The sequence below is a fragment of the Gymnoscopelus microlampas genome (assembly GCF_963454915.1).
Source record: "Gymnoscopelus microlampas genome assembly, chromosome: 22".
NCBI classification, from domain to species: Eukaryota; Metazoa; Chordata; class Actinopteri; order Myctophiformes; family Myctophidae; genus Gymnoscopelus; species Gymnoscopelus microlampas.
In genome coordinates this window covers 36,717,568-36,961,334 of record NC_139959.1, presented here as the reverse complement: position 1 = coordinate 36,961,334, position 243,767 = coordinate 36,717,568, and the positions used below count along the sequence as shown (strand labels likewise).

The following is a 243,767-nucleotide window of genomic DNA, read 5'->3' as shown; positions in this document are numbered from 1 at the left end:
TTCAAGATTTTTTTGAAAGTAGCCGATCTACAAGCTCACAACGCGTCGCATCGCGTGAGCGTTGTGTGCGCGTTGTGAGCTTGTAGATCGGCTATTTTCAAACAAACAATGTATACACTAAATAGGTTTAAAGTGCTCATGTGGCCTATAATAATAGTCGCTTGTTTTCCTAGACCTGGCTGCTTATTTCTCTCACAAAATCTGGCAACGCTGCTGGCCACTATCAGTCTGTGACAGACATTGAGTCTGACAGAGTGAGACAATCTGAGTCCAGGCCGTTAACTGGTCAATGTTTAATGCTGTGTAATTGCTTTCACTGACCAGATGACCTGAACCGTGTCAATGATGATTTAAAGCCTAGTAGCCAAGGCCGTTTTACCACAGACCACCATTGTTGAGACCCTATAACTATAAACACCACATGTTTCTGCCTAATTTGTTTGTTAGCCACATGAACCCTAGTAGTGTCCCTATTCTGGGGTGATCTTTCAGTGAAAATAGCAGATCTACAAGCTTACGATACGTCGCAACACAATGCGTTTGTGAACTTCAGATTTTTCCAGTGAAGATTTTTAGTGTAGAGAGAAAACAGGAGGGACCCCGGACCGGATGTCCAAAACTGTTACTTTTCAGGATTCGGATTCAAAATTAGCAAAAATAGCAGATCTACAAGCTTAGCGCCGCGTTTTGAGCTTAGATTTGGTCATTTATTTATTTTTAAAGATTTTTGTTTCGGCTTTTATTGATAGGATAGTAGTCTGACAGGAAATTGGGAATGACATGCAGCAAAGGCCGTCGGGATCGGGACTCGAACCCGCGACGTGCTGTCAGGCTACTTTGAGAGATTTCTGCCCGACAGCGACAATAATTTAAGTGGTTAATGGGTGACTATAGATGAACCAAGAACTTTATGCAGTAGATTGTGAATCTAGCTCACAGACATTTCCTCTTCACGTTAGCTTGTTTGTAATGACTCTTCATTCAGGAATAACCAATCTAATAAGCCAGTGGTTTTCAACCTTTTTCATGCCAAGGACCCCTAAATTCATATACATTTGGCTGCGGACCCCCACCTGAAAAGGTTTTGTGCCAGGGACCCTCAAGAAGCAAAGATTTGAGTTAAAAATATTCGCTTTATTTATTTTCAAAGATTTGCACACATTTTCAAGATTTTTCAAAAATAGCAGATCTACAAGCTCATAGCGCGGCACCGAGTGCCGCGCTATGAGCTTGTAGATCTGCTATTTTTGAATAGCCAAAGCTAAGTGGTTTAAAATGATTGTGACGCTATGTTAACTAATTTTGCTGGGGACCCCCTGGTATCCCCTCAAGGACCACTGGTGGTCCCCGGACCACTGGTTGAGAACCACTGTAATAAGCTGTTGTTGTGTACCACTGGGCTGCAAGAGTTAAACTAACTGACTTGTTAACTACCCTTGTTAACGTTAACCCTGTTTTAACCCTGTTTTCACCCTGAACGACCTTAGCGTGCCCTGAGCCAATCACAGCATGTGTCGATAGCGATACGATATCCCACTGCAAACAGGACCTGATTGTGATACCTGACTACAGAGTTTCACCTGATCTTACCTCTCTCTCTCTCTCTCTCTCTCTCTCTCTCTCTCTCTCTCAATTCAATTTAATTAAAAGGAGCTTTATTGGCGTGAGAACACATGAGTTTACATTACCAAAGCAAAAGTGGAACAACACAATCAAAACTAAATAATGTATGTACAATGAAATATTAAATATATATGGGAAATAAATAAATGTGTAAAGAGAGCTGTGTTACATCGCAACTTAGAGGGAAGACTATCTTACGAAACTATAACAATTGTGCATTTTCTGTTAGAAACAGTCCATATAGGAAAGGCTAGCTTGGTATAACGTTGGTATAAACAGTTGGCAGCAGCATTTTCAATGTTTTGCATCGACTTGGTATAAAACCTTCACGATTTAATCAAATGTAATTAAAGGTAGTTGCCCCGTTTATATGTACAGTATTTCTATGTACCGAGGTCATTTGGTGTAAACAGTGCGGGGATACACACAATGATTTGGCTGAGTGGCAAAACATTGAGCAGCATGGAGCGTTGGAGTTAGGAAGCGCTTGTTGGAAATCACTCAACGATCCTGCGTACCACCTGTTTCTGAATTGCACATAATGCAGGATGCAGCAGGACGTTACGTTATTGAAAATCAGCGCTTCCAAACTCTGACACTTAGTAATGTTATCACCTGCACAGAATTTAATGACAGAAAGTAGCTCATGCCATGCCACAAACTTTGCAGATAGAAAGAGGATAATTCAAGCTTTCCGTACAGCTGCCATGTTGGTGAGTTTAACGTCGTTTAATACAATTAGAAATGACTTTTCTGTTTGGATGTATGGGCTGTCAAGGCCAGAAAGTATTTTTTTTGCCACTCAGTAGGCGTTACTGCATAACTTCCGGGTACGATGATGTCACGTGCATAGCCTCTATAGACATCCTTCACCTGTCACAACAGCTCACACATTTTGCTGCTGTCTTTGCACACTGTTGTACAGTACTTCACCCAACAAACAGATATTGGAGGGTTTTTAGCCGCGAGCTGAAAGCGCTGCGGCTCTACAGACAGCCTCAGACATCGTCACTCGCGACACGACATGTTTTAGACATGTTTTCGGGACACCTATTTGTCTATTGGCTGTCCTGGCTGTCCTTCAATACTTTACAGCCAATGGGGAGACACTACTTTAAAGCCCATGGACGGCCCATGGACGGCCAATGGACGGCCGTCATTCACAGCACCCGCCTCCCCTCGCAGCACCCCCCCCCCCTCCGTCTCCATCTGTCCCTCTCCCAAGTCCCTCTCTCTCTCTCTCTCTCTCACACACACACACACACACACACACACACACGCGCGCACACGCTCTCTTTCTCTCTCTCTCTCTCTCTCTCTCTCTCTCTCTCTCTCTCTCTCTCTCTCTCTCTCTCTCTCTCTCTCACACACACACACCAGCTCCAGCGAAAAGTTTGTGGTTGCTTTGTTGATGTGTTAGCAACATGCTATGCTAACCGTAATAGTGAGAGGACAGAGTGAGAGGCTGAGAGTCATAAAGTCATTAAGTCATAAAAAGTCGGCCAGCGGAGAATCTTCTAATCATCTGTGACTTACAACAGCCGCAGGGCTTCAGTGTTGATTTAACTCTGAGGAGCAGTGGAAGTACTCAAATGTTTTACTTGAGTAAAAGTATTAATATATATATAGTACTGCAATGTAGAAGTACTCTGTTACAAGTAAAAGTCCGCAATTCAAAATTTACATGAGTAAAAGTACAAAAGTGTTGGTATCCAAATGTATTTAAAGTACCAAAAGTAAAAGTACACAAATGTTTGAAAATAGCAGATCTACAAGCGATGCGACACTTTGTGAGCTTGTAGATCAGCTATTTTCAAATAGCCTTGGTATAAAATAGGGCTAAAGTGGTTAATGTATGTTTTATAATGTAATAATTTATATCTGCAAAGTAACTAGTAACTCAAGTTTTCAAATAATTGTAGTGGAGCAAAAGTACAATATTTGCCTCTGAGATGTAGTGGAGTAGAAGTACAAGTACTGAAAACTGGAAATACCACAGTAAAGTGAAAAATACCTCAAAATTGTACTTAAATACAGTACTTGAGTACATGTAGTTACTTTACACCACTGATGACATGCCTGTCTAAGACAAGTCCCAGAGTATTCCTAAAACTGTATATATCTGTAGGCTATTTTTATTTAGTTATTATTGTCCATTTTATTTTCTTGCTTAATATTTTCTTTTCTTCATTATATCAATTATATGTAGAACCATCTGTGGTACAAGTTCCAACAACATTTCGCTGCTTGTACCTTTATGAGTCAGTAACAAATAAAGCTTCTTGAATTCTGCACAATCCTAATGTTGTAATTCACTGCAGAAGGACTTGTTTTGTACCACAATAGGTAGCCTAGTCCTATACCGGTTACTTATTTTTATTTTAATGTTAAGACATTTATGCTTGAATGACAGTGATTAGGCCATAACATGTTACAGCACTATACAAAAACAAGACATGACAAAGTCATAATATAGCCGCAAAATGTCATATTGAGGTATGCCATTTTTTGGCAGAGTTCTTCTACATTGCAGTATTGATACTTTAACTTGAGTAGTTGGGGGGACACACACACACAATACAGCTGCTAATAATATGAATGTCAAATCATATTCAAAAGGACATATATTTTTTTTTTTAAGTTTTTTTTTTTTTTTTATGTTTTTTCAAAAAGTTTTTTTTTTTCATTTTTTTTTTTAATTTCAATTTCTCAACGGCAGATTGGGGCAAAAAAAGCCTGCCGCTCGCGGCTAAATTATGACTTTAGTCATTTCTTGTTTTGTCATTAGTCGTATTTTCAAACTCTCCTTGGGTGATTGTAATCCATGGGAAGTATTAGTATGTGTCTCTGATGTCTTGGTACAGTGGCCAAGTGGTTAGGAAGTGTTTCTATCTGGTTTTGTGTGCAGTGGTTGCACAGTCTGTCTTCTCTTGGGAGCCAGGTCTGCCTATGGTGGCCTTTCCCGATCGCAAGACTGTGTTCACTGAATCTGTACATAGGGAATGTTTTCCTTAGTTTTGGATCAGTCACAGTGCTCAGGTATTAAACCACTGTGTATTCTCTGCTTAGAACAATAGCAATCCATTTTGCTCTGGTTTAGGGTTGATTTTTACCCGCTAGCTCGAAGAGCGGCTGGTCCCTGAAGAGACAGAGAATTAGTCAACATATTCTCGACATGTTTTCGATCATTGGCTGTCCTTTAAGCCAATGGGGAGACATCCCATACTCTGAACGGCGGTCTCGTCCTCCCATGCTATGGTATCATAACGGTGTTGCCAGATTCTGCGAGAGAAATAAGCAACCCGGTCTATGAAAACACGGAACACACACACACACACGGTCACAGAGAGAAAAAAGATTGGATTGGGGCAAAACAAAGCGTGCTGCTATAGCTGATATACATGACGTGTCTTGTTTTCCAGTGTGTAAGATAGCTTTCTTTTTGTTTTCTTATCATTTGGTTTAGTCCCGTTTGTTTTCCGTCTGGTGTTTTTGCAGAGTCCCAGAACTAACTCTATCTCTCTCTCTCTCTCTCTCTCGTAGAGAACCATGAGCACTGTGGAGGAGGAGCCGGACCATATGATACCATGAAGACAAGCCTGCAGGCCCTGCGCTGTCAGCTGCTGAGTGAGTATCCTGGTACAGCATGCAGGAGGGGGATCAGCAACAGTAGCTGGTAGCTTCCATCCAAAAAGTATATTCACTATGTGAGCTACTGTAGAAAGACTGCACTCAGTAGACTGCATACCTCCACCAACACTATGCAGTTGTTGAGGTGTGTCATTTATTTCCACTTGATGTATGGTTATGTAATTGTGACCTTGCCATCGATTGTGACCTTTTCTTCTGACTTCTTCAACCCAAATGCCTTTCAACCACATTTCACGAAAATACACCCATCTTATCTAGATTTTGACCTTGACCTTCACCTGGGGTGGCAATGGCTCAGGATGGGAACTGTGAATGGGAATTGGAAGGTTCCCGTTTCCATCCCCAGCTCCCCTTGGCTTAGTGTTGAAGTTTGGATAAAGCTTGCTCAACCTTACCCTACTTAAAGTGTTTTGTCCCCTTTGGTTGTTGTTGTTGTTGAGGTTAAATAACCTATAAATACATTTTTCTTGTGATGTAGCTGGATTGTATATTTAGGGGCCTGTTTGTGCATTTAAACTTGATGGAAACCCGCCTAATTATTTCTCCCAGGCCGGAATGGCCGGGGGGGCAGAGATTATGTTTTTGCTCCCGTGATTCTGTCTGAGTCTGTGAGTCTGTGTGTCTGTGAGTCAGTCTGTCTGTCGGCAGCTAATCTCAAGCAACGCTGGACTGATCTGCAAGAAACTTTGCACTTTGCACACTCTCAGTAGGCCAACGATTAAGAACCTCTATCCCAAATGTTCAGCGTCGTGGTGTTATTACAGTTCGCTTCACGTTTTGGCTTATAACTCTTGAACTGTAGGTCGTACAATACATTTGTTTAACCCTGGATTTCTTGGATCATGACACCACTTCCCATATAGAAACCACTCATTTCCATTGGACAAACTTTTACACTACTGCACTTTTCTAGTTAAGGTTTCGAGAGCCTATCAGGCTTCGAAGCCTTATTGCATTCCTTGGCTTTCACTATTATTATTAAGGTTTCGAGAGCCTATCAGGCTTCGAAGCCTTATTGCATCTCTTGGCTTTCCTCTTCCGCCGGTTTTGGCAGTTCTGGCCAAACCGCGTGGTCACTTTTTACGAAACTCGGCAATATGGTAGAGGGCTATGCCAAACGGCGAAGACCCGAAACTCACATTCATCGGCCAAAGGGTGGCGCTGTAGCACTCAATTGAAATATGCCAACTTTGAACAGGTACAACTCATGCCCTGTTTGACCTACAGCCATGAAACTTCAATACACACATGCGTCTCCTCATGCCGAACAACTTTCACAGTCTGACTTTTGACCTCTGACCTTTAGATCTCCCACCATTTCGAATTCTATGAAAAGCAGTAAAAAGCAGTAAAAAAGACTCTCCTTTCGTACAGATTGAGCAATCTGTACGAAACTGTATACACGTGAACTTTGGACCAATGCCGACAGACGTGAGCAAGCGGATTTTCCATAAGTGAAAACGTTAAGCTTTTATAAGCCAATGAAAATTGCAGTTTTATGACAATTATTCATCTGCCCCTAACACATACATGCAAACTCACATTTGTTTGACACTTTGCAATATTGTAGAGGGTCATTCCAAGTATCACTGAAACCAATCTTACTCCAATTGGTCAAAGGGGGCGCTATAGCAATTTTTTGAAAATGCAAACTTTAAACAGGCAAAAGTCATGCCTCGTTTGGCCGACAGCCGTTAAACCTGCTTACACATGTGCCTTGACTCATGAGGAACACATGTATCACTTTGACCAGTAAGCTCTGCCCTTAGATTGTCTGCAATTTTGAGCAGTTTGAAAAACATTTAAACCCAGGATTTCTGAGCAATTTGCGTGAAAGTGTGTCATGTGTGTGAACTCCCTTTTCACTAGTTCAGGTCTGTTGGCCCAATAGCTTGATCGCTTAATGATCTGCCTTGAAACCACAGGGTTGCCGGTTCGAATCCCACCTCATGTAGACTTCTTTATAATTGCATTGCACACAACATGACTGTATCAATGAATGCATGTGCAATTGTTAATCTATTTAACAATCTCACAACTTTTCCGATAGCAACGCGTTGTGAGCTTGTTGGTCGACTATTTTCACTAGTTTCCATTCCGAAATATATTGAGCAGTTTGAAAAACATTTAAACCAAGGATTTCTGAGCAATTTGCGTGAAACTGTGTCAAATAAATGTGTGAGGCCCTTTTTCACAGGTTCAGGTGTGTTGGTTCAATAGCTTGATCGCTTAATCATCTGCCTTGAAACCACAGGGTTGCCGGTTCGAATCCCACCTGATGTAGACTTCATTATAATTGCATTGCACACAACATGACTGTATCAATGAATGCATGTGCAATTGTTAAAGATAACGAGAAATGCATACTTGAAAGTAGTTATTTTCAATGTATGATGTACTTCATTCGCCCTTTTGTTTTGTTTTGTTGGATTCTCCTTTCTCTGATGCTGTGGATTCAATAGCTCGACCAGTAGAGTGTGAGCCTCATGTGCCGAAGGTCCCTGGTTCAAATCCCACTCATTACAGTTTACATTTAAATTGCATTGTACAAAACATGACCCTGTTAATTCAGACATGTGCAATTTTTAAACAATAACATGAAATGCTTTTTTGAGAGTAGTTGTTTTTTATGTATGACATACTTTGTTTCTTTTCACTAGTGTCCATTCCAAGAACACAAAACAAAACTTTATTGCTAAATATTTGTCAACCAGTAATCTAGAGTAGTTAGCAAAACAGAGGCTTGGTTCATAACGGACTGAAAAACCTATAGATATCAACAGACACCATCAGGGAGGCCATATTTCTAGCTCAATAAGAAGAGAGGCAGCCTGTGAATCCATAGGTCGCTGGTTTGATCCCTGTCCCCAACAATGCATTGAGGTGATCATTATTTGGAATTCTTACTTTGTTACAAACATACTCCTGGTAGCCTGTCTATCTGTCTGTCTGCCTCTCTCTCACTCTGTCACTGTCTGTCTGTCTGTCTGTCTGTCTGTCTGTCTGTTTGCCTCTCTCTCTCTGCGTCTGTCTGTCTGTCTCTCTCTCACTCTTTCACTGTCTGTCTGCCTCTCTCTCACTCTGTCTGTCTGTCTGTCTGTCTGTCTGTCTGTCTGACTGCCTCTCTCTCACTCTGTCACTTTCTGTCTGTCTGTCTGCCTCTCTCTCACTCTGTCACTGTCTGTCTGTCTGTTTGTCTGCCCCTCTCTCTCTCTCTCTCTCTCTCTCTCTCTCTCTCTCTCGCTCTCTCTCTCTCTCTCTTTCTACCTCTCTCTCTCTCTTTCTACCTCTCTCTCTCTACCTCTCTCTCTCTCTCTCTCTCTCTCTCTCTCTCTCTCTCTCTCTCTCTCTCTCTCTCTCTCTCTCTCTCTCTCCTATTCTCGAAACCGCTCATTGCTGCTTGCAGCTATATTTAGTATTTTATTTTGTCAACGTATAAAAATATAAACAATTAAATATAATTGTTATCGCAAAATTAAGCTGTTTTTCGTAAATTAGCGCCCTACTTGATCATATCACAGCATCACACAAAAGCATAAAAAGTAGCAGATCTATAAGCTCGAAACGTCGAGCTTGCCGATCTGCTACTTTTGATGCTTTTGAATTTGAATCCTGAAAAGTAACAGTTTTGGACATATGAGGCTTCCACCCGACAGAGACAATATCATTTGTGACCCAGATATCAAAATAAGCATTAGATGTTCACCCCTAGACCTTCACACCCCCTTCCCTGTTATAGCAACCATTATTCCATTATGATTGAGTCACTCTGGACATTGCTTTACATTCTAAGGGCATTAGCGCTGCCAGCAGAGCAGAGTGGCACTTCTTCTCTGAGCCACCTTGGCAGCACTCCACCTGTGAATGTCAGCTGAATATGGAACACGGTGTGGGTCACGCTCCAGACTCCCCACCAGGCACTTCACTAAACAGCCAGCTGATAGCTGTATCTCGTATGCGATGCCTTGAGGGAACTGAAAAACACACCACGGGGCTCCAGAGTCAGACTAACATTTTACACTGGTGGCAGTGCTGCTGTCTTTATGTTTTTTGTGGCAGAGGTTGGGCGACTGTGAGACAAATGTGTATTTTAACAACACATTGGACGCCAGAGGTTAATCTCATAATGTACCTACCAGTGCCAAGCTCTTTTTGTTGTTTTTTTGTTTTTTTCATGTCGTCATAGCCCCCGCTAAATCCGTTTAAAATCCGCGTTCATTTGGTTCGACACAAACACGGGATCCGTTAAAAACAAAAACAAAAAAATCCGAGCCGATCCGTGCCGCCATCTTGAAGTTACAGGCGAGAACGTTAGACAGGACGATGCGGTGAGGAAAACAACAAGGGAGATAAATGGATTCTAAGCTGACGCCCAGACAGGAAACGGATGCGAGCGAAAAAAACGGAACCAGTTTTATTTCGTTTCCGGTCGGCCCCGGAACCGGAAATGGGTCGAAAAAAATTCCGGAATGTGCACTTTTTCGATTTAACATGGGAAATGCGAGTCGCGTAGATCTACGCGACTGGCACACTGCGGCTTTAAATCGTTTGGCGTAGATCTACGCGACTGGCACGCGATGTGTTAAGGTAGCTCTCCACCAGACGGCTATATGGTGTCGAAAGAGGCTCTTAAGGTACTGGCGTCAGCGGCGGTAAGTGTCGGAAAGTGTCTGTTGCCGAAAATCTGCTGTTGAATGGGCGGTGGGTAACCTGTCGCGTCTGGTCGGTAGGGAACCGATCCACCTTTAGTGGTGTTTCCGTAAGTAGGCAAAAATTGAGATTGAGACCATAGGGGAGGCACAGGATTGTTAAGAGTGACGCCATTATGTAATTTCCTATTTTAATTACCCTTATACGCGGTCCTCTTGCCTTTGTCCGATAATTAATTGTATTTACTAGTTCTCAGATTACAACATGACTAGTTAAAAGAGAGCTCTGTTCTGAACCACTTCTCATGGGAGTTCTCCCAGAGTCTTCTATCCTGGCTTTTTTGAGGTTCTGCAGACTGTGACCACCGGCAACCCGTCCAGTCTAGACCTTAACAGGTTGTGGCAGGATTCAGTCCCAGCACAGACAAAGATTTAATTTTTTATGTTGCCTGATGTCCTCAGGCCATGAGCATCATCAGGTTACCTTGTTCCCAGTGTGTGAAGCGTGAACTGACTGATTGGTCCAGCTGAGATCTCTGCCCTGGTTGCCGAAGGCACACAGACATTTCATTTCTCTCTCTCTCTCTCTCTCTCTCTCTCTCTCTCTCTCTCTCTGTGGGCCGCTTGCAGGAGACAGATGTGACCCAAACATGCTCAAGAAAAAAAACATGTTGCATATATAGATCTAGGAAAAAGAACTAAGATGGATGAGACGTCATCGTCGTATAGCTGTCAGAATAGGAAGTTTCACTCCTTTCCTTCCCCTTTCCTCTAGCTCTGGGGCCAGTTGCACCACCTCACACTAAGTTCAAACTTAGCCTAGTTATAGCTTAAACACATTCAATCCGGGAAAGTATCTCTGTCATTTTAGATTTATTTGGCTATTCAAAAATAGCAGATATACAAGCTCATAGCGTGGCACCGAGTGCCGCGCTATGAGCTTGTAGATCTGCTATTTTTTGAAAAATCGTGAAAATGAGTGCAAATCTTTGAATATGTATACAAAAAAATATATGTATATATTTAAAGATTTGCACACATTTTCACATAAAAAAAACAAAAAATAGCCAAAGAAATCTAAAAATGACACAGATACTTTCCCGGCTAAATGGGTTAAATGACTTTTTTAAAAGCCATTTAAGCATAACTAGGCTAAGTTTGAACTTAGTGTGAGGTGGTGCAACTGGCCCCTGGTCCATAGCGTTAGAAAGAGTTCTCCTTAACGCTATGATTCTTTAGAGCTGTTGCCCTCACACCCGCGGTAGCGCAGGCAGCGTATCCTCTCGTCTTTAGTAAAAAATAAAAAATACACTTTCGCTACTCACGGGCGGCCATAGCTGAATGGTTAGTGAGCCTGCCTAGGGAGCCAGAGGCCCTGGTTGCCCCAGGTTCGATTCCAGGCCAGGTCAGCATATGTGTCGATGAAATGAAATTTGTCCCTGAGCAAGACTCTTAACCCCTAATTGCTCACAGGTTCTCATTGGAAACAAGACCGCAAGGACTTTCATGAACAACCTGTTAAAAGGAATTATCCTTATCCTTAAACAAAGATGGTTTTAAGATGTTGAAAGTCTACTTTCCTTAGTGCAGGGGTCTTCAACGTTTTCAGGCCAAGGACCCCCTAGCTGAGAGAGAGATGAAGCAGGGACCCCCTCCTCAATATTGTATAAAATTGTGTTTCAGATTAAACCTTTTTTGTTCACTTGGTCTGCTCTTTTTTCCCTCTACGCCTCTTTGCCAAAAATAGCCGATCTACAAGCCCACAACGCCTCGCAGCGCGAGGCGTTGTGAGCTTGTAGATCTGCTATTTTTGGCTCAAGTTCTCCTCAGAAAAGGGATATTAGGGTTCAAGTGGTTAAGGTAAAAAAAATAAATCATAACACAAACATTTGGCGGACCCCCTGTAGTAACTCTGAGGACCCCCTAGGGGTCCCGGACCCCCTGTTGAAGACCCCTGCCTTAGTGGGAACACTCAGAGCCAGAGTTTTTTGGCCCGAAAAGAAATTATTTCACCGAAAGGAAAAACATTTTTAGTTACTCCACTGCACCCTCTACAGATTTTTCCTTCCGGTGAAATATTTTCTGGACAAAAAGTGTATTTTAGACAGTGTTCCCACTAGGGAAAGTAGGCTTTCAACTCCACACAACCGTTTTTGTTTTGGTGAGTAGTGAAGGTGTATATTTTGTTTTTTACTAAAGACAAGGCTGCACAGCGTGGGGTGTGAGGGCAACGGCTCGAAAGTCCCATAGCCAGAACTCTAACGCTATGGAGCAGAGCTACCTTTCCTCTATAGTGACCGTGCAGTTTTTGCCTTTGCCTAGTCATATGCATCCTCTATCTTCCCAATGGACTGTGTGTATGTGTGTATGTGATATTCTTGTGTGTTCCCCTTTCCCAATACACCTGTAACCGTAGGGTGGACTCGCCATTTGTTTTGAGTAAATTGGGTTTCAACCTTGCGGTATACTGTCATCCTCTATGCAATTCCATAAGGCAATTGCCTCAAAGTACCTCCATTCCTTTCCCAGAAGTGCAAATTACATTGTGAAGTGCAGCTTGTAAAAAGCTTATCTGAGAGACCATTTAGACGGCACCGGAAATGATTGCACGCCTCGAGAAAGCTCCCTAATCTGAGAACACGGCCCAGGAGCTCACTGCAATATGATTATGTTGTCACAATAGATTGTTCTGCTTGCAAGGCCAACCTAATGCCATGTTGAAATGTCTGAATGAGTTGTGTAAATAGGTTGGAACTCAGTCGGTGTCTTTGAAGTTTATGGTATTATTATTTAAGCGTTGCGTCTGTGGTGGCGTGTTCTCCCCCCCCTCCTCCTGCTGCTCCCAGACAACTTCCTGTTTAATGTTTGCTGCTTCCTGTCAGAAGCGGCCCCTGTGAGGCTGTTTATCACAAGTCCCAGATGAAGTCACTGAATCATTGTCCCGCTATACAAACGCTTTTAGATGTTTTTAAGAGCTTCAGTTTTCTTTCGTCCGTTTTTCTCTTTCACTTTTGGTCTCAACCTTTGTAGCTCTCACTCCATCATCGCCCTCCTCTGTCTTTCTCTGTCTGACTCTTAAGTCTCTCTCTCTCTCTCTCTCTCTCTCTCTCTCTCTCTCTCTCTCTAGTGTACCAGTGCAGATAAACAAGTCCCGCGTTCAAAGCCGACCGTAACGTGACAAACAGTTGCCGCGCTCAAACAGGAAGCCATTATCCCACTGTTCCGATTGCCTCCCGATCTTATCTTCGCTCTCACATCTGGAGCTCCCTCCTCCACCCCCTCACCCCACCTCCTCTCCACCCTTTTCCATCCAGTCCCCCCCTACCACCCCCACCACCCCTACAGCCCTCCTCTTAGACTCTGTCCCGGTGGTATGATTAATCCACGATTATGATGATTAATTGCCGCTCAAATAATTGCGGTTAACGATTTCATTGTGTGTGTGTTTGTCATTGACCATTGGAATATTATGAATTTAAAAAATACATTTCTATTTGGCTTTTAGGCCTTGTAAACAAAAGGTGCCACTGCTTATGACTAACTAACTTATTTAATAACTTTATACCAACATGATTAGTGGAAATAGACGATCTACAAGCTCAAAGCATGACACGTTTTGTGCTTGAAGATAAACAATTTCCACTATTTAAAAATATATATATTTAAAAATATGTGAACATTTTTCGACATGGAAATGATTATCACAATTATGATGATTAATGCAAAAAAATATTGCGATTATCTCAAATAATTGTGACTACGTAATAATTGTGACAGGCCTGATACCTATCTGCCCCACCCTCTCTCCCATGGGATTGGACACTAAGCCCTGACTGGCAGATGGATGGACACGCCCAGTAGCCAACCAGAGGAATGTGTCTGTTTGTGCCACGGTCTGAAAAACACCAACATATTCTATTTATACACACTGGAGGAATATCTGTCTTCCTTAGTTACCCATGAGACGTGGAATATAGACGTTTATTTCAGATCGGTTTAGTTGTGTAAGCCATTGGTTCTCATCAGAGTGGGGGGGGGGGGGTGTACTAGCGGGTCCCCAGCTAAATTAGTTAATATAGCGTCACATTCATTATAACCATTTTAACCATATTTTATACTTTGGCTATTAAAAAATAGCAGATCTACAAGCTCATAGCGCATTGGTCTCCTATTAACTTCAATTAGTCAAATATTGGATTATTGGCTCAGGAATGAGACAAAAACAAAAGATAAGATAATTCAAAGCTTTATGGAATACGTTTATTATTATTATTATTTTCTCCACGGCACAATCTCAGATGGGGGGGCAGACAAATCCCCCCCCCCCCCCCCCCCCCCCCCCCCCCCCCCTTCCAGGGACAAAACCAGACACAGACAAATGTTTTTAAGGGAACACATTTTTTATAATTAATATTATTATCTTTCCCTTTCTTTCGAAACGGCTCCTGATTGCTTAGAACTTTTCAAAATCATCAAAAAAATAACTGGATGCATGCCGTGCAGGTGCTTTTAAAAATGTCCATAAAAACATACCTCTATTAGTTCTGGCTATTTTCTTCCTCAAAAGGGGACTCAATTATTATAATTATTATTATTATCTGTCCCTTTCTTTCTGAACTGCCCCCGAGTGCTTTGCAATTTTCAATTTTCAAATTATATTTGTCTCCTTTCTTTTCCTGCTCTTTCTAAACTGCCCCTGATGGCTTTTCAAGTACAGGCTGTCAGAAATGTCAACAGATGCAGTATATAAATATATATATATATGTATATGCTCCTATAATTCGAGAAACCTTGTGGTGGCTGGTGGTGAGGCCAAAATCTCTTCTGCCCGTTTCTCCTCAGTGGCTGGAGCAATTGATCTGAATTTGCACACAACCATTGACCATTACCATGTGTAACGATTTATCGTAAATCGATTCAAATCGATTCAAACTGGTGACAATTTAAAAAGATTTAATAAAAAATGTATCGCGACGCAAGGGTGTGTAAAAACAAAAGAGAAGAAAATACTGGATTTGTGTACAAGAAATATATATATTTTTTTAATGTCTGGAAAATTATTTTCTAAAAATTGCATTGTGAACCTAGTATCGTGATTTGAATCATATCGTGAGTTGAGTGAATTGTCACATGTACAGTATATACACCCACATACACATACAGTATATAGTCCGCCAGTCAGCCAGCCAGCCAGTCAGTCAGTCATTTTCTTGATGGTTTTGATCCGTTGACAAGACAGTATATGTCAAAGTTTTGGCTTGGTCAGATTTGGAACGTTAACCTTTAACAAAACATGCCGTTTACATAAAAAATGTATATTTAAAATGCCAGGCAAGCATGATCCTTCAATATGCATGGGGCAGACTCTCCTGTGTTTGGCTGGTATAGTGTGATAAAGGCCCATCAGTATTCTGAAGGGTGCCGTATAGAGTTGTACCCGCTGACCTGCAGGGAGGAGAGCCAGAACACTGTGCAGCAGCAGTTGGTGATTAGCATGAACATGCTCAAATGTCATCTGTGTGGGAGTGTGCTGGCTGAACAACTCCTTGGTCAGGACTAGTTTAATGGTGGGTTCTGGTTCAGTCTCCCCAAGGGTTTCCAAACTGTATTCGCCATACCTCTTTATCAAGACATGAATGAATGAATAAATGAATAGTTTATTTCGCCGCTTTAACATAACATGAATAGATGCTACAGTTTAGTTTACAAGTACAGAGTTGGCACGGAAACGTGTAAGCTGAAGCCAAGGCTTATTTTGCCCTCCTATATACCCTATTAGTAACTTTGTTTCAAAACAAAACAAACAAAAAAACACAGTTTCAAAACTGAAAACAATAATTACATCAATAAATTTCAGCATGAAACAAATGTCAACAATTTTTTGCATGAAACAAACATAGAATGAAGAAATAAGCAATCATACATAGACATAAAGTAACTTAATGACATATGTTCACATTCATTCACGTTCATATTTACATTTACATTTACATTTAGGCCCACATTATTTACATTTAAATTTACATTTACATGTAAAAAATAAGCAACAACTAACAGGCAGAACTGATTACAATGCGCGCTCGGGTGGCGCAGTGGTAAAGTATCTGCCCACCATCGCAGAGACTGGGGGTTCAAATCCACAATAATTCTTAAATCTATTCTTACTTTTTTTGAGTGGTGCTAGCCACTTAATCAAGTGTCTGAGTGAGTTTGTCCATATGTCTGTATGAGCACGGCAACAACAGCTGCAGCTGATTGTGACACAAAGGTGCAACCAGTTACAGGCGCACCATTGTCCGCCCTCTGTGTTCCTTTTGGCTGGGCTTTAAACATCCATAACTCCAGTTCCTACCTTGCTAATATTCCCAAACGTATTAGGTGCTCTTAGATGGCCAATAAGGACAGGTTGTAATTGCTTAAGCCCCAACCCCTCTATGTTCCTATTGGCTGGGCTTTAAACAGCCATAACTCCAGTTCCCAGCATGCTAAACTTCCCAAACTTGATAGGTGCTCTGAAATGAATGGACTGGGATTTAACATTGTTCCTCTAGTTCATATAGCTTAATGAAATTAACTCATCAAAGGCACCACTCACTTGGCACCACTCACTTGATTTTCTAATCTCCATATTACTGCATATCCAACTTTTGAAGCTATAATTTAGTGACAAGTAGAAGTTCTATGATGTGTGCTGTATCTTATTCTAGAAAGAAACTTGTACCATTGTGCCTGTAACCTTAGCTCAGATACTCATGGGACAAGTACGTACATATGGCTTCCCATACATGCGTCATACGCTCCGCTCCCCCTTGTCTTTAACCTATCGTACAGCCTGAGCAGGAAGAGGACACTGCTGCAAAACGTCCACAACTAACATCCCTGAACAACAGTCACACCAGTTCAGCTCCACAAGCGTAGATGATGGATGATCTTGCAGCTCTATTTCTGGCTCTTTTGACTCGAGTATAGCAGCGCCAACTGTCCACTTCCCACCGTTTGTTGACACAGCACAACCTGGCGGACTGCAACGCCTGCTTCACAGGCATATTCTCTCCACGGACGTTCCAATCCCTGGTTCGTTTTCCTCATTGTGCTCTACAGTACGTGAGGTGACCCCTTGGTAATAGATGAATATTGTCGCTGTAGGGCAGAAACCTCTTATCTCCATATTCTTTATTATGTTTTTTCGTAAAATAAAGGGATAGTTCACACAAAAAAATCATTTTTCTCTATTCAGTCACCCCATGGAGACTTGAATTCATAGATATTTTTTCGTTTTAGTTGCATTCCTAAGCCAATAATTTGATGACCAGCAGACCGGTAGGTAGCGGTTCCGGTATGAGACACAAAGGAGACTCTTTGTGTCTCCTACCGGAACCGCTGCCGGTCATCAAATTATTGGCCTATAGGAATGCGTCAAAAAACAAAAAAAAATATCCATGAATTCAAGTCTCCATGGGGTGACTAATCGATTGAAAAAAAGAAACATATGCTTTCAACTACACAACCCTATCGGTTGGGAGGTGTGTTGCACTCTGATACATTATCAACTCTGGGAGAACATTTTACAATTATTGAACAATACGGAAGATACGGGTACTTCTTAATCTTAGGACCCGTACATACATAATTGTAACATCCGTAGCCATGAGGTCAGTACTTTATATTTGAAATCTGAACGTTTATGTAGCTGTACGGTCCAAATAGGGAGAAAGTGCGCAAACACTATGTTGTTGTTCATCCATGACTGTCATATAATATATGACAGTCATGTTTCAGGGCTACTACTTTGGATGCTTTTGAATTTGAAAATATGTCCAATTTTGGACATACGAGGTTTCCACCCGACAGAGACGAATATCCTTTATCCCCGCATTGCCGTCCACATAGAGTACCCCCCCACCCCCACCCTCTCTCTCTCGGGGATTGATCGTACCGCCAAAGACAAGAGGATAACCATTGATATCCTGCACACTAAGTGGATTCGGGGATGATTGATTAGGCCGGTGGATTCATGATGCAGTGTTGCCTCCACAATATTATTCCTCTCTCCGGAATGGAGTCTTGCAGCTTAGCGCATTACAGAGGCACCGCAATAATGGTTTGTTTGTTTGTTTAGACGAGAGGTGTTTGTTTCATCAGCAGGATTACACCTTCCCATGTTCCCAAGCAGCGTTGCCATGTCTGCTTATTATAAGGGACTTTGGGCTTTGTTTTTTCTGTAAAGTGGCTTGTAAATATTGGTAGTTGCGGGTTGCGTTTTTTTGGGGGGCTTGTTTCTATTGTGTTGTTGATTATTTGGGCTTGTTTCCTAATGTCGTTTAAACCAGTGGTTCTCAGACATGGACCCCCAAATTAATATGTATTCATCCTCCGCCCCCCCACCCAGATCTGTGTTGCTACAATGTTTCAAAATATATTCAAAACGTTTTTTTTCCCCCAAAGATTTTCTTTAGAAAATAGAAGATCGCGTTGTTTCTTGGCACAAAAGTGAACAACTTGAAATAGTTTTGAAACATTTTAACAACTCAAATCTGGTATGGGGGTCCCTGGCACAAAATATCTTCAGATATGGATATGCAGACAATTACATATTAATTTAGGGGGTCCTTCACATGAAAGTGTTTGAGAAGAATTTGTTTAAACAACATTAGGAAGCAAGGCCCGAATAAGCAACTACACAACTAAGCCCCAAAAAACCTGCAACCCGCAACTACCACCAATTTACAAGCAACTTTACAGAAAAACAAGCCCAACGTCGCTTATATTAAGCGGACATGGCAACACTGCCTCTGGTCCCTTGACTCTGACTGTAGGGTAATGATAAGTGATTGGGGAGTTGCTGTGAGAGGAGACCATGTGCCAGATGAGTAGATCAGTCTTCAACATGATTTATTAATGTCCCCGAGATGCCGTCAATGGGAGGACTTAAACATGACTGTCACACAGCAGGCTTCTTATGCATTCAGAACGTCCCTAATTTTACAGGGTTGATCATATAAATTGCCCTCTCCTCCCAATATATCTTTGACTTAGTCACATAAATCAGCGCATCATTTCATAGTAATTTCACTCCTTTTTTCCCATGCCATCACCGTGCTAGTGATAGAGCTGCAGCTATCCATTATTAACTTTTTCGATGCATCGTTTAATTGATTAACCCATTAAGACCTGGAACTCATCTGTGTCACTTTTAGTTTTGAGCTAAAAAACATTATTTTACACTTTGGCTATTCAAAAATAGCAGATATACAAGCTCATAGCGCGGCACCGAGTGCCGCGCTATGAGCTTGTAGATCTGCTATTTTTGAGAAATTGTGAAAATGTGTGCAAATCTTGGAATATATATTGTTTTACCTCAAATCTTTGCTTCTGTGGGGTCCCTGGAACAAAATATTTTGAGATGGGGTCCGCGGCCAAATACATTTTACAATACAATTTTGGGAGTCCTTGACATGAAAAAGTTTGAGAACCACTGATATTATAGCAACATAAGGTGTTTCAGAAAACTGTTTTAGAAGTAATTTGTAGAATCGGCCTCAGGTCTTAATTGATTAAGCACTTAAGCATTATTTTATACAACAAAAATATTTTTGAAAATCTTTGAGACTTTTCACCTACAGTATATAGTGACATGCCCAAAGGATCGATTATTAATCAATAATTTTTATGATCGATTAAATTGATCAGTTTGATTAACTATTGCACCCTAGTGATGGGGAGGCGAGAGGTTGGGCTGAGTGATAAGAATGCTAACAAAAAACGGTCCCATCTGGACAAAGACGACGAGGCAAAGGAACTACTTCAATTCAGTGTCACACACATGTCACAGGGACACATCTGAAATGCAGTCACATCATTTGTGTCCTTCGTACAGTATGTGTCCTTTGTATGTCTCCTTTGTGGACGAAGGACAAGAGAATCTGTCCACGTGTTTGCTTCCTGACTGAGCCTTCATGTTCATTCAGAATTGGTCAGGAATGAAAAATGGATTGTGTGTGTGCGCGTGCACAAATGCATTGGATCAAAAGTACTTGTCTTCACACACACGCACACACGCACACGCACACACACGCGCACACACACGCACACACACACACACACACACACACACACACACACACACACACACACACACACGCACACGCACACGCACACGCACAACTCTTTTTACTGCAAGCTTTTAACCCATTAAGACCGGTAAACGCATCTGTGTAATTTTAAGATTCCTTTGTTCTATTCAAAAATAGCAGATACTGTATAAGCTCTATGAGCTTGTAGATTTGCTATTTTTTGAAAAATCGTGAAAACGTGCGCATAAAACGTATGTTGCTATATCAGTGGTTCTCAAACTTTTTCATATCAAGGTGATGTAGGCAATGATATGTAGGCTATTTGGTCGCTGACCCCAAAATATTTAGTTCCAGGGACCCCCAGAAGCAAAGACTTGAGTTACAAATTTTCGCTTACAAAAATATACATTCAAAGATTTGCACACATTTTCACGATTTTTCAAAAATAGCAGATCTACAAGCTCATAGCGCGGCACCGAGTGCCGCGCTATGAGCTTGTATATCTGCTATTTTTGAATAGCCCAAAGAAGTCTTGACAATGACAGAGATGCGTTCCCGGTCTTAAAGGGTTAAAGCCAAAACACGCACGCCACTCCTCACCTTGATTCTACTTTCATTCATGTTTGGTCACCTCCTAGCTGACCTTCTCTATTGCTCCTCTTTTCCTTCTCATTTTCTCAGCCTCACCCATGTGCCTCAACTCACTCAATAATGGATGCTCATAAAGCGCTGTTCTCTTCTCCGCCCCTTTCACTCATTTCTCTTCATTACACTGTCGGGACAGAACCCTTGTAACTCCATATATATACTTTTTATTAGGGATGTGTCCCATATTATCAGCCTCCCGATATTATCGGCAGATATTAGCATAAACAATTAATATCGGGAAATATCGGTATGTTTTTTTTTAGCGGTGCAACCGCTCCTATAGGAGGGTTTAGGACCCATCCGTGGCGAAAGTTTTTCTTCGTCGTCTTTCGCTGTGACGCCATGCTGTGGAAAACACCCCCATAGGCTAAGCTTTGCAGGACGTGCTGTGATTGGCTAGCGAGACACATGATGACATTAACTTCAAACTTCGCAGCTGCGCTGTGATTGGCTAGCGAGACGCATGATGAATTAATAATTCATAAATAGCACCGCTCACTTCACACTGGGTGTGATTTTTTTTTAATAAGTTCCAGGAGTTCTTACTGTATCACATTCATTACCATAATTTACCATAATCACAGTAATTCTGTTTTTTTGTTTTCGTTTTTTTTCCTTTTTAATGATGTCTACTTTGTGTTAATTTGGTGCCTTATTTGTTCTAGTCTTTGTTTTGCTTTGTCCTTTGTCCCAATGTTGTATTTTGTGTTTTTGTCCTTGTTCTTCACATGACTACTCACTGTGGTGCCCATATGAAAAGAAATAACAGTAATTCATTTCTTAATCATATTCCATCATATTCAAGGGCATATTCAAAGATTCCATGTTTTCCTAAATGGATTAAACCACTGTTTCCCAACATTGGGTCTGGTGCTCACCCGTAAGGGTGGGTCTGTAGCTCTGAGAGTGTACAAATGGAACCTTTTGTTTTTGTTTTGTCATCTTTGGGACGCCAATCTACACTGTAAGATTCTCAGTGTTCATGTAACTCTTAGGGTGTACAAATGGAGCCCTTACGTCTCCATTTGGTTCCGTTTGTACACTCTCAGAGTTACAGACCCATAAGGGTCCTTTCAGACCCCCATGGTGGTCCCCGGACCCGACGTTGATTAAACCAACAGCAGAGGTTAAAGCTGCACTATGTAACTTTCCTCTTCAACCCCGGGATTTGAACCCGGTTTCCTGCGCAAGTGCTGACATTTTGACCATTGAGCTAATAGAGCCGGCCTGCTTGCTCAGGGGATAAATTGAATCTTGACCATCAGGTCAAAAGTCGTGTCAGATCCTGTGTCTAGGTGAGACATGACCTTTGACACGATCTAAATGTCTCGATAGAAGAGCAGGGAGACTAAATACAACCGCCCTGATTGTATAAGTTATTAACATACCATACAGTTTGGACAAAATTACATTTTATTCATTCAAAAAACGTACATAGTGCCGCTTTAACCCATTAATTCTAACGATTCTACAAAATGTCTTCCTAATCCTAACAGTTTTTTGAAAAAACGTATGTTTCTGTATCAGTGGTTCTCAAACCTTTTCATGTCAAGGACCTCAAAATGATATGTATTTTGCCACGGACCCGCATCTCAAAACATTTTGTTCCAGGGACCCCCCAGAAGCAAAGATTTGAGTTACAAATGGTCGCTTGAGAAAATATACATTCAAAGATTTGCACACCATATTTTCATGATTTCTCAAAAATAGCAGATCTACAAGCTTGTAGCGCGGCACTCGGTGCCGCGCTATGAGCTTGTATATCTGCTATTTTTGAATAGCCAAAGTGTAAAATAATGCATTTTTAGCTCAAATCAAAAAGTGACACAGATGCGTTCCAGGTCTTAATGGGTTAACCTCCTTGAATATTCAGTGCTTACTGTATGAGCGTGTGCTTTATGTGCTTTAAAAAGCATTTTGCAGCCTTTAACATTTCACACATTAATGTGTGAGGCGGCCCCGGATGAATTTTGATATGCCTGTTTATTAATTATACATCAGACACAGATTCCATGCTAGTCTCGGATCATACTGACTCATCAGCCGCGCGCGTGTGTGTGTGTGTGTGTGTGTGTGTGTGTGTGTGTGTGTGTGTGTGTGTGTGTGTGTGTGTGTGTGTGTGTGTGTGTGTGTGTGTGTGTGTGTGTGTGTGTGTGTGTGTGTGTGCGTGCGTGCGTGCGTGCGTGCGTGCGTGCGTGTGCTAATTTGTGTAAGTGTGTCTGGGGTGTATGCATGCTTACATATCTGTGTGCGTGTGCACGTAAGTGTAAGTGTGTGCGTGTGCGTGTGTGTGTATGTGTGCGTGCGTGCGCGCACGTGCACACTCTGATATTAACTGTAGTTAGTGAAGGGAGTCGTGCCTCATGTTTTTTTCAGCAGCAGCAAAGTGTCGTGTTGCCAGGTAGAAACAGAAGGGGATTGGATATCAATATGACTGAAGCTACTGTACAACAGTGGTTCTCAAGGTGGGGTCTGCGGACCCCCAGGGGTCTTTGAGGAGGTCATAGGGGGTCCCCTACTGACTATACAGATGACTACTGACTATAGAGATGACTATGTAGATTACTTTTATTAACGTGAGAACAATGACTTCCATAGCATGCTAACTTTCCAGGAATATAAAGCCTGCGTAGTTTCTATTAGCTTGGATTCCCCATCGATGATGTCACTGGTAGGCGGGTTTCTGAACTGTCCTCCTCTGACACACAGAGCAAGTAGACATAAATGGTACCATATTATCATGAGCAATAGTTGTGAACCAATTATATGAAGATAGATTAAGACCGTAAAGGTTTTTACATTCATGGAATATTTTTTTATTCTTTGAAAATGTCTATGAAAAATTATAGAACGTTTCAAAAATTATATTTTTATTAAATATTTTTTTGAAAAAAAGGGGTATTTACTCGGGACCCAAAAAGAATGGGTCCCCCGACCCCCATTGTTTGTGAAACAATGCTTTAGATCATTTCAGGAAGAACTAGTAGTCATAAATCACAGCTGGCTGTGGGTGTTATCTCCTCCATGAGGACTGTAGTAGAGCTCCATGGATTATGAACGTGACAGGCCTGGTTAATAGAAGACAGGGGCGTCGCCCTCTGTAGTGGGGAGTCTGTGATAGAATATGAGGGAATATGATTAATGACTTCACGTCAGTGCTTTTCCAACTTTCAATTCCCATGAGGCACTACTACCAAAGGGCAATTACTATCGTCAAATATTGTGAAAAAATAAAATAATTCAATAAAATAATTAAAACAAAAAATGTCGCCTATGTCCCGGGCGGCTGGCGTAGCCGTCTAGCCACCTAGGCTGGCAATCCAGCCTGACAGCGTAACGCGACCTTTGCTGCGTGTCACCCCCCACCTCTACTGTATACCTATCAATAAAGGCATAAAAATCCCCAAAGAACACCCCAAAAAACACACAAAAAACGCCTACAGTGACATAGGGGGCCAGGTTAAAACTGGTGAAAAATAATGTAGCATATGGAATTTGGGAGATTTGTGTGCTCAAAGTACTGATATTATAAATTAAAACATAATTGTATAGTTGTATATATTGCAATAATAATGAGTGTGGTTGTCACAAAATCCCAGTGAGCCTGAACACATGGCTCTTGAATAGTGTTTGGCATCCCACAACAGAAAATGTTTATGCTAGGTTGTTCATTTATTTGTATTTAGAGCCATGACTGGTCCTGTCAGGCATGGTGGACTCAGTAGTAGACCCATCATACATTTGTATTTATTTATTTTTTAAAGAAAAACGTTTTCTTGAGCAGTATTTCAGTCTCGTAGTCAGCAATACAAGAAGGGGTCAATAAAGGGGTCAATAATCCAAATCGGTATATAGTCACAGCTGAGCTTTTTTCCCTCACATGCGTGGTGTGTGTGTGTGTGTGTGTGTGTGTGTGTGTGTGTGTGTGTGTGTGTGTGTGTGTGTGTGTGTGTGTGTGTGTGTGTGTGTGTGTGTGTGTGTGTGTGTGTGTCAGAGCTCGTCCTCGATGTGTTGCTACTCCAAGGAACTTGAACTCGCTGACCCTTTCCTCTGCAGCTCCATCGATGTTGCTCTGCTCTCTCTCTGTCTCCTCGGCTTCCTGAAGGCCACACGGTCAGCTTCTTGGTCTGTTGACGTTGTTGAGGGAGAAGTTGTTCTCCTACAATCAAAGAAAGCATCATGCCTTAAACATGATAAAAAATATTTTTATATTTGTGGGGCTTTTCTGCCTTTATTGATAGTACACTGTAGAGAGAGAGAGAAACGGGGAGTGACACGCAGCAAAGGTGCTCGGGAATCAAACTCACGACTCGCTGTAAGGCTGCATAAGAACCTGGTATATGCGCAGGGCCATCGGTGCCCTGAATAAAGCAAAGTTCATTTGGTTTTCCACTGTTTATCATGCTCACCCTGTCTCCTGGTATTACTTTGCCTCTCCTCCTAGGTGTAACAGTTTTTTCACCTCAACCTCATTGTGGTAAAAACACAGTGAAGCAGAAAGCCATGTTAGAAACTGGAGACTAGAAATGTTTAAAAGGATAGTTCATTCCCAAAATGACTTTTTTTCTATTGATTAGTCACCCCATAGACCAATTATTTGTTTACTAACATTGAGCCTGGACGCACAGGTGATTGTTTCACGCAATCAATTCCCAACCTGTTTCGGGGTGCACTGGTTTCAGCACACCCCAACCCCCTCTTGTGTGTGTTGGCTAGTGAGACGCGTCCTAACGAGACCTGATATAATGGGTTTCGTTGCGCGCATACTGGCTGCGTGCAGCCAGTGTGACGTCGTCTGTTAAGGGGTCTATGGAGACTTGAATTCATGGATATTTTTTGTCCCATTCTTTGCCAAGTCTTCATAGACTTGAATTCATGGATATTTTTTGTCCCATTCTTTGCCAAGTCTTCATAGACTTGAATTCATGGATATTTTTTGTCCCATTCTTTGCCAAGTCTTCATAGACTTGCATTCATGGATATTTTTGAGTTTTTCTCGCATTCCTAAGCCAATAATAAGCGGGAAAAAAAATCCATTAATTCAAGTCTATGAAGACTTGAATGGGGTGACTAATCGATAGAAAAAAAGTCATTTTGGCGGTGAACTATCACTTTAATGTTGAACTTCAATATGACAGTATATACTGTACTGCATGTGTCCCCACAAATGTACTAATAAACAAAATGAATGATAATGGTGAGCACACTTGATTGCAGTCTTTGATTCCCCCCTTACCTTTTCTTTCTCTCCCTTCTCTCTCAAGATGGAAATTAGGTTTCCATAGTTACAGAGAGAGCATGATAGTTAATGTTATCTAGATGACATGGGTGATGTGTGTGCATCATAGTGTATTGATGATCACACATAATGCAGCCAGTATGTTGACCTCTGACATCCTCATGTGTAAATAACTTCATAATGTTCATAAGGTGGGCATAATAAGTTTCGGTTAACCCATTGAGGCCTGAAGCCGATTCTACATGTCTCCTAAATCTCAACAGTATTCTGAAAAACGTTTCTATATCAGTGGTGCTCAATCTTTTTCATGTCAAGGTCCCAAAATGATATGAATTTGGCCGCGGACCCCCATCAAAATATTTTGTTCCAGGGACTCCCCAGAAGCAAAGATTTGAGTTAAAAATGTTCGCTTAAAAATATATATATATTCAAAGATTTGCACACATTTTCATGATTTTTCAAAAATAGCTACAAGCTCATAGCGCGGCACTCGGTGCCGCGCTATGAGCTTGTACTTGTATATCTGCTATTTTTGAATAGCCCAAAGTGTAAAATAATGCTTTTTAGCTCAAATCTAAAAATGACACAGTTCCAGGTCTTAATGGGTTAATGTAAAAAAAGACCCCTCTTTTACACCCTGAAACGAATCCACAAATCCATCTGTGCGTTCAAGGAGTTGGTCAGGGCGGAGTCAAACGAACGCCGGGTTATTTCCCATCCTTATAGCGGAGAGCGTTGTGACTTAAGTGTTCCTGAATCCTGCATAGCAACCATTTGGCGTTGCAGCCTATTTTGAATGACACATCATGCAGTCAAAGGCGGGTTGCCCCCCCAATATGTTTGGCTCACACACACACACACACACACACACACACACACACACAGGTACAGGTACATGCACAGAGGCCACCGGAACACATTTAGCGCATAATGAGGTTAACAGAGCGATCTGGTTTAAACCAGGCAAAGTGAAAAACACTGCAGTGCAGTTCATTATAGCCTGATGGGCCGTGTTGGATGCAAGACATGGCTGAGAGGGGCTTCTCACACAGTCACCTTTGATTGATTGATTGAATACAGTACTTTATTAACAGTTTGAAAAAAGCACAGAAAGTACACTTTAACCCATTAAGACCTGAGGCGATTCTTTAAAAAAACTCGGTGCCGCGCTATGAGCTTGTATATCTGCTATTTTTGAATAGCCAATATACAAATACAGAAGGATTGAACCCAAGAAAGCACTATGGCTTGTTTCCATTGGGGTCCTGTGTATTCAATTCATAGAAACTTTTGTGACAGACAAATATACAATACTATGCAAAAACAAAACAAACAAGTTGTAATCAAAAAGAAAAATATGTACAGTAAACAGTTAGGGGGTGGGGGGGTCATTTCCGGTGATAATCTTTGACTTTTTACAGGGGCCAGTTCCAAATGGCAGACACCTGCAAGTGTTTTTTTGGAGCGGTTTTGAAGGACAGTAAGGATTCACACTTTTCTATGACTGTTGGCAGGGCATTCCACGTTTTGGTGGCATAGCAGTAGAACGAATTTAACCCCTGGTTTGAGCCAAATCTGGGTTGAACGTGATTTGTGGAGCTCCCTCTGGTGTCGTGCTTGTGGACGTCTTGTAAGGTTTTTTAAGTAGTTTGACAGGTACACGGTGCACCTAAGTAGTCAATTGTATTGTACCTGCGTATGCTAAACAGTGAGCTTTGAGAGAAGGGATTTATGGATGTAATTGCTGACTGAATTTAAAAAACGGATGCTTGCCGCCTGAGCCGGACATAATGCACACACGCTCGCACACACACACACACACGTGCGTTTAGATCCACATACACAACACACTGACACAAACTGCTTTTTTGGAGTGGCTGACGACTGAAGTGGAAGATGCTAGCTGGTCAAGCTGAAGGTGGTGCACTGTGATGCTTCTCTGATAATCTCTCCCCCTCCCCCTCGCCCCCTCTCTCTCTCCCCCCCTGTCTCTCTCTCTCTCTCTCTCCCTCTCCATCCCTCCATCTCTCTCTCTAGGTGTTCTAGCATTCCTAGCACTGCCAGCAGGGGTGGTGTTATCAGCACAGGACTCTGTCTCCATGGCAGCCCCCCATAGAAGAAGCCACGCCCTCCCTGTCCATCCCACCACCATTGCCCCCCAGCCGGACTGGCATCAGGAAGGCTCCAGCAGCGGCGAGCAGTGGCCCCCCTCCTCCCCCTCCCACGGAGGAGGAGGGGGGGCTCGCCCCATGGACACCATCCTCGCCACAGCAGTGCTCAGCAGCTCCCTCGACAGGCTTCATGGTCACATCACAGCAGACCCCCCCCACGAAGCCCCCCACCATGACGCGGCTACCGTCGACCCCGACACTGTGAGGCCCCATCCCAGCCCGCGGCTCCAGCAGCCAATAAGCACTCGTGTCGTCAGCCAAAGCGAAAACTCGGCCCCTAGCCCAGATACTGTTGGTACAAACCAGGACGGTGGCAGCAGCAGCAGTCCCAGCAGATATCCAAGCCCTACTGTCGTCATACATAGAGAGACGGGAGCCCCAAAAACCTCCCTGACTCGTATGTCCCAGCCTGCCTTTGAACGAGGAGACATCCTGGATCCCCAGCTCGCCGCCGCCGCCACTCCGCCGGCGCCCGTGAATCATCACTCGGAGCCTCAGAAGTCGACGATGGAGGAACCCACCGACCCCAGTCTGCTGCTGCTGCGGCGTGTCACCACCGAGCTCCAGCCTTCCTCCTCCTCCTCTTCCTCGGCGGGTCACGCTGACCGTGCCCGAGGCCTGGCACTCAGGGAGCGTGACCGAAACAAACCCCCCAGGCATCACACCATCACCCTGAGGGAGGTGCACGGCGGCGACGGCAACGAGCCCCCCACCGCCGAGCTGGTGACTGAGCCGAAGGCCGAAGGGGGGTCCTCCGTCTCCGTCTCTCCGGCCCAGAGCCCGCCTCCAGAGAACCTGACCTCCCCGTCGGGTCTAGAGCCCATCAGCCCCGTCCCGACCCCGACCCCGGCCAACCACACTGTAACTAACGACACCACTGTTGAGGAGGACGAGGACCCTCTCCTGGCACCTCCAGGTAACGCCACGGACAACCCGGCCCCCCCTCTCGGACCCCGGTCGCCGGGGAACCTTACCGCCGAGGGAGGGGGGTCCATGCTCTCTAACGGCAGCAGTTCGGCCGCCGATGAGGACCTTACGGCTAATAAGGGGAACAGCTCGTCCTCCTCGGAGGAACCCGCCTCCACGGCCAGCGGTAACTTCCTGAACAGGCTGGTCCCCGCCACCACTCGTGAGCCCTGGGAGCAGAGCAACAGCTCGGGCCCCGCCCTGGAGGACCCGCCGGAGCGCTCCACCATCTGCCTGAAGAAGATGGACATCGTGTGGATCGTGCTGGCCATCAGTGTGCCTGTGTCCTCGTGCTGTAAGTAAAACACTTTTTGAAGGCTTAAATCCATCACTCAATATAGTTTCTAGGCTACATGGGTATACTGTAGCGCACCAAAGTCTGACATTAGAGCTGCTAGAGGGCGCTATCCCCCTGCGTCACAGCAAAAAAAAATATTGGAATCCACATCTTAGATTTGCCTATTTTTGTTCCAGAAATAAACAAACCACTCCGGCGATTTTACTCACATGGATATGAATCATAAACTGACTCATTTATCCAAAGGGTAAGATTATAAACACAGACATTATCAAATATAACTCAATATCATAAACAACAGTCAAAATCGCTGGGTGGTTTGTTTATTTTTGGAACACAGTTCTTGTATAACGCAATCTAAGATTTTCCTATGGGGTTTCCAATAGCGCTGTGACCCACAGGGTCAGTGGTGGGAGTGATGTCAAGACTTTGGTACTCTTCTATAGTACGGCTTTTACACAAACTCTTCACAAATACATTCTCTGTCTGCAACATGTCACGTAACGGGAGTTCCATCACAGTTGGAACGTCAAATCAAATTGCTTGGCTCCACATGTCCAGTCACTCTGACCCGTAACACACGCTGTTTGGAGCAGCGGGTGTTTCCATTGCCTGCTTGAAGGCACCGCTAGCCCTACGGATCCATCCGTCCAGTATAACTGTTCCCCTTTGTCTGCTGGGGGCATACGTCCCATGTGACATACTCATGGATTAAAGTTCTCAGCAGTGGTGGAAAAAGTACTCAATTTTTTTACTTAGGCTTTAACCTTTGGTCTTATGAAATAAAACTCCAACTAATAAACACTCTTTAATCTATTAAATTCTATTGCTTGTTGTTTGGCCACTTCTAATACCCTTTCATCTTAAAATAATGACCTAAAGGTTGTCTGTACGAGAACAGCAGGAACATAGGTTTAGAATGATAATACCCAAACCTCATAATTCTACATATTGTGCTAATTGTTTAGGAAACAAAGAGCTCTAATGTGGGGGGGGACTCCTTTCACGCTGTTTCACTAATCGCAGATTACAACTTGGCCTGACAAAATGTTTCAGTTGTGAAATGTTGTTTTGCTTTAACCCATGCATTCTAGCGTCATGTCCAGGGGGATTAGCCTACTGTACATGTACTTCAAGCTGCTGCATACTAAGAAAACAGGAGCTAGGCTCCTGACCTATTGGCCACATTGACTCATGAACCATTGGTTCCCATTAAAGGTAGCCCTGAAACATGACTGTCATGAATAAACTTCAACCTTGTTTTTTCACTTTATCCAAATTTGGCCCATACATTTACATAAACGTTCTGATTTCAAATATAAAGTGCTTACCCCATGGCCACGGATGGTACAATATTGTACGGGCCCGCAGAAGTACCCGTATCTTCCGTATTGTTCAATAAAAAGCATTTTAATCCGAGCGATTGCCATTTCTCTGTATTTCCACCATATTCTTTCAACTACACGACACGATCAGTTGGGAGGTGTATTGCTCACTCTGATACATTTGAACTCTATGAGAAAATGGCCACTGATTGGATTAAAATGCTTTTTATTGAACGATACGGAAGATACAGGTACTTCTGAGGGAATTGTAACATCCGTGGCCATGGGGCCACGGATGGGGCAGGCACTTTATTTTTGAAATCTGAACGTTTATTATATGTAGATGTACGGGCCAAATATGGAGAAAGTGCAAAAAACAGGTTGAAGTTCATCCATGACGGTCGTGACAGATGACCGCCTTGTGAACCATGGCTACACTGAAGGATACTTACTTCTACTCCCCTGTGTGCTGTGGGTCTGTAGCTGTGCTGTTGACGGTGTGCTGCATGAGGAGGAAGAAGAAGTCATCGAACCAGGAGAACAATCTGAGCTACTGGAACAATGCCATCACCATGGACTACTTCAACAGGCACGCCGTGGAGCTGCCCAGAGAGATACACTCCCTGGAGGCAGAGGTTTGTTTGCTTGTTTGTTTGTTTAACCACTTAAACCCCATATGGTTGAGCGGAGTCTCGGCTCCATACTAGGGTCTTTTCAGTTTTTTCTGTTATTTTTTGGGGAAAGCTTTTGCTGAAAATAGCAGATCTACAAGCTTACAACGCGTCGCGATGCAACACGTTGTGAGCTTGTAGATCTGCTATTTTCAGTACAGATGTTGGGGGTTAAGTGGTTAATGTATTTTTTTAATTTACTTTCATTTTTTCATAATGGATTTAAGGATTTAATTATGCACACAGATCTCTTCTCACAGTCTGTATCTCGTCTCTCTGTCGGGTGGAAACCTCATGTTATGTCCCAAAACTGTTACTTTTCAGCATTCAAATGAAAAAGTAGCAGATCTACAAGCTTATTCGAGCTTGTAGATCTGCTACTTTTGATGCTGTTGTGTGACGCTTATCAAGTAGGGCGTTCATTTTACGAAAAAACACAAACAGTTAGACTATGGAGGTAGGAGGTTTCTGCCCGACAACAACAATATTTTAATTCATAACCAGCATCTAAAATGGTTACAGATGATATGAATTACAGGGACTTTCATGGGGCTCATGGAGTCCTAGCTTAGGTGAAAAATGTACTCTTTTTTTTTTTACACAAGTAAAAATATCAATACTGCAATGCAGAAATAAAATAAGGTATCATATGTATAAAATGTATTAAAATGTTTTTGAAAATAGCAGATCTACAAGCTTGTGAGCTTGTAGATCTGCTATTTTCAAATAGCTAAAGTTTAAATAGGGCTGAAGCGATTAATGTTTTGTAATAACTAATAATAATTCAAATCTACAAAGTAACTAGTAACTAAAGTTGTCAAATAATTGTAGTGGAGTAAAAGTACAATATTTGCCTCTGAGATGTAGTGGAGTAGAAGTAAAAGTATTGAAAAATAGAAATACTCAAGTAAAGTAAAAGTACCTCACAATTTTACTTAAGTACAGTACTTGAGTAAATGTACTTAGTTACTTTCCACCACTGCTGGGGTAAAATAGCAGTGCAAAGTTTCCTTCTGCCACATCTCCTTCCCTTCTACAGTAATTACCGCAGTGTGTTTTAGGTGGCTTACAGTGCCACCTGCTGTGGAAGGGACAGTACTGCAGTGTTTGGAACAACAGCTTGAACTTGACTTTAATGACAACAAAGCTATTTCAAAAGGAAGTCACATTATTGTGATGCGTCATTGCATTGCTTTGTTCCATTTCATTTCAACATTTTGCGGTGCCACAGACAGAAAACCCATTCATTTGTCCCATTTTGAGATTTACGAAAATATTCATAAAAATATATTTTAAGTCTGGAACCAAGCCATCCAGGCTCCAGGTGAACCATGACCATAAAACATTCGATTCTGTATCAAACAATATTTGAATGTTTAATTACATGATATACTATCATTTAATACAGGGGTCTTCAACAGGGGGTCCGGGACCCCTAGGGGGTCCTCAGAGCTACTATAGGGGGTCCGCCAAATCTTTGTGTGATATGATTTCGTTTTTTACATTAACCACTTGAACCCTAGAATTCCTTTTTTGAGGGGAACATTAGCCGAAAATAGCAGATCTACAAGCTCTCAACGCCTTGCAGTGTGAGGCGTTGAGAGCTTGTAGATCGGCTATTTTCGGCAAAGAGGCTATAGGTGTAGAGGGAAAAAAGAGCAGACTAAGTAAAAAAAAATGTTTTATCTGAAACACAATTTTATACAATATAAAGTAGGGGGTCCCTGCTTCATCTCTCTCTCAGCTAGGGGGTCCTTGGCCTGAAAACGTTGAAGACCCCTGATTTAATAGATACCAATTGTTTTTGCGGTTTTCAAATATTGTTTGACACAGAATCAAATGTTTTATGGCCATGATTCAAACAAGGAGCCTGTATGACTTGGTTCCAGGCTAAAATATTAAATATTTTTGGAAATCTCTATGGGGGAAATGAATGTTATCTATCGGTGGCACCACACAATGGCCAGCACTGCTATGCCCTATTGTTTTTTTGTTTTTTTTTGTTTCCCCCTTTGGCAACCATTTCACAGAGTCTCTTTTTATTTGTTTTATCTCTTTTGTTTCCCTCCTTCTCGTCTGTGTCATCTTATCTGTGGGACAGGAGGGCGATGCCCACGTTGGCTCATGTTTAGGATGCTCCTCCTGGTGACACCCAGGTGTTGTTGTGTTCCCGCTTCGCCTCCTCCTCCGTCTCTCTAGAGCAGCTAGCTGTCTAACGTTAGCTGCTACCATCCTGTAGCATTTCACACCCATCCCCCCCCCCCCCCCCCCCATCGCCATAGTTACCCTGATGTTAGCTAATGTAACGTTGCTGTCGGGCAGAAACCTCTTATCTCCATATTCTAACTATTTCTTGTTCTTTGTTTTTATTTATTTTTCAACCCAATTAGACCTGGAACGCATCTGTGTCACTTTTTGATTTGAGCTAAAAAATAGTAAAGTATTATTTTACACTTTGGCTATTCAAAAATAGCAGATATACAAGCTCATAGCGCGGCACCGAGTGCCACGCTATGAGCTTGTAGATCTGCTATTTTTGAAAAATCGTGAAAATGTGTGCAAATCTTTGAATATATACATTCTTTTAAAGCAAACATTAACTCAAATCTTTGCTTCTGGGGGTCCCTGGAACAAAATATTTTGAGATGTGGGTCCGCGGCCAAATTCATATCATTTTGGGGGTCCTTGACATGAAAAAGTTTGAAAACCACTGATATAGAAACATCCGTTTTTCAGAAAACCGTTTTGCAGAATCGGAACCTCAGGCCTCAATGGGTTAATACATTTAGAGGCTACTCTAAATAATTTTTTTACCCCCTTTTTTTCTCCCCAATTTAGTCGTTATGCCAATTAATTCCTCCCCACACACAATGTTGTGTTGTCACTGTTGTCGTATCCTATACTGACTCACCTGTCAGTGAGGAGCCCCCACCAGGAGGACGTAGTAGAGCCTTCGTCCTACTCCTCCCGCCCGGCTTCCCTCCCCTGAACACGGGGCCAATTGTGTTCGCATAGACGCCCCAAACAAAGCCGGATGCACCACGGTAGATTCGAACCCACAACCTCCGGGGTGGTGGGCAGGGACTTTACCACTGCTCCACCCCGAGCAGCCCCTATCCTATTTCGTGTTTTTTCGTAAATGAACACCCTACTTCAGGGGTCTTCAACGTTTTCAGCCCAAGGACCCCCTAGCTGAGAGAGAGATGAAGCAGGGACCCCCCCTACGTATGGTATAAAATTGTGTTTTAGATTAAACCTTTTTTGTTTAATCACACAAAGTTTTGACGGACCCCCTGTAGTAACTCTGAGGACCCCCTAGGGGTCCCGGACCCCCTGTTGAAGACCCCTGCCCTACTTGATCATACTACAGTGTCACAAAAAACATCAAAAGTAGCAGATCTACAAGCTCGAAACGCGGCGTGTTTCGAGCTTGAGGATCTGCTACGTCTTTTGCTGATTTTGAATTTTGAATCCTGGAAAGAAACAGTCTTGGACATAATGAGGTTTCCACCCGACAGAGATGACAAATGACATCATAGGACATATAAGTGTGGAAAAACATGATGATTACACAGCATATATGGCAACCGATATTACCAAGTCACGTTGTGTGGATTTTAACAGCCCCGTCCTCCTCCTCCTCCTGCAGAAACAAATCGTTTTCTCTTTTCACACCTCCCTCATCCCTCCCTGTAGGCGTTAACTGCTGACTCACTGCTCTCATCCTTATAGGACTCCCTCGCTCCTCTCTTCTCCCTCTCCATCTCCCCCTTTCTTTTTTGTTCTCCTTTCCTCTCTCCATCCCCTTCTGTTGCATTGCCCCCCCCCCCCCCCTCTCTCTCTCTCTCTCTCTCTCTCTCTCTCTCTCTCAGCGCTGTCAGTACATTTCTGTTTGCAATTCTCTCCTCTGCACTAAATCTGTTGCCAGATTTTGTGAGAGAGATAAGCAACCAAGTCTATAGAAAAACAAGCCCAAAAGAAGTGACTATTATAGGCCACATGAGCCCGTTAAACCTATATATACTTTACATCTATCGGCTATTTGAAAATAGACGATCTACAAGCTCACAACGTTGTGAGCTTGTAGATCTGCTATTTTCAAAAGAATCTTGGGGGGAAAGTGAAAAATATGAAATCGTTTTTTAACAAAAAAACATTTTAACAACACAAATCTGGTACAGGCACAAATGTTTTCATATGGGTATACGCGGACAATTACACATTCATTTGGCGGGTCCTTGACATGGAAATGTTTGAGAAACACTGGTTTAAACATCATTTAGGAAACAAGCCCAAATAAGCAACTACACTTTAGAAACAAGCTCCAAAAAACGCAACCCGCCACTAACCAATAGTTACAAGCGACTTTACAGAAAAACAAGCCCAAAGTCACTTATAATAAGCAGACATGGCAACGCTGATTAAAACCCTCCCCTCTATTTTCTCACTCTCACCACTTTGTGTGTTCCTGTAGTAGTGACTTGACTCTTATACAGTAGTATAGATGTGTGTGTGTGTGTGTGTGTGTGTCTTGTAGTAGTGAGTCTTGAGCTATCTACCATTGATTAATTGATTGATTGAATACTTTATTAGTCAGAAAAAGCTAAAAGGATAAAAAAAAGTCCTGGGGCCGGACTTGTTTCCATTGTGGTCCTATGTAATGTATTCAATTCATTAACATACTGTAGCATACGAAATTAACAAAATGATACATGTCATCAACAACAAATACAAAGACTATAATGTACAAAAGAGATTTTTTTAAACTTGTATTAAAGGAGTAGTTCACCCAAAACATTACTTATTTTCTATCAATAAGCATTGAATTCATGGAGATTTTTTTGTTTTTGTCGCATTCCTAAACCAATAATTTGATGATCGCCAGAGAGTCAATTGAGTCTCTTACTGAGCAGCCACCCGGTCCATTGATAGAAAATAAAATAAGTCATTTTTTGGGTGAACTATTCCTTTAAAATTGTGAGCTACCTGTGTTAATGTGTTTGTGTGTGTCTTTGTGTGCTGTGTGTGCGTACGTACGCGTGTGTGTTTGCAGGAGCATGAAACCTGTTTGCCCCCCAACGGAGACTACAGTGGCAGCAGTGTGGTGCTGGTCAATCCTTTTTGCCAGGAGACCCTCTTCATCAACAGAGACAAAGCCTCTGACATCTAGAGAGAGACCCCCCACCAGAGACCAAGCACCTGTCAAAGACTCAGAGAGAGTAGTAATAACTGGGCTCTTCTTCAGGAGAGACTACTATTTACCCAAATATAAATACTGGAGCACTCCACTGGTCTGCACTGCAGTGGTGGATGAAGTACTCAAACGTTGTACTTGAGTAAAAGTATCAGTACGGAAATGTAGAAATAGTTTCGTATTCAAAATTGACTAAAGCTTTAGTAAAAGTACAAAAAGTATTGGTATCAACGTATACTTAAAGTACCAGAAGTAAAAGTACTCATTATGCAGAATGTCCCATTTCACAAGTTTTTTTAAAGTATGAATTGTGCTAAAAATCCTTTGAAAATAGCTGATCTACAAGCTCACAACGCGTCGCAAATTGTGAGCTTGTAGAAGTATATACAGGGTTGAAGTGGTTAATGTATGTTTTGTAGTAATAATCATGAATCCACAAACTAGTAACTAAAGTTTTCAAATAATTGTAGTGGAGAAAAAAAGCACAATATTTGCCTCTGAGATGTAGTGGAGTAGAAGTAAAAGTATAGAAAATCGGAAATACTCCAGTAAAGTAAAAAAAGAATACCACAGAATTGTAATTAAGTACAGCACTTGAGTAAATGTACTTAGTTACTTTCCACCACTGTCTCTGCACGTATTTATTATTTCGTAGGGTCGACTGACGTCTCCACTTCCTCGTCTTCCTCAGAGCCAAACAAACAGGAAGGAACGCAAGTGGAAACGACGTCAGTCACCCCTGCAAAATAATAAATATGTTACAAACCAGTCGAAGTTGGGTATATGTCTCTCTCTCCTGAAGTTCTCTGGTATTATTCTCTCTGTGTTTGAAGTCGTCCCTGTTGAGCACCAACGACGAGTCCTTCTACCTTCAACTGGCTGAAGCACGCTGGGGCTTCTCTTTGTACCTGTCCCAAGATAAAAGCCTCTCCCCCTTTTCTCCACTCCCCCCTACCCACCCCTCGCTGTCATCATCTATTTTATATATGTGATCAATATTCATCAGAGACTCATCTTTATACTGTATATATGAAAAACACAAAGACCTAAAGAGTGAAAGAACAATGAGGTAAAAACAGGACAACTATTTACAATGAGGATGCGCTCGCATATTTTTCTGATGTACATTTTATACAAAAAGCTTAATTGTGATAAGAGTTTTTATGTCTTTATAAAAAAAAAGAAAGAAAAGCAAAATGTGGTTTTGTTTTACGTTGCGGTGGCTTAGGTTGGTGAGTTTACTGTGGCTGTTTTACCACTTCTGCTTTAGAGAGAAATGTGCTGTTATAAAGTATTTTAGCATTGCTTTTGTTTTTTAAATCAAGCCCAAAATACTTAGCCTGTTGAACTTGAATTCTGCACCTGCGTAGTACTTGGGGGAGACGAGGGGTTTAATGAAGGTTTCTGGCAAAAATGTTTGAAACCCAGATATTAGTAAAGGAGGATATTGTCTGTGTTTTGTTTTTTTAAAACTGCATTGGCAGTAGTTAGTGAGAGGTTATAGTCTCGCGTAGCCAGACAACTATTCCACAATCTCCGAATGCTTTATATAGAGTCTGGAACTACAACTCCTTAAAGCAGAGACGTGGAAGCTGGCATCTGTTCGTCATATCCGTTCACGAAAATATATTTTGAAATATCTTTACATTTTATTTTTGAATGTACATTTCTGCTATATATGCTTAGATGATATTAGGACTAATTTGCCCGACTGTAAAGACGAAACGGAAGCGGAGAGGAGGCATCACATCCGCGTGATCCCAAAACTTATACCGCTTGTGCAAGGACGCGCTGTGATTGGCCAGTAGCCACTTTGAGTGGCCCTTGTGGGCAAACGCTCTCGCCAAAACATGATTTGCGATTCTGTGCCTATCGGTACATAACTTGAACGGCGCTTCGCAATGTATGGCACGGCAACTCGCTCGCTTTAGCTCACTCGGTGGTGTGCCACGAGAGGTGGCTCTGTCGCGGTCATAAACTATACTTTATTGGCCCCTCAGTTGTTGTAGGCGAGAGGCACCTCCGCGTTGGTCACAGAAGCGGGCCGTGGTTATAGCACAAGCGGTATAGGCTTTAGTATGTTGCATCATAATCCACTCTTATAATCTGAAAATGATCATTTTCTGAGCTTCCGTTGCTCCAGACTGTATGACGCAAGCATTTGAAAATTGTGGAAAGGCAACACAGTCTGTCTGGCGAGACTAGTGAGAGGTCAACAGCATGCAGGGAATAGGTAATTGGTGCATCTGTCAACCAAATGGACTTTGAGACTTTAAGCCTAACCTATACTTTGTCGTATGATGGTGTCACTTGAACCAAAAATAACTGATAACTCAAGAGAAAATACATGACGTATTGTCCTGGGTTTTTTTTTGCTTCCTTGAAAGACTGCTATGTGTCGCTTTTTCTTTTCTTGAAAATCTGTTAACGTTTTGGCAAACATAAAGTATAGATTAGGCTTTGAAATGGCTTCCCTCAAGTGTCACCATGCCTCTCTACAGAGGGACCACATAGATGTCTTAATTCTTTATGTCATGTCGGTATGGCTTGTCACGGGTGCATGAATGGCGCGCACGTGTGTGTGTGTGTGTGTGTGTGTGTGTGTGTGTGTGTGTGTGTGTGTGTGTGTGTATGTGTGTATGTGTATGTACGTATCTGGTATGTGCACGCAAATGTAAGAGTGTGTCTTTGAGTGAGAGAGTGTCTGTCATTACGTCTGCCTCGGTGATCGTGTGTGTCTCGAGTCTAGACCAAGGGGACTTCAACAGGGGGTCCGGGACCCCTAGGGCTGTGGTTCTCAAACGTTTTCATGTCAAGGGGACAAGGGCCCCCAAAATGATATGTATGTTTATTAATTTATACAAACGTTGATCAAGTCCAAGAAGTCTATGACGCTATCTATGAAATCTATGAAAAAGTTGAATCTGCAACATAATTTTATACAATATGTAGTCCCTGCTTCATCTCTCTCTCTCAGCTAAGGGGTCCTTGGGATGAAAAACGTCAAAGACCCCTGCTGTAGACCAGTGGTTTTCAAACGTTTGCATGTCAACGGACTCCCATCTCAAAACGATTTTGTCCCAGGGACCCCCAGAAGCAAAGATTTGAGTTAAAAATGTTCGCTTGAAAAATATATATATTCAAAGATTTGCCCCAAGATACACGATTTTTCTATAAATAGCAGATCTACAAGCGACCCCTGGAGAACCAATGCTCTAGACTGTGTGTGTGTGTGTGTGTGTGTGTGTGTGTGTGTGTGTGTGTGTGTGTGTGTGTGTGTGTGTGTGTGTGTGTGTGTGTGTGTGTGTGTGTGTGTGTGTGTGTGTGTGTGTGTGTGTGTGTGTGTGTGTGTGTGTGTGATTTGTCTGTCTGTCTGTCTGTCTGTCTGTCTGTCTGTCTGTCTGTCTGTCTGTCTGTCTGTCTGTCTGTGTATGTATGTACCATCCATGGAGTGGTCAGTGGTTTTGGTCCAGCATGTTGAAAAGGTCAAGAGGAGACCATTAGATCAAACCGGTCACCATCTCTCCCTCCATTGAGTACATTTTGTCTGTGAGTGCAAAACTGTGTTCATTATTACTTAAAACGTTCAAGACGCTGAATGATTCAAGTTGAGTTTAATCACTGCGCCTATGAAAGGCTTTAACAATTCTTGACCAATTAGAATTCTCAAAGTATTCTGAATATTTACTGTGAGCACATTACAGAGGCAGTTAAACAACAAAAACATGCATTTCAATATAGTTTAGTTATTATGAACCTGTGGTCCTTCTTTTATTAATGGGTTTTACATTGCATTGTCGCAGTTTTATTCTGTAATCAATGCTGCCTGCCTCTGTCATTGAAATGAATACATTTAAATAATACTGCATTGATGTTATTAATTTCACTGGGTTTGGAAAGTAATGTTGAATCAGTGTCTTGTTCAACAATATTTTTTGGTATATCTATTGAATGTTTATTTTGAGCTTGTGGCCTCACTGGCTCAAAGTGGACGTTTCACACACAATGTTCAACAGGAAAGGCATGGCAGTGTTCAACATCATGTATCTTTTGCACTGTAGCATACACTGTACTTTTTACTGCTGAGCAATAAAACAGGAAAACACTTGTTGTGAACTTGTTATTTCTGACCTGGGCACTGAGCTAGAGATATATATATATATAGAATATAGAGACACTATTGCTGGACTTCAGTGGTGCGAAGTAACTTAGTACATTTACTATTATGTAAGTATTTTTTACTTTACTTGAGTACGTATTTCTGAATTTTCAGTACTTTTACTTCTACTCCACCACATCTCAGAAGCAAATATTGTACTTTTACTCCACTACAATTATTTGAAAACTTTAGTTACTAGTTACTTTGTAGATTTTGATTATTATTACAAAACATACATTAACCACGTCAGCCCTATATACATTTCAGCCATTTGAAAACAGCCGATCTACAAGCTCACAATGCGTCGCGTGAGTTTGTAGATCTGCTATTTTCAAAGGATTTTTATACAATTTATACATTTGAAAACTTGTGTAAAAGGACCTTCTGCCTAATGAGTACTTTTGCTTTTGGCACTTTAAGTACATTTTGATACCAATACTTATGTACTTTTAATCAAGTCAATTTTGAATTCCGGACTTTTACTTGTAACAGAGTATTTAAGTAAACACTTTTTTTTACTTTTTCCACCACTGCTGGACAAATTGTACTGTACAAATTTCAGTTATATTTGTTCATGCCTAATACATTTGGACAGTCCATAAAAGTCCCAAAACAAAGCTGACCATTGAGACCTACGTATGCTTGAATTAGGTTTCAGGGTCATGGGTGAATTATATAACAAAGCATTGTGTAAATGCCTCGCTGACCACAGCATATCCATTCATTCAGTGGGGTAGAATTTTCCCTTTGTTCGCCCTATGACCAGTCACACTGGATCCAATGACCGGCTTTTAGGCTCTGTTCGACTAACAGGCCCGGTATGCGGCTTTGCAATAACCCAGCCAATGCTGGGTACCGAAACCTGAACAAGGAGACACATGTCATTCAGCTGAAATTACCCCCCCCGGCAACACTGCTTGTAACAAAGTGTCTGTCTGTCTGTCTGTCTGTCTGTCTGTCTTGTCTGTGGCGGGTGCACAGGTATGCCCATATATGGACTGGGCATCAGTGGGAATCAGCTTTGTTATTAGGCAAGGTTCATCTCTGATTTTGTTTTATCTTCATAATTGGTCCTCATAATAAAATGGTAAAAAAAAAATCTACTCGGTCAGTGTCTCAGAGGAGGGCTGTGGACACTTCGGAAACCCGCCTACCAGTGACATCATCATTAGGTAGGTTTTTTTTTTTAAGATTACATTTTCTTTTACGAGAACAATTGCTTCCATTATAGCACGCTAACTTTACAGGAATAGAAAGCCTGCAGTTTCTATTAGCTTGGATTCCCCATTCCCCAGCTTGGATTCCCCACCGCCTACCAACGACGATGTCACTGGTAGGCGGTTTCTGAACTGTCCACAGCCCTCCTCTGAGACACAGACCTAGTAGACACAAATTGTATCATATTATAAGGAGCATTGTTGAGGACAAATTATATGAAGATAGGTTGAAAATGGGTGAAGTCGTCCTTTAATGTCAGTGCAAATTGCCAGTGTTAGGCAAGGCAAGTGTTTCTGTTGTGCATACCTTCAAACACTCCTGAATTAGCAGGAGATTCCTGATTTTTTTTTTTACCCTTTCGCCTGCTGTGCTTCTGAATTGTAATTTCTCCTGAGAATATCCTTAATTTTGGACAACTCAAACCAGACTAGGTAAAAGTGAGCATGCATGCCCATGGGTGATACACACTCCACTGATATGCAGCCATGCCCAGGGCCATAATGTTAATATTAAGTCATTGAATACTGAGTGGATACTAAGTGAATAAGTCAGTGAATATTAAGTGGATGCTAAGTGAATACTAAGTAGTGACTTTTCACTTCCATATTCAGAGAGAGAGAGAGAGAGAGAGAGAGAGAGAGAGAGAGAGAGAGAGAGAGAGAGAGAGAGAGAGAGAGAGAGAGAGAGAGAGAGAGAGAGAGAGAGAGAGAGAGAGACACACAGACAGACAGACAGACAGACAGACAGACAGACAGACAGACAGACAGACAGACAGACAGACAGACAGACATAGCAAGCTACCACCCCCCAGTTTGCCCTGGAATTTCACCAGTAAAGCCCATATTTCTCCGAACATGTACAAATGCAAAATATAAGGTGCTTGCTCGCTTGCCCCAAATGTTAAATAGCTGTCTGGCCTATTTGTGCAATGTATTAGTCCATATTTTTCAATAAAAAGGTGTTTTAATCCCGTCTGTGGCCGGACGCCATTTGTCCCCCTAGTTTACTTCCTGTTTACATTGAGTGTAATTCCGGCTGTCACCAGATGCGCCCCATCACTAGCGCCCATTGGGAACTTCCGACCGAATCTCGGCCACAGACGGGATTAAAACACTTCTTTATTGTAAAATATGGACTAATACATTACACAAACACGCCGGACACCTAGTTAACATTTGGGGCAAGCGGGTAAGCACCTTATATTTTGCATTTGTACATGTTCGGAGAAATACGGGCTTTACTGGTGAAATTCCAGGGCGTACTGGGGGGGTGGTCGCTAAGACTCTCGTAGATATGAAAGTAAAAGTCAGACTAGTCAGACGATAGTGATCTAAGGCTACCTATTCGCATTATTTTTGTATAAATCTGTGCCTTCGTGCCTTGTTTTTGCAAACTGTTTATCACATTGGTTCTCAAAGTGGAGTCCGGGGACCCCCAGGGGTCCTTGAGGGAGTTCCAGGGGGTCCCCAGGTCCATTTGGTTCCATTTGTACACTCTCAGAGTTAAATTGACATAGACTTTACAATATAAATTGCGATCCAAGTGATAGAAATGCCATTAAATGGGGGTAGCCCTAATGGGGAGTCCTTGAAATTAAAATGGTTGAGAATCACTGCTAGAGCTGTAATTGTAAATCTTCTTTTTAGGGGGTCCCTGGCATATCTTTTGAAATGGGGGTCCGCGGGCTTAACAAGTGTCAATTTGGGGGTCGTTGACATGAAAAAGTTTGAGAACCACTGTATTCAGACAATCAATCTAACTTCGTATCCACTCGGAAATGTTTCGTATCCACTCGGGGAATAATGTATGTATTCGTATCCGGGGCAAGCTCTACTACTTCCGGAGCCAGAGCGGTGTAGATTTGTCAAATAGCCTCCTAACGCGCATCGCATGGCTGATAGCATAGCTAGCATTCCAGGCTAGGAAGTATTAAACACCGGGACACACGGGTCCAACACATCATCTTCCAACCTCTCCGGAAAAACAACGTCGAACCGCCGCAGACAAAACAACCACCCTGTGTCCCTGAGAGAGAGAGAGAGCCGGTCCGAACAACTGTCTCTCTATCCGAACTAAAAGGAGAAAGACATCCTGTGTCATTCTGTCGGTTAGCATTGACACAACTTTTAGCGGTTAGTCACTCTGGTTAGCCGTTACGTTGCTAGTGCTCGCTCGAGGGAAGGGAGAAAAAAAAAACATGGCGGACGTCACGGAGAAGAGCCTGGACGATTTCTTCGCCAAACGGGATAAAAAGAAGAAGAAAGAGAGCAAGGGGAAGCAGCAGCAGGGCGGAGGAGGAGGGAAGGAGGCGCAGTCCGCCGCCACCACGCAGTCCGCCGCCATGAAGATGAAGATGAAGAAGGAGAAGGAGAAGAGCTTCAAGGCTGGAGACTCTCAGGACGGCGCGCAGATAGAGAAGGTAGAGTTGTTGGAGGAGATGCCGGTGTCACGCCGCCGTGACAGGGCTCCCAACTCCCCGGTAACAGAGTGTCAGGCACCGTGCCTGACACTCTGTTACCGGGGAGTTGGGAGCCCTGTCACCGGGGGGGCTCCAGGGTGTGTGGGATAAGAGAACACGGTGGTTAATATCACTTGATCATCAGCATACAGTTCCATCCATGTGAACCACGCAAGCTGCTATACTAGCACCGGTCCTAGTGGAGAGAGAGAGACGTGGCTTTTTTTCTGATAGCTTCCATCTATTACGGCGTTGCTTAGCCGACGTGCCGTTACTTAGTGAACTTGGAGATCATCTTGTATTGTTGTTTGGGGGGGAGGGAGAGCTTGAAGATCAGCTTCTTTTCGGCAAGCGACAGTACGATCAGTCGTACTAGGGAGTGATTAAAACAGGCCTATTAAACTAGGCTACTATTAAAAGGCTAGGCCTATAGCCTCCTCTATAGCCCAGGCCCCGGCGCCGCCATTCCAACATGTCACGTTTTTTAGAAGACCTGACAGCCTTGGCAGGGTTGTCATGGGGGTGGGGGGTGAATTAAAGCTGGAATGCTGTGTTGTTAGACACTCTTTTTCTTTTAAAAACCTCCCAGACATTCTGTTGTATGTTGGCACCGCAGGACATGCTGCCTTCCAGCTGTTTGACTATTAAGAACTGGGTGGGGGTCGTTATTCATTTTTCTTTTGTCCTAACACTCCCTTAGTTTTTGCACAGTCATGTGGTGTCACAATTAAAGCTATAGCCTAGTTAGCCTATAGCCTAATATTTCAACTATTAATGACTTGTTGTACTGCTGGGGCCGCTGAGTGTACATGGTTGTGAACAATAACTGAGCTGTCTGCCTGTCACTAAGGAGGATGAGGAGTGGAAGGAGTTCGAGCAGAAGGAGGTGGACTACAGTGGCCTTCGTCTTCAAGCCCTACAGATAACGTACGTGAGATAATCAGAATATGTTTGTATATATATCATGTGATGTATGGGACTATATGAAAATTGACATGTCAAGATTATTGTAGCAAAAATTATTGCGATTTACGGTATTATTGCCATAATCAACATATGCTTAACTTGAAATGTCCACTTTTGTGAACCACTTGAACCCAGCATCCCTATTCTGGGGATAACGTTCGCCACAAATAACCAATCTACAAGCTCACGACGTGTTGCAACGCGTTGTGAGATTGTAGATCTGCTATTTTTTGGTGAAAAGATTTGTGTAGACTGAAATAAGAGCTCTTTACGGATCCATTTGATCAAGTATAGAGGGTTTAAGTGGTTCTGAATTTGCAGCTCAGCAATAGCTAATTCATCCTAGTGTATGATAAATTAAAATCTCCGCTATCCGATTATTGTGAGCAGTTTGTTATCACGATAAACGATCATAACGATTATCGTCCCATCCATAAATCATGCGTTTGTTTTTCCTGATGAGAAGTCGTCTATTAACTGCTCTGTCGTGTAGATCTTTGGTTCTCAAAGTGGGTACTTGAGGGGGTACCAGGGGGTCCCCAGCTAAATGATGGATAGGAACCAAATGGACCCTTATGGGACTGCAACACAGAAAGCGTACAAATGGTTCCATTTGTACACTCAAAGTTAAATTAACATTGATTTTACAATATAAATTGGGGTCCCAGAAATAGAAATGTCATTAAATGGGGTCCGCAGCCTAATGCATGTCAAACTGGGGGGTCCTTGAAATTAAAATGGTTGAGAATCACTGCTAGAGCCATAAAATCTTCTCTTATGGGGGTCCCTGGCTTATCTTTTCAAATGGGGGTCCACGGGCTAATAAGTGTCAATTTGGAGGTCCTTGACATGAAAAAGTTTGAGAACCACTGTTGTTGACGTCTCTCGTTGACCTGCCTTCTCTGGGTTGTTTTTGCAGTGACGAGAGGGAGGAATCGGACTATGAGAAGGAGGAGGTGGGCGAGGACGGAGAGATCATCCTGGTGAGTGGGAACAAGGAGTCCGGGCCCTGGAACAAGTCTGGTCGTGAACCTACCCCCGCTGCCGCCCCAGTGGGTGAGTTGAGCCCATTTCAGCCCTTCCTTTATGTACCTTTCCTTTTTTAACCTTTCTTTGTTCTTTGGCAGTCACAGGTGAATAGGTTCCAACTGCCTCCTGTGCCAGCTAAGACACTTAAAAGGATCCATGACTAATAAGCCAAATGATATGCCTTAATGCATTGGTTCTCAAAGTGGGGTCCTTGAGGGAGTTCCAGGGGGTCCCCAGCTAAATTATGGATAGTTATAGGAATCAAATGGACCCTTATTGGTCTGTAACTCTCAGAGTTAATTTAACATTGATTTTACAATATAAATTGGGGTCCCAGAGATAGAAATGCCATTAAATGGGGGTCCGTATAGCCTAATGCATGTCAAACTGGGGGTCCTTGAAAATCGCTGCTAGAGCCGTAAAAATCTTCTCTTATTATGGGGGTCCCTGGCATATCTTTTCAAATGAGGGTCCGGGTTCATGTCAATTTGGGGGACATGAAAAAGTTTGAGAACCACTGCCTTCATGCATTATAATTTCCCACTATAACTAAAATGTGAAATGAAAAAGATTAGATATTCTAGTTATTTTAGAATGGTTCATCTTTTACTCGAGGGGGACGACGCCCGTCGCAAGTTGATGTCATTTGTCCATATGTGGTCCAGTCCTGTGGAATGTTATTAGCTTATCCTAATAATAAACAACTTGATACTTCCCCATGGTTAATATGAACATCAGAACAATATTTTAAATGTTTTATTGCCATCTACAAATTACATCATCAACCCGCAACGGGTGTTGTCCCCCTTCAGTAAAAGATGGAACTATTTCTGGCAAATATACAAGCTCATACTACTCTACTAGCTTGTAGATCTGCTATTTTTGAAAAATCGAGAAAATGTGTGCAAATCTTCCAATATATTTTTTTAAAGCGAAATTGTTTTTACTCTAATCTTTGCTTCCCTCGAACAACATATTTTGAGATGGGGGTCCGCGGCCAAATACATATACATTTGGGGGTCCTTGACAAAAGTTTGAGAACCACTGATATAGAAACATAAGTTTTTCAGAATACTGTTGGGATTTAGAAGACATTATTTTGTAGATTTGGCTTCAGGTCTTAAAGGGTTAAGGCATATTTGGCTTATTACCAGGGATCCTTTTAAGAACTTTAACCCATTCAAGCAGGAAAATTATCTGTGTCATTTTAGATTTTAGCTACATATCGTTGCTTTGGGGCAGAAACCTAATCCATTATTTTTTTCTTTTTAAATTAACGCCCTACTTGATCATACTACAGCGTCACACAAGTATCAACAGTAGCAGATCCACAAGCTTGAAATGTGGCGAGCTTGTACATAGTACCATTTGAGATATGTGATTACGCATTACATACACATCTGTTCATCTTCTATATTAGCCTAGTTACTGAAATTACCGGAATAATTTGGAAGCCTGATAGGGGAATCAGTACCAGAGCAACCACTAGAGGAGATTGCGAAGTGCTGCACCGGCAAACAACATTCGGTCAAAATGTCCTCTCAATACAGGGTTGTGTAGCATGGAATGGCCTTCCTCTGCGTATAAGGGATTGTGTTCCCTATGTAATGTTATGTAAATGTATTCCACTGTTTGTCTGTCTGTTTTCAGATTTTATGTTTCTTGTGAGAACTGCGGATGAAAACTAGCATCTTTGCTAAATCCAGTGTATTTACGTCCATGTGACGTCCATTAATATGCATTGTCCTGTCCAAATAAACAAATGAAATAAAGTAAATTGACTCAATGTTAGCTAACATATCACTTTAAGAACTCCTGAAAGTTTTAATTTCCTGAAATTGTTCTGTTCTCCAGGGACTAATTGTCAGCTAGACTTTCCAAATCAATGTTTTTTAAAATGTATTACAAGGCAACAATAACATAAAATACACATTTTCATTGTTGATCATTTCATTTCATCATGAAATATCAAATTCATTCAAATAGGAACCCGAGGTGGTTCCAAATGGAACCACCTCAGGTCTGTAACTCTGAGAGTGTACAAATGGAACCATTTGTTCACTCTCAGAGTTATGGGGGTCCTTGAAATGAAAAGGTTTGAGAACCACTGATCTAGGAATAATGTACAAATAAAAACATATATGAAACAATAGTGCAACATCAACTAAAACATTAAAGATTATTCATTACTGTAAATGACATATCATGTGATAAAAAATGTGGTATGAGAATGGCATAGACTGCCATAGCCATACATACCGATATGAGTATTTTAAAGTGACCAAAAAGAAAATTGATAAATATATAATTCTATTCATACCAATTATTTGCCAATCTTTGTGGGGGGGGGGGGCAGATTTGTTTGGGTGAAATTGTTCTGGGGATTTTAGTTTTTTCATCAAATGACCATCCTAGGTTATAATAACAGCATTGCATTGGCCTATAAACTGGTTTTCAGAAATAAACAGACAGAAGCATGTGCATCTTTTACATTATTGTAACTAAACTATTAAAGACATGGTGAAATGAAAAATATGTTTTTCACACTTTCAGAGCATACCCACGGTCAATCCATTTTGTGTATTTGTTATATCAAAAGTCCCTGAAATTCATTTTTGAATTACTTCCTGTAAACGCAAAATAGAGACTGAATAAATATTTCACCCATACTAGGTATCCTCTAAAACATTGGTTCTCAAAGTGGGGTCCGGGGACCCTCGGGGGTACTTGAGGGGGTTCCAGGGGGTCCCCAGCTAAATGATGGATAGGAACCAAATGGACCCTTATGGGTCTGTAACTCTGAAAGCGTACAAATGGAACCAAATGGACCCTAACGGGTCCATTTGGTTCCATTTGTACACTCTCAGAGTTAAATTGACATTGATTTTACTATATAAATTGGGGTCCCAGAGATAGAAATGCCATTAAATGGGGTTCGACCCATCCCTACTTTAGTTTTTTAAAGAAATTGCAAATAATTTTCTTAAATCTACAGAGAAATCTGGACATTTCGAAATGTATCTGGAATTCTGATACGGTAAAATGTGTCAAATCTCTGATGTAACGTCTGGCAATTGTTGTCCATACAGAAGAAGAAGAGGTTCCTGAGGCCAAGCCTGCCGGTGTATATCGCCCCCCTGGGGCTCGGCTGACCACCACCAAACGAGGCCCCGCCCAGGGCCCCCCTGAGATCAACAGTGACACGCAATTCCCCTCTCTCTCGTCCAGTTCCAAGCATGTGGAGACACGCAAGTAAGTACCACCTTATTAAAGAGAGGTTTTATGTTTGATATTCAGAAAATAAGTTTGTGTTACAGTTTAATATATTAACTGTACGTTATTAACATTTTGAATCTGCACAATCGATTTGTATTCTGTAGAAACTAGGGATGTAACAATATTGTTTTAACACTATATAGCTGAACAACAATGTCTCTATTTCCGTGGGCCTGTGACGGCATCTACAATAGGCATTCAGGCTGAACATTTTATTGTTTTAATTGAGCCACAATTAGGACCACAATTGCTCTATGTAATCTCACCGTTGACAGTTCTAGATATACTATATCTTAAAATTTTAGAGCCCATTGGCGAAATGTTAAGGTATGAGGACATTTCCACCTCATAGCCACCATATTTTTTGCTGCTGTTAACCCGGAAAAGATGTGCCAGTGTGTGCAGTTCAGGTGTAACTGGGACACATCACTTAAAATAAATAAAGATGGAGAAGTGTAATATCAACTTCCAAAAGTTTAGCGGCAACCGTATTCCAAAATGAGGGAACATTTGGACATTCTATGTAAAGTCTATGTAATCAGTCAGTGGTTCTCAACCACGGGTCCGGGGACCACCAGTGGTCCTTGAGGGGGTTCCAGGGGGTCCCCAGCCAAATTAATAGGAACCAAAGTGACCCTTATGTGTCTGTAACTCTGAGAGTGTACAAATGGAACCAAATGGACCCTAACGGGTCCATTTGGTTCCATTTGTACACTCAGAGTTAAATGAACACTAATGATGATGATTACAGTGTAGATTAAGACCCCAAGAAATCAAAATGGTTGAGTCCGTGGCATATCTTTTCAAATGGGGGTCCGTGGGGCAATATATGTCAATGTGGGGGTCCTTGACGCGAAAAAGGTTAAACCACTGGTCTATGTAAAGGGTGCATTGTAAGGGAAGTCTGCCATGGAACCCCATAATACCTCATAGATGTTCTCAGTTATAAATGCAAGAAAAATGAGGTACCTGGCAAATTGTCTCATACATTCTGAAATGAACGCAAACCATTATCACCAAATAAATCCTCCAATGTATATGAAATCCCTTGAAACTCCATCTAGGAAAGCGAATTCGACCCCCCCCCCCCCAACAAAAGTCCTTGATAATTGAACACAGGGGGAAAAGAGATTCCATTTTAGGTCAATCTTGCATGTTTTTTTCTGCTGCCGTCCACACTGCTACCAACTGAGAAATGATTGGCCCAAAGCGAACTTTGCATTGATTAGTAGTTATGTTTGAATAGATAAGATCTCTCAATTCAATAGGAACTCTCCTCAAGCTCTCCTCAAGCTCTCGCCAAACTCTCCTCAAGCTCTCGCCAAGAAACTTTAGTTGTCAAGTCAAACCATTTTAACCCATTAAGACCTTGAACGCATCTGTGTCACTTTAGATTTCTTTGGCTATTCAAAAATAGCAGATATACAAGCTCATAGTGCGGCACCGAGTGCCGCGCTATGGGCTTGTAGATCTGCTAATTTTGAAAAATCTTGAGATTTATTTTTTTCCCCAAAACTTTTTTTTTACAATCGCCTCAAGTCTTAATGGGTTAAAAGGGGACGAAGGGTGAAGGCCCAATAATATAATTTGAAGTCGACCAACGAAAGGCCCGCCATCAGCTCTGGCTCGCTGCAATAAGGAAAGTTAAAGACGTGGATGTTTCCCATTCCACCACAAATATAGCTACAGCAGAGTGAACCTTAGTCAAAAGGTTTTGAGAATTCATTGTTAAAAATTTGTGGGAACCCTGGTTGTAACGATATTGTTTTAATGCGATATCGCTAAACAACAATATCTTTATTTCCGTGGGCCTGTGACGCCATCTACGATAGGCATTCAGGCTGAAAATTGTATTGTTTCATTTGAGCCATGATTAGGACCACAATTGACTATATTCACACAGTGGCCATTTTGCTTTCACGTCATATTTGCGGGTTGGGGAGACATGCCACCCCAGCGGGGTGGCATGTCTCCCCAACCCAACTTAATAGCAAAATGGCCACCGTCTGAATATGGTGAATTGAAACAAGTAGTTTTGTGTTATGCATTTAGCCTTAGCCCATTAAGACCTGGAACACATCTGTGTAACTTTTTTGATTTGAGCTAAAAAAGCATTATTTTACACTTTGGCTATTAAAAAATAGCAGATCTACAAGCTCATAGCGCTGCACCGAGTGCCGTGCTATGAGCTTGTAGATCTGCTATTTTGAAAAATCAAGAAAATGTGTGCAAATTAATATATTTATATTCTTTTCAAGCGTACGTTTTTATTATTTTATTTATTATTTTTGAAAAATCAAGTTTTTATTTTTTTTTCCAAAAAACTGTTTTTGAAAAAACTGGAAACTGGACTCAGGCCTTAATGGATTAATGTCTGACTGTACTGTGTTGTTAGGGAGATGGAGAGGACCTTTTAGCCTTAATGTCTGACTGTACCATGTGCTGTGCTGTCGTGTTGTTAGGGACAGGGAGATGGAGAGGACCTTTGAAGTAGTGAAGCACAAGACCCGTGGAGAAGGAGGCAGCAGCGGCGGCGGCGCCGGCGGTGGCAGCACCGCCTCCAACCAGCAGCTGCAGCTCGACAACCAGTATGCCTGCTTGGGGGATAAGTAAAAGTGACCTGCCCAACCCACCCACCCACCCCTATGTCCTCTACCCCCCAACCAACCCCCCTCCCCTATATCCCCCCATCCCCAAATCCCCGGCCCCTCCAGCGCGGTCCTGCCCAGCCCCCCAGAGGGAAGCTGAACTCCCAAGCTGTGTGGACTGGACTGAAGGTCCTTGACAAAACTTCTGGTGCTGCCGCCACCATGACACCACACTGATTATGTTGCTTTCTGGTTACAACACACACACACACACACACACACACACACACACACACACACACACACACACACACACACACACACACACACTCTTACATATCACTTACACATATATACCACTACAGTACACCCAGTGACACTCCAATTAAATAGATTAAATAACGAAGATAACCGTAGTGTGCTCGCCTTAGCGAGCCCGCAACTAATCTGTTCTCACACGCACACACACACACACACACACACACACACACACACACACACACACACACACACACACACACACACACACACACACACACACACACACACACACACAAGCGTTTTGGTTGGCAAACCAAAAGGACTGCATCTGAAGGGGCTGTGGCGACAGGGAATTAATGGAACCTCGACTGATGATGAAAATCTATGCGATGCACCCATATGTACGACACTGCAGCAAAATGACAAACAAAAAAAACGTAGTTGTTGTCCTCTTGTGGATTGTACTCGGAGCAGCGGGTTGTGTACGACTCTCACGCAACCTCTTCCCAAGGACTTCAACTTGCTTCGAAAATAAAGACACAGAGGATCCAAAGTGACTTTTAGGGCAAGATCATTTTATGAACTTCTGTTTGAAATATATATATATAAAAATATATATATTTTCCTTTTTGCAAGATCATTATAAGCCTGATCGCACATCGTGATGATATCCGGGGTGGGGTGGGGTTGAGAGAGGGAGGGGGAAAAAAAGCGGTTTCAAGGGTGGCTTACCTCACTCAGCTGCATAGCCGCTGTGACCATGAAGATTGAGCTTTTCAGTCTGACGGTAAAAAAAAATGGGGGGGCGAATAACAACCCCCGCTCCACCCCCAGACCCCCCCCCCCCCCCCATATAAAAAAAATAATTGGCACCGGGGCTCTTTAATTTAGAAACTTGAAGCTTTGTCTTTAATTTAGAAACTTGAAGCTTTGTTTTTCCTTAAACGACGACCGACGAGTCTCTGCAGAGATCTCTGGAACAAGGAGGAGGTAAAAGGTTGCGGTCCTCATTTAGAAATACTATTTAAAAGTGGCCTTACTGTAAGAGAGAGAGTGAGTGAGAGGGAGAGAGAGGAAAAAACTGCTTTGTCATCACGCAGAGGAGAGAGAACACTCGCCTTGTCGTCTCATGGGCCGTTGCCTGCTTCTGGATTTCACCACTTTGTGAGGGATAAAAGAAAACGAAAAAACCTTACGTTCAAGAATGTAGTGTTGTTGTTGTTGTTTGCTTGGCAATTACAGCTACTATCTGTCCTTCATCTGTTTTTTTACCCCCCTCTTATTTCATTTTGTTTTCCTAAAAATCGGTGAAGTCATGATTAAAAGCTCCAAAAAGAGGTAATTTGTTTGGGGGAACTTGACTTTTTCGGATATTAATGCTGGTAATTTGATCCATCTTTTTTTGCCCATAAACCCATTTAGACCTGAGGCTGAAAACCTAAATCCAAACCTGAAAAAAATGCAACTTCGTATTGACCAAATGTCTTTTAAATCCTTAACCGAAAACCTATGTTGCTATATATATATCGTTGCTGTCGGGCAGAAACCTCTTATCTCCAACTTTTTTCCCCCCGTAAATTAACGCCTTACTTGATCATGCTACACAGCGTCGCACACAAAACCTCAAGAGTAGCAGAACCACAAGCTCGAAACGCGGCGCGACTCGTTTCGAGCTTGTAGATCTGCTACTTTTGAATTTAAATCATTTTTGGACACCTGACAGAGACGATATATAGCTCTAATCTAACATGACACGGATCGTATAGCTATATCTGTAGCAAAAAGACGAACAATTAAAGGTATAACGATGTTTGTATATAGGCTTTCCAGGTCTAAATGGGTCGTGTGCTCCGCTTGCATAAAGTATGGGTTGATCGTGGTTTTGACACCACGTGATGGTCACACAAAGGTGTTACAAAGGTCAAGAATTTAGCAAACCTGCCACAATGACTGGTCTGCTTCATGCCAATAATGGTGCTCGTTACACCAACATGTTCATATCTGTTGCTTTGTGCCCCTCCCACCCCCACCCACCCCCAGTTACATTGCTACTTTTTAAAGAAGCCAAGATATATAAGTCAGTCTCGTCATTTCTGGAGTGGAAATCTATGCCTCGTTTCTTGAAGATTAACTTTTTATCATTCTAAGGCTTTTCCTTTTATACAGAATTTCATTGTCTGCACATGTTAAACTTCTTTTTCTTTCTTTCTCCCCCCCCCCCTTTTTGCACCAGTTCCTCGTGCATACATTCTTTTTTGCACCAGTTCCTTGTGCATATTTTTTTTTTTTTTTGCACCAGTTCCTTGTTCATAACTGGTTTCGTGGGAGGGCTTAGTGTATTGTTTTTTTCTTTTTCTTTTTTATGATGACAGACCACTGGCTCCTCATGAAAACCAGGCTTTGATATTACCTAAGTCAAAGATTATACAATATACAGTATATGGGATGTTACAACCATAGTTATACACACAATGGGTATAAAAAGAAATTGAAGGAAGAAGAAAAACCTTGGTGTTGTGTTCCGTTTTCTGTCACAGCCATAATGTTAGGGGGGAAGCGGCCTGATCCATTGCCAGATCCACTGTGCAAGGAAGTAGTTATCATGTCCTGAGATCAGTTAATGAAATAGAATGGTCTAACACGGGAAAAAAAGTACAATAAAATGATCCTTGTGATTGACGTCTGATGTCTGAGTTCTTATATAAAGTGGCGATTTGTGTGTGTACAATATTAGACATAACTGGTCTTTAACATGCAATGGATGTTCTTAACCCATTCAATCCGGGAACGCATCTGTGTCATTTTTAGATTTCTTTGGCTATTCAAAATAGCAGATACACAAGCTCATAGCTCATCAACTTGTAGATCTGCTATTTTTGAAAAATCTTGAAAATGTGTGCAAATCTTGGAACATGTTTTTAAAGCGAACATTTATAAAATATCTTGTTCCAGGGACCTCTCCAGAATCAAAGATTTGAGTTCCAAATCTAGATCTACAAGCTCCAGTGCCGCACTACGAGCTTGTCGATCTGTCTTCTATTATATTGTAATAGTTGTCATATATTGTAATAGTTGTCATATATTGTAATAGTTATCATCATATTGTAATAGTTTTCATATATCCTCCTATAATAATCCTATAATTTAACAAACCTCTGTAGTGGTGGGTGGTGAGACCAAAATTGTTCTGCCCGGTTCTCCTCAGTGGCTGGAGCAATTGACCTGAATTTGCACACAGCCATATGACCATTACCATGTGCACCTAACAGCGAAGCCCGTTTTTTGATTTCACCAAGTCTCAGCTGTTTATTAGCATTTGTGTGTAAAAGAACGTCGCCAAAAAAGATTTGAAAATAACAAAGATGATTTTTTTTTTTAAATGGCAGATCTACAAGCTCATAGCGTGGCACTCTGTGCCTTGTAGATTTGCTATTTTTGAAGGTGCGTCATGGGCCCCAGTCTGAGAAGCAGTCGAATCAGTTTGTTTTGGGAGGTTTGAGGCTTAGTCTTCAGTGACATTGAGATGTTGGAGTACCAATGTGACACTGCCACATAAATGTGTGAAATAATGTATTTCCTGTCCAGGTATGATGAGTATTGAAAGAAAAAGATACACAAGAAACATAACATACAGGGGAATATATTGGTTAAGATACGGTTGAATATTTAACACCTAAATGTAGTGTACATTTTTGTTTTGTTTTGTGTAAGGTGATTATGGCCATTATGATTAATTTTATGTTGGCATGGTTCACGCATGGGGGGAGCTTGTGGGGAAAAAGCAGCAAAAGTTCCACAGGAAGTGAGGTATCAGGAACAGCTATAAAGGTACAGGAAGTGAGGCGGCAGGGGGTTCCATTTTAGGTATTGAATGTTTGGTGGTGTTTGAGAAGGAGACTCTTGTAAGCCTGTACTAAACCAAAATCAGGAATTGATAAACCACTGAGTAGCCGGAGAACTTATGGAGTTATGGATCTGGAAGGAGAGAAGTTTGGTCGAGGAATATTTCTGAGGGTTTAGCTCTGAAGCCAGTCAGAGCGTTTGGACAAAGGAACCCATGTGGCCTGAGTCCTGACTTGAAGGTTGGGTGAGGATTATATTTTTTCCATTTTATGCAATGCATTGCCTTTGTATTTGCTGACTTTGCTGAATTATTGGATTCTCGGAAAATAGAAGATCTACAATACTTTTGGATTACTTTTGGGCAGTGGTGGAAAGTAACTAAGTACATTTACTTAAGTACTGTACAATTTTGAGGTATTTGTAATTTACTTTAGTATTTCCAATTTCTAATACTTTTTCTTCTACTCCACTACATCTCAGAGGCAAATATTGTACTGTTACTCCACTACAATTAAAGGAAACTTTAGTTACTAGTTACTTTGCAGATATAAATGATAATATTATGAAACATACCTTAACCATTTTAGCCCTATTTTATACCTAGGCTATTTGAAACCTTTGGAATATTATTTTTTGTCTTTTGAGAAGTAAAACTTCATGTACATTTTTACAACCGTCTGGAGTGAATTATTTTAAGAAGACATAACAGTTTTTGGTTAAATATGAAAGTGAGTGACCGAGTAGGCCAAATGCTTCCTTCCAGTGGACAATTTAAACCTCTACAGTCAGCTTGTTTTATAGAGTGACACCATCTGTGTCCATTCCTGATACAGGAGCCAGTTGCACCACCTCACACTAAGTCAAAACTTAGCCTAGTTATAGCTTAAATGGCTTTTAAAAAGCCATTTAACCCATTTAGCCGGGAAAGTATCTGTCATTTTAGATTTATTTGGCTATTCAAAAATAATAGATCTACAAGCTCATAGTGCGGCACTGCTATTTTAAAAAAAGAACATTTCTGCAAATCTTTAAATATTTTAAAAATATATATATATTCAAAGATTTGCACACATTTTCACGATTTTTCAAAAAATAGCAGATCTACAAGCTCATTGCGCGACACCGAGTGCCGCGCAATGAGCTTGTATATCTGCTATTTTTGAATAGCCAAAGAAATCTAAAATGACAGGGATGCGTCGCCGGATTTAATGGGTTAAACTATAACTATAGGCTAAGTTTGAACTTAGTGTGAGGTGGTGCAACTGGCTCAAGCTGACAACACCTTACCATGAAAATGAAATACAGTCAGCTTTTTTTATAGAGTGACACCATCTGTGTCCATTCCTGATGCAGGACAGTGGATAGTTAGCATGCTTAATGTAAGGGACACTTTCCCCCTTGGTGATCAATAAAACTCTAATAATGAGTGTCCTCATTCAGACCACATTCAAACCACTTTATTTTTCCTTTTCTTTTTACCTCAGCAATGGTGTTCTGTAGAACAATAATACTGTATAAAACGTCTACAGGAAAAACACATGGAGCGAAGCTTTTCAGTTTTTGCACTGACAGCGTTTAAATAGGCTCTCTCCCTCCCTCCCCCTCTATTGTTCTCTTTCTATACTAATTATATAGGAAATAAAAGACTGTCCTGACTAATCAACTGCACCACAAATGATCTTCTTTCTTTCTAGATAAACTTTATTTGGCCGCACTACTCTCATAGACATATAAAGGTAGACGCCTCCTCTGGCTCTGAAGCGTCTGTATGGCGGACGCGCTTCCGCTTCTGGGGGGGCAGCTGGAAATTTCCGCGTGCGTCACAGAAGGGGGCGTTCAGTAGGCCAATCAGAGGCAGGTGGGGGCGGGACAACTAGATTCTGACAAGTCCTGGAAAAGACGCGCTGTGATTGGCCAGTGCCCGTTCCCCCCCATTTCCGGGGGGAACGGGCACTGGTCAATCACAGCGCGTATGGTGGCCACCATACGAAACAGGTCGCTCCAACGAACTGCAGAGGCCAATGAGGTATCTAGGTTTCTATATCTATGGCACTACTCCTCCCACAGTTTGGGCCTGACAGACTGCACTGTATGCTTATGCAGACTGCCGATCACATAATCACCTCTGTGTCCTGTACAGACCACCATCGGAGGCCGGTCTCTTTGCTGTGGGACCTGAGACGAGGGCGTGGCTGCACGTCATTGAGCTGGACATCTGACGATGACACACGAAAGAAGAAGACGCCTGAGTATCACTTCTGTTTATAATATATTGTAATATATGTAATATCTGTTTGTTTATGTTTCATTTTATCTCGCTGTTGATCTGCAGTGAACTTTGGAGTTACATCATGGCAAGGTAACTACACAATCCAAACTGCACACACACAGGCACACCGGAAAAACACACAGGCTGACTGGAAAAAGCGGAGTGGATTCCTGGAGCTACCCCCCCCCCCCCCCCCCTCTCTCACACAAACACGGTATACCACTGGTTGCCTCATTCATTCGTTCGCCACCACGGTAAAGGTCGTGGGGCATTTTTATTTTGTCTTTTTATTTTATTTTGGTTAACCAAGGTTTCAATACATTTGTGAATAACCTGTTTTGAAGGAACAGTGGGTTGTGAATAGTGACTCTCTGTGAACTGATGCTAAACTGTGTGGTATTGGACAGACTGGATTGGGGATTATTTATACAAAGTCAAACTGAGTTTTTTGTGTCTGTGTATTTCATTCATTCTGTTGTTTATTGAGTTGAAGGTATTCTTTTGTGTGTAATCAATCCCTGGTTTCAGGTTTTAAGGTTCATTTGGTTCTACTAATTGTGCATTTAAATCCTCTGTAAGGTTGGCTTTTAAAAAAGCATTTTTTGTCCAAACTGGACTAAATTGGTGTTAGGCTTTGGCCTAACTGGCACCCCAAACAGTAAAATCAAAGCTAAAAGCTAAACCGTTACATAAAAAGTGGCACCCCAAAGGACCTCAATCTCAAGCAGAGAGGTGCAAAACCGGATGCAAAACCGGATCATTTTCAACAAACAAAGGAACAAACAAGCAAAACTGTGCAAACGAGCTCAGTGGGAAATAACAATTTTGTTTATTCAAACGCAATCAAAAAGGGAACATTTGCAATTTCAAAATGGCAAATTATGATGGAAACTTGCGGGACTTTGATGAAATGGAAACTCAACACCAGTGTTGGTGTCAAACCCACCACCCTCAAACAAATCAGCCTCAAACAATGTCAACTCAAGCTAACCAGCCTCAAATACATGAACCGGATGGAAATTCACCTGCAATAAGTGAAATAAATCAGATCAATGAACCGGATGGACATTCTGCTGCAATGAGTGAAATAATTCAAATCAATGAACCGGAGCAAATCCACGAGCCAGATGGACAATCAATCAATTACAGTCTAATTGATACGGACATTTGCGGGAATGTCGCGGCCGACCTCTTCTATAGCACCGGGACCCACATTGGTGGAACTGGCTGATGCTATGCAAGGAATGCATATTGCCCATCACCACCTGGAAACAATGGTCAAAATTCATTTCCAACTAATAAAGAGAGAGCAAGAACATAATACAGAGTCACTGAGAGATGTCAAAGACAGCCTCACTCACACATTACAATCACTGAGTGCTCGAAATCACACCAATGCAGGATGAAATGAGAGCATTTAAGGACACCATGGTACACACAATAACCACAACAGTGGAACGAGGTCACACCAGACTGCATAAAGAAATGACTGATGTAGAGTTCATCCGTTTCTCAAGTAATTGTGTTAACAGAAACTGTGAAATGTGTTAACAGAAACTGGGCCTAACATTGTAGACCATGTTTTATATCATGTTTTGTACTTTAACAGAATCTGATGTTGATCTGTAACTTTTTTCAATCAATTTATAAATCCAATGTCAAAAATGTCAATCAAATGCTTTAAGGCTGTCTATTTTTAATATGGATATGTTTATTTTTACTTTATAGTGCATCCGTATAGGCGACCACCTTTACTATCGCACCATGGAAGTTGCAGTCCAGCCAGGACAACAATGTGGAGTATTGATGTAAATTTATGAAATATGATACTGTTATAAATTCCCTTCTCTTTTGTCTTGAGTTTCATGTTACGTTTGTTTTGTTCAGGCACCATTTTGGGCAGCTAAGTTTTCCACTTCAGTCAGGCTTTTAGGTAGCCATGCGAGTGTTGGGGTCCTCAGTGTTTACATTGAACTCACGTTGAGACGGTCCGCAGCGTCTCACGTCCCTTTATTTGTATGAGTGCGTTCATGAAGAGTAAGTTACTACTGTATTGCACAACTTGTATTAATGTTTAATGCTGCTATGTATGTGTAGAGAATGTTGTGTAGGGTACATGACGTTTCTGAGGCCATATGTGTGTGCATTTCTGTGCTGCTGAGTTGGTTAGCTCACATGCTAATTTAAGCTAGCCTGGCCAGCTAGTTGTGGTCAGTGGCTATTCTATTATTGTAAAGTCATTTCATTACCCTGTGAATTGTTTGTACATCTTAACTAAATGTTAATTCATATACATGCTGTACATTATTAGTGATGTAGCTAATTCATTTATTGTGATAATTATTTCCAGTTGAAATAATTGTACATTTGTTATTTCATTCTGTTTACAGAACTACCACTCAATACAGTCCTTTGCTATTCATATCATCATCCATCATCCAATCTGCCATTCCCATGTACTGCTGCAAATCTTTACATAAAGACAACCAAAGTAATTCTGGAGTCCACGTCTGCTCTTTTACCGGAGTAACTGTCCTGGGTGAAGAGGTCCCAGCAGAAATATTTATAACAAACAGTAATCTCCAATATTGGTCCTTCCGAACCGGACTATCTTTATCCACGACGGTACCATGGACTCCCAGAGAACATTAACAGCAGCCGGAGATGCAGCACAACTACAGGGAAGACTGCGACAGTTTCCAGCACACCTGCAAGCCTATAAGGTTAGCTTGCCACAGTCCCTCATGCCTAATACTGCCTCTTCTAAAGACGACAGCATGAAGGCCAGCGTACAGCAGCTGCGGTCACTCAGCCTGCAGACCGAGTTTGCAGCTACAGGTGACCAGCTACACACCGCGCCCGGGCCATCTACCTGTCCATCTATAGTAGGAGCAGTCAATAGGACAGGTGAATGGAACATGGCATCATGTGCTATTAACATGTCTAGCCTGCAGAACAGGCATGAGAGACTCCAATCACCAGCCCCCTCAGAACAGAGCTGCTACAGTCAGAGCCTAACCGAACACAGCTTTAATACTAGCACCCCTGGTTACCCCCAAGCAACAACAGCCTCAATGTCAAGCCAAAGTCAACAGAGCCACATGTTGGCTCAGTCCCTACCGCCTACAATGACCTTTGTACCACTACTCAGAGCAGCACCTACATCGCCGCCACCCCCCACCACAACGAGTATGGTCATGGCGCAGTCTAACTACCAGACAATGCAATCTGTGGGCCACATGGGTCAGTCAATGTCGACAGCTCCAGGGTACCAGCCTGCTTACCAGCCGAACCAGCCTGTGTCACCAACTGCAGACATCACGCGCGGTAGTGCCATGGCGGGCACACAGACTCTATATCAGCCTATGCCAATAACACCTGCACATCCAGCAAGTCACTACGCGGCAACTCTGCCCGCACAATCAGTATACCAGACAGCAACGGCGCTGCACCCCGCACATCAGTCACCCGCTGCTCCTGCCCTCGCGCCAGTAGGTCAGCACCCAGCAGCGACGCCTCAGCAGCATCAGCTCACCCTAGCCATGCCACAGTCACCTGCTGCACATGCCCTTCAGACAGTAAGCCAGCACCCAGCAGCTATGCCTGTACAGTACCAACCATCTACCTGGGTAGCAGCACCTGCACCACACCTACCGGCAGCAGCCCTGCAACCAGCGCACCAGTCTTCACCAGTCATATCTACACAGCCAGCGTATCAAATGCCTGTGTGCCAACAGAGCTACCAGTCTCAATCGGTGTATCAGCACCAGCCTGCTCCAGTAACACAGGCGACCTATCAGCAGGTGTCTCCAGCATATGGCCCGGTACCGTCCCAATCAGCATTTACCCTGCCAGCTCAGCCAGCCTATCAGCACGTGTCTCCAGCATATGGCTCAGTACCGTCCCAACCTGTATCAGCCCAGCAAGTCCAATATGACTATCATCAGCCCTATCCTGCTCCTGTCTTTCAGCCCCAGCCAGCTCTAGTAACTCAGCGAGCCTACCAGCAACTGTCTTCAGCACCAGGGTCAGCACCGACCCAGCCTGTAGCAGTCCTGCCAGTCCAATATGCCAGTCAGCTAGCCTATCAATTCCATCCTGCTCCAACACCTGGCCCAGTGCCATATCAACCGGTCCAGTATGTTCCTCAACCCTTTTATATGCCACCACAGACGCCATACGACTTCCAGCCCCACAGGCAGCCAGTTCCCATACCGCAACTCCCCAACCTGGTGCATGATAGTGAAAGAGAATTCACTGACCTGAAGATGGCGCTGGACCATCTACTCAACCCCCACACTGAACTCTCTGAACATTACAAGTACCGTGTGCTCATGGAGCACCTGGTTCTGGATGAAGCCAGGCTAATAGCCCAGTCCTGCAGGCATTATGCACAGCCCTACACCGCCGCCATACAGGCCTTACAGCGGCAATATGGGCAGCCACATCAACTCGCACAAAGCGAGATTGCAGCCATCCTGAACTCTCCTGATCTCAAAGCAGGAGACTCCAGTGCCTTCCAGAGCTTTGCCCTTAGTATCGAACTGCTAGTAGCAATGCTGACGTCGCTGGAAGGGCCTAACGGGATGGAAGTGATGTCGACCGGCCATGTCGATCGGCTCCTGAGTAAGCTCCCCAACCAATCGAGGGACAGCTTCGTGGAGCATCTACAAGCTCAAGGTCGCCTGAACACAAGCAGCCTAAACCCGTACAACCTCCGAGACCTCTCAGAATGGCTCAAGGCGAAAGCTGAAGCTCAACGTTTATCTGCAAAAATGGCACAGCGCCATCGGATTGATGTGCCACAACCCCCCAAGAGAGACAAGCAGGTTCCCACACACAGGCCTCACAACCGGCCTGTCTCAGTTTACCACGGTGCTGATGAGCTGGAATCGGACAGCAATCAACCTTCAGACACATTCAGGTCAGAGGCTAAGCAACAGTGGTCCAAGAGAATGTGTCTGTTCTGTAAGAGCACCGAGCACTACCTCTCAGAGTGTCCAAACATCGGCCAGCACTCACCAGAAGAGGTTGAGAAGTGGATAACAGACGGCAATCGTTGTCGTAAGTGCGGTCACACCAACCACGAGCAAGACGCCTGCACCCTAAAGAAAGCATGCAGTGAATGCCAGGAGGTTCACCTCAGAGTTCTCCATGCCATTGCCAAGCCAGGTCCCCATGTCTACCTCATCACACCAAAGGATCGTGCCTCACTCACCAACTCCCAGCAAGGGGGGAAGGTGTACCTCAAAGTGGTGCCAATCCTCATAAGCCATGGAAGAAAGTCACTGCACACATACGCAATCCTAGACGATGGGGCTGAGCGCACAATAATACTGCCAGCTGCAGTCCAACGCCTGGGACTTAGAGGCAAAGCTGAGACCCTCTCTCTGCGCACCATCCGCCAAGACGTGGCTTGCCTCACTGGTGCGTCGGTCAACTTCAATGTGGCCTCCCCGATTCAGCCTTCAAAACAGTACCCGGTTAAAGGCGCCTTCACCGCAGGTCGACTGGCCTTGTCAGAGCAATCCTACCCGGTTACTTCACTCCAACAGCGTCACCGTCACCTGCGAGGCCTCCAGCTGCAGAACTTCAGTAACGTGCAGCCGCTACTGCTTATCGGGGCAGATTGTTCCCACCTGATCACAGCCAAGGAGCCTGTCAGGTTCAGCTCCAGAGGTGGACCCGTAGCTGTTCGTACAGCGCTCGGCTGGGCAATCCAGGGTCCGGATGGTCTCCCACCTCATGCTACTTCCTGCTACTTCACATCACTCAAGCCAGCACAAGACGACCTCCACCAACATGATGAAGGTCTCACACAGCTTCAGTGTGAACGTGACCCGCTAGCATTACAGTCCTGTTCAGACCAGGAGACTATGAGCACCCCCGAAGCATGCACCAACGGGGTGAAGGACAGCGATACACTCCGGAATGCCACCACTCTGCTCCGTATTAAGGATGTGGCATTAGTGAGAGCAGCTCCCAAAGCAGTTATGCTCAGGCTCTGCAGTACAGAGAGACAGCTGCTAAAGGACAAAGCCAACGCGCAGACCCGCGGCAAGACCCTGCCGGAGCTAGCGGCACCGAATCGGTGGCTCCACGGATCACCACTCCCTCGTGATATGCCTGACAAATGGCCATCACTTACCACCTCCACAGAGCCAGAAGATGAGCTTAAACAAAATATCTTCAGCGGCCTCACACAGATACCAGACGTCACGCAGTCCAAAAGCTGCACAGTCCTGGCCAAAGTAACCCAGCAGTTCCCTCACGGGGCGGCAGCTGAACCCTCCTCACTTCAGTCTAACCTCAGATACAATGCAGTTCCCCTGCCAAAGGCCAGTCGAGTGGACTGCTTTCCAGAAGAGGTACAGCTGCTCAGGGATGCGAAACCAGAGATGAATCATGTGACACTGAACAGGCTCCTGATTGGGCGGCGGGACGCCTTCCTGCCACAAGTAACCTACACTCTAGACCTACTCACCAGCACTTACCTGCGACCAGTAGCATACCTGGTTCAATTGCCAGATGTTTTTAAGGACAATTCTGACACAAGGACTGAGGTACCACCTTGAGGAATTTATTTGTCTTTACTTCATAGCCATGCTATTCAGGGGGCGGCTGTTATAAATTCCCTTCTCTTTTGTCTTGAGTTTCATGTTACGTTTGTTTTGTTCAGGCACCATTTTGGGCAGCTAAGTTTTCCACTTCAGTCAGGCTTTTAGGTAGCCATGCGAGTGTTGGGGTCCTCAGTGTTTACATTGAACTCACGTTGAGACGGTCCGCAGCGTCTCACGTCCCTTTATTTGTATGAGTGCGTTCATGAAGAGTAAGTTACTACTGTATTGCACAACTTGTATTAATGTTTAATGCTGCTATGTATGTGTAGAGAATGTTGTGTAGGGTACATGACGTTTCTGAGGCCATATGTGTGTGCATTTCTGTGCTGCTGAGTTGGTTAGCTCACATGCTAATTTAAGCTAGCCTGGCCAGCTAGTTGTGGTCAGTGGCTATTCTATTATTGTAAAGTCATTTCATTACCCTGTGAATTGTTTGTACATCTTAACTAAATGTTAATTCATATACATGCTGTACATTATTAGTGATGTAGCTAATTCATTTATTGTGATAATTATTTCCAGTTGAAATAATTGTACATTTGTTATTTCATTCTGTTTACAGAACTACCACTCAATACAGTCCTTTGCTATTCATATCATCATCCATCATCCAATCTGCCATTCCCATGTACTGCTGCAAATCTTTACATAAAGACAACCAAAGTAATTCTGGAGTCCACGTCTGCTCTTTTACCGGAGTAACTGCCCTGGGTGAAGAGGTCCCAGCAGAAATATTTATAACAAACAGTAATCTCCAATAGATACTGATGTATTGGGTACACAGAACAATGAAATCAGTTATAAGCTGATTGTTTTGTTTCAGACTCTGAAAATCAAGCCCTGGATGGCCTGGTGGATGTCGTGGTGGACACCATGTCTGTCGAGTTGGATCATGCTGAGGGGTCTCGGCACAGGGAAATGTCTACACACAGTGAGTATGCATCACATTTAAGCACTCACCTTTTGTTTACAAATCAATATTTGGTATCTAAGAAAATTCTTTGTCTTTTCCAGGCTCCCGACATGCAAGTGTAGCACCTTGGAGCAGAGAAATGTCCACGACCCTTTCTCCATTGCACCAACAAATTTAAAGTACATTCAGGTGTTACATGTTACCAAAAAAAGCATTACCATACCTAATTCACAAGCAGTGAGTAAGTAGTTACAGGCTCAATCACGTGTTTCAGGCTTGCCTCGCCCGGTGGAGCGTGCTGAGGGATCGCGGTGCAGGGAAATGTCTACACACAGTGAGTATGCATCACATTTAAATGTTTACAAATTGCTATTTGGAATCTAAGCACATTCTTTGTCTTTTCCTGGCTCTCGACATGCAAGCTTAGCACCTAGGAGCAGAGAAACGTCCACACCTAGTGAGTATAAATATCATTTAAACAGTCACCTTTTTCTTTACAAATCAATATTTGGAATCTAAGCACATTCTTTGTCTTTTCCAGGCTCTGGACATGCAAGCCTAGCACCTCGGAGCAGAGAAACGTCCTCCACACGCAGTGAGTATTCGTCACATTTTAAAAGGTCACCTTTTTGCTTACTAACGGAGCCATGTTAAATCTAAGAACATGTGTGTTCTTCAAGAGCTCAACAAGCAAACCAAAAAGCAGCTAGAGGTCCTCCAAGGCATGGCTATCGCTCCAGGTAAGTTTAGGGCACAGCATCAGTAGCGACTGACTTCTACTGGTTGGTCTCCAGCCCTTATCGCTGCCCTAGTGATTTCCTACAGCTTGGTCTAGGTCACCTGTCAGCAGAGGAAATGTGTGATTGTCAAGAGAGTTAAGACCAACCAGTAGGGGTGAGTCTCTTTCAGTGTAACATGGTATTGTAGTGGTATTATGTCCAAAAATGAAATGGCCACAAATGTTCTAGGTCCAGTCCAGTGATAGATCCAGCATCAGGTCCAGGCACGGTGATGGCTCCAGACACAGTGTCAGATACCGGCACAGCATCAGGTCCAGGACCAGCCACGACTCCAGGTACAGCAACAGCAGTGGCTCGAGGCACTCTGTCAGGTCCAGACATGATGACCGGTCCCACCGCAGTGATGGGTCGAGGGACACGGTCAGGTCCAGACATGACAGATCCAGGGACACCTTCAGGCATGGTGAGTTGTCCAAAGGCCCCAAGTAATGAAAACCTTTATAAATTCAACAAGTAGTATCGTGCACCCCTAATTGTTACTAAACATACTTTTTGTTCTTATTACAGGTGCTATGCGATGACTGAGAGGCCAACATGGGCATTGCCAACACAAGGTAAGTTCTGAGCTATTTCTATGAAGACAGGACACTGGCCAAGAAAACTGGGGGACAGTTTTAATTTGCAACCCTTCTCTCTTCTGCCCTTTCTCAACTTTCTTCCTTTACTGTTCTCTCTGTCCTTGTCTCCTCTCCTATTGGGACACAAAAACTGCTCTTCAATTATAGCAGTGTTTTGTATCATTGTAGGGTGGTGTCTATAATGTCAGATAACATTTATTTGTGTTAGTATACACTTACTTATTTTTCAGTATACCAGAAGAAAGTCCTAACCATATTGATAGACGTTAAAGAACCTGCCTCTTCAGCGGCCAGTCATGTTGAGAGAATGAGAGCAACTCCTCAGTGATGTCCAAGTTTTTAATACCCTGGTAGGCTTTACAAAAGTCTGGAAGTAATGAACAGCATAAGATGCACTTGCACACTTTGTATGTTCCTCTGGGGTATGTCAGTGAAAGCTTTCATGGACTTATTCCAACAGTTGCTGCAACTTTCCCGTAATGGAGGGAAGGACATTAAGGACTGTGTCCACAAAGTTATTGACCGGTATGTTTCAACATACACTATGAATTAACCCTTGTGTGATGTTTGGGTGCGCTGTGGTTTTCAATGTCTGAACACTTATTTGGTTAATTCTTCTAGATGAGGGCCTGACTGCATGTGTCTATTAATTTGCCTTTTTTTTTTAGCTTAACACCTGAACCTGACATGTCATGTCAATGACATAATGGTTGAACATTAAGTGAAAATTAGTTGTATAAAGGGTTTATACCATGTTTTACAATAAATCCTAATCCTACTACATTATTAAATGTAATTTGTTTTTCTTCAGGCTCTTCAGTAACAGTCTGATGGCACAGTTGAACATGAAGGGGGAAAAAGATAAGACTGCGACTTTTAGCGCAATACAAGGTAAGCCCATATTTCATGTTGACCAAGGACAAATCTAAATGTAATTGAGTAAAACATGTCCTTCCCTGTTGACATAAAAAAAATACAATGCCATCATGTTGCTATCATAACATTTTAAATAACTGTGGTGGTTAGGTGTAGAAGGGAGATGGCTTTGTATTAACACAAAGCCACGAAGCAACACATTTTTGCATGTCAATATGGAGACTCACAATCAGTTTTATTGTCACTTCCACAATACACACTAGGCATACAGGGGAGCAAAATACCATTCTCCACAACTCATGGTGCACATTAAAAAGAGGCAAACATTAAAAAGTAAAGCGCAGACAACATTGGTAAAAAGTGCTGATGCATTCAAAGTGCAATATAGATACAGTACTATTCAAAGTGCTATCCATCTTTCAAGATGTTGGTTTTGGGGGCAATATATGGCGAGCATGGGTTCAGGGTTCTGATGGTTTGGGGCAGCTGTTGGATGACCTGCTGGTGCTTCCCCCTGAGCTCTACCAGATGGCAGGAGTTCAATCGATCTTTGTATTATGTCAGATAGGGACTAGGACAGCATGTTGCTGTTGCACAATTTTTTATTGTCTTTTTCTACTATGCAGATGCAGTCATGAAATTCGACCCAGAAGCCACAGAGGACCTCATAAGGCAGCATGCCGCAGACCACCTCAAGCATGCTCCAGTGAGAAGGGGAGGCGGAGGACACACAGCAGGCACTCAGGACTGATTTAACTTGAACTTTCACTGTCCATTGTGGGGGATCTTAGTGTCACAGTATTGTACAGTATTGTGTAATTTGAACTTGGGTTCTGTTCAACGAAGTAGCTCTGGTTGGACCTTACCCTGGTAGCTCACTGGCTATTCAGTACAGCACTTGTTTAATATTTTTCAGTTGTTGTGGAACCGGCCCAAGCAAAAAGGGTGTCCCTGCAAAGTAGGCTGTGCTATTATGTTTTATTATTATTTTATTTTCATTCGACTAGTGACGTGTAAAAACAAAAAGAGAAGTTAACTGTTCTGTTCTGGATCAAGCTTAATCAGCCCTAGTGACTGCTGTGTGTGTTTGTGTGTGTGTCCTTCTGTATGACCTTCTGTATTCAGTCTTGAGCTAGACTGCATGGAACAACATTGTGGGAGTTAAGTGGCTGTCCCGCTTCTGTTCTGTCAAAAATAATTCAAAGCTGGCTTGATCTGCTGTTTGTTTGAATACTTAATTAGTCAGAAATGAGGTACGTTAAGGCTAAAAGGATAACACAAGTCCTGGGGACTTGTTTCCATTGTGGTCCTATGAACTAGATTCCCTTTCAGGGGGTCTAGTTCCAGTCCACAAATATTCCACAATCATATGGAATATTTGTGGAATACTGTAATTGTGGAACATTTGTTTGCGCAGCTGTGTATTCACAAGAAAAATAAAGAGATAATAAGGAAATAAGTGTGTATTGAATTGTGATTCATTTGTAAACCTCTGTGTACTGTATTCCCAGTTTTCAGAAGGTGGCATAACCATTTGATCCTGTTCATTCTGCACCCTCCAGGGACCAAAATGGGACGTTCAAAAATGACCTCTCATTGCACAGTGGGAATAAAATAATATACTGTATATGTGAAAACATCTGTTCCATTCCTGTTGTCCCCTGAAGATGAAAAGGTCGAGCTCGTTTCCCTGACCCCCAATTGTTATAATCGATCGTTCCTTCCGACCGACCGAGTACCACCCAAGTCACAAACTGTTCAAAACCCTACAACGACCGCGGCCGGGTAAGGGGCCCTACCGCAGTATCAAGAGTTCCACTACCAGGTTCTGGTGCAGTTTTAATCCGGCTGCTGTCAGAATGCTGAATGAGGCATGAGCCTTGTTCAGCAGCCTGAGAACATGCGGTACTGTCCAGCTTGGTTGCAGACTTTTTCTGGCTCTTCCTGAACACACCTGTGGATTATACCAGGGACAAATGACTTGGACTTAGCCCCCCTCGGACATACCTGTGGACTACACCAGGCACAATTACTTTTTTTGCTGCGCTCCCTCATGGAGCTACTTGTCGATTATACCAGGGTCAGTCCACCCTAGATGGACACGCACTGACCTTTTGCACCTTAATCCCATGTATAACGCACTGACTTTTATGTCTTTTTTTATTGTGCTCTTTTTTCTCTAAGCACCTTAACGTCCATAAGTATATCATGCACAGTATACACACATTGCTGCTATGCTCAGGCACCTTAGTTTTTATTATCTCAGGTACTTTGTAAATATGTATATAACTTGTTTGGCCTTCTGTTGTTCTCTTGTTTGATCTCCTTCCCACTTGCCCCCCACCCCTCTTCTTCCCCCCCCCCCCCCTCTTCTTTCTATGGAAGTTAACGAGTACAGAAGTCCTGACGTCACTCGTCCATCCCCTGGGTCGTAAAGTAATTTCCCTATGGAGAATAACATTGGGTCATCATAGAATCGTCATATAAGAATTGTGGTCTAAAAGTAAACAAACTGCCTCGGCGATATTGTCAGGGAGGAGCCTCTGCATCGTTTATGATAGTCAGTCACTCATATTTGAAACAGTCCGTTTCTGGCGACATTTTAACTTATTCGGCAGAAGTAACATTAGCGTTTTCTCACCGTCAGTTGATGCTTCATATCCATAAGAGTAAAACCGCCGGGGTCATTTGTTTATTTTTGGAACACAGTTCTTATTTGACGCGATATTAAACACGTCTATGGGAATTCAGAACGGGGGGGAAAGGTTTTAAAGGTTTACGGTTCTAGAGGTTTTAAATCTTCTAAAGCTCTAAGGTATTCTCTAAAATTCAAATGGTAGCCGATCCTAAGTAGGCCGAACGTTGTAGAGTTGGAACGGAGTTTGTAGCTAAAAGTATGAAGGACTAGTTAGGGGTCAAAAAACGGGCCGAATAAGTAGTGACAATAACGTCCGTGTGCTCGCTAAGTATATACTGTTAGGCACATACGTGAAATGTGTCCTCTGCACTTTAACAACTAACAGCCTCAAATCACTCTAAGATTGCCGCATTGTTGACCTGACCTGGAATCGCAGCCAGGAGATCCAGGACCTCTGGTTCACCAGGCAGGCCCACTGTAAGTGTCGGGGACACTTGCTGGTTTTAACTTCAATTATTTTGGTTTGAAGTTCATCTGTTTATTTACGTTATTTTGGGATACCTTTAATTTGACACTTCCTGTACTTTTGGTTTACTTTTATTTTGAAACGTCCTGTCACCGCACCGGCACGCACTTAAACTAGCTCTCTTCACACGCCTCCACTCTTTCACACTCAGTCTGTGTCCAGAGAGGGAGACGGCGTGTGTGTCCCTAGCACAGAGCAACACGGTATGTTTGTTTAGAAATGCCTCACATATTATTTCGATAAACGTTGAATCCAGACATGTGTAGCTTCAGTGTACTGAGCAGTTTGTATTCTCCACAGTGCTGCTGTGATCAGTGTTGACAGGCAACTGTTATGATGGGTGACGGTGATGAATGAAGGCTCCAGGTGGCGTTCAAACAACTTATTAGCCCCTCGATAGCCGGAGCAAGGTATAGGATTGTTTGTTTTGGGTTTCATTTGTTATTTACTTTGGGTTTAATTACTTTGTTTGTTTTGTTGGGTCTTTGATATTTTGGTTTTGGTGCATTTTGCTTTATGTCTGCTTGGGTTTATGCTAAATTACTTTACTTGTGTTGAATTACAATCGACTATGAAGTATTTTATTGTTGAATTGTACTGAAGTAATTATTTCAATTGCACTGCTTTTATTGTTGAGAAACTATGAAATATTTTTGATACATTTGTAAAAGTATTTATTCTCCTCTTTCATAGTTTTCACGGTGTTGATCCATGGTGCTTCCAAAGAAAATAAAAACACCCGTTGAAACCAATCCGCTTCATTCTTACATCGAGGGCGCTTACAGTGAAAACTTGGCCCTGAAGCAACTCAACGTCGACACCTTCTTCTCAACTACAGCCACCCTGTGCTTCAATCCACCGGCCCATCTTCACAAGTTTGTCACACTCACATCACAGCACCTATACTTATTAAGAGGTACTTTTGACCTACATTCACTCCCGGACTGAAGGTTCTAAAAAGGACAATAAAGAAGAAAACAAAACAAAAAAAAAATTTGAAAAATCCAATGTGTCTTTAAAGGTGAAGTTTTTTTTTTGAATGTGCTATTTCTGGTATAAGGTATATATACTGAATGCACCATTGAACATTAAATGTGCATTTCACATAAATTGTGATTAATGTGTTTGATAAGATTCTTTATTGGGGTTCAAAGTTTGTTTGGAGCTTCCTTGTGTCATGGTCTATGGTGTGTATATACTCTGAATGTCAATACCCTCTAAAGTGTTAAGTGTTCAAACTATCCTTAAAAATGTCAACCTCTGAGACGACTGGTAACGCGCAGCAGCCTATAAATTCAGAAAGGCCAACAAATGACACACTGGCCGTTAATGAACCTGGAGAGGGAGCGTCCAGTGCAACTCTGGCAAAAGTAAGCACTCGACAAAAAATCTTTACAGAAAGGGGTCAAATGATGCATGATGAGAATACAACGGAACATGAAAAGGCATTTACCAAAGCATATGACACCTGGGCGCAATCTGCCAAAAACATTCGAACGGAGTTGAAAACATTTTGTTCTGAGGAAGACCTCTGTGACATGAACAAGGCTATTCAAGCCCAACACACTGCAATTAATGAATGCTACAAATCAATCCAACGCAACTGTACCCCCACTCCTGACATCGTACAGAAAATGGACGCCTGTGGTATTGTCACCTCGGAAATAAATGAAATTGTGGAAAAACACTTACAAACTATTAATCAACCCTTCAATGAGCAGCTTGCAAAAATACGCATCAGGATGGCCTTGAATAAAGGAGACTATGGCTCAATTTTCGGACACACAAACACAGAAACTGTTGTCTCTAACGCATCAGACGAAGCTGAAAACCGTACGCACTCCCGTGGAACCCATCCTCTACATCCTCCCAAGCCCCCTTCTATAGTCAACAGCGACGATTTGAAATCCACCTCCAGCCATCAATCCAACACGTCCTCCAGAAGAGCCGACGCAGAAGCAGATCTCGCCGCCAAACAAGAAGCGGCCAAGGCATTGCAGGAGATAGGCATTGCAGAAATGAAGTTACAGCAACTTAAAGCGCAAAGGGACATCCGAGTGGCAGCAGCACGGGTTCAAGTTTACCAACAGTTCGAAGATGCTGCCGATCACTGCAACAACCCACCCTCTGCTCCCCCCAACACATCATCACGTCCCCACCCTAATTCAAAGCCAACAACATCTCAAACGCCCACTAATACAGAAGCTGCTTTGGATACAAATAGTTTAACGCAATCACTCATAAGCTCACTAAGTTTAAATCGCCTTCCCAACCCAGAGCCAACAATATTTTCCGGTGAGCCATTGGAGTTTGTGGACTGGAGAATGGCCTTTATGGCATTGATAGATCGACAGCCAATACCCTCTAGCGAGAAGATGTTTTACTTAAAACACTATTTAGCTGGGGAAGCCCTCAGGGCTGTGGAAGGCTTCTTTTATAGAAGCTCTGATGACGCGTACCAGGGAGCTTGGAGGGTCCTTCAAGATAGATATGGAAACTCGTTCATCCTGCAAAAGGCCTTTCGGGATAAAATAATGAAGTGGCCCAACATCAGTCCAAAGGACCCTTTTGCACTAAGAGAACTTTCTGACTTTTTACAAAGCTGTCTAGAAGCAATGCCACACATCAAAGGACTCGCCATATTAAATGACTGTGAGGAAAACCATAAAATACTTCAAAAATTACCTGACTGGATTGTGCGTGGGTGGAGCAGAGTGGTGGTGAAGGAACTGGATCAATCTGGGGATTACCCAAACTTTGCATGTTTTGTTAAGTACATCCAGACAGAAGCAAACATAGTTTGCAACCCCATCGCCTCTCCCTTTTTGGTACATCAGCAGTCTACAGATGACAAAACAAGAAAAACCAGGGCTTTCCATACCAGTACCCAGAATAACTACTCAAACTTCAAACCCTCATTCACCTGTCCCATCTGTACCCAGGAAGCGCACGGAATCGCTACCTGTCCCATGTTTGCAAAAAAAACAATGGAAGAGAAAAAGGCATACATTTTTGAGAAACATCTCTGTTTCGGATGCCTAAGGCGGGGACATGGCAGTAAAGAATGTACGAATAGACATACTTGTAGAGTGTGTAGTCGACGACATCCGACCTGCCTACATGACGACAGAGTCAAGAAACCTGTGGGAGCCACTTCCACAGATAATCATTCGGATCAGGACGTCCATACTGCTACAGCGCACACTGTGTTTCAAAGAGCCTCTGCCACTTCAAGTATTGTTCCCGTTCTCATGTCATCCACAGAGGAGCCACACAGAGAAATCCTAACCTACGCCATACTCGACACACAGAGCGATTCCACATTTGTGTTAGAAGACCTCCTTGAAGAGATGAAAGTGACTACTCAGCCTGTGCAGTTGAAACTCAGCACCATGACGGCCATTAACACGATCACTGCCAGTAAGAACGTTCGAGGACTGCAAGTTAGAGGTCTATACTCCGAGAAACGGGTCCAAATACCACATGCCTACACCCGCAACTTTATTCCCATAGACAGGTCCTATATTCCCACCAAGAACACTGCCCTACAATGGCCTCATTTAAAACATCTTGCAAACGAGCTGCCTCCACTTCAAGACTGCAAAGTCGGCCTCCTGATTGGAAACAACTGCCCAATAGCATTGGCACCTCTCAAGGTCATCACCGGAGACAATAACGATCCCTTCGCCCAAAGAACCGTGTTGGGGTGGAGCATAGTGGGCTCTTCAAATAAATAAAGCCTGTAAACAATGGGTTTTGTTGTGAATCATGTTTTGATCAGAATTTTACCCCGTAACATGATTGGGGGGAGTGTAAGTGTCGGGGACACTTGCTGGTTTTAACTTCAATTATTTTCGTTTGAAGTTCATCTGTTTATTTACGTTATTTTGGGATGCCTTTAATTTGACACTTCCTGTACTTTTGGTTTACTTTTATTTTGAAACGTCCTGTCACCGCACCGGCACGCACTTAAACTAGCTCTCTTCACACGCCTCCACTCTTTCACACTCAGTCTGTGTCCAGAGAGGGAGACGGCGTGTGTGTCCCTAGCACAGAGCAACACGGTATGTTTGTTTAGAAATGCCTCACATATTATTTCGATAAACGTTGAATCCAGACATGTGTAGCTTCAGTGTACTGAGCAGTTTGTATTCTCCACAGTGCTGCTGTGATCAGTGTTGACAGGCAACTGTTATGATGGGTGACGGTGATGAATGAAGGCTCCAGGTGGCGTTCAAACAACTTATTAGCCCCTCGATAGCCGGAGCAAGGTATAGGATTGTTTGTTTTGGGTTTCATTTGTTATTTACTTTGGGTTTAATTACTTTGTTTGTTTTGTTGGGTCTTTGATATTTTGGTTTTGGTGCATTTTGCTTTATGTCTGCTTGGGTTTATGCTAAATTACTTTACTTGTGTTGAATTACAATCGACTATGAAGTATTTTATTGTTGAATTGTACTGAAGTAATTATTTCAATTGCACTGCTTTTATTGTTGAGAAACTATGAAATATTTTTGATACATTTGTAAAAGTATTTATTCTCCTCTTTCATAGTTTTCACGGTGTTGATCCATGGTGCTTCCAAAGAAAATAAAAACACCCGTTGAAACCAATCCGCTTCATTCTTACATCGAGGGCGCTTACACCCACTAACCACTCAGCTATGGCACTCTGATTAACATCATGTCAGAAAATGAAAGGAAACAAAAGTCAGACTATACTAAGTTGTTATTTGTTTGTTTAAGTCAGCTATACTCTACTCAGAGTCATAAGTTTACAAAATGTACTAAAGTACAGTGAACGTCTGTGCGGTTTGTCTCCATCACTGAAAATAACGTACATGTAAACAGATATAAAACTGCTGTCCTGTGCAGTTGGGGTGAAAAAACACAACCATTTCACTCCTAATAATACCTATTTGATTCAACATCCTGACTCGCTGCTGTAGCTGAGCCTTGAACCTGTTACCTGCGGCTCACTAGTCAGTGACTCTATCCATTCACCTACAGCTGTTTCCTTGGAATCTGTGGTTCTAAAACATTTTGTTGTCAACCCCCTAAATTGACATGTATTCGGGCAGTGGACCCCAATGTGAAAAGATGTAGTGTCAGGGCCCCCCATGAAAAAGATTTATATTTATGCTGCAACACATTTTTTTTAAAGTTATTTGTCTTGTTTGTTGTTCAAGTCAAAGCACCAGGAAGGCTGTATTTCTTGGCCAACAGTTAGCTCAATGGGTTGAGACGCAGTATTCATGATTCAGAGGCCATGAGTTCGAATCCCACTGGCGTCTTTACTGTGATGCTTTCCTTTGCAGACTGGCTTCCAGAAGATCAAGTGAAAGCCACCAAGAAGGCTGTACTTGTCAGCCAACTGTTAGCTCAATGGGTTGAGACGCAGTATACATGATCCAGAGGCCATGAGTTCAAATCCCACTGGTGTCTTCACTGTGATGCTTTCCTTTGCAGACTGGCTTCCAGTGGATCAAGCTAAATCCACCAAGAAAGGTGTATCTTTCAGCCAACAGTTAGCTCAATGGAAGAGCGTCTGTCCAATAACTTAAGTGGGTTCGATTCCCACTCGAGTCAAGTGTCCCCGGTAAGTTGGGGCAATGGATAAATTGACTGATATCCTTAGTGATGCTTTCCTTTGCAGACTAACTTCTAGAAAAAAATAAGTTAAAAACACCAGGAAACCTGTAACTCTCAGCCAACAGCTAGCTCAACTGGTAGAGCGTCTGTCCAATAACATGACTTGACTTGAGTGGGTTTGATTCCCACTCGAGTCAAGTGTCCCCGCTAACTTGGGCAACGGATAAATTGACTGATATCCATAGTGATGCTTTCCTTTGCAGACTAACTTCTAGAAAAACAAGTTAAAACCACCAGGAAACCTGTAACTCTCAGCCAACAGCTAGCTCAACTGGTAGAGCGTCTGTCCAATAACATGACGGGGCGGCAGTTGCTCAGGGGTAGAGGGGGCGCTCCCCTAGAGTTAGTGACGAAGTGTCCTTGAGCAAGACGCTGAACCCCTAATTACTCCCGATGAGCAGGTTGGTGCCTTGCATGGTTTCCTCCGCCATCGGTGTATGAATGTGTGTGTGAATGGGTTAATGGCACAATCAATGTAAAGCGCTTCGGATAGAAGCGCTATATAAATGCACCATTTATGACTTGACTTGAGTGGGTTCGATTCCCACTCGAGTCAAGTGTCCCCGGTAACTTGGGGCAATGGATAAATTGACTGATATCCTTAGTGATGCTTTCCTATGCAGACTAACTTCTAGAAAAACAAGTTAAAGTTTAGTCTGCAAAGGAAAGCATCACTAAGGATATCAGTCAATTTATCCGTTGCCCCAAGTTAGCGGGGACACTTGACTCGAGTGGGAATCTAACCCACTCAAGTCAAGTCATGTTATTGGACAGACGCTCTACCAGTTGAGCTAGCTGTTGGCTGAGAGTTACAGGTTTCCTGGTGGTTTTAACTTGTTCTTTCTAGAAGTTAGTCTGCAAAGGAAAGCATCACTAAGGATATCAGTCAATTTATCCGTTACCTCAAGTTACCGGGGACACTTGACTCGAGTGGGAATCGAACCCACTCAAGTCAAGTCATGTTATTGGACAGACGCTCTACCAGTTGAGCTAGCTGTTGGCTGAGAGTTACAGGTTTCCTGGTGGTTTTAACTTATTTTTTCTAGAAGTTAGTCTGCAAAGGAAATCATCACTAAGGATATCAGTCAATTTATCCATTGCCCAAACTTACCGGGGACACTTGACTCGAGTGGGAATCGAACCAACTGAAGTCAAGTTAAGTCAAGTTATTGGACTTACGCTCTTCCATTGAGCTAACTGTTGGCTGAAAGATACACCTTTCTTGGTGGATTTAGCTTGATCCACTGGAAGCCAGTCTGCAAAGGAAAGCATCACAGTAAAGACACCAGTGGGATTTGAACTCATGGCCTCTGGATCATGTATACTGCGTCTCAACCCATTGAGCTAACAGTTGGCTGACAAGTACAGCCTTCTTGGTGGCTTTCACTTGATCTTCTGGAAGCCAGTCTGCAAAGGAAAGCATCACAGTAAAGACGCCAGTGGGATTCGAACTCATGGCCTCTGGATCATGAATACTGCGTCTCAACCCATTGAGCTAACTGTTGGCTAAGATATACAGCCTTCCTGGTGCTTTGACTTGAACAACAAACAAGACAAATAACTTTAAAAAAAATGTGTTACAGCATAAATATAAATCTTTTTCATGGGGGGCCCTGACACTACATCTTTTCACATTGGGGTCCACTGCCCGAATACATGTCAATTTAGGGGGTTGACAACAAAAGGTTTTAGAACCACAAATTCCAAGGAAACAGCTGTAGGTGAATGGATAGAGTCACTGACTAGTGAGCCGCAGGCAACAGGTTCAAGGCTCAGCTACAGCAGCAAGTCAGGATGTCAAATCAAATAGGTATTATTAGGAGTGAAATGGTTGTGTTTTTTCACCCCAACTGCACAGGACAGCAGTTTTATATCTGTTTACATGTACGTTATTTTCAGTGATGGAGACAAACCGCACAGACGTTCACTGTACTTTAGTACATTTTGTAAACTTATGACTCTGAGTAGAGTATAGCTGACTTAAACAAACAAATAACAACTTAGTATAGTCTGACTTTTGTTTCCTTTCATTTTCTGACATGATGTTAATCAGAGTGCCATAGCTGAGTGGTTAGTGGGCCTGCCTGGTGAACCAGAGGTCCTGGATCTCCTGGCTGCGATTCCAGGTCAGGTCAACAATGTGGCAATCTTAGAGTGATTTGAGGCTGTTAGTTGTTAAAGTGCAGAGGACACATTTCACGTATGTGCCTAACAGTATATACTTAGCGAGCACACACTGACGTTATTGTCACTACTTATTCGGCCCGTTTTTTGACCCCTAACTAGTCCTTCATACTTTTAGCTACAAACTCCGTTCCAACTCTACAACGCTCGGCCTACTTAGGACATATCGGCTACCATTTGAATTTTAGAGAATACCTTAGAGCTTTAGAAGATTTAAACCTTTAAAACCTTTTCCCCCCGTTCTGAATTCCCATAGACGTGTTTAATATCGCGTCAAATAAGAACTGTGTTCCAAAAATAAACAAATGACCCCGGCGGTTTTACTCTTATGGATATGAAGCATCAACTGACGGTGAGAAAACGCTAATGTTACTTCTGCCGAATAAGTTAAAATGTCGCCAGAAACGGACTGTTTCAAATATGAGTGACTGACTATCATAAACGATGCAGAGGCTCCTCCCTGACAATATCGCCGAGGCAGTTTGTTTACTTTTGGACCACAATTCTTATATGAGACGATTCTATGATGACCCAATGTTATTCTCAATAGGGAAATTACTTTACGACCCAGGGGATGGACGAGTGACGTCAGGACTTCTGTACTCTGGGTTAACATGTGCATGTACAAACTGGATTCATCCACTAGAGGGTAGTGTTGCCCTTCCACCTCGGTCTGGTATGCCTCTCAGAATCAGAATCAGGTTCATTGTCACATCACAGGTTTACAAGGTAAAAAAGTGGGTGAAATTCGTTTTTGTACATCGTTCCCATCGCAACGCTAATTTCCATAGAAATAAGAGGGGGGGGGGGGGGGGGGGGGGAAGAAGAGGGGTGGGGGGCAAGTGGGAAGGAGATCAAACAAGAGAACAACAGAAGGCCAAACAAGTTATATACATATTTACAAAGTACCTGAGATAATAAAAACTAAGGTGCCTGAGCATAGCAGCAATGTATGTATACTGTGCATGACATACTTATGGACGTTAAGGTGCTTAGAGAAAAAAGAGCACAATAAAAAAAGACATAAAAGTCAGTGCGTTATACATGGGATTAAGGTGCAAAAGGTCAGTGCGTGTCCACCTAGGGTGGACTGACCTTGGTATAATCCGCAAGTAGCTCCATGAGGGAGCGCAGCAAAAAAAGTCATTGTTTCTGGTGTAGTCCACAGGTATGTCCGAGGGGGGCTAAGTCCAAGTCATTTGTCCCAGGTATAATCCACAGGTGTGTTCAGGAAGAGCCAGAAAAAGTTTGCAACCAAGCTGGACAGTACCGCCTGTTGTCAGGCTGCTGAACAAGGCTCATGCTTCATTCAGCATTCTGACAGCAGCCGGATTAAAACTGCACCAGAACCTGGTAGTGGAACTCTTGATACTGCGGTAGGACCCCTTGCCCGGCCGCGGTCGTTGTAGGGTTTTGAACAGTTTGTGACTTGGGTGGTACTCGGTCGGTCGGAAGGAACGATCGATTATAACAATTGGGGGTCAGGGAAACGAGCTCGACCTTTTCATCTTCAGGGGACAACAGGAATGGAACAGATGTTTTCACATATACAGTATATTATTTTATTCCCACTGTGCAATGAGAGGTAATTTTTTAACGTCCCATTTTGGTCCCTGGAGGGTGCAGAATGAACAGGATCAAATGGTTATGCCACCTTCTGAAAACTGGGAATACAGTACACAGAGGTTTACAAATAAATCACAATTCAATACACACTTATTTCCTTATTATCTCTTTATTTTTCTTGTGAATACACAGCTGCGCAAACAAATGTTCCACAATTACAGTATTCCACAAATATTCCATATGATTGTGGAATATTTGTGGACTGGAACTAGACCCCCTGAAAGGGAATCTAGTTCATAGGACCACAATGGAAACAAGTCTCCAGGACTTGTGTTATCCTTTTAGCCTTAACGTACCTCATGACGTTTACCTTTCTGACTAATTAAGTATTCAAACAAACAGCAGATCAAGCCAGCTTTGAATTATTTTTGACAGAACAGAAGCGGGACAGCCACTTAACTCCCACAATGTTGTTCCATGCAGTCTAGCTCAAGACTGAATACAGAAGGTCATACAGAAGGACACACACACAAACACACACAGCAGTCACTAGGGCTGATTAAGCTTGATCCAGAACAGAACAGTTAACTTCTCTTTTTGTTTTTACACGTCACTAGTCGAATGAAAATAAAATAATAATAAAACATAATAGCACAGCCTACTTTGCAGGGACACCCTTTTTGCTTGGGCCGGTTCCACAACAACTGAAAAATATTAAACAAGTGCTGTACTGAATAACCAGTGAGCTACCAGGGTAAGGTCCAACCAGAGCTACTTCGTTGAACAGAACCCAAGTTCAAATTACACAATACTGTACAATACTGTGACACTAAGATCCCCCACAATGGACAGTGAAAGTTCAAGTTAAATCAGTCCTGAGTGCCTGCTGTGTGTCCTCCGCCTCCCCTTCTCACTGGAGCATGCTTGAGGTGGTCTGCGGCATGCTGCCTTATGAGGTCCTCTGTGGCTTCTGGGTCGAATTTCATGACTGCATCTGCATAGTAGAAAAAGACAATAAAAAATTGTGCAACGGCAACATGCTGTCCTAGTCCCTATCTGACATAATACACAGATCGATTGAACTCCTGCCATCTGGTAGAGCTCAGGTGGAAGCACCAGCAGGTCATCCAACAGCTGCCCCAAACCATCACAACCCTGAACCCATGCTCGCCATATATTGCCCCCAAAACCAACATCTTGAAAGATGGATAGCACTTTGAATAGTACTGTATCTATATTGCACTTTGAATGCATCAGCACTTTTTACCAATGTTGTCTGCTCTTTACTTTTTAATGTTTGCCTCTTTTTAATGTGCACCATGAGTTGTGGAGAATGGTATTTTGCTCCCCTGTATGCCTAGTGTGTATTGTGGAAGTGACAATAAAACTGATTGTGAGTCTCCATATTGACATGCAAAAATGTGTTGCTTTGTGGCTTTGTGTTAATACAAAGCCATCTCCCTTCTACACCCAAACACCACAGTTATTTAAAATGTTATGATAGCAACGGTAGACAGTTGGCATTGTATTTTTCTATGTCAACAGTGTATACTAACACAAATAAATGTTACCTGACATTATAGACACCACCCTACAATGATACAAAACACTGCTATAATTGAAGAGCAGTTTTTGTGTCCCAATAGGAGAGGAGACAAGGACAGAGAGAACAGTAAAGGAAGAAATTTGAGAAAGGGCAGAAGAGAGAAGGGTTGCAAATTAAAACTATCCCCCAGTTTTCTTGGCCAGTGTCCTGTCTTCATAGAAATAGCTCAGAACTTACCTTGTGTTGGCAATGCCCATGTTGGCCTCTCAGTCATCGCATAGCACCTGTAATAAGAACAAAAAGTATGTTTTAGAAATTACAAAGTGATATTTTTGCATTAAAACTTTCCAAGACAGATGACTATAAATCGTACCCAGGAGAAATAATAAATAAATAGTCATATTGTAACAATTAGGGGTGCACGATACTACTTGTTGAATTTATAAAGGTTTTCATTACTTGGGGCCTTTGGACAACTCACCATGCCTGAAGGTGTCCCTGGATCTGTCATGTCTGGACCTGACCGTGTCCCTCGACCCATCACTGCGGTGGGACCGGTCATCATGTCTGGACCTGACAGAGTGCCTCGAGCCACTGCTGTTGCTGTACCTGGAGTCGTGGCTGGTCCTGGACCTGATGCTGTGCCGGTATCTGACACTGTGTCTGGAGCCATCACCGTGCCTGGACCTGATGCTGGATCTATCACTGTCTGGACCTAGAACATTTGTGGCCATTTCATTTTTGGACATAATACCACTACAATACCATGTTACACTGAAAGAGACTCACCCCTACTGGTTGGTCTTAGATGTTGACAATCACACATCTCCTCTGCTGACAGGTGGCCTAGACCAAGCTGTAGGAAATCACTAGGGCAGTGATAAGGGCTGGAGACCAACCAGTAGAAGTCAGTCGCTCCTGATGCTGTGCCCTAAACTTACCTGGAGCGATAGCCATGCCTTGGAGGACCTCTAGATGCTTTTTGGTTTGCTTGTTGAGCTCTTGAAGAACACACATGTTCTTAGATTTAACATAAGCAAAAAGGTGACCTTTTAAAATGTGACGAATACTCACTGCGTGTGGAGGACGTTTCTCTGCTCCGAGGTGCTAAGCTTGCATGTCGAGAGCCAGGAAAAGACAAAGAATGCGCTTAGATTCCAAATATCAATTTGTAAACAAAAAGGTAAATGTTTAAATGTGATGCATACTCACTGTGTGTAGACATTTCCCTGCACCGCGATCCCTCAGCACGCTCCACCGGGCGAGGCAAGCCTGAAACACGTGATTGAGCCTGTAACTACTTACTCACTGCTTGTGAATTAGGTATGGTAATGCTTTTTTTTAGTATACACAACATGTAATACCTGAATGTACTATAAATTTGTTGGTGCAATGGAGAAAGGGTCGTAGATATTTCTCTGCTCCAAGGTGCTACACTTCCATGTCGGGAGCCTGGAAAAGACAAAGAATTTTCTTAGATACCAAATATTGATTTGTAAACAAAAGGTGACTGCTTAAATGTGATGCATACTCACTGTGTGTAGACATTTCCCTGTGCCGAGACCCCTCAGCATGATCCAACTCGACAGACATGGTGTCCACCACGACATCCATCAGAGTCTGAAACAAAACAATCAGCTTATAACTGATTTCATTGTTGTGTGTACCCAATACATCAGTATCATATTTCATAAATTGACATCAATACTCAACAAGCGTTGAGTAACACATTGTTGTCCTGGCTGAACTGCAACTTCCATGGTGCGATAGTAAAGGTGGTCGCCTATACGGATGCACTATAAAGTAAAAATAAACATATCCATATTAAGAATAGACAGCCTTAAAGCATTTGATTGACATTTTTGACATTGGATTTATAAATTGATTATTGAAAAAAGATACAGATCAACATCAGATTCTGTTAAAGTACAAAACATGATATAAAACATGGTCTACAATGTGAGGCCCAGTTTCTGTTAACACATTTCACAGTTTCTGTTAACACAATTACTTGAGAAACGGATGAACTCTACATCAGTCATTTCTTTATGCAGTCTGGTGTGACCTCGTTCCACTGTTGTGGTTATTGTGTGTACCATGGTGTCCTTAAATGCTCTCATTTCATCCTGCATTTTGGTGTGATTTCGAGCACTCAGTGATTGTAATGTGTGAGTGAGGCTGTCTTTGACATCTCTCAGTGACTCTGTATTACGTTCTTGCTCTCTCTTTATTTGTTGGAAATTGATTTTGACCATTGTTTCCAGGTGGTGATGGGCAATAAGCATTCCCTCCATAGCATCAGCCAGTTCCACCAATGTGGGTCCCGGTGCTATAGAAGAGGTCGGCCGCGACATTGCCGCAAATGTCCGTATCAATTAGACTGTAATTGATTGATTGTCCATCTGGCTTGTGGATTTGCTCCGGTTCATTGATTTGAATTATTTCAGTCATTGCAGCAGAATGTCCATCCGGTTCATTGATCTGATTTATTTCACTTATTGCAGGTGAATTTCCATCCGGTTCATGTATTTGAGGCTGGTTAGCTTGAGTTGACATTGTTTGGGGCTGATTTGTTTGAGGGTGGTGGGTTTGACACCAACACGGGTGTTGAGTTTCCATTTCATCAAAGTCCCGCAAGTTTCCATCATAATTTGCCATTTTGAAATTGCAAATGTTCCCTTTTCGATTGCGTTTTGAATAAACAAAATTGTTATTTCCCACTGAGCTCGTTTGCACAGTTTTGCTTGTTTGTTCCTTTGTTTGTTGAAAATGATCCGGTTTTGCACCGGTTTTGCATCCGGTTTTGCACCTCTCTGCTTGAGATTGAGGTCCTTTTAAACATCTGGGGTGCCACTTTTTATGTAACGGTTTAGCTTTGATTTTACTGTTTGGGGTGCCAGTTAGGCCACAGCCTAACACCAATTTAGTCCAGTTTGGACAAAAAAAAAACGCTTTTTTAAAAGCCAACCTTACAGAGGATTTAAATGCACAATTAGTAGAACCAAATGAACCTTAAAACCTGAAACCAGGGATTGATTACCCACAAAAGAATACCTTCAACTCAATAAACAACAGAATGAATGAAATACACAGACACAAAAAAACTCAGTTTGACTTTGTATCGTAAAATAATCCCTAATCCAGTCCACAGTTTGTCCAATACCACACAGTTTAGCGTCAGTTCACAGAGAGTCACTATTCACAACCCACTGTTCCTTCAAAACAGGTTATTCACAAATATATTGAAACCTTGGTTAACCAAAATAAAATAAAAAGACAAAATAAAAATACCGTGGTGGCGAATGAGGCAACCAGTGGTATACCGTGTTTGTGTGAGAGAAAGGGGGGGTGGGGGAGGGGTAGCTCCAGGAATCCACTCCGCTTTTTCCGGTCAGCCTGTGTGTTTTTCCGGTGTGCCTGTGTGTGTGCGGTTTGGATTGTGTAGTTACCTTGCCATGATGTAACTCCAAAGTTCACTGCAGATCAACAGCGAGACAAAATGAAACATATATTACAAACATAAACAAACAGATATTACATATATTACAATATATTACCAACAGAAGTGATACTCAGGTGTCTTCTCCTTTCGTGTCATCGTCAGATGTCCAGCTCAATGACGTGCAGCCACGCCCTCGTCTCAGGTCCCACAGCAAAGAGACCGGCCTCCGATGGTGGTCTGTACAGGACACAGAGGTGTTTATGTGATCGGCAGTCTGCATAAGCATACAGTGCAGTCTGTCAGGCCCAAACTGTGGGAGGAGTAGTGCCATAGATATAGAAACCTAGATACCTCATTGGCCTCTGCAGTTCGTTGGAGCGACCTGTTTCGTATGGTGGCCGCCATACGCGCTGTGATTGGCCAGTGCCCGTTCCCCCCGAAAATGGGGGGGAACGGGCACTGGCCAATCACAGCGCGTCTTTTCCAGGACTTGTCAGAATATAGTTGTCCCGCCCCCACCTGCCTCTGATTGGCCTACTGAACGCCCCCTTCTGTGGCTGCCCCCCCAGAAGCGGAAGCGCGTCCGCCATACAGACGCTTCAGAGCCAGAGGAGGCGTCAACCTTTATATGTCTATGAGAGTAGTGCGGCCAAATAAAGTTTATGTAGAAAGAAAGAAGATCATTTGTGGTGCAGTTGATTAGTCAGGACAGTCTTTTATTTCCTATATAATTAGTATAGAAAGAGAACAATAGAAGGGGAGGGAGGGAGAGAGCCTATTTAAACGCTGTCAGTGCAAAAACTGAAAAGCTTCGCTCCATGTGTTTTTCCTGTAAACATTTTATACAGTATTATTGTTCTACAGAACACCATTGCTGAGGTAAAAAGAAAAGGGAAAATAAAGTGGTTTGAATGTGGTCTGAATGAGGACACTCATTATTAGAGTTTTATTGATCACCAAGGGGAAAAGTGTCCCTTACATTAAGCATGCTAACTATCCACTGTCCTGCATCAGGAATGGACACAGATGGTGTCATTCTATAAAAAAAAGCTGACTGTATTTCATTTTCATGGTAAGGTGTTGTCAGCTTGAGCCAGTTGCACCACCTCACACTAAGTTCAAACTTAGCCTATAGTTATAGTTTAACCCATTCAATCCGGCGACGCATCCCTGTCATTTTAGATTTCTTTGGCTATTCAAAAATAGCAGATATACAAGCTCATTGCGCGGCACCCGCGCAATGAGCTTGTAGATCTGCTATTTTTTGAAAAAACGTGAAAATGTGCAAATCTTTGAATATATATATATTTTTTAAATATAAATATTTAAAGATTTGCACAAATGTTCATATGTTTTTTAAATAGCAGTGCCGCACTATGAGCTTGTAGATCTATTATTTTTGAATAGCCAAATAAATCTAAAATGACAGATACTTTCCCGGCTAAATGGGTTAAATGGCTTTTTAAAAGCCATTTAAGCTATAACTAGGCTAAGTTTGGACTTAGTGTGAGGTGGTGCAACTGGCTCTTGTATCAGGAATGGACACAGATGGTGTCACTCTATAAAAACAAGCTGACTGTAGAGGTTTAAATTGTCCACTGGAAGGAAGCATGTGGCTTACTCGGTCACTCACTTTCATATTTAACCAAAAACTGTTATGTCTTCTTAAAATAATTCACTCCAGACGGCTGTAAAAATGTACATGAAGTTTTACTTCACAAAATAATATTCCACAGGTTTCAAATAGCCTAGGTATAAAATAGGGCTAAAATGGTTAAGGTATGTTTCATAATATTATCATTTATATCTGCAAAGTAACTAGTAACTAAAGTTTTCAAATAATTGTAGTGGAGTAACAGTACAATATTTGCCTCTGAGATGTAGTGGAGTAGAAGTAAAATTATTAGAAATTGGAAATACTAAAGTAAAGTACAAATACCTCAAAATTGTACTTAAGTACAGTACTTAAGTAAATGTACTTAGTTACTTTCCACCACTGCCCAAAAGTAATCCAAAAGTATTGTAGATCTTCTATTTTCCGAGAATCCAATAATCCAGCAAAGTCAGCAAATACAAAGGCAATGCATTGTATAAAAAGGAAAAAATATAATCCTCACCTAACCTTCAAGTCAGGACTCAGGCCACATGGGTTCCTTTGTCCAAACGCTCTGACTGGCTTCAGAGCTAAACCCTCAGAAATGTTCCTCGACCAAACTTCTCTCCTTCCAGATCCATAAGTTCTCCGGCTACTCAGTGGTTTATCAATTCCTGATTTTGGTTTAGAGTCTCCTTCTCAAACACCACCAAACATCTTTTTCAAAACATAAAATGGAACCCCCCGCCGCCTCACTTCCTGTACTTGTATAGCTGTTCCTGATACCTCACTTCCTGTGGAACTTTTTCTGCTTTTTCCCCACAAGCTCCCCCCATGGGTGAACCATGTCAACAGAAAATGAATCATAATGGCCATAATCACCTTACACACACACAAAAAAAAAGTACACTACATTTAGGTGTTAAATATTCAACCGTATCTTAACCAATATATTCCCCTGTTATCATCAAGTATGTTATGTTTCTTGTGTATCTTTTTCTTTCAATACTCATCATACCTGGACAGGAAATACATTATTTCACACATTTATGTGGCAGTGTCACATTGGTACTCCAAAATCTCAATGTCACTGAAGACTAAGCTTCAAACCTCCCAAAACAAACTGATTCGACTGCTTCTCGGACTGGGGCCCATGACCCACCTTTCTCCCACTTATTTTGCTAGCCTAGGCTGGCTCAGGGTAGAAGACAGGGTTACAATAAATAAAGCAATAGCCAGCACTCCGAAGTCCTTCTGGTACCTTTAATTCATATGCACGGACAACACAGCACACACAGACGCGTTTCGGCGTCAAGCCTTCCTCAGCGTGTATGGTAATGCAAACATTTGGGAACAGTTAATTAGGGGGACCGGGGTGCAACACAGAAATCGGTCCGTCTAAAAACAGGCTCTTTCATAGGCCTCATCACAGTTATTTATACATCACATAAATCCCTATACCCCTTTTGATTGGGGGACTCTGATCCATTACATAATACAAATAGTCAAATACAGATGTGCCACTTCAAAACTTCACATGTCCTGCCATTCCCAAGACAGTAAATTTTCAGGGGATTCCCAGGGCAATAAGAGGGACAAAGAAGGGCATTTAAAATGCTGAATTATTTTGATGATCACTGCTTTTATGATGCTAATTAATTTGAGCAACTGGTCAAATCACCTTTCGCCTCATAATGAGTCTGACACCTTATTCAACACACATTCTTTTGTTCTCATGTATATGGATGTCTGTTGAAGGGAAAAACGGGGGTGTGTAGTGACAACTTCTTTTCAGGGGCAAAACAGTGCATTTTAAGGGCAGAAAAGGGAGGAAAAAAATGCATTTTCAGGCCACTTTCAGGGAAAGAACAGTAACGTGTGAAGTTTTGAAGTGGCACATCTGTACCAGCAGATAGTTTTTAAACAACAGTTCATGTAAGTACACTCCCTTGACTTTATTGTGAATCTTTGTGAGCCGTGCACCCGCAAACTGCACCATATACAGACTGAGAGTGCTCGTTGTTATTTTCTATAGAAGACGGGGTTAAACAACTAAAAATGGGATTGGTCTTCAAAATTGTAAATGAAAATTTGCCCGAAATGCCCCCTATACCCGCATATCTAAAAACCTCCAAAAACTTACCGACACCCACAGTCACAAAACTAGAGGGAGCGTTAACAACGATCTGGTACCACCCACCCATAAAACAGACATGGGCAGATTCTCCTCAAATAGGTATTATTAGGAGTGAAATGGTTGTGTTTTTTCACCCCAACTGCACAGGACAGCAGTTTTATGTCCGTTTACATCTATGTTGTTTTCAGTGATGGAGACAAACCGCACAGACATTCACTGTACTTTAGTACATTTTGTAAACTTATGACTTTTTATTATTATTTTTTAATAATCTGCCTTTTGTTTCCTTTCATTTTTTGGCATTATTATTTTAGTTAGAGTGCCATAACTGAGTGGTTAGTGGGCCTGGATATCATGCGTACGATCCCAGGTCAGGTCAACAATATGGCAATGTGTGTGCCTAAGAATGATTTGAGGCTAGTTGTTAAAGTGCAGAGGATACATTTCACGTATGTGCATAATGGTGAATATACTAACACCTATTATGAGCTTGTAGATCAGCTATTTTTGAATAGCCCAAAGTATAAAATAATCGTTATAGCTCAAATCTAAAATGACACAGATGCGTTCCCATATTGAGTAGGTTAAAGTTGACATGGTGACTTGGGGACATACAAAACTGAAATCCCAGTTCTATCCATTACAGAGAAAGATGAGGGATTTGAATTGGCTTCAACAAAGCCTAAGGATGTTGCAATGAAATGATGAGTGTTTCTTTTTTCATAACAATTGAACACATTAAAGGTTTATTTGAAGGAAACAGACAAATGACTTGTTTCTTATATCTTGCTGGATATAGTTATATCGAGTTGATTGCCGTTGCTGGATCCAGTGAGTTCAGTTCAGCTCTTCAGCTTTACTTCTCTGGCAGACTTCGCTTCACTGCGGGGGGAAAAACATTGTACAAAGCAACGGTACAAAGTATCAACAGTCACATCAAGATATCTCACAGAAAAACAACTCAATGACTTTTAAGACCTTTTTGATACCAAATTGTCAAATACTGCGTTAGAAAGAGGCAAACATTGTGAAAATAGGCGATCTACAAGCTCACAAAACCAGTGTGAGGCCGCATTTATGAGCTTGTAGTTCAGGCTATTTTCACAATATTTATCCGCGGAACCGATGAATAATAAACTAAATGTAATGCCTACAATTCCAAGTGCGGGACCCCAGTTTAAATTATGATTATTTTGGGGGGTCTTGGCCTGAAAGGTTTGGGAACCCTTGCCCTTATGAAGCTATAGCTGATGCATGCTGCAAGGTTAGTACAGTGTCTCAAGCTTTTTTTGGGGGGGCCAGTCCAGGTCCCTATTGTTTATATAATTTAGAAAACATCTAATCAATTTCCAAATATCAGATTTTACATTAAACTGTTTATTTTAAAGAGTGTACAGCAGGGGTCTTCAACGTTTTCAGGCCAAGGACCCCCATAGCTGAGAGAGAGATGAAGCAGGGACCCCCTCTATATTGTATAAAATTGGGTTTCAGATAAACCTTCGCTGCTCTTTTTTCCCTCTGCTCACCTATACCTCTTTGCCAAAAATAGCCGATCTACAAGCTTGAGCTTGTAGATCTGCTATTTTTTGGCCAAAGTTCTCCTCAGAAAAGGGATACTAGGGTTCAAGTAGTTAATGTAAAACAAAATAATCATATCACACATAGATTTGGAGGACCCCCTGTAGTCACTCTGAGGACCCCCTAGGGGTCCCGGACCCCCTGTTGAAGACCCCTGGTGTACAGTGTGTAAGTAGTGCTCACCTGGGTGCCGTCGTTTTCATTGGGTGCTGGTGTCCCAAAGTCATCATTTTCCAGGAGGTGCATGATGAAAGGTGCATACTGATGGACAAAAGATGACTTTGTTTTGTGGCATGATCACATCAATGATGGAATGCTCATTAAGTTAGGGTCTTGTTAGGGTCAGGTAAAAGTCATTGCTTGAATTGCAACATCTTTCTATAATAGTTTCTATAGTTTCCCCCGTCACAGTCGAGGCAGAAGGCCGCCACCCTAGAGCCTAGGGTCTGCCTGACGTTTCTTCCAGTTAAGAGGGAGTTTTTCGTTGCCACTGTCGCAAAATTGCTTGCTCAGGGTGGGATGTCGGGTCTCTTCTCTACATGTAAAGTGTCTTGAGACAACTTGTTGTGATTTGGCACTTTAATAAAATTGAATTGAATAGTATACAATAATTAAAATTCATTACATTTCATCCAATATCCACTCTGTAGTCTGTAGTATCATGTTTCAGAACAAAACTGTATAATTTTTAAAGGGATATTTCACTTTCAAAAAATGTTTGAGGCATTTTATGGTCCACTCAGGCTTTTGGGAACAGTTTTTTAAGTTGCTTGATTCAGTATTAGATATTCATTTTATCAGACACGCCCCTTTCCCCAAACCCATTGTAGCCATGTTAGATTCATCAGAAACACCCTTGGTTCTGGTGACTGATATTGTCCTTCTAATACGCGAGGAGTTTTTTCCAATAACTTATTTCTTTTCGTTTTGTATATGAATGAATATTTGTCTGGGGGGCTGAGAAAAGCCTGAGTAGACGATAAAATTACCCACATTTTGTGTGAAAATTGAAATATCCCTTTAAGTATTCAAGCTAATTGTCAGTTTAGGGCCTAATGTTCCCGCTCTTGTTCTATATTTGAAGGACAAGCCCCAATTAGGAACTAGTTCCTGTTGTGTCTCAGTTGATTAGTGATTGTTCACAGACAAACACACACACATAAAATTTGTGTGTAATATGGGTGCAGAGTTCTTACCGTGACATATCCCCCCCGATAGCCGCTGGGCCCGTTGGCATTGCTTCCTCTTGGCCACTTAAAACGAATGGCATAATATGTATTTATTCATTCAATGCAAGTGCCAATATGATAATGATTAACTTCTAAAAGCAGCATTTCTTCAGGGCAATGGCCAGAATAAAGAGACTCTGCTCGGTTATTCTCAGTATGTTTGTTTACCCTGAGCTGACGGGACTTTGACACTGGTTAAAACAAACAAAATGGTAACATGATGAATAAATATACGTATTTAATAGGACTTATAGCACTACACATTGTAGCCCCTATAGGCTACATACCTGATCATCCATTCTATTAGATTTCTGTATGTTTGACGTTATGCATTTGAAGCAGATGATTGCATAACTTGCTTTCCTGAATCTTAAAATTGAATGGATTTTTATTTTTACTAGGCTACCCTAGACAGACTAGAGTCTAGACATTACAACAACTCAGTAAAATTTTTCCTCCAATTTACAATTATTGATTTTACTTTTATTATCACATTCACTACACAACGCAACTGAAGATTCAAATAAGAATGAAACAGTTTCATCTTACCTTAGCTTTTGACGGTGCAGCCACTACAAGCCCCACCACCACACAGAGTAGTAGTATTGCTCTCATCTTCAACAGAAATGGCCTGTTGCTTCTGTTGACTAACTCACTTATAACAGTATATAGAGTCACATCATGACCTCAGTAGGAGGAGTCTTTGTGACACTTTGTGATCCGATAGGCACAGAATCGTAAATGATGTTGTGGGGAATGCGTTTGCCCCAACTGCCACTCAAAGCGACTACTGGCCAATCACAGCGCGTCTTTGCCGGGACTTCCCCAACTCTCAACTTACGTAAGAGTTATGAGTTGAGTTATGACTTAAGAGTTATGAGTTATGAGTTATGCTTCTGCTAGTCTGACCACTTCAAATGCTCCAATTTTAGAACAATAATTGAAAATAGCCAATCTACAATCTCTCAATGTAAAATCTCTTATCTCTTATTAAACTTTGTGTTTTTTCATAAATTAACGCCCTACTCGATCGTACTACAGCGTCACACAAAAGCATTAAAAGTAGCAGATCTACAAGCTCGAAAGCTCGTTTCGAGCTTGTAGATCTGCTACTTTTGATTTTCGAGCTTGTAAGTACTGTACTTAAGTAAATTATTATATCATAAAACACACATTAACCACTTACAGTAAGCCCTAATTTATACACGGGCTATTTGAAAATAGCAGATCTACAAGCTCACAACGCAAACATTTTAGTACTTTAAGTATATTTTGAGGCCAATACTTTAGTACTTTTTACTCAAGTAACATTTTGAACACAGGCCTTTCACTTGTAACAGAGTACTTCTACATTGTGGTATTGATACTTTTCTTTAAAATGTCAGTACTTTTTCCACCACTGGAGATTTCCACCCGACATATTTTTGCAGTCGTTCCGTTTGTTCACGATGCAAATTAGTCAATCACACAAGACACAAGGCAAAGAATCAACTTGTTAAATGAAAAGTAAAATTTTATTATTCCTGAACCACAAAATAGACTTCTTTGGTTGTACAAATTCACTAGTTACAGTCTTGTATGAACTCTAACCCTTGACCCTAGGACTTCTCTGACCCTTCTCCCCATCCAACCTACTTGGAAATAATAAGCCCCCAAGAAGAGAACGCAAGACAAAGTATAAGAACAAAATAAAAAGTTTCAAACACTGCATTAAAAAAATGTAGTGAATCCCACCTTTCTGAAGAAAAAAAATCTACTGTAAGTTAAAAAATAAAAATAGAATAAATCAGCCATTTGCAAATGTTAAAAACCAAACTGAATTTCAGTCAGTGAGAGCAACATGGAAAGTATAATTAGTAGGGACCTACATTAAATTAACAGTATGCAACCAGTCAAGATATGCAAATTGACAATTTTTACGAAAAGCAGAGAGAGAGAGATACTAGCTTGAGAATGACTTTAAATGAGACAGATTTCTTGAGAGCGATCACCGGGTCAGTTTTTGCTTCTCGAGGCTCTCCCATTTATTAGACCAATATACACGCAGCAGAGAGCTCCGGGTACCAAGCCCCGTCCCCAAAAGAACCCCCAAAGACCGACTCCTCCAGCAGTCCCAGACATTTGCTTGGTCTAAATTAGGTCTAAGACTGGCTCAGTTTAAACCCTCCCCAAAAAAGTCTGCTGTCCTTTTCAGTATTTGTACATTATTCACACAATAATAAAATGATTTTTCAGTGGCATCAGAATTAAATTAAACCAAAAAAAGAGATACAAAAAAAAAAAAAAAATTAAAAACAACACCTGCTACCTTCACATTGCTGGAAAGAAAACCTCCCAGATTATGTGTAGTTAATAATATGAGTTTTTTTTCACATTAATGTAAAGATGCCCCTGAAAAGGGCTAGGGAAAAAGTACCGTTAACTTAAAAAATGGAAAAAAAAATGCGTTCCCAAAATAGTGAAATCTGTTTATATCCATTACAATCAAATATAGATAGATGGTGATGCTGGTATCTCCAGTGTGAGTCACATTCACCGAACAGAGGGAATGTAACAGTAATAATATTAATGAAGCTGCCCCCATAGAAACCATAGATGCTGTACTACTGGTCTAAAACTCAGTGGTTCCCAACCTTTCAGGTCCAGGACTCCCCAAAAATAATCATATTTGAACAGGGGACCCCCCAAAAAATAATCATATTTGAACAGGGGACCCCCCCACCCTGACAAGCACTTGGGAGTTGGGGCATTCGATTTAGTTTGACTCGGTTCCACAGCTAAATATTGTGAAAGTTATTTTCACGACGTTTGGCTCCTTCTTATATTTGACAATTTGGCCAATGTTTGACCAGTTTTTATAGTATAGTTTGTGGATTAACTTTGATGCAGTAATTCATTTCATTTCATTTTTAGGTATTAAAAAGTCCTTAAATTGTCACTTTACAGTCATCTGGGAACCCCGACCCACAGGTTGAAAACCACTGCACGAACGTACTGTACACATCAGGACAGGAATCATCAAAAAGGAATAAGAAGGGTGAGAGCTAAAGTTTTGATACAACCTATTTAGGGGGTTTGCGAACAGTTAATGAAACTAATTGATTTAAATGATTATGAAAAAGAAATAACCGGTCATTTAATAAAAGTATCGATTAATAATGCAATTTTCTGGGCATGTCGTTATAGACGATAAGTTGCGTAAAAAAAGAAATGTCAAGGAATTTCAAATATAGCTAAAATAGCGATCTTACAAGCTCACAGGATCTGCTATTTTCGATTATTTCATTAAATCACTAAGAAAATAATCCTAGGTTGCCAGCCCTAAACCTATTCCCACTCTCTACACAGGGAGATATCAGCAATAAGCTCCAAAAGTCGCCTTTTTTATTTTATTTAGACCAGCAATAAGAAACAGATATGTGACAGCTAGTAAAATATAAAACTTTACATACATAAATGGGAATTTCAAAAAACAGTAAACAAAGCAGAATTGATGCTATGACGTAATAAAGTGATATGCCAACACTTGACTCAAAGCTTTGTTTAGCTTTTTTTTTTAAAGGTAAATGATACATATAGTTCATATTTTCTTTCTGTTGAGAACTATGGGTTGTACAACAGTAATATATGTGAAGGCCTTCAATTTGACTAAAATGATATAATCATAAAAAAAATTAAAAACTCCAATATATTAGCCGAGATAATGTTTTGTTAACCACATGAACCCGTTGGGCGTGTCATAATAGCCGAATATTCGGCCCCCCAAAAAAAAGCAAATCTACAAGCTCGCCCAACCCGTCGTGAGCTTGTAGATCGACTGTTTGTACGTACAAAGTATAAAAAACGGTTTAAAGTGGTTAAGAAGCTGACCAGTGGCGTGTGACCACCATGTTCCTTGTGAGGACTCGAGTTCGAATCCGACTCCTGTCATGTCTCCCCATTTCTGCGCGCTGAGTGCGCTCAGATGTCCTGTCTCTCTCTAACACTCCTATCTAAATAAAAAGCCCAAAAAGCAAACAAAAAAAAACAAAAAAGAGCTGACCAATGGCAGTGCAATAAGAATATGTAGTGTTGTTTTTTTCTTTTTAAACATTGTGTTTGTGAAGGTAGCAGGATGTTCCACCCTCATTCAACATTATATACACTCCTCACCTCCCAAAAATATTCAACAAAAAAAAAACCTGACATTTTACAATCTATTCACTGAAAGCATCAAAAATATCATTCAAGAAAAGTTAGTATTACAGCTACAATTCATCTCTTTCTCTTCCAGTACAATGTTTTTTTTCTTCTTCTTTTAAAAACAGCAAAAAAATCAGAGAAGTTTGGGGAAAATAAAAGTCAAAAATAAAATACAATCAGTGTGGCCTTAGTTCCATTAACCTTCTAATAGGCTCACTGAGAATAGAACCCACATTTAGTTTTTGTTTGTTTTTTTAAAAAGGAGAAGGTCTAGGTAGCAATGCTAGCTGCTAGCTAACCATGCTAGCGCTTTGTTGTGTGTGTGCCCTAAGGGACTTTTTTCTTTTTTAAACGGGCGATATTCTTCGTGCCGACTCATCCATACACAGACTGTAAAAGGCATGACTGGCACACAGGATATGATCCTAAGTGAGTGTGTGTGTGTGTGTGTGTGTGTGTGTGTGTGTGTGTGCGTGTATGATGATAATGATGATTATCGGCTTCATATAGTCTCTGCAGTGGTTACATAATGGGAAGAACAACTCTTCTCAATCTATGGACACAGCATGTAATGTATATAATAGTACTGACTCAGTCAGCGCATCTTCTTCTTCTTCTTCTGGATATGAATGTGTGTGTGTGTGTGTGTGTGTGTGTGTGTGTGTGTGTGTGTGTGAGTGCACACACACACACGTTGTGTCCAGATTCTCTCCTTGTTGTTTGCAGTGTGTTTTATTTGAAGTGTTACGTGGGCACGGCGGTCTCCAGGCTCCGGCGGCCCTGTCTCAGCTTGCGCTTGTTGCTGTAGAGGGCCATCTCCTCCAGGGCCGAGGTGGCAGACAGTGGGGAAGAAGAAGAAGGCACCTCCGCCTCTGGGTTCACAGCCGGTTCTGTTGTTGGGCAAGAACACAAAAAAACACATGGAGCGGCTTCGTTAGTAGGGTTCTACGGGTAGTTGCTACATGGGGGGGGAGACGGTTTCTTTTGCCTCATGGACATTCACGCCGTTAGCCAGCCGTGGAGCGGAACGATAACTCTGTGCGTCTACCAGGAACCTCGCTTTAACAGTTCGAAGAGCTTTTTTCTAGCATAGATTCACCTCTCTTTTCTTTTCTTAGTGATTATTCTATCGATAACTTTTTTGATTAAAAGGTAGGTTAAAGGGATAGTTCACCCCAAAATTACTTTTTTCTATCGATTAGTCACCCCATGGAGACTTCAATTCATCGATTTGTTTTTGTTTTTGTAGCATTCCTAAGTCAAATTAGACTCTTTATGTCATTTGGGGGAAAAAAAAAGTCATTTGGGGGGTTAACTAAATAAGTGTATAGCTCTATATTGTGATAGTACTCATTGCTACATTGTTTGTACATTAACAGGAGTCAGGAGAAAAACAGGAGAAAAATACACTTTCAGGTAGGTGACAAAATGTCAGCCAATCAGGAGAGAGTACCCATTTATCAGCTTAATTTTTTATAATGTTCCAGTTCCAATGTTGTCATTTCTTTGTGTCATTTGACTTGTTCAATCTGTATATTGTAAATATAGAGCTATTTAACACTTATTTTAACCAAAGAAATTCACTAACTAATCAATAACTTTGGACCCCTATATAAAACCTTTTGTTCTTAGCAGAAGCGCCAAGTTCCAAACGTTTAAGACATCATGGCTTCTTGAAATAATCCCTTTAACACTCGTCAGCTAAAAGGTTGCTGGTAGACACAGGCTAATGTTGCTTTGAAGGCAATCAGGCAGACAATTGTGCAGCAGGTGTCTGATGGCAAAGGTCCAATAGAATATCACCTGCAAAAATAGGCCCCACGTCTACACCAACGGCAAGGAAGGTAAATGAAGGAAGGGACGCGCTGGACACCGGCCATGCCATCCCATGACGCTCGTGGGTGATAAACCTCGCAACCGGAAGTTCAATAAATACATTGCAGTGAATGAGAGCCTGCCGGACCAGCTTATGAACAAACACCATTTCTGAACGATTGCGAACTTCCGTCATATAATCGGTTCAGGAATATAAAAGAAGACGTATCACAGGTTGCTTTTGCGACCACTGGTTTTTCGACGTGCACATTTTATTGAGGCATCTAAACAGCGGCAGGTAATCGTTTCAGGCTCGGTAGTATCGCGGGATTTGGTTGTCAAGACTGGCAATGATGGACAGTCTCGCGATATTTTGGGACGAATCTGACAGCTGGAATTGCTGGATAGGGAAAATTACGTTGGTGTCCTTTCCTTAATTTTACCTTCCTTGACCAACAGCTGGAAGCCACCAGGTTTCATTACCAGCTGGAACTGTAAAATACTGGATTCATGACTGGGATAATGGCGAAATCTGCCACTTCAAACAAGCTCAGCGTCAAGAGAGCAGGGTTCAATTCCATGTCAGTCAATTTAGATTACAAGCCCTGCTAAATAATTCATTTATTTTTATATCAAGCTTGCAATGAAATCCTTCCCTTTGTCTTATTCAAAGCTTAACCCATTAAGACCTGGAACTGTGTCATTTTTAGATTTGAGCTAAAATGCATTATTTTACACTTTGGCTATTCAAAAATAGCAGATATACAAGCTCGTAGCGCGGCACCGAGTGCCGCGCTACGAGCTTGTAGATCTGCTATTTTTGAAAAAACGTGAAAATGTTTGCAAATCTTTGGATATATATATTTCTTAAAGCGAAGAGATTTGTAAATCAAATCTTTGCTTCTGGGGGTCCCTGGAACCAAATGTTTTGAGATGGGGTCGGCGGCCAAATACATTTAATTTTAGGGATCCTTGAGATGAAAAAGTTTGAGAACCACTCATATAGAAACATACGTTTTTTTTAAAAACTGAGACATTTGTAGAATCGGCTTCAGGTCTTAATGGGTTAAAGTGGCTCCATGCATAGCCTGGATCTTGGTTAGAGATTGAGAATTAGTTTGGCACTCCAATCAAAAGTTCTCTGGCACTGTGTGGTCCGATCAACCTGCACCTGTGGAACAGTAAAGGTGCTCACACACACACACACACACACATGACATGACACACGTGATCTGTACTGTAACAAACCGTTATCCAAGCAAAGTGCATGTAAGTCCATATGACAGCAACATGGTAGTAGTAGGAAGGCAGGGTGCTCAAAAAACTACTGCATATATTTGAACCACTAAACCCCTTCAGCTGACTGGGGTGCCCCAGGGGTCTGGCCTTGGGCCCGCACCTTTTTTTTCACTTGACACCGAATCTCTTCCCTTTGACCCATTAAAACCGGGAACGCATCTGTGTCATTTTTTGATTTTTTAGCTATATAACCATTACTTTATACTTTGGCTATTCACAAATAGCAGATATACAAGCTCATAGCACGAGTGCTATGAGCATGCAGATCTGCTATTTGTTTTTAATCATGACAATGTGTGCAAATCTTTGAATATATATATATGTTTTAAAGCGAACATTTGTAACTCAAATCTTTGCTTCTGGGGGTACCTGGAACTAAATATTTTGAGATGGGGGTCCGCGACCAAATACATATAATTTTGGGGGATCTTGACATGAAAAAGTTTGAGAACCACTGATATAGAAACATACGGTTTTCAGAAAACAGTTAGGATTTAGTAGACATTTGTAGATGTGTTCCCGGATTGAATGGGTTAAATAACTGAGCTTGTAGATAGGCTATTTTCTCAAAATTATTATCATGAAATGCCCAGAATAGGGATGCTATTGTACATGTAGTTAATGTCTTATGTTTCAACATTGTGGCATTTGGGAAACTGTGAAACAGACAAGATCAGCTTCCCCTACATCGTGACTTAACCTATTAAGACCTGGTGTCATTTTTAGATTTGAGCTAAAAAGCATTATTTTACACTTTGCGCTATTCAAAAATAGCAGATATACAAGCTCATAGCGCGGCACCGAGTGCAGCGCTATGAGCTTGTAGATCTGCTATTTTTGAAAAATCGTGAAAATGTGTGCAAATCTTCTGAATATATATATTTTTAAAGCGAACATTTTTAACTCAAATCTTTGCTTCTGGAGGTCCCTGGAACAAAATATTTTGATGGGGGTCTGCAGGCAAAAACATATCATTTTGGGGGTCCTTGACATGAAAAAGTTTGAGCACCACTGATATAGAAACATACGTTTTTCAGAAAACTGTTGAGATTTAGGAGACATGTAGAATCGGCTTCAGGTCTCAATGGGTTAAAATAATTCATTATGAGGCTGTGATTGGCCACGTGGGTTACTTACAGTACATTTGAAATAATTGTAACTTTTAGTGCAGTGGCTCTTTGGGAAATCTATGTGTGTGGGGGGGGGGGGGGGGGGGTCTATCTTCTCCATAGGAAAGCAGTGGCTCAGACAACGCAGAGATTTGAGTGCTCGTCACGTCATGTACCATAAGCACCTTAAAGGGCAAGACCACTTTGGTAGAGGTTTACGTTGTGTATTTACCTTGCCATGATGTAACTCCAAAGGTGGGCAAGAAATAAAAAATAATTGCTCCATTGATTAGAAATTGATAATTCAAAATATGCTCCTCATTGACTTACATTGTACGGTGAAACAGCTCTCAAAGTCACTCTTTTAGCACATAAACGAACACAAACAAAGTTGATTCAGACAATATAGAACATCACCAAACCCAGTACTGTTTTTTTTTATATAAAAATGTTAACTTCCTGTTGATTTTGCTATTTTTATTAAGAAGAAAACCCGGACTGGATTCGCGGATCCGGATCCGGATCCGGATCTTCAAATAGTAAAATCAGCAGGAATTTAACATTTTTATTAAAAAAAAAACAGTACTGGGTTTGGTGATGTTCTATATTGTCTGAATCAGCTTTGTTTGTGTTCGTTTACGTGCTAAAAGAGTGACTTTGAGAGCTGTTTTAACTTACAATGTAAGTCAATGAGGAGCAAATTTAGAATTATTAATTTCTAACCAATGGAGCAATTATTTTTGATTTCTTGTCCACCTTTGGAGTTACATCGTGGCAAGGTAAATACACAACCCAAACCTCTACCAAAGTGGTCTTACCCTTTAACTCATTCAATGCCAAGCTTATTTATGGAATTTTGGCTCTGAGTGCCAGTAAAAATTCATTGTAAAAAAAAAGTGCTTAGGAAGCGAGATACAGCCTTTTTAAGTTATAGGTTAAACAAGGAGTGGATGGAGCAGCAAATCTTCAAATCATCATATCTAGGGTTCTGAAAAAAAAAAAAACTTTTATTTTGATTTTTTTTTTTTTTTTTTTTTTTTTTTTATGACGGATTTGACGGATTGTGGCGCACGCGGTGTCAGGCCACGTGACGGATTTGACGGATTGTGGCACAGAATGAGTTAATAACAGCAAGTCAAACCCAGGTAGAGATACCCTCCCCCAAAGGCAAGTCAGAGTTCTTTAGTGGGACTATAGAGTACCAGAAGTCCTGACGTCACTCCCACCACTACCCCTGGTCACGGCATTATGTATTTCATATTGGAAGGGTAATCTTAGGTTGTGTCATATAAGAATATGTGTTCCAAAAATAAACAAACCAACCCACCCCGGAGATTTTGTCAGGTATGTGACTGCTTCATATCCATGAGTAAAATCGGCAGGGGTGATTTGTTTATTTTTGGAACACAATTCTTATATGACACGATCTAAGATTCCCCTATGGGCATTTCAATACAAAAAAATAACGCTGTGATCCAGAGGGATAGCATAGCGCCCTCTAGCGGCAGTGCTCTATCCCAATGCTATGCTATGGTTTAACACACGAGAAGCAAGGGTTAGAGTAAGAAAACACACGCATTCAAAAGACCGCAAAGAGCGCACACACACTCCCTTTCTCACAGAGACACACAGAACAGTGTATGAATCCTACCAATAGGAGGCGCTTATCCCAGGTAGTCACCTGAATCAACGGGACAGAAACATCAAGGTATACATTATTGGGGAGACCGGGTGTGGCCTTGGGGGGCAGCAGAGAGGCAGTTTGAATGTATGTGGGGGGTATTGGCCACTTTATGAGGAACAATTCTGTTAAACTTCACATCAATATGTTGCAAATTACAAATCGTCTCTGTCGGGTGGAAACCTTATAAGACCAAAATTTGTACTTTTCAGGATGAAACATACCAAAAATAGCAGATTTACAAGCTCAAAACGCATCACTTCGCGCCATGTTTCGAGCTTGTGGATCTGATACTTTTGTGTGACGCTGTAGTATGATCAAGTAAGGCGTTAATTTACGAAAAAATAAATAAATATGGAGATAAGATGTTTCTGCCCGACAGCAACGAAATGTGTAAAATCTTTTGAAACACAAACTATTCGTCAGCTTGCTTCTTAAAATGGCAAACATCTCCTACTTCCCTTAAACCTAAAAATAAAAGCCACAGCTTAAGGGCATGGATGGCACCGGCACTGACCTGGGTTGCTGGAACCATCGTCCATAAATTGCACATCGTCACCAGCGTCGGGGGTCTGGAAGAGAAAGAGGACAAACTAAATGACTAAACTGAAGGGCAGGGAGTTTGTGTCGGGAAACCTTCACCATGTGAAGCAGTCACTGGCAGTGGGAAGGGTGGCGAGAGAGGAACTGTGTGCCATCTGTCCCACTGCCAGCGTAGTAGCACCCAAATAATACCCACTTGAGGCTCCTCAAAAGGTTTCAACACTTGGACGAGAGCCAGTGTCTCTACTAAGGATGGGACGATAATAGTTATCATTTATCTTGATAAAAAAAAACGCTCACAATAATCGCACAATAAAGAGATTTCAATTCATCGCGAAATTGTCCTCCTACACTGGGATCAATTTACCTTTGCCGAGGTGCATATCCGGTACCACTTAAACCCTCTAGAATTGGTAAAACGCGCCTGTAAAGAACATACTTTTTTCCACACTCTAAATCTCTTCGCCAAAAATTGCCGATCTACAAGCTCACAACGCGTCGCAACGCTTGTAGATCTGCTATTGTTGGCAAATGTTCCACGATGCTGGGGTTCAAGTGGTTAACAAAAAGTGCCATTTTAACTCATTCCCTGCCTAGAACGACTAAAACTATATATATTTTTTTTTACATTTTTTAAAAAATTTGACCCAAAGACCATGTTAACTTAAAACTTAAAAATTCTGTATCTCGGCTCCCATCTTGGCAGTGGGCAAACGCGGCCAGAAATAATTCAGGCAGTGAATGAGTTAAGAGTTTTAAGCATATTTTGATAATATCGTAAATCGCAATTATTTTGGTCACAATAATCGTGACAAGAATGTTTTCATATCGTCCAATCCCTAGTCTCTACATTAGATATTTCCCCGGGAGAGCTCGGAGGGTTAGGAAAAAGGTGGTTGCTGAGTTAGGTCACCAGTTGAGGGGGGTCGGGGGGGGGGGGGTGGAGTTGCTTGCTGTATTGATGCAGCAAAATAAGTGATGCATCAGTTAAACGTCTGTGGAACGGATTCCCGCCACCCTGTCCACCACCAGCAAACGTGCGCACTTTTAAATGTTTTTTTTTGCAAGCGTCAGTGACTGGACGTCACCCCCCCTTCATGGATATTTATTTAGTTTTTGTCGCATTCCTAAGGCAATAATTTGATGACCGGCAGCGGTTCCGGTAGGAGACACAAAGAGTCTCGGTCGGCTGATCAAATTATTGGCTTAGAAATGTGACAAAAATAAATAAATCCATTAATTCAAGTCTACATGGGGTGACTAATCGATAGAAAAAAAAGAAAGGAGGGTGTTTGTTTGTGGAGTCATTTTTTCCACTTCTTTTCTTTAAAGGAGGAAGTATATAAATGTGTTATTTTGTGGGTTAGATTGCAAACGAAGAATTTGCCTGATAATCACCGTCCGCATTGTTTACACAAGCCCCTCCCACCCTCCGGAGAGCAACACACACACACACACACACACACACACACCTCTGAACCACGTTCAGTCAGTTCATTGGTGAGAGAGAGGTTCGAACACAGAGCAAAGTAAACAACTAGCCTGCTCCCAAAAACAAAGCCCAGGGTGCAACACAAAGTTTGGCAAAGTTCACAAACCAGGATCACTGTGAAACAGCAAGGAACAAAATGAGCACAAACCACAAAGGATCCTGAACTCAAGAGAAATCCAGATCAAGATACAGACAGCCACAAGACGCTCAAACCACCAGAAACTAGAACCACTTCAAAACACAAGCTTTGCTCATGCCAGCGTGGGATTTCCCCCCTGCTCTCTCGCCCCCCTGTTAACCAATATACTGAAAACCCGCCTGTGCTCGTGCTCAGAAAGCCGGTTAGTTTTTGACCATTTCCTCGCAGTGGCCATTTTGCTCTTACTTCATATCCAGTAGAGTTGTTCCGATACTGCCTAAAATGCTGGTATCGGAATCGGCGAGTATGCCAGTCTATGCCGATCTAATACCACGTAATTTATCACATGATGTCATTTACAGTGATCAATTTGTATTTTAAATTGTGTTTTATATACTTATTGTACTATTTACATTATTATTTTACTACCTTTAACAATAAATTATTAATGGATTTTTTTACATTTATTCCTAGATCAGTGGTTCTCACACTTATTTTAATTTCAAGGACCCCCATAACTTACGGGTCCATTTGGTTCCATTTGTACACTCAGAGTTGCAGACCTGTAAGGGTACATTTGGAACCCCCTTAAGGAACCCTGAGAGTCCCTGGACCCCACTTTGAGAACCACTGTCATAGATTGTTTTTAAATGACACACTGGAATCGTATCGGTACTCTGTATTGGGAAGGAAAAAATGGTATCGGTACATCTCTAATATCCGGGGGTATGAAGTAAGAGCAAAATGAACATTGTGTGAATATGGTCCATATCATTGCTGGTTAAATGACAGAATGTAGGAGGAGAACTTTCGGTTTCAGAGGTCAGAATGCATGAGAGGAAGCCTTGGATGTAGTTGTGTAGCGTTCAGCCCATGCAGGGGGGTGAGACCCCGGTGAGAGTGGATGACAGGTGGGGTCGTGCCCTTTTTTTCTACCCCCCCCCCCCCCGGAATTGAATATTTTGTTAGTTAGGAGGTCAAATAACTCTGGATGCGATGATTGGTTGAGTGTTAATGTCACATTATTGGTTGGTGAGTGTTAATGTCACATTATTGGTTGGTGAGTGTTAACCCATTAAGACCTGGAACTGTGTCATTTTTAGATTTGAGCTAAAAAGCATTATTTTACACTTTGGGCTATTCAAAAATAGCAGATAAACAAGCTCATAGCGCGGCACCGAATGCCGCGCTATGAGCTTGTAGATCTGCTATTTTTGAAAAATCGTGAAAATGTGTGCAAATCTTTGAATACTTATATTTTTAAAGCAAACAATTTTAACTAAAATCTTTGCTTCTGGGGGGCCCTGGAACAAAATATTTTGATGGGGGTCCGCGGCCAAATACATATAGTTTTGGGGGTCCTTGACATGAAAAAGATTGAGCACCACTGATATAGAAACATACGTTTTTCAGAATACTGTTGGGATTTAGGAGACATGTAGAATCGGCTTCAGGTCTCAATGGGTTAATGTCACATTATTGGTTGGTGAGTGTTAATGTCACATTATTGTGGTGATTGATTAAACAGGTCACAGCTGGTGATGCGTGGATGGTGAGTATTCAGAGCAGTGGAAGGTGACAATAAGAGGGAAGAACAAGAAAACCATTGACAAAAGAAACTAAAAGAGAGCCGATTCGTCCCGCGTCATGATTTAGTACGAGTACAAACATCCTTTAAAAACAGCTGTTAGACTTTGTTGTGCACCAGGTGTGTCGTGCACCTAAAAATAGCAGATCTACAAAGCTTGTGAGCTTGTAGATCTGTTATATTTGCGGCTTGCAACGACACAGACCAACGCAATTAAAGTATAAATCACCCATGAGAGGAGTTAGCCAGCCAGACCCACACAGAGTGGCCATGGAGGGGGGGGGCATTCATTAATAACCGAGCCACTTGCACTGAAGCCCCTGGATTATTGGAGAAACTAAGAGGGGGGGGCAGCAGGAAAAGCCACGGGCAAGGGGGGGGGGGCTTGCTCAGCATGCAGCTTATACCTGGATGTCGTATACGGGTTTGGAAGAAGGAATGGCAGCAAACTGACGGTAGTCAAACTTCTTTGACGACAGGGACTAGAAGGATAGCAGAGGAAGTACGGGGGTGAAGACAGAGGGATGGAACGAATGAATGCAGGGATACAGAATGAGCAGGAGTGATGGGTAGAGCGAGAGAGAGAGAGTGCGAGAGAGAGAGTGCGAGAGAGAGTGCGAGAGAGAGAGAGACAGAGAGAGAGACAGGGACAGAGACAGAGACAGAGAGACAGAGACAGAGACAAAGAGAGAGACAGAGACAGACAGAGACAGACAGGGACAGACAGAGACAGAGAGAGACAGAGAGAGAGACAGACAGAGAGGCAGGGACAGAGAGAGACAGGGACAGAGAGAGACAGGGACAGAGACAGAGAGACAGAGAGACAGAGAGAGACAGAGAGAGACAGAGAGAGACAGAGAGAGACAGAGACAGAGAGAGAGACAGAGACAGACAGAGACAGAGAGACAGAGAGAGACAGAGAGAGACAGAGAGAGAGAGAGAGAGAGAGAGAGAGAGAGACAGACAGACAGAGAGACAGGGACAGAGACAGAGAGACAGAGAGACAGAGAGAGACAGAGACAGAGACAGAGACAGAGAGAGAGAGAGAGAGAGAGAGAGAGAGAGAGAGAGAGAGAGAGAGAGAGAGAGAGAGAGAGAGAGAGAGAGAGAGAGAGACAGAGACAGACAGAGACAGACAGAGACAGAGAGACAGAGAGAGAGAGAGAGAGAGAGAGAGAGAGAGAGAGAGAGAGACAGAGACAGAGAGAGAGAGAGAGAGACAGACAGACAGACATACAGACAGAGAGCGCGAGAGAGAGCGAGAGAGAGAGAGAGAGAGAGAGAGAGAGAGAGAGAGAGAGAGAGAGAGAGAGAGACACAGAGAAAGACAGAGAGAGACAGACACAAAGAGACAGACACAAAGAGACAGACAGACAGCGATAGAGCGAGAGATAAAAAGACACAGACAGAGAGAGCGAGAGAGAGACAGACAGACAGACAGACACACACACAGAGGCAGACAGAGAGAGAGAGAAAAAGACAGACAGAATGAGAGCGAGACAGAGAGATAGACAGAGAGCGAGAGCAGCAGAGGAGAGGAGGAACACAGTAGAGGAGGTGAGGGAAGCAGGAATGGATCAGGGAGAGGTAGGAGGTAGACAGACAGGCTGGGGTGACTCAGACAGCCAGCTGTGGCACATGGAAAGAGGAGCAACACTATGTTGTTTTTCTAAAGCCTGGCTTTGGACAAAGTGAGAATGAGGGTGGATGATGGGTGAGTTAATGTCAATGTATCATGAAGCCAGTCTACTTTGTCCCCTGTTTTCCAGCTTGTTGTCAATGGTCTGCTGTCCTCTTTTTTGCAGGTAACAACTTCTAAAACTTAACAAGAAGGTCATAAGCTAACAGCTTTGACAGTAGATTTCAACAGGAAGAGCTCTATTTTCGACCTCTACAATATTAGACAAGTGGGGAACGAAAACACACTGTGGAGGATCTGGGAATTCAACCAGAGGTAAAAAGTGGTTAATTAAAAGCTTACCAGTCTGCCAGGTGAGGTTACTCCACGAGGGCTCAGTTCTGTTAGAAAAACATGAAATGTGAGATCAGACCAGACAGTCTCTACTGGTTTCTTGCTTATTCAGTGCAGAGTTGAGATTAAAAGTCAATAAACATACCATACAAGTCTGTACATGGCACTATAACTATATCAAATCAGCAAACAATACTGATCTAACACATCTGGATGTTTCTTAATATCACACATCAGACAGGTTGGCCATTGGGATGACGTAGGAGATACAAAAAGGGGTGAAATGATTTTGAGTATGTAGGTGTGACCCACCTTCCAGAGGGGTGGGAGAGGGCGTGGGTGCGGGTGAGGGCGACTCCGCCAGCTGGTCTAGCGTACCGCGCTTCTTCCCCTCTCGAGACTTGGCGATGACCATCTGAGCTTTGAGCGCATCCTGCTCCAAAGACTTCATTCTGCGGGAGAGAAAGAAAGGGTGTGAGATGGGATTAGATGGATTAGAGGAGAGAGAGAGAGATAGCAAAGTAAGAGGAAGAAGAGGGAGAGAAAGAGAGAAGAAAGATCGATAGAGTGGCTGATAAGACGCTCGTGCGCACACACACGCACGCACATACACACACGCACACACACAACCACAAGGTGCGTAGTGTACTTGTGTTGCCAACTACGGGTTGCTCCTTGTCCTGGTTTGCGGTCGTCTCACTCCGTCTAATGGACCGATCAGTGATCAATACAGTGAAACTAAGGGGATGCACTCCAGGATAAGGACAACCCTCATGGGATATACCCGGCTTAAAGGGATAGTTCACCCCCAAATTACTTTTTTTTTCTATCGATAACTTACCCATGGAGACTTGAATTCATGGAGATTGTTTTGTTTTTGTCACATTCCTAAGCCAATAATTTGATTGGTAGGCAGCGGTTTCCGGTAGGAGACACAAAGGAGACTCTTTGTGTCTCTACCGGAACCTTCTGCCGGTCGTCAAATTATTGGCTTAGGAATGTGACAAAAACAAAAATAATCTCCACGAATTCAGGTCTCCATGGGGTGACTAATCCATAGGTTCTCAAAGTGGGGTCCGGGGACCCCCAGGGGTACTTGAGGGGGTTCCAGGGGGTCACCAGCTAATTGATGGACAGGAACCAATTGGACCCTTATGGGTCTGTAACTCTGAGAGTGTACAAATGGAACCAAATGGACCCGTTAGGGTCCATTTGGTTCCATTTGTACACTCTCAGAGTTAAATTAACATTGATTTTACAATATGAATTGGGGTCCCAGAGGTATAAATGCCATTAAATGGGGGTCCGTAGCCTAATGCATGTTAAACTGGGGGTCCTTGAAATTAAAATGGTTGAGAATCGCTGCTAGAGAGCCGTAAAAACCTTCTCTTATTGGGGTCCCTGGCATATCTTTTCAAATGGGGGTCTGTCGGGTAATAAGTGTCAATTTGGGGGTCCTTGACATGAAAAAGTTTGAGAACCACTGCACTAATCAATAGAAAAAACATCATTTTGGGGTTGAACTATTGCTTTAAACTCATCATGTCACTGGCAGCTTTACACTGTGTGGGCTGTGTATGTTAGTAGGATGGTGCACTGAAATCAAGACCAAGATATAGCAAGGAAGACAGATGATGGAATGAGACAAGTGGTGAAACGAGACGATGAGAGGGGGGTCTCACCTCACGACAGATGTGATATGAGCGAGAGAGAGAGAGAGAGAGAGAGAGAGAGAGAGAGAGAGAGAGAGAGAGAGCTTCACAGTAAATGGATAAAGGCCAAGACGTGCAGAAGCAAGACAGCATCCACAAAAAGAAAAAAACACATGGGCAGTGGAAGAAGCACTGTCACAACGTTGCTGTGAGTGCTTGCTTTAGATCTTATCCATCTCTATGCGTGCCCCACCCGACCCCCCCCCACCCCCGATCTCCCAACCCACGCAAAAAGCAGTGTGCCACACCACCCCACGATGCCGTGCCGTCCAGCCCACTGTGGGCAGAGGAAGCAGACCTGAGCTGGGAGGCAGCGGAGGCAGCAGGAGGAGGAGGAGGAGGAGTAGAGCAAGTAGTGGTGGAGGCAGCAGTAGTGGTGGAGGAGGAGGAGGAGGTGGCGGGCTGATGAGACGCCCTCACCCTGGCCTGGTACAGCCTCTTAGCCAGGTCCTGCTCATACTGTTTAACATCATCCTCTAGGCCATAGGGCCTGGAGAAAACAACCACCAACAATGACCAGGGAGGATAGGAAGGAGGGAAAGAAAGAACCAGGGGAACCAGGAAGAGGAGGGTAGGGGAGAGGAGGATGAGGAGAAATGTAACCAGAGGACAAGAAAAAAGGGAGGAAGAAAATAGGGAGAGAGGGAGGGAGGGAAGGGAGGGAGGGAGGGAGGGAGGGAGGGAAGGGAGGCAGGAAGGAACAAGGAGAGGGAGGAAGGATAAAGAGACGTAAGGACAGAAACAACCAACAGAAGAATGGAAGGTAACAGTAGAGTTAAGGATAGAGCCCGACCGATCACACGTTTTTTGGGTCCGATGCTGATCCTGATTTTATTTTTTATCCCACAATTTTTGAAACCCATTTTTTTCACCCAGTGCCAATTGCCTAAGCAGTAATCCTGGGTACTACTCTCACTCTGTCAGCCTGGGGAGAGCCCCGAACTGAGCTCATGCTTCCTTCACTACTTATTTTCAATGCATGAGGAGTGAGCAGCTGATTTTCTGATCAAGTGATTTTATTGTATTTAACCACTTTAAGCCTTATTCATTTAAAACAATAAGTAAGTATCCTTTGTAACCAACGGTTCCATAGCCATGTGGCCCATTCAAAAAGGCTACACAATAGCCAGTCGCAATGCGTAGTGAGCTTGCAGATTGTATTTTTTTAAAACCTTTAAAAACATACATGTTTGCCTATAAGGACACCAGGTCTAACTCATTCGGTGCCATTGACGTGTAACACGTCCATTTTTTTCCAAGGCCCAGAGTGCCAAAGATGTCTTACACATGTCCAAACCGTGTTTTCAGTGTTTGCGCTAGATGGCGCTGTTCCCCAACCTATGACTTCTGGAGAAGAGTATAGATCCGGAAATAATGTGATCACAACAAACCCAGCCCTGTCCGATCTAATGTTAAAAGATTTAGAAAAATCTAATTTGTCTCTGCCTCCTTTCTGAGTTTTTGTCGAGAACAAGCTATATTCAACAGCCAATAACTAAAGAACGGAGGGTCGCAGAGAAAAACCTCTGTGTTTAGCAACGATCGGGGGATCGATCATATTGGAGATAAATATTCTGTGATTAATTGAAAAGGTAAGAAAAATAAAAAAATCGCTGGCACTATTGGCAATTATGTATTTATTTACTTGGCACAACCAAAGTGTTTAAAAATCAGGACATGTCGGCTATAATTGCTGAAACCGAGGTCATCAAAAAAAAGTCAAACAACGATATATCGGTTGGGCTCTATTTGGGAAGAATCAATGAGATCAGTGTAGCAGACAGGAAAAACGGTATGAAGAGAAGAGGAGAGAGAGGCACAGACTATGTAAACAGACGGTCATTCTGTGTCACAAAGCTGTATCAACATTCACTCTGTATTTCTGAACAGCTGGCTGAAGAAGAGGAGGGGCTGCTGGGAAATGAACCGAACTCGGGTTACCGACCCACGGCTGACTGGCAGCCTGCGTCAGAAGCAAAGGGGTCACTAACCTCTACCACAAGAACATTTTGAGCGACTAAAAGGTCAACGGGGATAAATCAAAGACAAAAAGTTGAGAGGAAAAATGGAAAGAAAGGTTAAGATGAAAAGGGAAAAGGCACAGAGAGATGGGACGCTAGGGAAAGTAATACTAAATAAAAAGAACAGGCACCATTGTTTTTTTTTGGGGTATTTGTTAGCTCTGGTCCATAGCGTTAGAAGGAGTTCTCCTTAACGCTATGGTACTCTCCATCCGTTGCCTGAATACCGGCCTCTCGTCTTTAGTAAAAACTTTAAAATACACCTTTGTGTGTGTGTGTGTGTATTTGGGTATTTATTTTACCGTGCTGCCCTCCACATGGCTCTCTTCTCTGCCTCCAGAGCTCGTTTCTCGGCGGGCGACATGTCCTTGTCGAGGGCCACGGCCAGCTCGGGGCTCTGCATGCGCAGCCTCTCCTGGTGCCGGCGCTCCGCTTTGGCCGTACGGATGGGAGCCGCCGATGACTCGCCGGGGTACCCGGGGATGAGACTGAGAAAACACACCAGAAAAATGGATATAATCACATGAAATACAACATGCCAATACTTACACAGATGTACATTATAGAATCCTCTTTATCTCCATATTCTAACTTTTTGTGTTTTTTTTTCGTAAAATGCATTGCCTTGACCTTGATTCCATAGCGTCACACAAAAGTAGCAAAAGTAGCATATCCACAAGATCAAAAAGCGGTGTGAAGCGACGCGTTTTGAGCTTGTAGATCTTTTTTAGGTTTAACAACCAACAAAGGCGCTAACTTTTTTAACACATATACAGTACAAAATTGTATGAATCACAACTGGTATAATAATGGAAAAATATTGGCTACAACTTGAAGAATAACAAATACGTCTAATACTGTGAGATCAAAACTTATATTTATGTCCAGGGGTGCACATAACTGGTGCGCAGGTGCGCATGCGTCGTCAAAATGCACGCTGCGCGGCACATCAGACGAAGGGGAAGCGCTTTCGCGTACCAACAGCTGGGACCGCTGGGACAGGAATTTACTTCCTGAAGCCACACTCACACAATCACGCTAAAGCACGCGTTGGCCCCATACAGAGCCATTAGGCGCAGGGGGAGGGGACGCATGCTGCACGTGATTTTCTGAGTGTGGCCTCGAATGCTGACACACAGACACAGTCAGTCGCACGTCTCGCAGCCAGCACGCTTGCTGGCTGCGTTACAGGCACTCGTCACCGATGATGAACGCACCGTGATGGTGCAAAATATGCCGTGAACGTCCCAATCTGGCGGATAACAACAGCGCAGCACAGGGCACCAACCTTGGTGGGGGCACCAAACGGCGTGAAGAAAAGAAAAACGGCGAAATTTAGAAGCAGGGTAGTAGGGTCATCTGTGGCACTTCCGTGACCGTGGAGAGCAAAGGTCCGTTTCTCAATGGTTTATATGTTTTTATATAATGATTTGACCTATTGTTGTCCTTCAAATGCAAGATGGCTGCCAATTATTAGCTAGTTTTTTTCACAATCGTCACAGAGACTTCTTATTAGGCTCTAATGAAAGCTCTGCTCATGATGAGTTGAATAATATGCAGTATAAGTACACAGAAGTAATCTCTGAGGTCAATAAAGTCAATGTTTGTGTGTAAACAACAGTTACTGATGTGCGGTTTCCCATTCAATAGTGTAGGCTACTGAGAATATGGTGTCCAGTTCATCCCATCACATTTTCATAATGAACCAAAAATAAATTAGCACCATAGCCTAACATAATATAGTATTCTGTATGCAAAGCTAGAAAGGTTAGTTGCTTGAGGTGAATTTAAAGGTCAACTCATTAAGTCACTACTTATTTTGTAGTATTGCTCCCAGTGTTTACTGTCTGCCTACTTACTTTTACCTGCCTTGTCTAACCAGTCTTGTGATTGTGTCAGTGTTTCCACCTGTGTCCTCTTAGTCCCCCAGCCTATCCTAGTGTTGATTGTCTGTTGAGTTCACCTGTGTCCTGTTAATCCCTGTCTATAGGGGAATACCACTCATTTTTAACGTTGAAATATGTCTTTAATACAAAAAAAAAAAAAGTCCCCCCGCCCCCTTCTATGTTGCCTAGAACTGGATAATTGATTGACTCAGCACATATACGATGCTGTGATAACTGTCTGCTGAGTCATTGTAGGCACATTTTTATCAATAGCATTGCGACCAATCATATGCCAGTTGTGCAGATGCCCTGTCCTCTGTGGAGCAGATACTGTATAAAGACAAGCCAGCCTTAATGACAGATAGCAGCAGAGAAAACCTGAAAACATGCTCCTGATTCCTCGTCATCTCCTAGGCCTGCTGGTGCTGCTGGCACTAGGCACCATGCACACTGCTGCTGAGCCTGAAGCGACCTGCGCAAACTTCTGGTTCAGCTTTGGCTGCCACAGCTACAAGTATGTCGCTGAAGGTATGACCTGGGCCGACGCAGAGCTCAACTGCTTGTCTCAAAACGCCAACCTGGTGTCCATCCACAGCACTGAGGAGCACAACTTCGTCCGAGCCCTGATCAAGAACTGTGACCCGCAGGACCAACCCACCTGGAACGGACTGAGTGACCTTCACAAGGAGGGCAGTTGGATGTGGTCTGATGGGTCCAAGGTGAGCTTTTTTTTTTTATACCTTAAACCATTTAGACCTGTTACACCTATAAGTTGTTCTACCTTTCAAGCTGGGAACGCATCTGTGTCATTTCAGTTGTTGCTATGTATCGCTGTTGTCGGGCAGAAACCTCTTATCTCCACATTCTAACTTGTTGTGTTTTTTCATAAATTAATGCCCTACAGATCCACAAGCTCGAAACGTGGTGCGAAGCAGCACGTTTTGAGCTTGTGGATCTGCATTTTTTTCTATTAAACAATTGGAATCCTGAAAAGTATGCCAGATGAGGTTTCCACTAGACAGAGGCGATATATAGCAACATAATTCTACATTTTTTTAAAGTTTTTCAGAAAACTTTTAGTGTCTGCCTCAAGTCTAAATGGGATAATTATTACCCTGCCCTATTGGGTTGTTCCACCCACTATATAATAAATAACGTGACCTGTTCGGCTCGAAACATTGTCATTAAATTGGAGCAGATGAGTGTGCAAGTTTATTCATTTTCTTTTTTTCTTCAAGGTGAACTTCACTCTTTGGCTCGCAGGTGAACCCAACAATGAATTATTGGACAAACACTGTGGGCAAACCAACCACGATATTCCTCCTAACAAATGGAATGACAGGAAATGTTCCCGTACATTTCCTTCTGTTTGTATATCTCGTAGAGTCTGTGCCTGATAACTGGATTGTCTGGTTCAACCCATTGTACTGGGTTTCAAAAATAAAAGCAAATTGTTTGTGTTCAGATCTAAATATGTGTCCTCATTGTAAAGAGCATTGGACTTTCACACACACTAGTCAATTACAATAGAATAATGTTAAAATGCTGACGCATACTACAAACATACCTTAACCCATTAAAACTGGGAAAGCATCTGTGTCATTTTTTATTTTAGATATTCAAAAATAGCAGATTTATAAGCTCATAGCACGGCATGAAGTGACAAACTATGAGCTTGTAGATCTGCAATTCTTTTTTTTCGTGACAACTTGTGCAAATCTTTGAATATATGTTTTTTAAGCAAACATTTTTTACTCATCTTTGCTTCTGGGGGTCACTAGAACAAAATATTTTGCATTTGAAGGTCAACAATAGGTCAGTTATATAAACACCAAATATGTATTCCTTGACCAAAATAAGCTCTGAAACCATGTAGTGTGCATCATTGTAGGTCAAACCATTTAAAAAGTTAATTTTCACGGCAGCCATTTTGGATTTTGGTCTCTCACAAATTTTCCCCGCCCCTTTTAAAGATACACCCCGGCTAAATTTGTTTAATAACCCTCCTAGATGACAAATCCATTGAGAAACGGACCTTTGCTCTCCACGGTCACGGAAGTGCTACAGATGACCCTACTAGGGCGCCACAACATTGAAACGCGCCGGTGAAGCGTCCTTTTTTCTCGAGCAATCCCCCGCCCCTTAGATGTAATTTGTAATGGGAAACTAGCGTGCTGCCAGCTTGTTAAAGCCTCCATCACAGGAAAAGGGGATTAAGTCCCATTAACACTTGGGGTGCCAGAGTTTTATTAAAAAAGTGTACGTTGAGTGCCTGGATTTTTAACCATTTTTTTTAAAAGATATTTTTGGGGGCTTTTATGCCTTTATTTGGACAGGACAGTAGACTGACAGGAAATGGGGAGAGAGATGGAGGGAGACACACAGCAAAGGTCGTCGGGAACGGGAGTCGAACCCGCGACACGCTGTCAAACTGGATTACCAGCATATGTGGTATGCGCCTGGACCGCTAGGCCAGCGGACGCCCCGATTTTTAACCATTTTTTAACCTTTTTCAAGTAGTCACATAGAGGTCTCGTACAATCGGGGGAAAAAAAATAAAAACATTCTGTAATCCGTTCCATAGTTGCAGCCAGTTGAAAATAGTAAAAAATACATTGTAAAAAAAAAAAGTACACAGGAGCAGAGATACAGGCTTTTGAAGTCATAAGTTAACCAGGAAGTGGATTAAAGTCTAAATCTTCGAAAAATCATATCTCCTGGTGCTGTGAAGGAAAAAAAAAAAGAAAAAAAAAAAAATATATATATATATATATATATATTCATTTTTTTCATTTTCTTTTCAAAAAACGTATATATATACGGTTTTGTCACTCGACATCAGTTTTTGAAAAGAAGTATATATACGGCTTTGGCACCCAATGTGTTAAATGACTTTTCCAAAGCTTTATACAGTAATTCTCGATTTATCTTCACTTTTCGTCTGCGCATAATGTTCTCTCTTATAGTTAAAGTGTTATTTACCCGGTCATAGAGTTGGGCCGTTGCTCCCATCCCATGCTTCCTTCCAGGGAATTCCTCTGAGAGTCTGCTTTACCATCTACTGAGGAGGGCCTACACACAGAGAGAGAAAGGACAGATGAATTAATAGTCTGCTTTAAGGCAACTCTCCTACAGGAGAGTCTTGAGGTGTGCTCTCTTGGAATTTAACTGGGAGCAGATTCTTGACGATATACAGTGAAAGGATTATCCGCACTCTCTTTAGTCATTTCTATATTATTTCTAACAGTGGTGGAAAGTAACTAAGTACATGTACTTAAGTACAATTTTGAGTTACTTTTTACTTTACTAGAGTATTTCCAATTTGCTATACTTTTACTTCTACTCCACTACATCTCAGAGGCAAATATGGTGTCTTTTACTCCACTACAATTATTTGCAAACTTTAGTTACTAGTTACTTTGCAGATATAAATAACTATATTATAAAACATACATTAACCACTTCAGCCCTATTTTATACATAGGCTATTTTCAAACATTAGTACTTTTACTTTTGGTTTTAAGTTTAAGAATATGTTGATGCCGATACTTTTGTACTTTTACTCGGGTAACATTTAGAACGCAGGCCTTTTACTTGTAACAGGAGTATTTTTATATTGTGGTTTTGCTACTTTTACTTAAGTAAAATATCTGAGTACTTCTTCCACCACTGCTTTTTAATAGCGGTTTGCACAGCAGCAGCAAGTCTACCTCGAGAAACGGACGTGTTTCAGCACTTATACGCCTTCCTCAGCGTCTCAAACCGTTATGGGGGGGTCCTTGTAATTAAAATGTTTGAGAACCACTGGTCTATAGTGGCTAAAAACCAGGGACGTGCACAGATAGACTCTAGGTGGTGCTGGAGCACCTGCCCTTTGCCCTCTTGACCAGAAGTGCCCTTTTGAAGTGTGCCCAGTTTACAGCAGGGGTCTTCAACAGGGGGTCCGGGACCCCTAGGGGGTCCTCAGAGTTACAACAGGGGGTCCGCCAAATCTTTATGTGATATGATTTTTCTTTTTACCATAACCACTCGAAACCTAGCATCTTTTCTGAGGAGAACTCTACAAGCCCACAACGCCTCGCAGCGCGAGGTGTTGTGGGCTTGTAGATCTGCTATTTTTGGCAAAGAGGTATAGCTGTAGAGGGAAAAAAGAGCAGACCAAGTAAACAAAAAAAAAGTATAATTTACTTGAGCACCTGCCCCTCAAAATGTCTGTGCACGCCACTGCTAAAAACCTTCAAACCCTGATGAATGTTCTCACAGTGGTCATGTGTGTCGTCTTACCCGGAGCTGCCGCAGTAGCTGGGCGGCGTGACGTTGTAGCTGGGCGGCGTGGAACACTGTCTGGAGGGCGTGGACGCGGGCTCCACGTTGTACTCCACTCCGTCCAGCAGCACCTTGCCCGTGGCCTTCATGTCCGCCACCTGCTGGGCCAGGTCGTCCTCTTCGTCCTCCTCGTCTTCGTCCAGCAGGTACTCGCGCGCCCGCTGCTGAAACCTCATCTCTGAGGTTTGGGACAGAATAGGTTTGTTTAGAGAGACCATTTGAGCTGCAAATTCAGAACCACTTAAACCCTCTATACATGATAAAACGGACCTGTAAAGAGTGCATTTCTATTTTACTCTATGCAAATCGATTCGGCAAAAATGGCAGATCTACAAGCTTGTAGAGCGGTTCTTTGAAAGTGCAGCAAGCAGGGAGGTAAAAAAAGTACATGGATAAAGACGTCTGTGGAAACTGACCTTCCTCTTCCCTCATCTTCTTCAGGTCGTCCTCTCCCACGAGGGAGACGCGAGCTTTGGGTTTCTCCGGCGTCTGCTGCTTGACGTCGATCTCAAAGTACTTCTGTCTGTCCCTGAACGAGCGCTGCTCCGGACTGTCTTTACCACCGGCTGGAGAAGGAGTCTGACTCTGCAGAGGGAAGGTTGACACACATGAGTAAAGGTGTACTGTAGGTAAAAACAGAGGACGCCTTTAGCAGCCCAACTGTTAAAGTAAATGGTTGATCAGGGTCAGACATAAACCATTCTCCTCACTGACCCCAGTCAGTGGCTAGTCTTGGACTAGCAATCGAATTATCAATCCACTTAATAATTACTTTTGTAGCAGCCTGCACACAAGGAAGACTATAAACAGGAACTTCTAACCAAAGTTGCTGCTAAAGTAGACTAACTCACCAGTCACAGCTGAAAAGAAATTGCTGGTTACTGGTGTTACGTTCCCAGTTCTCACCCATATGAAGAAATGAATTGTTGGCAAGAGCCCATAAACAACAAATGAAAGAAGACTGAAAACAACTGATGAGACGACCATTACATATTTTAGTTTTGGCCGAGGCGCTTAAGATGGATAAGGATGGATAATAAGAGAGGCAATAGAAGAAAAGTATAAAAGAAATTAGGCATTCAAATTATTTGACCCAACACCAAAACTCGATTTTCTGATCGAAGTCTGATCTTCCGCAGTCACATTCCTGACACAACGGCAGCAATGCCAACTCCCATGATTGCTACAGGACAGAGGGACAACCGCCACCCATCAGATCACAGCCCGACTGGGGGAAGGCTGTCGTGAAGAGACCGGTGGGTATACCTGCATCATGTCCAGAGAGGGTCTGGAGAGGTGAGGCACGGCCGCCAGACTCATATAATCCCGACGGTCAGAGGAGGAGAGGGAGTGCCGGGGAGAGACCGAGCCGGTCACACCCCCCCTGCCCCCGGCCCCCTCGTACCCCACTAGCTCGTCATCAAACACCTCGTTGAGGGACTCAGGCTGAAAAATGGCCCAACACAAGTTGTGACTTTGTTGTGACTACGTCCAATTAGAACGGTGCTGTTATAGGGTGCCGATACAGGAACGTATACGTTTCACACAACCTTTAGAAGTAATCTGGGGAGATACTCGCATCTGTACTTGAAAGGGCACCTGGAAAAGTGCCATGGGTTTTTTGTGGCCAACACTTGAAATACCTTAAATATTTCAAAATCATCCATCTTCTTGCCAACATTTAAACATAGGCTTACCTTATCCACTGACAACATCCCATGACATGTAGGTAGGTACTTTATTCAACCTCAACATTTAACAAACAGGTTGTTATAAAAACTAGAAATTAATTTAAAACCCTCAAATACTAACCACTCGGACAAGAGCAAACTCACCTCTGGAGAAGGAGAAGGAGGCTGCATGGGGTGGACATTGTTCCTCACACCATAGTGGTCCTGTGGGACGGAACAAAGGCAAACTTTAGTACAACAAAATGACCCCTTTACACCGAGCACAAAGATAGGGAAAGTGCAGCAAGCAGGGAGGTAAAGAAGGGGTGTCAGGAGACTGTCGGCACAGGAAACCACGCAAAGGGCGTTCAGTTGTATTTGGGAGAGAAATTCTTTTAAAAAGCAACACCACTGATAACGATGACTAGGGATGGGACCATATGAAAATTACATGTCAGCATTATTGTGGCAATAATTACTGCGATCAACGATATTATAGCGATAATCAAAATAAAGCTTAAAATGGCACTTTTGTTAACCACATGAACATCCAGCATCCCTATTCTGGGGGAACGTTTTCCAAAAAGAACCGATCTACATGCTCACAACGCGTTGCAACGTGCTGTGAGCTTGCTGATCTGCTATTTTTGGCGAATCGATTTGTCCCAAGTGAAATAAGAGCGTACCAAATGCACTCTTTACAGGTCCGTTTTATCATGTATAGAGGGTTTAAGTGGTTCTGAATTTGCAGCTCAACAAAAGCTAATTCATCCTAGTGTATGACGGAGGACAATTTCACTATACATTAACATCTCTACGATAAGATTATTTGTTTAATCACGATAAATGATAATAACGATTATAGTCCCATCCCTAAAGATAACACAGTGGTACCAAAAAACAACAACAACAACGACCACAGTGAGTGCATTCCACATGCCACGGCACACAGGCTCCGATAGGCCAGCCTGCTCCACAAGGATCGGGACGGCAGAGCATGCTTTGTGATGTCACAAGCCGGGAGGAGCCCTACTGTACCTGTGGCGACTCCAGCACAGCCATGGAGTGAGGCACGGCAGCGAATGCCTTGTATGCCTGCTTGAAATCGATGGGGAACTCGTCGGGCGAGGTAGGGGAGGGGGCGCAAGGCTGCAGGGGGAGGGAGGGGAGGGGTATGGAGGCAAGAGAGAGGAAGGGAGGGCAGGACGGGATTGGGCGGGGTGCGTATGGTAGGAAACCAAAGGGAAGGAGGAAGAAGAGGCAGGACAGACAGACAGGTAGGAGAGGGCAGACTATGAGAAAAAAAAACAGCACAGTTGGAAGAAGACAGTGGAAGAGAACAGGTCATGGCAGCTGGTTTCATGTGAGAGAGGGAGGGGGGGCATGTACCGGAGAGAGAGACAGACAGACAGACACACAGAAGGGCTTAGAGAATGAGGCAGTGCTGCTGCGCTTAAAGCTGCGACTATGATTCTCTGAGCACGCTGGGTATGAAATTAATTCAGGAAGACATGGGGATGGACGGTCAGTCGGTCACGTCAAGGAAGAAAGCGGATCATTCCAGGACAGTGAGGCTATTATAGTCTCATCTGAGCGACAGGAGGTGTCACTTCGATGGGGATGTGACATTTCTCACTGGTGCAGCGGGCAGCAACGGTTGGTACCGTGGGGAGGCTGTGCCACCGCGTTGGGGTGAAGAGGGTTCCACTGGACTGTTGTAGACACAGGCCCAGTTTTCGTCCTGTGCAATTAAAATGCAAGACTCCAACACCTAGCTCAGTCGGTAGAGCACTTGCCTCTTGACCACAAGGTCATGGGTTCGATCCCGGGCACCGCCAACTCAGCGTTATGAGTAGCACAGCTTAGGTGTGTGCGGCAAGTCGTCCGATAAGTACATGGGAGCCGATGGTAGGTGTTGCGCTCCATCTCCCAGGGGGTCTAGCGCACTGCGAAACGGCGATAGACTTCCGCTCTCTGGCTGATAACGACAATAATACCTCTCCGACCTACTTACTTACTTGGTATGTGTTGTACACTATGCCGTATGGCGCCCACTAAAGTGTTCTCTTTCTAATACTCGCTCCATGTCTCGCTATGGGCATCTCGCTCATATTATCAGAGACCCGGGGTTACGTTAGTAACCTATTGTTTTGAATGAATCACAGTGGGCTGAGAGGAGAGAGAGGGGAGGGGGGACGGGCTACATACACAACAGCCCTATGTGGTGGTGGTGGTGAAGGGTCTTACAGAGGTCTGGGAGTTGATGGGGGAGGGGCCATGCTGGAAGGGGTTGGGGCTGTGGCCTTCCTGTGGACTGGCGGGAGACGGGGTCGACCACACACGTCCCACCGGCTGGATGGCTCCTGGTCTTGTCTAAGGAAAGAGAGGAACATTGATGTTAATGAAAGCTACATTAAACACTTAACCCATTAAGATCGGGAAAGCATCTGTTATTTTAGATTTTAACCACTTTAACCATTATCTTATTCCTTGGCTATTCAAAATAGCACCGAGTGCTGCGCTATGAGCTTGGATATCTGCTATTTCTGGGGATTCTACAAATGTCTTCTAAATCCTTACAGTTTTTAGACAAAACTTATGTTGCTATAATATCAGTGGTTCTCAAACTTTTTTCATGTCAAGGACCTCAAAAACTATATGTATTTGGCCACGGACCCCCATCTCAAAATATGTTGTTCCAGGGACCCCCCGAAACAAAGATTTGAGTTAAAAATGTTCGCTTTAAAAAATATATTATATTCAAAGATTTGCACAAATTTCAAAATGTCGACAATTTCGCACAAAGTCAAGGGTAATGTGGTTAACAAACACTTTAACTTGAAGGTTCAAAATGAAGATGAATGAAGCACAATGGTAAAAATGTAAACTGAGGAGGTGAAAGTGTCGTCTCAAAGGACTCCTAAACTAAGTTTACTTGATTCATGTTATTGTGTTTCTTTTATGGCAAATTGCCAGCTCTCCATAGACAACTCACTGAAGATGGGCTGCTGCTATCTCTGCCAGTGGCGTTGGTGGGGTAATGAATGCCTGCCTGTAAAGAAAATATGAATGAGAATGCATGGATGGACACCACGGGGCTCGTATGACCAGACACACCCACGGGCTTGAGTTTCAACAGGCATGTTCACACCAACGCGAGGAACACATAACTATAGTCGCCAAGCCTTAGCGTTTGGAGCTGTAAATAGACAACAGTTAAGGCTCGATATATATTGTTTACAAAATGCTAAACTTCGTCACATCATCCCTGTTTTCTCACGCTGTCAGTTAGCCATATAACATAAATATTCCCACTCGTCTACCATGGATAACAGAAAATGCATCCAATTTTACTAATCTATTACACATCTTCCTTCAACATAGAAGCCTGGTCCTGATCTAGTTTAACAAGTTCAAACATGTCACAGCAGCTAATAGCAAGTATAGACAAACGGACAAGCAAGTCACATGACATGGCTCTTCCAAGACACCTCCGGTCCCGCTAACACACTTTGCAAAGAGCAAAGCAACGGTAATCAGCCAGTCAGGGAGGAACAGTCACATGCTATAATGCTAAGATGCTGTAGCTGAGCTTGTTAGAAACTGCAGAGTAGAGCTGCCAATGGTAATTTAGAGTGAAAAAAATAATCTGTTTGCATCTCTTTTACTTGATTATATTGATCATTTAAAAGACCAACAGATGACAGAGGAAGTCATTAAGATTTGAGGGACTTTTGGTATAGAAAATACACCAAAATGCATATAATTGTGCAGCTCTAGCTGAGAGTAGTGGTAGTATTATGCTGAGAAAGCCAGGCCACAGCATAGAGCAGAGAGGGGCCCATAGGACCCACTTACGAAGCGGGTCTCCCTGCCTCCTCCACACAGGGAGCTGTTGGACGAGTGATGGCTGGGCTAAGGCAGGGAAGGAGGAGAGATCAGAGGGAGCCAAGCAGAAAGGAGCTCTGCATCCTGACTATAGAACCAAGGGGTGACTCATGGACAAGAACATAAAATAAAGGATGGAGATGAGTGGTTTTTTTTAGAGAGAGGAGGAGTACTGAGGGTTATAGTGGGACTCACCGGCTGGATGGTGGGGGAGTAGGGGGCGTCTCTGATTGGACTGTCTGTCCTCGGGAGATCACCACCAGAAGGCGCCTGGAAACATAAACAACGGTGGGGGAGGGGGGGGGGGGGGGGACATTTACTCAGCGACTGCTTTTACATTCTTTTATTGTTTGGACACCTCAGTGTAATATACACAGAAACCAATATCATGTTAAACTAATCATGTACACAACAGTCATATACATGTTCTTAACACATGATTAGTTTGAACATGATTCATCACAGTAAGGTAATCCACCAAAATTATGAGCAATAATAATGAACATGCACTCTGCTAGAGGTTGTGCTCAAAGGTGTGAATTTCAGAATTTCAGCTGGTCAGTTTTGAGAGTCACCAAACAAGTGTGGCCAATTTGCTGCCCTGGTTTTGTTGGCTCTTGACAGGGAATGCCACACAAGGTGATCAAAACAATAGGCTTTTTCCACTTCACTTGCTCACAGCAAAGCAATCCTTCCAACTCAAACTCTGAACGAACATGATTTTATTTTTATTGGTTTGTTATTTTGGGATTAATACAAGCAAAACTTAACCATTATCTGACAAGACAAACTGTATTTAAATAGATAGTTCACCCCCAAAATGACTTTTTTTCCCTATTGATTAGTCACCCCATGGAGACTTGAATTCAAGGATATTTTTTAGTTTTTGTCACATTCTTAAGCCAATAATGTGATGACCGGCAGCTGTTCCGGTAGGAGTAAGAGACACAAAGAGTCTCCTTTGTGTCTCCTACCGGAACCGCTGCCTACTAGTCCGCTGACCATCAAATTATTGGCTTAGGAATGCAACAAAAACAAAACAATATCCTTTTTTTGGGTGAACTATCCCTTTAATGATGACTCTTGTGACACGTGAACTGTGCATCACAAGCGGTGTAGGTCAATTAGGGCAAAGCAAGGCACTATTATTATCAGGGTAGAGGGGGGGAACCTTCACCGAGGTCACGCACACTATAAACATTATGCACACATTGCACTGTAAAAGCCACTATGTACACAAGCATTGGCCAAAAAAACTTGGGATCATCATACTAAGCAAAAGACGGTTATAAAGTAAAGCTACATCACACACTGTTGCCGCATAATTCCAAGGTCTCCGCTGTGCCGTAGCCGGGGGTCCCCGCGATACAGGTGAGCCAAGTAGTGCAAAAACCAGTGTATATTAGACACACCATGCCGAGCTCTTCAAACCACACACACAGGGTGTGCTTCTTGCCTTGGAGGAGTACAACCAGGGCTGCAGTTGGCCCTGCTTCCCGTAGCCGACGGGCGGCCCCGACAGGATGCGTTCCTGCGGGGGGCGGCCCTTGCCCCTGCGATTTGCCACCAAGAAAGGGTTCTCCTTAAAGCAGATGGGTTGAGAATCCACCAGGTTTTCGTCCTCTTCTTCACCGGTTATGGATGATGATGCCGAGCTGCCTGGCATCATCGTCGAGTTTTGTGCGGCGGCGCTTTCGCCGAGAGAGGAGAGCAGGGAGGAGGGGACGCGCTGAAGCCCCGTCTCTGGGTTTATACTGGGGCAGGAGGACTCGTCGGGGTCCACGTGGTAGAGAGGCGGCGGGGAGGAGGGGTGGGCCATGCCAAAGCCCAGGGGCTCTAAGGGGGCACCGCAGTGGGCCGGCAGGGGGGCCTCCATGGGAGCAGTAGGTTTTACAGTGGGAGAGAACTGAACGGGGAGAACAAAAGGGAAGAGAGAGACAGAGCAACAGAGAGTAGAGGTACAGTGTGAACTGAAATGAAAGCAAAGTACAGAGAGAGAGAGAGAGAGAGAGAAAAGAGGCCGAACAACAGTGAGAAAGATAGCTCGCTTAAAATAGTACTGAAAGATGACAATGACAGAGCAGAAAAAGAGAAAAGTAACAACTAGGGCTGTCACGATTATGAAATTGACTTTAATTCAATTGTGTGGCTTTTAGGCAACAAAAGTTGCACGGGGCAGATTATGACAAAAACTTAAACACAAAGAAATGACTGACAATGAGCAAATAATCAAAATAAATAATGTATTAAGGCCAAAATACGGCACATTTAATATTTTATACTCAAGATGTGTGGAAGAATAGTTGAAATAGCCAATCTACAAGCTCCACATGAAGTTGAACCTTTCTCAACATCGAAACGATTATGACGATTATGCAAAAATAATTGCGGATATTTAAAATAATTGCGATTAGACGATTATGTAGTAATGGTGACAGGTCTGGTAATGACCCGATTTAAAACAGTAGTGAGAAACACAGAACAGGAAAAACAAAGAGCGAGAAAGGGGGAATAAGCAGTGGTGGAAAAAGTACTCAGATATTTTACTTAAGTAAAAGTATCAATACTGCAATGTAAAAATACTAAAATGTTTGAAAATAGCAGATCTACAAGCTCACAACGCGTCGCATCAGCCTATGTATAAAATAGGGCTAAAGTGGTTAATGCCCCAAGCTGCGGCTCAAGACTGTGACTGCGGACCGGGCCTCTCCATGGAGCACGACCGTGGATTTCTACTACATTACACTATACCACTACACTATACTGTATATTATCTTAACATTCTTATATTATACCATCATACACTGCATACACATTATTGTTGTACTATATTATATTACCATATACTATCTTACACTATTATATTTGCTACTATTGTTATTGTTACTACTTGTATCTCTTTCTGTCTCTCCCTCTCTCTTTCTTCTTTCCCCCCGACACGGTCGAGGCAGAAGGCCGCCACCCTAGAGCCTGGGGTTTCTTCCAGTTAAGGGGGAGTTTTTCGTTGCCACTGTCGCAAAATTGCTTGCTCAGGGTGGGACTGTCGGGTCTCTGCTCTACATGTAAAGTGTCTTGAGATAACTTGTTGTGATTTGACACTTTAATACAATTGAATTGAATGCATGTTTCATAATATAATAATTGATAATTGAAAAGTAAGTAGTAACTAAAGTTTTCAAATAATCAAAGTAAAAGTACAATATTTTCAAATAATTGTAGTGGAGTAAAAGTATAATATTTCCCTCTGAGATGTAATGGAGTAGAAGTAAAGGTACTGAAAACTGGAAATACTTAGTTACTTTACACCACTGGGGGTAAGTACAGTAACAGGGGAGACTTACAGTAAGGGAGTTGAGTTCCAGTGAGTGAACTTAAAATAGATCTAAGGCTGATACCTATGACTTCTGTGTGTGTGCCACTGCCAAGTCATTAAACAGACCGTGTCTTCACATCCTAGTGCTGTGTTTAGTTCTATTTACAGACTTGACACACTTGTCAGGCATCCAGAGAGCTAAGGAACACCCACATGACGCTGTCCATTCAATCTGACGGTGCCTGGTGCTTAGATAAGCTTCTCAGTGGTCACCATTCCAGAACCATTAATGGGTTATGATGAGGGTTACCAGAGTAATGGTTACCACCTCCCAGGCCAGGTCCTCTGCCGTACCCACTTTAAATCATACTGTGTAACCTTTTCAATTAATAAAAATACATTTTTGATATAATCTTTCACTGGTATATTTTTTTACACCTAAATGTATTATTTGACAACTTCTCTAAACACTATTAACACTATTTGTTTCTTTGCGAGTGTATTTACAGTGTAAATGTATTTTACAGTTAATAAATAGTTTCTGACAACTTCCTGCGTTCCAAAATATCCTCGGGTGCTAGGGCCCTGGAGCATTCCTTTTTGAGTGGTACTTCCATGAAGACAAATGCCGTACGACATATGTAGGAGATGGAAGGGGTGTCGCCAAAAAGACTACTAAAACTTAACTGCAGGACACATTGTGAAAATAGTCAATCTATGAAGTCACAAGGCATCGCATCACGACGGGTTGCGAGTAGATTGTCTATATTGGACATTTCGAAAAAAAAATGTTATAAGCTCTGATGTCATACACCTATGCTTACTTTGCAAACTATACTGGACAGAAAGGGGCTGTTGAAAATAAATGTATTATATAGTGTCTACCTTTGAAGGTAGACACTATACACCATGTTACAAAATGCATTAACTACATGGAGATAAACTACTCTTGTATATGGGTTTCAAATAGCCAAAGACCTGAAAAACACCTCAACATATTTCAAACCAACCTATATACCTCTAAACCACACCGACTACCCTGGAAATCCTTCAGCATGGCCATGGCATATCTTGTGTCCGTGCCTAAGAATACTCGCATTGTGACACACACAGTAATGTGGTTCTCAATGGGGCGGGCTATAAGTGGCCTACAGCAGCATGAGGGTCAGCAGTGCTGGTATGTGGACTAGTGCTCTTTTGGCCACCGACGCAGAGGACTGCGAACAACAGCTGGGGTTGTGGTGTCTAGGAAGCTATCACACTGCCAGCCACACTGAGCTGCCCCATGCCACTGCCGGGAAGAGTTAACAGCTCAAAAAGGAGAATGGGGAACAGTAAAACTTATCAAAGTTTATCTCTGCTCTATAACCCATTTAGACCTGTTACACCTATACGTTGTTATACCTTTCAAGCAGGGAACGCCTCTGTCATTTAAGTTGTTGCTTTATAGCGTTGCCGTCAGGCAGAAACCTCTCGTCTCCATCTTTTAACATCTTTGTGTTTATTCGTAAATTAACGCCCTACTTGATCATACTACAGCGTCGCACATAAGCGTCAAAATTAGCAGATCTACAAGCTCAAAACGGGATGCAAAGCGATGTGTTTCGAGCTTGTAGATCTGCCACTTTTGCTATTTTTTTATTTGAATCCTGAAAAGTCACAGTTTTGGACATATGAGGTTTCCATCCGACAGAGACGGTAGACGGTATATAGGAGCATATATTTTTTATTCTATTAGTTTTTCAGAAAACGTAGTTAGGATTTAAAAGACCTTTTTTGAATTTTTTGAATCGGCCTCGAGGGTCAATTCTCACAGCTAATTAACAGGCTTCACATGCACCATTACCGCATATATGAGCCCATGAAATCTGCTGAAACTGCACTCTAGTCTTCAAGTTAATAACCTACAAACCTAACCGCCTCATTTTTAATCAGAAATGGTGGTGTTCAAATTAAAAGTAATGAGAGCATGACTTGAAGGCAGTCTCGGCGGGCCTTTGTGATACGTATGGCCAAAGCAGGACAGGTGGAATGAAGCAGGCTAATTCCTTTCCCACTGAACAGCTGCAGAACATTTGGTTGGCTAAGTTCTTCTCCTTATAAAACCCAGTGTCCTGCAAGTTAAAAACTTTAGACTACTTATGTGATGGCCTGCTCACTAATAGGAAAATGATTAAATCTCGACAACACTGTAAATGAGGGCAACCTCAATGTCTTTCGAGAATACATAAAGGTTTGAAATGAAATGGACTTTTTTGTTCAGCTTTTTCATGTAAGACCTGGCCTTACACAATTCTTTTGTTGCTACAGTTTAGGCTCCGAGCTCAAATCAAGTCAAAATGTGTTCACAAAATGTATACATTACTTCTAAAAACAAAGATTTTTGGTTAGTTGCAGCTTGAAATTACATAAATATTTGTGATATTCCTTCTTTGCTGGTCTGCTGCAGTTTGAATGGCCTATTAATGAGTTAGTCCAATTTCCGGCATATAAACCACCACACTGGGCTTTTTGAAGCTTCAGCACGTGACTTACATTATAGCTGATTACTACAATTAATGGGTAATAATTAATTGTAGTACTGATGGGAACAAGCCTACTTCAAAGCCATGTATCTAAACATCCACCGTGCTACAAAGTATCACAACAAACTTAGCATAATCAACTGACCCCAGCGGTGGCATTTATCTACTGTCTAACCTTAACCCATTAAGACCTGAAGCCGATTCTACAAATGTCTTCTAAATCCTAACAGTATTCTGAAAAAACGTATGCTTCTATATCAGTGGTTCTCAAACTTTTTCATGTCAAGGACCCAAACCCAAAATGATATGTATTTGGCCGCAGACCCCAATACAATATATATTCAAAGATTTGAACATATTTTCACGATTTTTCAAAAATAGCAGATCTACAAGCTCATAGCGCGCTATGAGCCTGTATATCTGCTATTTTTGAATAGCCAAAGTGTAAAATAATGCTTTTTAGCTCAAATCAAAAAGTGACACAGATGCGTTCCGGGTCTTAATGGGTTAACCATAGCCACAAATCATACCATTACACTACACTTCAATGAGAAAGACAGCACAGAAATTAATCAAAAGGAGGACGTTAAAGAATCAACCATCAGAGAGCCATCTGTTGACTGGAATCCAAGTACTCACTGTGGTTAAGTCGACAGGACTAGGTCTGCAGTTATTATGTCCACACGCAACCGACTCCTCTAAGGTTCTATGGATACTCAAAGTAAAGACACTTTTTGGTGACACTCTCCGGCCCCTGTCTCGCACCCCTCCCACTGACATGGCTCTGTCCAATTCCAGGCCAGGTCCAAAAGGGTTTAAAAATAACCCTCATGAGTAAGAGGCTGGGCTGGGTTGAATAGTAGCCAGCTGTTCCCCCTTCCCTTCCCCCAACATGACCGGTGTCTTTTTTATCAGCCTTTAGGAACTGGAGTGCCAGGCAAGCACCAAGAGTCCAGTGGTGATAAAATTACTCACATTTTGTTACTTAGGTAAAAGTATCAATACTGCAATATAGAAATGCTCCGTTACAAGTAAAAAGTCCAGAGTTCAAAATGTACTTGAGTAAAAGTACAAAAATATAGTACCAAAAGTACTCATTATGCAGAATGTCCCATTTCAAGTTTTCAAATGTAGAACAATCTTTTGAAAACAGCAGATCTACAGTACAAGCTCACAATGTGTCGCGATGCGACGCATTGCGAGCTTGTAGATCGGCTATTTTCAAACGGCCAAAATGTAAATAGGGCTTAAGTGTTTAATGTATGTTTTTTAATAATAATCAAAATCTACAAAGTAACTAGTAACTGAAGTGTTCAAATAATTGTAGTGGAGTAAAAGTACAATATTTGCCTCTGAGATGTAGTGGAGTAGAAGTAAAAGTATTGGAAGTTGGAAATACTCAAGTAAAGTACAAATACCTCAAAATGTTACTTAAGTACAGTACTTAAGTAAATCTACTTAGTTACTTTCCACCACTGCCAGAGTCCAACCCTTTGGCCAGTGGCAAACACTCACGTTTCTTTTCTTTTTACACCTTTGAAATGCATGTACAGTATGACCATTATTTTAAATCTTCACCATATCTTCCGTTCATTTTTAATCCGCTCTGAGGAAGGCTGAGGCCGAAACGCATTGGCGTTCTCAATAAATAGAAGAAATGTGCATCTGAGGCCTGTCTTGCATCCTTTATTTTCGCTTTTTCCACTTCGGTTGGCATTTGATCTTCCGGTTCCTCTCTCAGGAGTTGGCTTTGGTCTTCACGTTAATCCTTCCACCATCCAGGTTATTCTCTGCAGGAACCCAACAAACAGCTGCTCTCATTGTCCCTTTGTTTGTCCAGAGAGCAACATTACATCACATTGTGTCGGATCCTTTTGTGTGGGTTTTAGCCTTGACTAGACAGCAAGCGAGGACAAGGTATACTGTATTGGTTCAGGAATGCATGACTCGGTACGTTGTGAACATGGGCGATAGAGAGAGGATGACATTCTCTGACCCCTCTGTGGCCAAACTGCCTGGCCCTGTGGGTCATAGCATGGGTGTCCAGCGGGGATAAACAGATGCATTCCACAGGGATGTCTATTCTATTCTAAGCCATTGAAGCTTCCCACATTAGCACAGGATACAAGAATACAGGTATTTACAACACCGCTTCCCCAAAAAAAACACAAACTCTCTAGACTTCTTTTCCTTCTTTTCTTCAAACATGTTTTGTTTACCATTTTGGCAGGAAAATCACCTAATACAGTTTTGGAAGTAACTATTATAATTGCTCCCCCTCCCACCCCCCCACCCCAAGGACCCCTAGGCCCCAGGGGTCCTTCCCCTGCTAAATTAACACCAGGCCATGACCTGACAAAGATGTATTGACATCGAAATGTCACTGGGTTTGCCTGCACCCTGTGAATAAAAGGCTATAATTGTATGTGTTTGCTCCAGTGCCTTCCTTCTACACCAGGGGTCTGGTTCTACACCAGTGGGTCCGGGACCCCTAGGGGGTCCTCAGAGCTACTACAGGGGGGCCGCCAAATCTTTGTGTGATATGATTTTTTTTTTTACATTAACCACTTGAACCCTAGCATCCCTTTTCTGATAACTTTAGCCAAAAATAGCAGATCTACAATCTCACAACGCCTCCCGCTGCGAGGCGTTGTGAGCTTGTAGATCGGCTATTTTTGGCAAAGAGGTATAGGTGTAGAGGGAAAAATCACACCCAGTGTGAAGTGAGCGGTGTTATTTAAGGTCATCACAGTGATGGAAGCTCACTTCAAAAAAAAGTTTTTTTTTTTAAGTGCGTGGGATATTTATAGGTTAAGAATTTCATCATGCGTCTCGCTAGCCAATCACAATACTGAGCAAAGGGTCTGAATACTTATCAGCCAATCAGTACAGCGAAAGACACATTTTCACGACGGATGGGATGGGCCAACCCCACTTATAGGAGCGGCTACACCGCACAAAAAGAGCAGACCAAGTAAAAAAAAAAAGAAATCTTAAACTTTTATACAATATAGAGGGGGTCCCTGCTCCATCTCTCTCTCAGCTAGGGGGGTCCTTGGCCTGAAAACGTTGAAGACCCCTGTTCTACACATACCAGTACCGCTCCTGAGATGTACCGGACCAGCCTAAATGTGTCTTGAGGCGCGGGGTGGATACCCTTTGTACTGTACTAGAGCAGTTGGCTCAATGATGAGCTGACACAGTATGGTGGAGAACTTACCCTGTTGACCTTCTGCAGACTGGTGGTGGGCAGGGCAGCGAGGGTCTTGTAGTCTAGTTTTAGAGGTCCAGCGCTTAGGCTCTAAAGGGGAGAGAAAGACATGAGTCAGGTTAAAGAGAGAAAAAGGGCCTTTGGTATTTTAACCCATTTAGACAGTCTCTAAATCCTAAAGTTTTCTGAAAAACTTCTAATTTGTAGCTACAGTATATACTGTACATCGTTGCTGTCGGGCAGAACGCTCTTTTTAACCTTTAGCCCTTTTTAGTAAATTAACGCCCTACCTGCAGTGGTTTTCAACCAGTGGTCCTTGAGGGAGTTCCAGGGGGTCCCCAGCTAAATGATGGATAGGAACCAAATGGACCCTTATGGGTCTGTAACTCAGAGAGTGTGCAAATGGAACCAAATGGACCCTAACGGGTCCATTTGGTTCCATTTGTACACTCTCCGAGTTAAATTAACATTGATTTTATAATAGAAATTGGGGTCCCAGAGACAGAAATGCCATTAAATGGGGGTCTGTAGCCTAATGCATGTTAAACTGGGGGTCCTTGAAATTAGAATGGTTAAGAATCACTGCTAGAGCCGTAAAAATCGTCTCTTATTGGGGGTCCCTGGCATATCTTTTCAAATGGGGGTCCCTGGGCTAATGTGTGTCAATTTCGGGGTCCTTGATGCAAAAAAGTTGAAAACCACTGCCCTACTTGATCATACGACAGCGTCACACAAAAGCATCAAAAGTAGCAGATCTGCAAACTGGAAAAGCGGCTCGAGGCACAGTGCGAAACGCAGAGCGAAACGCAGTGCGAAATGCAGTGCGAAATGCAGAGCGAAACGCAGTGTGAAACGCAGTGTGAAGCGGCGCGTTTTGAGCTTGCCGATCTGCTACTTTTGACGTTTTTTAAATCCTGAAAAGTAACAGTTTTGGACATAATATGAGGTTTCCACCCGACAGAGACGATATAGCAACAACTACACACATAGGTGTTCCAGGTCTAAATGGATTAAGACTGAAACCAGGTGGGAGGATTCTGCTACTGTACACATGGATGCTGCCAACAACAACACAGTGAACAAAAGCAAGGGCAGCAAGCATGGATCCTAATGAAGATGGCATTATGTTTGTAGACAGACAGACCCCCTTTCTTTCTGCCCAAACAATAGACTTGTCTGAGGACCCTGTGCCCCGGGACCAGGACGAGTCTCACCTCGGTCTCCTCCTCCAGCAATCGATTCGCCTCCTCGCGCTCCAATCGCATACGCTCCTTTTACCAGGAAAGAGGGAGGTAAAGGAGGAGAACAACCCAAGCACGCACAGAGCCACACGATGGAGGTGTTAGCAGTGAAATGAGAATGAAATGATGATGATGGGGAGGGAGGGGGGTTTGCATTGCAAGGGTAATGAATGAATGAATGTTTAAAGGAGATGAAATGGTAGGAAACAATAATAAATGAACGGAGGAGATGGGATGAATGAATGGTGATGATGGTGTAACGGTGAATCCATCCAAACACACCGAAGAGAGAGGAGAGAGAGGGGGAAGAGGAAGGGAGAAAGGAAAAAAGAGTAGAGGGAATAACAGAAGGAAAAGAAAATGATAGAAAACCCACACACACATTAGAAGGTGCTCTGTTGAAATGGTTTACCGGAGCAGAAAACAAAAAAAAAAGCATGCAAGGTATGTAGGTAGGTATTGTGTATTTATGGACACAATGCCCAGCAGGTAGGACTTTATGGACACAATGCCCATAGCAGAAGCAACATTCACCCAATGGATGCTACACAGAACTGGAGCTTTTGGACACCAAAAGGACACCTGGTGTGTCCCTACTTTGCGCATGTCATTATGGGTGAAAAAAGCTCTCGAAATAGCTCACAACACTGTGCATCCCACGGCACGTTGTGAGCTCCTAGATGCTTAAATGGCTAAAGGACAAAGGACAAAGGACAACCATTTTCAACGTATCTTCATATAATTGGTCATCACTAATGCTCATTATAAAATGGTTCTCATAGGAGGGCTGTGGACACCCATTGACGATGTCACTGGTAGGCAGGTTTCTGAACTGTCCACAGCCCTCCTCTGAGACAGAGTGAGTAGACAAAAACGGCACCGTATTATAATGAGCATGAGTGAGAACCAATTATATGAAGATAGGTTGAAAATGGGTGAAGTCGTCCTTTTAACTGAAGTTGATATTTGGTAACATTCTGAACCACCATGGACCAAAAGTCAACTCTTTCATCCAACTAGTGCTCTGACAGCCTTGTACCGGCTGATGGATCTCCTGTAGTATTTCACTCACCACTTTCTCCATCTCTTCTCGCTCCCACTGCGACGTCTCCCTCACCATCTCAGACTCCTGGACAAGTACATAAACATAAGCAACATAAACATTTTGTAGTCTATTTACTCTCCCAGAGTTATTACATGCACGCTGGGGATTTTGCTGTGCAGACAGTGCAACAATGTGCTGCCATCCAGTGTTGTTTTTGACAACAAATTTTGATTTAGTTTTAGTCATAGTCTTTTGAATCAAATTCCATTTAGTTTTAGACATATTTTAGTCATCTGAAATGTTTTAGTTTTTGTCTAGTTTAAGTCGACTAAATATCATAAGATTATAGTCGACTAAATGTACAGTTGATTTAGTCGAATAAAATGTATGTTGGCGGTGCCTTGATGGCGTCGTAATGGCTGATTTTACACTTGGTTGCATGCTGAAAATAGCCGATCGCAGCGCGACGCGTTGTGAGCTTGTAGATCTGCTATTTTCATCGTCTTTCAGTTCTACTGGATCTCTTCTCCACCAGTCCCTCATTTTAGTCTAGTTTTTAGTCTAGTCTAGTTTTTATTTGTTTTGCATTTAGTCTTAGTTTTAGTCATCATAGCTTAGTTTTTATTTTGTTTTCGTCAGTGAAAAAAGGTAGTCGACGAACACTTTTCGTCGTAGTTTTAGTCGACGAAATCAACACTGCTGCCATCACAGTCTATAATAGCCTACTAAATAGCATGGTTCGAGTCTCGAGTGGATCAATAGCCTATATAATATCCAACAGTCTGGGTTGGGTCTGTATGGATCGCGGAACTAATCAGATCTCGGAACAAATGTCACGGGTTGGAGAAAAAGAAAAAAAAGAAATCGGAGCGGCTCGAAATCGGACCAAAATTGTCACGGGTCCACCCGGGTTCGGTAACGTTATTTGAAAAAAAAAATTCGGAATCAGTCGGATCTCGGGACTAATTTCACCAGTCCATTAGGGTTCAGGTCAGTTTTTTTGGACCTAACACACACAGACCTTCAGACGTCAGTTTTTTTCTATTGGTATTGTAATTATATAGTGGTGTGTTCCGAGTGTGTCCCACCTTCTGTAAGATCTCCATCTCCTCCGGGCTCAGGTCTCTGTCTATGGAGGAGATGCTCTCCATGCTGTTCTTGCGAACGATGCCCGACGATGCAAACGGGTTGGCGATGATGCCAGGAGAGGCCTGAGGGGGGACACAATGGACATGAACACAAGAGTTGAATTTCACAAGGAACCATACGTCATAGTAACCCACCGATTTCATAATTAAAACAAGTGGTCCTGTTTTGAAAGATAGGAAACTTAGTTTCTTGACTGGCATGTTTAAATAAAAGACAATCTATTATCTATATTTCAGCAATACTGATTGATAAACTGAAGGGATAGTTCACCGCCAAAATGACTTTTTTTCTATCGATTAGTCACCTCATGGAGACTTGAATTCATGGATATTTTTTTGTTTTTGTCGCATTCCTAAGCCAATAATTTGATGAACGGTAGCGATTCCGGTAGGAGACACAAAGAGTCTCCTTTGTATCTCCTACCGGAACCGCTGCCTACTGGTCCACTGGTCATCAAATTATTGGCTTAGGAATGAGACAAAAAAACAAATATTTTTTTTGGGTGAACTATCACTTTAACACATCCCCCGCCAACGGCTAATCTCAGAACGTCCATCGTAGTGCCAAGCTTTTTCTTACCTTTTTTGTTTTTTTGATTCCGTCATAGGCCCCGCTAAATCCGTTTAAAATCCGCGTTCATTTGGTTCGACACAAACACGGGACCCGACGGAACAAAACGCTGAAAACCGTCCGACCCTCCATTTTGGAGAACGAGAGCAAAACGCTACAATGGGGGATGCGGAGAGCTAAACAACAAGCCGAGATAATGGCTTCCAAAGTTGATCGCTAGACAGGAAACGGAGGCGGGACAAAAACCGGAAACAGTATTATTTCGTTTCCGGTCCGCCCCCTTCAAAACCGGAAGTGCAAAAAAAATCCGGAATCTGCACCTGCACGATTTAACATGGGAAAACACCCGCCCCGTAGGACTACGGGATTGGCGGTTAACGGTTGGATTTAACGGCCCGTAGGACTACGGGCCTGGCGGTCAATGTGTTAAGGCAACAAATATCCCCTACCCAAAAATGTATATATAACATATTGTAAAATAATGCATCACCGGCAGACGATCATTCGTGAGCTGTCGTAGAATTTCTCGAAGTAAAATATTTTTGACATTCCCTCCCGTTACTTATTTATATCATACATATTTATCATTTCAGTTGTTGCTGAACACAAATTCTCTCCTGGTTGGCGTCTCACCTCCACGGCAGCCACGTTGTGCGCGTCGAAGCCGTCGCACACCAGCATGACCAGGGTGTCTCCCACGGCGCGGAGCACCCGCACCGCCTCCGTGTGCGTCATGCCCAGCAGACTGTGGTTGCTCACCTCCAGGATGCGCATGCCCACCTGCAGACGGGCGTCCCTGGCGGCCGCGCCTGTTGAGCTCACCTTTGATGTGCAGGGCAGAGATGTATGGATAATACAGATTTCAGTTAAGTTTGTACCAATTCAATTCACCCTTTATTTGTCACATAAATAAGTAAGTAAGCCTTGCCAAGCCATATAGGGCAGGAGCTTATCTCCTGTTTCTGTAGCGTGAGGCAGATTACCCAATCTCAGGGCGGAAAATCTAACCACAAGGCCACTGAGCTGGTTTATTATTGACTTATTTGGCTCTTAAAACACTTTTACAAAAGATAGATAGCATGAAAGATAGCGTGTGTAAGTAAATAAAAGACAACGGAGACTATTTATACTTGTACAACAGAGTATGAATTAGGCAAAAGACTAATAAAAAACACAAAAAGGTTCATATGCAATTAAAAGTTTTATGTATTTCATACATAAATAAGTCCCTATGTGCAGTGATATTTACTGTATGATAAGCAGTGTTGGACAAGTTACTTTAAATTAGTAACTAGTTATAGTTAATGCTTTCAAAAAGTAACGTAGTTACTTAACTTGTTACTGCATTATAAAAGTAACTAGTTACGTTACTAGTTACTTTTCTGTTACTTTTGCGTTACTTTATTTATTAAATATATTTTCATGTTGCTGCCATAAGATGACAGCTCTTAACACATTCCCTGCCAGAGGTCTTTTTTTTTTTTACTTCCCCCACTGCCAATGTTAAAAACAAAAAACACAGGAGCCGAGATACAGGATTTTAAAGTAATAAGTTAACCAAGGAGTGAATGGAGCTAGATATCTTTGGATGGCTATATATATATATATATATATATATATTTATTTATTTTTTTAATTTTTCATTCACGGTTATACTCGTGACTGGCAGATAACGGGGTATTTATCCAATCACGGTTATACTCGTGATTGGTAGGTAATGTGTTAACCTTGATCTATTGGAGCTCACTGATGTAAACTAGTAGATATATGAATCATGTTTTCAACAACCACATTGAAACCAGTCTTTTTAGTTCTGCCTGGCATTGGACTGGAGCAGACGGTTCAAACATGATCTTGAACACGCCTCCATGTTGAACGTGCATGCGTGCTCCTGATCATATTCAACATGGAAGCGCAGGCAGGCGCAAAAAGTAGTTGCGTTACAGCAACGTGTTACTTTCTAACGCTGATGATAAGACAGACATAAACCAATTCCCAGCAGACCTGGGATTGATCTCATCGCTATGCACACACACACATACTATATGTTATTCACTGCTGATGAATAACCATGACATTCTAAAGCGGCTGCAATCTTTAGTTTTTAGTCGTTACTTTGTTTTAAATCATTATACTTTATTGGTACATCTTGTGCACCGGTACATGAGAGTAAAACTTATTTTTGTTTGGCTTTCTTCACACAATGTAGCAGCATAGGTTATAAAAAAGAAAAAAGAAAAAAAAGAAAGAGGAAGAGAGAAAAACAAAAGCAGAAAGAGTCAATAATTTTATAATAGGATAATAAAAATGTATCAGTGTATGTACTGTACAATGTACGTATAAGACATGGCATGGCATATCCATGGCATATTATATGTGTCACAGTATGATTGGGAAACCAGTCAGATTGAAAAGGGTGCACTTCGTTTTCACCGACGGAGGCGCGCCGTCTGAAGGTGACTTGAGCCACGAGAGGCACCGCCGAGCGAGCTTAGGCGAGCAAATCGCCGTGCCGAGCGTTGCAAAGTCACCTTCAGCCGACTCAGCGCCGTCCGACTTATGTCTGGATAAGGACAGAATCGCAAATCACCCTACCCCATCCCAGAACACGGGCCAATTGTGTTCACATAGACGCCCGACAAAGCCGGATTGCACCAGAGTGGATTCGAACTATTCCACAACCTACGTGGTAGTGGGCAGGGATTTTACCTCTGCGCCACCCGAGTGCCACATTAAAACCATAGTCATATCGTCAGTGCAATATTCAGCAATGCTATCATATATTGCATGTTTTCTTATTATCATCTAGGATTGCACACTGTGTGTGATTGCACTGTGTGTGATTGCACTGTGTGTGTGTGTGTGTGTGTGTGTGTGTGTGTGCGTGTGTGTGTGTGTATGTGTGTGTGTGTGTGTGTGTGTGTGTGTGTGTGTGTGTGTGTGTGTGTGTGTGTGTGTGTGTGTGTGTGTGTGTGTGTGTGTGTGTGTGTGTGTGTGTGTGAAGCATGCAGAGTGAGTGGAAAACAGCTCCGGTACCTTGGATATGAAGATCCCCTCGTCAGTGGCGTCGAAGGGGTTGCCAGCGTGACCTTTGGCTCCTCCACGGATGCTAATACCAAGCTTCTCACCTTGCTGCTTCTGGATTACGATCTCCTGTAATGTTAGTTAAGTTAGTTTATTTCGGTCATGATTTTTTTAAACAAAACCATGGAACATACAGTACTGAAGCCAAAGCTTATTTTCCCAACCGTATTACCATTTAAAATAAATGATAACAGTAGCATAAAGAAAATGTAAGAGCAAACAAAAGAACATGAACTATCACAAACCTTCAAAATGACACACATGAACTCTGGACTTTTACTTGTAACAGAGTATTTCTACATTGCAGTATTGATACTTTTACTTTAAGTTAAAAAAATTAGTACTTTTTCCACCGCTGCTATATGTACATAGCAGCGTAAGTTTTTTAGGATTTAGATTAGAAGGCATTTGTAGAATGAAAGAAAGAAGAACATTTCCCTGGCTTTGGTGATTGCCTGTAAATTCAATCACCAAAAAAAAAAAGAAGCTGGATGAAACCTGTAAACGATGACATGAAAAACTCTGACAAGCAGAACTGTGTATTTGTTTTGAACAAATCTAAACATGTTCCACTTGTGTGGTGGGTGTGCAGCCTCACCTGCATGCCAGGCGGTGAGGGGTCCCTGCGCACCAACATGGTGATCTCATTCTTGTTGGCCAGCAGCGCTCTGACGGCCTCCTGGTGGGTGGCGTGACGGAGGTCTATGGCGTTCACCTCCAGGATGCGGTCCCCGACGCGCAGGCCGCTCTGAGACGCCAGGCCGTGAGCAATTACCTGCACGACACAACACCAAAGGTAAGACAGGCAGGCAAAGATATTGAAGAGCTAGACATAATTACATGATGATAGATAAGAGATATGTATAGATAATAGCGATAGTATCCAAATACGAGCACGTTTCGGATACTCAAGCCTTCATCAACGCTGATGAAGGCCTGAGTAGCCGAAACCTGTCAGAGACTGCTGCTGCGATAAATAAAAAAATTCAAAGAAAGTTCACCTTGTGAGTGCGGACTGTTTCTATAGAATGTATAGAGATAGTGAAAGACATAACTGGTTAAACCAAAAAATTGCAGATCTACACTTATTATTATAAGTCAGCTATTTTTTGGTGCACGACAGCATCGTACGGTACGACAAAGTATAAATCCAGGCTTTAGATGAGAGCATAAAATAAAGATCTGTCAGTGTTACTACCTTTGAGATGAATACCCCAGGCTCATTAATGCCAAACGGGTGACTGGCATGGTCGCTGCCACCCACGATGCTCAGGCCCAGAGGACCGCCCGACTTCACCAGGGTCACTTCCTGTTAGGATAAACAAGCACAGCAAGTGTTAAGTGTTAAATTATGCCTGCTGTCGACGTTCTCCATTTCAATGTCCTACTTCCACTTACTTCATTCCGGTCACCGTTTATAATTACATAACTGTATACTATGCAATGTACCTATAGCTGAATATTCCTATTCATAGAAAATAGCCTTTTTCTATTTTCTGCGAAAGCTTTCCACCACAAATACGGATGCTGGGGTTTATGGGTGGCTAAAAGTAGCCAACATTCATCAGCCTGGCGGTCTCACCTCGATGGGGTACTCATCCTCCAGCTGGCTCATGTGGTTGAGGCGCTCGTCCGTGGGGTCCTCCTGGTCCGGCGAGTCGGAGGGCTCTGGGGGCGGGGGGGAGTGGGCTCGAGCCCGGGACAGGCCCGGCGAGCCCCCGGCGGCCGAGGCCTGGTCTCGCTCCACCAGCAGGGCAATGGTGGGGGAGGTGCCGGTAAGCAGCGCTACTGCCTGGTCATGTCTGGCCTCTGTCATGTCTACACCATTGATCTGAATACGAACCGAAGGAAGGAGTCAGCTCACTGACACCATCTCCTCATGGAGGAGAAGATAACCCTGACCCCTTGCTGCTGGTCACCACAGACAGAATGATATTCCCCTCATCAGGCTATCATGCTGTACCAGACGCTGCTGGAGCAGCTTTCAACTCTCACAGAGTTAAAGGTATGTTAAGTGATATTTTTTGGTTAGAACAAAACGTTTTTTGTTAAAAAGGTTAAAGCTCTATATTCTGATAGTAATCATTGCTAGAGTGTTTGATCAGTAACAAGGAGTCTCCCCGTCTCTCTAGCGCTTTGATAAACAGAAAATACATTTTCAGGTACAGGTGACGACATTTCAGCCAATCAGGAGAGAGTACCCATTTATCAGCTTCATTTTCTTATAGTGTTCCAGTTCCAATTTTGTTCTGCTCGATTCTATGTGTCATCACTTCCAATTTCACTTGTTTAATCTGTATCCTGTCTGAGTTCTCTCCTGAATGGATAAAATTGGTATCCGGACCTGAAATTGCATTTTCTGTTTAATAAAAGAGCTGGAGAGACATGGAGACTCCTGTTACTGAACAAAAACTATATAGCAATAAGTACTATCCGAATATAGAGCTAGTTAAAACGTATTGTAACCAAAGAAAATCACTTACCCTACCTTTAAAATGCTCATCCCTGAATCCATTTCAAATGCCTCATCATATCTCTGTAGCTGTCTGGTCATATACCAGCAAGCAGGCCCGACCCAGCAAGTGTCATTTTAACACATCTAGAATGCAGCTATGACTAGGAGGGGCCACATTTACAGCCCCCCCAAACCAAACCGGGACACTTAAATGAACGCGCACATCTATTCATGCACGTTCACTCAGACGCACACATGTATACGCACCATAGGTGATTGCATACAGGCAAGTGGAGGCAACGACTGATTGACCCACATCAGCGTTGAATTCAGAGACACAAAGTATTGTTCATGTTTTCTGATTGGGTTAGGTGAGCATGTTCACATGAACAGAACATGCTAAACGTCTATGCAATCACCGAAAACAAACTATTATTACTTTAATTGTGCCGTAAAAAAAAACTACAATTATGTGGTGAATGTTGAAAACGGGGACGTATTAGTGTTTTAGAGATATTTGTTGGGATTCTGGACACAGCTTGAAACCGGGACGATCCCAGGCCAAACGCGGGATTGTCTGGTCACCCTATCTATGACCATTTTTTATTTGATCCAGGTATTAGTACTGATTTGCAGAGGCGCCGGCTACAAGTGAGTACTGTTGTTATTTGAAAAACAGATCCACCACCATCACAGAGCAATAGGAACAGGCACAGAGGAGAGAAAGTTAGCGAGGGACGGCGGGCGGGCGGGGGGTAGGGGGGTTTCGGGGGGGGGGGGGGCTGCCACAGGCACAGCGAGCTGGCAGAGCTTCCCTATAGGAGCTGAGCAGAGGGGGAGGGTCAAGCTTTTAGTCGGTTTGTTCAAGCACACTATTAAAACCCCAGGCAAGTTAATGGTAGGGTACTGTAAGTGTTTTTGTAAAAATTAAAGCTCTAAATTCCGATCATTGCTAGAGTGTTTGTTCAGTAACAGAAGTCTCCCCATCTCTCTAACTCAGCGGTTCTCAACCAGTGGTCTGGGGACCACCAGTGGTCCTTGAGGGGGTTCCAGGTGGTCCCCAGCTAAATGGACCCTTACGGGTCCATTTGGTTTTCTCACTTTCTCACTTTCATTTCATCACTTCCAATTTAACTTGTTTATCCTGCATCCTGTTAATAACATTAAGTAAGAGGGTCGGACTGGCTTATTGTCGGTATCGGCCAAGAATGAGAGGTTTATCCCCTTTTCAATGTGCTATCCCCTGGGAGATGAATTGCTGAGGTGGAGCACAACATCTACCGTGATCCTCATGTGCCGATTTGGCGGTGCCCGGGATCAAGCCCAGAACCTTGAGGTCCAAAGGCGAGTGTGCTACGGACTGAGCTACCCTGACATAGTTTACTAAAGAGCTGAAGAGACATGACGACCCATGTAACTGAACACACACTATAGCAATGATTTCTATTGGAATATATAGAGCTATTTGACACCCTGTCTCTGAACTAAATGATGCAATATAAAGTCAACGTACCATCTTGCCTTTTCTCACTTAAAAACACAAGCGGCGGCATGGATCGCAGCCCAAAGAGGCTGAATTTAAGTTAGTGAAGGCAAGCACACCTTAATAAGTTGCCTATATACACTACCGTATAAGGCGTGATTCCTCTACTACAGCACTTCTGGAACAATATCAATACGCATGTTTTGTTAAATAAACATGAATAATAAGTTGGCACAGTGCCTGAACTGAGCGAGGTGGCCATGTTGGGGACAGAAAGGCACTAATACTAATAATAATAATAATAATACATATGCGGCCCCTCTGGTCCACGGAGACAAAACAGAGGCCAGCGCTGACCCGACAGTACCAGCTCTTACCAATACGGCTGGTTTAATGCTACTGCAGCTGCTGCTATGGTAAAATGCATGCCGTGCCTTCACCATGTCAGCGGACCACACAGGCTCCAGGACCGCACCACACCCCAAACCCCACCACCACCCAGCAGGTAGACAGGGAGACTAGGCAACTTAGTGCAATAGTAAGTAGTAAAAGCATGCAGAGGAAGAGGCGCTAGTGTATAGATCCAGAGACTTGTCTGAGAGAGATGGAATTGGACTCAGAGAGAGAGAGTAGGAGGGGGGAGAGAGAGACAATAGAGAGGAAGGAGCAGGAGAAACTGCGTAGAAGTAGAACTAGAAATAAGAGAAGGAAGGGAGAAACCCCCCGAAAGAAGAAAGCAAATAGGATCATTCATTCATTCAGATTCTTGTCATTGCCAATAAAGAAGGGCCAGAGAAAGACATGGTTAATATCAATCCAAAAGAACAGAACAGAAGAAACAGGTGTTGAGAGAGACAGTTGAGGAGTTACAAAACTAAAACCAAGAACATCTCAAAATGTGCGTGACTGAACAGTAAGGCTGGGACAATAAGCAATTTTGAAGACACATAAGAGTGGCGTATTCAACAATATATATATATATATATATATATATATATATATTATTGTTACCTGAAAACAGCCATTTCGCTTATAGGCTAATCTCTCAAGACAGATTCAGCTTGCATATATTATGCTTGTAAATTGCAAATGACACAAATTACTGCCCTCCAACTTCTTGAACTGTCTCACTTCATACAACATTTTCGTGGCGGCGTGCACTCACAGTTCTGGGCCAAATCACAGCATCACAACAACTGTGCAGTTACTGGGGAAAACAAGGACAGGAGTGTTTGGGGAACCAAACAAAAAACAATATTGGTGGGCAGAATGTTTATCTTACAAGCCATTCTTTTCATGCAAAACATAATTTTGCTTATCAATTTCATGGAGTTAAGCAGTCCCAGGCTTACTGAACAGACATGCAACGCCATTACCGAAAGCGTTGACAGATGGATTGGGGGTAGAAAGCAAAGCCAAGCTTTGAGCGCAGAGGAAAGAGGGAGAGACAGACAGACAGACATAGCGGTGATAACATAAGAAACTCGAGTTTCTGCTGCAAACCAGTTATGAGCTGTGTGCACCACAGGACAGGCATGAGGTTAGATTTCATATGGGGACTAGGTTAGTAAAGGTGATTTCTATTCATGGATGAGTCATGTGTTCTTGTTTGATGAGGTAATTTCCTGCATCCGGTCTATATGGAGTTCGTTTTGGCCTATATCTAACGTGAGACAGGAAAAAACTTGCCTTGAGGGGCCAGATGAGAGTTGTGTGATTGTTGTTATTTGAGTACAACTGTCATGGATTAAAAGCATGTTTTGAAAATGTTGTTATGGGCCAAGTCCTAGAAATCAGCGAAAAATTCGTTAAACAGCGTGAACGTAAACACACTGTTTCAGCGCTGTTTCATAAACAAAGAATTGACAGTGGCTAGCTACGTCAAATTCCTGAATTTATACAAACTACAAACCAGGAAATTATGAATTCATTTTCAAGAATTTCCACAAATGCGTGTAGGAATCTACATTTGAGATCAATCTGTAGTTAAGCATGGAAATTAACCATATTCACACAGTCGCCATTTGCTCTTCGGGTCGAGGATGATACCCATCGAGAATGACGCAGGATCCAAAATGGCGTCCGTGTGAATATGGTCTATGGAGAGAGAGGGTTAAGGTGAGCGTAGGAGGAATGGTTTGTACTCACGGTTAACACTCTGTCTCCTACACACAGAGTACTGTCTCGACTGGCCGCCCCGCCCTCTGCGATGCGTGATATGTAGATTCCCTGAAAAGCAGGAGACGACAAGTTCACAGTCTGGAATTTTAAGATGTTTATTTAGGCTGGAGCACTCATTTCCTTTTGAACCCACTTATACCCAGGAATGACAGGGCAATTCACAACATCAATTAAAAACAACAATTAAAAACAACATTTCATAAATATATATTATTTTTTTCTTAAAAATTAGAGTAGACAATAATCTTTTACCTCATTTTTAGTATTTATGCCAATTAATTCCTCTCCACACACATTTCTGTTGTATCCCCCTGACACACCTACCACAAACAAACAGTTTGGCACATAAAAGACCTCCAACATGGTTTGTATATAATGGTATAGCCTAGGTCATTGCTAATAATGTCTAGTTTGCCCGTTTGCGTTTGCCCGTTTTCCCAGGGGTCCCGGGAAAACGTCTCATTTCTCTTTTGGGGTCTTGAGCTAAAAAGTTTGGGAACCACTGCTTGACATACCACAGCTTTTCAGAGTAGCAGCTATTATAAATCAGATGTCATCGGTGTACTGCTTTAAGCTTGTAATTAACATTCATTAAGTTACTGTTACAGTTGCTCTTCCCTGGACACCTCTGCCTCTCTACTAAACCAGACATAGCAGGTGGGTGGCACTGGGGGTTGGGGTGGGGTGGGTGGGAGTTTCTGGTGCAACAGGCAGCAATGCCCTCCCAGCTGAATCACAGTGCTAACTCACAGCCTGTCTACAACCAAGGGTTAGCAGATGGTCAGTGAGGGGACATCCTCCCATGGTGATGACGATCTTACGACAGCACACAACCCCAAATAAAGACCCCCTTTATTCACACTCATTAGTGCTGCTGGCGCCGGGGGTTCACACACACAGAGGTAATTTTGGAGGTGTTTGGACAGGAACAAAAGACACGTGGCAATTTGCGAAGCCTATTAAAAAAAAAGATGAAATGAAATAGATAAATACATAAAAAGACTATCAATCAAAAGCACCAATTTGATGAAGGATAATCAGGAAGCCCTGGGACACATGGTCCTCATTAAAAAACAAACATGAACCCGTGTCCCCTGTTTGTCCCCCCCCCCAAAAAGAGGTTGCACAATTTGTTTACACCGAATGAATGAAAACCCGCCGAATCTCTGGGGTCTGGTTCACCCAAAAAAAACAATACAAAAAGTCCATGTAAACATGCAGAGACAAAGTCTAACTGCAACAGAACTCCACAGAGCAAATAAGAACTAAGCACTCAGCAACTGGCGAGGCACTGCATCCACACAAACTTTTGTGTGGATGCAAGGTGAAAAAAGATAAAAGGTGAAGACTTTTACAGACCTGTCTAAAATCATAAGTTTATGCGTCCTTTTTCCTCGTTGCAGGGCTGCTCGTGCTGTGTGTGTGTGTGTGTGTGTGTGTGTGTGTGTGTGTGTGTGTGTGTGTGCTGAAACCAGCCCTATTGCACACAGGCCAGTGCACAGGCACAAATATACGCCACCCCCTGCCCCCCACCTCTTCCCATTCCAGTTACAGTGGGCCTATCAAGTGTCAGGGGCTTGCTATTCATATCTCCGTTGCCCCGGGGATGGCTTAAACCGCTGGGTGGCTAGAATAGATGGTGTGGAAATGGCCTGACATGGGCTAACGCCCTCTGGCCACGTCATTACAGAATTATACGATAAAACGTCAGCTAAATCCGGCAACTAATTTATAGATGTCGCACAAGTATGACATCTGATTATTGCATGGTAGTCTATGTCTATGGACCCCAAATTGATATGTATTTGGTCGTGGACCCCCCCATCGAAAAACATTTTGTGGCAGGGACCCCCAGACGAGAAGATTTATGTAAAAAAAAATCAAAATATTAAAAAAATGTCCAAACATTTTTGAGATTTTTCTAAACATTTAAAAAACAGATGTACAAGTATTGTATATCTGCTATTTTTGAATAGCCAAAGTATAAAATATGGATAAAGTGGTTAAAATAATTGTGGTGCTATATTAAAAGGGACAGTTCACCAAAATAAATACTTTTTTTCTATCGAGCGGTTCCGGTAGGAGACACAAAGAGTCTCCTTTGTGTCTCCTACCGGAACTGCTGTCTAGGCTACCGGTCCGCTGGTCATCAAATTATTGGCTCAGGAATGCAACAAAAACAAAAAATATCCATTAATTCAAGTGTCCATGGGGTGACTAATCGACAGAAAAAATGTAATTTTGGGGGTGAACTATCCCTTTAACTAAATTAGCTGGACACACAAGATGTTTGTTGGATGCAGTTGTCTTGTTGTTGGTTGACTATTGACATTTTGAATGTCCTGTACAGTCTTGGGACACGGCCTACAGGAGGAGAGGTTAGAATATGACACCATGTGTACAAGGTCTTCCACCAAGCAGTCGCCAATGAAATATGTAACAGCTTGTTGAGAGAAAAGCCCACGTGTGACTCCTACTCCCTACGGCCGTCTAGGTATTTAGCAGACACTCTTCATTCATTCAGACCCACCTACAAAGTGCCAGATCAGAGCAAATCCAAGTTCAAACCAATAATTGCGATTATCGATATTATCGCAATAATAAAAAAAATGCTTAAAACTTTAAATGACACTTTTGTTAATCACTTTTGTGATCCCCACAGCATTCCTATTCTGGGGGGAACGTTTGCCAAAACATAGCCTTGCAAGCTTGCAACACGTGAGCTTGTAGATCTGCCGTTTTTGTCAACTCGATTTGTGTAGAGTGAAATAAGAGCGCACCAAATGCACTCTTTACAGGTCTGTTTTATCAAGTATAGAGGGTGGTTAAGTGGTTCTGAATTTGCAGCTCAACAAAAGCTAATTCATCCTAGTGTATGCTGGAGGACAATTTCACGATAAATTAAAATCTCCACGATAAGATTATTGTGAGCGTTTTTTTTATCTTGAGCGTTTTTTTTTAATCTATTGTCTTTTTGCATGGACCTATTGTGTCTGAAAATAAAGTTTATCTATATTCCCCTCTGTAAGAAAGTTTCCATGCTTTCTGGAAAAAAAGAAAGGTGTGCACGTTTATAATAATATGTGCTCTCTCTCACCGTGTCCCCCGTGCGGTAGGCCGTGGAGCCCTTTCCCCCGGCGATGCTGAAGCCCAGCCCCTTGTCGTTGCGGATCAGGGAGGTGGTGAGGCGCTGGCGAGACGCCGCGCTGCTGCCGGCGCCGCCGGGGCTGTTGGCCTCCAGGCTGAACGGCAGGCCGCTGCTACGTCTCTCCCGGGGGAAGTAGTCGTCCTCGGGCCGCAGCGGCGTGGTGGTGATGGCGTTCTCCGGCTCCACCATGCGCTCGCGCAGCACCGACATGGAGACCGTGACGCCGGAGCTGCGGAGGGCCTCCACCGCCGTGTGATGCTCGGCCCCGTTGAGGTCCACGGCGTTCACCTTGAAATAGAGAGTGACAGGGTAACTATCGTTAGCTGTCGGAGCAGAAACCTTTTTTTCCAAACGATTAGTCACCCCATGGAGACTTGAATTCATGGATATTTTTCTGTTTTTGTCACATTCCTAAGACAATAATTTGATGACCAGCGGACCAGTAGTCAGCGTTTCCGGTAGGAGACACAAAGGAGACTCTTTGTGTCTCCTACCGCGGATTGTCATCATATTATTGGCTTAGGAATGCGACAAAAACAAAAGATATTCATGAATTCAAGTTTGCTTGTTGAAAAACCAGAGGGCCGTGATTTTATTTAAAGGACGGTCGTCTTCATCCGATGCAGATCAATACCCGTCCATTCTTACATGTGAGCCCTGTGGTGAGATGGTTCCTGGGCCCCGATCTACGGTGGACTTTACCTCTAAGAGTTTATCTCCAACTTTGACTCCTGCTCTGGCAGCTGGGCCCTCCTCAGATACTCTGGAGATGAAGATTCCCTGGAGAGATGAAATACATTTTGTTTAAAGGTACTTGAACACTTAAACCCACATTTTTAAGTGTTTGTATTCATTTATTTTACCCCTCCATCTGTCTTGTATCCAGTCATCCTCAGTACTTTCAAAACACCATCATGAAGGAATGCGACAAAACCAAAAATATCTCCATGAATGCGAGGCTTCATGGGGTGAAGTATTCTTTTAACGTGCGTTAAGCACAAAATCCATGGCCCAATCTTCAGGGTAACTGCGTGTTTCGGCAGGTTAAATTTACAAGATTTTTAAGGTTAGAATTAAAAAAAATCACACCCAGTGTGAAGTGGGCGGTGTGTGGTCATCACAACATGACTCACTTTAAAAAAAGGATAAATGACTTTTTTTAAAGTCCATACTGCTATTCATAGGGCTGCACATGTGTCATGTGTTTCGCTAGCCAATCACAGTCCTGAATTTGCAAAGTCAGCCAATCACATTACAGTTAGTGGTGATGACACTAGCTGTAATGTGATTGGCTGACTTTGCAAAAGTATCGATTTGCATTAACAATGGAAGGGTTAGGGGGTATACAAATCTTTTGGTCGGTGTCCAAAACTCACTTATAGGGGGCGGCTACACCGCCCCAAAAAAAGAGAGAAATAATACAGGTCTGTGCTCCCTGTCAAAACACAGCTTTGTAGAATAGATAGAATAGGATAGTCACCACTCCTTTGGGGTGTTATTTTTGTCACATTATATGTATATGCACATATGTGAACATTTCCTTTGCTTTTTACCCATCCTATAACAACTAGGAGCAGTGGGCAGCCTTCTCCCTCCATTGGCGCCCGGGGAGCAATTAGGGATGAAGAGTCTCGCTCAAGGAAACGCATACATCGACACATTGCTGTGTGGATGTACCTGGGGACAACCAGGGGCTCTGGCTCCCCAGGCGGGCTCACTAAGCACTCAGCTATGGCCGCCCCCATAATACTGTATGTATGGTGTATTTGTAGCTAGACACCATATGTAATTGCACTTGATATTTTTTAACCCATTTAGACCTGAGGCCGATTCTACAAAATGTCTTCTAAATCCAAATAGTTTTCTGAAAAACGATTGTTGCTATATCAGTGGTGCTCAAACTTTTTCATGTCAAGGACCCCCAAAATGATATGCATTTGGCCGAAATAGTTTTCAATAGGGACCCCAGAAGCAAAGATTTATTTATATATATATATATATATATATATATATATTCAAAAATGTGCGCAAATGTTGGATATTTTTCAAAAATAGCAGATATACAAGCTCATAGCTCTGAGCTTGTAGATCTGCTATTTTTGAATAGCCAAAGTATCAAACATGGATGGATAAAGTGGTTACACAGATGCTTTCCCGGTTTTGAATGAGATAAAGGCCTCAAATCTAGAAAAAAGACCTTTGCAGACACCCTGATTGATCGTTACCTCATCGTCTCCTTTGTACGGAGTGGATCCTTTCCCACCCGCGATGCTGATGCCCAGCCCACCCGTCTGCCTCAGGATGTGCAGGGTGTGCTGCGAGGTGAGGACAGGACAGGACAGGACAGGACAGGAGAGGAGAGGAGAGAGAGGCAGTCAGTACAACTAGTGGTGAAACCTGACCGAAAAAAACATATCAGCTCAACTCAGCAAAGGCCAGAAGGGAGCGAAAGCCCACAAAGTCACAACAATCACAATTTGGGTGAAGTTAACCATCTTACTGCCAAGTCTTTATAAAGAGCCAGTTACTGGCTATGCAAGTAGGCCTGTCACAATTATTACATAATAGTCTAATCGCAATTATTTTAAATAATCACAATTCTTTTTGCATAATCGTTTCCATGTTGAAAAAAAATTCAGACATTTTCAAATATAAAAAAATAAATAGCAGATCTACAAGCAGATCTACAAGCTTACAACACGTCACTTTGTGACACATTGTAAGCTTGTAGATCAGCTATTTCTGCTATTTTCAAATGTATCAAATTATTAAATATGTCAATAATTTCTTTGTATAGTTAAGTTATTTGTCATATTTGCCCTGTGCAATTATTTTTTACGAAGCCTAAAAGGCAAACAGAAATGTATTGTTTTCTTATGTTACAATGTTCAATGGCCAAACACACAATTGAATCGTAAATCACAATTATCTGAGTGACAATTAATCGTCGACTTAAATGTGTAATCGTGACAGCCCTGTATACAAGCGGTGATTTGTTTTCACATCTTCAATGACGTCAGTGATGTTGTAAATTGTGGGAGAAAACTCTCCTTCTGCCCAGGAGGTGGCGCCAAGTGCTGGGGAAAACAACTTTGAGACTGTGGACAACATGGAGACACAGACAACAGAGAACAGACAAGTCTCTGGAGACTAATCTCAATTTAAGTGGATGTTCGATGGATTTCATGTCTTTGCTACATTTTTGGACAATTGAGATGTAGTTGGGGTGGTGGGGGCGGGGGGCGGGGGGCAGTCAAAATGAAAGCTACTGCCAAATAACCTCTTTAAAAAATCTTCAAACTGTATATGAAACCACTTAATTGACATTAGTCCCAGAGCATACACTGAAACACACACACACATACTGTCTAAAGCCCTTTAGCTAAACACAGAGAGGCTAACCTCAAACCGAACACATACATTGTTTAGTGTATGTATCGTGTGGGGGGGAAAGTACTTTAACAATAACATAACACTATATATATATATATATATATACCAAAACTGGACTGAATACCAAGCCATGAGGGTCCTCAGACTGAATATGTGTATGCTGGATGCGCGCAAGCCATGCAGAATGGGAGAGGAGTGGGAGAAGAGTGGGAGGAGATGAGGACGAAAGGTGGAAGGGAGGGGAGTGTATGTGGGAGACATGAGAGGGGGGGGGGTGTGTGCTGGGTCCTGGGCGTGGGCAGAAGGCAGAAGGCTGTGGGCTGCATATAGTATTGCAGAGAGACATTGCCATCCTTTCTAAAATCGACAATAATTCCCATGGCAGCCATTTTGCTCTTACGTCATAACAGGAGAGGGTGGGGCATGATGGGGTATGACATGTGAGCAAAGTGGCTACCGTGTGAAATCATGGTCAAAGGCATTCGGTGGCATTCGGTGGCAAATTCTCAAGACATTTATTGCGCATACAGAGGCACAGCAGGCTTTTAATGCAGCGATCATGATGCCAAGCTTCCAGGAACACAATCATTGAAACAAATTCATGTATTTACCAAACTAGATTTTCTCTCAGATTCAGTAAACTGACAGGTCAATGCTTGCATCATAAGTTAATGTAATGATAATGATGATATTGAGAAATGATGCAAGCATCTACTGTATGTATTTTATTGATTGACACCAGAAGTAACCACCCAGCACTAGATTTATATTGTTAATATGGCTTATTAGTTTTTCTACTCAAACACCACTTTCACAAGGCTACCAGCCATTTTTAAGAGTCCCTAATATATTATTAAAGCCAAGAATACCAAACATGCTCATGATAAAAAAAAGTAAAAAAGAAAAACACAAAAAGAAAAACCCACAAAAAAACAAACCTAAGTTTCCTTCACTGCTTAATACACAAATGTTTTTTCGATTGACAGCTTTTAGCACACAAATGTCTACATGAGTTCATAATTCATATTGTCTGGCACAATTGTTTCAAAGTCAACTTGTTAGTGTGGCTGGTCGTAGTTATATCAATATAAAATGTTCTACCATTGTGAAACCAACTTAATTTCCCTAGTCCTAAATTACAACATAACTACACAGTAGTTATGTTAACATTAAGGCACATAATGAAGTATACTTGTCTTGATTAATATTTCTGTGAATAATGAAATCGTTCTAATAGATGCAATTGTGCTGTGATGTTAAAGGTAAAGAGGCTGTGATGAAAAAAAAATAATACTGGTATATATTGTAGAACATAGGACACAACACAGAAAGTAACACCTTTTATCCTGTTAGCTAAACATAAATTACAGAAATGAAGGTGCTCTTTTTTTGGTTGGCAGCTGTGTTCAAAAAGTAACCTGCTTCACAAAGTTTACAAAGTAACCAATGTCACATGTAATCTGACATTGAAACGCTGTAGTTTTTTTTTTTTTTGCTTTGCACCCTGTTCTATATTAAAGTAAAAGGCTCCAATCGCCCGAGTTGCTCCAGTGCCTTCTTTATTCAGCTAACCTGCATGTCTGTCCCAGTTTAATAAAAACACAGAAAAGAACATAGTTCTGCAGGCATTTCTCCATCACGCCACAACCAGCCAATTTCCTGCAGGGCCACACAGCCTGGATGAGGGGATGAACAGGGGGCAAAGAAGGGTAAGCGAAGGGAGAGGTAGGTGAGTGCGTTAGCGTTGTTGAACCTGGGGATGGGCTGATGCCTTTTACCATGTTGCCCAAAAGTCAAGGGGGCAAGATGGGAATTAAGCAATTAACATCATCTGCCAGCTGGCAAACGCAGTTTTCTAATATTAGTACCGTAGTCTCTGACATAATGTACGCATCCTACCTGGGTCAGGTTTTTTTTTTCTTCCCCATTCTGAATTCCCATAGACGTGTTTAATATAGCGGCATATAAGAACCGTGTTCCAAAAATAAACAAAATGAGCCCGGCGGGTTTGACTCATATGGATATGAACCATCAACTGAAGGCGAGAAAACGCTAACGTCACCGTCGCCAAATTAATTACATTTTCGCCAGAAACAGACTGTATCGAATATGAGTGACTGACTATCGTAAACGATACAGAGCCAACTCCCTGACAATATCGCTGGGACAATATGTTTATTTTTTTACCACAATTCTTATATGAGACGATTCTAAGATGACCCAATGTTATTCTCCATAGAGAAATTACATACGTGACCCAGGGACTTCTGTACTCCGTTTCCCCACAGATTATCCATTACTAGGTTCCAGGTTTAAGTTTTTTTCCCAAGATGCACTGGATCACTAAAAATACAACTTGTCCTCGGTACAGCTGTTCAACTTCTTTAAAACAATCTAATGTTCGAATTCCTCACTTACCATTAAAAATAAATGAATAAAAAGATTACAATTAAATAGTAGTCACGACATCCCAGGTTCTACCATGCTGGCCGCTGAATAAATGAGTAAGGGTGAGTGTTTCCCTGGTGATTGGCTTGTATTAATCGTGAATTTCTGTGGGTTGTTTTCCCCCACCTGAGAGAAGTTTGAATGAATGAATGAATGAGTGAGTGAATGGAGTGAGTGAGTGAGTGAGTAAGGGACGAAGAGACAGAGAGAGAGAGAGAGCGAGAGAGAGAGAGAGAGAGAGAGAGAGAGACACTGGATGGGAAAGAGAGTAGGTACAGACCTCTTCCTCCTCAATTCGAGCAGGTTCAATCAGCAGATTATTGACTTGATCAAATGACACCCCCTGTTAGGACAGGAACCAGCGAGAGGCATGCGGATTAGTGAGGCCAAAAATAAAGTTATGCACACGCGTACTCAAAAAACAAAAAGTAATTATAATTGAGGAAATCAACTGAATAAAAACGTTAACAAAAAGCACACACACACACTTCCAGTTAACCTCACCACCACACACACACACATACTCCTTTGTCTGCTTTTTGGTGGGGGGGGGGGCTTTGGAATTTAATACAAGGGGACCCAATTCAAAGTAAACCTTCATCCCACACTCACTACCCAGCCACCAGAAGCAACATACAGGCAGAGGTTGGAAAGATGAGAGCCACGAGTGAAGCTACAGTAAACCATTCAACCATTCAAGTATAGAGAGAGATACATGAAAGACAGCAAAGCCTCCCATAACAGCGTTAACCAGAACAAACAAAATCTCCCCCAAAAGTCACCACAAGACACATTTCCCTTCAAGTGGAAGAGCATGTCACTCTACGCCAGTGGTTTTAAAAGAATTTCATATCAAGGTCCATTAATTATTCAGCATTTGAGCCACGGACCACCGTTTGATGAGATCTAGCCTCTCAGACCCAAAACTTAGAATATTTTGTTATCATTGAATAAGATTCCACAATTCCATGCTGTATTGATGTTTTTACCATAGGATAGATAACAGGCAAATGTTGATCAAAATGACAATTATTTAATTAAGTAATGCAGATGCTTAACAATACTTTTACTCTTGTGAGCGTAAAATGAAACCAAATGGACCCGTAAGGCTCCAATTGGTTTCATTTTACGCTCTCAAGAGTTAAAGATCTAATAACGGTCCATTTGGTTGCCAACTCTCCATCATTTAGCTGGGGACCACCTGGAAACTCCTCAAGGACCACTGGTGGTCCCCGGACCACCAGTGGTCAACATGCTTCCATAGAAGCATCTATGGAACATGCTTCCATAGCAGTCATGCTGGCTTCTATGGAATCCAAATAACTGACATCAGTCGTGGAAACTGAGAACTTGAATCCATAGTACAATAATGAAAAAGGCAGATTACGTAGAATTGTTCGTGTTGCACTCGATGAAGCAATCTTCCGATAATATGATCTATTCTGTTGAATTCACTCTATTTTATGGATCTCAACATTCCAACTCTGCCATTCTGAACATTCTGGTTGGTCTGGAAGGCCGGCCACCCGTACAAACACACGTCTGGTCCTCCACACATACACACACACCACAAGCACACAAAGAGCATATTAGTTGTCAGACTCTGACATTAGTCCCCTGATCCCACATGATTCAAATAGCAGGCAGAAATAAGCTCAAAGAACGTTTTAAATGTTACTATTCTGCAGGGATCAGGGAACATATAATGAGCTTTGATTATTATAATGCTCTCAAAATCATTTCCCCAGGTTAGGGTGATGATGAATCAAAACAGATCTCCAGTTAAGCTTCCTGATGACTTGGTCATTGATCAGGACATCATTTATTTGTCTTATTTCTGAAGCAGATGCCACTCCCTCACCACGCATACATACATACACACACACACACACACACACACACGCACGCAGGCACATTTTTTGCAAAGTTAACAATGCAGCTGCTGGGCAAAAAAAGGTCATTAACCAATTAAAAATAAAAATCAGGAGAGGGTGCAAATGATATGGTGAAAAGCGTAGGAACTGAAATGATGGGCAGATGTGAAACAAGATGAGCTGGAAGTCAGCCCACAGCGAGCAGAGGGGAGGAGGGGGTGGGGCATCGTCATTTGACATCAAAACATAGAATTCATTTCTGGCATAACTGGCAATATTTAATGAACAAAAACAGTGCTATTATACAAGCTTGACATTATCACTAAACCGGCATCACAATACAAAATCATAAATAAATGTCCCCCTTGTAACATTGATTATTGTCTTCAAGCATCAAGAATCGCATACTAGGTATTCTTTAATAGTAACAATACCTCTTTGTTATTTCAGTACTGTGGTCTAAAGTGACGAGTGATGTTGAGTTTATGAAGAGTATATGAGATCTATGATAAAAGATACCCGCACAGGCGCACACTTCGACTTGCGCGTTCCAGAGAGGTTATTTGACCCATTCAATCCGGCAACGCATTCGTGTCATTTTTTTTATTTCTTTGGCTATTCAAAAATAGCAGACCTACAAGCTTGTAGATCTGCTATTTTTGAAATTAAAATCTTTGAAAATATATATTTTTAAAGCAAACATTTGAAACTCAAATCTGTGCTTCTGGGGGTCCCTGGAATAACACATTTTGAGATGGGGGTCCGCGGCCAAATACTGTACATGTCTTAATTATTTTTCTAAATCCTAACAGTATGTTGCTATATCAGTGGTGCTCCAACTTTTCCATGTTAAGGACTCCCAAAAATGTAATTGGCCGTGGACCCCCATCTCAAAATATGTTGTTCCAGGGACCCCCAGAAGCACAGATCAGAGTTAGAAATGTTCGCTTTAAAACATATATATAGGTTTTGCACAAATGTTCGACGATTTTTCAAAAATCGTGGAATCGTGGATCTCTATGAGCTTGTACTGCTATTTTTGAACAGCCAAAGAAATCTTTAAATGACACAGATGCGTTCCCGGTCTTAATGGGTTAATGCGAAGTTGCTTCACATTAAACAACCTCTCTTGAACGTGCAAGTGGCAACCAGTGTGTGAGTATCTATTATCGTTGATCTCATCCATACCGCTTGTCGCCTACGCGCCTGCTTTTAAAGTAAACTCTTTTCCCACTAGAGTTCATGAAGAGGAAAGTCAGTAAATGATAACTGGTGTTGTTTGTGGAGAACATAGTGGACACTGTGTCCTTGCAGGGGGGAGGGGTGACAGAGCGTGGGGGGGGGGGGGATGCCAAGCTTTTGAGGGAGATAAAAGTTGGCGAGTAAAATGTAGCAGAGCAGAATCGCAGAGTCAGCTCCCAACAACAAACACTCCCCTTGGCTTCTAGAGCGGCAGGGTGGGGGGGAGGAGAGGAGGGTGGGGGTGGTGGTGTGGATGGTTGTTTATTATTCTGCACAATGACCCTGCATGCACCCTGCAATATCCCTCTCCTCTCAGTCAAAGTGCTGTAGCAGGACACTCCAAACCAAATGCAAGGTGCAAGGCGGTAGATAGGAATAGGGCTTCTATGCATGTTAAAGGTTTGCATAGAGGCAATGAGCAAGCCTTTTGCTAATTCAGTATACTGTCAAAGGGATACTATGCTTAATATAGTGATGTGATGATTTTTAACATGGGGGTGCGGTGCCTTGTGCCCAATACCATGACATGATTTTTTTTTCAATAAAATGAAATTAGACAGACTGCCGTAAGGTTACTGTGTCATGTCAACAAGACACATCCCAGTACGTTGGTTTTACTTAACCAAATGAACCCTAGCGTCTCTTGTTCTGGGCATGTCATGATATAGGCAAACATTCTTTGAAAATAGGTGAATATTTGGCAAATAATTTACTCATCTACAAGCTCACACAACACATCCCAACTCGACATGTTGTGAGCTTGTAAATAAGCAATTTTTGCCCAATGGATTTGATGTAAAGGGGAAAAAAGTAGGGGGGCCCCCCAAGTACAGACCTCTGTGGGACCCTGGTAAAGACAGTTATTTATTTATTTTAACAAAACAAAACAAGGTAAGGTTTAAGGTTTATGTGCTTAAGCAATAACATGATTCTGAGGAGGAACATTCTCTAACCTATGTAAAACAAGGCACAGGCAACTTCCTGTAAAAAAGCTGTGTACTCCATAACACCCCCACGGGCTCTCTCCTTTACCTTGATTTGACTGTTGTTCACCTGGAGGAGGTGCCGACTGTCTTCCAGCTCTGACACCTCCCCCGCCCTGTGTCGGAGAAGAGGCGTGACGTTGCACTCCTCCTCGTCCTCGTCCTCCTCCTCTTCTTCCTCCTCCTCCTCTTCCTCGTTGCCCCGGCTCTGGACGACGACGGTCTGGCTCTGTGCGTTGATGAGGCTGTCCGGACTGAAGCCCTGCATGTGGATTAAAAACAAAAATAAAATCTCATGACTGAAACGTTTTGTTGTCAGGCCTGTAGATCCTAATCTGCAATTTGTGAAAACGTCTGTATCTCGCCTGAGTCGCCTCCCTTGTTTTTCTCTGCATTTTTGACGAGACATGCTATGTTCAATGGCTAATAACTAGTGAACGGTCAAAAGCAAAGAGAAAACCTCCGTGTTTAGCAACGATCGGGGGATCGATCATACTGGAGATAAATATTCTGTGACTACTTGAAAAGGTTATAAAAACGAAAAATCGCTGGCACTATAATTGACAATTATTTATTTATTTACTTGGCACTGAATGAGTTAACACATTCACTGCCAGGGGTTTTCTAAAACAGTTTGCAGCCTCTGCCAGCAGTTTACATGGTAAAACATAGGAACATTTTTATTTTGTTCTCCGTTTATTTCTTAACATTGAAGTGAATGGAGCAGCAACTTTTTGGAAAATGTTATCTCCTGCTTCTTTGTGAAGAACGGAAAAACGGAAAAAACAAAAAAATAAAAAATACATATTTTTATTTTTATAAAAAAAAAAAAACGTGTATAAACGTTTTTGGCAGGCAATAGCTTAATTCTCAAAAAGGTTTATAAAAGTTTTTGGCAGGCAATGTGTTAATCTTAAAGGAGACACACCATGAATTAAAAAAAAAAAAAGATATTTATGGTGTATGTCCCTCAAACCATTTTCAAAAGGTTTGAGCCTAAATCAACACTCAGATATACTCATCCCAAGTCAATTCTCTCAGGCTTATAAAGCACTTTCAGCTGCAATACCAAAACGTCCTGTTGGGCAGAGGGGTGCTACTGAGCAATTCTGTCTGTCAAAATACATGGGCAGAAAGTTTCGTGATGTAAGCAAACATGCCATTCTGAGATGGCCTGTTCAGACACGCCCATTCTGAAAATCTCTGAAATGAGAATGAATGACTGAATGTTAAAAAAAAATATTTTTTGGGGTACAAGAGACACTGGGGAGCCCAAAAAAAAAATTCATGGTGTGTCTCCTTTAAAATAACTAATGACCAAAAATATTTTCGGTGCGCAACATGCTTCCATAGAAGACATTGCTGACTTCTATGGAATCCAAATAGACTGAGAAGTGTAATCCGTGCCTGTAGCAGAGCGGCCACCGTCTCAGGCTTTGGCAGCTTGGTTATCTTGAAGTGCTTCTTGTAGTGCGGCGTGTCTTTGCGGATCAGGCGCTGCTTCTCCATGGGGAAGGACGGCTGCTGGTCCTCGTCTCCCCCACTCCCCTCGCCGTCTTCATCCTCGTCGTCAGGACAGCCGCGGATGATGGGCTCCTCCGCAAAGTGCACGGTGGGCTGGGGGGAAGGGAGCAATGCTTGATATTCAATATATCTCCACTTTTCAGTCACTGTTCCAAATTTGTGGAACAGCCTACCTCTACTTATTAGGTCTGCACCCTCCTTGGACATTTTTAAAAGCAGACTCCAAACGCACCTGTTCTCCCAGGCCTTTTAACTAAACCTCCTGCTATTATATCATAGCTATTTGTCTTCCTGTTATGGTTTCATATATTTGATGCTTTTTTTGTTTTATTTTTTGGAGCATGTTCAGTATTTGATGTGTGTTTTAACCTTGATGTCTTATGTATACAATTGTCATACTGTGCAGCACTTTGGTCGGCCTCTGGTTGTTTTTAAATGTGCTTTATAAATAAAATTGACTTGACTTGACTGACCTCAATATACTCCACCTCCATCTCGTCCAGCTCCTCCTCCACCTGGTGGTTGTGATGTCCGTCCACCAGGTCCTGGGCCGGGGGGGCGGCCGCTATGGTCACACCTTCTCCTCTCCGCCGCTCCTCGTGGGAGTTGGCCGACACCGTGCTGTTGGAGGCCTGGGAGTCGTGGCTATGGTTGGACAGGCCACTCAGACGCTTCTCCTATACCAAAAAGACAGGAGATTTTAAGTACATCACGAACAGTGGTGGAAGAAGTTCTCCGATATTTTAATCAAACCATTTAGACCTGAGGCCAATTCTAAAAACGCCTTCTAAATCCTGACCTAAGTTTTCTGAAAAACAACAAATGTATGTTGCTACAGTATACACTGTACATAGCAACAAGAACCCCAAAAGGGGTTCTCGTCCTGAAAGGTATATTTACAAATAGGGGTTCCCGCCGAAAACGTTAGTCAACTTTTACTTGCACTTAAACAATAAAAGGCTTAAATCGTACGTGTAGCTCCAGCGTTCATCTCTTCTGCATCTATTGTCCCTACCCTTGTGACGCACCGGACTGGCCGTTTAAGGCTGAGGCACAACAGTAGAATCTCTTTGTACTAAAAACATATTTAGATATGGCAGATCTACAAGCTCAAAACGCGTTGTGAGCTTGTAGATCGGCTATTTTCAAATAGCCGGTTAATGTATATTTTATAATGTAATAATTTATATCTGCAAAGTAACTAGTAGCTTAAGTTTTCAAATAATTGTAGTGGAGTAAAAGTGCAATATTTGCCTCTGAGATGTAGTGGAAAATAAGTAAAAGTACTGGCAATTGGAAATACTCCAGTAAAGTAAAAAAAATGTACTTAAATACAGTACTTGAGTAAATGTACTTAGTTACTTTACACCACTGGTCACGAATTAACCACACCACTAGTGAATGACCCCCACCTGGATCCGCATTAAGCCATGTTTTATGACATTGTATCCATGTTTTATCATTTCTAGCTAGCTGTTTGGTGCGTCAGGACCCATGTTTCGGTCACGGACCAATTTTTTATGGGTCGCAAGTAAAATATCCCCCTTTCATCAATTATAAACAATTCCAAAAATGTTTCATTTTTCATAAATAACATTTAAAACATCAAATCATTTCCATAAATACATTTTAATAAACGCTTAAGAAGCACAATGCGTCGCTTTGTGCCGCGTTGTAATATTACGTGTACTGCACCTGCGGGTCAAGGGACTCTGCGTCCCCGTCGGGTTTGGATGTGTAGGCTTCATTCCTCCTCTCCTCAATCACTTTCTTCATCACCTTCAGCTCACTGGGGTGGGGTGTGGCTCTGCGCTGAAGGCCCTGAGGTGAAAACAAAAAAGACATTACGAAAAAGGGCAGCAGATAATGATTCAGTACAGACCTGACCAGACTTGTACATTTTCTTTTTATGTCAAACATAAAGTAGATGTTCCTGTGTGGGGCAATGACAGCCAACTGTGTTCCTGTGTGGCAATGACAGCCAACTGTATTCCAGTGGGGCAATGACAGCCAACTGTGAGAGATGTAGTGTGAAAACATAAATCATGGAATGATCATCAGACTTGAGTGATACAACTTCATCCGGATTTAGAGAATGTTATGCAAAAACATAATGCACACAAAAAATCTGTATGCCAAAACATTTCATTTCTACAAGGGCTTTCGCGGAAATTATCCAATCAGACCTACAGTACCAAGAGGTTGAAAATCATCCTGACAAGTGTGTAGAAGAAATTAAGCAACTCTTAACCCACTAAGACCTGTCACTTTAGATTTCTTTGGCTATTCAAAAATAGCAGATATACAAGCTCATAGCGCGGCACCGAGTGCCGCGCTATGAGCTTGTAGATCTGCTATTTTTGAAAAATCTTGAAAAGATTTTTTTTTTTTTTTTCCAAAAAACTTAGGATTTAGAAAACATTTTTAAGAATCGCCTCAGGTCTTAATGGGTTAATAAAGGATCCCTAATAAGTCTTATATGCCTTGATACTTTCTACATCTACAATTAAAAACACCTTAAAGATTGTATTTATTTCATAAATAGTTCATCTTTTACTCAAGGGGGACAACGCCCGTCACAGGTTGAAGATGTCATTGTCCATGTGCGGTCCAGCCCTATGGAATGTATAGAATGCATGTACTAACCAAAAACATTTAAGGTTAATATGAGCATCAAAACAATATTTTAAGTACGTTTTTATTAGCACATGCATTCCATAGGGCTGGACCACACACAGACAAATTAAATCAACTTGCGACGGGCGTTGTCCCCCATGAGTAAAAGATGAACTACTGTATTTCTAAAATAAATGAAATATTGAAGGTGTTTTACATTTTTTGTTATTGAGGCATATGAGGATTATTAGCCATGCAGGGATACTTATAAGTACTGTGGGTCCTCACCCTGCGCTCTGCCGCGGCCTCGTCATCTTCGTCATCCTCGGGCTTCATCTCCTCCTGGAACTGGATGACCGACACTCTGTTCAGGTTGCTGTCTGTCCAGCTGTCGTCCACGCTGTTCTGCAGCAGGTTCTCTGTAGAGAGAGACAGACAGATTTTAAAAGCGCAAAAGCAGACAATAAATACAAGACTTAAATTACTCCAATATAAATGGTTAATGAGAACGTATATAACTCCTGTCAAACTCCATCATATGTCCGCTAATATTCCAGATGTCTGTACTAAATGTTTAACTGAGAAAGGAACGTTATTTCATTGTATGTGGGAGTGTCCCAAGATATTGCAGATATTTTGGAAGGAAGTCATGAGATGTCTGTCAAATGTATTTAAATGTATAGTTCCTGTAAGTCCGAAACTATGTATATTGGGAATCTACCCTAAGAACTTTGTACAAAGTCCAAGTCAGACCAAAATCCTAGATTTTGGACTCCTCCAAGCCAGGAGAGCTGTAGCGTTATACTGGACAAATATGGAGATACCATCATTAAGGGTATGGCATAAGGAACTCATGAGTTGCATTGGACTGGAAAGGTTAACATACATAACTAGGGGAAAGCAAAATGAATTTGACCAACTGTGGGAAACATATATGAATGCTGTGGATATTACTGTTTGAGAGAGAAGGAAACTGAATTTTTTATTTTATTTTTATTAATCTATTTATTTTATTTGAGAAAGTGTAAGCAATGTGATCATTTTCTTTTTTATGGCAGGTGCAAGGGGGTATGTGTGTATGAATGTGTGTGAAAGTTGATGTCTTGTATGTAATAAAAAATTAAATAAAAATATTTGAAAAGAGAGAGACAGACAGAGGGACTTTTAGAAGGACATTTAGAAGGACATTTAGACCCCAGAAAAAACGCAGGCTAAAATCCTAGCAGGAAGTTGTGAAACATGCGGAAAGTTGCGAAATAATGCAGAAAATATGTGAGGTAGCAGATTTATAAAAGAGGTGCTCTTTTATGGTGGATTTGAAGAAGGGAGTCGCGCTATTTGATGGCCGGTGGTAGGGCATTCTACATTTTGGTGGCATAATAGTAGAATTAATTCATCCCCATGTTTGTGCCAAATCTGGGGTGAATCAGTGGAGCTCCCTCTGGTGTTGTGCCCGTGGGCATTACTCAATCTTTTGAAATAGTTGGGACAGTTGAGTATATAGTATATAGAGGGCCCATTGAAGATAACAAAACAACATTCTAAATAAGTAATGATAAAAGTGCTGATGTAAATACTGCTACTCACCCAGGCTGGGGGAGGGCTGCTGGGGCAGCAGGTAGCAGGTGAGCACCTTCTCTCCCGTCCTCTCGTCATCCTCTGTCTGGAACTTGAGCATGGGCTGGGACTGGTTCTCTGCCAGCCACATGGCCTTCAGGTTGAGGTTGGCCAAGGAGAAAGGCAGGTTTTGTAATCTGGACAGAGGAGGGGAAAAAAAGGAGAAGCAATGAGCAAGTGTTCTTTCTTCAAACTGTATTACACCATTAAGACCTGGAACGCATCTGTGTCATTTTTTGATTTGAGCAAAAAAGCATTATTTTAAACTTTGGCTATTCAAAAATAGCAGCTCTACAAGCTCATAGCGGCACCGAGTGCCGCGCTACGAGCTTGTAGATCTGCTATCCAAAAAAAAAAAAAAAATGTGTGCATCTTGAATATACATATTATTTTAAAGCGAACATTTTTAACTCAAATCTTTGCTTCTGGGGGTCCCCGGAACAACATATTTTGTGATGGGGGTCAGTGGCCAAATACATATAATTTTGGAGGTCCTTGACATGAAAACGTTTGAGCACCAGATATAGAAACATACGTTTTTCAGAAAACTGTTGGGATTTAGAAGGCATTTGTAGAATCGGCTTCAGGTATTAATGTGTTAATAAAAGAGCTGTGTCGATTTTATGCAGGACAGTCCATGAATAGGGGGATCAATGCAAGCCATCAACTAACTTGAAAGCCACAATTCAAAATACAAGCCCAAATGCATGTAAATTGAAAATGCTATTTTACAGAAAACATGAAACAGCTAGCAGAATGCAATTTGTTTTAGCATATTTAAGTATTTCCTGTAAAAGCGGATATAAAGGGAGGGATTGTCAGATATTTATTGCTGTTTACAGTAGCCAATTGGACTCGCTAAAAAACAGATGTTTTACCCCTATGTTTCCCCCTTGCTGTTCGCACTGGGTTGTCTTGTCAAATTAAGCTAAGCTAGCACAACCGTAACCTAAAATGCTGTTCATTAACCTAACCCCAAGGGTAAACCTACAGAGTCGTCACACCTAATAATTAGGTGTGGTGTACAATTATTGTATCACGTTTCCGCTCCTTCTCCTTGTAACATTGCTGATGCAGCCTGGTTGCCAGAGAAAAACATTGCATTGTACGTTTCTACAAACCACGGATATGTTGAACATTTCTGAACCCACAATTTTGAGATTGTCAAAGTCTGCACAGCCAAAAACACAGCAACGACTGCTATTTTTCTGAAATCTTGTAAATTTGTGCAAATCTTCGTATATACATTTTTTTAAGTGGACATTTTTTACTCAAAACTTGAGTTTTTCCAAAAATAGCTGAAGTATAAAATAATGGTTTATGTGGTTACACAGATGCATTCCCGTTCTTAATGGTTTAAGCCACTGTGCAGTCAGTAGCGTTTATTCTCACAGTTTGGTTGCTACTATATATTAGCCTGGTAAACCCTCCCTCCGGAAATCTCATTTCCATTTGATTTCAGGAAGGAGTCTGGTCTGAAACGCCTTTCTGCAATAATCGCTGTGGGCTGGAGTTGGGCGGGAGTAATACCGTTGACTGACAACCCCTTCAACCAATGATCGTTTTTCCCCTTCAGCCAATCAGCAGTTCATTTTGACGAGCTCCAGACTATGTGACGCACCGGGACTTTTGGGACGGCCATGCCGAAAATAGGTTGCCTTATTGGGATACATGCGTGTCACTCCCCGCCCCTGCCGGTTCTCTAAATTTATGTTTTTAAATAGGCTCTGTCATGATTAATTGACCACATATATGAAGTTAAACAACTAAATTCTATCCAAACGATATGTTAATAGTAAATTCCGTGCCTCAAAAAAGAAGTTTGAGACCGTTTTAAGAACGAAACTAAGAAGTGACGGCACTCGGACAACAACAATGGCTGCCGTTCGTCTTTTGTCGGCGGCTCTCAGGCTGCACTCGGGTTCATTCGGGCTCACTCGAACTCGCCACCTGATTGGCCAACTGTCGCTGTCAATCACAGAACAACGAGCGACGACGCTGATAGGCTCGTCGGCTCGGCGAGCAGAGCGATTATTGGAGAAAGGCGTTTCAGACCAGACTCCTTCCTGAAATCAAATGGAAATGAGATTTCCGGAGGGAGGGTTTACCAGGCTAACTATATATATGTCTATGAATTGAATACCAAGGACCCCAATGGAAAGAAGACCGCAGGACTTTTTTTGGACGGACCTTTTAGACGAAGTATTATAAATGTAATTGTGCTGTTTACATTTTTTGCCTAATACAATATTCAATCAATCGATCAAAACAGTGTTTTTCTCACAGATATGTATTGCCGTTTACAGTGTTTAGTGAAGGTTACCTGTTTCCAGCCACGTCCAGCACGTGGAGCTCGGTGGCGTCGGCCAGCTCTGCGGGCAGTCTGCTCAGGCGGTTGTCTCTCAGCGAGAGGACATTAAGGCTGGCACAGCCACCCAGCTCGTCGGGCACGCTGCCCAGACGGTTGCGGTCTACATTCAGGTTGGTCAGCTTCTTGAGCTTGCCCAGGGAGCGAGGCAGTGTCTGTGATTGTGTGTGGGAGGAGAGAAATGACAGACGGAAAGACAGACAGACACCCAAAGTCGTGTTGTAGTGTTAAAGACAAACGGACACACACGCACACGCACACACACACACACACACACACACACACACACACAGGAAGAATCCATTATCATAAATGAAATGAACGATGAAATTAATAATTCATCTCCACAGAATGATGTTACTGTCCCAGTTTTTATTATGCCTGATTTGTACTTGGTTGCACACCAGGTCACACGCCGAAAATAGCAGCATCTGCAACCTTGAAGATATGCTGTTTTAATCACCCTTTAACTTTACTATGCGGCGTGTCCCATTTCCCCATACAAAAGGCTGTGTTTAACCACAAAGCATAGAAAAAATAGCAAAGATAATAGCAGATGTACAAACAAACAATGCATCACAACAACGCATCTCAACGGAACATTTGAGCTTGCAGATCAAGACTTCCAAGACTTTCGGTACTTTAAGTAAATTTCGACACCAATACTTTTGTACTTTTACTCAAGTAAAATTTTGAATTCCAGACTTTTACTTGTAACAGAGAATTTCTACATTGCAGTTGATACTTTTACTTAAGTAAAACAATTGAGTACTTTTTTCACCACTGACACAGTTTGAGAACCGCTGGTCTAAACGGACGGCACATCTGATATTTTATTTTGCAGAGACCGTTGTGGTCTAAATAGGGCCTAAGTGTTTACGTGCTTGATGGAGGTGTACCTGTAAGAGGTTCTCTGTTACCACCAGCTCCGTCAGGTTCTCACACTCTCCTATGGAATCTGTGAGCTCCGTCATCCTGTTCTGGTCCACTTTCAGGATGGAGAGCTGCTTCAAAGAGCCTGCAAAATAACACATTGTGTCATGAGTACAAGTATGGATATAGACTTATCGTTACATTATTTTACAAGTTTGCAGCAGGAATGGTCGACAAATAAAACATAGGCCAGCTGGTAATTTGTGATACAAAAAGTGTGGAGGGACTTTCTAGCTTCACATTTAAAAACAACAGAGTTGACCAAAGTGCTTTACAGTGATAAGTAAAAGATGATATGAGAACACAAAAAATACAGTAAAATAGGATAAAAACATAAATAGAAACAAACACAAAGAAACTGTAATTCCCTGTGCTTGTCTTTGCAAACTGATAATAAAGTATTCAAGCAATCACAACTCAATCATGGAAACAAAGTTAAACAAAAAAAACTACGAAATAATCAATCAGAAGTGGCTACACTGTGGCTACACATATGCTGTATGCCATCAACACTAGGGGAACATAATAAACCACAGAGCAAGCCTTTAGTTTTGCCCTGCGTGAAGCGAGTGATAAAGGGAGTGATAAAAGGACTGAGATGGTGATCAGCCCCAAGGCGTGATAACAGTGTAGCCCTAGGGCTGGATACACCAGCAGCTAACCAATCAGGACAACCTGATGTGTTGAAGGAACGCCATTTTCTCTTTTACTTTGTGAATGAATAAGGCTATTGGGCATGTGGTAAAATGTATCGCCTGGGCATTCATCATAGACCTCGAGTGTGTAACCATGCCCCCGGGGCCTTGCTGCATACGCCAGCCCTTAGTAGGATAACCTCTTGGCGATGACGAAGGCCTCGGGGGTTAATCTATATTTATATGTAATCTCTAGTCAGCTGTTAAGCTGCACTGCAACACTTAGAGCAGAGCCTGTTGTCTGTCTGTGCCCCCTATACGGCTCACTGACATTACCTCCCCACTAGAGGGCGACGCTGTCCTTCTTGAGCCCCATGCACAGTATCCAATATCACCTCTAAAAGTATATGTTGCCCAAGGGTCTACTTAATCAACACTGCAGCAGTCTGTTGAGATGGAACTTGGAGGACGAAGGGCCTAAAAGAATGTGCACTTCTTTCAGACAATGGAAGTACATTAGTCAGGTGGTGAGGGCTCTGTGAGAAGACAACCGAGGTGGGTTTAAGATGGATGGTTGAGTGCTGAAAGACCTTGTCTATCCTTTTACTCTCCCTCCCTCCCTCCCTCTCTCTCACTCACTTCCTGACCTTCTCAGCCAGGTTAGTTCAACTTGTGTGAAAAAAATTATAAACAATAATGATAGACAGACAGACAGACAGACAGACAGACAGACAGAGAACATACAAATAAATCCCTGGGGACTAATGAGGAAATTCTCACTGCAAAATAAAGAAAACCAGTACAAACCCTTAAAGAATAATCACACACATAATAAATCATAGTTGCGTGTGAATAGGGATGCTAACTAACTGACCTATGCTGTCTGGGATCATCTCCAGCAGGTTCTCTGTGTGTGTGTGTGTGTGTGTGTGTGTGTGTGTGTGTGTGTGTGTGTCTGTGTGTGTCTGTGTGTGTGTGTGTGTGTGTGTGTGTGTGTGTGTGTGTGTGTGTGTGTGTGTGTGTGTGTGTGTGTGTGTGTGTGTGTGTGTGTGTGTGTGTGTGTGTGTGTGTGCGTGGATCATCTCCAGCAGGTTCTAGGGTGAGCAGCAGGTCACATATATATAATCATAGTTGTGTGTGAATAGAGAGGGATGCTAACTGACCTATGCTGTCTGGGATCATCTCCAGCAGGTTCTGTGTGAGCAGCAGGTCAGTGAGCGCCAGCAGGCCGTTCAGCTCCGAGGGAAGCTCCTCCAAGCGGTTCTCTGACACGTCCAGACACACCAGCCTCCGCAGGTTCCCCAGCTCCTACACACACACACACACACACGATTAAAGCAAAATATAAGAGAACTTTAATCCTTGCACACACACACCCAACATGCGTTTATCCCAAAAGTGATATAGTGAGCAGGTTGGGGGATTCACTGAGGACACTTCCACAGGAAGACACACATGCATACTTTTTGTCCAGGCATAAGTCCTGGGAGTTCAGTGTTCATGTGGAACACTTTTTGACTCTGTTACAGCTATTAACAAGCCGCTAACTAGCAAACCACCCAGCTGACCCCATACACAAATAAACGCTTCATGTAAACCATCCGTCTATTCATCTTCAACCGCTTATCCAGAGTCAGGTTCTCAAACTGTGGGTCAGGGGACCCCCATTTACAGTACAGTAAACAAACCATCATACAGTATAAGTATATACAGGGCATCTGCACATTTCTAAAGTGACAAGGACTTTTAAGACCTTTTTAATGCCTCTAAAATGAAAAAGTTAAAATGAGATCATTAGAGCGTCAAAAGTGATCAACAAAACTATCCACAAGTTTCCTAGGGCATTGTGGGCATCACTTCCTGTCGATTTGATCAGGTATCAGCATTTCAAATCGACAGGAAGTGATGCCCACAACGCCCAAGGAAACTTGTGGATACTATAAAATAAACGGTTGGCCAAATTGTCAATTACCACCTAAGAAAGAGGCAACATGTATGAAAATAGCAGATCTACATGATCTGCTATGTTCACAATATTTATCTGTGGAACCAAGTCAAACTAAATGTAATGAATCAACTCCTACAATTCCAAGTGCTTGTCGGGGTGGGGGGTCCCCAGTTCAAATATGATCTCTTTTTGGGGGGGGGGGGGGGGGGGGGGCTGAAAAGGTTGAGAGCCACTGATGTAAACGCTGTTTACTGCAAGCGCATGACACATGACAGGACCCCCCCCCCCCCCCCCCCAGCACACATCATCACCCTCACATAAAAATAGCAGGGTTTCTTTTTGGACATGATGGCGTGTGTGTGTACTCAGTACTCACAGGTGGTAACAAGGACAGCTGGTTACGATCCAGCCAAAGTTCCCTCAGGTTGGGCAGAGCACCGAGGGTGTCAGGCTAGGAGAGAGGAGAGGAGAGAGAGAGAGACAGAGTGTGGGAGAAGGAGAGAGCAAACAAAAGGCCATGTTTGTGTTATCTTTGCAGGTGATTAAGTGGCTCTGAGTGCTGAAATACAGTGGGAACAGCCGCACGCAACGGCCTCGTTGGCTCTTTTAGAGGTTGGGCCTTTGAAGCCGTAAAGACGATTGAAGAGGAGGTGGATGAGAAACGGTCATTCACACGTGTAGGAAAGGGATATTGCGTTGCGCAAGATATTCTGCTCTTACAACAGTGTATTATTATTAGTTATCTCTTAGGACGCTGATTTGGGGGCGAGTACTTCACTTTAAACCTCCGATGACAGTGGTAAGTAAGGGCGGAGGTGGGTCTCAGAGTGGTTGGCACCCAGAGGGCGAGCGAAAGCAATCTTAAGCCTACGATGGTAGTTCGAGGTAGCCCGATATTTTTTTTCTGATATAGACTTGAGGGTGTAAGGCTCTGATCTTAATGCCTGCGATTGGTGGTTGGTGACTATACAGCGGTGTTGATTTTGACAGCAAATTTTGATTTAGTTTTAGTCATAGTCTTTTGAATAAAATTCTGTTTAGTTTTAGTCATATTTTAGAAGATTTTAGTCGACTAAATCTACTGTTGATTTAGTCGACTATAATGTGTTTTGGCGGTGCCTTGATGGCGTCATAATGGCTGATTTTACACTCGGTTGAATGCTGAAAATAGCAGATCTACAAGCTCAGAACGCGACGCGTTGTGAACTTGTAGATCGGCTATTTTCCGGGCACAACACCCGAGCAGAACCAAACATAAAATGACTTGTCTTTTAGTTCTACAGGATCTCTTCTCCTCTAGTCCCTCACTAAGCTATGAGTTTTAGTCATCATAGCTTAGTTTTTATTTTGTTTTCGTCAGTGAAAAAAGGTAGTCGACAAACATTTTTCGTCATAGTTTTAGCCGACGAAATCAACACTGCTATACAGTCCACTCAACGGGGTTGTTCTTCTATGTCTCTGTGGAGAAGATATGTAACCATACTGTATGTAACCATCTCTCCAAAACCTCTTGGGAATATTATGTATCTATTCCTTCGTGGTCTATCTGAGAACATTATTCTTCTATTCATCTGGTAGCAGAGTAGTGTCTCTAGGAAGAGGCTGACTTATAACTAGTGATGTGACGTCTTGCTGCGACGTCACGCTGGCATTGTGCCCAGATTATGGTGCTTTCGTGCTAGGCGTCGTAACCTTTGTTACTTACAACCGGCTAGGTTTCATGCCAATATATGATACAACAGTGGAAATCATCTCTTGCGCTGAAACAAAAGAATCATAAGCCACTTTCTCATATGAACGCTGAATCAGGTCGGGACGTTGTCCGGTTGTTGGTCATTCACACACATGTAGCAGGAGAATGTCCGTTTCAGATGCGTTCACACACATATAGGTAAAATAGCCCGTTTGATAAGGTGAGGGGCGGGATCTGGCTAGCGGACGCACACATTAGCAACTCCCACTTAATCGATACAATTGTCAGTGTGGTTTCTTGTGCTCTGAGAGCTGTTAGCTCTCAGAGGCACTGGTTAAAAGTGTAGGAAATTGACGGTCATAAAAGCCGGCCCGGTGCACCGACCACACACTTAATCAGTTTATGGCATTAATGTTTCAAAAGGAGAGTAAAGCCACTCGGAGAAAGTTGCTTTGATGACTCCTCCGTCCAGAAGCTTCAGAAACGGCCTCTATACCAGCTGCTATACAAATACAAGCTCAACTTTCATTGTGAGTGTTAGGCCAGAACTGCAGTGATGTAAAGTAACTAAGTACATGTACTCAAGTACCATTTGCTTGACTTGATTATTAGCTTTACTTCTACTCCACTACATCTCAGAGGCAAATATCGTACTTTTCACTCCACTACAATTATTTGAAAACTTTGAATATGAAACTTTGACTTGTAACAGAGTATTGTTATTTAAAGATTGTGGTATTGATACTTTTACTTGAGTAGAAAATGTGAGTACTTCTTCCGTCACTGGAAATGAGCTCAAATGTCATTTTGAGTGTTAGGGGCAGAGTGTCAGTACTTTGTACAACTGACAGACAGGCAGGCCCGGTTTCAGAGTATGGTGATGCAAAGTGTTTACTCAGCCTCCGCCCTTGTGTCAGGTCACAGTCACATTGTTTACCCTGTGCTGCTATTGAGACAGCCAGGCACTCCCAGGCTTAAAGCCAGTGGTTGGAAGAAGTACTTGAGTAAAAGTATCAATACCCCAATGTAGAAATACTCTGTTAACTCTGGTATTCAAAATACACTTGAGTAAAAGTTCAAAAGTATTCGGCATAAAACGTACTTAAAAAAAGTATGGTACTTGAGTACATGTACTCAGTTACTTTCCACCACTGCTTAAAGCAGCATTGACACTCCTCCTGGGTACAGAACAGAACCCAGGTCTGGCAGAATGGCACCGCCGCGTAAATAGGCGGTTTTACATCACAGGCCTTGTAGCGTAAATAAGAGAAGGCTGTTTGTGCTGCGCGTTAAGAGTGTGTGTGTGTGTGTGTGTGTGTGTGTGTGTGTGTGTGTGTGTGTGTGTGTGTGTGTGTGTGTGTGTGTGTGTGTGTGTGTGTGTGTGTGTGTTTTTTTGTGGTATGAGTGTGTATATGCAAATGTGAAGTATGTTTAGTTTTTTTGTGCGTTTGTGTTTGCATGGCCTGAGAGCGCCAGAGAAGACGAGTCACGTATGGAAATGTCTGTAATAATGCCGGGGTGGTGGGGGGGTGGGGGGTTGTCTGTGAGCTGTCGGGGCTTACCAGAACTTCCAGTTCATTGCTGCCGAGGTCCAGCTGTTCCAGTTTCACCAGGAAAGACAGTGACCTGAATATACAGGACACATGAAGCACAGCCAGTGAATCACTCAGACAGAGACACGCACGCACGCGCGCACACGCACGCACACACACACACACACACACAACAAGCCAACATCAAGCCGGATGTCTTTCTACAGTACATGCGGCTACAGTACAACATGCCATTCATTCACTTGTGTAAATAACACATGCTAGGAATGTTTTTGTAAGAACACTACACCGCTAAAGATATCCGACGGAGTGCCGCTGCCAAGCAACTTCGTCGTTGTGACTTCTCTGCCACAAACAATTGTCACATTCTCACAGATGACAGGTGGTTCTACAGGCTACGGGGGGGGGGGGAATGAACGTCGAGCCCTCGTGATCGGATCTACTGCTGAGCTGTAGACAGCATTCAGTATTAAAACACTTTTAGCCTATTTTCAGGCACGTGATTATATTGTCAAAAATAGTGAAACCATTAGGAAACCGCAATTTGGCATATGGCCAAGTATATAGTGTAGGGTTCAACCATGTGGATCCTAGCATCCCAATTCAGGGCATGTCATAACAGGTGAACATTCTGCAAAAACAGCAGACACAACATTGCGTTTGCGACGCATTGTGAGATGTTAATTGAGTTATCTATCTATTTTCGGGAGGGGAAAAAGTGCATGACCCCTGGGGGCACCCCGGTCAACGTAGTACAGTAGATTGTAGGCATGTAACGATTTATCATAAATCGATTAAAATGAATTCAAACTGGTGACAATTTAAATCGATTTAATAAAGAATGTATGCAAACAGCAGACGGCGTGTAAAAAAAGAGAAGAAAATACAGGATCTTTGTAAGAGAATTGATTAAAAAAAAGTGTTCAGTCATTGCTACTGTATTGGAAAGAGGATAAGAGAAAACACGGCATTGTAAAAATAAATAAAAAAGAAGAAATAGTGTATTTGTGTAAGAGAAAAACAATTAAAAAACATTTGTCTGGAGAAAAAAAATTGTTAAAAAAAAAAGATTGAAAAATCGTATTGTGACAAATCGTATCGTGAGTTGAGTGAATCAGTTACATGCCTATAATATTGGAGTCTAAGTGGAAAAGAGGATTAAAAAAAATGCACATAGCATTGTTAGGTAACAATGCTATGTGCGTCACCTAATGCTAGGTGCAAGACGTTAGTGCCGTACTGTCGTACGGCACTAACGTCTTGTCACCTCCCTCCAATATATGAGGGACATGTGGGCCCGTCTGCTTCCCGGGCACGAGGACACTTACGTGGGCAAGGACTTGAGCAGGTTCTCCCTGAGCTCCAACGTCACCAGGTTGGACAGGCTGTGATGAAGAGAGGACAGACAGGAGGAGAAAAGAGAGGAAAGACAAAAGAAGGGAGGAAGGAAAAGAGAGGATTGGCAATAGAACAAGTGATGGGAGGGGAATAGGAGTGAACAGGAGGAAGAAACAGGGGGAGGGAATGGATGGGGAGAGAAGTGATGGCAGAGTGGGTTAATGTTTTGCTCACTGAACATAACAGATCTCCACTGTCACCATGTGTTTTTGATTTGCAATAATACTAAAAGGAGGACAGAAAAAGCCCTGTGGTAGCAATATTTATGGTCTGTCAAATGTATGTATTATTGTGTATTTGTCTGCCTCCCATTCAATGCCACTTTTCAAATCAATGTGCTAGTTCTAACTCAACTACAGCTGTCAATCTAACAGCAGAGCTGACTCCTCCATGCTTACTCTCTCTCTGTCAGCAAATCAGTACTTCTGTAACTATGTGTGTGTCACCCTTATCTTTAGTATATATCCTTATATGACTATTTAGAATAGCATCTCTGTTAGAGTGGACTATAAGAACTGTCTGAGATTGGGGCTCAGGAGGCTTGTGCCCCGAGGGGCTGCCGGAACAGGCCAGGAGGCCTGTTGTTCCTTATGATATGTAATGCTGTTACTCTGCTTGAGTCTTCCTAATGAACAGTGTTGACTAAACTAAGCTATGATGACAAAAAAATTAATATATTGACAATTTCGTCAACAAATAAAAACTAGACTAAAATGGTTAGTGAGGGGCTAGTGGAGAAGAGATCCAGTAGAACGAAAAGACAAGTCATTTTATGTTTGGCTGCGCTCAGGTGTTGCGCTCTGAAAATAGCAGATCTACAAGCTCACAACGCGTCGCGCTGCGACGCGTTGTGAGCTTGTAGATCTGATATTTTCAGCATGCAACCAAGTGTAAAAGCAGCCATTACGACGCCATCAAGGCACCGCCAAAATACATTTTAGTCGACTAAATCAACTGTAGATTTAGTCGACTATAATCTTATGATATTTAGTCGACTAAAACTAGACTAACAGTAAAACATTTCAGATGACTAAAACTAAATGGAATTTGATTCAAAAGACTATGACTAAAACTGAATGAAAGTTTCAACACTACTAATGAATGGACAACATTTCACCCTGACTGGATATGAATAATTTCCATTATAGCCCTGAGGGCTTACGTTGTTATTTAACTTGAAAATAACGTTTTTTTTTTCAGTGAAGAAACGCAATCGGGCGACAAAATATAAATGAGGGTTCAGCAGTCAGTCAGATGGAGGGTCTGTTTGTCTGGGCAGCCTTGGCAGGGTAAGGGGGGGGGCGGGGGGCCCTCCATCTGTCTGATCACAGCAGGCCCAGAGAGCCCAAGGGCCCAAGGCCAACTGGGCCCAGAACTCTGTCTGTCTGCAGAGACCCCCGCTGGGCTATGGAATTAACCCATTAAAACTGGGAACGTATCTGTGTAACCACTTTAACCATTACTTTATACTTTGGGCTATTCAAAAATAAGCAGATATACAAGCTCATAGCGCGGCACTCGAGCTTGTAGATCTTTGAATGTATATGTTTTTTAAAGCCAACATTTTTTACTCAAATCTTTGCTTCTGGGGATTCTACAAATGTCTTCTGAATCCTAACTGGGATTGAATGGGTTAAAACTCCTCACAAGCCAGGCTCGCTGTGTGTAGCGCCTCACATTAAATCATCATAGCTTTCACAACCAATTATGTGATATCAGCCATACTACTGACCATATGGAAACGTTTCCTTACTGAATAAATGTATATTCATTTAAATGATTCCATATGTGTTTGATAAGAGATCCATATCCATTTTCATGGCAAAAAGAATTGTACAAAGTACAGTGGTAGCTCAAGTCTAGACTACGTGGTTAATCATTCAGATTGTTTGAAAGGGAAAACGTTAGATATTTCATGACAGAAAGTATAAAATATAGATGTTGGATCTACACTCTAAGGTTTACATATGACACAAAGTATAAAATATAGATTTTGGATCTACACTCTAAGGTTTACATATGACACAAAGTATAAAATATAGATTTTGGATCTACACTCCAAGGTTTACATATGATAGAAAGTATAAAATATTGATTTTGGATCTACACTCCAAGGTTTTACATATGACAGAAAGTATAGAATATAGATTTTGGATCTACACTCCAAGTTTTACATAATATGACAGAAAGTATAAAATATTGATTTTGGATTTACACTCCAAGTTTTACATAATTGACAGAAAGCATAACATATTGATTTTGGATGTACACTCCAAGTTTTACATAATATGACAGAAAGAAAGCATAAAATATTGATTTTGGATGTACATTCCAAGGTTTGACATAATATGACAGAAAGTATAAAGTATAGATTTTGGATCTACACTCCAAGGTTTACAAATGAAACAAAGTATAACATAAAGATGTTGGATCTACATCTACAAGGTTCTACATACTTTCCAATGTCGTTGGGCAGCGTCTGCAGTGACACGTCGTTGAGCGCCAGGTGCGCCAAAGCCCGGAGCTGAGTGAAACCGTCCGGTAATCTGTGGAAGAGATTGGAAAAGGATCCTTTTTTAGGGTTGGGATCCAAAAAACGGAAACAGTTTTATCTCAGAGCCGGTATGTGGACTTCACGTCTGCTATACAATTACAATACCAGGGGTTATCAAACCAGACCACCATAACTCTGAGTGTACAAATGGAACCAAATGGACCCATGATTCCTAAGCCAATAATTTGATGACCAGCAGACCGGTAGGCTGCGGTTCCGGTAGGAGACACAAAGGAGACTCTTTGTGTCTCCTACCGGAACTGCTGACGGGCATCAAATTATTGGCTTAAGAATGTGACAAAAACAAAAAAATATCCATGAATTCAAGTCTCAGGGCAGAGGGAATCGTTAAGCAACCGGAATCATTAAAATCCAAAAGGATCCCAACCCTAATACAAATAGTATGGAATGGCTTTACATGGGATGAAGATCAACCCATGTGGAGAGAAAGTTCCATCTGCAAAAGCAGTTCAAAGTCCAGACTCCTGCCAAGAGTTTCCAATATGCTCTTCTATAGGGGGAAGTTGAACGGCTGGGGTGGGGGGGCTAAAGAGGGGGCTTTCCCCTTGTTGGCTATGCTTGACACTTCCATTACATACAGAGTCATGTCTGGGTCACAGGACAGGGCTTGCAATTCACTTTTGAACGCTCCAAGCTTTGTATTTGAGACAAACAGCAGATACAACGTTTCGACCCTTTCGGGTCATTTTCCAAGTCATACTTGAAAAAGACAGAAAGGGTCGAAACGTCGCATCTGCTGTTCGCAAATAAAAAGCTTAGGAGCATTCAAAAAGTGAGTTGCGAGCCCCCGCTTTGTTTTCATGATTTTGATCTTACGGTTTGGCTCAGCACCGAGAGACGGAGGATGTGCGTGACTTTTTCTTTGAGGCTCACAGAACAGCACACACACACACACACACACACACACAAAGCCAACGCTCTCCTCCATGGACCACTGCATAATCTCATCGCAGCTATAAAGGCCTGTTTTTACACATAATTACAGTCATGAACGACAATACAGGCTCTCCCTCTCTCTCTCTCTCTCTCACACACACACACACAGAGGCAGTATACATGCATACTAAAGACATGCACATAGCTTTCATAAACAGGTCAACGAACACTAAACTGGAGAGTGGGGGAGAGGAAATAGGGCAACAGAGACATGAATCATAAAATCAAATTCATTAAAAAAATGCACTGCCCCCCCCCCCTCACCCAACCTTCCCGCAGAGTGCCACTGGCTGAGCGGGAGGAGATATGGGCCGTTCCATTCCACCTTACCTGGAGAGGGGGTTTCCGCTGAAGTCTGCGATCTCCAATGCCTTACAAAACTTAATGCTCTCGGGGATCTCAGGAATGTCTGCGGGAGAAAGGAGAAAGTATGGGGAGGGGGTGACAAGTCAGCACTATGGACTGAAGACGTGATGGAGGGGAGGGGAGGTGGTGGTCACATTCTATAGAGCAAATCATGCCACGTTCCCATATAATAATAATAATAATAGCTACCAGATGGGAAGGAGCAGGGAACAGTGGAGATGACAGAATACATTCACCTGCTCTGGTTTCTCCCTCACTGTGCCATATATTCACACTGTTCAACCCATTAAGACCGGGAACACATCTGTGTCATTTTAAGATTTCTTTGGTTATTCAAAAAATAGCACAATTAACAATACAAGCTTGTAGATCTGCAATTTTTTTAATAATCGTGGAAAATGTGTGCAAATCTTTGAATATATATATATATATGTTTTAAAGCGAACATTTTTTAATTCGATCTGTGGAGCACCACTGATATAGCAACATACTGTTAGGATTTAGAAAACATTTTTAGATTATGTATTAGGCCGCGGACCCCCATCTCAAAAGGTTTTGTTCCAGGGACCCCCCCAGAAGCAAAGATTTGAGTTACAAATGTTCGCTTTAAAAATATATATTCAAAGATTTGCACAAATGTTCACGATTTTTAAAAACACAACAGCCAACAGTGATCTCTTTGCACGTAAAAAGTGATGTAAATTGATCCTACGATTAATAGCATTGCAAATCAGATGATGAGAAACAGACTCTGGGGGGCGGGTGTGGCACCAAGATGGCAGTAGTACCACCCTGCAAAAAAAAACATACCAAATGTTCATGTCACAAGCATTTTTGGCAAATCAAAGACACAGTCCCTCTGTTGCCGTTTTCCCCATGAGCCAGAAAGACAGATGGGCTTGGGCTTTAGAAGCCACTGCACAGTGCTCATTGCTGCTGTCACTGGCACTTGGTGATATCCATAGGACAGATGCCTTACCAGGCCGGTTCTTCCTGTTACTTGGTACCAAGTATATACATATCTATTTGCATTGAACAAGGGCAGTGAGAGGACAAACACTATATCCATCCAGGGAGTATGCAACTGCGAGCAAATGTATATCTGCGCGTGTACACACGTGTGTGTGTGTGTGTGTGTGTGTGTGTGTGTGCGCGCGCGCGCGCGCGTGCGTGCGTGCGTGCGTGCGTGCGGGTGTGTGTGTGTGTGTCTGCTGAGTTGCAGAATGCAATACAGCTGATTCTATATAAAGCGGGTCTTTCACTTGAGATTGGTTTGACACGTGTGATTGAGGGCAGAAGCCGGCATTGATTCCTGCTCGTTTTGTGGAGAATAGATCATGTTGTGTGTTATTCCTTGAGGACAGAGTTTTAGGTTGAGGGAATATCTTTAGGGGAATATTTTCGTTGCATACCGTGGACAAGCATGTCAACATACATGCATCTTGCCTTCATTTTTGCAGATGGACCGACCGTAGCAATCTACTGGTGGATGGTTCTTCATACATACATACAGGTTTCTTGTTTTTTAAAGATATTTTGGGGCCTTTATTGGTATACAGTAGAGTGAAATGAAATGGGGAGAGAGAGAAAGGCAGTGGCAGACAGCAAAGATCGGGATTCAAACCTGCGACACACTGTCAGGCTTTAGGGGCTTAGCATTAGCAGCACAGGTTTCTTGTTTTAACACATTTTCTTTTGTTGCTTTTCATCCCCAATTTAGTCGTTATGGCAACTGATTCCTCCCCACACACATTTCTGTGTTGTCACTGCTGTTTGTATAGACGCACGCTCGACAAAGACGAATGCACCAAGGTGGACTTAAACCCACGACAACCTCCGCAGTGGAGGGGAGGCACTTTTACCACTGCGCCACCCGTGCAGCGCATATCATTTATTTTTGAAGCAGGCCAACAGGGACTGACCGGGAGAGAATGTTGTTATCGCCACGTGCCGTTAAAAATGAGCATGTGTTAATGGTGAGGCTTCGGACATGTTAAAATGAGCATGTGTTAAGACCTGGGACGCATCTGTGTCATTTTTAGATTTGAGCTAAAAAAAGCATTCTTTTACACTTTGGCTATTCAAAAAATAGCAGATCTACAAGCTCATAACGAGCTTGTAGATCTGCTATTTTTGAAACATCATGAAAATGTGTGCACATCTATGAATATATATATTTTTAAACCGAACATTTGTAACTCAAATCTTTGCTTCTGGGGGGTCCCTGGAACAAAATATTTTGAGATGAGGGTCCACGGCCAAATACATATACATTTTGGGGTTCTTGACATTTAAAAAGTTTGAAAACCACTGATATAGCAACATACGATTTTTCAAAAAACTGTTTTAGAATCTAGAAGACATTTTGTAGAATCGGAACCTCAGGCCTTAATGGTTTAATGGTGAGGCTTCTGACATGTTAAAATGAGCGTGTGTTAGACACGCATACCGGCTGCCTCTTATCGATGAGTCATGACTCATGAGGGATAAATATTAACGGTACAGGATGGGATATTGATTGAACCCTAACCTAACAAACCATGGATGTGTGTTTATGCGAGTGAGTGTGTGTTTGTGTGTGTGGGTGTGGCGCTCACCGTTTCTGGAGATGTCCAGCTCCACCAGCTGCATGAAGTTGGCCACCTCTGGAGGGAGTCTTTGGATCTCATTGTCGCTAAGACCAAGCTTCCGTAGGTTCAGGAGTCTGAAGAAAGGCTGTGGAGGAGAGACACAGAGAGAGAGGCACGCAATGTTAAAACCAAGACAGAGAAAAGAGGGAAAACAACTTTATGGATATATGGCAGCCGCTGATAGATTAATTTACTTGCCCAAGGATCCATCTACTCTGATTTGTAAAGGAAGTGATTCACTGGATTGGAAAGCCCCGGTTGTACTGTTACAATTTGCGTTCTGTGCCCGTGTGTGTGGAGTAACTTATTTTATAAACGTTTCACTGTATGTGTACTCTGTAGTATTGTTTCATGGTCATTGTAGTGTGCTGCTTGCCCTGCCTTCTTTTTGTTATTGTTTCGTTTTAGTTTTCTTTGTATTGTATGCCTTTAATTTATATAATTCCAGTTTGTCTAACTTTATTTTAATACATTTATGTCACAAGTTTCTGTGAAAAAAATCAATAAGATTTTATTACAAAAAAAAGAAAAACTAAGACAGAGCTGAATGCATTGCAAAGCTCCCTATAGCATAGCCTGACAGGCTGCCCTGGTCAGCACTCCTGTGAGAGGGAGCAATTTGATCCACAGTCTCAGGCAACAACCACAGGCTAAATCAAAAAAAGTTCCCATGCATCCCATCATATCCTGTATTGTAACCCTAACCCCAGGCCCTTTTTCCCCCCTCAGTCATTTCACAATGACCTTTGGAATTGTCTACTTTTATTGAGAGCATGTATTTTGCTTTATGGCTTGCATAAACATTGCTACCACAAGCTTTCATGGAATGAAGCAAAATAAGATCTCATGACTTCAAATGTGATGATGATGTTTAAGGTATTATTACTAAAACCTTATGTTGCTGCTGTTCTACATACAGCCAACCAGTTGAAGAAATCACTGATTGTTATATTCATGTTTATGGAAGATGCTTCTTTAATTGTATCGCATATTGTAATTGTATAGCGCTGTGACGTGTTGTGAGCTTGCAGATCAGTCATTTTCAGTGTGTGACATGCTTTCATAGAAGACATGCTATGCTGGCTTCTGTGGAATCCAGATGACTTAATTTAACCTTTATTTAACCAGTAAAAAAACACATCGAGACTGAAGTCTTTTTTACGATGCCACGAGAAGAGGCACATAAATGTTACACAGCTGTGCCAGTAACAACAAATACAGGACAATAACAGCAATGACAGACATAACATCCGTAAACATATAAACCACTACCTAGGAAGCTCAAGGAAAAACAGTACAATACAAAATCTAAAAAGGGACCGATATAAAACTAACATTTGCTACACATCAAAGCAGGAGCACTGTCTGGGAAGTGTGCCCATGCATGGCAATCCTTTTAAAACGCACTACAGCATTGGTTCTCAACCAGTGGTCCGGGGACCACCAGTGGTCCTTGGGGAGGTACCAGTGGGTCCCCAGCAAAATTAGTTAACATAGCCTCACAATAATTTTAACCACTTAGCTTTGGCTATTCAAAAATAGCAGATCTACAAGCTCATAGCGCGGCACCGAGTGCCGCACTATGAGCTTTTTTTTTTTAAATCTTGAAAATGTGAGCATATCTTTGAATATATATATTTTTTAAAGCCAACATTTTTAACTCAAATCTTTGCTTCTGGGGGTCCCTGGCACAAAACATTTTTTGATGGGGGTCCGCGGCCAAATGTTTATCAATTTAGGGGTCCTTGGCACGAAAAAGGTTGAAAACCCACTGCACTAGACGGATCACAAAGGCCAATTTGAGTGTGGTCTGCAGGTCATTCCACGACCAGGGCCCAAAGTACGCAGTGCTTTTTTTTCCAGCCACAAGATTTCGTTGGGGGGTACGACATGGTGCATAGAATACTTTAATCCAGGAGCACTCAGTCAGTATGTGGGGAACGTTTTAAACCATTTCCAGTGGAAACCGTTTCATTTTCACCAAAGAACAACATCAAAGTGCCTTAATCGCACAACTACAAACCACTACTACACACACAGCACACCCACTCAGCAGAATAAATGTCCTGTATGTTCAACGGAGCACATTCCAACGACCCTCGCCAAAATACACCCCTCGTCCTCTCTATGGCAACGCCAGCCAAACAAAGTGGCTTTCGATTGAGGAGGAGAAGAAGGAGGAGAAACGCTGGGTTCCGTGACCGACGGCGTGCCAAGAAGTGCTTTCACAAGAGACCGCTTGTTGGACAGAAGGGGGGACGGGACGCCAGGGATGGAATTCAGGAAATTAAAATTGTGTGTGTCCACTGCTGTTCAGAAGATGGACACGCACAGACAAGACAGACAGACAGACAGACAGACAGACAGACAGACAGACAGACAGACAGACAGACAGACAGACAGACAGACAGCCGGCGGAGGATGACCAGAGGGTACGGATTAAGCCATTGAAACCGGGAAAGCATCTTCGTCATTTTAGATTTCAGCTATATCTTTATCTATCTATATATATATATATATATATATATATATATATATATATATATATATATATATATATATAGCAACATAGATTAACCCATGAAGACCTGAAGCGATTCTTAAAAATGTTTTCTAAATCCTAAAAGTTTTGAAAAAAAACTTGATTTTCTCGATTTCTCAAAAATAGCAGATCTACAAGCTCATAGCGCGGCACTCGGTGCCGCGCAATGAGCTTGTAGATCTGCTATTTTTGAATAGCCAAAGATATCTAAAGTGACACAGATGCGTTCCAGGTCTTAAGTGGTTAAACTCTTAGGATTTAGAACAGCGGATCTCAAAAATAGCAGATGTACAAGTTCGCAGCAGCACGTCACTTTGTACTGCACTGCGAGCTTGTACATCTGCTATTTTAGAATTTGTTTTGAAAAAAGCTTGAAAGTGTTTGATGCTTCTTTTCTTGGGGGTCTCTCCCTGGCACGAAACATTTTCAGATGGGGGTCGCGTTCACACGGCCAAATACCTATACATTTGGGGGTCCTCTTCTTGGCACAAAAAAACATTTGAGAACTACTGGTTTAGAAGGCATTTGTATAGAATCGGGCCTCCTCAGGTCTTAATGGATTAAGTCCTCAATCAGCATCGGGTTCTGCTGCTCACAGAGGACCTACTGTCTGTCCTTGTTGATCTCCAATCAGAATTCTCAGACACCAAGGGACACACTAACTAAGGGGATAAATTGGAGAACATGCCGACCTAAGCTTTTTTTTCGGGAGGCAGGAATTTGCTGGGAATTCAATATCGGGGGGAAACGGGAGGGTTTTCTGAACACAAGCAGCACGCAGAGCCTGATGAAAAACGTGGAAGCTGAACCTTTATTCAACTTAAAGGAGTTGTTCACTTCATGGGGTGTGTAATTGATAGAAAATAAGTTACGTGTTGGGTTAACTAATCCTTTAAAGACCTCTGGCTCTCTGGATATCTCTTCTATGCATAACTAAGCATTTGCTTGTGTGTCAATAACCCTGGAGCTAGATACAATTTACTGGGAAATCCAGAAAAAAAAAGGTCTACCTGTCAGTTTCCTCGCCATCAGGAATAGGGTTTCATGCTGGGATGGAATTAGTACTCACATGTTTTACTTAAGTAAAAGTGTCATTACTCTATTGTATAAATAGTCTGGTATTCAAAATGTACTTAAGTAAAAGTGTCAATACCCTATTGTAGAAATAGTCTGGTATTCAAAATGTACTTAAGTAAAAGTGTCAATACCCTATTGTAGAAATAGTCTGGTATAGTGGTATTGAAAAAAAAATGAGTAAAAGTTCAAAAGTATTGGCATCAAAATGTACACATGTACTTACTTACATGTACATGTAAGTAAAAAGCGGTGTTGTAATAATAATCAAAATCTACAAAGTAACTAGTAACTAAAGTTTTCAAATAAACTAAAAGTACAATATTTGTATAAGTATAAAGTATTGAAAATTGGAAATACTCCAGTAAAGTATAAATACCTCAAAATTGTACTAAAGTACAGTACTTGAGTAAATGTACTTAAGTTACTTCCACCACTACTGGTTCATTCATGAATGCATTGTAACAACGGTCTCCTCTCCCCCCTAAGGATCAGTGTAAACACTTTGCACAGCAGATGAAACTAGACGCCCGTTTTCTGTGTATATTGTAATGTTTGTGCCTGTGGACAGATCAGAGATCTGTGCAGACCATTAGCCCACATACACACACAATACAACATGCAACGGTGGGGGGAGAGCTACAATTACGTAGCCCGAAGAGGGACAAGGCTGCAGGCAGCTCCGTCCTGCAATTTGGTGGTGACAGATATTTCCTGTTCTTGACTGGTTGTGTGTGTATTGTGTGTGTGTGTGTGTGTGTGTGTGTGTGTGTGTGTGTGTGTGTGTGTGTGTGTGTGTGTGTGTGTGTGTGTGTGTGTGTGTGTGTGTGTGTGTGTGTGTGTGTTAAACAGGCTCTCTCCTGAGTTCTCTGGGGGCTAGTACTAGCATGGTACACAGTGGATCTAACAGCTGGCAGGCTGGGGTAAGGTGAGCAGGGCAGGGATCTTTCTTTTGTGTTACTACTCGGGTCAGTCATTAGTGGCGGCTCCATATTCAACAACCAGCCACTTTCACTGCTGCATTATTTGCTTCTCACAGCCAGATATCAGTATGGCAGGCGAGTTGCCGCCACGATTGGATCGTATGCTAGACAAACCTAACCAGCAGCAAATTGAAGAAAGAAATGCACCAGAATCTGCTTGCCTGTTGTTAACACTATGGCCATATGGGATTTGAAATGGGGGGGGGGGGGACCAAGGATAACGAAGAGGCAGAAAGAGAAAACAAAAGAGTGTGGTGGCTCTGTGGTCCCCAGCATGTGCCAGGTATCGAATGGCAGGAAGAGGAAATAGGAGCTTGTGTGTGTGTGTGTGTGTGTGTGTGTGTGTGTGTGTGTGTGTGTGTGTGTGTGTGTGTGTGTGTGTGTGTGTGTGTGTGTGTGTGTGTGTGTGTGTGTATGATGAGGGGAGGGGGGGGGCACCATGTGACCAGAACAGGCCCAGATGGGAGATGGCTAGCTGGAAGAACAGGTGACAATGGCCTACCGGGGGTTATGCGGATGCACAGGCACACTTAAACATCAACGTCTCACATTCAATGTGAGAGATGTTGTTTCTTGGGTGTAGGGTGATGGGTTTTGAGCTTGCTGATCTGTTATTTTTCTCATAGGGAAATGAGCGAAAGTCGACAACTCTCAGCTCTATGATAATCCCAGTCAGTGATGGTAGAGCCATATGAAATCCGTGTTAACGGAATCGCGGACGGAATCGCGGAAATGACCAATAAAAATGGAATTGGAATAAAACACGGAATATTGCAGAATTTGGAAAAAAAAAAAAAATCGCGGTAAAATATTTTTTTTTACCGCGAATTTTTACAAATCCACGGGACACCACCATTTTGCATGGCCACATCCTACTTTATAAACAGTAAAATCCTTGTAGAAATAGTCTTAGAAAGACGATAGAAACAATAATACATGCGCGACGCCATTTTGCGCATGCTCAGACCGAAGTCACCGAATTATTTTGGGAACATTTTTGCGTATAACACAACAAGGGCCATGTATGGACTGTTATATCTTGAACATTTATTCATTTCCACTTACCAGACACTTTTTTTTATGGTAAAAATGAGCATAAAAAGCAAAATACAGAATTCAGAAATATTAAAATGGAAAAAACAGAATTTGGGAAAAAATAAAACGGAATTGGGAAAAAAATAAAACGGATTTCATATGGCTCTAAGTGATGGCAGACAGTAAGAGGCAGGACTGTATGCAATCAGGCCTGTGAGAGGACCATCCTAAAGGCTCACAAAGATGACCATTCACCTGTGCTGTAGGGCTGGCTCTGTCGTAGCTCTGTTCACTACCAAACAAATCCTCAGAATCCAACATCAGATTTTGCAAGCTGCAAGCTTGGAATGGTAAGGCTTTAGTTAGTACTTTACTTCATTTCCGGGACAGTGCACATTAATGAACGTTAACTTTCAATCAATAAACATGATTTCATGTAAATATGCCGGATTTCACTCATTTCCACCCGTAGTCCCTCGTACAAAATACACCACAATGACAATAACAGAGATTTAAACCAAGCAAAGACCAATCATTTAGGAGAGTTTCAAAGACCAATCACTGAGGAGTTTCAAACACCAATCACTGAGGGCAGTTTCGAAGACCAATCAGTGAGGAGCGTTTCAAACTAAACAATGCAGAACAACAACAACAAAAGGGGAGAACGGGGGGGATTTACTGTACTGACACCCACCTCCTCATTCCCTACACCAGGGTCTGTTCTGTCACTCAGTGTGTGTGTGTGTGTGTGTGTGTGTGTGTGTGTGTGTGTGTGTGTGTGTCAGAGAGAGAGAGACCATTTGTGTGGTACATGCCATCACATGGGTGAGAACTGGCGAGCTACATTTCCTTTGACAACTTTACGAGTGTGGCTTCTATTTAACAGAGTACTTGCTACAGTCGTTTGGCTTTTAGGAGGAAGGTGCTGGAGTCATGGGGGGAGAGACGGGGGTGGGGGGGGTGCAGAAGGGGTGCAACGGTTCTGTTAGCCCATGGTTCGGTTCAAACCTCGGTTTTTGGGTCATGGTTTTGGTTCGGTTTTGGTAGTGTAAAAAGAACTACTAGATTTAGGGGAAATCTTTATTTTTTCCCCAAAAATGTTCTCTTTATTTTACTTATTAGCAATAAATGAAAAATTCTATTCAGACACATTCCATTATTTTCTGCCTTTCATTACTTTACTTATAATCGCTGACTTTACTTTCATTATTATGCTCAAAGTCATAGGAGTCAGGGGGGATATTTTTCTGGTTAGTCACGGTAGAGGGCAACGTAGAGACTCATGGGGCTTCTGAAGTCCACAGATCAATGTAAACTAGGACACTGGGACATCCGTTTTGTCCTTTGTTTGGGGAAAGCACCTGAGTCAAGTCACAAGTATTTGGGCTGACACAATAGTAAAAATTAACGACAGGCCTCAACCATTTTTTTGACCCATTCAATCCGGGAATTCATGTCATTTTAGATTTCTTTGGCTATTCAAAAATAGCAGATATACAAGCTCATAGCGCGGCACCAAGTGCCGCGCTATGAGCTTGTAGATCTGCTATTTTTGAATAGAAGGGGGAAAAGCTTGAAATTAAATAGTGACATTATTGTCAAGGAAAAAAAAGTACCTTATATCGCTGATTTAATTCAATTTGTTAATTGGAGGTGAATTAAATCAAGCCCTTATAACAGTCATTATTTAACTGAGATATGCCAGTGGTCCAGAGCTCAAAAAAGATTGAGAACCACCGATCTATTCCTTTCCCATGGTTGCCCTTATTTGGTTTTCTTAACCTTCCATACTAAACTCATGTTAACTGATTCATTGCAACACATGTATGAGCAAGCAGACACATTCGATTGATTATGGGCACATTTCCTAATAATGGTGCATGACTCAACCAGGCAATCCGGTACAGTTTCCATTGAGATTCTAATCTAATCTTCCCATTGCTGTGGAATTTCTTGACATCAGACTTCCCAGTAACTGACAACATTGACGCGTCATCTTACGTCGCCAGGTAATTTACTGCAGTGCACTGTTTCTCAACTAGTGGATGATAAAATAAAATAAAATACAAATCTTCACTTCCCTACATTACTAAATGCATGGTCAGGGACCACATGCAATACCTTCATGAACCACCAGTGGTCCACGGACCACCAGTTGAAAACCCATGGGTTAAAGGATCTACACCATGAATTAAAAAAAGAAATGTAATATTTAATATCATATTGTTTATGTCCCTCAAACGTTTTTCAAAAGGTTTGAGCCTAAATCAAGCCTCAGATATACTCATTCCAACTAACTTCTCTCTGGCTTATAAAAGCACTTTCACCTGCAATACCACATTGTCCTGTTTGACACTGGACGCTATTGAGCCAGTTTGTATGCATGTTATGTACCCAATATGACGTCACGTTCGGGTGAAAATCAGTTTGGTCTGTTTGAGACCAATTTACATAAAACCCCAGATATGCTGTGAAAGCCTGAGTGTTCAAACTGGGGTATTTTTTGGGATAGAAGAGAGGTAGGGGAGACCAAAAACACACAAAAAAGAAGGAAGAGTTAAAATTCATGGTGTAGTCCCTTTAAAGCATTTGATGGGAATATAGGCAGGGATTATTCCATCTATCAGCTGGTTAGCGGGTGCTTAATTCTTCAATTCTACCAACTAGCCACTTTGGCCAGCCTGTGTTGGTGGATCAGCTTATTGATTCTCGCAGTTGCAAATAAATCTAACTGGCTAGTTAAAACTGTAAATCAATCAGCCCGCTGACTTATAAATCTAAGTCTCTTTAATAGATTTGCCCTTCAATAGCGTGTGAGATTGAAGGGGAAAGTGGTGCAGTGCATCACACTTTATTAGTAGTACAGCTCTACGTAGCGTAGTAGTGGACAAGCTGTGTTCAGTTGCTGACAAATGGCTTCTTTAACCTATTAAAACCGGGAACGCATCTGTGTCATTTTAGATGTGTTTGGCTATTCAAAAATAGCAGATCTACAAGCTCATAGCACGGCACAGAGTGCCGTGCTATGAGCCTGTAGATCTGCTATTTTTGAAAAATCGTGAATTTCTGCAAATCTTTGAATATGTATTTTTAAAGCGAACATTTGTAAATCTTTGCTTCTGGGGGTCCCTGGAACGAAATATTTTACGATGGGGGTCTGTGTGCAAATACGTATAGCTCTTTTGGAGGTCCTTTTTTGGAGGTACGTTTTTCAGAAAACTGTCAGGATTTAGAAGACATTTTGTAGAATCTGAACCTCAGTTAAGCCTCTGTATATATAGTGTGGGGGCAGATTAAGGAATAGTGGTTAAGACCACCGGGCCGGCCTTGGTGGTCTGGACTTAACCAAACACCAGATCCCACCACAGACTAAATGCTATTTAAAGACATTAAAAGAGATCCCTCACTGGTGTGTGTGATTGATACCTGGTCACCTGTGTGTGTACATTCTGTGTGTGTGTGTGTGTGTGTGTGTGTGTGTGCGCGCGCGCATGTGTGTGTGTGGCAGAGAGGCCATGTTAGAAACATGCTCCACAACAGCAAATGTGAGACATGAATGAGACAATTATTTGAGATTATGCAAATTCTTTTTTGCATAATCGTCATGATCATTTCCATGTTGAAACATAATGGAATATAATGGAAATAGCAGATCTACAAGCTCAAAATGCGACACGTTGTGAGTTTGTAGATCGGCTATTTCAACTATAAGTTGTATATTATTATGTGTCAGTTATTTCATTTTACATTTAAGTTATTTGTCATGTCTGCCCTGTGCAACTTTTGTTTACAAAGGCTAAAAGCCAAACAAATTAAGAAATTTCATTTTAATTCATTTTAACGACAGTAACACAATTAAATTATAATCAAAAAATGTCATAATCATGACAGCCCTAGACACAGGTAGTGTGAAAGAGTACTTTCCGGATTAAGTCATTAAGTCACAGGACAAGAGATCCTGTACTGTAGTCCGTTAGCACACACACATGCACACTCCAACACACATATACACACTCAGACAGACACACACACATAGTTTATGTTTCCCTCTCTGAGGCAGGGCATCAGGGGAACAGTTTGGCTCCTGTATGTAGGAGGACTTGGGGAGGAGGGAGCAGCGTGATCCGTTAAACGTGCATATTTGTGGCTAATATTTATGTGAGCATGTTTGTGTTAAGCATGTGTTTACGCAGGTGTTTATGAGCGTTAGTCCATTAGGACACAGTAAACTCCTGAGAGAGAGAAAGAGAGAGAGAGAGACGGAGAGGGAGAGGGAGGGAGAGAGACAGACGGAGAGAGACAGACAGACAAACAGACAGACAGACAGACAGACAGAGAGAGAGGTTTGTTGGTAGAAGGCACCTAATTAGAAACTGACAACAGCTGTCCCAGAGGTAAATGTAAGGTGATGTTGCGTGTGTGCGTGTGTGTATGTACGCGCATGTGCGTGTGTTGCTAGCAGCTTTCTAGGCACGATGAGACGGAGACAGACGGACACAGACTTCAGTGTTCAAGTCAAGTGACACCATTTAGCCTCAAGGCTTCACTCCAATCAAGCCATTAGGCTACAGACGACAACACACACTCACACACACAGTTTCAACACTAAACTTCCCCCTGACAACACACACGGTCCACACGCATAACTCCTATACAACTTCATTCTCTTCAATGGAACTGAAACTCTGAAATAGTTTATAGTTGAGAATCACTATACTAGTTTCTTTCAAAACTGGCCTGAAAAGGCCTGAGCCGCAGCGTGGCGTTCCAGGCACCCTAGGATGCAATGCCAGCCTGACAGCGCGTCACGAGTTCGACTCCCGTTCCCGCCGACCTTTGCTGCATGTCACCCCCCCATCTCTCTCCCCATTTCCTGTCAGCCTAATTTCCCTACCCCTCTCTAATAAAAGGCATAAAAAGCCCCCAAGATGTTTTAAAAAATGTAAAAAAAACTGGGCTGAAAAAATATCTATCAGGAGACAGAATACTATTAAACTAAAATACTGCATCATCACGACATTTTTTGTTTTATTATTCTGTTTTTCCACCCATTCAGCTGAAAATGATTTTCTTTTTTAATATATGTATTTTCGGCTTGGCCTTCCTGCTGTATCCGACTACATGTTTGATGCTGACCAGGGCAGCGGTTTCTGAGATTAGCTGCACACAGGCAAACAAACCAGGGTGACTACATAACGTCAGCCTTCAGGCCCTGGCAGAGATCATGACATCAAACTTCTGACCCTACACTGAGTCTGGGACTAAAGCCATGAGGAGAAGGGCCGCACCAACCAACCTTTTAATGGGGGGCGGGAGGGGGTTTGGGATTTCAGATCCCCTTTTCTGCTATTCATTCATTCATTCATTTATTCAATCAACTAACTGCTGAGGCGTTTTTTGATCAATGCAGCCACTATAAACAAGTTGGCCCACGAGGAGGAAATGTAATTACACCATATTAAGCCCACCGCCCCCCTAAAATCCCCCTCCCTCCCTTGTCATTCTTTTTTCATACAGCCGTTTCCTTTCATATGGAAGAGGAATCTCCAGATCCATTCATGCTCTCCCATCCCAGTCCTCTGCATCCACATTCCACTCTATCTGGCCTCTTTTTAGTGTGGTTGCCCTAACAGGGCAACCAGACTATAGTACTCCTTATACTTTGTTTATTTATTTATAGATAAACAATACTTTGAACCGCTACTCCTCCCACAGTTTATTTTACTAAGAGATTGGTTGCATAGTTTTATTGATATTGATTTATTAGTGCATTAAATTTCCCCATCCACTTTAATGGAAAAGTGAAAAAAAAAAAAATCAAGTATTTTTTTCTCAGAAACAGTAAGAGCTAGAGTTACCAGATTTTGAGGGGAGGTTCATAGTTTATTGCCAAATTAATGAAACAAATATTACACCATTCAGCCTCATGGTGGCGCTATAACAGCCGACTTTACCTTTTGGCCTATAACTCTTGAACCGTAGGTCGTAAAATCAAAATTTGCGTCAGGATAGATTTTTTGATATTGATTTATTAGTGCATTAAATTTCCCCATCCACTTTAATGGGAATTGCAAAAACTCCCATTCAAGTATTTTTTTCTCGGAAACCGTAAGGGCTACAGTTACAAGACTTGGAGGGGAGGTTGATAGTTTTTTGCAAAATTATTATGAAAATAATCACACCAGTCGGCCACATGGTGGCGCTATAACAGCCCACTTTACGTTTTGGCCTGTAACTCTTGAACCGTAGGTCGCAAAATCTAAATTTCTTTTCCCCTGGATTCCTTGGGTCACGACGCATCTCCCCATATAGGTCACGCCCATTTGCGTCAGGATAGATTTTCCGCAATTTTGAATTTTCTTCAAAACACACTTTTTGCTCCTTTTCCTACATTTTTTTTCCAAATCTCACACAAATCGGTACACGTGATCTATGGACCCATGCGATAAAGATATCCAAGCGGCATTTTGATAGTCCGTACCGTTCGTCCGTAAATGGCTTCCAAAGTTAGCGGGAGGGGCCGCTTGACAAAAAATGCCAAAAATCACGAACGAAACTTCCGGTCAATCCCAAATTTGAATCACATGTCAAGGGTGGTATACTAAACCAATCCCCAAAAGGATTTCCACTTTGATCCATAGGGGGCGCCACAAATGCTCAAAATGTAACCGTTTGATGCAAAAACATGATTTTTGGGGGATCAATCCTCTCAAAATTAAACGCAAGTGATCTCAGGAGTGACGTGACAATGTAATTGGCGCAGTCTCCGACGGTATTCCTCCCGGCGTATTACTCGAGTCCCGACCGGCGTCGGCGCAACCACACTTTGCAATTGCCAATTGCGACGCGTCTAGTTCTAGATTCCTTGTGCTCTCTCACAGTAGCAACACAAAATACACACCCACCCAAACATAGATGAGCACACAGTCACCGCTGGGGTGAGTAGGGGCTCAATGACCACTCTCACTGCATGCATATGTGATGATGATGATGATGATGATGGGCCCTTTATTCAGAGTCCGGGAAAAGAAGATGAGAGGATTTGGTTGACTGGGTAACTCGGTAGAACACACAAAGGGGTATTTCAACCAAGTTGTGTGCAGCATGTAGATCTATTTCTAAAAAAAGATTTCAAAATGTTTTGAACTTTTTTAATTTTCGGCTTTACAGGGATAGTTCACACAAAAAAATACTTGTTTTCTATCAATTAGTCACCCCATGGAGACTTGAATTTATGGATATTGTTTAGTTTTTGTCGCATTCCTAAGCCAATAATTTGATGACCAGCGGACCGGTAGGCAGCGGTTCTGTTAGGAAACACAAAGGAGACTCTGTGTCTTATACCGGAACCGCTGCCAGTCATCAATTTATTGGTTTAGGAATGCGACAAAAACAAAAAGAATCCATGAATTCAAGTCTCTATGGGGTGACTAATCGATAGAAAAGTCATTTTGGGGGTGAACTATCCCTTTAACCCATTGATACCTGGAACGCATCTGTGTCACTTTAGATGTCTTTGGCTATTCAAAAATAGCAGATATACAAGCTCATAGCGCGGCACCGAGTGCCGCGCTACGAGCTTGTAGATCTGCTATTTTTGAAAAATCTTGAAAAATACTTTTTAATATTTTTTTCCAAAAAACTGTTAGAATTTAGATTTTTTTTAGAAGCGGCTTCAGGTCTCAATGGGTTAATGACCCAAAATGTATAAAGATCAAGACACAATTCATCGTGTAGTCCTGTTATAACTGTGTGAAGGTCTGCGAGTAGACATCAAAGAGCACCATACACACACACAAATAGTCCTCTCCCAGTCTGTGTCTTCCTGAGTTAAAGTGTCTTCAGTCCAAAGCTATGTGAGGCTGCAGAACAAAAGACAACATCAAGAATGCACCATGAGTCATTTCCAGGCCCCTCGGGTTTGCGGCACATTAATGAAGCAACATGGAGTAGTTATTCTTTTGCACGGCTCCAGTCACACGCGCACACACACACACACACACACACACACACACACACACACACACACACACACACACACACTCTGTCCCCTGCTGTTAGCCCCGAATAGTTTGAAACCCAGAGTCCAAAAACTGAAACTCTGCTTGGCCTGACTGACCCGACCCTCCTCCAACTTACTTATCTTCTGCCCACCACCCCATCCCCTCTCTCTCCCTCTCTACTACTCCTCCACTTCTGCTGCAGGGTTCCCTCCATTTTCCTTTGCAGAGGGACAAAGCCTGCACAGGGCTGTCAGTCACAGGCAGAGTTGCCAGAGTTTGCGAGAGAAACGGGCAATGAAAACTGGCACAAAATATTTTCAGATGGGGGGTCCAGGGACAAATAAATATCATTATTTGACAAGAAAATGTGTGAGAATCACTAGTTTAAACAACATTAGGAAGCAAGCCCAAATAAGCAACTACGCTTTGAGAACAAGCCCCCCAAAAAAGGCAACAGACAATATTTACAAGTGATTCTACAGAAAAACAAGCCAGAAACGTCGCTTGTAATAAGCAGACATGGCAACACAGGGCTGTCAGGGCTGATTTCATAGACCTGGTTGCTTTATTTCTCTCACAAAAATCTGGCAACACCAGGAGATTCCTCCATTGTCCAAAAGGCCACCACAGAGGAACAGAGGAGGAAGAGGGGGAGAGAGAGGGGGAGAGAGAGGGAGGAGAGACTTGAAAGGCACAAGGGCAACACAACAAAAGGAAAAGGAATCTGGTAAGAACAGGATAGAGAAAGCGAATGGGGAGGAATACTGGTGTGGTGGGGGGCACAGACAGAGGGATGGAGGATTATTAATGAAGGTGGGTGGGGGGTGGGGGGGGAGTAAACAATGGGTTCCTCCACAGGGGAGAAGAAGACGCTCTCTGGACATTCACTTGTGACATAATAGGGTCTGAAGTCTGGCCCTCAGTGCCCTCACTGACCACTACACATTATCTCAATTTCAATCAATCAATCAATCAATCAATCAATCAATCAATCAACCATTTAGCTTGAGACCCAAAAGAGAAATTAGATGTTTTCCCAAACTAGTGGAACTGCGTCCCGCGTTGTGAGCTTCTAGATCTGCTATCTTCACTACTTCTTAATCATTCCTTAGTTATTTTTGGAAATTATTATATATTTTTTTCATGTTAATTATGAAATACTTTAAAAAAGGATGTTGGAATTGTCTTCAATTGATGAAAAGTTTTTTTGTTTTAACTTTTTCCAAAATCTTTTGAAATATATTTTTAAATGCAGGAAATGGTAAAAAAGGGGATATTTACTCGCGACCCATAAAAATTGGTCCGTGACCCAAATATGGGTCCCGACCCAATGTTTGGGAAACAGTGATCTACACAACTACACGCACACGTCTCGACTACAAACACGTGATCCCCCCCCCCCCCCCCACACCCTATAGTGTGGAGGAGTGGTACAGTCCTCCTGGCTGGCTTAACCTACATAAATGTCACTGTACTGTACTTCCTCTGCCCTACCTTGGCTATCGCACAATCCCTGTGTGACTTGTTGCAGCTCGGGTGCAAAGTGTGTGTGTGTGTGTGTGTGTGTGTGTGTGTGTGTGTGTGTGTGTGTGTGTGTGTGTGTGTGTGTGTGTGTGTGTGTGTGTGTGTGTGTGTGTGTGTGTGTGTGTGTCAGTCAAAAGCACAACTACAGTATGTGTGTGATGTGACCGTCGTCCTCAAACAAACCAGCAACACACAACTATTGAACTGAACCCCCTCCATTCCACTATGTGCCACGTGTGTCTCATTTGAAGAGAGCATACTGTATCTAATCCTATTAACGTAACACAGTGTGCACACACACACAGCTCTCAGGGCAACATTTAAAAGATATTCACCATGTGTGTGGTAGGGTTGGGATCCTTTAAGGATTTTAATGATTCTAGTTCCTTTGACGAATCCCTCTTTATGGGTCTGGTTCCTTTACGGTTCCCTTAAACGATTTCTATACAGGGTTCTAAATGGACCCTTACAGGTCTGTAACTCTGAGAGAGTACACAATTTGTCTTGTTACAGATGTGTATGTTTATGACAAAAGAAATAAAAAAAAATAAAAGACTTTTATATGGTGCATTTTGTAAACCAACCAAAATAATATTGACAAACCTCAACCTACAGACCACCTAGGCTGAACATTGAGGCCACACACAAGAGAGGCGTGGTCCAGCCTGCATGACTGACAGCCCCCACTTACACGATACACTCTACACCTGTCCCAGGACTCACTTTGATCTGCACACACTGTGCCACAGACAGCTAACTAGGGCTGACCTTCGAAGTCGAAGCTTGTAATATGTTTTATACGGTAATAAAACGTATGATGTTGCACTTGAGGCGCATGGTAAGGCACGCGGGCCGAAAGCTGGCACTCAAAATAAAATAAAGAAATTAAAAAAAAGATAAATATATACAGGGGTGCACATATCTTTTTAGGTCTAGTACTCAGAAGAGCACCTGGAGATGTGACTTGGTGCGCAACAAATAAATGGTCCCGTCCCGCTTTGTCAACGGGGGGGGGGGGGGGATTCAGCACAAGTTTTGTCAACGTTGGGGGCTTCACCGTTTGGTGAAGCCCCCAACGTTGGTGCCCTGTGCTGCGCTGCTTTTATCCGTCAGATTGGGACGTTCACGGCATATTTTCCACCATCACGTGCAAAACCAACATGTGTTCATCATCGGTGACGGGTGCCTCTAACAGCCGCTGATGGCTGCGTGCACGCAGTGAGGCAATGCGAGGCGATGCGAGACACTCACACAATCACGTGCAGCATGCGTCCTCTCCCCCTCCGCCTAATGTCTGTGTATGGGGCAGACGCGTGCTTTAGCGTGATTGTGTGAGTGTGGCTTCAGGAAGTAAATTCCTTGCCTCGATCTCCAGGCTTTTATTTTTTATTTTTGCTAAAAAATAAAAGCTTGGAAATTCCTGTCCCAGCTAGTTGGTACGCAAAATCGCCTCGCGTCGTATGATGTGCCGCGCATTATTTATTTTGGGTGCGCATGCGCACCTGCGCACCAGTTATGTGCACCCCTGAATATATGTATATATTTTTAAATAAAAAAATAAAAAAACGGCAGAATAGTCAACTTTTGTTTTCATATTCGAATCCCGTGCCATCGAACAAAGCTTCGAATATTCTAACTATTTGGGTCAGCCCTACAGCAAGGTTCCCAGTTCGATCCCGGGCTCCCCCAGGGTTAGAGTCGAAGTGTCCTTGAGCAAGACGCTGAACCCCTAATTGCTCCCGATGAGCAGGTTGGTGCCTTGTAATGCACAATCTATGTAAAGTGCTTTGGATAAAAGCGCTATATAAATTCACCATTTACCATTTTAAATCCAAGGGGTCCAAGGGGCTGCAGTTTGGACGTACAGTATGGGCGCCAAAACTCTGCTACAATAGCAGCAAGAGAGGGAGTGACAGACCGGGATAGGAGGGTGAAATCGCCAACCTAGCCAAGTAGATTAAGCAATGCTGCACCTTGACACATTTAGATAACCACTACGCTCTACTTACAGTAAATAACAGGCATTGCATAATAGCTGGGAAAATGTTGGGGAGTTTTGAGGCAAGGCAGGGATTTTTCTTACCGACCAAAACAGTAAAACAGAAATTAGAAGCATTTAAACTGAACGCAGAAAGGAAAAAAAGCAAATTCCAGGAATTGTCTGGAAGTGGAGATTGCTCTGGCCCAGCTTTGTGCAACACATACACACTTGCACTTTCAGAACGTCACTCCCAACTCATAATTACCCACTTCCATTCCATTCTGAGAGCTGCAGGAAAACAATGCTGCATTATCTCACAGGGAGGGAGTTAAAAGCTGCACTCATGCACTCAGGGAGTTGGCACCGATACACAGTTGGTGGAAGAAGTACTCAAGATATTTTACTTAAGTAGAAGGATCAATACTGCAATATAGAAATACTCTTGTTACAAGTAAAAGTCCGGAATTCAAAATGTACTTGGGTAAAAGTACAAAAGTATTGGTATCAAAATGGACTTCAAGTACCAAAAGTAGAAATCACTCTTTATGCAGAATGTCCCATTTCATAAGTTTTCAAATGTGTAAAATGTCTAAAAATCTTTTGAAAATAGCAGATCTACAAGCGCACAATGTGTTGCATTGCGACGCATTGTGAGCTTGTAGATCGGCTATTTCCAAATGGCCGAAATGTAATGTAGGGCTGAAGTGGTTAATGTTGTATGTATGTTTTGTAATAATAATCAAAATCTACAAAGTAACTAGTAACTAAAGTTTTCAAAAAATTGTAGTGGAGTAAAAGTATAATATTTGCCTCTGAGATGTAGTGAAGTAGAAGTATTGGAAATTGGAAATACTCAAGTAAAGTACAAATACCTCAAAATTATACTCAAGTACAGTACTTGAGTACATGTACTTAGTTACTTTACACCACTGCCAATGTGTACAGTACGGGGAGAAGAAAATCACATGCACAGCACGTGCACTGCACACACACGCACCCACCCACACTACAAGGTCGTTGGCTCTGTAAAAACTGGCACACACCTGCAGTGCCAACATGCCACACTGTGTAGGTGTATTCATCACAGCTATGTTATAGTACAGAGCTAACCTCGGTTTCCCAGGCTCGCTCGCTCAAGTTGAGGTGAGAAGTGGATACAGTAAGGGGCGGGGCCAGTGGATAGTAAGGGGGCGGGGTCACTGACTGAAAGGGCAGGAGCAGTTCCATAGCAGGGGGAGGAGGGGCTCGCCGAGGTGCACACAGTAAACTACTACTCAGTGAAACTATTACATACAACAACTAGTTGTACTGTATGTAATTGTATGTTTTTCCATGGACCATGAGTCTGCAATAAAGACATTCATTCACGCTATGAGCTTGTATATCTGCTATTTTTGAAGTATAAGATAATGGTTAGTAGTGGATAATAAGATAATAGTGGCAGCGGTGGCCTAGTGGTTAGAGGGGCGGCCTTGATACCGGAAGGTCCCTAGTTCGATTCCCCAATTCATCACATCAATCATGAATCACCGCTGAATAGCCCTTGAGCAAGGCTTCCATGCAGGGTCCGGCTGGAAACAAGCTTCGTGCTTAGTCCGACACCCTGGGTAAACAACAAACTTTGCTTTTGGTTAAAGTGGTTAAACTCTAAAGTGACACAGATGTGTTCCCCGTCTTAATGTGTTAAGCGTCCTGAACCTGGGGACAACAAGCTGTAGTAGCCTTGTAGAAATGTCTTGTGAGCAATTTGTGTGGTGTTTCCTTATATCCTTTCCTCTGTGTGTGTGTGTGTGGTACCACGAACGTACACTCATTGTCATTGTTCCAGTAGGCTGGTTTAATTCCACAGTGAAAAAGGCTCCGTGTTTCCCAGGCGAATCGGGGAAGGAGAGTCGCGTGCGTGCTCTCGTTTCCTCCCTGCCCTTCTGAGCATCCGCTCCTATAAGGAGGAGAACCATGGAGCTCATGGGGCACAGCTTGACACGCACAGTTTTAGATTGGACTGCCCCAGGGCTGGGCTGTCTTTAGCTCCATGCATCCATTCCTCGTCTGCCTGACTTCACCTTCACCACAGCGTGGAAGATCAGCATTTGGACACAACGTCCAGAGAACGACTGACGACGAGCGAGCGCTATTTATTCATGCAATCGTTTCTTTAACCATCGGTTGCCCCCTCAGGCGCCACATGTGTGTCTCATTATATTCCGCCCTGTGACTACGTCTTGAGTTGTTGTCATCTGTGCTGTGATGGCATTGTTGACGGAGTGAGAGTGGTGATCCAGGTGTACAAAAAGGGGGGGGGGGGGGACACTCCTAGCCATCACCACAGGACACTGAGGACAGGACGCTGCTATGCAAAGCCTGGTGGTTTAGTTAAAGATGGCACAGGCGACAAGGCCTGTTATTTCATCATTTTAGGGACAAGGCCACTTGGCCTTTGTTGTTGTTTATGTTTTGAGGGCACAAACCAGCAGGGCAGGAAAGCCATCAAATAAAACAATGATCTTAAGGCCACGGAAATAATTAATTTAACCTATTAAGACCTGGAAAGCATCTGTGTCACTTTAGATTGCTTTGGCTATTCAAAAATAGCAGATCTACATTACATTACATTACATTACAGTCATTTAGCAGACGCTTTTATCCAAAATCTACAAGCTCATAGTGCGGCACGAGTGCCGCACTATGAGCTTGTAGATCTGCTATTTTTGAAAAATCTTGAATGGGTTAATCAAATGTCAGTCAAATGAATAAAGAAAAACGTTATTGCACATTTTTACATATTTACAAATTACCAATATTTGTAAACGACTGACTGAAGTTCATGCACTCTGAGTGAGCCTTGAACTAATCAGTTACTGGACTCATTTGAAGGTGGTGATGTGGAGACGGGGTAGTTAAGAATGCAAGAGCTCAAAATACACCCCAGGATTTAAAAAAATACAAACGTATTGACAGGAAAGAGACAGAGGAGAAAACGGCACAATCAGCTGGGGAAGTGCAGGCAGGCAGGGCATCAAAGCAACCGTGGCCTCAGGGGAGATGAACTTGACCTTTTTTTAGGGGCAGAAAGCCAAACTGAAGGGCTACGGTGGCCATGAAATTCCTCCATGAAATTCCTGCCCTGGTCAGGACACACGAACACACACACACACACACACACACACACACACACACACACAGTGAGTGAGCTGAGATTTAAGAGCTGCTTCCCAGCACCTGACCTGTGGGAAACATAATACGCTCATGGATGAGATGCAGCAAATTGTACAGCATGTTCTGTAAAAAGAGCGTACACAGGACAGGTCAGCGGGTCAGGCACTCACTCACTCTATTTCTCACTCACTCTTTCTCTGTCAGTCTCTCTCACTGTCCCCTTCTTTGTTCCATCTCTCTGTCTCTATCTGTCTGCTCTGAACAATACAGCTCCCTTATGTAAACAACAGGCCCTAACAGGCGTCCAAGAGGAGAGACCATAGCGAAAAAACAAAAAGAACAACAACTCATTCTGTCGCCTCCCGGACAATGTCTGGACCCGATTCATTTGAGAAAACCGCTATGCATGAACTCTGCTCTCTGCTGCTGTGATGAATGGTGGAGTGGTGTGAGTCAATGGAAAGATATGGATGCTGCTGACTGAGTCAGCTCATCAGCACCCATGGACAACCAATGGCGTGGGAGTGTGTGAGGTGCGAGCTAGGAGCCCATTTTTAGGGGCTACTCGCCGTGCTCCCATCTGCTTTTTTTTGGGTGAATGACCAGTGGGTTTCATCACATTGAAACTGATTCAATGTCACACTGCACCTGCCTATTCCTCCCACATCTTTAATCTTTTCTCACTCGAGTCAATGGCTCTTTGCAGTGGTGGAAAAACAACTCAAATGTTTTACTTACGTAAAAGTATCAATACTGCAATGTAGAAATTCTGTTACAAGTAAAAGTCCAAAATGTAAAAAATTGTGGTATGAAAGTGGTATGAAAATGTACTTAAAGTACCAAAAGTAAAAGTGCAGAGTAAAATGGCAGATCTACAAGCTCACAACGCATCGCTATGAGACACGTTGTGAGCTTGTAGATCGTCTATTATCATTTAGCCTAGGTTTAAAATAGGGCTTAAGTGGTTAATGTATGTATTATAACGCAATAATTTATATCTGCAAAGTAACTAGTAACTCAAGTTTTCAAATAATTGTAGTGGAGTAAAAGTACAATATTTGCCTCTGAGATGTAGTAGAGTAGAAGTAAAAGTATATACAATTGGAAATACTCCAGTAAGGTAAAAAGTGTCTTACTGTGATGTTTGGCAACATAATGGAGTAAATGGACACAAAATCCTGGCTGTGATATTCCCAACCCCCCAAGAATTCATAAACCATAACCAACAAAATGAGAGGGAAATTTAAAGAGAGGTTAATGGAAACAACAATGGAAACAGGCTTTGGCTTTGTTGTGTGTAATCCACGACACGTTGGCGTTTAAAAAAAATCAATGTCACTCACCATTTTTTAAAACTTTCAATAAAATATTAATATTAATGTTCTATCTACCCACATTAAGGCTAGGGGTAATGTTTTTGTGTATATTTGTTTTTGCTCCAATGCAATCCGCATATTTCCGAGATGCTATCAAGCTGTTATTAAAAGCCGGTTCTGACACGTTTGTCGATATTCCTGCAAACACGTAGCCTGTGGCGGTGTCAGGCTGACGGCTCGTTGGCAGGCAGAGCACTGCAGTGTGCGTGTTAAAAGACCATGGAGAAAGACAATAGACCAGGAGGAAAGAGACTCTACAATGCTGCTGTCTGCTGGCCATGACAGAATAGATTGAGAGGCAACAGGTGGATGTGGCATTCTCTGGCTTACACGCCTCACCACCACTGACACAAATGTCTCTCACACACACACACACACACACACACACACACACACACACACACACACACACACGTACACAGACACATGCACAGAGAGAGAGAACGAGGGTCAGAGGAAAGCACAGCAGCTTTATTACTTTACAGCAGGGGTCTTCAGCAGGGGGTCCGGGACCCCTGGGGCGGTGGTTCTTAAAACTTTTTCATGTCAAGGACCCCCAAATTAACCCTCACCCCCATTTGAAAAGATATGCCAGCAGGGACCCCCATAAGAGAAGATTTTTACGGCTCTAGCAGTGATTCTCAACTATTTTAATTTCATGTCTCCCCAGTTTGACATGCATTAGGCTACGGACCCCCATGTTAATGGCATTTCTATCTCTGGGACCCCAAATTATAGTAAAATCAATGTTAATCTAACTCTGAGAGTGTACAAATGGAAACAAATGGACCCGTTAGGGTTACAGAGCCATAAGGGTCCATTTGGTTCCTAGAGGTTATTCCTAGGTGGGGATCCCTGCCTCATCTCTCTAAGGGGTCATTCCTTGGTCTGAAAAACGTTGAACACCCCTGCTTTAACAGACATGCTCCATAACTCCCAAGAGCTAGGCTGCACAGAAGTCCCAACTAATTTACATCTCATGAAGCTCAGAATCCACTGACTTCCTCTCTCCTGGGCCTCCCCGAGTCTTATCTCACCAGACACGAACAGATAAAATACCAATGGGTTCCAACTGGAAAGCTCACTGAGGCATATAATAACGAAAGAGATAGTCAGTAAGTGGCATCTTCTTGGGGGATTCCATGGACAGAAATCAGCTTTGTTACAGAGAACTCATGACTCAGAGGCGTACGATTCCACCGTTGGTAAGAGGAACACACAGAGGAACTTGCCTGTCCTATTCCACAGCGTAGTTGACCTCATGTTTACCTAATCGCTGGTCTGGTACTGTAGAATTGACCCCTTGTTTGCTACTGCCAAACGGACATTGCTAAAGTAGAGCAAACTATCAGCCTCAGGAAAAATCTACGGAAATGTATTTCCGTATTATTTTGTTGTGTTTAACAAGTCATGATACAAATCTGTCATGTGGCTAAAGATTAATTTACACTCGTAAAAAAAAAAACAGATTTTTGGCAAGTGACAGTCCTGCGTTGATAAAAAAGTTAAGCTTAAGGTTTAGCCATCATATGCGATTTTAACTCAATATAATCGTATTTAAGAGCTGCCTTAAGGAAGGATCTAAAAAAGCATTGCTTATCTGCACATAGGCCTAATATGAAGCCGTCTATTATCTCTGTCACCCGTCATGTGCTTCGATTGAATTATGCTCATTCAAGAAAGTACAGAGGGAGAGAGTCCTGGTGAAACGCAGAAATTGAAATGAATACAGCCGAGGTGTGATGGCACTTCTGATACTGTGTTTTACCACGGAGGAGGGCATGAGATTAGGTGTCTGTCGCAGAGCTGAAATATCTGCAGAGGTGACAGTGGTCGATTGCTTTGCATAGTGTGTAAAGCGCTTTCCAGTCAGTGTGTTTTATAAATAGACAGGTCGGCTGCTAATCCTGATTCCTGACCGTGTTGGGGGGCTAATCAGTGCTTTGGGTCACTAAAACTGGAAACCTCATATGCCAGGCATGCTTTCTCAGAGAGAGAAAGACCTGGGGAACGTTGAAGTGACTCGTGGAAAGAAGGGGGCGGGGTTGCTTAACGGTACGGAGGAGCCATTCCATAGAGGCTTTAACCTTTGCTTTTATGGTTAGACACACACAAGGTTTTTTTTTCCCCCCAAGCCAAACCCTACTTGGCATTCTTGCCTTGAACTTGAACTTTTAGGAGCTGCTCTCAGACCTCTGTTCTGTTGTATGATTCAGTCTCAGGTTTCAAGCAGCCTAACTCCCACTGGGCACCATAATGCAACAATCAATAACATATCACGTGTTATTTCAAGGATAGGTGTGATGCTGGCATTCTTCAGTGGTATAAAGTAACTAAGTATATTTACTCAAGTACTGTACTTAAGTCCAATTTTGAGGTACTTTTACTTTTAAAAAGTATTTCCAGTTGTCTTCACTTCTACTCCACTACATCTCAGAGGCAAATATTGTACTTTTACTCCACTACAATTATTTGAAAACTTTAGTTACTAGTTACTTTTCAGATATAAATTATTACATTATAAAACATACATTAACCACTTTAGCCCCATTTTATACCTCGGCTATTTGAAAATAGCCGATCTATAAGCTCACAACGCGTTGCATCGCGACGTGTTGTGTGCTTGTACCTTTACTTTTGGTACTTTAAGTATATTTTGATGCCAATACTTTTGTACTTTTACTCAAGTAACATTTTGAACCCGGGCCTTTTACTTATAACAAGAGTATTTCTACATTGCAGTATTGATACTTTTACTTAAGTAGAAAATGTGAGTACTTTTTCCACCACTGCAATGGCATATGACGTTTTTTCTAGGATAGGTGTGCTGCTAGCATTCTTCTACATCACAGAGAGTCGGAAGGGATACATATAGTCAGGTTCACTATGTAAAACAATATACTTTCGTTCAAAATTTGTGGAGATTAGCAAAACTATACATTTTTTTTATCTTCAGAACATGGGGAATCCAAAAATCTATGTTTGCATTTGCACAGACACCTGCATGTCCGCCATATTGGACGTTCAAAATGGCCGCCATAAAATATATAATTTGTGCTACCTTGGCTTCTAGACGACATAGAAAGTTAATTAAATATGCTAATCCTATGTTTTCTGGGTCAAGGAATCCAATAGAGACCTAAAGGATAGTGCACAGGGACTTGCAGCAGCGCCCCCTAGGGGATAGCCATGGAAATGCAGTTTGATGTTAGAAAATATACTTTTGTTACAAATTTTTGATTAGCAAAACTATAACACTTTTGGAATCTTCAGAGCATGAGGAACCCAAAAATCCTTGTTTGCATTTGCACATATACCTGCATGACCGCCATATTGCATGTTCAATATGGACCACATAAAATATATAGTCTAATTTGTGCTACGTTGGATTCTAGACAACCAACCTTAATTAAATATGTTTTCCAGGTCAAGGAGTCCAATACAGACCTCAGTTCTCAGGATTATAGAAAAGCAAGAAAACAAATGTAAATGTAAAACATAGTGTTTATAGTTGTGTAGTTGCAACACATTGACTTTACAGGTTTACAGGTGTAAAGGAATGGGTGGAAAAACCCTTTGTTTCTGTTGTTTTCAAAGAGAAGAAAAGAAAAGAAGAGGGGGGGGGGTCAGGGAGAGCAGGGAGACAGTAATAGAACACATGTCAAGGATATACAGTAATAGAACACATGTCAAGGATATACAAGTGGCATAAACCAACAGATACAGTATGTACATGAGGTTAGACATAACGCGAAAGGGCCTACTCTGTGTGGAGTTTGCATGTTCTCCCCGTGTCTCCTAGGGTAGTTAATACCCTCACAAAAACATGTAGTAATCCTGGTCACTATACTGCCTCCCCCTGGCCAGCCGGGGCGCCTGATGGAGGGGAAGGGAACTGGTTGGAATAACGTGTTCCTTCCACGCGCTATGTCCAACCAGGGAAACTCCCCCCTGTCACGTGACAAGAAGGTCAGTTGGCTCTCATGCATTGAAGGAGGCATGAACTCGGCCCTGGCCTCCCTAGGCTGGTGGGGGGAGTGTAGTGCCCAGGATCACTTAGCAAATTGGCACCGGGTGAAAAAAGGGTTACAAAATTGAGGGATAAAAATTGGGGGAAAAAAAGACATAAGGTGCAAGGTGGTGACACTTTGGTAGGTCTACATTAGCAGCAGGTATGAGATTAGACATTAAGGTGCAAAAACAGTATGAATGATTGAACTATATACATACAATATCTACTAGATCTATCATTCAGGAATATTCTTTTACAGCTCGTCATCACTGTCTGGGGTGTCATTTTCAGCATTACAGACAGTCTGTGTCGTTTTCGGAGTCACTTCCACACAAACAAAGTTCTGTGCAAGCCAAGTTGTGTCCCCTGCATGAACTTCTCTGGGTTGTCCAATGGGTTTTGCACTGACATCTGACCACTAACAGAAACTAACAGAGTAAGGCGACCTAACACAGGAGGTGAATGATGCATTGGCCAACTTTGTATGATGTACTGCCCAAGGGGCATCCATATAACAAGCATTCCTGACCTAAGGTGGTATCTGTTTTGCAAACATCTGGCATAAAGCAGCAAGTTGCCTCCTACCGTTGGTGCCCTTGAGGAGCACATTGAACGTGTGCATGATCAAAGTAGGGTGTGGTGCCAAGCCAAGACGTGGCAGAGTCTTTTTGACCCACTCAAACATGGAGCCATGGTGAGATACTACCTACTACCACAAAGGTTCCTCCTGCACCACAGGCCATTGTAGAGTTGTTCAGATGTCAGTGCAAAACCCATTGTACAACACAGAGATGTTCATGCAGGAGACACAACTTGGCTTGCACAGAACTTTGTTTGGAAGTGACTGCAAAAACGACGCAGACTGTAATGCTGAAAATGACCCTCCGTGATGAAGAGCCGTAAAAGAATGATAGATGATATTGTATATAGTTCAATCTTATAACTCGTCAATACTGTTTTTGCACCTTAATGTGTAATCTCATGTACATACCTGCTGCTAATGTAGACCTACCAAAGGGTGTTCACTCTCCATTCCGACATCTCACCACTCCGACTAGTGGCTTCCGCGTGCGGTTAGGGTTAGGGTTAGGGTTAGGTATAGGGTTCGTCAACGTCGGAAAGGCGACATGTCGGAAAGGAGAAATGCACCCCTACCAAAGTGTCACCACCTTGCACCTCTAACCTCATGTACATACTGTATCTGTTGGTTTATGCCATTTGTATATCCTTGACATGTTTTCTATTACTGATAGATTGTTCTCCTTGCTCTCCCCGCCCTCTTCTTTTCTTTTCTTCTCTTTGAAAACAACAGAAACAATGTTTCTCACCCATTTCTTTACATCTGCAAACCTGTGGTGTAATAAAGTCAATGATGTGTTGATACTACACAAATATAAAGACTATTTTCCATTTACATTTGTTTTCTTGCTTTTATATAATAACTACATTGAGGTCTTTATTGGACTCCTTGACCTGGAAACATATTAACTAAGGTTGGTTGTCTAGAATCCAAGATAGCACAAATTAGGCTATATATTTTATGTCGTCCATATTGAACAATATGGTGGGCCATGCAGGTATCTGTGCAAATGCAAACAAGGATTTTTGGATTCCTCATGCTCTGAAGATTCCAAAAGTGTATATTTTTGCTAATCTAAACTTTTTAACGAAAATATATTTTTTAACATAGTAAACCTGAATTTCACTGGCCATCCCCTAGGTGGCGCTACTGCAAGTCCCTGTGCACAATCCTTTAGGTCTCTATTGGATTCCTTGACCCAGAAAACATTGGATTAGCATATTTAATTAACTTTCTATGTTGTTTAGAAGCCAAGATCTCACAAATTATGTATTTTATGGTGGCCATTTTGAACGTCCAATATGGCGGACATGCAGGTGTCTGTGCAAATGCAAACATAGATTTTTGGATTCCCCATGTTCTGAAGATAAAAATAAAGTATTGTTTTGCTAATCTCCACAAATTTTGAACAAGAACACATAGTGAACCTGACTAATATGGCAACTCCTAATGAAGCAAATATTATCAGCAGGTGTATTGTTGTGTTGTCTGACCACAACTGCCACATTGGGAGAGAGTTCCCCTTTGGCAAACAGCCCCAACCTGAAGGCGTGGCCTCAACACCAACACACAGTATGCAAACATAATGCACTACATGAGTCTGCAGTCGCCTGGGGTGAGGATTTAACCGAATAAAAACCACGGAAGACAAATAGGCGAGGGGACAATCAAACAAGCAGTGATTTGTCCATCGTTACCAACAACAATGGAGTGGACCACCCCACATTCGCATTGTCGTGACTCCTCGTCTGTGTGATTATTGGACCAACAAAAAACAGTTTTCAACACCGCGGTGGTCCATGGCCCATTCAGAGCCTCTTGCTCTGGTTACTAGAGCAAGACTAGAGTTTCTAGTCTCTGGTTGCAGAGACGTGCAGCGACTCTCTCGACTGTAGCGTTCACACACAGCAGGAGCTAACGAGTGTAGAGAGAGGTCAGAAAGAGTCCCCCCTCGCTCTCTCTCTCTCTGTATCTATGTTAGCATAAACATGACCCCGAGCCAGCAGCGCCATTGTTTATAGTCCACTGAGGACGTTTGGCTCTTTCCTGGATGGCTTGGATCCGGTATGCTGCCTGCCTGCCTGCCTGCCTCTTGTGTGTTTGTCTCCTTGTCCTGCATTGCAGCAGCACCACTGCTTCATGCCATCACTGCGGCTGGCTTTTTGGTAACATTGTTTAGATGAGAGTTCCTTCCTGTCCGGATAACACAACAATCAACACATTGCAATTAGAGGAGCGGTATAATGCTTTGAAAGAGGCATTTTACATTTTTTTAAGTGACCCGTTTCAATTTCCAAACATTCACGGTAACTTCATGTACAGAATCGCTCTAACTTTTGCCTAAAATTGCCTTATTCAAATAAGACGAGTGTCCAGGTGGTGCATGTCAGAATTGCAGGGCAACAACAGGGCCATTTTGCACATTGCCACAGTGCACTCATGCCAGGCCTCGACCTGAACCTGTGGCAGGGAATACCAAAACGCTTGGCCCAAAACAGTCGCCCCGGGGCAAAATCGGCGGTATTCACCAGGTATTCCCATTCTCAGTAAACTATGCCTAAACATTATCTTATTCCTAAGTGTAACCTCAGTAAAACAGTGCCAAACCCACAACGTATTTCTAACCTTATCCTCAGTAAAACAAATACAAGAACCGCTGGTGCGCGAAAGAAATGGGGGTGAGCGTGTTTTGGGGTGAGCCTTCCGGTTGCCGTGGCAGGAATTTCGGGTGGGAGTCCAACAGTGTGGAGTGAACGCACTCTCACACCCAAGGACGAGTTGGGAAACATCTAACCAAGCATTAGAGGATGACATGATTTACGATTCCAAGCGTATCGCTATGCAACTTTAATGGTGCATACCGTTGCATAACTTGTTTTAAAGATTTTCCAACAACCAGTTATGAGTGGAGAGTGAGAAGAACGCATGTCTGCATTCCATCTTCAGTCACGTGATGCGGGACTACCAGGAACGTTGAAAACGGTTCACATATTACAACCTGGGAGTGAGAATGAGGGGGTGGAGTCGGGTGTGTGTGTGTGTGTGTGTGTGTGTGTGTGTGTGTGTGTGTGTGTGTGTGTGTGTGTGTGTGTGTGTGTGTGTGTGTGTTGTCTTGAGATTGCTGGCTCAACCTCTCCGAGAGCTTGTAGATCTGCTATTTATTTTTAAAAATGTGTGCAAATTGGCCGATTCTACGAATGTCTGAATCAGTTTTTTGGAAAAAAAACTATGTTCAGTGGTTTTAAAACGTTTTCATGTCAAGGACCCCCAAAATGATATGTAAATTGCCAGGGACCCCCATCTCAAAATATTTTGTTCCAGGGACACCCCCCCCAGGGACACCACCCCCCAGGGACACCACCCCCCCCCCCCCCCCCCGAAGCAAAGATTTGAGTTACAAATGTTGGCTTTAAAAAATATATATATATATATATTAAAAGATTTGCACACATTTTCAAGATTAAAAAAAAAAATAGCAGATCTACAAGCTCATAGCGCGGCACTCGGTGCCGCGCTATGAGCTTGTATATCTGCTATTTTTCAATAGCCAAAGAAATCTAAAAATGACACAGATGCGTTCCCGGTCTTAAAGGGTTAAAAACAAGGCTTTGTCCAGACGGAGCCCTGGACGAGGTTGTGATCTGATTCTGCCCCCTTACTACCATGGACAGAAGAGGAGGGTGTTGGTGGTAGTTGGGTGTGTGTGGGTACATGACATTCTCCAGCTGACAGCGGTACTGGACACATCACAAAACCGCGTCCAAGACCTCCGTCTGGGTGCAGAAAAAAACGCTCTATATGCAGCACTTTTTATTCATAACAGGCGGGCAGTGTGTGTGAACACACTCTTAGAGTCTATATTGAGCATTGCAACCCTTAGAAAAAAAGTGACTGTGCGTGTGTGTGTGAACAGCCTTGGTACAATTGGCTCATTGTGTGTCCAGGTTACTGCCCCCCCCCCCCCCCACAGTATCATGTGGTTGGACGTCAGTGGTTTTGCGGCCGTGGCCTCGACATTCTTTCTCCTCCAGCAGCAGGCTTCCCAGAGGTCTCTCTCTCTCTCTCTCTCTCTCTCTCTCTCTCTGTGTGTGTCTCCGTCTCTATTTCTATACAGTATGTCTTTTTCAAGAATGTGTGCCAACTGCTTGTGGAGCTGAGATTGGAAAACCAACCAACCACCCAAGTTCCATTCTCATCATCTAAAGTCACAGCAGCCAAAGTTACCAAACAACCCTTAGCTGAAGCCCAGGTCTAAAATAATGTTTTATCTGGCACCATAATGGTTAACCCTTTTAGACCGGGAACGCATCTCTGTCATTTTAAGATTTCTTTGGATATTCAAAAATAGCAGATATACCACGCTATGAGCTTGTAGATCTGGTATATTTGTTTTAATTGTTTTGCAAATCGTTTTGCTATACTGTATCAGTGGTGCTCAAACTTTTTCATGTCAAAGACCCCCAAAATGATCCCCCATCTCAAAATATTTTGTTCCAGGGGCCCCCAGAAGCAACAATTTTAGTTAAAAAAATGTTTGCTTTAAAAATATATATATTCAAAGATTTGCTCACATTTTGAAGATTTTTCAAAAATAGCAGATCTACAAGCTCGTAGCGCGGGACTTGAATCATAGATATTGCATCATAATTTGGGGGAAAACATTTGTGTAGTTATGTTAGCAATTTCTGAACAACGGCCGGCATCCAAGTGAAAATATTTCAATGCATATTATGCAGGTATTTTCAGTTTACAGATTATATGGAAAGCAAATATCTTCAATATATACCAGAGAGCCTCTTTTCAGTGGTTCATGAGCGCCGATAGGCTGCATCATATTACTTTCAAAACATTAGTAACGGTTATGTGAAAACCTCAGGACGGCGGAAGCAGCCAAATCACATCATGGGTGTCAAAGTAGACACAGGACACAGATAGGAATCAGGAGATATGTTGTGGCCAACCCTCCACTCGTAAATTATCGCCCTACTTGATCACACTAGAGTGTCACACAAAAATGTCAAAAGTAGCAGATCTGCAAGCTCGAGTAAGTTTCAGCTCCTCGACATCGCAATAGGACAAAATAGTAAAACATAGCAATAAAATAACAGTAAGTAAATGTGTCTAAATTTGGTGGAAAAAATGGATTAACAAGTAATAATGATACACTCTACATAAACTGCCCGTAAGAGATTCATTTTTATAATAGATTTTATTATTATTTATTATTTAAGTGTTTACTTTGACTTGTTCTACAGTTTGAAGGTCCTACAACCCACTCGCAGATATTTGCATTGGCTGACTCACACGAAAAAGAACAAAACAACCAGTAATAAGGCGTGTTAACAGATGCTAGTCATTTGTCTGACCGACATTAGAGGACAAACCCCCTAACAAATTAGCTTTGACAGCCCAGTGCTGCGTGTGTATACGAGTGGACAAACATGGCGTGCCTACGGCAAATTTTTATTCAATCATACTTATGTTTTCTGCAAACTGTTACTGAGTGATACAGTAAGGTCAAAAGGTCAAAGTCGGAGGAAATGACTTAACTCACACGCAACCATTTCTCAGAATACACGTAATTCATTTAACCTACATACATATATGCCAATTTTACTCAATGCTCCGGCCAAAGGCATGTAGGCTCACACCAGATCACATATTTAGTGAATAGCATATTTCATAATGCATATTAGCAGCCATTGTACAAGGTAAAAAAGAAGCAAACCGAAATTATGGTAGAAACTTTTAAGCAATCAAGGTAGGGCTGACCGAAATAGTTTGAATATTGGCACGGGATTCGAACATGACAAAGAAAGTCAACAATTCCGCGTTTTTACCAGCTTGCAAAGCACACTGGTCTAAGAAGAGACTGAGTCTAGTCAACACTTTCTCTACACTTTTTCATCATTGGCTGTCCTTTAAGCCAATGGGGGTACTTTCCCATACTCTGAACAGGCGCTCTCGTCCTCCCAAGCTATGGTACTAGACACGCCTCTCACCTCTATGGCAGTGTTGTCAGATTCTGCGAGAGAAATAAGCAACAGGTCTAAGCCAATGGGGAGCCACTAGCAGTGTTGCCAGATTCTGCGACACAAATCAGAGAAAACAGAAAGCAAGCTGGTATACATGACTGAGTCATGTCTTGTTTCAGTGATATTGCTAGGTTTTCAATGTAATGGGTCCCGGGACCCACAAGTGGTCATTCAAATGGGTCCCAGAAACATTTTATGGGTCCCCAATTACACGCCCCCCCCCCCCCTCTATCGTTTTCTTTGATCTCCAATCTCCATATCGTCTATGTGTGTGTGACTGTGTACATTATATCCTAATGCAGTGGATCTCAACCTTTTCAGGCAGTGACCCCCCAAAATAATCATATTTGAACTGGGGACCCCCCGAGGAAGCACTTGGAATTAGGAGTTCAATTTAGCATTTAATTTAGTTTGACTCAGTTCCACAGATGTATATTGTGAGAATAGCAGATCTACAAGTTTTTTGTTTTTTTTTGTAAATCCGATCTACAAGCTCACAACACCTTGCTTGTAGATCGCGTCTTTCTTATATTATTTCACAATTTTGCCCGTATTTATTATAGTATAGTTTGTTGATTAGTTTTGATGCAGTAATAATAATCTTTTTTCTTTTCTTTCTTGAGGTATTAAAAATATCTTAAAAGTCCTTAAATTGTGACTTCACTGTCATCTGGGGACCCCCCCCAAAATCATGTGGGGACCCCCCTGGGGGTCCTGACCCACAGGTTGAGAACCACTGTCCTAATGTACATTCTATTATGCTACGTGTTGTAGTCATAAACTCAGAATACAGGGTACAAACTACGATATAAAGTGCATAATAATACTATGAAAAAGATAATGTACACTTCATAGGAGCAGAGATAGATAGGAACTAAAGAACAACGACACTTTGTGGAAGGGGAAGAGAATGTAAACGGAACAGAGATATTTGTTTAAGAAAAGTAGATGTTTGCAGCAGTATTTATTGCTCTGGTGTTTTCTTCTTAAAAAGTGGGATTCCCTTCAAATGATTTATGCTTGTGTCACACCGAAAATAACGATCTGAAAACAACGTGTCACGCGTCAGTGTTTCGGCTCGCGGCTCGGTTTGGTGCGCAGGTCGCGGTTCGGTTTGGCTCGAGGGTCGCGGCTCGGTTTGGCGCGTGGGTCGCGGCCCGGTTCGGTGCGCGGGTCGCGGCCCGGTTTGGCGCGCGGGTCGCGGCCCGGTTTGGTGCGCGGGTCGCGGCCCGGTTTGCCTCGCGGCTCGGTTTGGCGCACGGGTCGCGGCCCGGTTTGGCTCGCGGGTCGCGGCTCGGTTTGGCGCGCGGCTCGCTTTGGAGCAGGGCTGCGTGGCTCACGGCTCGCTTTAGTTGTATGCGTCCCGTGGACGCAGTGATGGTTGGTTTAATGCGTCCTTTATTAAAAAGGTGTGTCAGAGACGCAGGACGCAGGGCTAGCAGCATCTCTGCTTGTTTATTTTTTATTTTTTTGAGCACCAGCTTTTGGCCTGGGTGCCTTACCTTGCGTCTCAAGTGCAACGTCATACGTGTTATTACCGTATAAAACGTATAACAATACGTTTTATTACCGTATAAAATGTATTATCGGTGGGGGGGTGCTCATTATTAGCTTCAACTTCAAAAAGGTCAGCCCTAAATCAAAGCCAGGACAAAGAGCCATCTCTCTATGTAGCTCACCGTTTCTTATCACCGTGTGAAAAAATAATACACACCCAGTCCCACTATATAGGTGCTGCTGTAAAAGTGTCAAATAAGAGAACACTCAAGAGCACAGTCAATGTAGTTACTGCAACACAAAAAAAAACAGATACTGCAGCCAGCCAGGCAGCAGTCCAAGGACAAAGTGTGGCTTTGAGACAAGCAGGACCAGTCAGGTTCCCTCTTCTCCTCTGGGACAAGAGCTGGCAGGCAGTGGTGTAAAGTAACTAAGTACATTTACTCAAGTACTGTACTTAAGTACAATTTTGAGGTACTTTTACTTTACTGGAGAATTTCTAATTGTCTATACTTTTACTCCACTACATCTCAGAGGCAGATATTGTACACTCCACTAAAATTATTTGAAAACTTTAGTTACTAGTTACTTTGCAGATATAAATTATTACATTAAAAAACATACGTTAACCACTTTAGCCTCATTTTATACCTAGGCTGTTTGAAAATAGCAGATCTACAAGCTCACAACATCGCGACGCGTTGTGAGCTTGTAGATCTGCTATTTTCCAACATTCTAGTACTTTCACTTTTGGTACTTTAAGTACATTTTGATACCAATACTTTTGTACTTTTACTCAAGTCAAATTTTTAATTCAGGACTTTTACTTGTAACGGAGTACTTCTACATTGCAGATATTGACACTTTTACTTAACACATTGGGTGCCAAAACCGTATATATACGGTTTTTGCAATACTTACACGGAGTGCCAAAACCGTATATATACGGTTTTTGAAAAAAAAATATTTTTGAAAAAAAAAAAATGTTTTTCAATTTTATTTTTTTTTTACCTTCTAAGCACCAGGAGATATCATTTTCCGAAGATTTTGACTCCAATCCACTTTCTGGTTAACTTATGACTTCAAAAGCCTGTATCTTGGCTCCTAAAAAATGGTTAAAAAGTCCTGGCACTCAGTGTACTCTGTTTTTAAAAAAACCTGGCACCCAATGTGTTAAAGGGATATTTCACTTTCAAAAAAACTTTGGGTCATTTTATCATCTACTCAGGCTTTTGTGAGCCCCCCACACCGTTTTTAAGTTGCTTGATTCAGTATTTAGATATATGATATTCAATTTATCACTTATTTTATTATTTGTTTTTATTGTATTTAATTTTTTTCATTTTCCAAAAATAATATTAAAAATAAATGAAAAAAGTTATCGAAAAAACACGCCCCCCTCGCGTATTAGGAGGGCGGGGTGAGTCACCAAAACCAAGGACGGGTGTTTTTGATGAATCTAACATGTTAAAAATGGAGTTTGAAGTTATAATGGGTTTGTATAGGAAGGTGTCTGATAAAATGAATATCAAATATCTAAATACTGAATCAAGCAACTTAAAAACGGTCTGGGGGGCTCACAAAAGCCTGAGTAGATGATAAAATGACCCAACGTTTTTTTTAAAGTGAAATATCCCATTAAGTAAAACATTTGAGTACTTTTTTTCCACCACTGCTGGCAGGGCATACAGGCTCTGGGGTGAGCATGGTGCTGAAAGCAAGATTTCAGAGTGTCTTTGGTTGCATGCAGCAGAGGGAGGTTTTTGCAGTGACAGGACAAACCGTAAAGGCAGCAGCTTGGCGTCTGCACCACAACCAACCAGGCAGCGTTAAGACTAAACAGGCCCCCGTGTTGGCAAACCGCTGGAGCCTGGGAGATCCATCACCCTTGGAAACGGGGCGCTTGTTTAAGCGACGGAGGAGGAAGCAGGGATGTGTAAACCTCTGTGGTGGTGGTGATGCATGGCTGACAGGTTGACATGCGAAATGAAAAACCATACTAAGCCACAATCTATGAATATAGTTGCTGCTGTCGGGACAGAAACCTCTTAGTATCTCCATTAGGGCTGTGAATCTTCTGCTATCTCATGATTCGATTCCGATTCTTGGGGTCACGATTTTTTTCAAAACAAACGATTCTCGATTCAAAACGATTCTTGATTACATTTTTTTTTTTCAATTCAAATAGATTTTTTCCCCCAATTCAGCGCAGAACTTGGCACTTCTCAAAAATGTCATTATACAAAAATACAGATTTTAGTTTTTTTAATAGATTTTTTGAAAATGAGAATCGATTCTTAATCGTCCAACATGAGAATCGGGATTTGCATCAATTTTTTCCCACACCCCTAATCTCCATATTCTAACTTTTTGTGTTTCTTGTAAATGAATAATGCCCAACTTGATCATACTACAGCGTCACACAAATGCATCAAAATAGCAGATCTACAAGCTCGAAACGCGGCGCTGAGCAATGCTTTTTGAGCTCGTCGGTCTGCTACTTTTGCTATTTTTGAATTTGAATCCTGAAAAGGGAAGAGTTTTGGACATACAGTATGAGGTTTCCACCCGACAAGAGACGATATGCATTAACATCCAAAGGATGAAAACTCTACTGTAAGTTCATCACCAATAGTGATGTTTCTGCTTCACTATGAGCATAGACTGGAATTATGTCTGTGTCACTGACTATCATTTCCATACAGGGGTTCTGACTGTCATCACGACAATGGTTATATTATTATGTAATATAGCCAGGCTCAATTAAATCATGTAATCCACGGCAGTGGGAAATTGTCATTTTGTTTCCTTTAAAACCCACTTTTCTTGGGAAAAAACAGCCAGGACGTCCATCTCCAATAACGAGCAAAAACTAATTAAAAGATTAGAATTTTAGCCAAAAATCCCTGCAGCCTGGCTTACACATGTGACATAGTAGGGCTAAGGGCGCCGTTTACTCACTCAGAGATTACCAGCCAAATCCCATTAATATGTCATGGGAGACAGCTTCATTAGCAGAATTGTCTACACACCACTCCCACTCAACTCCAGCGAGGATTTTACCACCAGGGATGATGAAAAAAAAACACCAGCCCCTGACCTCGTGGGAAGAGTCACAGACTAGTACGCTGCACTATAAAGCCAAAGTGCAGTAACTACGTTTTTGGACACACCGACTTATTTGTGTATCCCAAAATGTCAAATTAGCCTTCGTGATTTTGGGGGGATAAACAATAACCTCAAGAACAGATACAAAACACTCTGTGTGGAGTTTGCATGTTCTCCCCGTGTCTCTTAGGGTAGTTAATACCCTCACAAAAACATGTATTAATCCTGGTCTCTATACTGCCTCCCCCATGACAGCCGGGGCGCCTGATGGAGGGGAAGGGAACTGGTTGGAATAACGTGTTCCTTCCACGCGTGGTCCAACCAGGGAAACTCCCCCCTGTCAGGTGACAAGAAGGTCAGTTGGCTCTCATGCATTGAAGGAGGCATGAGCTTGGCCCTGGACTCCCTTGGCTGGTGGGGGGAGTGTAGTGCCCAGGATCACTTAGCAAATTGGCACCGGGTGAAAAAAGGGTTACAAAATCGAGGGATAAAAATTATATAAAAAAGAACAGATACACAATTAGTGTAATATCGCTTATATGCCGGTAACCCATTTGGCTGACCGATTGAAACACTTTTAAACGCTTTTATCAGTTAATTAACCCACTAAGACTGGGAAGGCATCTGTCATTTTAGATTTTAACCACTTTAACCATTATTTTATACAAGGCTATTCAAAAATAGCAGATATACAAGCTCATAGCACGGCACCATGTGCCGCGCTATGAGCTTGTAGATCTGCTATTTTTTTTAAATCATGAAAATGTGTGCAAATCTTTGAATATATATATTTTTAAAGCAAATATTTGTAAATCAAATCTTTGCTTCTGGGAGTCCCGGGAACTAAATATTTTGAGATGGGGGTCCGCGGGCAAATAATATATTTTTGGGGGTCCTTGACATGAAACCACTGATATTGTAGCAACATAAGTGTTCCAGAAAACAGACTAGTACGCGCACTGAGCCAAAACAAGCACCAGCTCCTAACCTGGTAGGAAGTCACAGAGTAGTACGTTCTGAGCCCAGCTCTGCTCCTCTGGGGCTGCCTGCCCTGGAACACTGCCTTTCCTGTATGCCTCTCACATACCCTACCTGGAATGTGATAGTAGCTCTAAAAATATCACTAAAAAGCAGCTTGAACCACTGCTGCAGCCCCAAATGTTTCATCCAAAATTGTTGCACGTTAAAAAAAAACTACCGTGTCAGCCGCTGTTGTTCAGGAGAGTGGAATTTGTGGTCTTTTTAATGTGGCTCAAGCAAAGCAAAGCATTGAACTGGGCCATAACATAAACATTGAAATGATTGGAATAATAATCCCACAGCTCCTTTGATCAGCCGCATGAAGAACTCTCCTTGCTCTTTAGCGATCTCACTACGGACCCAGAGAGGACCAACACAGTCATCACTGCTTAATGATTTGTTTTCGTTCTTCTCCACAACTAATAGAATAATAATACGCATCATCAGACTTGGTGTGCAAGGTGGGTGTGCGTGCGAGGACTACTCTTTTGATGCTTTTGTGTGACGGGGGGGGGCTGGCACGATTATGACATTTCACCTGACTATTAACTGTCACACAAATAATTGCGATTAACGATTTAGTTGTGTTTTTGTCATTGAACACTGGAACATATGAATAAAAAATCCATTTCTGTTTGGCTTTTAGGCTTTGAAGTTGCACAGTGCAGATATGACAAATAACGTAAATATAAATGAGTGACTCCATTTTATAATTTTATACTTTCAAGAAGACATTAATAGTGGAAATAGCCGATCTACAAGCTCACAGTCACTCACAACGTGTCACGATTGAGCTTGTAGATTGCGATTATCTCAAATAATGAATAATAGGCAATTATGTAATAATTGTTACAGGCACTACTCAGCCCTGACGTCTGTTGCAGCACTGTGTCACCACAGCAGATGACACATTTAGTGAGGTGCTGCAGTAAGGGTAGAGCCACACACACAGCCACACACACCCACCCACCGGCCCACAAACCCACATACACACCCACACAAACACACAAACACACACAGAGTAGCCTTGGGCTTTCTTTCGGCAAGTCTCCTCAGCCCGGCCTCGACTCCTCATGTCTTCCAGCCAACGCTGGTCTGCTCTAGAGCTACTAATAAGACTTCTGACATGCAGTATGAGGCTGATCCAATTTTCCTTGGCTGCATGGTCTATGTGAGCTGACTGAGGTTAATCAGAAGTATCATAGCTCGTTAGTTACACAGGCCCAGTTCTGTAAGCACAGAGCTCTCTTTGATCAGCATGCTGTCTAAAAGGTGTCCTCCTGTAATTCCTTGGGCTTAGCTCGTTTACTGTACGGCACTGTCCTGTCTGAGTTATCTAAATCCCTAGAGAAGACGGAAACTATTTAATTAAAAGAAATGTGATGGGAACAGCCTCTGGGACGGCTTGCTTTTTAATTGAGGGGCAACTGAATGGAGTCAAGTTTGATTTAGCAGCGAGATTCAACTGTGAAGACAGTAGCGTGCGTGTGTGTGTGCGTGTGTGTGTGTGTGTGTGTGTGTGTGTGTGTGTGTGTGTGTGTGTGTGTGTGTGTGTGTGTGTGTGTGTGTGTCTGTGGGCATGTGGCCAAGTTGAATGAGCTAGTGTGTGTTGTGAGGGTCACGCAGTCACGCATGCGTCTACATTTGTGCAAGTATAGGTTATAGTATGTGTGGCCTCTGCCGAGAGGAATGTGAACAATTGGTTGAGTGCAGTTTGTTTCTGTGTGTGTGTGTGTGTGTGTGTGTGTGTGTGTGTGTGTGTGTGTGTGTGTGTGTGTGTGTGTGTGTGTGTGTGTGTGTGTGTGTGTGTGTGTGTGTGTGTGTGTGTGTGTGTGTAAAAGCGTGGCTTCCAGAGGGCAGGGCAGCCTACTGGAGATTCCAGTCATGCCTTCATTTCCGTGGAGGTCACGTGTTGGCGCAGTGCTAACACAGCTATGCAGAGTAAATTACATTGCACGCTGGAAGCTCAATAACCTTTGGATTGAAACACAAAATAATATTTAAGAAAAATGTCCAAAACATTTGACCCATTGTACGCCATTAAATCATTTTAAGAATCTAAAAAAAAGGCAACATAAAACAAATGTATTCCAAGCACAGTGGAGCTTTCAAACATGCACGCTCATGTCTAACAATTACAGAACCTTCCTGACAGATATCACACAAAATGGTGATTGTGAGGAAATAATTATAATTAGAAATGTGGCTGGTGGGAAAGGAAAAGAGAGCAACACAAAGAGCTGCATTGTGAATTTTCAGCAATTGTTCAAGTTAAAATAACTGACCTTTTGCTTAAACACAATGCCCCTGGCAATCAAAACTTGGCTGTATCAAACATCAGATGTTGGTTGTTGCCCTTTCTCGACAAGTTCACAGTTCGCTTCAACCCTCAGACACCGACAACAGACATGGCAGGGAACATTGTCTATGCCGTGACCAAAACGCAAGAGGACAATGAAGAATAACATTATACTTCACTGTACAACTGTGCTGCTTGACTAAAATGTTCGGACGCTAGTTGCTCAGAGGACAAAACATGTTTAGTGTCCTCTTGACAGGCCCACACGTATATGAACATCCTAATACTTAATTTGTGTGTAGGGCTGGGCCTAGGAACAAACAAAGAATAATCACAAAGGAAAATGAGCGACAGTTCCTTCCAGCCCTAAACGGATGAAAAAAAGATGATCCTCAAACATGATTGGCAGAGAGATAGTGAGTCAGTCAAGCGCAAGAGCATTTAAGTGGTTTGTGGTCTAAGTGAGTGGTTCTCAAACGTTATCATGTCAAGGGAAAAATGGGACACGACGCGTTGTACATTGGCCATGTTTTATTATCTATTTAGTATCCATCTTTTATTGTTGATTTTGTCTACCGTTTGTTGCCTACAGACCTGCTTTTAAACCTGTGCGGAAGTTCTTTTTCAATATCCTAGTGGTAAATACTGCAGCTTCCCATTGTGTGTGTGTTGCAGGGATTACGCAGCAGTAACAATGTGTTTTCTTATCAGATGCCCTGCAAGTCATAGAGACCTGGCTGCAGGGCCTGAATTTCAGCACAGGATTGCAGGTATAGTGTGTCATTTAATTGATTCCCCCAAATGTTGCCTTTATAATGCGGAAGATTTCTGCACACACTTACAGCGATGACAATTATATAACAAACCAACAACAACATGAACGTGGGAGGAGGACTGGCTGCTCTGACGGACAGTCCGTTATCAGTAATGAACTGGCCATATAATACAGTTTCTATCTGCCTGCTGTTTGCCATTTTGCTATATGTTCTCTGCTCTCTCTCACACACACACACACACACACACACACACACACACATACACTGCTGCTGTGTTAAAACAAATCATTTTTTCCCTTAATACGGGATGAGTCCACAGACAAGTAACTGTAAGCAATGCATTGCAGGGGTTGCAAATAATGGTTGACAGATGGCATGGGGGAAAAAATATTCAGGCAAGTGAGCTTGCTGTCTGGTTGCCTGAAAGAGCAAATGGTTCTTTTATGGGGTTTTGTCTTTCCTTCTTTCTTTTTGGAGTGTTTTAGAGACTGAGAAGTCACCGTCCAGCCAACCTTCCATAAGAAATGATTGATTGCGTATGTGTTTTTGTTTTTACAAAGCTGTTAAGTGTAATAAGACATGAAGTGGAGGAGACAGAGTACAACAATGCAGCATGGAGACCAGAGACAAGAGGGAGACACTATAAGACAGACAAAAAAAAAAGACTAATTTATACTTGGCTGGTGTCATGCACCGAATATTGCCGATCTACATCACTGTTGTGAGCTTAGGAGCTTGTAGATCGGCTATTTCTCGGTGCGTGTCACAGTGCGCAACCAAGTACAAATCAGGCGTAAAGGACACAGAGTACAAGGAGAAAGAGATAACTATCTTCTACAGCATACGTAGTTCAGAGAGTCCCTTATGTTGGTGCAGAACGACAAAATACAATGTGAGACGAACAATGTAAGACTTTTACTTAAAGCTCACAAGTAGTATCCCAGAGACCTGAGGCCGGTTTTGAAAACCCCTTCTAAATCCTCACCTAGGTTTCTGAAAAACATCAAATTTGTATTATTATTATTATTTATTTTTGTAATGTCAAATTGCTATATGCATAGCAACATCTGAAATGACACAGATGCTTTCCCCATTGAAGGGTATAATATTCAACATATAGGCTTTCCAGGCTCTAAATGGGTTACGGCGAGAATTCCCCCCAGTGTGAAAAATCTATTTCAGGCCAAGTGTTGTATGGCTTTAGTTTATGGGATCGAAAAATGGAGTCGAGTCGAGTCTGGGAACCAAAGGATTAGCAGCAGCACTGTAGAAGGACGAGGCCGGCTGATGATGTTGAACGGTGACACAGTTACAACCAGAGAATGTATGGAGATGTTTCTGACATATTTATGTATAACGCTTGCAGCTGCTTTTATCCCAACACAGGCCCCATGTGTGGAGATGGGCCACACAGCAAAACGTCAAACATTCCACGCCTCAGTTGATTATTCCCGCTTCCTCTCGGGGAGAGGCACTCCCAAACAAAAGAGAATCAACAACAAAAACATAGACGTCAACAACATAGGAGGACAGGATCATAGGGATCCAAGCCCTTAACCCGGACACTGGCTGAGTGACTGACTGAGCTGCTTATGGTGGAAAACAACAACTCCCAGGGCAGCTCTGCCACTGCGACCGCCGACCAGCTATAGACAGAAGGAGGTCATTCTAAAAAATAAATAAAAACAGTTGCCTCACTGATCGTGGCTCTATTTATAAACCTGTGTATGCTTTGATCTGTTGGCCAAGGCGCCGATGATGAACTGCTTATGACGAACAGGAGGTTAGAGTTACATCCACGTGGGGAAACGTCAAGCAGTGGCAACAGCACGTGTTGCTGTTATTAACCCATTAAGGCCTGAGGTTCCGATTCTACAAATGTCTTCTAAATCCTAACAGTTTTTTGAAAAAACCTATTACTATGCCAGTGGTTTTCAAACTTTTTTTAATGTCAAGAACCCCAAAATGTATATGTATTTGGCCGCGGACTCGCATCTCAAAATATTTTGTTCCAGGGACCCCCAGAAGCAAAGATTTGAGTTACAAATGTTTGCTTTAAAATATATATATATATTCAGATTTGCACCAATTTTCTCGATTTCTCAAAAATAGCAGATCTACAAGCTCGTAGCGCGGCACTCGGTGCCGCGCTATGAGCTTGTATATCTGCTATTTTTGAATAGCCAAAGTGTATCGATTAGTCACCCCATGGAGACTTGACCGGCCAATGCTGGTATATCTGGAATCCGGAGCTACCAGAGCAGCAGAGAGCGAGGCCGGGCGAGGGACCAGGGCCAGAGGACAGTGTCAGGTTACAGCCAGGGTGAGTGATGGGAGACTCAGACGTTCAGTGCTGTTCAGACTGTGTGTGGGCTGCAGATAAAAGGTCAGTGTTTGTTTGTGTGGTCTCGTTTTAGTGCCTTCCTCGTCGACGTATTCCCTCCCTCCCTCGGGGGCAAGATGACACAGACAGTGGCTTCAAAGAGCCACAAGTGTGACCGGCAGCAGGGCCCTCGTGGGTACTCATCAAAAAGAGTCAAGAGTCAGCATCCACCCTCCTATCTCCCAAAGAAATGTCACCATCCACAACAGCCATCCATGTGAAAGCTAGCAAGGCCCTGTAGCAGGGGTCGATACTAACGGTTGCCCCGACTGCCCGTGGCAAGTCAATAAAAACCGGGCAAGTGGAGTTTACTTTCAGGTTGACCGAACGGGCAAGTGCATTTGAGTGGGGAAGCAACAGTCTTTAGTTCACTATAAACACAATACGAGATATCTGTCTATAAACACATGGCCAGAGCCCCCCCCCCCCCCCCCCCTACACACACACATACACACACTCTGCGTGCAGTGGCTACTTGGGTTGAATATGTTAAATGAGTGTTAAAACAAACAGCAATTCAAATTTTAGCTATCATTTTATAATGGACTATTTACTTACTCGGTCAAGTGGGCATGTAGAACATGACCTGTACTTTGCCGAAGAGCAAGTGCCTCTGAGACCTTAGTGTCAAGTTCAAACCCCTGCCGTTGGCCCCATTGGCTGCAGACACGATTTTGGAGCGTACATATCATCAGGTGCATCAGATAAAGCCAGCCAGTAAATTCTGCCTGTGGCAGACAAGAACGTCTTTTATTATTAGGTGGAAAAAACCCTACCAGGAGGTTCTATTCTACAGTACTGAATCTATTTGGCTGTTAACCCATTAAAACCGTGAACGCAACTGTCTAACCACTTAAATTATTATTTTATACTTTGGCTATTCAAAAATAGCAGATATACAAGCTAATAGCGCGGCACTTGGTGCCGCGCTATGAGCTTGTAGATCTGCTATTTTTGAAAAATCTTGAAAATATGTGCAGATCTTTGAATATAAATATTTTTTTAAAGCAAACATTTTTAACGCAAATCTTTGCTTCTGGGGGTCCCTGGAACAAAATATTTTGAGATATGCATTTGTCCGCGGCCAAATACATATCATTTAGGGGTCTATGACATGAAAAAGTTGGAGCACCACTGACATAGCAACATACTGTTGTTTTGTTCCAGGGACCCCCCCAGAAGCAAAGATTGGAGTTAAAAATGTTCGCTTTAAAAATATATATATATTCAAAGAATTGCACACATTTTCATGAGCAGGTTTGATCCCCGAGCCAGACGGCATATATGCTGCATGTCACACCCAGTCTCTCTCTCTCAGTTTCCTGTCACTCTACACTATGGTATCCACATAAAGACAGAAAAGCCCCAAAAATCCCTGTAAAAAAATAATGATAATAATTAGAGAAAGTGAATTTTAGGATATACCAGCCACTGTGGCTGGTGGACAAGAAAGTCTGCAATTCTGTGAATTGGTTGCCATTTGTGTACATGCCTCATAAAGACCGTTTACACAACAGAACGACTGGAGGATGATGACTTCAAATTGCCATGTTAGCAGAGTAGCAAAATGGCTAGTTACGTGCTAGTCAATTATGACTAAGGCTTGTTATTTCGGCTATTCTAACAGACAATTTTACAGGTAACAACTATCATTTTTGGGGAGTTCTTTCGTGTTCTCAATCCTTATTTGCCTGTTGAAATGTTGAAAGTGTCTGGTAAACATCAGAACGCCGGTCACTGAATCCACTGCGAGGTCGTTGACAGCGCTGTGTGTTAGCGCCGAGTGTGAGTGACTTTGCAAAAGGACATAGAGAAAAATTGCCACTACCTGATACAGGCAGGTCTTCAGGCCTTCTTCTACTTGTGTGGTTCCACATTTCTGTCAAGAAAGAATTGGAGCAGTGTCCGGAACTAACCCATTAAGGCCTGAGGTTCCGATTCTACAAAATGTCTTCTAAATCTCTAACAGTTTTCTGAAAAACTTATGTTACTACATCAGTGGTTCTCAAACTTTTTCCATGTCACGGACCTCCAAAATGATATGTATTAGTTTCCGGACAAAATAATAAAATGGCTTGTAGCCTTTACATTAATTTCAGAACATTTCATTGAGATAAGAACTCTCTCAACCGTCATTTTTTAAAGTGCTTTGTCCTCCTTTTGGTCATTGGGTTTTTGTTTTAAAAAGGTTGGCGTACTTCTTGCAAATGTCACCACATAATAGCTATTTAATTAACCAGTGCAGTATAATATAGCCTTTTGAGAATTTGAGATTTACTTGCCAAAACTGATCCACATTTCTGGCACTTGGGCAGGTGTTAATTTTAGACACTAAAGAAGAGGAGTCAAAGGCACGACAAAGGGACAAAATAGAGCGGCATCACCCTGAACATCTACATCAGGGGGTCCGGGACCCCTAGGGGGTCCCTCAGAGTTACTACAGGGGGGCCACCAAATGTTTGTGTGATAACTTTTTTTTTTTACATTAACCACTTGAATCAACCCTAGAATTCCTTTTCTGATGTGAACGTTAGCCGAAAATAGCAGATCTACAAGCACACAACGCCTCACAGTGCGAGCTATAGGGGAAAAAAGAGCAGATCAAGTACACATTAACTGTCTGAAAATACACATTCACATGAATTCAACACTGCTTCATCTCTCTCTCTCAGCTAAGGGGTCCTTGGCCTGAAAAACGTTGAAAAGACCCGTGATCTAGATCATGTCTTTGTATTGTTAATGTTCCACTCCTCTAAATAGAACTCCTGTTCTATCGCACTGTCCCAGCAGTGCATGTTAGCACAGCCCCCCCCCCCCACACACACACACACACACACACACACACACACACACACACACACACACCCTATCATCCCTTTCCTAACAGCTGCCTCCGCTGCAGCCATCAATTATTCACTGGGACCTGTCCACCGTATTTACCTTAGAGGCTGGCAGACAGGGGGCAGAGTGCACGGGGAAACGGTGAGATGCGACGTCCTGAACTCTTAAAGCTTGATTTATAACTGCGTCTAGTCGCGCCGCTGGGTGTCTACGAGCTCACTCACAACATGTTGCGCCGCAATGCGTTGTGATGTGACCTTGTAGATCTTGATATTTTCGGAGTGCGATGCGACACGCAACCACCAAGTATTAAATCAGACATTACAGACATACCGCTGGTATGGTGATGATGTCGCTACAATAATCCTCTCACGCAGCACACCTGACCTTCGCTATATGTTATTAGAAAAGGAGTGTGTATATATGTCTGTTTGAGTCTCTCTGTGTGCGTGTGCGTGCGTGTGTGTGAGAGAGAGACAGAGAGAGTGATCCAGAAGACCCATCTTTAAAGTGGTGGCATCTCCCCAGGGGTACCCGCTTGTTAAGCTCTGTGGTCCTTTCTTTGTCTGCTTCATTCCCAGCTGACAGTGTTTCAGCCCACAGCCTCCCATGTGTATGGACCAATGGACAGATGATAGACAGACAGATAGACAACCAGACACCATTTCAGGCGCCAGGGTCAGCACAGCAGTAGAAGGTTACAGATACAGGCTACTCTATACAATCCTCCTGCCTGATGCAAACAAGAAAGAGAGTAGCCAGCCAGGTCATTCTAGTTATGACATCAGTACAAACCCCACAGGTGACAACAGAGTGGATGCTACAACAGTCACACAACACTGTATGCTACAGAGTCACAGACATGGATGGGTGGCCTAGTGTGTACAGGTCAGTAGTTCACCCCCCAAAAAAACGTATTTTCTTTGAATTACACACACCCATGAAGCCCTGAATTCATGGAGAGTTTTACATTTTTGTCTTATTCCTAAGCCAATAATTTGATGACCGGCGGCGACTCAATGGAGGGGGGTGGGAGGTCTCTGGCACGAAAAAGTTTGAGAACTACTGCCGTAAAGGATGACTAGACAGAGGCCTCAACAACATGGGGGCCCCCACATGTAATGCTGCTGAATCACAGTGCAGGGGACGGTAAGCGGGAGCTCTACCATGAAGAAAACAGCAGCAACACAAGAGCTCCGTTTCTTTAATGCAAGAGCACATTCAGCAGGTTTCTTTTGTCTATGCCGGGGACCAGCTGGTCACATATCCTGATGCCCTAGCCCCCTCCTCTGCCTTTTTTGTGGGGAGGAGGGTGGGTGGTGATGGGGATTTCATTCCGGAGATGGATTAAGGGGAGAGGGGAGGTGCTGCAGGAGGAGGAAGTGAGCCTAGGTTCTCTGGGAGGAGCAGGGAGGGAGTGCAGCAGCAAGTGCTACTTGTCGTAGCACTTGCCCTAGCCTTGACGAGTATGCAGTCTTGTGCAAAGGTTAAAATGTAATTTAGATAGCATGTTATTTAGACAGATGTCAGGTTAATTTATTGACCTGGCATCCTATAGTTTGTATAGTTTCTATGTACATATTTATCTATATAAATAGGGGCGGCCATAGCTGAATGGTTAGTGAACCCGCCTAGGGAGCCAGAGGCCCTGGTTGCCCCAGGTTCGATTCCAGGCCAGGTCAGCATATGTGTCGATGAAATGAAATTTGTCCCTGAGCAAGACTCTTAACCCCTAATTGCTCCCAGGTTCTCATTGGAAACAAGACCGCAAGGACTTTCATGAACGACCTGTTAAAAGGAATTATCCTTATCCTATATATTATAATATTTGGTTGATTAGGTTTATAATATAATATTTGGTTGATTAGGTTCAATAGGTTGTTGGTTTACCTGGCTATGATCCTAGATTACTGAGGGACTACACTGTCTCTATGCATTTGATGTATTACCATGTGTTTACCTTGCTTACTGTAGATCGCTCTGGATTAAGAGCGTCTGCTAAATGCCTAAATTGTAACACTGAGCCCCTGTTAATTCTCAGCACCCCTGGGACTAGTCTCCTTTAAAAGACAACTGCACCATTAAATGAAACATACGGATGTTATGTTTTCATTATCCGTTTGTCACTGTGAATAAAAAGCAAGAGAGGTGGATAGAGCTGGAGTTAGTTTTTAACAGCTGAGTGGGCTAAAGCGCCATTCCCACCGGGCACGAGAACTATATCATTCACCATTGTATTTTTTTTTTATAGTCGGTGTGAACACTGCCATCCACTTGACTTAGAACGATTTTTTAAAACTATACTTTTACAGTTATGGTTGCTCAGTGTGACCGGCCCTTTAATGCAGGTGTGATTCATCACTGGTCCTGGCCTAGTTTAGAGCCAGCCACCAAGGGGAGAGGGACCAAACGTTGGTACTCTCCTGGAGAATCCAACGTGTTTAGTGCCTTTCTAGCACTTAAAAGTGCAGTCTATAGAGTACATTATTATTATTATAGTGCCCAAGAAAAAAAGGCTAAACCAGTACCATTAGGGTAACAATACTTAGCAGAACAATGACAGAGCATTTAGCCAGAGCTGAAAGAATGGCATTCAAACGCGGTTTCAATTGACCCCAAGGCTGAATCGGACACAAGGGACAGGAGGGAAAAGCGGTTCGATTTTATCAACGCACTTGTGCTCTAAAAGTGGCCCCGAAATGTGGCAGAGGACCAGGTCCCAGAGGAAGTCTCTCTCTAGTAAGTACTCGGGTTCAGTGGCCTGTGAGAGGAGGAGAGGGCAGGGAGGGGGTAGAAGAAGGGGAGGTTTGAGGGCCATTTTCACGGCCGGCTGAAGGACTAATCTGCCCTGCCCTGGGCAAGATAGATGGGTGGGGGGGGGGGGGGGGGACAACAGCTGAAGATAAGGAGGAAGAGACTGCACGCTGTCACTTCCTCTTTTCTTTAAAGCAACGGAAAAATAATAATAATCAAATGGAACATTTTTATTTCAGTTGGCGGACTGCTCAATTCGAGGACATGAACTCAAGTCATGTGATTAAAAAACAAACACAGTAGGAACAGTCATTCAGTGATCCCCATACGGTGAGCGACATATCTTATCCCCATAGCCTGGTTGATATACCTGGAAGGTCCTCCTGTTATGTAATAGTGGTATAACAGTGTATAATAGTAATAAATACAAGGATGAGGGACTGCACAAAACCCGTTCTGCAGAGCATACAATGACTTACATCATATGTAGGCCTATGTTCTATTGCAACACACCCACAGTGGTTTGAGAACCACTGATTATAGCAACATACGTTTTTCTTTTGAACTGTTAGGATTTAGAAGACATTTGTAGAATCCCCCAGAAGCAAAGATTTGAGTTAAAATGTTCGCTTTAAAAAATATATATATTCAAAGATTTGCACACATTTTCATGATTTTTCAAAAAATAGCAGATCTACAAGCTCATAGCGTGGCACTTGGTGCCGCGCTATGAGCTTGTATATCTGCTATTTTTGAATAGCCAAAGTATATTCTATTGCAACAACACACCCACAAGGGATCGGTTCCCTATTCGATCTGCGTTGAACAACGGATGAGCCAATAATATGAGAGAATTGGTAGATACAGCGAGGCTATGGGGCCTGGCCCTGCATTACCGGTTTGTTTTGCAAGTGTCTGCTGTATATACAGCCAGAGGCAGAGGCATTCTGGCCCCTCCCAAGAAGGGGACACTCTGTCCTTCCACTTAATTTCTTTCAACATACAGATGGGTGACAAATGAAAGGTAAAACCAACATCAAGTGTCTTTAAGTAAGATGTCGGCAGAGCAGCTGTAATGTGCCGTGGCATAGATTCTCTACAAGTCTCTGGAACTCTACTGGAGGGGTCGAACACCATCATAACAATAGGTATTCTAGGCCTCTCCCCTCATAGTCAGACTCGGAAAGGGGCTTTGACACAGCCATTTGACCCATTTCCTAAGCCAAACGTTACGTTTCATATTTTTTGCACATATTGGCTTTGAGCCAGGCGATGTGAGGCAGTGGGCTAATTTTCTAAACGGGAATAATATGCCACATTTGTGGGGAAAATTTGCTGCACGACCAAATACGTGTAATCTAAGATTAAAAGGATTTACTAGTGACCCTCTCTGACATGGACACAGATTTTTGTTCGAGCTGCTGTGTTTTGAATGAGTTCATGGCTGGTAAATCTGAGCGTAGGAGGCAATAAATAAATAACTTTGTTAGTGGGATTTAGAATTGAAACACAGGTTGATATGATCATTTATCATTCCAGTGGTCTATCCAGCAGCACTGCTCTGAAAAGACCTGGGTTTACAGGGTGGTTAACGTCAAAGCGCCAGGATACGTCGCTTTTTCACAGCAACATTCTACCAAATGGGTTGAGATCTGGTGACTGCCAAGGCCAATTTTCATACTCGTAAAGCCATTCAGTGATCCCTTGTGCCCCATTGTCATCCTGGCAAGGACCACACTCATCATGACAGACATATTTCATCATAGGATATTATAATAGGTGATCACTCAGGATAACTTTGTATTGATTTGCACTGCAATGACCCTTCTTTCAACAAGGACACGTTGACCCAAATAAATCATGCCAGGAAACAGCCCCCACACTAAGTTACCGGACCCCCCCCCCCCCAAACACACACATTGCAGGCCTGTACCGTTCTCTTGGGGTACGCCACATTCTCACCAACTTGTGGAGAATAATGGTGACGGGTGACATCTCTGTAGAGTAGACCTGTGCCAATGATTTTTGCGCCACTGAACTCTCCAATGCGCATTTGTCTTTGTAATGAGACGTTTCTGCACTGTCTGCAACCCTACTATAACATCCCTCTTCTATGTAGGCTAGTTACTGTTCTTGTTGACACCATCCTATCACAACCTGCATGTGCTTTCGAAATGATCACCTGAAGAAGAGTTACGGTTCTGTTTTTCAGTCATCAAATGTGCTCTCTCTCTCTCTCAACCACAATATCCGACCCTATTGACTTTAGTTATACTGTTCCTATTGAAATACTGGTCACTTGAGTAGACTTTGTGACCGAAGATCCTGCCATCTTTCTGTGGCCAAATAATGAACTCACTTTCATATATTCACTTAAATCTTCTTCTCTTGCCAAAAATCAAGGTCAACTGGGCCTGCCCTGCTCAGCATTTTTAAAGATACAGTATATGCCACAGAGCATGATAGGATGTAAATTGCTAACCCTTTTTATCATGCAGTACACCTGTATGGAAGCATCTGCATTTCATATGAGTCTCCACTAGTCTCCACTCCAGCACTTTCCACTCATTTGTGTCACCTGGCTGTCACTTCTGTATAGGGTGAGGTGACTGGCCTACTATCCATCCTAAAAAAGAAAACGACTTTATGATGTATTGTTAAGTTGAAATGTAAGGCAGGGCAGGGCACACAGTGGGAGCAGACAAAGAGCCATGGTGACATTGGATCTGGGGGGGGCCTGAATGGGGACCAGTCAAGTCAGGGTGAATGGGTTACTTTGTGGCCTGTCATCATGAGACTTTAGGATGGCTAAAAAAGATAATTCCCCCTCTTCCTCAACCCGATCTTTGAGGCCAGCCACAGCCAACCATAGCTGGGGGGCATTCTCTCTCTATTCCCCTCGAAAGGAGTTTGTCCATGCAGCACTGATCACAATCAACACACATCTGCAATCTCAGCCAGTTACTTAATTTAACGAGGATAGTATATAGAGGACGAGGCCTGTCCACCTCCCCCCACTATATCAAGCATTCCTTCAAATCATTTACACCAGGGGTAGACAGACACTCTTAGGCACAGGTGCCAACATTGGCACAGGGTAGGGTGATCACTGGCATAAGTGTGAGAGAGAGGATGTCAAAGTATGTTGTGTTGTCAGAATTAAACTTAATGTTGATATGGCACACCGACTGATTTATCAACTAAATAAAAACATGGTAGCTGACATCTGATTTACAGAAATAAAACGTTGGGTTAAGATAAAGCAGCATCTGTGTGGTGCAGAGACCGGCTGATTCAGCCAGGGAACAAAACTCCAGTCTCTCTCTGTACCCCTCCGCCAGCATTTTAATTCATTTAGACCGGGAAAGAATCTGTGTCATTTTTAGATTTCTTTGGCTATTCAAAATAGCAGATCTACAAGCTCTTAGAGCGGTACTCGGAGCTTGTAGATCTGCTATTTTTGAAAAATCGTTAAAGTTTGTGCAAATCTTTGAATATATATATTTTTAAAGCAAACATTTGTGACTCAAATCTTTGCTTCTGGGGGATTTTAAATGTCTTCTAAATCCTAACAGGTTTTTTTGAAAAACGTATGTTTCTATATCAGTGGTTCTCAAACTTTTTCATGTCAAGGACCCCCAAAATGATATGCATTTGGTCGCGGACCCCCATCTCAAAATATTTTGTAATAGGGACCCCCAGAAGCAAAGATTTTAGTCAAAATGTTTTTCTTTAAAAATATATATTCATTCAAATATTTGCACAAATTTTAACTATTTTCCAAAAATAGCAGATCAACAAGCTCATAGCGCGGCACTCGGTGCTGCGCTATGAGCTTGTAGATCTGCTATTTTTGAATAGCACAAAGACATCTAAAATGACACTAATGCGTTCCCGGTCTTTATGGGTTAATCTCTGGGAAATTTATGATAGTCACAGATTCACCAAATGAAACCTACTTAGCAGTAAAAACAAAACACAGCATTATGCAGTAACTGAGATTAGTTGTGCAATGGCACACAGGGGGGGGAACAACAGAGGATACATGGGACATGAGGGGGGGAATTCCTGACCAACTGCTCCTAGCAGGTTCTCTCTCAGGCCTCGTTCCATGCAGGCCAAGTAGTATACTGGCTCAGTTTGCGACACGTGCGTACATTCATGTTTTTAGCGGCGCTAGCCGCTCTATACCTTTAGGTATAGAGCGGATATTAGCCCTCTATACCTGGCTTTTGCGTCAACGTTCTGATTGGTCAGGTCCGTCAACGTTCTGATTGGACAGGCTCGCCAAGGTTCTGATTGGTCAGGTCCGTCAACGTTCTGATTAGTCAGGCTCGCCAAGGTTCTGATTGGTCAGGTCCGTCAACGTTTTGATTGGTCAGGTCCGTCAACGTCCTCAATTTAACAATTAACGCTCTATACCTTTAGGTATAGAGCGTTAGGGTTAACCCTCTATACCTGGCTTTTGCGTCAACGTTCTGATTGGTCAGGCTCGCCAAGGTTCTGATTGGTCAGGTCCGTCAACGTTCTGATTGGTCAGGCTCGCCAAGGTTCTGATTGGTCAGGTCCGTCAACGTTCTGATTGGTCAGGTCCGTCAACGTCCTCAATTTAACAATTTAACGCTCTATACCTTTAGGTATAGAGCGGATATTAGCCCTCTATACCTGGCTTTTGCGTCAACGTTCTGATTGGTCAGGCTCGCCAAGGTTCTGATTGGTCAGGTCCGTCAACGTTCTGATTGCATTCGAAATACAATAAGAATTGTTTTTCTTCACTTTTAAAAAGAACTTCTCTGCGTCTTCTCCAAATGCGATGATTTTAATTGCGATGATGTGCGTCAAGGTTCTGATTGGTCAGGCCCGTCAAGGTTCATGCACATATCTATGACAAAATGTATCAAAGGCGCCGCTACCTTCACACAGGTGTGATTTTTATTTATACCTCTGTCAATAATGGCAACCAATTACCCACCCAGGGTGTTGGCCAGATTGAGGACACTCCCTGATGAGTTCACCCTTCGTCGTCCCATTCTCTATAGATGTGAGCTGGTTATCCATGCCTGTCATACACTGAAGACCACCTATTTTGTCGAAACGTTGGTGTCTTAAATGAAAGGTTATTGCATCGTGGCTACGAGCTGTGCCACCTCCTCTCTTTTCCGTGGGGGGGTTCCAGGGGGTCCCCAGCGAAATGTGTTAATATAGCATCACAATAATCTTTACCTTTTATACTTTGGCTATTCAAAAATAGTAGATATACAAGCTCATAGCGTGGTACTGAGTGCCGCGCTTTGAGCTTGTAGATAATAGATATGCTATTAAAATGTATTATCTTTTTTGAAAAAAATCTTGGTTGAATATATATATATTTTTGAAGCGAACATTTGTAAATCAAATCTTTGCTTCTGGGGGTCCTTGGAACAAAATATTTTGACATGGGGGTCCGCGACCAAATACATATCATTTTGGGTGTCCTTGACATGAAAAGAAGTTTGAGAACCACTGTCCTACCATACTCAACTCGGAGTGGGACAAAGTCGACGAGAGAGCCGTACATGGACATCATTACTACAGCAAGCATAATATATATGGCTGCCAGGAGTGGGGGACGCTAGGGGGTTGGTCAAAATAGATTCACGGTCACGCAGTGAACTTAAACTCTACTGTAAGGACATCTCTAAATCTCCATCTGTTCACACTGTTAAACCCCATGTATCCCAAACCCTAACATGAGAGATCTGCCCTCCCCTCCCCCCAATGCTGTGCACATTACCCCCGACTGCACGACTTATAGGCTTTTAACTGGAGTCTTTTACGTATTATTATGACTTATTACAATTAAGCAGGTTAGTTTCCTTGAGATCAAAAGTCTCTCAAACGGGACACTTATACCGAGACAACCGATTTTGAGTGAAATGTGGATAATACATAATCTCAGAAAGAATGAAATATTGTGTATGACATATGCTGTATGTACTACTGTATGTGTGGGAGTACTTAACAACCCATTAAGACCTGAGGCCGATTCTACGAATGTCCTCTAAATCCCAACATTATTCTGAAAAAACGTTCTATATATAACTTTCTATGTTTCTATATCAGTGGTGCTCAAACTTTTTCATGTCAAGGACCCCCCAAAATTATATGTATTTGGCCACCGACCCCCATCTCAAAATATTTTGTTCCAGGGACCCGCCAGAAGCAAAGATTTTAGTTAAAATGTTCGCTTTAAAACAATATATATATATATATTCAAAGATTTGCACACATTTTCATAATTTTTCAAAAATAGCAGATCTACAAGCTATGAGCTTGCAGATCTGCTATTTTTGAATAGCCAAAGTGTAAAATAATGCTTTTTAGCTGGAATCAAAAAGTGACACAGAAGCGTTCCAGGTCTTAATGGGTTAACACCCATGCTATGATTCTCATCACGACAGAGGCTGGCTTGTGAAAAGAGGCAGTGAGACACAAGTCAAAAAATGACAAAACTAAAATCGGGATTACAAATAAAAATTAAAACTCTCACAAACTAAGTACTTTGGCCAAAAAACTGGCAAAGTCTGGAGGGTTCATTCTGTAGCCAGGATGACGCTGGTTAAGAAGTGAGAAGAAGTAAGGGACAAGACAAGTGTAGTGTGAGATTCAGAGACTCTTTAGTGGGCTCATTCATTCATTGTGTGCTCACTGCCTCTGTTCTTGACCCTTCGTGGGTCTGATTCTGACCTCTGCGTTCCAGCCCTCCTTGTACGGCGGACCGGAGGGCCCATGCTTTGAAGCTGCACTGTCACTAAACATTTACGTCTCTCGGTTAAAGCCACGAGCACCACATACAGGGGACTGTTTGTGCCGGGGTAATCGACTGTGGCTCTTCAGTCTATCTTCTGGGGACCCTTACAGCTACAGTCAATCTTCCAGGGCCCTACAGCTAGGGTGGACTTGCTTTATAGTGGCTAAAAAGAGTTAAACATCAGAGGTATTCCCACAGAATCAATCACGGGACGTGATGTTGAGTTTCAATTGCATTGCCATGTGTGCATATGAAATATTTACAGTTATCTTAAGCCTGTATAAGAACTGTGTGTGTGTGTGTGTGTGTGTGTGTGTGTGTGTGTGTGTGTGTGTGTGTGTGTGTGTGTGTGTGTGTGTGTGTGTGTGTGTGTGTGTGTGTGTGTGTGTGTGTGTGTGTGTGTGTGTGTGTGTTTCAAATAGAAGACAAAGTTATTAACTGAAATTAGGCATCTAATCTGCACCAGGCTGGCTCACGGCAGCCAGGCAGGCACTTTTTGTTCTGGGACATACATGAACTCAGCCTTGAGCCAGCCTTTTGGGGCCCAGCACCAGGGACAGAGTGGGATATCCAATCCGACTAATACTGAAGCTAGTTCAAGGTACTGCACTGTCTGTGTGCAGACAAGCATCACTAAGCAAACCAGCCAGCCAGGCCCCCAGTTTGTGTCGGGAAGGCCCCCCTCCCTGTCCCCGTCCCGCTAACTATCTTGCAGAAGGATTAAATATTAAACAACTGTATGTCTGTCTGTTTAAGTTGAGTGGTTTCTTCAGTATAGGCCAGGCTCCAGCAGCCGTACTCATAATATTGCCAGTCTGCCCTCCAGTGAAGCCTGCAGCCAAGTCTAAAATCATCCCCATTATGTGATGTCATGTGCCAACTTTTATCAAATCAACACAAACAGGCTGGTCCACTCCAATACTCTTTTGAATAAAACACTAGTACCAAATGCCACAAATTCATACTAATGATCAACATTAAGAAATCCACTTTTCATCATTAACGTCAGGACTTCAGTTAACTTCAGTAAGTGCAATTTATTTTAAGTAAATTAACCTTACCTACAGACAGATACATTAAAATAGTAATGCAAATGTCCGCACGCTAGTTATTATGAATTACTAATAATAAGCTCTAGAGGGCTTATGTGTACTGCTTGTTCTCAGAAGGAAAGGGCATGCTCTGCCAAGCTTCCAATGTGTTTTTGACCTTGTCTTGTCAACATCATCTTCATTATGTGCCGCTTGTCCCTTTCACCACCAGGCTAAGCAATGAAGCCTGAGATCTGCTAAGCAATGAAGTCTGCGACCTTGTCAGTGACTTTTATTCCTGAACAGTGCATAATGATTCATACCAACTCACCGACTCTACCACACAGCACACAGCAAGGGCCTTGTCCCAAAGTCAGAACAATGACCAGAAAGCTGCATAATGAGGGGAAAGTCGAGCCATGTGTCTTGCTCCACTGCTCTAGTGAGCAGGAAGGCAAGACGGGGTTAAAGGAACGAACAAATTCATCTCTCCTAAAAAGAAATTCAGTTTGGCCCACTGCAAACAGAGCTTTTATCATATTCCAAATAGTAGGAGAGTGGGTGGGGAGAAAAGTGTGAGAAGTCTCATTCCACGCATGCCTTCCCACTCAATGCCCGATCCCTATGGACATTTCTGCCGTTACTACAGGCAACACGGTTCGTTGCATGCCAGCAGCTCTCTTGGTCTGCCCAGTCAGTGCATCTGAACATGCAGCATGCACACATTTACACTCAAAAGGCACCGCACTGGAAATAAGCTCAAGCTTTTATGTGCGTTTTATCCTTTTGGCGGATATGTACACATATATGGTCATGTAGAGATTTGTCAATAAAAACATCAATCAAAGCCAATTTAAGTCCACACTATGCTATAGTACTTTCGTCAACTCTTCCTTTGATCCTGAATGGTTCCTTTAATACCAGTGTTCCCTCACAATGTATTTATATATCAGCAACATTCAAAATCAACAGCTTGCAGGTTAACAGGTTCTGCCCGCCAGCATCTGCTACCCTCATCATGCAAGCAATGTTGCTGAAAAGATGGAAAAACCCTCGCCTTGGATCAAAGACTATCATATTTTATCGAGCCTTACTTTTTGCTTTAATACATCTATGATAGTCTTGATCCAAGTCTAGAAAGAAAAAAGAACCTGACTGCAAGGGAGCATTACAGCTCTGAATGCAATGCCATTATTGGGAGTCGTTTACGAAATGTTTACTGTCAACCATCCATGTCCATTTATGAGGTAGATAGAAGCAGCACAGGCCATCATCACAAGCACGTCACCCCCCGTATATGATGCCACTTTTAAGTGTCACCGCAGCCCATGATGCCACTGTCATTCGTCATGAACACACAACACAACCTTAAGGCCAAACCACATCAAAGAAAATAGTCGCAGCTCCTTGCAACAAAACAGTTTAAAGGACAGTCCACACCAATGCAACTCCTTGCAACTGCCATTGTTGGGGATAGTGGTTGCAAGTAGTTGCATGTTACAAGGAGTTGCGGACTGGCCTTTAATGCAACTCCTTGCAACTGCCATTGGGGATAACGGTTGCAAGTTGCAAGGAGTTGCATTAAACAGTTTTAAGGCCAGTCCACACCAATGCAACTCCTCGCAACTGCCATTGGAGATAATGGTTGCAAGTAGTTGCATTGGTGTGGACTGGCCTTTAAATGAGATGTGGTGGTCTTTTCCCTTACCTTGGGTAGTTCTTTCAGCTGGTTGGCATCGAGCAGGAGCTCTTCCAGGCTGCGGCTGTAGCGGAACACCTCGTCGGGGACGGTCTGCAGGTTGCAGTGCCGCTTGTCCACCGACTCGACGTGGCGGTTGCACCGCCACAAAGGAATACACTTCAGCATGGTCCAGTCCACAGTCCGGCCGCCTGGGGAGGAGGTTTGGGTTTGGCCGGTGCTAGTTACACAGATCTCCACATCGGAGGGTAGTGTGAAGCGAGGGAAGGGGCCGCTGTCTGTGGGGACGAAGATGAAGGTCTAGGGGGAAGATCCAACCACCGAACCTCGGTCGATCCAACCACCCAGCTCCTTCCACAGCAAGAGATCCAAAATGGGAGGCCGAGATCCAGTCAGACAGGATACATACAATTAATCCGTGCAACGAAGTGTATTTCCTCCTGTTAATGCCAGTTCACTTAACATTCACAGCAGTGTGTTCACGATTTTCCTGGAATATATTCCCGGTTTTATGATCACATAAGACCCAGAAGTGCTTCAAGTGTTTCCTGAATCCTCCTCACTTTGCGACCCACTTCCCACTGAATGAGTGTCGTTATTAGCCTTATGCAGCTTACCCCCTATAACCCCCTGTTATTAGCCTTATGCAGCTCAAACCCCTGTTATCAAAGCCTTAAGCAGCTACCTTCACAACCTCTGTTATTAGCCCCCGTTTCAGCCTTCTGCAGCAACCTACAACCCCCTGTTATCAAACCCCAATGCCGTTTGCTCTAGTTGTTTAGCTGGGAAAAACACGCAGCCTGTGCAGCAATCCATCCAGAATTAAATAGCGTTAAATGCTGCTCTTCCATGGTTGAATAATGGATGCTATAATATACAACACACATGTACATTTAGATATGAAAGACCATAGACCGTCCCACGGTGTCCAACTAACTGACTGACTGCTTGCTGCGCAGCGGATAAAGTCGTCCTCCTCACCGGCTGCTGTGTGTATGTTGTTAGCGAGCGTTAGCTAACATTAGCTTAGCACTAAACTGGTTGGATTAACTACGCCTTTGTGCCTAGTGCCTAACGTCGTACTACTGTGGCTAACTAACCCAACCGTTTCGTTTCCGACCGATAATAATAAACGGGCTCCGTAGAGTTCGCTAGCGGTCCCGTGTGCTCGGTACTAGCCACATCATCCTGAAAGCCTGAAGCCGCCACTTGAATAGCCGTCCACGGGTTGCTTTGAGCCGTTAATGCCGGAGTTCAGTGCAGGAGTTTTTTTAGAGCGACGCAGCGGCAGCAGCGACGGTTCTCCTGTTCTGTTCCCTCTGGTTTTGCTGGAGCTCGAGCTCTGAGCTGCGGTACGGTGGTACGGCGGCGGCCGTGCGGTGTTGCCAGGTTTTGCGAGCCAAATAAGCGCAACCAGGAAAACAAGCCCAAAGGAAGCGACTATGGCCAAATGAGTACACTTTAGGTACACATGAGAATTTTGTTGACTAAGAATAAAATATTTTGATATTTAGTTGACTAAGACTAGACTAAGACTAAACAATTAAATATTTTATTCTTTCAGATGACTTAAACTAAATGGTGTGTTATTCAAAAGACTAAGAGTATATCAGAATTTGCTGTCAAAATTAACACTGGTATTTACCATGCAGTGTTAATCTTATTGACTAAGACTAAAACACTAAGACTACAAATATTTTGATATGTAGTCAACTAAGACTAGACTATATAAGATAAAACAATTTCAGATGACTAAATTAGGACTCAAACTAAATGATGCAATGGTGCAATTCAAAAGACTACTAAAGACTAAATCAGAATTTGCTGTCAGAATTAACACTGCTGTAAACCTATATAGTATACCTGGCTGTACTGTACATCGGCTATTTAAAAAAATCTTGCAATAGAATGTGGAAACCCATTCTAACAACACACATCTGGTACCGGGCTCCCTGACAGAAAATATTTTCAAATGTGGGTTAGCGGGACAAATTAATTTGGGGAGGTTCATGACATGAAAATATTTGAGAATATTTTGGAAGTAAGCCCAAATAATCAACTGCACGTTATAAACAACAAGCCTCCCAAAAAAAAACTCAACCCACAACTTCCAATATTTACAAGCCCAAAGTCGCTGATAATAAGCAGACATGGCAACACTGGCTGTGTTGGGGGCTGGGCTCCGACTCCAGCGGTGCAGCTTTGGAGAGGAACACACCATCACACACGACCCGCTAGCGCCACCCAGAGGCTTCTGTTGGAGAGTTGCGTCAATGAGGGGCCAGAAACAGCGCCGTGTGGCTCTGGCGCCACCTAGCGTTTTCTCGCAGGAGCAGTCAGAGACTTGTCAGCAAAAGTTCCAAGTTCACTAACCGACTTAAACTTAATAGCTAGACTTTCAAGCTCTTGTAAACAGAAAATCCATTTTCATGTGGGGATACCAACCAAGGACCATACAAAGATAAATGATCAACTTAATTTTGAAAATGTGTCTGCTTTTTTTGGTCATCAATTCCAATTGTATGAGTTCTCTGCAGTCTACCTTGCAGATGCATCTGATGACCTGTAATAATTCAGAGGGTCACTCATTGTTGCACTGGTGCTAATATCACTATAAAAGAACTAATGAACTTCACAAATTGCACATTTTGTAACCTTCAATTTGATCATATTTGCAATGAATCCTGTTCACATTAACATAAAATGACGTATCATCTTCATAATATTGCTGAAGACTAGCATGATGATTTTCACTATACATTTTGTAGACAATAATGATTTCATGTTTGTTGTTGATTTAACAGGTTAGTAGGATATAGGCTACTAACTAGGGTAACGGGCTAGATGCCATTAACAAGCAAGCTAGAAACATAATCTCTCTCCAAATTAAGCAAATCAAGCCACTCAGTTATGTCAACACACAACCACAACACTTACAGGAACGTTAGATAGTTTGTGTTAGCAAACTAGAAAGTAGAATAATTTAGATCACACGATAAATTGACATCCTGTCACTTACATGTATCAGATCTCGCAAGGATCTTCCTGAGGGATGACACTACTGATATTGGATGAGACCCACACTAACTGTATAGGGTACCCAGTGATGGAAGAAATACTCACATGTTTTGCTTACGTAAAAGTATCAATACTGCAATGTAGAATATAGTTACAAGTAAAATTCTAGTATTCAAAATGTACAAAAGTATTGGCATCAAAATATACTTTAAGTACCAAAAGTAAAGGTAGCCTACTCATTGTGCAGAATGTCCAATTTCACAAGTTCAAAATGTATGCAAATCTTTTGAAAATAGTAGATGCAACACATTGTGAGCTTGTAGATCGGCATCACAGA

The 243,767-nt window shown here is 42.5% G+C and overlaps 3 protein-coding genes and 1 long non-coding RNA gene across 8 annotated transcripts in view; 2 read left to right on the top strand and 2 right to left on the bottom strand.

The window, feature by feature from the left end:
- The window catches only part of tmem108 (transmembrane protein 108), a 101,214-nt gene extending 64,586 nt beyond the window's left edge, over positions 1-36,628 (top strand). Inside the window, exons 2-5 of the mRNA XM_084048799.1 lie at positions 5,167-5,250; positions 27,921-29,315; positions 31,127-31,278; positions 36,368-36,628. Coding sequence (XP_083904925.1) covers positions 5,211-5,250; positions 27,921-29,315; positions 31,127-31,278; positions 36,368-36,484 — 1,704 coding nt within the window. The 5' untranslated portion in view covers positions 5,167-5,210 and the 3' untranslated portion in view covers positions 36,485-36,628. The remainder of the gene's footprint in view (positions 1-5,166; positions 5,251-27,920; positions 29,316-31,126; positions 31,279-36,367) is intronic.
- A 2,282-nt stretch (positions 36,629-38,910) lies between these two features.
- Positions 38,911-40,610, bottom strand: LOC311039152. 2 transcript variants are annotated; one of them, XR_014600129.1, is made up of 2 exons: positions 39,950-40,610; positions 38,911-39,909 (listed from the first exon to the last, which is right to left on the bottom strand). It is a non-coding gene; the product is annotated as an uncharacterized lncRNA (long non-coding RNA). The 2 variants fall into 2 exon arrangements; XR_014600130.1 differs by having other exon boundaries at positions 38,911-39,901.
- Positions 40,611-43,754: 3,144 nt separating this feature from the next.
- Positions 43,755-55,138, top strand: cdv3 (carnitine deficiency-associated gene expressed in ventricle 3). Of its 4 annotated transcripts, none has more exons than XM_084049172.1 (5): positions 43,755-44,304; positions 45,194-45,270; positions 46,229-46,365; positions 49,428-49,590; positions 52,077-55,138. In XM_084049172.1, the coding sequence occupies exons 1-5, from the start codon at positions 44,083-44,085 to the stop codon at positions 52,225-52,227; spliced, it is 750 nt and encodes a 249-aa protein (XP_083905298.1). In that variant the 5' UTR covers positions 43,755-44,082; the 3' UTR covers positions 52,228-55,138. The 4 variants fall into 4 exon arrangements, with proteins under 4 accessions (XP_083905298.1, XP_083905301.1, XP_083905300.1 ...); XM_084049175.1 differs by having other exon boundaries at positions 49,428-49,594; positions 52,077-52,212; XM_084049174.1 differs by having other exon boundaries at positions 52,073-52,211.
- A 38,815-nt stretch (positions 55,139-93,953) lies between these two features.
- On the bottom strand, positions 93,954-241,713 carry scrib (scribble planar cell polarity protein). The gene is made up of 44 exons (XM_084048185.1): positions 240,422-241,713; positions 181,881-181,998; positions 179,248-179,326; positions 177,863-177,952; positions 175,337-175,393; positions 174,018-174,081; positions 171,139-171,213; positions 169,978-170,122; positions 168,146-168,264; positions 167,202-167,401; positions 164,849-165,015; positions 163,550-163,680; positions 162,341-162,466; positions 161,119-161,322; positions 160,529-160,738; positions 159,171-159,383; positions 155,303-155,365; positions 151,407-151,496; positions 149,884-149,961; positions 149,131-149,469; positions 146,001-146,081; positions 141,497-141,745; positions 141,113-141,223; positions 140,513-140,689; positions 139,867-139,983; positions 137,464-137,652; positions 136,200-136,322; positions 135,139-135,195; positions 132,835-132,915; positions 125,233-125,682; positions 123,972-124,046; positions 123,747-123,803; positions 122,884-122,940; positions 122,136-122,261; positions 120,054-120,113; positions 119,485-119,664; positions 118,635-118,803; positions 118,177-118,396; positions 116,875-116,964; positions 112,309-112,494; positions 108,586-108,725; positions 108,283-108,320; positions 103,057-103,111; positions 93,954-97,525 (listed from the first exon to the last, which is right to left on the bottom strand). The coding sequence occupies exons 1-44, from the start codon at positions 240,578-240,580 to the stop codon at positions 97,380-97,382; spliced, it is 5,961 nt and encodes a 1,986-aa protein (XP_083904311.1). The 5' UTR covers positions 240,581-241,713; the 3' UTR covers positions 93,954-97,379.
- Positions 241,714-243,767: the final 2,054 nt, after the last annotated feature.

What these genes read in the sequence shown, in the direction of transcription:
- scrib (XM_084048185.1), bottom strand. Translation starts at nt 240,580, where the DNA reads ATGCTGAAGTGTATTCCTTTGTGGCGGTGCAACCGCCACGTCGAGTCG. An exon ending in ATAGCAGCAGCCCATCTTCA is followed by an intron (nt 122,262 to 122,883) that starts GTGAGTTGTCTA and finishes CTCTTTCCTTAG; the next exon opens with ACAAGACCAGGAGCCATCCA. An exon ending in GCCATGTGGAGGGCAGCACG is followed by an intron (nt 108,726 to 112,308) that starts GTAAAATAAATA and finishes TCTCTCCCGCAG; the next exon opens with AATGAAGTCTTTGGAGCAGG.
- cdv3 (XM_084049172.1), top strand. Translation starts at nt 44,083, where the DNA reads ATGGCGGACGTCACGGAGAAGAGCCTGGACGATTTCTTCGCCAAACGG. An exon ending in ACGGCGCGCAGATAGAGAAG is followed by an intron (nt 44,305 to 45,193) that starts GTAGAGTTGTTG and finishes CCTGTCACTAAG; the next exon opens with GAGGATGAGGAGTGGAAGGA. An exon ending in CCCCGCTGCCGCCCCAGTGG is followed by an intron (nt 46,366 to 49,427) that starts GTGAGTTGAGCC and finishes TTGTCCATACAG; the next exon opens with AAGAAGAAGAGGTTCCTGAG.